Here is a 288,358-nt window from a genome sequence, read left to right as displayed (position 1 = left end):
ATTTACATGATGTATAATACTTTATGCACATAATATATACTTTCTTTTTATATATGAGTATATATATGTATGTATGTATATGTGTGTTTGTGTATATATATATATATATATGCATTATATATATACACATATATGACAGACAGACTAGGTATTGGTATGTCTATAATCCAGCTATATCAGTTGGTTGTTTCAGAATTACAAGACACTGGCTGATTCAGTTTTTTCATATTACTTTTAAAGAATACCAATTCATGTTTTTTGTAGAATACTTTGTAAACAAAGTAAGCTAAATGAACAAAACTACTCATAATAGATAATCACCGTGGACATTTTGATGAGAGTACCATATTTTATATAAGTATAAAGTCATTGATTATGAGGTATACCACTAAGAAAGATAAAAACCCAAGATGGGGAATTTAATAAGATAATACATACCCCCTGAATAAACCTGGGACCCAAAATGTACACATACACTATACAGAAAGGAACAGAAAGGAACTTTTATTCTTAACTTAGTGCTGGAGGAAGGAAAAAATTCTCCCTTGAGAATTTTAAACACAAGTTGTTACCTCTATACCGGTTTGTGGTCTGAATTCACAGCTCCTGTGTGGTCCAAAACTCCCAAAGAATTTAATTTAATTTAATTTAAAAACTGGCAGAAGCAATTCCGAATACTCTCTGAAAGAAATCAGCCTCTTTACTCCAAACTGGCAGCAGCTGTAAGACACAATCAATTTTAAGATGCAACCAGTTTGTGAAAAAAGAATGCATAATGGAATGCATGATGAAATAGTTTACTCTGACTATATATTTATGATTTTTTTCTTAAAAAATAAGATTATATTCTGCATGCTTTTCTATACAGTAGTTTAGGGCATGAATTTTAGAGCCAGGCAAACCCGTGTTCAAACCATAGCCTTTCTAGTTACTGGCTCTGTAAGTACTTGACCTAAGTACTAAACTTAAGCAAGTAACTTAACCTAAGCAATAAAGTACTCACACAGAGTACTCACCTAACTCTAGGTTCAGTTTCCTTATGTGAAACTAGATCACAATAACATGTATACCCCAGAGGCTGGTTAGAGGGGTTAAAATGAGATAAGCATATCAACTAGTGCATAGTAGATACTCATGACATTTAAGAAAATCATCATTATTCTGATTTCTCACTGGGTAATGGGTCCCAAGCATCTTTCCACACCGTACATGCCAAAGTACAGTTTCATATTTGAGAGCTGCCTAATAAGCTGAGAAGGATGATAGGATGTTCCTCTTGTTCAACATTAGATTGTTTCCAATTTTCTCTGTATAATCAAGACCAGAACAGAAATCCTTATACACATATTTTGCCATATTGTTACTTAGGAAAAATTTCTAGAGGAATGCTACTCACTTAAAAAAACACACACACTTCATTTCTTTAGAGCAGTTTTAGGTTCACAGCAAAATTGAGAGAAAGGTACAGAGATCTCCCATATCCCTCCTGCCTCCCCCCAACACACAGAGCCTCCCCCATTATCAATCCTTTACCGGAGTGGTGCATTTGTTACAACTGATGAGCCTACAGTGACACGTCATAATCACCTAGAATCCATAGTTTACATTAAGGTTCACTCTTGGTGGTGTACATTCTATGGCTTTGGACAAAGACATAATGACATGTATTATACATTATAATGTTATAGTATTAGGGTATTATACATATATTATTATTGTATAATTATGGTGCATTATAGTATCATACAGAGTAGTTTCACTGCCCTAAAATTCCTCTGTGCTCCACCTATTCTTCCCTCCCTCCCTTTTCAAACTGGCTTCTTCACTTAGTAATATGCATTTAACTTTCTTCCATGTGTTTTCATGGCTCGATAGCTCATTTATTTTTAGCAATGAATAATATTCCATTGTCTGGATGTACTGCAGTTTAATTGTCCATTCACCTACTGAAGGACATTTTGGTTGCCTCCAAGTTTAGACAATTATGAATGAAGCTGCTATAAACATCTGTTAGCAGGTTTTTGTGTGGACAAAAGCTTCCAACTCCTTTGGGGAAATACCAAGGAGCATGATTGCTCGATCGTATGGTAAGAGTATGTTTAGTTTTGCAAGAAATCTCCAAACTCTCTTCCAAAGTGGCTGTACCATTTTGTATTCTTACCAGCAATGCATGAGAGTTCTGTTTCTCCACATCCTCGTCAACATTTCGTGTTGTTAGTGTTTTGGATTTTGGCCATTCTAAGAGGTGTGTAGTGGTGTCTCATTGTTTTAACTGCTCACTTTTAGAAAGCGTTATTTAAAATTATCTTTGAAGGCAGATATTTGCCTGCTCTGCTTTTAAAACTACTTCTTACTTCCTTCTGATACGACCGTAGACTCCTCAGTTTGGTGCTTTATTGGACTTCTTACAGACTTTCTCTCCAGCTTCTTGTAGGCTACCTTCACTATCTTCAAACTGTTATGGCAGGTGGGACTCTGTGTTCAATGCCTCCTTTCATTTACAAATCTTTGTTTTTATCCCTCCTGGTTTTAATTTGCTAGTTCCTGGTATCCTTCTCTACTAGATAGAAAATTGATTCTGGTCCCACCCAGTGACCTTCTTCCTTGCAGCTGGAGATCCTTTAATAAAATAATCATAATGGAGCTATGTAACCTTCAGAGGTTGTTTGGAAAGGAGAGTCAGTTTTTACTGAGTCCAGGTCATGAATCATGAGTGAAGTTTTGTAAGATACCCTGAAGTTCATATTTTACCATAACCGAGAAGCAAGCTATGTTGTAGCAACAACTACAGGATCCATCAATTACGATTGATGAGGCCACCATTTTCCTTCAACTTTTTGCTGAAGCTGTCAAATGTCGAAACAAAAGCTAATTTTACAATTAAAATAATAAGTTACGTGGAGAATAAAACGAATTCCACTGGCAGTCTCATTCAATATATCACAGTTTTGTTGAAATGGCAGAACTCTAAATATAGGCAACGATTGCCAAAAGAATGGTGGAACCAAGCTAACAAAATTTCAAGCATCCCAAGCTAATGCAAGTAACAATGCACCAAATGATACAGAGCATAAAGTAACTCCGAGTAGACGTCTGCTGTTAATGAATGGATGCCGTAACAGTACAAGGAAAAAAACAGTACTGCGGCAGGAGAGACAAACAGCAAAACAGTACTGTTGTCTCTTCTTATTCGATGGAGTAAGAAGAGACAATACTGTGTTTTCAATACTGTGACAGGCAGTTCAGTTGCGTGAAGCCAGTTGAAACAGTCCTAACAACAGAAACTTAAAACATTGCTTAGAGACATTTGCCGTGACATAGGGTAAGTGGGTGTATTCATTTTCTTATGCTGGCATAACAAATTACTGAAAACTCAGTGGTTTTAAAACAACACCCACTTGTTAATTCACAGTTTGTTAATTCAGAGAACTCTGGGGGCTCTGTAGGCTCTGGGGGAAGAATCTACTTCCAAGCTCATTCAGCTGTTGGCAGAATCACGTTCCATACAGGTGTAGGACTGAGGTCCCCACTTCCTTGCTGACTTTCCAACCCGTTTACGTGGCCTCCTCCATCTTCAGCCAGCAATGGCATGTAGAGTCCTTATGCTTCAAATCTCCCTGACTTCTCCTTCTGTCTTCTTCTCCTGCCTCCCTTTAATGCCAGCAGCAGGAGAAAGTTCTCTGCTTCTAAGGGCTAATGTGACTAGATTAGGACAATCCAGATAATCTACCTATTTAAGGTTAATTGTGCCTTACAACATCACACAATCACTGTAGTTGTACCTCATCACATTCATTGGTTCTGGGAATTAAGGTATGGACTCTTGGGGTCCCTTCCCAGAAATTCTGCCTACTACAGTGGGGTGCTGAAAGCACACAGAAATCTCCAGCATTATGGACACAGAAATTAGAAAATACTATAAAAACACATTTGTGGAGATGTGTTGTTGAGATATTTTGAAGGGTCATTCTGATTATAAAATAGCTTCAGTTCAAACTTCTACATTATTTTAGCATTTTTAAGGTTTTATTTTCCCTCCCTGAGTAATTAGTCACTGGACTTTTTAAACAATATATATTTTTATATGAAGATGACCATAACTCAGAAAAATGGCTAGGCTTTTAATGAATACAAATTTTGTATGTAATAAAAACTTGGAAATAATTTGCATATATGCAGTAATTATTTTAATAATCTATGCTTATGCTTATGCTATGTTTTTACTGCTTTTGTTTGGGGATAACATCTCCTTATGAGGTAGCATGGTCTACTAGAATTTTCTTCTATTTAGGCTTTAGTAGAGGTCATAATTTGATCTGAGGAATATCTGAATCCATGTAATGTTCTGGCTAAGGCTACTTATATAACTGTGGGATTTTTTATTATTTACCTTTTCTAAGGTAATTTTGGAAAATGTCAAGCAATGCAAGCTTGTCTTGCACCTGCCTTTATCTCTTGATAATAAATACTCTTTTCTTTATTTTTTCGTATCTTCTCCTGACATATTATATATTTATTTCTTTACTGTATATCTTTCTCGTGCCCTTCAACTAGAACGTGAGTCCATGAGGGCACTATGCTATTGCTCCTCTATGTTATTGCTTTTATAATCCATGTGCCTGAACAGTTCCTGACATATAGTAGGTGCCCAGTAATATTTTTTGGATGAATGAATAAACACATGAAAATTAGGTGGGGTATCAATTTTCCTAGATATAGTTCAAGCATATAGAGTTATTTACCTTCATTTTATTAGAAGCTATTGTAAGGAAAAGTGAGATGTTTCAGATGATTTAAATGTCAAAGTTTGACTCTTGGTGACAAAAATAAGAATCACCTCTTTGGAATACTTCAGGGAAAGAGGCAGATGGGTTTTCAGGGAATTGTGACTTGAGTTAACCTGTGGTGCAGACAAAGGTGGGTGTCACCCGGATACCAAGACTCATTCCCTGTGCCATTTTTAGTGACCCAGAGACACAGTTCAGCATCAAGATTAAGAGGACTCTGGAACCAGTCTAGATTCAAATCCCAGTACCACTTCTTAGAGAGGTATACACTCAGGGAAATTTCATAACATTTTTGTGCCTTAAATTCTTCATCTTTCAAAAGGGGATGATGATAATATCTTCCACAAAGGGCCATTGAGAGGATTAAATGTGTTGGCACATGTAAAGTTGTTAGACAAGTGCCTGGCATGGAGCAAGAAATATGTGTTACCTATTTTTGATGTTATTAACTTCTGTTTTACTGACTCTTGACCCTCTTGTTATGATGCAGTACCCGAGTTCCCTGTAGAACAGACCCAAAGTATTTCTTAGTGTTCTGAGAAATACTTAAGTTTACCTAGAAGCAAGTCTTGTCAATATCTGATCATCTATGGTGTACTTCATCTTTGGCTCTGATCCTCTCTCTACTACACAGGTACCTTATCTTAGCTCAGGCAACTATAACAAAATATCACCGACTAAGTGGCTTAAACAATAGACATTTATTTCTCACAGTTTTGTAGGCTATGAAGTCCAAGATCAAGGTGCCAGTTGATTTGGTTCCTGGCGAGGATCTTCTTTCTGGCTTGCAGACATTTGTCTTCTCACTGTGCCTCACATGGCAGAAAGAGAGCATGATTTCTCTCCTCCTCTTCTTAAAATGTCACTAATGTCATTGCTAGAGCCTCACCCTCATGACCTCATCTAAACCATTAACTTCCAAAGGCTGCACCTCCAGATATATTCATACTGGGGGGTAAGACTTCAACACATACATTTAAAGGAAGACATAATTCAGTCCATAGCATACCCCGATGTCAGTGGGATGTAGTGCTGCTTCTGCTGGTACCTGGGCTCCTCCTGGTTAAGGCTGGTACTGGAGTACTGCTGTTATCTCTGCTACAAACAGTCAAATCGGCCAGGCCCTGTTGTCCAGCGAAGAAGTACAGTGTAAAGTCTGTGTCTAGATGCATTTTTTGCATGTGAATGTCTAGTTGTTCCAGCACCACTTGTTGAAAAGATTTTCTTTGCTCCTCTGTACTGCCTTTGCTCCTTTGTCTAAGATCAGTTGGGTTTATTTGTGTGAATATATTTATGTGAGTCATTTTCTGGACTCTATTTTGTTTCATGGATCTATTTGTCTATTCTTTAACAAATATCACACTCTCTTGACTACTGTAGCTTTATAAATATGTCTTGAAGCAGGTAGTGTCAGTCTTCCACCTTCCTTCTTCAATATTAAGTTGGCTATTCTGGGTCTTTTCCCTCTTCATATAAGTGTTAGAATTGATTTTTCAATATCTACATAATAACTTGCTAGGATTTTGACTGGAATTGCAATGAATCTATAGATCAAGTTAGGAAGAACTCGTATCTTGAAAATATTGAGGCTTCTGATTCATGAACATGGAATATTCCTCCATTTATTTAGTGCTTTTTTTTTTTTTTTTTTTTTGCGGTACGTGGGCCTCTCACTGTTGTGGCCTCTCCCGTTGCAGAGCACAGGCTCTGGACGTGCAGGCTCAGCAGCCATGGCTCACGGGCCTAGCCGCTCTGTGGCATGTGGGATCTTCCCGGACCGGGGCACGAACCCATGTCCCCTGCATCGGCAGGCGGACTCAACCACTGCGCGACCAGGGAAGCCCTATTTAGTGCTTTTTTTATCTTTCATCAGAGATTTGTAGTTCTCCTCATATAAATCTTGTACATATTTGTTAGATTTATAGCTAAGTGTTTCATGTTGAGGGGTGCTAATGTAAATGGGAATTTAAAATTTCAAACTCTACTTTTTCTTTTTTTTTTTAAATGCCTTTACTGGAGTATAATTGCTTTACAATGGTGCATTAGTTTCAGCTTTATAACAAATACTTGCTCATTTCTGATAAATATGAAAGCAATTGACTTTTGTATATTAACCTTGTATCTTGCAACTTTGCTATAATTGCCTATTAGTACCAGGACACTTTTTTGGGTCGATTCTTTCAGATTATCTACATAGATGATCATGTCATTTGCAAGCAAAGACAGTCTTGTTCCTTCCTTCCCAGTCTTATGTATACATTTTATTTCCTTTTCTTTTCTTATTGCATAGCTAGTACTTCCAGTATGATGTTGAAAAGCACTGGTAAGAGAGGTCATCCTTGTCTTACTCCTAATCTTAGCAGGAAAGCTTCACATTCTCACCATTAAGAATGAGGTTAACTGTAGATTTTTATAGATACTCTTTACCAAACTGAGGAAGTTACTTTCTATTCCTGGCTTGCTGAGAGGTTTTTTTTTTTTTTTTTTTTATCATGAATGGGTATTGGGTTTTGTCAAAATGCTTTAGTTGCATGGCGTAAGGTGGTTCTGTAGTCCTATGATTAGGTCTGAGTCTTAGTGAGCCTGTGTCCCTGGACTGTGAATTTCACAAGTTCTTCTAGTTTTTTCTCCCCATTAGGTGGGAAAGGATGGCTAAAGGTAGCTGGAGTTGGGTATTTCCCTTCCTCGATGTGGAAGTCTAGAGCTGTTCTAGTTGGGAATTTCCCTCCCCTCAGGCAGTTCTGGTTAACTAGTCTCTCCTGAGGGAAGGTCATGTTAAGAACAGAATGCTCTGGAGTAATTAAAAATGGTTACTTTCCCCCTCCCCCTGCCAGAAGCACAAGGGGATTTTTCTCCACTGTTCATGGTGAGAACCTGGTAGATCTCCTGGAGATAAAACTCACAAAAGTGTGCCAGCCAAACTGTATCCGCCTGGAGTTTTTAACTCTGAGGCTTTTCTAAACTGAGCCTCCAGCAATTCATCAATTACAGTTCAGGTTTTCCTACCCCATCACAGGTCCCAGAAGTGGTTTCTGCTCATGGGTTTCTGTTCCAGTAAATTGCCATTCTCTCTTTCTGCCTGCCTGTCTCTCCAACTTGGGGGGGTTTGCCCTGTGACCTCACTTCTGTGACAGATCTAAGAAGAGTTATTGGTTTTTCAGTTGTTGAACTTTTTACTTGTTAAAAGTACAGAGAGGCAACTTCTAAGCTCCTTACATGCTGTACCAGAAACCCAAAGTCCTCCAAATTTATATTTAGAAAATTTGATAATGATATTTTGATATTACTGGTTTCCTCTATAATTTTATTTATTTTATGATTAAAAAATAACTATTACTCTGAGTGTATAGATTTCATGAAAATGCCAAAGGGCAAAAATGTTTTAAAATCCCTAATCTAAATAAAAAATTGATGTTTGATTCCATTTTGCTCTGCAGTGGGTTCTTCAAGTTTGCTGGAGATTTTATTGAGTTTTAGGGCAATGGGAGATAATGATTTAAAGCAGCTTCTCAAAATAAGTTAATCCTGTGGCAACAGACACATGCTAAGTCCTTCTGTGCATAGAACTCATGCTCCACCTGTGCTGGGGTCCAGCTAGGAGCTGCTGTAGCCTGGCCATGGCTTCTCTAGGATAATAATTGGAACATTAGTGCGAATGGGAAGGGAAGTCAGTGGATGAATCAAAATATGATAAAATCTGGTAAAGAAAATAATGTGCTCTCAAGGCCTGGTTTGTAAACCATTCAACAATAGCTTCTGAATAGAGAAGAGAACAGAACACTGGATCTTCCTGCAGAAGCCACTGTGATTATAATGCAGATGCTCACTTGATGTTGTCTCAGATCCACTGTGTTGGTTTTAAGTAGTTTAAAAAAACTCATTGCCAGATAGGCTTTTGGTTATGTTTCTGGCCAGCCTTCCTTTCCCAACAGCTGTTCCCAGCTAATGAAGAAATGAGTATCTCAGTGTTGACTAGGATGTGGAGAGAGGCACGAGGTGGACAACTCCAGACAAGTGTTCTCATCTTCTGGAAGCCAAGGATTCTCTCTGTTTTCCACAATGCCTCCTGCTCCTCTTGGCAAACCTGGTGGCGCGCTACAGGGGCATTGCTCCATGCAGGCTGCTGGCAGGCCCCAAGGATGATGATGCTTTCCGGAAAGACCAGAACAAATTAAGTGTCCAGCAGAGAAGAATGTGGCCTGAGCCCATTTTTCAAAGTGAAAATTGAAGCTGCAATTTTGGAGGACATAGACACGGATCACTGGAAGAAGATTTAGTTTAAAGGGGAAAAAAGTGATAAAAAGGCAGAGTTCATTTTTTGTCTTGCTTCAGCTCTTGTATTTCTGAAAAAACTAATACAAGAGTACAATCTAAGGAAATGGCTTAGTGTTTACCCACCTCCAACTACTTAAGTTATATAACAGTGAGGCTTGTATCCTTTGCCAAAAAGAAGCCAGTAAAGAATTGATTTCTTTATTCAAATTATTTGCTTATTAAAATAGTTGGAGGAAGAAGAATTTGAGAGGGGTTTTTTTTTGTTTTTTGTTTTAATGGACAATGTAAATAATCTTCAATGATCTTTCAGCACTTCCTTCCCATTTACCAAAGAGAAATTACTCGTTTAGGAGTTCATGGCAAACGAAGTCAAAAATTTCCAAATTGTTCTTAGATCTTCTAGTGAATTCTCACTCTGTGATGAAAAGAATGTTCCCTAAAGAAACCTGCATATGCTGAAGAGGGAGAAGAGGAAGCCTGAGTCACAGATTTGTACATGATTACAACACTATGCTTGGGATTCAGGTTCATATTTCAGGTGTGTGGCTTAAGCATCTGTGTTAAGGAGGAAAAGGCCAGGCAGTTGCTATAAACACCGAGTAACACTGGTTCATCACTCTCCTCCCCAAGTCAAAAAGTGTGGCTGATAATAAAGAATGAAATAAGGCCACTTGCAGCAACATGGATGGACCTAGAGATTACCATCTTAAGTGAAGTAAGTCAGAAAGAGAAAGACAAACACCATATGATATCAGTTATATGTGGAATCTAAAATATGACACAAATGAACTTATCTACGAAACAGACTCACAGACGTAGAGAACAGACTTGTGGTTGCCAAGGGGGAGGGGAGGAGAGATGGACTGAGAGTTTGGGATTAGCAGATGCAAATGATTATATATCGACTGGATAAACAACAGGGTCCTACTGTATAGCACAGGGAACTACATTAAATATCCTGTGATAAACCATAATGGAAAAGAATATGAAAAAGAATGTATATATATGTACAACTGAATCACTATGCTGTACAGCAGAATTTAACACAACATTGTAAATCAACTATACTTCAATAAAATAAAGGTTTTAAAAAAGTGTGTCTGATTAGGAGACAATGAAGAGAAAGACAGGGAAGTTCAGAGGTCACTAGCTTTGCTTCCATCTCACCTGCACAGGGGTATTCTAGCTAGTGATATCAGTTTGGGGAAAAGACCATTTAAAATTAGTTGTTTATAGAGGACATTTATTTTCAAAATGTTTGGAACAGTAAGAGGATTATATAAAATATAGAATATATACAATACATCTGGCAAATTGTTTTAAAAAATGGAGCCAGCATAAAGAGAGAGTATTACCTACACTGTGGAAATAACACATATTTCAAATTGATTTCATTAGGACTTTTTTGCCTTATGTCCACGTGCCACAGCATTTAGGGAGCCTGCAGACATGAAAGGGAAAAATTACCTTTCTGATTTTTCTACTCTCTAACTGAAACTGAGCTTTTATTTAATTATTAATATAGATTTCATTAGACTCTCAAAGGGATGAGTGGCATAAAAAAAGGTTAAAACTTCTGGATTTGTAGTATCTTTACTAATAATGAGAAAAAAAGAAATTCTCATGTTTGAACCAAAATATCAGTGTACTAAACTAGTATATATATTTATATATATATACTATATATATGTATATTTACTAGTTGAATATATATATATATATATAAATTTAGTAAGAAATAGTTTAGATATAAGGATACTGATAATATTACTCACCACACCCTAAATATTTTTCATCTTAGTCTCTACAATTGATATTTTCAATTTAATTCTATTTGTTTATTGAGTATCTACTATAAAGTAGATTTATACAGGGCTCTGGGGGCTACAATGGTTGCAAAATCTGGGATTTTGGAGGAGCCTGGCAGGTAATGATGACACTGATATAAAAAAATGGTGTGATAATTTTTTAAAATTGAAAGATAAAAAGCAGTGATTCAATAACTTACTTCTGTATGTATTGGCAGGGAGGTTAGGTCCTCCTAGTATTCACATATGCCCTCTTCCATTCCTCTGTGGACCCCGTTTTTGAGCATCCACCTTGTACAAGGCATGGGGGGGTTAGCATTTTAATAGGCAGTTGGAGACAGCCAAACCCCTCACCTACACAAAACTAACATACTCTTCCTGGTGATCTCATGCAACCCTAACCAGGCAAGGTATTTCTACCTCCTTAACTTCCTCATCCAATTCTCCAGGTCACTTGAACCTATGGACAGAAGACTGCAGAAGATTGTAACATATTCATTCTTCCGGACTACAAATAAAAGCTTGTTCCTCAACAGCGGTGGTCCAGAAGTATCATCTGTGTCTTCAACATAGGCTGCTTTAGAATAATCAAGACCTTATCAGGTTTGGGTAAAGTCGACTCATTTGATTTGTGCTCCTTATTCAAGAAGAGATAATTAATGGGAAGATATTGGACATTTCAGTTGAAATGCTGAGTCTCCTGATTTGTTGCCGAGACAGCTACTTTATTTTATTTTTTAAACATCTTTATTGGAGTATAATTGCTTTACAATGTTGTGTTAGTGTCTGCTGTACAACAAAGTGAATCAGCTATATGTATACATATATCCCCATATCCCCTCCCTCTTGTGTCTCCCTCCCACCCTCCCTATCCCATCCCTCTAGGTTGCCACAGAGCAACGAGTTGATCTCCCTGTGCTATGCAGCAGCTTCCCACTAGCCATCCATTTTACATTTGGTAGTGGATATATGTCAGTGCTACTCTCTCACTTCATCCCAGCTTTCCCTTCCCCCACTGTGTCCTCAAGTCCGTTCTCTACATCTGCGTCTTTATTCCTGCCCTGCCACTAGGTTCATCAGTTGCGTATTTTTAGATTCCATATATATGCATTAGCATCCGGTATTTGTTTTTCTCTTTCCGACTTACTTTACTCTGTATGGCAGACTCTAGGTCCATCCACCTCACTACAAATAACTCAATTTCGTTCCTTTTTATGGCTGAGTAATATTCTATTATATATATGTGTCACATCTTCTTTATCCTTTCATCTGTTGATGGACATTTAGGTTGCTTCCATGTCCTGGTTATTGTAAATAGTGCTGCAATGAGCATTGTGATACATGACTCTTTTTGAATTATGGTTTTCTCAGGGTATATGCCCAGTAGTGGGATTGCTGGGTCATATGGTAGTTCTATTTTTAGTTTTCTAAGGAAGCTCCATACTGTTTTCCATAGTGGCTGTATCAGATTACATTCCCACCAATAGTGCAGGAGGGTTTCCTTTTCTCCAGACCCTCTCCAGCATTTGTTTCTAGATTTTTTGATAATGGCCATTCTGATTGGTGTGAGGTGATACCTCATTGTGGTTTTGATTTGCATTTCTCTAATGATTAATGATGTTGAGCATTCTTTCATGTGTTTGTTGGCCATCTGTATGTCTTCTTTGGAGAAATGTCTATTTAGGTCTTCTGCCCACTTTTGCATTGGGCTGTTTGTTCTTTTGATATTGAGCTGCATGAGCTGCTTGTATATTTTGGAGATTAATTCTCTGTCACTTGCTTTGTTTGCAAATATTTTTTCCCATTCTGAGAGTTGTCTTTTCGTCTTGTTTATGGTTTCCTTTGCTGTGCAAAAGCTTTTAAGTTTCATTAGGTCTCATTTGTTTATTTCTGTTTTTATTTCCATTACTCTAGGAGGTGGGTCAAAAAGGATCTTGCTGTGATTTATGTCAGAGAGTGTTCTGCCTATGTTTTCCTCTAAGTTTTATAGTGTCTGGTCTTCCATTTAGGTCTGTAATCCATTTTGAGTTTACTTTTGTGTATGGTGTTAGGGAGTGTTCTAATTTCATTCTTTTACATAGAGCTGTCCAGTTTTCCCAGCACCGCTTATTGAAGAGGCAGTGAGACAACTACTTTAATTTTCAAAAGAGATTGTAAAAATTGACTCTTTTAAATACCAATTCAACTATAACAATATTTTAAGAATAATCAGCTTAGACAATAGAACACTAAGATCACATACCACTTAAGGCATATGTAAACCAAGAAAATTTCATGGTATGCTTGTTAGCAAGTGGAATATATTTTAAAAAATACTTAAGTTATTTGTTATTTAGCATCCCTTGCCCAGGTAAGGATGTACATCTCTGCCCAATCTATAAGGAGGGTCTCCAAGCCCTGGTAATTACATTCTCTCTGACACTAAGAGATGGAACCAGTGAAAGTAGGGTTCTCATGGCCATAGAGTTTCAGGGTGTGCTGATTGTTAGGTTACTAGCTCTGCACTAGCCATGTGATTTTGGGCAAGCTAATCTTGCCCCAACCCCGGTTTCCTCATCTGCAAGGTAGACATAATAATAATAGCATCTACTTCACAGGGTTACTAAAGGGATCAAATGAGATAATTCAGGTAAAATGCTTAGCAAAATGTCTTGCACACCAAACACTTTTATCACTTTTATTATTATCATATTGTTATTATGCACTCCAAAAATCATTGGCATATACTGTACTATCTTCCCAGTCTCTTGCCCATATATGAATTTTATTTTCTCCAGCCCATCCTTGCATTAGTCATTCAGTACTAGGATGAGGTATACTTCCTCCTAACAAGGGGTTATTTACCACCTGGATACTTGACCTCATTTCCTCACATCTCTTCTTCCTTGATTTTCAGTTTCTTATTCCCTTTGTTGTTCCATTTGTTGTGTGCTGGTTTCAGCTCATTGGTAACTAGTGTTGTGGCTGGACCAGTCCTTGTGGTTCTTACTATGATTGCAAGATGCCCTTAGCAATAACCATCAGGGAACTTTGAAAAAGAAAAGTTTATTACTTTGTCCTGGCAATTACATGGCACACTTGGGACCAGAGTATACTGGAGGACTAACCTTCATGATATCTTTTCTAGGATGTTAGATCCAGTAAACAATGAAGTAAATGAATAGGTAAAAATGCTCTCTCTCTTTCCTCCCCCAGAGAAAGTAGCCATCAGTTAAATATGAAAATCTTTTAGCTTAGAAATATTAACATAAGTACATGTCATTAGTTTGCTCATCATAAATGAGCTTTAGTTATTACATAAGTCAGTAGATGAATTGATAAATGGATGGATATAGTAGAGAGATAAATGGTCTGGGAAGCAAGAGCCCTGAGTTCTAGTCAACTGTGTGAATCAGCTCTGTGCTCTTAGTGAAGACATTCCCTTAATTTGTTAATTAATTTAAATTAATTTCTTAATTTGTCCTTACTAATACCTCTTTCTTAATTTTACCATTATAAATATGGAGATAATAGCATTTGCTTTGTTTACATGATGGAGTTGTTAAGAGGTTCAAATGAGACAATATAATCTGACCTATTTAATGTCAAATTGTCCATAATTGTATAGTGTTGTTGTTAATACCGACACAATTGTTATTCCCAAATAATTTATAATCTAATAATTTACAATTGATTGGGTAGTTATTTCCATTACTATGATGAAATCATATCAAGACCTGCCACTATCTTGTGATTATATTTGCCTGTTTATACGAATATTTCCAAGGTAATTTGAATCCATTCTTTGCATGTCAGATATAACTAGGGATACAGATTTATTTCTTTATTTCTTATTTCTTAGATTTATTTCTTTGTTATTCTTATTTAACTATAAATAACTACCTTGCACACCCTATTATGTTTTTCAATTAAAATTAAATTTAAACTTAATTTACGGTTTTAAATGGCTATTTTTTATCTTGCTTTTTCCTCAAATTTCAGTTGAAGTTCACTTGGGGAGTGTGGCAGATGTGGCTCTTTCTTAGCCAATTTCCCTTCTTTCTTCTTCCTTGCTAACAGAATACCAATTTTGTTCAGAAAACTGTCAGCGATGGTTTATTGGCCCCTTCCTCTGGAAATGAATCACGATTGTTCTAAGACAGTCATAGCAACCCCATTTCTCTCTGTCAGTTTAGGGGTTGGCATGTGACCCAGATCTGATTTTTGAAACCTGAGAAGTCTGTTATTGAAGGAATGAAGGAGGTTCTGGGAAGGGTTTTCTTCCCAGATAAAAAGAAGTAGACATGTAAGAAGAAACCTTCTTCCTCCTTCCTTCTCACTTTTGCAAAAATATTGTTGTGAGAGGATGTGGCACTGTGGCAGCTGTCTTGAAACCATGGAAGAAAAGTCAAGAGACCTACAGAAAAGCTGATATTGGTAAGCTACTGAATTCGCCAACTCTGGAACTACTTACCATTAAGAAAGTAGAAAGGCAGGCCGCATAATGGGAGAAGGCGTTTTCAACAAAATATATAGAGAATTTTTTAAAATCAATAAAAAAGGATGAAAAATAGGTAGAAGACTTGAATAGGCATTTTGCAAATAACATACACAAATTGTCTATAAATATATGAAATAGTGGTGAAATATCATTGTTCTTCAGAAAAATGCAAATTAAAACGCAAGATGCCACTGTTTAACCACAAGAATGGATACATGAAAAAGACTGACAAACCAAAGATATAGAGAAACTAGAATTCTCATAGACTACCGTTGGAAAGGTAAAGTGGTACAACCACTCTGGAAAACTCTAACAATATCTACTAAAACTGAACTTATGCATACCTCTTGAACCAGCTGTCCCACTCCTGCGTATCACCCAACAGAAATGTGGAATGTGTTTACCAAGAATATTTAGAGCAGCACTCTTTGTAATAAAACCCCAAAATGGAAACAGCCTAAGTGCTCATCAGCAGTAGAATAGATACATGAATTTTGGTATATTCATGTAATAGGATACTAAAGAACAATGTGAATATATAAACTACTGTTACACACAGCAACATGGATGCAAATTTCATAAACACAATTTTGAACAAAGGAAGCCAAGGCATGTCATATGATTCCATTTATATAAAGTTTAAAGCCCAGCAAAACTAATGTCTGTTGTTAGAAGTCACAGCAGTGACTGGAAGGGGGACCAAAAGGGTTTTTCTGCTGCTGGCAATGCTCTATTTCTTCATATAGGTTTTGATTCCATGTTATGTTGACTTTACATATGAAAACTGAGTTATGTGTTAATATCTGCATACTTTTCTGGATGTATGTTTATGTCAATAAAAAGATTTAAAAATAATTGAAAGGGAAGAAAAATAAGGTAAGAAATATTAGCATTGAAAAAGGAGTGGAAAATAGGTGAGGAGTATAAAGAGAAACCAGTACAGAAAGGCAGTGCTTTGCCAAGGGCACCTGTAATCCCCAGCAAGGCTGTGCGAGGGCTCTGTAGATTAAAGGCTTCCAGGGTCTTCGATTTCTTCTAAAAAGTTAGAATTAACTATCTGGAGCTATTCATCTGCCAGAAGTGGTCAGATCTTTCTATTCTGGTTCTTGGATGATTTCATAGTTATGAGTCCATTTCTATCTCTTGGTTAAGTACCTGCTTTTAGATGCATAAGTTTAATTTGTAATACGTAGAATAATTTGCTAACAAAGTCAGTATACTCACCTAATATAGAATACTGCTTTGGATATGGCATATATAATCAATTTGGAATTTAGGTAAAGACTTTAGTAACTAACAATTTTTTTTTTTTTATGTTGGAAGACCTTGACTGATTATTTGCTTCTCTTTGGAATTTCTTTAACTTTAGCCTCCAGTCTTTGCTGTTGACCAATGAGTTATATTCTGCCTTAGACTGTTGGCAGGTTTTGGCTTTTCTTCCATGTAGGCTAGTCTTGGCTCCCTACCTCAACCATAAGCCGTTTGAAGGTAGGATCCATGTCTTATAATCTTTTAAAAATTTCTCTAACCTTGGGCTTTCTTCATAGTAAGTACTGAGTTTTCATTGAATAATTGCTGGTCCTTCTCATGCTTAGGTCATTTCAGATAAGGAAGGAGCGTGCTCATGGGTGATTGGCAGGGGATTTTTCTTGACAACACTGAAGGATAGAATAGGCATTCTTCTGCTTATAGTCTTACAGAAACTCAAGGAAATGAACTAGGAAAATCATGACAATCTCTATCAGTTCTGTGGCCTGTGTATGTGATAAAAATAACAGGCAAGTTATTGTTTGGCCTACCCATTTGACTTTTTTTTTTTAAACAGAATTGACTAGATTATCCAATTGTTTTGTCTTCTTGTAGACAGAGCCTGGGATTCTATTGATGAAACCTTATTTCATGCTCATGGGCTGAAACGGCTGTAGTTCACCGATTTGAAATGACTTAATGAGGTATTGATTTTGCTGCTCAACAGGCTCTAAAACAACTACCAAAATTGTGAAGTCGACATCATAAGGGAAGAGGGAGAAAGAATGGTGAATTTCTAATGAATGTACCAGAAGAGTTCCTGTTTATTTATTATTTGAATTGGGTGTTTTAGAATTAGAGACATGAATTATGTAACTGGAGATGAAAAATATGAGTTCATTTTGCTCATTTGGAATTGGAACTGAATCACATGCACTTCAGGAAACATAAAAGTTAAAAAAAAACTAGCTCAGAGATGAATTATAGTGGTAAGTTATTTTTCAAGCCAAGTTTTAGTTGTTCAAACTAGAAGAACTGGAGAAAATCTGAGTGGAAATAAGACCCTAGGGAGAGGAAAGAAAGGAACTGTTCCTTTTGCATGTTTCCTAAATACTCCCTGGTAACTCTTAATGAGCTGCATTATTGTGTTTTGGCTCTGGAGTTGGATGGAGTTGTGCCATAAATTAGCGAGCTGAAGGGAATTTGAATGAGGGTACTGCACAGGCAGGTATACTGGAAACCTCTTCCCCATACTTCATTTGGCTAGATTCTGATTCCAGGGATAAACGGTTGGCATCCTGTGGGCTATCTCAAAAATATCCAACTTTGCAAAGTACTTTCTATAATCAGTTGGTCAAACACTATGCTCATCAGGTAAATTTACATTGACCAGGCACATTTCCCTAAGCCACTTCCCCACTGTCTTTCCAGTCGCCCCATCTCCTTTCGTTAAGAAAATGTGTCACTGATGATTTGTCTGAATGAAATAAATCTGGTGTTCCCCACAAACATAGAGTGCTTCTATTACAGGACAGTTTAGAACTAGCAAGGGTGGCACAGTATACCACAAGAGGAAATGGTCCTGAAGCAGAGGAAGCTATTGGGTCATAAGGAAGAATTTCCAGTGGATGGCATATGGAGAGGCCTCCTGGGTTAAGAAAATCATTGGGAAGAAAACAAGCAGCCTCCTACCATGAGGGAGGAATACTCTTAGGGCCCTTCAACTCTCGACTCTTTCCCAAATTTAAATTTGACTTGCTTTCTTGATTTCAAGCAGTTCCTTTAAAGCAGTGGTTCTCAACCTGGGGTGAGGGTGATTTTGCCTCTCAGGGGACATTAGGTGGTATCTAGAGACATTTTGGTTGTCACAGTTGGGGAGGGGGGAGAAGAGGCCAGGGATGCTGCTAAATATGATAGAATGCACTTGACTGCCACTGCCCACCCCATCCCCCCCCCCAACAAAGATGGATTTGGCCCCAAATGTGGAGTGACAAGGTTGAGAAACCCTGGAAGGAATGACAAATTTGTGTGGTCATGGGAGAAGGAAGAACTAATAAAAAAATTAGAAAGACCTTAAGCCATGCTTACTAAAGTAAGAAAAGACATGACCAGGTGATGTAATGCTCTTGCAGGTATATGGATTTCCATGACAGAGGTGTCTGGACTGTGTGGCTTAGAATCACTTTGGCTACTTGCCCAGAACCTCGGGGCTGTCACAGATTTTCATATAATGATATGTTTCCAGAAAATACGTAGTGAGAGTTACATAAAACAACAGTGGGTTTTGTTTGTTTGTTTGTTTGTTTGTTTTTTAAATGTGTCTCTTCCATTGCTAGATAATGATCATTTATTGAGCTTCTGTTGGGCTTTGGAACTGTGTTCAGTATATTTTTTCAAGCTATTTGCATTTGGTTTCTTTTTGTTTCCAAAGGGCAACCTACATCAGCTATTCTCATAAGATAGTTTAATTGTTCCAGAAACAGAAGGAACTTCTTTCAGGTACTTTGCTTTTCCATATGTAGAGTAATTTAGTACAGAGGAAATACAATTTTGGGATGGAAAGACTTTCAGGGATTCTGCACAAGGAAAAATAGTCCTCATGCTCTTGAAATATTAACAATCCTAAGGAGCTTAAAGGGATTTACATGTCACAACCTAAAACAACCTTATTCTAGGTCTGTTTCTTGGAGTCTAAAATGAGAAGTCTGTTCTGATGAGTATGAAAGTTGCTTTGTACCTGAGAGTCTAAGATTCTGTCCTTTTCTGCCAGCCAGTTAGAGGTGAGGGAGTTGGGTCATGTGCTCACCTGAGTAGGCTACAGGATTTGTAACCATTTATTTCAGGGGGTTCAGGAAGTTGGTAAAATTGGATGCCAAGTTTTTTGAATATGTGCATTTTCCTAGGGTGACATTTCATATCTATATGATAATTTAGTAGTCTGTGCTTTTAAAACAGTTAAGATCTACCGCAATAGGGTGTGATGCTAATAATTTCAGGATGACAAGCTTCTACTCTCTGATGTATTTGTGGGGAGGAAGGTGATCTCCACGTCTTACTCTTCCACTATCTTGAAGCTCCTCAAGCTTCTACTCTCTATGACTATTAATAGAGGAGACTCTATCCTGTAACCCTACACCTCACAACTGACCCGGGGGAGCTACACAGAAGTGTGTGCTATTAGTCACAGAGGTACAAGGGAAAACAGCACATGTGGGTCAGCAACCCCATTTCTTCTACTCAACATGGTGGTCTCAGATGAAGAAGAGTTGTAATGAAACTTCATCAATCAGAGCTACATGTGGAATTTTGGAAGACCAATAAATGACATTCATCTTTTTCTCCAGATTTTATAGCCAGGAGAGAGACAGGCCAGAGAATACAGACAGATGGGGAGTAAAAAGGAAGTTGGCTTTATTATTGATTAAGTTGGTGGGGAAACATGGCTTTAAATGTGGGCCAAATAGACATCATAATACTCCTGCTGAATTCGGAAAACTTATTCCAGCTGTTCCTGGCCCAGCTCAGACAACAGGTGAGCTCTGTTCCTTTAGCTGAAGAGAATGTCTGATCTGCAGAAGGCCATGTCTCTCTAAAGGGACTGAATCTGGCACTGCTCAGCTCTGTCTCCTGACCTCACCAGTCTGATACATCTCTCCTGCCAATAGGAGCAATGAATGAAAGGAGGAAAATAGTTTTCCCCAATAACTTTCACCTCTGGGGTATTAGATGCACATTATCTGCTCTCTTTAGAACATCACAAGTTAGCAATAATTCCTCCCCCCCCCCACCCCGCAATTTAAGTGCATCTCTGCATCAACTGCAGATTGAAATACAATATTGGTGGGGAGATATCTTGAGTGACTTATTTCCAAAAATGAAAGTAAGAGTCCTTCAAGGCCATGTAAATCAGGAAAAGAATTGATCAGAGGTTTCTGAGAGCCTGCCCATACTAAGGTGGATCTCTTTTGCCAATACTTCTTAAGGCCAATTGGTGAGAGTTGAACATTGTTGAGCGGACCTAAAATGTGCTGGGAGAGTGTTTCACTTCTGTTTTCCTTATCTCACTTTACCTTCCTTGACTCTTCAAAAAGTTTTCTGACTTTCTAGCAAACATTTTATAAACTTTAAACACTCTCAGATTGTCAATCTTCTCAAATAATAGCAGTAGTTACCTTTGGGGAAGGTGGAAGACCCAGCCTTTTAACGGGAAGACCCAACAAGATCTTCTCAAGGTGTTTTACTTAGGGTTCTTATTTGTATGGTGACCTAAAGTCCCAATTTGTCTGATGGATCTCAGTTTATACCTGATGTCCTGGTATAACAATTAAATGCACTTCCATTCAGCCTCAAGAGTGTCTTGGTTCAGATAATAAAGTATATGGTCATTCAACTTTTTCTTTAATGTTTAGTATTTTTTTCATCTTAAAACAGGAATGGATTTATTGTTACTTGTGTAATTAAAATTAGTTTTATGGAAGGCTATGACATGATTTCTGCTTCAAGGAGAACCAACTGATTATTATAATATTAAAGCAAGCATTGATATGGTGCTTTTCAACCCACAGAACACTTTAACAAGTCTGTTCAAAGGGTTGAATGGGGAGGGGTTCAATATTTTGAGTAGATGAATGAATAGGTAAAGCTGGAGTAATAGGTATGGCAGGCATCTATATATATTAGTTACACATAAACTGTCAACATAATCTTATGCTTGTGTACATTTGTTCCTACCTAACCTGATGACTTTATTGTGTGAAATTTCCTTCTTGCCTTTTTCTTGGTGGCCAATGATACTTGAAATTGTGCTGGTCTTTCAAAAATGTAGGCATTCCCCACAACTGCTAATTCATACTTTCCTTAACCTCTAATTCAATCTCTTTATTTCCAGCTGCCATCAAGGTGCTAATTATCACAGGCATTATTGTATAAAGTGAAATGAAACTGGTAAGTGGGTGAACATCACTGGTCTCAAAACAAACTCTTGTGGGGCATTGTTTCCCAGTTTCTCCTATCTGACGTGGAGTCATTGAAATCTTCTTTGTATTTGACCCTCCAGCCTGATCTTCCCTTGTATGTTGTGAAACTCATCCAGTCTTTCCCCCATTTATTAGTGGCTGTGTCACACAGAAGAGAAGGAAGAGCCTAGATAAATCAAGATGGATTGCCTCTCTCTTTTCCTTCCCTCAGGCTTCTCTGTCAAGGAGGAGGGTGGGATTGGCAGTATCTAGATTCACACTGGTGGTTGTTTCAGGACTGTAGCCAATCCGTAGACCCCTTCTATGTTGGTACTGCTTGTTAAAATAGGAAAATATTTCTAAACCAGTTGATAAATAACCACTGTTTCAAAGGCTCCCTTTAAGTTGTCCTGTCCCCAGTTTTCCTGACTCTCCCCTCAGGTACCCCTGGGTGTCTCCAGACCCAGTAAATAAGGGACGACACCTGGCATAGCAAGGGGCTACTGGGACCTTGCTCTAACCAATTCTGATTAGCTGGTGCCTATGCTATATAGGTTGTTGAATACTACCCTGGTTTGTTTTCCCGTATCTCTTCTTTAAAGTGCTGAAACATGAATTTGGCATAACTTATCACAATTTAAAAAATAGAAATCAAACTAGTAGTCTGGAATTTAGCTTAATTCTTTCCTGAGTTTGTGTGTGTGTGTGTGTGTGTGTGTGTGTGTGTGTGTGTGTGTGTGTACACGTGCATGCATAGCAATGACCCTGACCCATTTTCTATCTCTCAGGGTGACTACAGTTAACATTACTATTCAACAATTTGGTCAACTGTTCTGTTTTCATAGAAGAGACCCTTTAGAGGTCTTCTCTTTAAACAATATATGGGACTTTCTTCTAGTACCTGACAGATTGTCATCAGTTTTTGGATAACTTTGGTAATGGGGAGATCACTATCCATTTTCCCCTCTGAAGTAATTCACACAGGACCACCTGCCCTCATTTCTCAGAAACGTCTCAATCACAAAGAGCCGTATCGGATAGTCAACAATTGGCTTACTCTCTCTACATAAAAATGTTTCTCCGGATCATCTTCTCTTAGCCGTTCTCTCCATATGCATATTCAAGCATGCATCACAACATTTGAGAAATATCATAAACCTGAAGAGACCACATGGTCCCAAGTCCTGCGTTTTGGATGAGAAATATGTTTTGTTCATATTTAGGTAATCAGTCATCAGGTAATCAGTCATTTATAACAAAGGAATGAATGAATGAATGGATGAATGAATGAACAAATGACGGACCCCAGGCAGAAAATTCTTTTTAGCCTTTATAGAAAATTCCACAAGGATAGAAATTTCATGACTTCTGATTGGCCTATTTCAGTATTTTATCATAGCAAAGATCAAGATTCTCCCCTTATACCCAAAAGAAATCTCCCTACCTTTCATTTAAGCTAATTTCTTCTTCTTCAGCGCTCTGGGTGGATGTCCTTCCTCCGTCTCCATTCCCAGATCATTGCTGGTGTTGACAAGGCAGCGGCAGAAGAAAGAAAGGTCAGACATGTATTATAGGAGTCTGGTGTTATAGAGAACTCTATTTATTACCGAATTTATATCCCCACATAGTAATGGAGAGCACTTTCCTTTATCATTCTAGATATCTGATTATATTAAAAAGTTTAAAAAATGCTATTCATTTTTGTTACAGCAAGCGAGGCCAACTCTTTTTGTAAACCAGGTCATATTTCAGCTTTGGATATTCAGAGAGATGAAAAAGGCTGACACTGTAAACAAGTAAGGGAAAGTGTTTTTTTTTTTTTCTTCAAATTTTCTAGAAAAGCTATCTGTTACAGTCTATGCTCAAATCTAAAAGTTAGAATTATGCATTTTGTCTTTTGAGATTGATCTTCTAACTCTTACTTAGGCAAATTAAGATACCTTCACTGACCTTCTCAGAGTATAATCAGGAAAGCACAGAAAGAAGTTTTATCATGAGACTCCTAGCTCTAGGGCTTTTAGTTCTGGTCATGTATCAATGGATTCTTTAGTGACAAAACCCATGATTTTATTTGACTTTTAGTTTCTATGATTGTTTGTTTGTTTGTTTTGGCCCTGCCATGAGGCAAGTGGGATCACAATTCCTTGACCAGGAATCGAACCCATGTCCCCTGCAGTGGAACTGCAGAGTCTTAATGCCTGGACCGCCAGAGAAGTCCTAGTTTCTATGATTTTGAAAGGATACTAAGTCTGAAAGAGACTTTAGAGATTCGATAGCTTAACCCTCTGTTTTGCAGAAGAGGAAATCGTTGCTCGTGCATTGACCATAAACAAAGGACTGAGCATTGAGGAGCAGTATTGATCAGTATTGAACAGTGGTATTGGCCTCTTTGGATATATCTGGATCAGCTCTATCTCCTGCCACCCCACAGTCATGGCCTCCATCAGTTAGAAATAACCCTCCTGCACTGTTGGTGGGAATGTAAGTTGATGCAGCCACTGTGGAAAACAGTATGAAGATTCCTCAGAAAACTAAAAATAGAATTACCATATGACCAAGCAATCCCACTACTGGGCATATATCCAGACAAAACTATAATTCAAAAAGATGTGTGCACCCCTATATTTGTAGCAGCCCTATTCACAATAGCTAAGACATGGAAAGAACTTAAATGTCCATAGACGGATGAATGGATAAAGATGTGGTACAAAAAGAAAAATAAAAAAGAAATAATGGCATTTGCAGCAACATGGGTAGACCTAGAGATGATCACACTAAGTGAAATAAGTCAGAAAGAGAAAGACAAATACCATATGCTATCACTTATATGTGGAATCTAAAATATGACACAAATGAACCTGTCTATGAAACAGAAACAGAATCAAGGACATAGAGAACAGACTTGTGGTTGCCAAGGTGGAGGGGGGTGGGAGAGGGTTGGATTGTGAGTTTGGGATTAGCAGATGCAAACTATTATATATAGAATGGATAAACAACAAGGTCCTACTGTATAGCACAGGGAATTTTATTCAATATCCTGTGATAAACCATAATGGAAAAGAATATGAAAAAGAATGTATATATAACTGAGACACTCTGCTGTACAACAGTAATTAACACAACAGTGTAATTCAACTATACTTCAAAACAATAAATTAAAAAAAGAAGTACGTACAAAGAAGGGATACAATGTATCCGGCGTCTCTGGCTTGGTGGAGGTATCCCCTAGGACCTCTAACCCTTCTAAAATTAATTCTCTCTTCATGCAATAACCTCGTGATCTCTGAGCACACTTTCTTACTAGGAGGGAGTGCTCTGAGCAAAGAACAGATGTAGATCCTTGTCCTGATATAAAATAATAAATAAATAATCATTCTGATTTTTAAATATTTCCTATGAGTTTGATTGTTTTGAGGTCTTGTTTTTTTAAAAGCTCTGTGTGGACTTGAGTTTCCTTCAAGGATTATTTTTCTTTTTAAAAAAATCTTACAAACAACAGAAATGTATTGCTCACAGTCTGGAAGCTGGGAAGTCCAAGATCAAGGCACCAGCATGGTTCCATGCTGGTGAAGGCCCCCTTCCTTATTCACACTCAGCACCTTCTCGCTGTGTGTTCATGTGGTAGAAGGGCCATGGGTTCTTTTTTAACAAACATGTATTGAGGGTCCATTGCCGATTTATTTATTCAACAAGAATTTATTTCATGTCTGCTATTATCAGAACTGCTCTAGGTGATAGAGATATAGTTAAAATAAAAGAAATTCCTACGCTCATGGAGCTTTTGTTCTCATTACAGACACAGGTAGGCAAGATACACCCTCCCCTTGCCTCCCTGAGCTTGGAGCCTAACAGGAAAGAAAAAATTTAAATTGATTGTTACACTTAGTACGACTATACATTACAAGGGTACCAGGAGGTATAAGGTATTAAGTGAGCAGAAAACAAAAGCAGAATGTTGGAAAGTCCGGGGTCAAAGGGGGCTCCTCAAGACAGGTAGACAGAGACACCTAAGCTGATGTCTAAAGGGTGGGTGGGAGTTGAGTGGACTGGAGGGTTGGGAAAGAGATACTTCATCAAAAGGAAAAACATTGGTGAGTTTTAAAGCTGAGGGAAGAAAACAGCATATTGGGATACTGGAAAAAGTTGGTACAGCTGGAGCAGAGACTGTGTGATGGGAAGAGTTTTGAAATGAAGTTCCATTGTTGAGGGATTTGCAAACCATTTTAAGGAGACTGTCTTATATTTGAAGGGCACTAGGGAGCCACTGAGGGTTTTAAGACATATTTGCCTTTATTCTAAGGATCCCTCTTGTAGCAATATGGCTAAGAGAATGGAAGGAAACAAAACTAGACTAAAGGAATTACAAGACGATTGACATAATCTAGGTAGGGGAAGGTGGTGATCAGAACCAGAGAGGCGGCAGAGGAGATGGAGTGAAAAGGATGGATTTGAGTAACATTTAGGAAGTAGAATGATTAGGCATGAATGAGAAGGACAATTTAAGTGAATGGTACCATACGCATGAGAACAATTCAAGGGTGACTTCTAGAGCTGTGCATTCTGGATTCAGTCAGCTACAAATTTAAAGGCCGAACCCTGGACCTGTGTAATTTTCCATCCCTCTGTTTCTCTTCCTTTATTTAAGGGCCTATTGTATATTCAGTTAGTCAGCTAACCAAGCATCTCTTGCAGGTCTTCATGCCAAGGAGATCCCCCATGTCACAGGTGGGACTGTGTTCCAGTCATACCTATTGTTAATAAAGCCTACATAGTTTTTAATTTTTATTGGAATATAGTTGATTTACAATGTTGTGTTACTTTCAGGTGTACAGCAAAGTGAATCAGTTATACAAAGCCTACATAGTTTTTTTTTGTTTTTTTCTTTGTGGTACGCGGACCTCTCACTGCTGTGGCCTCTCCCGCTGCGGAGCACAGGCTCCAGACGTGCAGGCCCAGCGGCCATGGCCCACGGGCCCAACCGCTCCGCGGCATGTGGGATCCTACTGGACCGGGGCACGAACTCACATCCCCTGCATCGGCAGGCAGACTCTCAACCACTGTGCCACCAGGGAAGCCCAAGCCTACATAGATTTTAAGGTGAGCTGGCCATCTTCTGAATTCCGTTCAACAGTGAATATTGCTGAACTGAATATCTGAGAATGATTATGTCAGAAGTCTCCATGGCTCTGTCTATATCATGTGACCAATTTATCATTAACTCACTCAACTCTTCTCAAAGAGCAGGCTTGAAATTCTGTTTTCCTTTTCTGAATAAACTGTTGCTGGAGGTTGAATTCCACATCACCCTTTGCTTTCATATTGTGAAAACTCAATACATCTACTCCCCCACTGATCAGAAGGGGACAATTGAGATGAATATTTTATTATTTTAAATGCCTTCAAGATACTATCTGATTCATTCTCATAACAATTTTGGGAGGCAGGAAGGAAGCAGGTAAATGTGCATTTCACATAGTTTTTACTTAATGGTAAATTTAGTGCTGTTTGGTCAAAGATGAAAAATGAAGAAATTATTCATGTGGACTCTAATTTAAGATCATCATTCTTGGTGACAGTTATGACTTGCTTCTGGCAGGAATTTTGTTTGTTGTATTAATACGAGGAATGTTCTACTCATTGTATTTGAAGGTGACACCTCATAGTTGCACATGTGTTTTGAGATATTTTTCTAATGGAAAGGACAGATTTTCATTAAGCCATTGGCACTGTCTCTTGACACAGCGATGACTGACACACATTTCTGATGCCTGACTTGGGATAGGTGTTACAACCATCACCACAAGCAGAGAAAAGCAAATTGCCTGCCTGGGGATTTGAACTGTTGCCACTGGCCTCATTAGTACGGTGTGCTAACCAACTAGGGTAGACCCGGGCATGCAATTATAAAGCAGCATTAATCAATCCTGGTCTAGGGTCCCGTAGTTTAACCTTTGAATATATCCATTAGCCTTGACACGTCTCCATGGAAGAGTGTGGCCTTTCTCTAGAGGCATATACTGCAGAACGTTTTGCAGCTATCTTTCACTGAAATTTATCTCTCAAAGTTAATAAAGATAGAAACATTATTGAATCTTGAAATAAAATTTAGTGTTTTTATAACACTAGGTATTTATTTTTGAATGGTGTTTGTGAATATGTCATTCATCTGTGACAATTGCTTTCAATTACTTCTTTTTAATAGTAAAGGCATGCTTGAGCCACATCTGAATTTATGTTTATTCACATGTGGGAGGGAATAACATTTTAGAATTAGATCACAAATGTCAGAAAGCTACTCAAAGTGGGAGCTTCATAGAAAGGTTAGAGAGTGGAAGGAGATCCATGAAGGCATTATTTTTGAAAAGCAAATTCTTTGCAGTAAACATATTCTTGCAAACTACTTTGAAAATGAAACAGTCAATTACATTGTAATATTAATGATTTAAAACCAGTGGAGGTTGTATGGATAAAAAGCTATTCAAGGAAGTGAAGATGCTATGGAAATGGATGTTATATTCTAAACTGTTAGTTTGCTTGGGCTGATATAACTAAATACTGTGGAATGGGTGGCTTACACAACAGACATATATTTCTCACATTTTTGGAGACTGGGGAGTCCAAAATCAAGGTTGGACCTGTAGATTCAGTTCCTAGAGAGGATTTCTTCCTAGCTTGCAGATGGCTGGCTTCTTGCTGTGCCTTCACATGGTGGAGAAAGAAAGTGAACTGGTCTCTTTCTCTTCTTCTTTTTCTTCTTTGTTTTAAAAATAAATTTATTTATTTTATTTATTTTTGGTTTCATTGGGTCTTCGTTGCTGCATGCAGTCTTTCTCTAGTTGTGGAGTGTGAGCTTCTCATTGTGGTGACTTCTCTTGTTGCAGAGCATGGGCTCTAGGCCCGTGGGCTGAATAGTTGTAGCTCGTGGGCTCTAGAGCATGGGCTCAGTACTTGTGGTGTACGGGCTTAGTTGCTCTGCAGATGTGGGGTCTTCTGGGACTAGGGCTTGAACCTGTGTCCCCTGCATTGGCAGGTTGATTCTTAACCACTGTGCCACCAGGGAAGTCCCTCTTTCTCTTCTTATGAGGACACTTATCCCGCCATGGGAGCCCCATCCTTATGACTTTATCTAAACCTAATTACTACCCTAAGGCCCCACCTCCAAATACCATTACACTGGGGGTTAAGGCTTCAACATATGGGTTTTGAGAGGACGTAAACATTCAGTCCCTAATATAGCTGAAAGTAGCTTGACTATTTCGACTGGCAAGCCATTTCCTCTGTCTCCCTCATGTCTCTGATTCAGTCAGACGTCAGGTCCTGCTGATTCTACCACCAATCCAAATATTTTTCTGATTCAAACCTCACGGCAGAACCACTGTGCTGGTCCAGACCACCCCCCATTTCTAGTGTGGATCACAGCAACAGGTCCCAACTTCTCTTGTCTCCAATTCTGCCTCTCTTTAATCCATTTCCCAAAATTGATAACATTGCAAATGAGATGATGTCACTCTCCTGCTTCAGTTCTTTTCAAGGACTCCCATTGCTCTTATGATAAAATTCCCAATCCTTATCACTCCTTACAAGGATGACTTCATAAGTGGGCGTTGTGTGGGCACTGGGCAGTGTGTGCATGTGTGTGTGTGTGCACAAGTGTTTTGGGAGAGGCAGCCTCACACTAATGGAAGACCACAAATTTATATTTCTTGTTTTATCTCCAAATGAGATTATTTACATAATCATTGATGTTTACATATTTGTGTTGAAGCATTAAAGTGCAAAGATTTAAAATACCTAATTTTTATAACCCCTTTTTGACATTTCTTTATTTTCTTGATACACTGGTAAGCTAAGGAAAACAAATTGAATTGGTCTTGATTTCTCTCCACTTAGAGGCTCTGCCCACAAAGAGCTGCCTTGCTCAAATTTTATTCCTCCAGGCTTATTTCCGTCTGCCCATTGCCCATCACTGCAGATGCTAAGCTCTACCTTCATGAATGTTTTTTGCTTTCTTAACTGCTTGGTGCTCTCTCTCCTACATAGTCCAGGAGAGAATGAAGCATTCCAAAGACACTGAATACATCCTTGTTCTATAGAAGCTCCATGGGAGCAGGGACGTTGGTCCTTTTGTTTAATTCATGGGGATATTCCCAAGCACCTGTGACAATGCCTGGCATGTAGTAAGTGCTGTATATATAAAAAATGGTTTCTTTCTTTTTTTTTAAAGACTACTTTTTAAAGAGCAGTTTTAGGTTCAGCAAACTTAAGAGAAAAGTACAGAGATTTCCCGTCTAACCCCTGCCCCATTATCAACACCCTACACCAGAGTGGTACAGTTGTTAATGATGAACCTACATTGACACGTCATAATTGCCCCAGACTCCATAGTTGGTATTAGGGTTCACTTTTGGTACTGTATCTTCTGTAGGTTTGGACAAAAGTATAATGATATGTATCCATCATTATAGTATCAGAAGAGTATTTTCGCTGCCCTAAAAATCCTCAGTACTTCACCTATTCATGCTTCCCCAAACAACCTCCGACCCCACCAGCACTTGGCAACCACTGATCTTTTTACTGTCTCCATAGTTTTGCCTTTTCCAGAACTTCACATAGTTGGAATCACACAGTATGAAGTCTTTTCAAACTGGCTATTTCACTCAGTAATATACGTTTAAGTTTCATCCATATCTTTTCATGGCTTGAGAGCCGATTTCTTTTTAGCCCTGAATAATATTCCACTGTCTGGATGTACCACAGTTTATGAATCCATTCACCTTTTGAAAGACATCTTGGTTGCTTCCAAGTTTTGTCAATTTTAAAGAAAGTTGCAACAAACATCTGTGTGCAGGTTTTTGTGTGGATATAAGTTTTCAACTCTTTTGGGTAAATACCAATGAACATGATTACTGGATCTTATGGTAAGAGTATATTTTTTTTATAAGAAACCACAAACTGTCTTCCAAAGTGGCTGTACCATTTAGCATTCCTGCCAGCAAGGTATGAGAGTTCTTGTTGCTCCACATTCTTGCCAGCATTGGGTGTTGTCAGTGTTCTGAATTTTGAACATTCTAATAGATCAATAAATCTAATAGGTCAATAAATGTTTATAAAGGAATCTCACCTACGTAATAGGAATAGTATGATGATGATGAAGGAGCCGAGAGCTTTGTTAAATGCTATAAATATGCATTGTTCACATCAGGAATCAGAGTACAGATGTTATCTTATTGTCATCCTGTTGTAAACGTGGACATATCAAGGAACAGCCCATCATGTCTTTGTTCTACCCCTATGACTCATCAGGGTTTTATCTTCAGAGAGCAGGAACTCATGCTTGTCAGCCACCAATTCTTTTTTTAACAAATTTCTTTTTACTTTGTAATGAATTCACAGTAACTTGCTTCAGTGGGAAGGAAATAATTGATGATAATTATTTAAAAAAATGCATTGTCTTTAACTCTGCCTAATGAAAACTTAGCTGTATTTTTGCCTAGATAACAAGACTCAAATAATCCAAAACACTGCTAACTCTAATTAGCTAAGAATACCAGTACAGCTTCATGTTGAAATTTTTCTACCATAGCCCTGAGTTCATAAATATGAAAAGCAGAAAGGCTAACCACATGGTTTTTAATGCACCAAAAATTCAAGTAATAGTTAAATGTTTAAAATGTTTTCTGAGGTTCAATTTTCTAAGATCTATGTCTATGCTCTATAAAATTAGGAAATAAATCTAAATGGTTTTCTCTAAAAGAGCATAAAGTAGGCTTTAAATGAAGGTTGACCAAATTCTTAGATGTTAAGATCCTTTTATTATTGGATAAATGATTGTTAAGAACAAATGTATTAAATCGATATAAGTAAGAGTTTTTAGGTGAACTTTCAAATGATAATTGTTTTATGATATGTCTACTTAAATAGTTTCCTAAATCTCTTTGGTAATTTACACCCTTAGAGTTTTGCTAAATTAAATTAAATAATAGGAATTCATTGAATGTCTAGATCATTTCCAAATGATATAAAATACTGAAACATTAAGTGCTAAACAACTTTAAGTTTACCTACTTTTTGACCTTTTGTTACAGAGAGAATAAATATTTTGGGGTCTATTAGTAAATATGTATATCTTGTGCATTATTGAAAGAATGTACTATGAAGTAGCATATGTTTCTAGAAATTATGAAATGTATTTATATATTTGCAATTTTCTTTATTTTCTCCCCAAAAATTAAGGTTTCAAAAGATTAAGAAATCTAATTAATATGTGTGGTTAAAGCTACTAGGAATAATAAGAAAAGTAAGATGTTTTGGGGTTTGAAAAAAACGCATAAGGAATGGAGATTTTTGTTAAGGAAAAAGAAAGTGATTTTGTCCTAAAGCTCTTTATTTCTAAATGGGAAAGAGAACAAGGGACAAACTAAAATAGACATAGAGAGTTGTAGAAAATTTGTAAAAAAGGAAATATTTGCAAAGGAATTTCATTGGAAAAATTTAATTATGTAAATGAGTTTTAATATCAAAAATAAGCTGGAACAAAATTAAAATTTGTTTTTTCTTTCCATTAGAAGGACAAAGTTTTTAATTTAAAAATTATTTATTTTTAATGAGTGCAATTAATTTTATTTATTTGTTCTTTATTTGCTATGCTTTTTTTTTACTGAAGTATAGTTGATTTATATTTTATTAGATTCAGGTATACAACATAGTGATTCAAAATACTTGTAAGTTGTACTCCATTTAAAGTTATTATAAAATATTGGCTATATTCCCTGTGCTGTATGTCCTTCTAGGCTATTTATCTTACATGTATTATTTTTGTACCTTTTAATCCCTTACATCAATCTTGCCCCTCTGCCCTTCCCCCTCCCTACTAGTTGCCACTAGTTTGTTCTCCATATCTGTGAGTCTGTTTCTGTTCTGTTATATTCATTTGTTTTATTTTTTAGATTCCGCATATAAGTGATAACAGACAGTATCTGTCTTTCTCTATTTGACTTATTTGACTAAGCATAACACCCCCCAGGCCCATCCATGGCATGATTGTTGTTGCACGTGTTATGATTTCATTCTTTTTTATGGCTGAGCAGCATTCCAGTGTGTGTGTGTGTGTGTGTGTGTGTGTGTGTATGTATATATATATATATATATATATATATATATATATATATATATATCACATCTTCTTTATCCATTCATCTGTTGATGAACACTTAGGTATGCTCTTAATGAGAAATTGTAAATAAAGATTTTCTTTTTACCTTTAATGTAATCTGTCTAGAAAAACAAATATTCTATATTTTGTTTTCATCAGGTATTTAATTACATAGAAAAAGAAAAAAACCTTGAGTCTTTTCAATATTAAAAGAGGTAAGCCTTTTAACAACTGTTTAATTTTCTGTATTTGCCTGCGAAGTCTTTGATTAAATGGATACCTAAGTATTGGTTCACAATGATGTATGATCCTATTTGATCATGTGTTTTAAAACCTTTTTGATATTTTTGACAAACTTACCCAAAATCAAATTCTAACTGAAATCTTATTGACCTAGAAATAACGTCAAAGTTTTTCAGAGGGCCCCTGCACTACCTCAAAAGATTTGTTTTCTCTCCTTAAAAAAGAGAGCTATTTAATGAATTAAACTTATTTGGTATATTAAATTACATGTGAAGCATTGTCAAATTATGTTAAACCTTCTCAGGTTATATTGTATGCGTAAATGTTATTAATATAAGTATTCTAGAAATTATATGAAATTCCTAAAATTTGGATGTGTCTTAGTTGTTAGTCATAATTCTAGTTATTATCTTAAAATGTGTCACAGAGGTAACCAAATTTTCTTGTCAAATCCATTATAATGAATCAGATCTTTAATAATGTACATTTTAAGTCTTTTATCATTTACAGACAGTTGTTATTTTACTCAGATGCTTTTACAAAAGCTTCCTGCAAATGTCTTTTATTTTCAGAGAAATTTATGGGAAGGAATCTGACAAGTACTCTAGAATACAAATTTCTGATAACTTTCAAATCATACCACTGAACTGGGTAAGAGTTTACAGATCTGTACTTAAAAGAAAACTGATGGCTTTATAAAACTTCTAACAAAAGATCAAGCAGAACAAGAATTAATTATATGGGGCTAAATGAACTGAGGAAGATGATTAATTAATTTTTTGAAAGACAGTGCTGTTTTTTGTTTTTTTTTTGCGGTACGCGGGCCTCTCACTGTTGTGGCCTCTCCTGTTGCAGAGCACAGGCTCCAGACACGCAGGCTCAGCGGCCATGGCTCATGGGCCCAGCCGCTCCGCGGCATGTGGGATCCTCCCAGACTGAGGCACGAACCTGTGTCCCCTGCATCAGCAGGCAGACTCTCAACCACTGCGCCACCAGGGAAGCCCCAGTGCTGGTTTCTTAAAAATGTTTTGTTTCTCCAGATTTAAGGAAATTTTTTCCTCTTTTCCCTTAAGCTAAGTATACCTTAGAGCAATTTGGTAAATTATAGCTTTGTAATCAAAATTGAAACAATTATCTTTTTCTCCCTACCTGATCCCTTCAGAATTCAGAAACTATCAATGAGTGTTCTTATTTTCTTGGTAATAGAGTTATTTTCATAAGTTCAGTGAGAATCTATTCTCCTTATAAAGGACACAAATGAAAACACTGATTATATTACCAAAGCTTTGACTGGAGTGTCATATTTGAGAGAGACATACATAGACCCAGATATGACCGGACAGCTTTAAGGAACTCAAAATGTTCCTGTACAGAGTTGACTGTACAGAGCCAATAAAGTCCCTTGGAAAAACAGTCTGGTACCTTGCTTACAGGGTCCCTAGAAGCCTTACCAGGTGAGTAAGGAGGTCACTTCCTGGCAGCCACAGGGACTTCAGTATATTTTAGAGACCCCGAGAAGAAAGGAATTCACCCAAATCTATAGGTATTGCAGGCAAAGTCTGATGGCAAATATTCGGCTTGGCTTCTTAGCCTCAAGAAGCTATTAAAAGCTCAATCTGGAGATTCCTTATGACAAGTTTCAGCAAAACAGACTAAAAAGAGCCTATATGATCAAGCACTATTCTTGTTAAATATATGTAAATAATCAGGCCAAGTTTATTGAAACTAGACTTATTTTGCCAACAAATTATTCTTAATTTGGCTATCTTTGGTAGAAATGAGGGTGATTTTAGATAGAAAAATTATGTTTCAGTAGAAACTATAATAAATAATAGTTATTATATTAGGTATTTGATTTTAATATTATTAATTTTCCTTGAGGTTTAGTTATTTACCTAAAAACTAACCTGGATCATGAATTTTTCTAGTTTCCTCCAAGCTCTGGCCACAACGCTCCAAACTAATATTTTCAATTTTCTCCTACCCTTTTGACATGGAATCATTGAGAACTAAAACTGCCCTTTTTCCTGAAGCCCTGCAAACTGAAGCTGGACAACTTGACATAAACTTCAGAGAAATTGCCACAGCAGTTCATATTTAAATGAGCTTCATGCCTGTCACTGTTTGAGCCACTCAGGAAGTTTACCTGAGCATCTGACGACATCATCAGAAACATATCAAACTGCAAAAGATGCTTCACCTCTGACATCTAGAAATCTTCTTGACTGACTGCCCTTGGACTCAGAAACTGGTTTATAATCTGCTCCAGTCATTAACCTTTGTTTTTCCTTATGTTTCCATAGACAAACCTCTTAAATACCTGATTGCTTGCATAAGGTAGGCCTGACTTTGGGAGCTGACCTGCATCATCACCTCTTGAAATGAGTTTAAATGAACTGACCTATTGTCAAGACTGGTTCAGTGAAATGAAACCATCTGCCAACTCAACTTTGAATACGAAAAAACTTGCAAGGAAGTTTCAGAGGAGGTAACTGCTGGGGTCCATGTCAGGCTGTCCCTAGATATGCCTCAATGGCATATTGATTATTTTGAATTAAAGCTACTTAAGAAAGGACCAAGGCAAGAGGCACTCTGACCCTCCTCTCTGTCTCTCTGAAAGCAGGAACTAAATCTCCTACGTGAAAGGTGCACCCCCTGCATCTGGAGGTAGAAGGACACTCTTATAGCCAGAGATGGGGAACTTGAGGCCAAGAAGGCTATATAAACAAACCCTGTCACTTCTCTAATCTACTACTCCATGCCCAAACTATTTAGATTCTTCACTAATTAAGCACCCAAAGCCTAAGTTCCTTTGTCCTGTCAATTCCTCATATATTTATTGCTTCTTTGTCTGAAAAGTATAAAAGCTGCCTGCTTTGGCTGCTTTGTAGGTCCCATTTCTATGAGACCTCTGTGCCCACATATTGAAATGTGTTTCATTTTCTTCTCTCAATCTGTCTTGGGTCAATTTTATTGTTAGTCCAGCCACAAGAACTCAAGAGGCGTAGAGGGAGAAATTTCTCCCTCCGTGGCAGTGCTTACAGGAGAAAGCCTCCAAAAAATCCCAATAGTATGAGAATCAGGAAGCTTCCAGGTTGGCGAGCACATCCACGTACTGGGAAGGTGACACATCTGACCTCCGCCAGGACAGAAGTTCCTTTGCTGGGGACCCTCCTAGAACGTGTCCTGTGCGTCTCTTCATCCGGCTGCTCATTTTGTATCTTTTATCATATCCTTTAATAAACTAGTATATGTAAGTAAGTGTTTCCCTGAGTCCTGGGAGCTGTTCTAGCTAATAACAGCTAGATTAAATAACCTAATCCAAGGGAGTGGAGGTCATGGGAACCTATGATTTTTAACCAACTTAGACAGAAGTTGTAGGTAACCTGGGGAGCTACTGCTTGTGATTGGTATCTGAAGTGGGGGACGGTCACGTGTGACTGAGCCTTTAACATTTGGTATTTGATGCTACCTCCAGGTAAATAGTGTCAGAATTGAGCTAAATTGTAGGACACCCAGCTGATGTCACAGAATTGTTTGATGGGGGAAAAATCCCCACACATATGGTGCCCAGAAGTATCAGAAGTGAAGTGTTCTGTATGGGTAGTAAAAGAGAAACCCAGGAGGGAGGCCTGGGTTTTTCCTGATTCATGTGGAAGACTACTGAGTTTTCTCCCATAATACAAGATGTATATATGTATTAAGAGACAATCTATAGTACTGTTTTATACTTTTAAAATTATATGAGTAGCTACACATCCAAGCCTGTGTAATGTATTTGAAACTCAACCTTGATGATGGACATAGAACTATGTGATTCTTTTTACCATTTTCCAGATTCTTCAGTCTAATGTGGGCCAGGGAATATCTCCAGGTGGCTGAAACATAGATTCCACAAGATCATATCTGTATTGTTCATTACTGTATCCCCAGTCGAGCCTTTCCATCACAGATGCTCAGTTAGTGTCTGCTCGAAGGACTGAAGAGAGTGCCAGGACTAAAGGTATCTTCCAGACCAGCTCCAGGGCACTTTCCCATACCTGGTTCTATCAGCACCAAGAGAACTATTGATCCCCAGAACTGTGACACTAGCTCCTGGGTCAGAAAATTCTAATGCATGAAATCTCATCATTCTGGAAGTTTTCCTAAAAATACGTTTTTGAATTTATGTTAAGAGAGCGGAACTGATAATCAAGATTAAAAGTAGCTGTTGGATACACACACTTCCTTACTGTCAAAAAAGAACATTATTAGTATTTGAGAAGAGCCAGTCTCCATATATTGCTGCTATTAAAACTTCAGCACAAAGCTCTTTCAGGATGTTTTAATGATCAGGGAATGACTTAATGAATGTTGAGCTGCTGGCTATTAACCCTAACTCTGACCTCTACTAGCTATGAATTAAGGCAGAGATGCAGACTGCTAGGAAGAGATCAGAGTAAATATGGAGAGTAATTAAGCTTCGTGGGTGCCGAGATTTTTGCATTTCCCATTGTAGTAACCTGTGTGATTGCCAAAGAGAGTTGACCACTCTGAACCTTAAAAACAAAAAGATTTTTTATTCTTGGATTCTGGATTTTCAGGCAGATTAAATGGTGTGCATTCTTCTTTCTCTGAAGACAGTAGGTGGGAAAAGAAAGAGCCTTCAGTAGAAGTAAAATTGATGGCAGAGGAAAGTAACCACCAAGTTTTGGACCATATAATACAGTTGTCTGGGGAAATGGCTTAGTATTCATATTTTCACCGAAATAGATGTCAATAATTGGCCAAGTGCAAACACAAAGGTTTTGAAGCACATTTCTTCTAATCAACAGGATCTCAGATTAGGTAGTGTATTGTTCAACTCTAATATATCAAATGCAATGTTTATTGAATATTTTTGAATCTTCAGGAATTTTATTGGTCAACATATTTACTTTGCAAGATTTTCCATTTGTTTTTAATTTGTATCTTTTGAACAAAAGAAAAATCGTATCTAAAGATTATGATTTAAAGGCAAATTTTCCTGTTTTATGAACCAAATTGGGTCAAAATATTTACTTTTTTTTTTTTTTTTTTCTGGTACGTGGGCCTCTCACTGTTGCGGCCTCTCCTGCTGTGGAGCACAGGCTCTGGACGCGCAGGCTCAGTGGCCATGGCTCACGGGCCCAGCCACTGTGCAGCACGTGGGATCTTCCCGGACCGGGGCACGAACCCATGTCACCTGCATCGGCAGGCGGACTCTCAACCACTGCGCCACCAGAGAAGCCCTATATTTACTTTTTTTAAATTGGATTTTTTAGTATAGGGCTTTAAAATTCTGGAGACTTGTAATCCTATTTATCATTAGAAAGAGAGAAAGGAAAGAAAGAAGAAAGGAAGTCAGGAAGGAATGAACGTAGGAAGGAAGAAAGGAAGGAAGGGAAGAAATAGTTATTTTTATAAAATTAAATTCTTTTAAAGGGCAACATAGAGCCATGGTGGATACTCTAGGTCTCTGAATTACCGATGTGAAAACTTATGTGAAGGGTTGATTATTAGTGATCATAGGAGTCCCTAACTAGGAAAAGGAGGGCTTGCAAACTGTTGAACAGTGCACAGGATTTATGACAATACCTAACTCTTGGACTTAAGTTCCAATGTGCATCCCTTATAAAATTGAACCATAATGGATCATAAGAGAGGCACAGTTCTTTGACAGAAATGTTTGGGGAATCCACCTCCTCTCTACTCCTATCAGGAAGTTGAAGGATTTCCCCTCAAATTTGTATCATCTGAGAATGGTTTCTGAAGAAGCAAATGTGAAAAGGAATTGTATATTATGTGTCTGTATTGTATGTATATGTGTATATGCGCGTGCACGCACACACACACAAATATTTTAAAACATGGGATGGAGGCTGAGTTAATAATAGTAATTCCAACCTTTTCAAAGACTGAGGATGTTTATTTTTCTTGAAAAAGTTGGAGCACTCTACTATGTTCAGCCCCATCAAATCAGGCAGGATAGTGGCCCCCTGAAGATGTACACATTATTATCTCTGGAGCCTATGAATATGTTACCTTATAGGGAAGAAGGGATTTTGAAGATGAAATTAAGGTAAGAGTCTTATGGCAGGTTATCCTGATTGATTATCAGGGTGGGCTGTGTAATCACAAGGTTCTTAAAAGATGGAAGGAAGCAGAAGAGAAAGAGGAGAAGTGACAACAGAAGCAGGGACCAGAATGCATAGATTGAAGAATCTATGCTGATGGCTTTGAAGATGTAGGAACGTGCCATAAACCAAGGAATGCAGGCAGCGACTAGAAACTAGAAAAGGTGTGGATATTCTTCCTTAGAGCCTCCAGAGGAAACAGTCTTGCCAATCCCTTTATATTAACCCAGTAAGATCCTCCAGAACTATACAATAATAAATTCGTATTGTTTGAAGCCACTGAGTTTGTGGTAATTTGTTATAGCAGCAGTAGGAAACTAATACACCAAAGCATTTTATTTCCAGGTGAGCATCTCTAATGCTCCATCGCCCTGTGACATTGGCCATGGAGACCATGTATTCCAGATGCTGCAACTACAGGATGGATCTCTGTAAGCCTAACTCTCGGAGTCTCCATGTGGGACACAGTTATCACTCAGACGGGCAGCAGGCCCCACTCGAGTGAGAATAAACCTCTGTTCTGATAAGACCCTGAGATTTTAGGATTGTTTGGTTCCACAGGCTAACCCAGTCTCTCTCCATTAGTACCCAGGTTCTGCCTGGTTCACTCAGGTCTTCACAAATGAGGCTGTATCAGAGATGTGCTGATAAATGATAACAACCAGCTCTCAGTAAAAAGAAAAACACACCCCTGATTTGTAGAGTTGTTGATTTCTGTGGTATGAATATTCCCACCAGGGCTGATTTTAGGCTACTAATATGACGTCACCGACCATGGAGCCACAAAGCGATGTGCACAGTCAGCTCTGAGAGCCTGTGTGAGTCACACCTCTGGGAGACACCTTGACTGGATCTAAAAGATGGGCCAGAGGTTGCCACTTTTCTAACTTTGACAGCAGTATCTCTCTCGAGGGAGCCTGAGAGAGGACATAGCCTGTCTGACACAACAGTAAGTTGGAAAAGTTGTATTTGGTAATATTTTGTATTAAGACTTTCAAACCAAGAATTAGAAGGTTGCAACTGTCCATGGTAAAATAAGTGGTAACACTTAAATTTTAAGATTCACTTAATATACCCACTCAAGGCAAATCATTTGACAAGCTATGCTGTGAGTTTTGGTTTTAAATAAGACTGTACGTCTTATTTTTGTGATAGAGCAAGTTACTGCCATATTCAAATAAATAAAAATAAAAACAGAACATTTTGGATTTTTTTGTACAAAGAGTAAATTAAATAAACTTTCTTACATTTGTTTTATAAGTCAAATACATTATTATTACATATGCAAATAGTTAAGAGTATATAAATGTCAACCTGGGAGTACAGCTAATTTAAATTATAATGTAAATAACTCTCATTTTTTTTTTAAAAATTTATTTATTTATTTTTAGCTGTGTTGGGTCTTCGTTTCTGTGCAAGGGCTTTCTCTAGTTGCGGCAAGCGGGGGCCACTCTTCATTGTGGTGCACGGACCTCACTATCGCAGCCTCTCTTGTTGCGGAGCACAGGCTCCAGACGCGCAGGCTCAGTAGTTGTGGCTCACGGCCCCAGTTGCTCTGCGGCATGTGAGATCTTCCCAGACCAGGGCTCGAACCTGTGTCCCCTGCATTGGCAGGCAGATTCTCAGCCACTGCGCCACCAGGGAAGCCCTAAATAACTCTCATTTTTAACAAATGGTTCCTGTCATAGCCAAACAATATCACAAATTATATGTCCCTGTAAAAGACACCTACTAAAATTATCTGGGAAAATGTTTCAAGTGTCATTTTTTAAGAAGCTTCTTAATAGCAAGGAAAAGGATTTTTCTTTAAAGTTAATTTAATGTATTTTTCTAAAGTTCCTAATGAAATCTTGGAACTTTCAATCAATTCAATACTTAAGAAGTTAATATTCTATATTTACTTAAAGTTTTCTAAGTAATTAAAAGACACCATATACCTGCCAGTGATAAAAGATAATTAAGTACCATAAGTTAATTATGACTGATGCGTTATTAAATATATTCATTTTAAAAATAAAACCTCATGCTCAAAAGAGGAGGGGAAAAGACCCAGAGGCTTAGGATAAAGGAGGAAAAAAGGAGTAAAGTTGTTTTGCAATAAAGCACAGAAAAGGAAACCCTGGCTCCTTCACCAGAATGAGGGAGCCATGGGGCAGGCCTCCCCTCTGATCACTGTGGAGCCCAGCATCAGCCTGTTCCAGAACCCTGACCTCACCTCTGCAATATGCGGGTCCTGTCCACAGGACTCACAGGAAGACCTGATCCCTGTCTGTTGTCATCACCAGGAAAGGAAAAGTTCTTTGCCTTCTGTGTTTTCTGCTCAAGTAGTAAAACTTGTTTCCCTCACTCTTGCGTGCAGACTACTTCTCCAAAATTTGTTAACATTCATATCAATGGTAGACAACTGTAGAAATGATTCTCATTGGTGTAGCGATCATTAAATAGCTATTCTGGCTACAAGCTTGGCCAAGACTGTGGTAATCCTCCTTCTTAAACTACACCTTTGCTCTTGTCTCTATCAATTGGTCCGTCTCCTCTGGAGATCTTTCAGATGCCACCCTTCTTCACAATCAATCCTTCATGATTTGTACATGTGTATGTGAGCATGCATGTTCACACGTGTGCACACAGACATATAAAATGTATGCACACATGCATACTCAGACACACCCATGCCTACATACATACACACACATATACAGACCCATGAGTGTGCATATACACACACATGCACACCCACGCACAGACACACAAGTTTCGGAGACTTGCAGGAAGTGCTTCAAATCACTGAATTATTTGGGGGCTCTCCAGACAGCTACTTGGCAATACTCTCCCCTTACTCTTGTACTTATGGCCTGGCACACACAAATAAGGGGGTGGGTGATGGAAATGACGCCATGATTTGAATGCTCTAGCTTTCAGTGTGGCTCGAACTACCACCAAAGTTATCCTCTACATTGTGTGCGCATTTGAGCAAAGCTGTGACAACAAAGAGAGAAGCTTATCTTTCCCATAGGGGTCCTGAATATTTGGGTATTCAGGTTGATTTTATTTATATGGAAGGAATGCTGTCCATAAGAATATATTCTAGTGACAGTATATCTATTCTTAGGATGACAGAAGTGCACATATGTGCAAAGGTGGCTTGACTCATTTATTTCAAAGATAAGATCAGGGTTTTAGAATAGAGTAATCCAGCAGCTACCTAATGATTCAGACAGGGAGGAAAGCCCAGTGGGTTCCTCACTCTAACACTAACTTAGGGAGTTCAAAAATACTTTATTTCCAAATTTGGATTATTCTGTCTATTAGAGCAGTAAGGACACTTATTCCACAGATCTGGTTGTAGAAGAAATGGTGAAGCCCCTATAGACTCAAAAATGCTTTCAATGTTCACATCATCTAGAATCAACAGGGGCAGCAAAACATTGCAAAGAAACTTCAAACCGTAAAGTAGCCAAGGTTTGGGCAGAAAATGGGCTAAAATGGCCGGGTGATCTACCCACTTCTCACAAAATCTATAGCAAATGGAAAAGTGGGATGGGTTCCTTGAAAGCAGAACCTGAGTCTATGACTCCTAGTGTCCAGATAGTTTACTTGGGAATGTGATTCCAGAGAGCGGGAATCCAGGATGTAGGGAATGAAACAGAGAAGAAAGCAAAGCCTACAGAGATGCATTATCGAGTTGACCAATCCTCTGGGCAGCCAGTGTTCTATTCTGCTGGAACTTCTGATGCGCCTCATGAGAAATGCCTCAGAACTGACTATGTGAGGGACAAAAGTAGGAAGAGTTTTCCCATTGACTCCACTCTACCATTTATTAAGGGCAGCTTTGTACACCTCATACTTTTTAAGTATTACATGTGAAAATGTCAGATGTGTTCTCATGGACATTCCACACTGCAGAGACAGAGAAGCCCATGGCAGAAATCAAGAGATGCATACACAGGTTCAAGCAAGGTGGCTATCAGACTAACCTTGCATGAAGCTGGCAGAAACATGCACAGAACTGGCAGCCAGAGTGGAGGCTGGAATAAGTTAGTGCCAAGTGGATAGTGTACAAGTATCTGATACAGGCTATATTAGTAAGTTTTCAGTAGGTGTGCTACAGTAACAAATAGCCCCCAAATCACTTAAAAGAACAATAGCTTTTTCCTTGGGCTTCTAGACTGAAGGAACAGCCTCTACGTAGACATTCCATTCTTGTAGCAGAGGGAAAAGAGCAAAAGTAGAATCATATGATGACATTTAAGATGTTTTCTCTGATGTGATACGTATCACTTCTATTGATGTAGCACTGGCCAAAGCAAACCATGTGGCCAAGTAGCACAGGGCAGAGGACTAACCTCCACAAGGAAGCACTAAAAGTCACATAGCAACAGGCAGGATTGTATTAGTCTCTTTCAGGGAGAGCAGAGAATAAGCAGCAACAATAAGTAATCTAAAACTGGGTATCTCCCCATAAGAAATGTTTACAGGAAGGCCTATGAGATATCTTATTACTCCCCAATGGTCAACTAGATTATTAATGTAACTAATGTAATTATTGCAAAGCACTGAAAATAAGTGATGAAGTATTTCATTCACAGGTACAAGAAGCCTCACTCACTGAACTTGGCATAAATGATAAAGCAGAGTCTGAATTCACAACAAGATTCATCAAAGACATCACTTATCAATAACTACTAATGTTGCTGTCATGAGCAAGTTCTCCCAGTCTCATCCACGTCTGTCACTATAAGAAGACATTGGCCACAACTTTTCAAAATATATATTACTGCTAATTTCTCTTTTTCTTTTAGACACGGGACTGAAAATAGAAGCGTCTGACTGAGCTCCAGAAAGGTGGTGAATGTCCACAGGACTTCTTGGGAGCTTTGAGATGATTTGCTTCCAAATCTTAGACCTTCTATTTTAACCATGGCTGGTGCATAAGTAAAATCCAACCCAAGTTTCAATTGGCCAACCACTGTTCAAATCTCCTGCTAATGGTTTCTGTCCTATATACTGAAGATGCTCAAGGAAATCTCAAAGGGAACTGCCTTTTATGTGGAGAAGAGATTTTCATGTTTAATTTGCATGCTGTCTTAGTCCAGTTGGGCTGCTATAACAAAATACCACAGACTGAGTACCTTATAAACAACAGAAATTTATTCTCACAGTTTTGGAGGCTGGAAGTTCAAGTTCAAGGTGCCACCAAGGTCACATTCTGATGAGAGTCCTCTTCCTGGTTCACAGTGGGCACCTTCTCAACTGTGTCCTCACATGGTGGAAGGGGTTGGGATCTCTTTAGATCCTCTTTTATAATAGCACTAATTCTATTCATGATGGCTCCACCCTCATGACTGAATCAATTTTCACAGGCCCACTTCTTAATACCATCGACTTGGGGGGGTTAGGAGTTCAACACATGAATTTTGGGGAGATACAGCCATTCAAACCATTGTACATGCTTATCTTCCATGAAGTTGAAAATTTCCAACCACCTGGTGGCTTTGGCTGTCTCCCAACTGGATCAAGAGGGCACACCCTTTCAAAGTAGATAAAGTATTATTTTTCCAGCTTTACTGATGTAATATTAGTTCACAAATACACACACACAATTAATGTAGACAATTTGTTGAGTTTGGTCATGTGTATACACTTGTGTTGCCATCACCACAATCTGGGAAATAAACATACTCATCATCTCTGAAGGGCAGATTCAGTTTCAATCATCTCTTTTCTGCCCAAAACTGCTGTAACCATTTTCTCATTAATAAGTGAAAGCTGAGAGCTTCAGTTCTTCTGACTAGTTATCTTACTATCAGAAATATACTGGGACAGCTGAGCTGCAGATGTGGAAATTCTAAATGGCATAACCACTTAAAAGAAACTGTGTAGTTGGAGGCTAAAAATCATTTAGGAGAATAAAATGCTGATCTGTATGTAATAGCTTTAAAAATTGTCCTTTCATAGTGTGTCTGTAACAATGGAAACTAAACTTTAGGGATTATTATTAGGCCCGATTGAATGTAGCCTTTAGTTTCTAAAAAGTCCTTTTTTAATGCTCATTAGTCATAATTGATGATAATACTTAATGTTTGTAATCTTAGAAGACATCTGAACAAGTTTGTCTTTATGTTCCAGAAGAGCTTTGGAATTTACTTCTTCTACCTCAGTGAATAAAGGTATACTGATGATGACGACTGATTCACTTTGTTATAAAGCAGAAACTAAAAACAACAAAAAAAAGGTATACTGATGATGACTGATTCACTTTGTTATAAAGCAGAAACTAAAAAAAAAAAAAAAGTATACTGATGATGACTGATTCACTTTGTTATAAAGCAGAAACTAAAAAAAAAAAAGGTATACTGATGATGACTGATTCACTTTGTTATAAAGCAGAAACTAAAAACAAAAAAAAAAGGTATACTGATGATGACTGATTCACTTTGTTATAAAGCAGAAACTAAAAACAAAAAAAAAAAGGTACACTGATGATTCCTTATCTTAAAACAATTTGAATAAATGGCTGATTACTGCCACATCACTGGGAAGAGACTTCAATATTGTGCTAATGAGGTAGGATGAAATAAGTAATGTAAGAAGAACCATAATTAAGGGACAAAATGGTCTTAGAGGTGACAAAGTGCTATAGTAACATGAGATTGATACCAGTAAGGGCTATGGAAGACTGGGGGAAACTGGCTCCAACTGGGTCTGTTTTGGGGGGAGTTGAAAACAGTTGTCCCCATCAAATGCCTCTCCCTTTATATGATCAGCGGGATCATGAAAGGACCTGGCATCTCCATGACACGTTTTGGTTTTGCTTGAATGTGACATGTCTAAAGAATAATGAGGCTGGATTTTTCTTGTGATTTAAGCAAGTAGGGCAGAGTGACGGCCAAGGCCACTTCCACTTATGTTGAACAGAGCAGCCTGTGGCTCCGTGGATGCTCAGTCTGCTGAACTCGAGGGAATGTGTTTCTTTGTTCATACAAGAGTTCTGGCCAGAGAGCAAAGATTTAATACCAAATTTTACACGAATATCCATAAACCAAGGATACATTATTGGACATATCAATTATAGTCAATTAAGAGATGGAGTAATGTTATGATCAGGAATGTTTCTTTTGCTGTCATATTGGATTTTTAAAAGGCAGGAGAGCATCCCAGCAGCAATAAGCACATCAAACACCCTGTTCTTGGTTTTTTATAACAGTCTCAAATAAAAGGAACCAGGACTTTGGAGAAATGGCTTATTCTAGAACTGAGGCAGGACATATACAAGATCAGAGCATCTGGTAACATCAGAAAGTAAAGAAGTGCCTGTTACCTCACCCTTCCCTCCAAAAAAATATCCATACAATGATAGGGTGTGTCAAAGGAGCACAGGAGCCAACTGAAAGAGCTTCCAATGGCCCAAACTAGAAGAATTTGAGCAACAAAACAAACTAGTATTGGATTATAACCCAAAGTATGAAAAAACGTATACATGAGCCCATACTGATATAAATAAATGATTAGGTTAACAAGTACAGGAGAAGAGACAAATCTCCTGTGCAGAAAAATTCCAAATAATTTACACAGATATTCCACCCGCAAGGTGGGAGAGCACAGCTCCCCATTCTGTAACTGTGGGCTGCAAATAGTGACTGCATTCCAGTATGGAAAGGAAGAGGCAATAAAAGAGTCAGTTTATGGTGGAGAAACTTGACAGACACTACTTCAGCCAGGTGATCAAGGTCAATACCAGCAGTCATAAGTCATGTGGATGGTAAATACCCATGATATGATGCGACGAAAATGGCCATTTACCTTTGCGGTCTTCCTCCTGATAACCTATAACCCCAGTCTTATCATAAGAAAAACATCAGGGAAATTCCACTAGGGGGCATTCTACAAAATACCTGACCAATAATCCTCAAAACTGTCAAGGTCATCAAACACAAAGAAAATCTGAGAACCAGCTACAGCCCGGAGGCACCTAAGGAGACATGATGACTAAATGTAATGTGGTGTCCTGGGTGGGATCCTGGAACAGAAGAAGGACGTGAGGTGAAAGCTAAGGAATGCTGAATCACCTTGAACGAGAACATATCAATCTTGGTTCATTGACTGCGGTTAAATGTACCACGCTACTGTGAGGTGTTAATGCTAGGGAAGTCTGGGTGTGGTGTACATGAGAACCCTCTGTGCTGTCTTCTCAATTTGCCCATGAACCTAAAACTGCTCTAAAAAATAAAGCCTGTTCCAGAAGGCAGGGTTGGTGTTGGTTAAATTTCAAAATGGGCTTCCCTGGTGGCGCAGTGGTTGGGAGTCCGCCTGCCGATGCAGGAGACACGGGTTCGTGCCCCGGTCTGGGAGGATCCCACATGCCGCGGAGAGGCTGGGCCCGTGAGCCATGGCCGCTGAGCCTGTGCGTCCGGAGCCTGTGCTCCGCAACGGGAGAGGCCACAGCAGTGAGAGGCCCGCGTACTGCAAAAATAATAATAATAATAATAAACAGATAATAATAATAAATTTCAAAATGATTTCAAGGCTGAGACTAGAGTGAGGCACATGAAGCAGTAGTCTCAAGTGTAAAATTTAAGGGACACTGACATAAATAGTATTTCACTGAAATATGTTTGAGAAGCAAAATTAATGCAAAAAATCCACAATGAATCAACTATCGAAAGTTTAAATAAAGACAGGACGAGTATCAGTGCCAGGTTGACCTATAGTGGGTCCTGAGGCCAAAGAAAAATCAGTCAATTGAATCGGATACTGATCATGTCTTCATTTAGATTTTGATATTTCGTCCATCTTGGATTTTTTGCATTCATTTGACTTCTAAAGGATAATGCCATAAAGTATTTTTTTGAGTGCTGAGTTTTGGGACCTTCTTAATTTTGTGCTGGAAGATGACTGCTTCAGTTGTCTCACCCTGGCATAAGGGCTGAATGTCTGTCACCTCTCAGACCCCATCTCCTTCCTGTTTCTCCTTGTCTGTCTGCTCCAGTCACAGCTCCCTAGAACATTCTAGACGTCTCCTCCATTAGGATTTTGCACTGGAATCTCTTCCTCCTGAAATGCTTTTACCCCAGAAAAACACACAGTTTGGTTCCTCAGCTCCCTCAGTTCTTCACATAAACAGCACTTTCTCTGAAAGATCTATCAGGGCCATAGTATCTAACATAGAATCTGTTTGCCCTTTCCTGCAGTTTCCAAATTGCCTGTTCTGCTCTCTCTCTTTTTAAAAATCTCCATGACTCATCTGACTTCCTCTACTAGATTGTAATTTTCCTGAAAGGAGAGATTTTTTTGTTTTTATCTTGGTCAATGCCTGCTGCATAGTAGTTGCTCAGCAAATATTTGTCAAATGAATGAATGAATGAATGGTTTAACCACTCAAATATCCACTGAAAGTCTTGAAAGGGTCACAGATTTCTTTGATTCAGATACACATAAACTGTAAAGTGTTTAAGAAGTAGAATAGACTCAGTCTGAAAGACTAATTGAAGTTAAGGAAAGTTTCTGCAAAATGATATTGAACATGGTCATTAATTTAATATACATTTATATTTTTAATTAATTAATTTAATCTATTTAATTAAATAATTTAATTAATTTAATATATATTTAATATATTTATATATTAAATTTATATATCTCTATGTTGTGTATGTGTATATATATATATATATATGTATATAAAATATATGTATATATATGATCTGCATTTGTCCTGATCTTCTGCAAGAAAAGAGCACCCGAATAGGATGCTCTCAAAACAACTTCATCTATGCTATAATAGCATCTATGCTATAAAATTATCTATGCCAAAATCATCTATGTTATAAAATCCCAAGATATCTGAAACCTGAAAAAGTATGCTTAATTAATAGCAAGTGAGGAAAATATTTTATTTTGTGGCCGTTGGTACCTTTGATTTTGCAGAATTTAACCCATATAGGCAAAATATCACATATCTTAGTCAGAAACTTGAAAGTCTCTGAGTCTGTTGATTAAAAAAAACAAAAAACAAAAAAACAAAAAAACCCTGAGAGGTCCCATTGTCTTTGCTTTTTCCTCCAAAATGAAATATTTCAAAGAATTAGAAAAGTGTTAGGTTGTAATATAATGAACACTCAGATTCTCACCAATTTGTCAACTTGTGCTACTTTTCCACATTTGCTCAAATTTTCCTTGCCTTTTTTCCTCAGAAATAAAATCTGCTGGATATGGTAGATTATATATGCCTCCTCATTCCCATGATCCTTCCTCCCTCTCCAGTTAAGTATCCTCCTAAAATTTGTTCTTTATCATTCCCATGCATGTTTTTATACTATCATTAATACATATGTAATCATAATTTATAGTTGCTTTGCATATTTTTAAAAACTTTATATAAATTGCATCCTACTGTATATATCCTTTTGAAATATTTTTCTGTTGTTAAAAATTATGTTTTTCAGATTCATCCATGTTGATACATGTGGCTTTAGCTACTATAGTATTACATTGTGTAAATATGCTTCTTCACCATTATAAACACTTCTGTGCACATTAGTCCTTGTCTGTATCTCCTTGTGTGTACAGCTGAGAATTCTCTGGGAATGCTGCCTGGGAGTAGGTCTATGTTTCTTCAACTTTACTAGAAATCAACTGATTATCCTCTGACATAGTTACGCCAATAATGAGCATTTTTCATTAGATAATGGCATATTTTCTATGAACATTTTTTTTACAAAAATGTTATCACCAAATCTAATCACTCACTTCCAACTCTTGTTATTCTTTCTGAGTGACTTCTGACTCTATTCAGAAAGCCCACCCATACTCACAGGTTAAACTTCTATGCCACTGAGCAGTTTCTAAAGGATTTGACATAGGTCTGAAAGCAATTACGTGAAAGGAGCCCCTCAAATATTTTAAGCAATAGTATCATCATGGAAATAAGTATAGATCTCCCACAGCTTACAACTCTGCAGAACTATTTCTCATGTTAATGTGTAAATGTATCATTTATTTAAATATAAAGAAATATTAGTAGAGAAAAGCACAAAGAAAAAGCTCGGAACAGTTAAGAGAGATGAATAATATTGTAAAATCAATTTAGTCAGCATCACCTGTGGATCCTTCTTTCTACCCCAGAGATCATAACCCTGAAAGTGGAAAAACAGGATTCCTGTTGTTTAAATCAGAGCCCGGTTTATTGGGATCATTCTTGGGGGGGGGTTGTCAACACAAGGCTCTCATCATTCTGGTCAGGCTGTATTGCCTCCGTCTACCCTGTCCCCAACCCCCTCCTGTTGCCCATCCATCAATCTTTGAGGTGAGGACAGGGAGGGCAGAATAAAGAAAGCTCTGCACTGCTGTCTTTTGTAACTTTTATACAGCTTTACTTCAAGCAAAAGTAAGTCTTACCCCCTCCTCTTTCTAGCCTCCCCATTTCCCACTCTTGCTGTTTCCTGAGTATATCACCATTCCCTTCTTTTCATTTTTCCCTTCTGTCCTGGTAAAAAATACCAGATATACGATGGCAGGTAGGAACATGCTAGGATGGCAAGGAAATGTCCATGCTCATGCTTGGATGGGGCTCGGGGGGAGGACATAGGATTTTCCATTACCGCAAGGGCTGAAACATTCTTTGTTTCACTCCTTTTAAATATTTCAGCCTATTTTTCCCGAAGCCTTTCGGGTTAAGCAATGACTGATGCTCTCCAGATTTCTCCTCCCACTTGCAAGAGTACATTACATTTCCTTCTGTGCCTTTCTGCAGTGGGGAGAGAACCTGTTAGACAGCTGATAAAAAAAAAATCTTCTAAATAGTTTGTCCATAACATTAAAGTTCTATTAGCGAACAGTGTCATTTTGGGAAAAGCATCACTTTAATTCAAAAGAACACAGTCCAGCTGTCAACTTACAACTGCTGCCATTTCCCAATCCAGAAAGTGAAATTCAGGAGGTCATTTGGTAGAAAATGGCTTTGTCAATACACAGCTTAATGCCACTGCTATGTCTGTGTTCTACTCTCCTAAAGCACAAATGGACTTTGTAAAAATGCTTGGTTGGATAGAGGTTAACATTTTTCAGAACTTTAATGGAATTCCTGAACTTGCCTTTCTTCAAGTAATAAGGTGACTTGACCTCAATAGAACAGCATGCAGTCCACCTAGCTCTACAAACACTAATTGGGAGAAATGGGGTAAATTAAGGGATTCATCTTCATGTGTCCAGGTGGTTGAAACAATGTTGCTCACCTTTTATGTCACTCACATAAGGTGCATTAGAGTAGGGAAATGGCTTTCAATAGCTCCTTGAATTTTTCTTCATATGGATAGTATAAGGGTCTGAGAAGTTTTATACCCATGGACTTGAGATGAGGTTGGGCTAACTCAAAATATGTTTATTAATGCTGATGACATGCCTAACAACATGGGTGACTCTCAGAGTATAACTCTGAAACCCTAGTCCCTTTCCCCAGTAAGCTTATTATCAAGTGTGTTAGGTTCCTAGGGCTGTAGTAACAAGTTAGCACAAACTGGGTGGTTTAGAACAACAGAAGTTTATTCTTTCACAGCTCAGGAAGCCAGAGTCCAAAATCAAGATGTCGGCAGAATTGGGTCCTTCCGGAGGGAGAAACCATCCCATGCTTCTCTCCTAGCCTCTGATGGCTGCTGGCAATCTTTCATGCACCTTAGATTATAGATGCATGACTCCACGCTGCCTTCTCCTCTTTGTGTCCCTGCGTCCCCTCTCCTTCTTATAATGATACCAATCTTTGAATTTAGGGCCTACCCAAAATCTAGGATGATTTCATCTCAAGATCCTTAACTAACTACACCTGCAAATACCCTCTTTCCAAATAAGATTACATTCTGAGCATGGGCCTGAATTTTGGCAGTGGGTACTATTCAACCCATTATACCAAGAAAATATGTAAAAAAACAAACTGAATAGCACATCTTAAAATGCAGCCTGGAGGCCAGTTGTAGATCATAAAAATTCTCTATGCATTTGGCCACCACCACACCTTCAATTGCTTGTGTTCATGTAAGCATGAACACAGAAGGATGCCCTCTACTCAGTGATAGCACTCTGTTACTCCTATGAATGCCAAGAGAGCAAGCCTAAGGCGGAGCTGAGAAATAGACCAGGTCATCCATATTCTTTGTGGGAGCATCAGGTTTAATTATCCTGCTTTCCAAGTCACCAGAGATCCAACTTTCCCAGGTCATCCATCCTTAACAGGGCACTAATTCTATACATTACCAAATCCAACCAGTCACACAGTTCTATGAATCTTCTGCCACTGGCATAAAAATCTGTCATCAGCAAAATCCCATATTTTTAACCTCTTCTCTGCAAAACGTTTGAGCTTTTAGTTCCAACTGAAACTCATTTCCTAAGGACTCTGTTTCTCCTATAAACTACTCACATGGTGCTTAAAAAAAACAAACACAGCATATATGTACCACATGGCCTGGAAGTGGGGGAGAAGACATTCTGTTCCTCATTGCCACTTCTAAACAATGTCTCCTCTTCTCTCTCAAGAATCCCTATAAACCCCTCATCAGAATCCATCATCTTCTATTTTTCCTGGTTGTAGTTTATTGATCAACATCCTGGTCTGATCCTAAGTCATTGAGGTTTTTATTTCCTGGTTCATCGTCTTTTTCCCCAACACTGTTCCTGGTGATCTTGACATTCATTTACATGATGTTCCCAACCCTTGGCATCTCACTACCTTTATCTTACTTCCAGAGATCTTTTCCCCCACCCCACCACAACCCCTCCTCCAGAACAGTATAGTCCACTGGAAATAAAATGTGAGTCACAAATGTGAGCCATATGTGCAATTTTAAATGTTACAGAAGCCACGTTAAAAAAGTGAAAAGAAACAGGTGAGATTAATTTTAGTGGTATATTTTATTTAACCCACTGTATACAAAATATTATCATTTCAACAAATGATAAATATAAAATATTAATGATTTTTAAACATTTTTTTCACACCAAGTCTTTGAAATTTAATGTGTATTTTACACATGCAGCATATCTCAATTTGAACTAGTTGTATTTCAGTAGACACATGGTTGGTGGCTACCATATTATGTAGCCCTGCTCTAGAGAATGGTTATACTCTAGGTCTTGTCATAACTAGTCTCTGAACAGCCAACATTATCCTAGTTTTGAGGGTCTCATACCCTGACCCTGACACTATCTCCTTACTTCCTAGCTCACTGACCCTAGAAAATCCCATTCCAATAATTCTCCCACTCTATGAAGACCTCTAATCAACTGACCTGCCTCTTTTTTTTAAACTCTTCCTTTATCTTTCTAATGTCCATACGTTCCTCCTTATCCAACTTAGATTCTCTGTTCTATCGACTATTATGACTCCCTTACCCTCAAAATACCCTCAAGCTCTTGCTCCCTCCTTTGTACTTGACTAGTAAGATCCCAACTCTAGTTAAGTTGAGCTCTTGACACTTGTTCCACACCTGCACCAGAACAACTGACTGTGGCTGGAGAAAGTGCATGACCACAAGAATCTCAAGTGGGGCCTCAGAAATATGCTACATTTCCTTAATCAACGAATTTTCAGTTCTCTGAGACAGTTGTTTGACATTTTCTCTTCGCTTCCTGAACTGATGATCTCACTCCTCATCTCTTTAGAAAGAAGAAGCAATCAGAGAACAACCTTATTTTGTTCCAGCAAATCTATCAACTAATGGCATCTAAATCCTTCTATTCTGCCTGTTGCCCTGTTGACACGATGGAGAGTGCCTTCTCCTATCTCAGGCTGAGACTGTCTCTGCTACACCATCAATTGCTACCTCTCCACTGGATTCATCTCATCCTTATACAGAAAGGCTACAAGGTATCATACATTAACAAATATCCTCCTTGATCTTAGAATCTCCTTCAGGAACTGCCCCACTTCTCTGATTATCTTTTAAGCAAAATTCCTTTAAGGAGTTGTCTATATTTTCCATCTCTAACTCTTCACCTGTGATTTTCTTTCCAATCCTCTCTACGTAGGCTTTTGTCCTAATTCACTCACCCCACCCACTCAAAGCTCTCTTGTCCAAGTCACTAATGTCTTCCATCTTGTCAGATCCAATGTAAAATTCTCGAGACTGATTTTAGTTGAACTACAGCACATTGACACAGCCACTCTGTCCTTCTTGAAACACTTACTTTGTTTGCCTTCTATGACTTTCTACTTGTTTCCTGTTTATCTCATCGGCTTCTTCCCTTCCACTCTCTTGATGAATCCATTCTCTTTCCCCTTCTCTTAATGTTGGAATGTCCCACAGCTCAGTTCTCAAAGTTCTTCTCTTTGATCTCATGGTTTTAAATCCTCTGTACATGATGATGTTCTCTATATCTATGCCTCTTTCCCTGAGCTCTCTCTTGAGCTCCAGACTCTTATAACTAACTGCTTCATCAACATCTTCTCATTGAGGTCTGATAGGTATCTTATATTTAACACTTCCAACATTTCCAACTCAAAACTGATTTCACCTTCCCCAAACTCTTCCTCCAGTTATTCAGGTCAGAAATCTAGGATTTGATTCCTGATTCCTTATTTTTATCCATATGCCATTTCTAGTTCATCAGCAAGGTCCGTTGGGTCTACTTTTTTTTTTTTTTTTTGTGGTACACGGGCCTCTCACTGTTGTGGCCTCTCCCGTTGCGGAGCACAGGCTCCAGACACGCAGGCTCAGCGGCCATGGCTCAAGGGCCCAGCCGCTCTGCGGCATGTGGGATCTTCCCGGAACGGGGCACGAACCCATGTCCCCTGAATCGGCAGGCGGACTCTCAACCACTGCGCCACCAGGGAAGCCCGCAAGTAATACTTTTTAAACCCACACTGACATGTTCCTTTCCACATGATCACTGTTCTTCTCACACGGATGCCAGAGAACACAATTCAATGGCTAAGCAATTTTCTGCAGCATCTCTTGAGAATTGTTTCACATAGATCCTTTGGAATACTTGTGATCATAGTGGCAGGTTTTTTTCCTGTGAGGATAGATCCAATTTTTTTCAAACAACTCTATCAGTCAGGAGTTACATTTGTCCTTAAGTGACTCAAATCCAAAATAGCAATCTTAGACAAGATAGTTTATTTTTCTCTCACTAAGAGTCTGAGCTTGCATCATGGCTCTGCTCTGCAGAGTCTCCAGGGGCCCAGTACCTTCTGTCTTGTTGATCTGTCATCACTATAATACTACCCTTTGGTTGTTTCAAGATGCCTCATCATCCAGGAAGGAAGGAGGAGTGGGGGAAGGTAGAGCACACCCCTTCCCTTTAAGGCAATAATCCCAAAGTTGCACACATTATCTACACTAATACACAGTTGGCCAGAACCTGGTCATTCGACCATGCCTACCTAGCTGTGTGGAAAGAAGAGAAATTTGTCCTTATTCTCTGTGCTCATGTATTACATACCAGCTGAATGTCAGAGGAGTTATTATTACAGAAAAAAGGGTGAACTACTATTGGGTGATGATGGGCAAACTTGGGTAATGTACATTTGGTAAAAAATAATGCCCCCCAAATTCTAGAATCACCATATTCTAATCAGCTGACTCTTGTGTTCACATGTATGTGTGTGTATTTGCATGTGTGGGTGCATGTGTATTTGTGTGTGTGTGTGAGAGAGGTAAACTCTTGAAAGACTGATAAACTCTCCCAAAGAGGAGTTCAGAAGTTTTGGAAGGCATCATTGGAATAAATCTATAACCTCCCAGGGTAATGCCTCTGGCGAGGACATGAATAATATGAGTTTTCATGCCTGCTGTCTTTGTACTTTATACAAATGCATGATGATGAGCCTCATATTCTGTGTATTAGGAACATGAGATGATTGATTCCTGCATAACCAGATATGTGGTCTAACAAAGGACTTCTTAATTTCCTCATTAGAATAAGTAATCATGACTGTAAACAGCTATCAGTATGATTACAGGGTTTAGTAATACCTGTGGATGATGCAAACCTGATTTTAGGTGTAATGGTCTCTCCCTCTCTCTCCTTCTTCACTTTGCCTCGACTGCTGTTAAATGTTATGCTTTTAATCAGCCTTGATTGCTCTGCTTTGCTCCAAGAGTTGCTTAGAGACTCCTCAGAGGCACATTGTTTCGTGCGAGACAGCTGTTCTTTCCTAGCTCAGACTGACTGGAGTTATATATAGTGATGATAATAATAAATTGTCTACACACACGCACACAGCACATGGGCACCCACTGATGAAAATTAGTGTTTTATGCATGTGTAGTGCTTTCCTTTGATTGCATTTACAAACACTCAGCTTCACTCTCTCCCTCCAGCTGCTGCAATGTACCTCCTTAGCTCACAGAGGTTTCGGAAGTTGCTCCTTCCACTTCCAAGTCTCTCTTGTCATTTCCTAATTAACACATGTATTGTCTAACTTTCCCTTCTGGTTCCATTGTGATAGAAAACCATTCAGATCTCCTAGCTCTTTAATTTTGCTTTTATTCTGTGAATATAAACTGATTTCTAGATAAATTCCACTTACGAAAATGCAGTATGTGTGAAATTGATATGTTTGTAAAATTCAACTGTATTTCCTCTTTCTATGAGGCAACAGTGACTGTAAAAGCTGAAGGGCCCCTTGGTTTAAAAATACTGATGACCAGGGCTTCCCTGGTGGCGCAGTGGCTGAGAGTCTGCCTGCCGATGCAGGGGATATGGGTTCATGCCCCGTTCCGGGAGGATCCCACATGCCGCGGAGCGGCTGGGACCGTGAGCCATGGCCACTGAGCCTGCAGGTCTGGAGCCTGTGCTCTGCAACAGGAGAGGCCACAACAGTGAGAGACCTGCGTACCGCAAAAAAAAAAAAAAAAAAAAAAAAAAAAAATTACTGATGACCATTGGGAAGAGAAGTGGAATTAGATCCTTATTAATGTGTTTGACAATACTTCTTCTTTGTTTAAAATACCAGTTCAAGTTTCTTCACTGGTCATATAGAATTTGAAACAAACGTATACTAAACATGGAGACCACCGATTTGAAATAATATACAATATAGTATCATTTTAAAGCACACTCCAGTGCATAATGTATTTGTTTGTGGTGTCAGCCTAATCAGGTCTCACACACACAGTGACAAATGTCCCCTCTCAGTGCCAGATGGAACAACTCTAAAGGAGGAAATACAATTGCTCACCACACTGGCCTTTAAATAACCATCTGTTCTGAAGTCAACAGTTGTATTAAAGGGCATGACATTTGCACTATGGCAAGCATTCTTCAGGGTTTCTGGTTTTTATTTACTTTAGGTCTTCATATTAATGTTATTATTTCTCTTCCTACTTTTGCATATCTTTATGCTATCTTTTCACTGGCGTGGAATTCCATTATTTTTCCTTCATTTCTTTTTTTTCATTTTGGATGTCACAGCATCATCTTTAGTGCAATTTGCCTCACAGTTCACCACAGCAGCATAAATGGGGGCCATAATTTCTTCATCTCCTGTTTTATTTCCATTGAGCCATGACCTTAGAGTAACCTAGATGGCCTTCCCCCAAAGAGGGAATTCTGGAGAAGGGCACATAGTGTCTGAGGCCAAAGATAACCCCACTGGCCACGTTGCATGTGGTACCCAAGGTCAGGAATTAAGGGGAAAGGGACCCCTCCCATTTAGAACCTTCTTGCCTGTCTTCTGGGCTGGCTTCCCTTTTTCTGCACATCCAGGACATGTCTTTCCTGATGGCCACTTTCTCTGGATGAAATGTACTAAGCTGCACTAGGTAAGGCTTCTTCTCTGGGCTCTAACTCTTCCTATGTCGATTTTGATATGCTTGGTGGCATCTCGGAACGTGTGTACTTATCTTTCAAGTGGGTGTAGTGTAATGGAAAGAACTTAAAGGTTGGCCGACTTGGGTTCTAATTTTGGTTTGTCTATTGCTAACTGTGTGACCTTGAGCGGCTTACCTCCTCTTCTTAAGCTATGGGCACAACGCACGAAGCCAGGTGCTTGAAGGATCAGCCTCCAACCAGAGGTTTATATTTCTCTGCTTTCTTGTCCTACCGACATTCCGCCCCTTGTGTGAGGGTCTGGTTAGATAAAATGAGAGAACTCACTTTGAAAATTGCCTGATAGAGTTCACATGGTGTTCAGTGGTGGAATGCATAGTCAGAAGTACATTTTGATCAGACAACCATTAGTGATGACAATAGTTAAGTTAAAAAAAAAAAATACACACCCCAGCCCAGGCACCTTTGAAAGTGATTCAGATGTGGATCAAGTCCTTATGTGTATTTTATTCACTCTTATTTTCTATTTTTCAGTAATCCTGAATGATGTGAATTTCATGGTGTGAAATTAAACTTGACTCAAAATTATAACACTTTATTCAGACAATAAAATGGAAGCCTTTGGGCTTATCTGTTTCTGCCAAGCAGCTGATTCAGGGTCATGCTGGCTGGTCTCTGTTTGTCCCCCTGGTTGTGTCCTTTAGCCTTCTCTATCCTGCTCTTTGCCCTGGAAGGCTGGTGTCTGTGGGCTACATCCCCGGAGCTCCTTCGCACTTCCAGTTGGGGTTGGCCAAAGAGAAGCACTGGCAGAGGCTCAGAGGATGGGAGGAGAGCTGGGGCGAGTGTGCCCTTCTCCAATCCCCAGGAGCCTTTCTTTCTCACTGGCTGATTCCCTCAGAAACTACAGCCAAGGTCCCTGCCCTAAGGTTCAAGTCTCACTGGGTTCCTGTGACTCTAATTCCTGTCCTTGCCCCTGCAGTCTTAGGATGGAAAAGACTCCCTCTCTTGTCACTCTTTCTTAACCCTAACCCATAACTCTGGGAGAAGTCCCTTCATTAGAGCCTCTGTGTTTGAATCATTCAGGGTGGATTCTCTTTCCTGCTGGGATCCTTATCTTAACTCTTAGTGCCTTCAATTTACCATAAGTCTAGACAGGAGATATCCAGATTCCTGGCTTCCTCTTCTCAGACCCTGCACCATGTTAGATCATGAAAAAGCTTCACCTCTGGGCTCAATCTGATTGTTCCTGCTAGAAATGCCTTCAGTTAATTATAGTTTTATATGTTGACTTCAATTTGGAGATGAGGGTGGGGTTGAATGCTAAGTACAGGCATGAAAAACATTTTATCTTCCTTAAAACTGTTATCTAAGCAAATCTCTGAAGTCATTCAGATAAGAATCCACACAATAAACTTCTCGACCATGAAAAATTACATTTTTTTTTGGTCTCAATAACTGTGATTACTGAATATCTAATTTCTCTATAAACTTCCCAAAGCATTTTAGGCAGTAGTCAGGGTATAAATTACACACACATAAAATGACATTACTATTATTTTTATTATGTGATGAAGTCAGAGGTCTTTTGGCAGGCAGGAAGACACTGCCTTCTCTCTGGCTAGTGGACCCTCCAGTTTTTAGTGTTAAGGACGTAGGGACTAAAATGATGAAATAGTAAGGAAAGTTGAGGGACACAAATATCTATACAATACTGAACCCAACACAGTACGGAAAATGTTTCAGGATTAAAGAAATAAGAGGAAGAGGGAAAAGAGAGAGAAGGATGCTCAGGGTTTTTAAGAAAATTGAGAAGCAACGTATAAATGGACAAAAATTTTTATATATGAGGGAAGGGCAGAATTTTACAAGATCTCCTAATTTAAGATGGCCTCCCAACCTTTTGACAAGCTAGATGAGAAAAAAAAATTATTTTTCTATGGCTCACGGACCCAGCCGCTCCGCGGCATATGGGATCTTCCCGGACCGGGGCACGAACCCGTGTCCCCTGCATCGGCAGGTGGACGTTCAACCACTGCACCACCAGGGAAGCCAAGAGAAAAAATTTTTTTAATTATCTAAGGCTTTATGGAGAAGCTGAATATGTACGATAAAGTTTGATTAAGTAAAAAAGGACAAATTATTGGTAGCTCTTAAAAGACTAGAAATTATCCAAGAAATTAAAGTTTAGAGGGAAAAGGGTATATATATGTGGTAAAAAAAAATAGAATGCCAGCATAAAGCCAAGTGGTTGAAACGATTACATTTCTGGTAATATAGTAATAAAAAAGAGAACCTCCAGAAAAAAGCACATATGTTAATGAATGAGACAAAATTTTATGACTTTTTTGTAAATGGCTTGAAGAAATCAAATTCAAGGTTTTTTTTTAACATCTGTCATATATATACGAAAGGATATTTGCTCTTGAGTATATTGCCACTAAAAAAGAATTGTTACTATCTTAATGAATCATCTGTGGGATCAGGAAGGAGTTACCCCAAGAGATCTCTCCACCAAATAAAAAGCAAAATGTTTCAGTTAGTAAGCACTGAGAAACTGTAAACTTCTGTTTTGTGTTCAGTTATGTCCCCCCAAAACAATATGTTGAAGTCCTAACCCCTGGTACCTATGAACGTGACCTTATTTGGCAGCAGGGTCTTTGCAGATGTAATTGAGTTAATATGAGGTCATACAGTGGGCCTTAATCCAAAATGATGGGTGTCCTTGTAAAAAGAGGGACATTTGGATACAGGCACAGACACGCCATGTGAGGACAGAGGAGAGTTTGGAGGGATGCCACTGCGAGCCAGTGAATGACAAGGATTGCTGGCAACTATCAGAAGCAAGGAAGAGGCAAAGAAGGATGCTACCCAGAGCCTCAGACCTGTGACAGGATACATTTCTATTGTTTTAAGCACCCAGTTTGTGACGCCTTGTTACAGCAGCCCTAGGAAATGAATACAACTTACTTCTTTGTCTTGTCCTTCATGATGGTGGAGTACCGACGGTGGGGTCTTGGGAGAGGTCCTCCCAGGGTGCAGGGAATAAGGGGGTGCACAGTTTGTATAGAACTTTTAAACAGTAATTACACTGGACTAAAATTCGGTCTGTTCTTTATCATCACCGTGCATCATCAATTCCAATCCATGTCAGTGATCATCAATTACGCCTCCCCACAAATGTGGTCCTGGTATCAGATCTAAACATTTGCTGCACTTCTCATTGTTAAAATGAGCTTCAGATTAGCACACTTGAATGTTGTCCTTGAATGACAAATGTATTCTATGTGAAAGTTAATTTGGAGAATTCAGTTACACAGTCAGTCTGCACCACAGACAGGGGTCAGCCACTCACATTCCTTTTGGAGTAAAGTTTCAGAATTGCTCAAGCTCAAAGGATAGCAAAGACCTGGATAGCATTGTGGTTTCTGGAACTTCTTGTGAAATAGGATTTTGATGAATCTCTACCAAAATTATTCTTGCCTGTAAGACTTTTTCTAACTACTTATAGGTCTGTGGCTTAACATGAAAGACACCCTTCTAAAAGGAAATAAATATAAAGGGTGATTCAATCAACTATGATTGGGAATAGATGGACAAATCTTATTATGCTGTGTTTGGAACATGGATAGGTGAAGGTCAGTGTTGATGAAATCATTGACAAATGTGCAAAGTTAAGGTTTGAAAATAGAAAATGTTATGCTATTATTCATCACTGTGCTAAATCAATATGTAGGCATAAATCTTTTGCCCTTTTTAAAAATATATAGTTTTGGTAATAAAAAGTACTAATTCGTTATGGAGTTAGTTTCTTACCACAAACCGAATGGCTTAAAACAACAGAAATTTATTTTTTCACGTTTCTTGGGACCAGAAATCTGAAATCAAGCTGATGGCAGGGCTGATTGCTCTTGGGGGCTCTGAGAGCAAATCTCATGCCTCTCTTAGATTCTTGTGGCTGCTGGCAAGCCTTCCAAGGTCTGCGTCCGGCTTCTCACACCTTCCCCCTGTGTCTGTGTTTTTCTTTCTTCTTTAAGGACACTTATACTTGGATTTAGGGATCACCCAGTTAATCCAGAATGATCTCATCTTGAGATACTTCACTTAATTACATCTTCAAAGACCCTGGTATCTTTTAGGGAGACACAACTCAGTCCAATAAAGTAACATTTTTCATGTTGTGTACTGCAATACTTATTTTATTACCTTAATTTTTTGGCATGATTTTACATGCAAAGCTTTATGAAGAAAAATTTCACTGTCTCTCTTGCTATTCTGGCCATTATTTTTATTTATTTAATAATAAATGATACAGTGATATCTGACCTTAGTATGAGTTCACCAAGTACAGAGATTATTCAGAAGAGGATGCAAGAAAGGAAACTTACAATCACTTTTTAGTTGCTGTGCACGTCAGGGTGCAACTATAGAGACCAGGTGGGCCCTGGAGAGCTGACAAGTGCTAAGCAGATCCTGGCTGCTCAAGGCAGAGGGATAGCAGGGTTGGGAAGGGGGGGTTTGGACAAATAGAAGATGACATGAGGGCGTTGTGACTGGGAGAGAAGGAGCCAGCTACCCTGTGTTTATTCTTTCATGCATAAAGAAACAATGGAAAATGAAAGAATGAATGAGATACACAATTAGTAAGCCATAGCATATCAGCTCTAAATGAATCTTTAGAGAAGAAGTCATCCAAACTGCCTCATTTTAAAGAGGAAATAGAAGTCCATAGAGGTCTAACGTGTTATCTAAGAAGGCTCATTACATTTGTGTGGAAACCACTATTCCAATGGTGTGGGAAAAGGACCCTGAGCACTTGTTCAGTAAGCTGTTATCATCTGACCTGGGGACTTCTTTTAACTCTCTACTACATATTTATATGAAATGCAAGCAAATATGCCTCTGCAAGTATTGCCATTATAGTCTCAAATTTATTATAGGAAGATCAAAATAAAGTAAAAAAACATCAAAAACTGAGTCAAATGATACTTTACTCAGAAATACTCACCTTGTGTATATTTAGTCTCAGATATGTTAAATGACAACCACTTAGAAATGCATTACAGAATTCCTTTAATAAAATGTAAAATCCAGAGTTAATAGCTATATATATATTTTAATGACACACATTTATTGCCACACATAATTCATTGCATACATTAAGTATGAAATTTCCTGTGGGCAATAATAAATGTGATTTATAAGTCACAAGTTTGTGTGAAGTCTATTTCTTATTCTCTTGAGAACAGTTCCAAAAACCATCAAAAATTAGAAATAAAGTCTAAAACAATCAGAGACTTATTTCTTTGTGGAATAATCTTTGTTTTAGTTCATCCTACAAAATATATTTTAAAATGAAATTAGCTTATTTATATTCCTATCATAAAAATTATACAAAAATTAAAAGATGCAATTTTAAGGCTTTCTTCATTTTAATCACTGGAGTAATATACTCATTTGTTTAAGATTTTGAATAAATAATTTTCTTCTGTATTTTTTAAAATTAAAAACAAACTTTATTAGTACAAAATCAGTGAATGTAAATCGTAAAAAAGTTAAAAATAAAAATTAAGAAAATTAAGACACTATATTCCCAACACAAAAAGCACTTTAATAAAGATGGCTTTATATTTTTATACATATGAATCTTTTACCACATGAAATAGTATGATATATAATGTGTAGGGAGTGATCTTCTTTTGTCAGTTAATATTTTTTATTCTTCCATGTAACTAAAACTATCCCATGTGGTATCCAAATCATATTAAATTGCCCCAATTATACCCAAAATGTCTTTATAGCTGGTTTTTCCAAGAAGAATCTAAATCAGTACTGTATAAATCTAAAATCTAAATCTAAATCTATATCTAGAATCTAAATCAGTACTGTTTTAAGTCTGTAATCTAGAAGAGCTGAGGGCAAAGCCATCAGGTTGCCTGTTTTTGTAAATAAAGTTTTATGGGAATACAGACACTCTCATGTATTTAAGAGTTGTCCATGGCTGTTTTCACTCTATAAAGACAGAATTTAGTAGTTGTGAAAGAGGCCATATGGGTCACAAGGTCTAAAATATTTATTATCTGGCCCTTTACAGAAAAAGATGTGCTCACTCCTGATCTAGAAAAGTCTTCTTTTTCACGACACTACATTGTTGATTTGTCTGGAAGTGTTATCCTCCAGAACGTCACACCCTCTGGATTTATCTGGTTGCTTCTTATAATATCTTAGTTTATTCTTCTTACTGGCTATTTTTGCCCATACACTACAATAGTCTCAGTTACCTCAGTGTCAGTATGACTGGGCTTTCATAAACACTAGAAGGACACATGCAAACAAATGAATGTAGGGAATTCCCTGGTCCTGCCAAATTTTTCTTGGTTTTTTCTGAAATTTCTTTAACCTGGGATAAGTCTTTTTATTTTCTCAATAGAAAAAATGATTTCAAATGAAAATGCCTTGGGAGAAAGAAGAATGGAGGAGACAGCACGGAAAAATAGCTGGATTTTCAGGCAGGGGATTAGGGGAAGTAGGGAGGATAAAGCATAGTGGGAAACCCAGTCATACAAGGGGTGAATTACAGATAAGATCCAGGCTGGTGAGCAATAAAAGCAAGAAGGCCACAGGAAGGTTTTGGTTTTCTGAAAGGGTGGAGAGAAGGAAAACTATAAAGAAGGAAAAATGGGAATTTCAATGACAAACCATGTCAGTTCCAGAATTTTGCCTGGAGCCAATTCTGAGCAGTAAATATTGAGTGGGTAAGATGGATTGCAAGCATTTCAAAACTCTTTCATGTTTCCATCTTCCTAATGGGAGGCATTGCATAGTCATATAGATGAATAAGACAGATGTACCACTTGCCTAGTTCAGATTATATTTCTATGACATCGTTAGCTATAAACTCCACGTATCCTTTAATGGTCTAACTCTATCCTTTACCCTGCAGTGTTCATTTTCAGCCAATGACTTACAACAGAATAATTGAACACTATCATAAAGTTTACTACTACTCTAGCTTTTTAAGTACTGGATAATTCTTTTGCGATCTTTGATTTTAGCATGCTGATTGACTATAGCCCAAGACCAGCTGACTAATCAAAGCCAAGTTCCCTAAATTTCCTGCAGCAAAGGAGATCATCACCTTATCTTAAAAGGAGGAAGTTAGGGAAGGAGTTTTTTTTTTTTTTTAAATAAAGTTTTGAGGTTTAGGCCAAGTGCTTAAGATGGCTCTTTCAAACAGGGACTGACCCCAACCCTAACCCTAGCCCTATCCCTAAGACCCATGCCTTGAAAATACAGGTTTGGCAAACATAGCAAAACAAGGTTCTGATGAGTAAGCTGTTGACACAAGGTGAGCAAATCATTCTGATGGGAGAGCTATTTGCCCAGATGAGCAAGTTGTTTGCCTTGATAAACTGGCTGCAAGGATTTCCTGAAGCAAATGGTAAAGTTAATTATTAGTTTACAGTCTTATCTTCTGGAGCATGAACTACCTGGAACAATCAGGTCACATTAACATAGGTGGTCTCAGTTCTCAGTCTCAATGCCAAGTTACGTTGTTTGACAGGTGGTCTCAGGCTTCAAGAACTTCAAGTGAAGTGAAATTTTAAAAAACAAAGACATAAATCATTGCCTTAATTGTTTTAATGTATTAATCAGAGAGATTTATTTTATTATACTAAAATTATGTTGGAAATTTTCCAATTTGCTTTCAATGATTATTTAATTTATTATGATCATTTACTTTGAGTGACATGATTTGTTATTTATAAGAACAAATATTGGGCTTCCCTGGTGGCGCAGTGGTTGAGAGTCTGCCTGCTGATGCAGGGGACACAGGTTCATGCCCCGGTCCGGGAAGATCCCACATGCCATGGAGCAGCTGGGCCCGTGAGCCATGGCCATTGAGCCTGCATGTCCAGAGCCTGTGCTCCGCAATGGGAGAGGCCACAACAGTGAGAGGTCCACATACCGGAAAAAAAAAAAAAAATATATATATATATATATATATATATATATAATTTCTAAAAAAAGTTAAAATATGATTCTCATGCCACTGTAGAATGACATTAGTCAGAGTTTTATTAACTCATTAATAAGGGAAGCACTAAAATGATAAAGAGCATTTTGAGGAACTGGGTCTTTATTGGCACTTTGAGGAAAGAATGTTAGAATATGATGGGTAGGTTAGATACAAAATTGGTAAAGGTCTAAAGGGCAGTAAAATCATAACCTTGAGGATTGTGTTTTCTACCAGAATAAAATGTACAAGTTAACATAATTTCACAAAGTCTAAGCCCTTAGTTAATAGTAAATAACAAAGTCAAATGGGGCCTTTCCTGAGATAATTAAATAATCTTTATATGAGCCTATTTTATACATGACATTGAAAATAGTGTTTTCATGCGGAAATTCCTATATGACATTTCTTGGGGATGTCATTCGAAATCCTGAATCCCAAGAAAAATCACCTGAGATAATAGAAAACAGGAAGAAGTATTCTAATTCTTCTACAAGAATTAAAGCTTAACAATCAATGTAGAGGCATATTGGTTCAAAGGAATCCACTGACACCTACTTGAAAGCAAGAGCAATAAATGATCTTACACAGAGAAGAAGGTTACGGTCAATGTTCCTAGGGACCAGGAAAGTTTTAGACAATTTTTCTTAACAGACATAAGAAGAAGGATCAGAAAACACTCAGAGAATACTGTTGACAAGGTGTAATTTAAAGTTGCAAATGCAGATAGGGTGCGGGTAAGGAGAAAAGAAAGGCTTTCTAAGCAGAGGGACCTCTGTGAACAGAAGGTGTGAGGAATCTATAAAACTTTTAAAAAAGGGAAATTAAGGTGGGACCAGATGGTAGAAGGTCTTGAAATTCCGTGATAGGATTTGAGTTTTAATCTGTGAGCAGAGTGATTATATGATTACAAGTGGGTTTTGTGTGGGTAATTAAGGCTGCAGAGTGTTGGGAATGGGATGAGTGAAGTTAGGCTGAAGGACGGATGAGGCTGGAGTCAGGCAGATGGGTTAGGGCGACGTGGGCCCAGTTTAGGTTAGATGTAAATCTGGTCTTAGCTAGGTTATGGCAGTAGGACGGAGAATAAGGGGAAAACAGGTATGCTATTTTGGTAGTAGATCCCAAAAGGCAGGGCAGATTCTTGGATGTGTGTATGGGATGGGAAGGGACTGATAGGAAGGGAAGAAGAGTTAAAAAATAACTGTGAGACTGGAATACTCATATAGGAAGCCTAGATTTTCTGCTTTGCCATGATAATAAGCTTGAATATTCATCAAAAGAAGGGTTTTCTATAAATTATTTCATTTGAAATAAATTTTGTTTCTGTGTCGAAGTTGCAGAAAAATGAAAAAAAGATTCCAAAATATATTCTGTCTTTTGCACGAGAAGGTCATTTAGATAATAACCAGCATACAGTGAGGGCAGTGGTCTTTGGAAATAAGCCAGCCCAGATAGCAAGGGTCTGGAGAGAACCTCATCAGCTGAAAACCCAAACTTGGGTTCTTTTCAAGCCAGTCTGTGTCTTGGTCAATATCTCGTGGCCATTGGCATTGTGAACTGGCAGTGAGGAAAGCAAGGGAAAGTGTTTTGGAGGTAGAACGGCTCAGGGGAAGGAATAATTTTTCCCTTCCTTGGGCGGCATAAGAAGAAAGAGAACAGCTCTATTATAAATCCATGAGAAAATGGAAAATTAAAATCAATACAAACTACTCATTCATTCAGCCCTATATAATAACTCTTATTCAGAGGATCTTGGATTAGTCCTCTGTTTTATGAAGTTTTCTGGTTCTGTACTAAAGAGAATCCTGACTCAGGACACTTTTGTTCCTTATTTTTCTAAGCTATAAAATGCTTAGAATGCTATACATGTATATGTAATGGGATGTGTATATTTGGTATATGTGTGTGTGTGTGTGTATACAACGCTTAGTTACCTATGTTTCAGTATTCTATCTTACACAGAAATTATCTTGATATTCAAAGACTCTCCATTAACTAACTCATTTTAATTATTGTCTAAGGTATAATGTTATCTAAGAACCTTAGAAATTCTGTTCAAGCTGATATACTACAAAACATAATTACTGTTCTAAAAATGTTAGACTCATGTTTCAATACACTTGAACACATAAGTTTATATTTTTACATTCCTACACATTATGTAGAATGTTAGTTTTCTGGTCAATAAACCAGTATAAGTCACTTAAGATATCAGATGAACTAGTGTCTTCATGCGAAAACAAAGCGGAATTTCATGCTTGTGTTACATGCTTCACTGATAACCTCAGGGAAGAGACACATAGTTGTTAGGTGTTATTTGTGTTTTGTAATTCAAAATTATTAAAACAAGTCTGACTTGTCCAAAGATTCACCTTAAATGTGGGAACCCAAGTTCCTATTTAAAAGAAGGTTCTGGGAATTCCTTGGCAGTCCAATGGTTAGGACTTGGCGCTGTGACTGCCGGGGCTCCCGGTGACCCCTGGTTGGGGAACTAAGATCCTGCAAGCTTTGCAGTGTGGACAAAAAAAATTAAAAATAAAAATAAAAGAGCTTCTGAGCCAGCAGTTTCTGATACAAGTTCATTTTGGTTTTTGTTTCACTTAAAAGGCTAGCATAATAAAATATTAGAAAGCACACATTTATTTCTGTAAAACAATCAGAAGAGCAGTTTTTTAACTTAAGAGGTGTTATAAGCTAATTTAATAACAACCTCTGGAGATAGGAGAATATTTGAGTGGTAAAGGTCTTTTCTGGTTACAGACACCCAGGTATCCAAAGAGCTTGTAGTTTCAGTCACAGATCTCACAGGTCAAAGAGAACACAGAAACACAAAGCCTCACCCGTCTAGCTCTCAGAAAGCTTATTCTCTCTGAATTGATTTGTGATCACATGTAAGCAAGAAAAAAGAAAAGACTAACCAACTGGAAACTGCCACCCTTCACCAGCTCAATCAACACAACTCATTAAATGGGCAAACCATTAAACCAGGTTCCTAGTCATCATTCTAATAACGACAACAGCAATCGCAACAATAACTTACCAGCTATGTGCAAACACATAAGTGCACAGACACAAAGAGAGCTTGCAGACTTCCACACAAACCAGAACCAGAACCAAATTTGGCCAAGATTTGAAAGGAAAAGGAAGGGCTTGGCATCAGGTTAAAGAAAAAAGAGAAGAAACAGTCAAGTTCCAGTACTGCTGGAAAATTACCCTGGAGGCCTAGAAAAGACAAGTCCATGTGGAATACTTCTTGGAAAAACACTTTAATTGGTTCTGGCTTGGGAGTCCACTTGGACACGTTCAACTATCTCCAAAACAAAGTCTAATTTTTGGAAAGTTAAAAACATTGTCCTTGTTCAATTATAGAATGAGCACATGTCAAAAATTGTATTCTTGGGCTTCCCTGGTGACACAGTGGTTGAGGGTCCGCCTGCCAATGCAGGGGACACGGGTTTGTGCCCCGGTCCGGGAGGATACCACATGCCGCAGAGAGGCTGGGCCCGTGAGCCATGGCCACTGAGCCTGCGTGTCCGGAGCCTGTGCTCCGCAATGGGAGAGGCCACAACAGTGAGAGGCTCACATACCGCAAAAAAAAAAAAAAAAAAAATGTATTCTTGTTAATGAGGGAACCAGCAGGATCTCAAGGCTGATTCAAAGAAGAATTCGTGGACCAAAGATGTATATAATCAGAAAGCCAAAGGAATGCAGAAACAAATTTTCTAATAGATAAAAAATTGGTTAGTGTCTTATGGGACCATACAAGTATAATAATTGGAGTTGTTATATCTACGAGACTGAAATCTACAAGTAGACTTCTAACTTCATAATGTCTATGCTTTGATCAAATAAACAGTGAAGTCTCACACAGTTGCCTTTGTCTAAATAATTAATTATGACATGTGGGGACCTTGAAGGCTTTGAATAGACTTTGGATTTTACCCAAAGTGCAGTGTTTTCAGGATAGTGACGATGGTGATGTGGCTTAGGGTATTGGCAAGGGAAACCAAGAATGCTCTGTGGATTCTAGATATATTTTAAGGAGGAAGATATCCAGGATGATGATCAGATTACCGACATGAGCAACTGGGGGTATTTGGGTGTCATTTACTGAGATAGAACTGGAAGGGGAGCAGATGGAGAGGGGGATGGGAAATTTAATTTGGGAAGCAATAGGTGGGAGATGTTTGTGAAATAACTAAGAGGTTATTTTAAGTAGACAGTTGGACATTTGGGTCTGGGGCTCAGAGGAGAGGTCAGGATAAGAGATAATTGACAATTTGGGGATGGGAAAGTGAGGGCATGGATGACCTCAAGGAGGGGAGACTCAGAGTGAGATATGTGCTCAGAATGGAGGCCCTGGCACTCCAAACTTGAGAGGTCAGGTAAGAGAGGGGGAGTCCACAAAGGAGACAAGATGAGGGGCCATTGAAATTGGAGAACCTGGGGAGTGAAGAGAAGAGAGTGGTTTTTGAGTGTTTATCAAAGAAAACTCTGAGAATTGATCACTCTTATGGTTTGGATTGTGTCTCCCCAAAAACATATGTTGAAGTCCTAATCCCTAGTACCTCAGAATATGAGTGTATTTGGAAATAGGGTCTTTGCAGCTATAATTAGTTGAGATGAAGTCATACACATGCTGAACATTCATGACTTGAGCTAGAGTGGCCTTGCTAAAGGGGGAGGCAGAGGCATACTGGAGTGGTCAGTGGAGTAAGCCATAGACACATGGAGACAGCTTGCACAGAGCTAGGATCCCCAGACTTCATGGGCTCATAGAAGCTCTAAGAAGTTTTGGAAAACTGTGCACCCCCAGCACAGTGGTACGTGGACAATGGTCATCATAATTTTAAGTAATTTCAAAATATATTTGTTTAAATATATATATGTTTCAGCATTCTTTTAGGTTCTGTACCCAATTTCAACGTGTGTGTGTGTGTGTGTGTGTGTGTGTGTGTGTGTGTGCCTCCCACTGAAACTGAGTAGGAGCCTGTGGGGGTCCTGGGCATGGAAGCCTTCCTGTCCCCCATTTCTTGTAGGAAACAGACTCCAACCTCCATGACCTTTCCTGAGTTCCAAAGGGCAGATTCGAACAGTTGCTAATCCAGGAAGGGAAGGGATACAAAGACAAGGGAGGGGCAGCCAAGAAACAATAGTGCATCCTAGGGGCAGGGTCCTGATTCCTCCTCAAGGAAGACACACAACAATGTCTTTAAACTCTTTATAGAATTAAAACCCAACAAATGGAAGATGTCAGCATTCTTCATACTAGAGAAGCTCATCAAGATTACCTGAGACCACATTAGAGGAGTGCAGGCCCTGCACACAACCTAATCTTATCAGCAACCCCATCCTTGAACCACTGCCATAAAACTCCTTATCAAACTCCCCTGGGTTGGGACACATAGTTTTTGAGGGCAGGAGCCTGCTGTGTCCCCCTTTGCCTGACAAAGCAATAAAGTTATTCTTTTCTACTTCACCCAAAACTCTGTCTCTGAGATTTGATTTGGCACCAGTGCACAGATGCTGAGCTTTCAACATCACCACCAACAAGACATTTATGGACACCAGAAGGGTGTCCTACAATTCAACTCAATTCTGACCTCTTTATCTGGAGCTAGCATTAGATTCCACAGGTTGAGGGCTCAGTCGTACAGACGGCACCCTGCCTTCGCTTCTGACGCCAGTCACAAGTCCAGGTTGTCACCTGTATTTCTGTGCTTTAGATTGGGGGTTCCAATGACCCAACCCCCTCTCTGGGTTTGATTAATTTTGCTAGAGGGGCTCACAGAACTCAGAGAAACATTTTATTACTAGATCACTGGTATATTAGAAAAGGATATAATTCAGGAACATCTAGATGGAAGAGACACAGAGGCCAAGGTATGTGGGAAAGGACTCGGAGCTTCCATGCCCTTTGAGAGCACACCATTCTCCTCAAACCTCCATGTATTTGCTAACCTGGGAGCTTTCTGAACCCCATCCTTTTCAGTTTCATAGAGGCTTCATTACATGTTCATGATTGATTAAATCATTGGCTATTGGTGATTGAACTCAATTTCCAGTTCCTCTCCCCTTCCTGGAGGTCAGGGTGTGGGACTAAAGTTCCAACCCTCTAATCACAAGGTTCTTCTGATTATTAGAGCCCATCCTTAGGGAGAGTCCCAAAGCCACCTTATTAACATACTAAAAGACACCTCTATCACTCTTTTACAAATTCCAAGGGTTTTAGGAGCTCTGTGCCAGAAATGGAGATGAAGACAAAGGGTCTATAGATACTTGTTATTATAAATCAAAATATCACAGGCATGTTGAAATAAGATAAAACTATTGTATGGTCTTTTAAATTTTTACTTAGGAAATCCACATGCAATCACAATTTGATATTCAGAAATTTTACTTAAAATATCCATGAATGAGTTGGAAAATTTATGTCATTCATTTTCCCTTATAATCTTATTTCCATTTGATTTCTTCTACAGAATTTTATCATATTATATCTTTATGCTTGGAAATCATTTTTTGAGCAATGTTTGCAGCAAATTATAGAAACTGAAATTAAATTTTTAAAAGTCCCATAACCATGATCTTCTAAATATTAAATATTTTTCTTCTAGGTTAAATATTTTTTACAATTAATATTTGCATACAATTAGTCAAGACAATAGGATGCATTGTACAATTTGATAAATTATTGTTAAACATATAAAAGTTACTAGAAATGTGCCTCTTAAAGAGGTAAATGGAGGTTTTTCTTCAAATAATTTAAGTATCCAAGGTTCAATATTATTTTTTGTCAAAATGAGACAGAGATCTGCATCAATACTTTTCCTGTTTTTTCCTTTTATTAATATATTCCCTGAGAAAACTTTTCACAGAATTAAGTAGACCAGAACAAAAGGACTTTGGTTCTAGCAGTGCCATTCATTTCTTTAAATGCCTTCTGAGGTTTATGGCAAAAATCAGAGTATATATCAAAATCATTTTAAATAGCCTATTGGTTGACAAAAGGATGCGGTTTTCCTTCAGTTAGGTTGAAAGTAAGAATTAGAAAAAGATATTTTACTCAGTTGCTACAATTATTCACTTTCTCAACATCTATACCAACATTTTGAATTGCCCTTTTGTTAGGCATTGGAAGGGTAGGGTGGTTGATACCTGAAGCCGATTCAATTCATGAAGTTTAAGCTTCTTGATTCCTCAGACAAAACTATAATTCAAAAAGATACATGCACCTCTATGTTCATAGTAGCACTATTCACAATAGCCGAGACATGGAAACAATCTACGTGTCCACCGACAGATGAATAGAAAAAGAAGATGTGGTAAATATATACAATGGAATACCATTCAGACATAAAAATAGAATGATAATGTTATTTGCAACAATGTGTATGCAACTAGAGATTATCATACTAAGTGAAGTCAGAAAGAGAAAGAAAAATACCATATGATATCACTTATATGTGGAGTCTAAAATATGACACAAATGAACCTATTTATGAAATTGAAACAGAATCAGGGACATAGAGAATAGACTGGTGGTTGCCAAGGGGGAGGGGGATGGGGGAGGATTGGATTGGGAGTTTGGGGTTAGCAGATGCAAACTGGTATATATAGAATGGATAAATAACAAGGTCCTACTGTATAGCACAGGGAATTATATTCAATATCTTGTGATAAACCATAATGGAAAAGAATATGAAAAAGAGTGTATATGTATATATGTATAATTGAGCCACTTTCCTGAACAGCAGTAATTAACACATTGTAATTCAACTATACTTCAATAAAAAAGAAATTATATATAAAAAAATGCACATGCCCTAGCAAATGCTGTGTTAGAGTCTCGCTACTTGAAGTGTGGTTCGTGGCTGGGCAACACCAGTGTCACCTGGGTATGTCCTGGGCATTGTCAAATATGTAGACCCTCGAGATAGCCACACCCCCCAGAGGGCAGACAGCAGAAGCAAGAAGAACTACAATCCCGCAGCCTGTTGAACAAAAACCACATTCACAGAAAGATAGACAAGATGAAAAGGCAAGGGCTATGTACCAGATGAAGGAACAAGATAAAACCCCAGAAAAACAACTAAATGAAGTGGAGATAGGTAATCTTCCTGAAAAAGAATTCAGAATAATGATAATGAGGATGATCCAGGGCCTCGGAAAAAGAATGGAGGCAAATATCGAGAAGATGCAAGAAACGTTTAACAAAGACCTAGAAGAATTAAAGAACAAACAAACAGAAATGAACAATACAATAACTGAAATGAAAAATACACTAGAAGGAAGCAATAGCAGAATAACAATAACTGAGGTAGAAGAACAGATAAGTGACGTGGAAGACAGAATGGTGGAATTCACTGCCACAGAACAGAATAAAGGAAAAAGAATGAAAAGAAATGAAGACAGCCTAAGAGACTTCTGGGACAACATTAAACACAACAACATTTGCATTATAGGGGTCCCAGAAGGAGAAGAGAGAGAGAAAGGACCCAAGAAAATATTTGAAGAGATTATAGTCAAAAACTTCCCTAACATGGGAAAGGAAATAGCCACCCAAGTGAGAAAGCACAGCGAGTCCCATACAGAATAAGCCAAAGGAGAAACACGCCAAGACACATAGTAATCAAATTGGCAAAAATTAAAGACAAAGAAAAATTATTGAAAACAGCAAGGGAAAAATGACAAATAAAAAACAAGGGAACTCCCACAAGGTTAACAGCTGATTTCTCAGCAGAAACTCTACAAGCCAGAAGGGAGTGGCATGATATACTTAAAGTGATGAAAGAGAAGAACCTACAACCAAGATTACTCTACCCAGCAAGGATCTCATTCAGATTCGATGGAGAAATCAAAAGCTTTACAGACAAGCAAAAGCTAAGAGAATTCAGCACCACCAAACCAGCACTACAACAAATGTTAAAGGAACTTCTCTAAGTGGGAAACACAAGAGATGAAAAGGACTTACAAAAACAAACCCAAAACAATTAAGAAAATGGCCATAGGAACATACATATTGATAAATACCTTAAACGTGAATGGATTAAATGCTCCAACCAAAAGACACAGGTTCACTGAATGGATACAAAAACCAGACCCATATATATGCCATCTACAAGAGACCCACTTCAGACCTAGGGAAACATACAGAATGAAAGTGAGGGGATGGAAAAAGATCTTCCTTGAAAATGGAAATCAAAGGACAGGTGGAGTAGCAATACTCATATCAGATAAAGTAGACTTGAAAATAAAGAATGTTACAAGAGACAAGGAAGGAGACTACATAATGATCAAGGGATCAATCCAAGAAGAAGATATAACAATTATAAATATATATGTACCCATCATACGAGCACATCAATACATAAGGCAACTGCTAATAGCTATAAAAGAGGAAATCGACAGTAACACAATAATAGTGGGGGACTTTAACACCTCACTTACACCAATGGACAGATCATCCAAAATGAAAATAAATAAGGAAACAGGAGCTTTAAATGACACAATAGACCAGATAGTTTTAATTGATATTTATAGGACATTCCATCCAAAAACAGCAGATTACACTTTCTTCTCAATTGCACACGGAACATTCTCCAGGGTAGTTCACATCTTGTGTCACAGCTCAAGCCTCAGTAAATTTAAGAAAATTGAAATCATATCAAGCATCTTTTCTGACCACAACACTATGAAATTAGAAATGAATTACAGGGAAAAAAATGTAAAAAACACAAACACATGGAGCCTAAACAATACGTTACTAAATAATCAAAAGATCAGTGAAGAAATCAAAGAGGCAATCAGAAAATACCTAGAGACAAATGACAATGAAAACACGATGATCCAAAACCTATGGGATGCTGCAAAAGCAGTTCTAAGAGGGAAGTTTATTGCTATACAAGCCTACCTCAAGAAACAAGAAAAATCTTAAATAAACAATCTAATGTTACACCTAAAGGAACTTTAGAAAGAAGAACAAACAAAACCCAAAGTTAGCAGAAGGAAAGAAATCATGAAGATCAGATCAGAAATAATTGAGAAAGAAATGAAGGAAACAATAGCAAAGATCAATAAAACTAAAAGCTGGTTCTTTGAGAAGATAAACAAAATTGATAAACCATTAGCCAGACTAATCAAGAAAAAGAGGGAGAGGACTCAAATCAATAAAATTAGAAATGAAAAAGGAGAAGTTAACAACAGACACCACAGAAATACAAAGCATCCTAAGAGACTACTACAGGTAAGTCTATGCCACTAAAATGGACAACCTGGAAGAAATGGACAAATTCTTAGAAAAGTATAACCTTCCAAGACTGAACCTGGGAGAAATAGAAAATATGAACAAATGAATCACAAGCACTGAAATTGAAACTGGGATTAAAAATCTTCCAAACAAACAAAAGTCCAGGACCAGAAGCCTTCACAGGTGAATTCTATCAAACATTTAGAGAAGAGCTAGCACTCATCCTTCTCAAACTCATCCAAAATATAGCAGAGGGAGGAGCACCCCCAAACTCATTCTATGAGGCCACCATCACCCTGATACCAAAACCAGACAAAGATACTACAAGAAAAGGAAATTACAGACCAATATCACTGATGAATATAGATGCAAAAATCCTCAACAAAATACTAGCAAACAGAATCCAACAGCACATTGAAAGTATCGTACACCATGATCAAGTGGGATTTATTCCAGGGATGCAAGGATTCTTCAATATACACAAATCAATCAATGTGATACACCGTATTAACAAACTGAAGAATAAAAAAGATATGATCATCTGAATAGATGCAGAAAAAGCTTTTGACAAAATCCAACACCGATTTAGGATAAACACTCTCCAGAAAGTGGACATAGAGGGAACCTGACTCAATGTAATAAAGGCCATATATGACAAACGCACAGCAAACATCATTCTCAGTGGTGAAAAACTGAAACCATTTCCTCTAAGATCAGGAACAAGACAAGGTTGTCCACTCTTGCCACTATTATTCAACATAGTTTTGGAAGTCCTAGCCACGGCAATCAGAGAAGAAAAAGAAATAAAAGGAATACAAATTGGAAAAGAAGAAAACTGTCTTTACTGACAGTAAAACTGACACTTTTTTGAAGATCACATGATACTATACATAGAGAATCCTAAAGATGCCACCAGAAACCTACTGGAGCTAATCAATGAACTTGGTAAAGTTGCTGGATATAAAATTAATGCACAGAAATCTCTTGCATTCTTATACACTAATGATGAAAAATCTGAAAGAGAAATTAAGGAAACACTCCCATTTACCACTGCAACAAAAAGAATAAAATACCTAGGAATAAACCTACCTAAGGAGACAAAAGACCTGTATGCAGAAAACTATAAGACACTGATGAAAGAAATGAAAGATGATACCAACAGATGGAGAGATATACCATATTCTTGGATTGGAAGAATCAACATTGTGAAAATGAGTATACTACCCAAAGCAATCTACAGATTCAATGCAATCCCTATCAAATTACCAATGGCATTTTTTATGGAACTAGAACAAAAAATCTTAAAATTTGTATCAAGACAGAAAAGACCCTGAATAGCCAAAGTAGTCTTGAGGGAAAAAAACGGAGCTGGAGGAATCAGACTCCTTGACTTCAGACTATACTATAAAGCTACAGTAATCAAGACAATATGGGGGCTTCCCTGGTGGCGCAGTGGTTGAGAGTCCGCCTGCCGATGCAGGGGACACGGGTTCGTGCCCCTATCCCGGAAGATCCCACATGCCGCGCAGCGGCTGGGCCCGCGAGCCATGGCCGCGGAGCCTGTGTGTCCGGAGCCTGTGCTCCGCAACGGGAGAGGCCACAGCAGTGAGAGGCCCGCGTACAGCAAAAAAAAAAAAAAGACAATATGGTACTCGCACAAAAAAAGAAACATAGATCAATGGAATAGGATAGAAAACCCAGATATAAACCCATGCACCTATGGTCAACTAATCTATGACAAAGGAGGCAAGGATATACAATGGAGAAAAGACAGTCTCTTCAATAAGTGGTTCTGGGAAAACTGGAGAGCTACATGTAAAAGAATGAAATTAGAACACTCCCTAACACCATACATAAAAATAAACTCAAAATGGATTAGAGACCTAAGTGTAAGACCGGACACTATAAAACTCTTAGAGGAAAACATAGGAAGAACACTCTTTGACATAAATCACAGCAAGACCTTTTTTGATCCACATCCTAGAGTAACGGAAATAAAACCAAAAATAAACAAATGGGACCTAATGAAACTTCAAAGCTTTTGCACAGCAAAGGAAACCATAAACAAGATGAAAAGACAACCCTCAGAATGGGAGAAAATATTTACAAATGAATCAACAGACAAAGGATTAATCTCCAAAATATATAAACATGTCATGCAGCTCAATATTAAAAACACAACCAACGCAATCCAAAAATGGGCAGAAGACCTAAATAGACATTTCTCCAAAGAAGACATACAGATGGCCAAGAAGCACATGAAAAGCTGCTCAACATCACTAATTATTAGAGAAATGCAAATCAAAACTATAATGAGGTATCACCTCACACCAGTTAGAATGGGCATCATCAGAAAACCTACAAACAACAAATGCTGGAGAGGGTGTGGAGAAAAGGGAACCCTCTTGCACTGTTGGTGGGAATGTAAATTGATACAGACACTATGGAGAACAGTATGGAGGTTCCTTCAAAAACTAAAACTAGAATTACCATATCATCCAGCAATCCCACTACTGGGCATATACCCAGAGAAAACCATAATTTCAAAAGACACATGCACCCCAATGTTCATTGCAGCACTGTTTACAATAGCCAGGTCATGGAAGCAACCTAAATGCCCATCAACAGATGAATGGATAAAGAAGTTGTGGTACATATATACAATGGAATATTACTCAGCCATAAAAGGAATGAAACTGGGTCCTTTGTTGAGACGTGGATGGATCTAGAGACTGTCATACAGAGTGAAGTAAGTCAGAAAGAGAAAAACAATTATCGTATATTAATGCATATATGTGGAACCTAGGAAAATGGTACAGATGAACCGGTTTGCAGGCAGAAATTGAGACACAGATGCAGAGAACAAACATATGGACAACAAGGGGGGAAAGCGCCAGGTTGGTGTGGGTGGTGGTGTGATGAATTGGAAAATTGGGATTGACATGTATACAGTGATGTGTATAAAATTTATGACTAATAAGAACCTGCTGTATAAAAAAATAAATAAAAGTAAATTAAAAATTTTTTTAAAATAAATTAAAGAAATGTAGGTAAAATTCAATTTTTATACTAAATTGTTAGGCTATGTCTTAGAATGAAAAGACAGAACAAATCTAATTTTTTACTGTTTTGCCTGGAACTCTGAACACAAGAGTATAATGAAGTTTTTGAAGTGGAATAAACCTTCCAGATCAACTAACTTAGCAGTTCTCAAATCCTTTGGTCTTAGGACCCCTTTAAACTTAAAAAACTGACGAGAAGCCCAAAGAGCTTTTGTTAACATGAATTATATCTAGTGATGTTTACCTTGTTAGAAATTAAAACCATGAAACATTTAAAATACTGTATATTAATCCATTTAGAAATGAGTAATAAACCCAATTCATGTTCATATAAATAACATAATTTTTGAAAAGCAGTATTTTAAAAATTACTGATAATGGCATTGTTTTACATCTTTGCAAATCTCTTTCATGTCTGGCTTAATAAAATATAGCTGGATTCTCCTAAATCCTTCTACATTCAATCTGTTGTGATATGTTGTTGTTTTTTTTTTTCAATTTTCAAAGGATAATTTAATAATTCAGTTCCCAGCTGGTCAAGTAACCAGGATCATTGTGAGTTCACACCCATTTGAGAAACAGTTGGGGGCATAAATTATAAATGGAAACAAAACACTTAATGATTTTCTTTCCCTTCTCAGACCATTTTTCCATAAGATTGGGGTATAAGAAGGCTGTGAACAAATGCATCATGACATTACACTCGCTTCACCCTTCATTCCTACAGCCCGAGTTAATGAAAGGCAAACAAGGCAATTTCTACAAAACACATATATTCTAGGAAAATCTCTCTAGTAAAGTGTAACTAGTATGACGGTGTGTGTGCATGTGAGCACTTCTGGGGTATTTCCATGCCTTTGGGGTGCCATACTGTTCCCCTTTAGAATTAGTAAGATGGGGATCTGTCGCCTCACATTGGATTTCCTGGTGGTTTTTCCCATACTTAAAAAGAAGTTATGAAACTAATATACTACAGTAAATCAACTATACTTCAATAAAAAAAAAGAAGCTGCACCCTATTATTCCTGACACTGAGATCTTTCAAATCCAAATGCAAATCCACATTTAAAACCTGTTTTTCTTTGGTTTCTTCGCTTGAAAATTTTATTTCCCTGAAATAGTCTGTTGCCTTTCTCTTTTTCCTTAGGTGTGCTATTTCTTTTTCTTTAACATGTGGAAGTGGATTATCAGAAAAAGACAGCACAATGGATGTTTTCCTTAATTTGCATTTTTGGCTTTTCTTTGCGTACAATATTTGTTTTGTTCTGAATGATTTCAAATGATTTTTTTTTTAACATCTCAGCTCGGTGCTTTGTGTCCACCTAGATGGGTGGGATAGGGAAGGTGGGGGGGCGAAGCAAGAGGGAGGAGATATGGAGATGTATGTTTATGTATAGCTGATTCACTTTGTTATACAGCAGAAATTAACACACCATTGTAAAGCAATTATACTCCAATACAGACGTTTAAAAAAAAAAGATATGTTGTTTTAATTGAAGTTTATAGAGAGAATTTGGCTTCATACAGATATGTCAGTTGGAAAGAGAAGGATAGAAAAAAAAAAAAAGGTAGACCCTCAGAGACCATCCAGACCTACTGAATCAAGATCAGCATTTTCACAAGTTCCCCAGAAATTCAGAGGTACTTTGAGGTGTGAGAAATGCTACTCTTGGGTATTCTGTGTTAGGAGGGTAAACCAAATTGAAATCAGTAAGCATTTCTGGTAGATTGTCTAAAGATATCTCAGAAGAAAAGGACCTGGATTCTGGAGTCTCTAGTATTTGGTGTGTTTTCTTTGCTCATTTAAAATAAATATTCACTTTCAGACCAAATTTTATATTTGTAATTTTGTTTCTTGAAAGGGATTCCCAATACTGTATAACCCCCAGGGCTTCCAAAACTTGTGTCTGTCCCTGGACAAGGACATGTGTTGAGAATAGAGAGTGGAGGGGAAGGTGCAGAAAAAAGAGTAAACTTAGTGGGGAAAAGCAGCAAGGCTGAGTGTCGGTGAGGATGGCCTACTTGAGGCCGGCACACCATTATAATGGGCTGTGTGATTTTTTTTTAGCATCTCGCGGTGACAGACAGAGAGCTTGTTGGTGGGCGCTTTCTTCCTGTGTTGGAGGTTTACAGGATGCATGCAAGAGAAGGAGGAGAGGGATGAGAAGATTAAAGTCCCGTGACTCTCATTTTTATCCTCACGATACTCACGACATGGGAGGACATGTATGTGATCAGCATTTTAGAGCTGAAGAAACCGAGACCTGGGTCAGATAATTTTCTAAAGTGCCACACTGTTCCTGGCCCCATTCAACAACCCCCAAGCCCCCCGGATACACTTAGCTTTGCCTGCTTCCTGGGACTTGGCCACCGGCTCAGTGGAGAGACGCATTGAGCCTCCATTCCTGGTGCGGTGAGTGCGCCGGGGGTACTGGCCTTGGGCACGGCCTCCATGATGCCTCTGAAGGAAGAGTTGCCCCTGCGTCGAAGGTCAGCCTGGCTTAGCCGTGGTCCTGCTCTCTCCCATCACCCCTGGGCTCAGATCAGGTGCTGTACTGTAGGCAACGCAATATGGCTGCTCCAGCAGTTGCCCAGCACAGCCAGGTCACACCGCTCATGTGTGGGACAGTCAGTGTTGCCGCGGGTAAAGTGAGGGATAGGACACAAGTAGGAGCTGAAAAAATAAATTCCTCTCCTCTGGTGGATGGACCTGAGGCTCAGGGTTTCTACATGGCGTATTTGGATGACATCCTGTGCTGGGAACTAGCTGTCTCTGCAGCATACGTACCACCTTCAATTTGTTTCTCCCTTATTCCTACTGCCTTGGGGTGGGACCTCCCAAGGAAGCCATAGCACAGAGCTCTGCCTCAACTTCTGTTTCCAGAAGTGTCCTGGAGCAGGACACTGACCTAGGAGGCAGCAGAGTTTGTAGCAGAAGTCCTCATTTTGAGTACTCTCTATGTGCCATGCCCCAAGCTAAGTTCTAGGAAGGTAAAATAAACCAAGAAAAAGGTGACCCCTTCCTTCGTGGGGCACAGATGCAGGTTTTCCCATCTCCTCGTGCTCTGTTCTTTCTAGACTACAGCCTAGTGATTGCAATGGATCGTTTGTTTCTGAAAACTGGATGGAATGTTTCACCAGATGCATCCTACTGCAGGAAGTGAACTCCTCCTGTCACCCTTTTGTTTTCTGAGCGGATTTTATGTGAAAGTATAATATGCGCTTTCTGTGTATATGAAACAGAAAGAGAGCAGCAAACAATATACCTCACAAAAATAATTTACTTCAAATGGGCTTTTTTTTTTTTTTTTAGAAAACACGCTTTTTGTTCACTCCTTCGAATCTGACACACTTTGTAGTAATTGAGGTTATTAGCCACTCTACAATGAAGGACCACATATGCAGCCTTCTAATTCCCTTGTCTCCTATATGTGTCATTATTCATATTCCATTCATTCATTCATTCACAGAGATAGGGTTGTAGCACTGAATTTAACAAAATAAAACATTGACTTCTGGTGTAATCTTAGTCTCTGGTGAAGAAGCAGCCTGCTTTGAACAATGAGGTTGGACACTTGGGAGGATTCAAAGTTGTCACAGAATGGGTCATAGGGATCATCATATTACACAAGAAGAAACCGAGTCCCAGAGAGGGTAGAGGGATTCTCCAGCATCAATGATAGAGCTGGGGCTCAAGCAGCATCAGGCCCTTTTGCCATCGTGATGTTTGGGAACTCTTTTCTTTATCAGAAAAAACAATTTCTATTTAGGTATGGAAGTATTCATCCAGCTCCTGCAATCCCCTCTTGAACAACTGGGATGAAGGCTACTTCTTAAAGAAAAGGCCATAACCTTGGAGTTACACATTTATGAGGAAAGCATTCCTCTTTGCAATTGCCACACAAGAATTTGGGAACAGCTGTAGCATAAGCAACAGTGTAAAGTGTCTTCTCTCCCACTTCAGTGGCAAAGCCAAGACTACGTTTGCTAAATTTTCTAGGTGATTTCCCCTGCTTTACATTTTGTCCAGATTAAAAATGTCCAGAATACCCCACATGCAATTTTGCAGAACTGATGATATTTAACACTAACATCTTGGTAATCATTACTTTGAAAATGTGCACCTAAATGCTGGCCCTGAACATGGAAAAATGTTTGCCTCATTAGGCTGTTTAGTGGATTTCAAAATGATTGATCCACTGGGAAAGAGTTTATATGAAATTGTTCCACTGTTTTTTTTTTAAGTGAATTTTTTGAAATTTGCTACATAAGAATAATAAAATGAACTCCAATGAGATTAATTTAGTATAATGCTTTCTATAATTAAATCTCAACTTAAGACCAGTGCTGCAAATATGAGTAAGCAACTAAATTAAATATCTTTTAACTAGGCTTTAATAGTCTACGAGGAAAATCTATGCTGGAACCAGGAACTCAGGTAGTATATCAATGAAACATCTCTCCTATGATATCCAACTATAAAATGGAAATCTTTGTTAAAGCTTTGATAAAAATCTAAATACTTTGCCTTCTTACTTTTTAAACATATTCTTTCCCTAACGCCTGCAATTTTAAATATTTGCTATTTTAGTGAGAACATTTAGGGGAATATCTCCATAGTTAGTATGGAGTAGTTAAAAGAGCCCTACATTTTGATTTAAGGGTTCTAATTCCAATTCTACAACAAAATGCCTGCTTGACAGAACCACTTAATCTGTTTCAGTATCTGTCAAATGAGAGGTTTAGTCTACTCAACAATGTCTGTGTTTCCTGTCCCATTCAATGACTCAAGTGAGTATCAGTTTGGGCTGTAACATTTAAATGAACATTTAGCCCTTGCTGTGATTTTTTACCATCCCATATTTGGAGATACTGGCTTAAGTTACTTTGAGAAATAATGTTGTACAAGGAATTAATTTTAGAGATGCTCATGTGTAACAATCAATAGTGGCCCTTGAATTACTCAAAGCCAATCAGATTTTAAACCATTCAGAAACTTCATATTCTCAAAATATGGTAATACATATCTTCCTAGGAGACATTCCTAAGTGAAAGGAAATATTGAATATCTATAATATTTTCCAGTTAGTGAAGAAAGACATGTGGCCTCTTGTGGTTTACCACACTCAGGTGAAAAGCTTAGGTGGATAAATTGTTCATTTGGAGTATACTGCATAGTACAGCTTTCTAAATTTGCATGCATTCAGTCAAAGATTTTGCAGTCAAAGAGCAAATATCTTCCAAGAGCAAATATCTTCCTGTCAAATAAAAGATGATACAAATATCACATTTGTCTATTGACCAACTCTGTGAGTTAGACTGAAGTCATATTTATATTAGAACTTCACAGTTATTTTAAAAACTGAGTTTCAGAGAGTTTAATCACCTTTGCCAATTTTATACAGCACTTCATATGGATCAGAATCTAAGTCTTTTAGTCAGTTACTCTATTCATTACATCACAGGTTCTCTGAGATGCCTAAAAGGAGAAAAATAATCATTTATGCAAGGTAAGAAGTGCCACTGTAAATGGATAAAGGGAGTAACAAAACAAGAGCAGACTGTTGGTCCAAGGGAACCAGGGGAATTTGGAACTATGCAAATAATTTCTCTCACATATAATTGCTCTTGTTTCTCTAGTCCTTACTAGAAATGGAAGTTAACTGTTAAAAAGACAGGTTGAAAAAATAGCTTTTATAAGCAAAGTTAATGCTTGAATTAGGCAGTGGAAGCTAATAAAAGCTCAACTGTTGAGGGAAATGCTTTTCTGCCCCATACCTAGAATGCAGAGCAAGAGACAACGCAACAGTGAAGTGAAGATGCCAGTGGGGACGGTGGTCCTTGATGGAAGCCTCAAAGGGCAACTGAATAAAACCTGAATAAAAATAACTTGATTCAGGGCTTCCCTGGTGGCACAGTGGTTGAGAGTCTGCCTGCTGATGCAGGAGACACAGGTTCATGCCCTGGTCCAGGAAGATCCCACATGCTGTGGAGCGGCTGGGCCCGTGAGCCATGGCCGCTGAGCCTGCGCATCTGGAGCCTGTGCTCTGCAATGGGAGAGGCCACAACAGTGAGAGGCCCGCGTACCGCAAAAAAAAAAAAAAAAAAAAAGATTTGATTTAAACTTATGTAGATTAGAAAACAGAGAGTTACTAGATATTTAATTATGTATTCCAAGTCAGAAAAAATATCAATAACTGATTGCAGAACAAATATAGTCTGTTTGCCATATTAGAATTTTTCCAGATAAGAAGAAACAATTTATCTTTGTATGATTAAATGTTCATTAACACTCATTAACAAAAGGCACAGTTGAATCATCAGCGAACAGATTACTTGAAAAATAAATGCAAAGATTTCATTTCTTTGTTCCACTATTTTGCCTTTTGGGAAATTTCCTTGAGAATGTAATTTTTTCAAATTGTTAATCTGTATTTAACTATAAGAAGTGTTAACAAAAGGAGTGTAAGGCAGTGATTCTCAACCCTGGATGTCCATTGGGCAATTCAAGTGTACAGACAGGGTGGAGAACTCCAGTTGTAGTTAGAAGGTCACGGACCCTAAAGTCAGAAGAGTTGAGTGTGAAAACCAGTTCTCAAATATATTAATTTAACTTAATGAATGAAAAAACATTAATCTTACTAATCTATTGTCTATAACATTTGAATTATACTCCTTACCCAGGGGTGGTACAGGTGTGCTGCAGCTCATGTAATATGGGGGACCTCTTTGAGAAAAAGAATATGAAAATAAATTACCTTTGCAAACACTAGAAAACTGTACATCCAAATGAACACAAGGCTAAATGTCAATACCTTCACAGTAAATCTCATTCTGACTTTACTATCAAGTTATTGACAGTGTCTTGTTGAAGACTGGCTATAAGATTGCATTACGGGGGTGGGATGGGGAGCTTCAAGATGGCGGAAGAGTAAGACGTGGAGATCACCTTCCTCCCCACAAATACATCATAAATATATCTACATGTGGAACAACTCCTACAGAACACCTACTGAACGCCGACAGAAGACTTTCCCAAAAGACAGGAAACTCCCCACGTACCTGGGTAGGGCAAAAGAAAAAAGAATAAACAGAGACAAAGAATAGGGACGGGACCTGCACCAGTGGGAGGGAGCTGTGAAGGAGGAAAGGTTTCCACACACTAGGAAGCCCCTTTGCTGTTGGAGACTGCGGGTGGCGGAGGGGGAAAGCTTCGGAGCCGCGGAGGAGAGCGCAGCAACAGGGGTGCGGAGGGCAAAGCGGAGAGATTCCCGCACAGAGGATCGGTGCCGACCGGCACTCACCAGCCCGAGAGGCTTGTCTCCTCAGCCGCCGTTGTGGGTGGGGCTTGGAGCTGAGGCTCGGGCTTCGGTCGGAGCACAGGGAGAGGACTGGGGTTGGTGGCGTGAACACAGCCTGCAGGGGTTAGTGCGCCACGGCTGGCCGGGAGGGAGTCCGGGATAAAAGTCTGGACCTGCCGAAGAGGCAAGAGACTTTTTCTTCCCTCTTTGTTTCCTGGTGCGCGAGGAGAGGGGATTAAGAGCGCTGCTTAAAGGAGCTCCAGAGACGGGCGCGAGCCGCGGCTGAAAGCATGGACCCCAGAGACGGGCGTGGGACGCTGGGGCTGCTGCTGCCGCCACCAAGAAGCCTGTGTCCGAGCACAGGTCACTCTCCACACCTCCCCTCCCGGGAGCCTGTGCAGCCCGCCACTGCCAGGGTCCCAGGATCCAGGGACAACTTCCCCGGGAGAGCGCACGGCGCGCCTCGGGCTGTTGCAACGTCATTCCGGCCTCTGCTGCCGCAGGCTCACCCTGCATCCTTATCCCTCCCTCCCCCCGGCCTGAGTGAGCCAGAGTCCCCGAAGCGGCTGCTCCTTTAACCCCGTCCTGTCTGAGTGAAGAACAGACGCCCTCTGGCGACCTACATGCAGAGTCGGGTCCAGATCCAAAGCTGAGCCCTGGGCTGTGCGAACAAAGAAGAGACAGGGAAATCTCTCCCAGCAGCCTCAGGAGCAGCGGATTAAATCTCTACCATCAACTTGATGTACCCTGCATCTGTGGAATACCTGAATAGGCAACGAATCATCCCAAATTGAGGAGGTGGACTTTGGGAGCAACGATATATATATATATATATATATATATATATATATATATATATATATATATATATTTTCCCTTTTCCTCTTTTTGTGAGTGTGCATGTGCATGCTTCTTTGTGGGATTTTCTCTGTTTAGCTTTGCTTTTACCATTTGTCCTAAGGTTCTGTCGGTCCATTTTCTTTTTGTTTTGTTTTGTTTTTGTTTTTTAATATAGTTTTTAGCGCTTATTATCATTGGTGGATTTGTTTTTTGGTTTGGTTGCTCTCTTCCTTCTTTCTTTCCTTTTTTAAATTACATTAAACAATTTTTTAAATAATTATTTTTTATTTTAATAACTTTATTTTATTTTATTTCATTTTCTTTCTTTCTTTCCTTCTTTCTTTCTTTCTTTCTTTCTTTCTTTCTTTCTTTCTTTCTTTCTTTCTTTCTTTCTTTCTTTCTTTCCTTTCTTTCTTTCTCCCTTTTATTCTGAGCTGTGTGGATAACAGGGTTTTGGTGCTCCAGCCAGGCATCAGTGCTGTGCCTCTGAGGTGGCAGAGCCAAGTTCAGGACACGGGTCCACAAGAGACCTCCCAGCTCCACGTAGTACCAAATGGGAAAAATCTCCAAGAGATCTCCATCTCAACACCAAGACCCAGCTCCACTCAAAGACCAGCAAGCTACAGTGCTGGACCTCCTATGCCAAATAACTAGGTAGACAGGAAAACAACCCCACCCATTAGCAAAGAGGCTGCCGAAAATCATAATAAGGTCACAGACACCCCAAAACACACCACCAGATGCGGACCTGCCCACCAGAAAGCCAAGATCCAGCCTCATCCACCAGAACACAGACACTAGTCCCCTCCAACAGGAAGCCTACAGAACCCACTGAACCAACCTTAGCCACTACAGGCAGACACCAAAAACAATGGGAACTATGAACTTGCAGCCTGTGAAAAGGAGACCCCAAACACAGTATGTTAAGCAAAACGAGAAGACAGAGAAACACATAGCAGATGCAGGAACAAGGTAAAAACCCACCAGACCTAACAAATGAAGAGGAAATAGGCAGTCTACCTGAAAGAGTTCAGAATAATTATAGTAAAGATGATCCAAAATCTTGGAAATAGAATGGAGAAAATACAAGAAACGTTTAACAAGGACCTAGAAAAACTAAAGAGCAAACTATCAATGATGAACAACACTATAATTGAAATTAAAAATTCTCTAGAAGGAATCAATAGCAGAATACCTAAGGCAGAAGAACTGATAAGTGATCTGGAAGATAAAATAGGGGAAATAACTACTGCAGAGCAGAATAAAGAAAAAAGAATGAAAACAATTGAGGACAGTCTCATAGACCTCTGGGACATTAAATGCACCAACATTCGAATTATAGGGGTTCCAGAAGAAGAAGAGAAAAAGAAAGAGACTGTGAAAATATTTGAAGAGATTATAGTTGAAAAATTCCCTAATATGGGAAAGGAAATAGTTAATCAAGTCCAGGAAGCACAGAGAGTCCCATACAGGATAAATGCAAGGAGAAACACACAAAGACACGTATTAATCAAACTATCAAAAATTAAATACAAAGAAAAAATATTAAAAGCAGCAAGGGAGAGACGAAAAATAACATACAAGGGAATCCCCATAAGGTTAACAGCTGATCTTTCAGCAGAAGCTCTGCAAGCCAGAAGGGAATGGTAGGACATATTTAAAGTGATGAAAGGGAAAAACCTACAACCAAGATTACTATACCCAGCAAAGATCTCATTCAGATTTGACAGAGAAATTAAAACCTTTACAGACAAGCAAAAGCTAAGAGAATTCAGTACCAACAAACCACCTTTACAACAAGTGCTAAAGGAACTTCTCTAGGCAGTAAACACAAGAGAAGGAAAAGACCTACAAAAACAAACCCAAAACAATTAAGAAAATGGGCATAGGAATATATATACAGATAATTACCTTAAATGTAAATGGATTAAATGCTCCCACCAAAAGACATAGACTGGCTGAATGGGTACAAAAACAAGACACATATATATGCTGTCTACAAGAGACCCACTTCAGACCTAGGGACACATACAGACTGAAAGTGAGGGGATGGAAAAAGATATTCCATGCAAATGAAAATCAAAAGAAAGCTGGAGTAGCAATTCTCATATCACACAAAATAGACTTTAAAACAAAGAGTATTATAACAGACAAAGAAGGACACTACATAATGATCAAGGGATCAATCCAAGGAGAAGATATAACAATTGTAAATATTTATGCACCCAACATAGGAGCACTTCAATACATAAGACAAATACTAACAGCCATAAAAGGGGAAATCGACAGTAACACACTCATACAAGGAGACTTCAACACCCCACTTTCCCCAATGGACAGATCATCCAAAATGAAAATAAATAAGGAAACACAAGCTTTAAATGACACATTAAACAAGATGGACTTAATTGATATTTATTGCACATTCCATCCAAAAACAACAGAATACACTTTCTTCTCAAGTGCTCATGGAACATTCTCCAGGATAGACCATATCTTGGGTCACAAATCAAACCTTGGTAAATTTAAGAAAATTGAAATCGTATCAAGTATCTTTTCCAACCACAATGCTATGAGACTAGATATCAATTACAGGAAAAGATCTGTAAAAATTACAAACACATGGAGGCTAAACAATACATTACTTAATAATTAAGTGATCACTGGAGAAATCAAAGAGGAAATTAAAAAAACCTAGAAACAAATGACAATGGAGACACGACAACTGAAAACCTATGGGATGCAGCAAAAGCAGATCTAAGAGGGAAGTTTATAGCAATACAATACTACCTTAAGAAACAAGAAACATCTCAAATAAACAACCTAACCTTACACCTAAAGCAATTAGAGAAAGAATAACAAAAAAACCCCAAAGTTAGCAGAAGGAAAGAAACCATAAAGATCAGATCAGAAATAAATGAAAAAGAAATGAAGGAGACAATAGCAAAGATCAATAAAACTAAAAAGTGGTTCTTTGAGAGGATAAATAAAATTGATAAACCATTAGCCAGACTCATCAAGAAAAAAAGGGAGAAGATTCAAATCAATAGAATAAGAAATGAAAAAGGAGAAGTAACAACTGACACTGCAGAAATACAAAGGATCATGAGAGATTACTACAAGCAACTCAATGCCAATAAAATGGACAACCTGGAAGAAATGGACAAATTCTTAGAAGAGTACAACCTTCCAAGACTGAACCAGGAAGAAATGGAAAATATGAACAGAAGAATCACAAGCACTGAAATTGAAAGTGTGATTAAAAATCTTCCAACAAACAAAAGCCCAGGACCAGATGGCTTCACAGGCAAATTCTATCAAACATTTAGAGAAGAGCTAACACCTACCCTTCTCAAACTCTTCCAAAATATAGCAGAGGGAGGAACACTCCCAAACTCATTCTACGAGGCCACCATCACCCTGATACCAAAACCAGACAAAGATGTCACAAAGGAAGAAAACTACAGGCCAGTATCACTGATGAATGTAGATGCAAAAATCCAGAACAAAATTGTAGCAAACAGAATCCAACGGCACATTCAAAGGATCATAACCCATGATCAAGTGGGGTTTATCCCAGGAATGCAAGGATTCTTCAGTATACACAAATAAATCAGTGTGATACACTATATTAAAAAACTGAGGAATAAAAACCATATGATCATCTCAATAGATGCAGAAAAATCTTTGGACAAAATTCAACACCCATTTATGACAAAACCCTCCAGAAAGTAGGCATAGAAGGAATGTACCTCAACATAGTAAAGGCCATATATGGCAAACCCACAGCCAACATCGTCCTCAATGGTGAAAAACTGAAACCATTTCCATTAAGATCAGGAACAAGACAAGGTTGCCCACTCTCACCAGTATTTTTTTTTTTTTTTTTTTTTTTTGTGGTACACGGGCCTCTCACTGTTGTGGCCTCTCCCGTTGTGGAGCACAGGCTCCAGACACACAGGCTCAGTGGCCATAGCTCATGGGACCAGGCACTCCATGGCATGTGGGATCTTCCTGGACCAGGGCACGAACCCATGTCCCCTGCATTGGCAGGCGGACCCTCAACCACTACGCCACCAGGGAAGCCCTCTCACTACTATTATTCAACATTGTTTTGGAAATTTTAGCCACAGCAGTCAGAGAAGAAAAAGAAATAAAAGGAATCCGAATCAGCAAAAAAGAAGTAAAGCTGTCACTGTTTGCAGATGACATGATACTATACATAGAGAATCCTAAAGATGCCACCAGAAAACTACTAGAGCTAATCAATGAATCTGGTAAAGTTGCATGATACAAAATTAATGCACAGAAATTTCTTGCATTCCTATACACTAATGATGAAAAATCTGAAAGAGAAATTAAGGAAACACTCCCATTTACCACTGCAACAAAAAGAATAAAATATCTAGGAATACACCTACCTAAGGAGACAAAAGACCTGTATGCAGAAAACTATAAGACACTGCTGAAAGAAATTAAAGATGATACCAACAGATGGAGATACATACCATGTTCTTGGATTGGAAGAATCCTTATTGTGAAAATGAGTATACTACCCAAAGCAATCTACAGATTCAATGCAATCCCTATTAAACTATCACAGACATTTTTCACAGAACTAGAACAAAAAATTTCACAATTTGTATGGAAACACAAAAGGCCCTGAATAGCCAAAGCAATCTTGAGAAAGAAAAATGGAGCTGGAGGAATCAGGCTCCCTAATTTCAGACTATACTACAAACCTACAGTAATCAAGATAGTATGGTACTGGCACAAAAACAGAAATATAGATCAATGGAACAGGATAGAAAGCCCAGAGATAAACCCACGTGCAATGGTCACCTCATCTTTGATAAAGGAGGCAGGAATATACAGTGGAGAAAAGACAAACTCTTCAATAAGTGGTGTTGGGAAAACTGGACAGCTCCATGTAAAAGAATGAAATTAGAACACTCCCTAACACCATACACAAAAATAAACTTAAAATGGAGTAAAGACCTAAATGTAAGGCCAGACACTATCCAACTCTTAGAGGAAAACATAGGCAGAACACTCTATGACATAAATCACAGCAAGATCCTTTTTGACCCACCTCCTAAAGAAATGGAAATAAAAACAAAAATAAACAAATGAGACCTAATGAAACTTAAAAGCTTTTGCATAGCAAAGTAAACCATAAACAAGATGAAGAGACAACTCTCAGAATGGGAGAAAGTAATTGCAAATGAAGCAACTGGCAAAGGATTAATCTCCAAACTTTACAAGCAGCTTACACAGCTCAATATCAAAAAAACAAAGAATCCAATGCAAAAATGGGCAGAAGACCTAAATAGACATTTCTCCAAAGAAGATATACAGATAGCCTACAAACATGAAAGAATGCTCAACATCATTAATCATTAGAGAAATGCAAATCAAAACTAAATGAGATATCATCTCACACCTGTCAGAATGACCATCATCAAAAAATCTACAAACAATAAATGCTGGAGGGCTTCCCTGGTGGTGCACTGGTTGAGAGTCCACCTGCCGATGCAGGGGACATGGGTTCATGCCCCGGTCTGGGAAGATCCCACATGCCATGGAGCGGCTAGGCCCATGAGCCATGGCCGCTGCACCTGCACATCCAGAGCCTGTGCTCCGCAACAGGAGAGGCCACAACAGTGAGAGGCCCAGTACCGCAAAGAACAACTACAACAAAAATGCTGGAGAGGGTGTGGAGGAAAGGAAACCCTCTTGCACTCTTGGTGGGAATGTAAATTGATACAGCCACTACGGAGAACAGTATGGAGGTTCCTTAAAAAACTAAAAATAGAACTACCATACAACCCAGCAAACCCACTACTGGGCATATACCCTGAGAAAACCATAATTCAAAAAGAGTCATGTGCCACAATGTTCATTGCAGCTCTATTTACAATAGCCAGGACATGGAAGCACCCTAAGTGTCCATCGACAGATGAATGGATAAAGAAGATGTGGCACATATATACCAGGAATATTACTCAGCCATAAAAAAGAAATGAACTTGAATTATTTGTCGTGAGGTGGATGGACCTAGAGTCTGTCATACAGAGTGAAGTAAGTCAGAAAGGGAAAAACAAATACCGTATGCTAACACATATATATGGAATCTAAAAAAAAAAAAAAAAAAGGTCATGAAGAGCCTAGGGGCAAAACGGGAATAAAGACACAGACCTACTAGAGAATGGACTTGACATGGGGAGAGGGAAAGTTAAGCTGGGACAAAGTGAGAGTGTGTCAGGACATATATACACTACCAAATGTAAAATAGACAGTTAGTGGGAAGTAGCCACATAGCACCGGGAGATCAGCTCGGTGCTTTGTGATCACCTAGAGGGGTGGGATAGGGAAAGTGGGAGGGAGGGAGATGCAAGAGGGAAGAGATATGGGGATATATGTATATATATATATATATAGCTGATTCACTTTGTCATAAAGCAGAAACTAACATACCATTGTAAAGAAATTATACTCTGATAAAGATGTTTTAAAAAAAAGATTGCATTACAGGTTTACAGAACTTTGTGGGGTATTACTGTGACAGTAGAAGCCCAGAAGGAGGAGGTGTTGGTCGTGACATTTGTAGAGGAGATGGAGTTTATTTTACAGTTTATAGGCTAGAGGAGAATTGACTCTTGCTGAACATATGGGGTCTTCATCATTAGTACATATAGGTTGAATATTTTTTCCCTAATATTTTATAATCAAGAGATAATCACTGACTGTTAGCTTTTCTATTGTTGTTCCAGTACCTTCCTTTAGGAGTGAAAGATGTCATCCTTGCAATCACTCTCAGGGTTAGGAATGTACAACTTAGATCTAAAACAAGGAGAGTTTCTTGCTTACATAGAAATTATATATTTATAAATATAACATGAAAATCCCCTCTGACACTACCTATGTAATGTCCTCTTTCTATATCTTGGAGATCTCTTCTATTCACATGGCTACATCAGCCACATATATCTTTTTTTCTCATTTTATGTATAGCTTGGTTGCACATTCATTTCATGTGCTGATAAAACCCAAATATCAGTCTCTAGTCCTCTCTCCTAAGTGCAGGATATATACAAATGCCTATCAGACCTCACATTTCACCTCAAACCTCATCAATTCACAAGTGCAAGCATAGTAAATCCCTAGTCCCCTAGTGGGACCTCATCTTAGTGAAGGACATACTATCCACACAGCCATCTGAGCAGGAAGCCTTAGAATCAGCTAGACTCCTTCCTCTTCCTCACCCCTGATGTTGGATCAGTCACTGTATCCTATGGACTCTGCCCCTGTATCCATATGTATCCCTTTCTCTGTTCTCCACTGTCTCTAATTTTGATCAGGACCTCATCGTCTTGCACTAAACTACTGCGATATCTGATGAACAGGTCCACCCTCCCTCAAATGCATGATCAGAGTATTCTTTGCACATTGCAAATTTGATCATGTTTGCAATCCTTCAGTAACTTCCTGTTTTTGAAGATAAAATCCTCAGGAGGATGCCACATTCAGATGTGATCTGTGATCTACCCTGACCCCTCTGCCCCGTTCCCCCACCTCCGCATTGCTCTTTGGTCCAATATGGAGGAGCCTCTTACAGTTCTTTAAATGCAAGCTTTCTCGTTTCTGTGCCTTTGGTCATGCTGCTTTCCTGGCTTCTTTGGCTGCTTCTTCTGCATACAACACATGTGCATCCTTCTGAGCTCAGCATAGGCATCACGTCTTCATAGGAGCTTCCCTGGCCTCTCTCCACATCCAGGCTGAGGTAGCAGCTTCTTTGCTGGGAATGGGAGAAGAGAGAAGATACAGCAAATTTAAATGACTCCTATGAAAGAGAAGAGGAAAATGAGGCAGGATACTAGGATCATATAGTTTCAACTCGGTATAGGATACCTGTGACAGAGCATGGTAAAACCTATCTGAACTCTCACTTAGTGCCCTCAGCTTCCTGCCTAGCTTAGGAAAGAATGACAAATATCAGTGTTTTGAATTAGATTCTTGTTTTCATTTAGTTTTATCTATATCCTCAACACAGTTTTTAAGATTTTCATGATTGTCATATCATTTAGAGATTGGGCCAATCTCTGAAACTAGTGAGCTACTCCTAAAATCAAAGAATAAAGACAAAACCATCTTTTGAACTCTAATACATTTTGTAAAATTGATATTATTTTTTCCTTAATTGTTTGGTAGAATTCATGAATGAAGTTATCTGGAGTTTACTTTGGGAAGGTTTTTGAATAAAAATACATGTCTTTAATAGGGCTACTTAGATTTTCTGTTTCCTCTTATGCCAGTTTTAGTAATTTGTTTCTTTCAAAGAATTTGCCCTTTAATCTAAAGTGTTGAATTTATTGATATAAAGTGATTCATAAACTTTATTATTCCTTTAATGTCTATGGATCATTACTGATGTTCTTTCTTTCTTTCTTGGTATTGATAATTTGTGCCTTCTCTGTTTTTATCTTAATCAGTTAAGGTAGGGTGTTATCAATTTTGTCAACATTTCAAGGAACCAAATTTTGATTTCATGATTTTCTTTATTCATTAGTTTTCTACTTCACTGATATCCACTCTTACCAGTACTGTTTCCTTCCTTCTGCTTATTTTGGGTTTAGACTTCATTCCCTAGATTCCTAAGGTGAAAGCAGTAACTGTTGATTTTAATCCTTGCCTCTCTTTCATATAGGCAAGTAGAGATATATAATTTCCCCCAAACACTACATCCCACAAATTTTGATAGTGATATTTTTATTGTCATTCACTTAAGAATATGTTCTAATTTCTTCTTTGAGCAAGGGGTTAAGACATAGGTTTCTTAATTTCCAAATATTTGGGAATTTTCTTGTATCTATTTTTCAATCATTTTTAATTTAATTTCTTTGTTGTCAGAGAGTGTACCCTTCATGATTTCAGTTCTTTAAAATTTTTGTAATTTGTTTTGTGACATGGTGTACGGTCTATATCAATGAATTCTCCATGATCACTTGGGAAAAAATGTGTATTGTGTTAGTTAAGTTATTGATAGTGCTGTTCAAGTCTTCTGTGTCCACACAGAGCATTTTGTATACTTATTCTATCATTGAGGAAAGAGTATTGATATCTAAATCTTTAGCTGTGTAATTTCCTATTTCTCCATTCTGTTCCATTAGTTTTTTTCTTCTTGTATTTTGAATTTCTGTGATTAGGTGTATATACATTTATGATTTTAATGTCTTTTTGTTGACCACGTTTTTATTATAGAATGTCCCTCTTTACCTCTAAAAATATTCTTTTGTCCTGAAGCCTAATTTGATAGTAATATAGCCAGCCCAACATTCATCTGAATATTTAAGAGGTATATCTTCTTCCATCCCTTTCTCTCTTATAAACAGCATATTGATTTTTAAAAAGTTCAGTCTGATAATCCTTTCCTTTTAATTAGAGTCTAGTGCTATTTGATGCAATTATAAAGTAATTGATTGTGTTTAAATATGCCATCTTGTATTCACTATGTTTTTGTCCCATTAGATATTTTTTTCTTTTTTTCATCCTTTCTTGTCTGCTTCTGGATTAAATCTTTTAAAAGATACCATTTTATGTCCTCTACTGGTTTTTCAGCTATGCCTCTTCTCTTTTCTTTCTCCTTTAAATTAGCTGCTCTTCAGTTTACAATATTCATTCTTTACTGACCTATATATATATATATATGTATATATATATATATATATATATATATATATACTGTCATATACATATATACTGTATACAAGTATACTTGTAACAGCATACTTCCATTTTTCTCTGGAATTAAGCCACAAGAGAAAATAATTTATATTTATTTACATATTTACTTTTTTTGGAACTCTCCATTCTTTGTGTAGACTGAATTTCCATCTGGAAACATTTTTCGTTTAGTCTGAGGAACTTCTCTTAATATATCTTGTAGTGCTTGCCTGCTGATGACAGATTCTTTCTGTATTTGTTTGCCTAAAGATGTCTTTATTTTTCCTTCATGTTTGGAGGATATTTACAAGATTTTAGGTTTAGTTTTTCCTTTCAGTACTTTAAAGATGTCAGTCTAATGTAGTCTGACTTACATTGTTTTTAATGAGGTTAGTGGTTGCTCTTTTTATTTTTTTTCTTTCTGACTCCTTTAAATTTTTTTCTCTTTGTGCCTTTATCTATTTTGGAAAAAGTCTTTTCCAAAAAAGCTATCATACTTCAAAACATTCAAAGTTTTTTGAGATCTATCTCATTTTGCTAAAAATAAACAATTTACATTTCTATTGACTGACTTTTCTTTTGGTTCTGCATCACATTTTGCTGCTTCTTCACAATGTCTAGTAATGTTTTGTTATATACTGGATACTATGGATGCTATGTTGCTAAAGAGCTGGCTTTTACATTCTTCCTAAACAGAATATTGAATTTTGTTCCAGCAGATAGGTAATTCATTTACTTAAGCTGAACTTATTCAAAGATAAGTTCTACGTTTCGTTAGGGACACTTCAGAGTAGTTTTTACTGTGGAACTAGATTAGCATGACCTTCCCTGCGTCTCCATTGAATGTCAGGGATATTTAATGAGTTGTCTCCACTCTGGTCAGTACTCAAGAGTCTCCCAGACTAGATGAGTTCTAATAGTTTTTCAACTCAAATTTCTCCAGTAATTTTTCTTTATTGGATAGCTTTTTTTACCCTGCCTTATGGATTCTTCCCTATGCATACACACTTTTGTATTGCACCAAAGAGTAAGGGGAACAACGTGCAGAATTCTGGAGCTTCATTTCTGTATGACTCCCTTCTCTTCATTCCTGTCCCACAATTTCCAATTTCCAGCCACCCTTGTAGCCCAGAGCTATGACATCTGCCTTCTCTGCCCAGTGAGACACCTGCACCCTGCTGGGGCTCCCTGCCCTGCCCCCGCCCTACCATTTGCAGAATGCCTCCGGGTAGAAGCTTGTATAACTGTGATCTTAAGGCTCCCCTGCTCCCCTTGTGGATCACAGATCTGTGTTGCCTATTGTTTAACATCTAAAAATAATCATTTCCTATATTTTGTTCAGTTTTATAGTTGTCTCTGGTGAGAGGATTAGTCTGGTACAAGTTACTTTGTTATGGCCACAAGCAGAAGACCTCTAACATGTTTTGAAATATCACTTGTGAGGTTGTAGCTCAGCCAGCTTTGCAAGTTTTAAAAATACATTTGTCTTATGAATATTCCATGAAGAACAGTTTTCTTTTTCTATTTCAGCAATATTGACTAGACTTTCCCAAGTCCTGAGAAGTAAAGTTTTCACTGTATAAACCTGGGGTACTTTCCCAAGGTTTGCCATTTCAAAACTGAAATGGCAAGAAGAAAGAAAAGATCAAAAGTATACAAGCAATTTTATACTCTGTGCATCTCAGTGCGATCTTAATGCTGTTTTATAAAAGGCAGAGGGAGATATATTTTTTGAGTTTGGAATGGTTGCCAAGTTGCAAAGAGCAGTAGACTAAATATCAAATGATATTGAGTCTTCTCTTGGTTTTATCACTTTCTAATCATGTGATCTTGGGCAAAGGTGACAGTTTCCTCATCTGTGAAATTATACCTGGTTTGTCTGCTTCATGAGATTAATATGTGGTTTAGATGTAGTTAAATAGATCAAAAAGGACATTGCAGATGGTAAAACACTGTATAAATAAAGTGTATTGCTCCTCATACTTTCAGAAAGATGAGATAAATTTATGAGTAAAGAGGGTAATTTCAAGTGCAAAACTTTTTTTTTAATTTATTAATTTAATTTATTTATTTTTTGCTGCATTGGGTCTTCATTGCTGCGTGTGGGCTTTCTCTAGTTGCGGCAAGTGGGGCTACTCTTCATTGTGGTGCGCAGGCTTCTCATTGCGGTGGCTTCTCTTGTTGCAGAGCACAGGCTCTAGGTACGCAGGCTTCAGCAATTGTGGCACGCCAGCTCAGTAACTGCGGCTCACGGGCTCTAGAGCGCAGGCTCAGTAGTTGCGGTGCACAGGCTTAGTTGCTCCGAGGCATGTGGGATATTCCTGGACCAGGACTCGAACCTGTGTCCTCTGCATTGGCAGGTGGCAGGTGGATTCTTCACCACTGCACCACCAGGGAAGCCCTCAAGTGCAAAACTTTCAAAGCAAGGAGGAGGTCAATAATGGAATGAAAATAAGAACTTAGAGAGGAGAACTAATTTATTTTTTATTTCTAGTAATTTAATTGAAAATCACATGTTCTTAGAAGGAAAGCAAATTTCACTCAACTTAGTCAAAATAAGTTTAAATGTGATATTGTAACTTAAATTGAACTCGCTGCTCAAAAGCCAATAAAGAGGCTGGGTTGGTGGAAAGTAAAGTTTGCTTTATTTCAGATGCCAGCAATGTGTGGAGGGGGATGAGGAGGGCAGATGCCTGTCCAAAGGTTGACTCCACCCCACACTGACAATCAGGGGGCAAGAGCTTTTATGGACAGAGGAAGAGGACTGCATGCAGAAACAGCAGTCAGCTCTGACAGTCATCTTGAGATTGGTCATGCGGTGGTCTGATCAGCATCATCTTGATTGTTTTAAGTACAGTTAGTCTTTAGTTCCAGGGTCAGTTTGTTCCCATTTCTTTGAGGCCAGTTCTTGGAACTGTGGCAGCTTATGTCATGGCTATAGTCTGGTCGTCATGTAGTTAACTTCTTCCACCTGGTGGGGGTCTCAGTATCTATAAGACAGCTCATAGGATAGGGCTCAGAATATTATCTATAGCCCTTGAGGAGGAACTAAAGGTCCTTGACTCTGCTTAATGACTAAACTATTATTATTTAGTCTTCTTGTTATCCTTTGTTTCTGCATTTTCTCATTTAATCATTTTCTGATTAAACTTGTTCTTTGGCTAAACTTTTTCCACAGAAAAAAGGCAGGCTGAGGACATGGGGGGCAAGGACCAAAGGGTCCTGCTCCATTTCAATATGATCAATTGTTTTTGGTATTTTAATCCCATATCCTATCTTAGTTTTAATTATGGGGGTGTATTCTGGAAATAGCTATTACACTGATAAAATTTCATTGAAGAAAGACTATCTCAATACCTATGATTTGTTCCAGTAGTTCTGACATAACCATTAATGCTATGTCATCAAATTTTGACCCAAATTCAAAGGGGTATATTGATGTTCTTAAATAGTGTTTTCCAAAAAGAAAATCATATCTTTGAGAACTTCGAAGATTAAGATTTATCCCCTAGTGTTAAAAATAAACTATTTTCATTTTTTTTGAGCCAAACGTTTACTGCAGAAGATCATCAGGGACAGCGCTCTTCCTTCCCCAGTTCATGGGCTTATTTACATCAAAATGAACTTGCTTCTCTCAGTAATCTTATAATCATGGAATCACAAGGCATGAGATCCAAAAGACACCACAGACCTGATCTGAGCCAAGGTTCCATTTTACAGAATTATGCACTCTGATGGTGACCAACTCCAGGGAGTCCATGTGTAATGCAGACAGGAAAGCACTGCATACAACATGGAAAAATATATCAATACCATGTCCATCCACAACTATAGAGCATATCACTTTGTTTTTGGAGTTAATCTACTGATATTTTTGAATGTGTTCATCATCAGTAGTAAAAAGCACTGCACTCAGTATTTTGGAAAGTTACAAAGGAAGGGAACAACAAAGATTCTTCCCTCAAGTATCTTATGCCGAGAAGAGCAAGAAAGCCCAGTGCAAGGACATTGCATTATCATTTCTATATATATGAGTTTCGGTCGCTGACTTGAACTTAGTTCCATGAGGGTTTACCATGTACCAGGTTGCAATGGGTACAAGAATGTAAAAGAAGCAAGAGGGAAGAGATATGGGGATATGTGTATATGTATAGCTGATTCACTTTGTTATAAAGCAGAAACTAACATACCATTGTAAGGCAACTATACTCCAATAGAGATGTTAAAGAAAAAAAAAAAAAGAGGGCTTCCCTGGTGGCGCAATGGTTGAGAGTCCGCCTGCCGATGCAGGGGACACGGGTTCATGCCCCGGTCCGGGAAGATCCCACATGTCATGGAGCGGCTGGGCCCGTGAGCCATGGCCGCTGAGCCTGCACATCCGGAGCCTGTGCTCCGCAATGGGAGAAGCCACAAGAGTGAGAGGCCCACGTACCGCAAAAAAAAAAAAAAAAAAAAAAAAAGATGGGAAGTGGTAGGCTTCAGAAAAAAGATGAAGATTTTGACTTGAAGTAGAAAAGACACATTATCTCAGGTCATGGAGAGAAGAAGTGAGAAATGTGTTTATACAAATTAGAGGAAGGAATCGGCAGCAGAAGCCAGAGAGGTGATATTATCCTTTGCCCTTAAGTGGGAGAGGATTTTGTTTGTAGAGAATGAAGGGGGTGAGTGTTGGCATGGAAGCAGGAGTGGCCACATTCTACATCCTTGGACATGCTCAAACAGCTGCCTCTTGGTTGACTGAAGAGTGGAATTAGCCCAAGAATCTGACCCTATTAAGTCATGCATCTCTTCGCATCCAAGTGAATGAGAGGCCATTGGATTTGCTGCTATAATTAGGTTAAAGTACATGCCACAGGGCTTTATCAAGATTTGTAGTGATCCCAGGAGATATGCGACTGCATCAGCAAGATAAAAAAAAAGTAAAAGATGAATTAATGCGTTAAGGATAAAAAGGCAATTTTTGCAAAATTAAAGAAGCCATTGTATCTCTAGGGTTTGATATCTTGTGATTTGAGTGTTTCAGCCTAGTACCTATGGAGTGATGAGCAATGTTTTTTTATTTTTAAATTAAATACATGGATAGTCGTTTGAGCATGATGTGTATGTTCCCAGGCTTCTGGCTCATGTAGACCATTTGCATCTGAGAATCCAGATCTTGTCAATCCTGTTAGCACTCTTAGGAAAGATGGGGAATATAGTGGTCCTTAAAAGGAACCTTGGGCCACTTGATCGAAATATTAAAAAGTGAACATAAGAACTAGACATGATATTATTAACTATTATTTTCTACTGATTTATTAAACAGCAGCAACTACCCAGCTTGGGCCTCTCTTTTTGTATCCCTTGTACTTATTTTGTTATCTATTGCTGTGTAAAGAATCACAACAAAACGACAAAAATCACTTTATTATTTTCTCTCATTGTTCTGGGCGTTGACTAGGTTCAGTTAGGCAGTGTTTGCTTGGGGGTGGGGTTTCTCATGCTATTGCAGCAGATGGTGTTTGGGGCTAGAGTCACCTTGTGACTCACCTAGTCACATGTCAGAAGGCTGATGCTGGCTACTGACTGGGACCTCAAAAAGAGCTTTAGCCAGAAAGTTAGACCTGACCTCCGTGTGGTCTTGCCACTTCCTCATAGCATGGTGGCTAAGTTCCAGAACAGTGTCTCAGGAGCTCCAGGTAAAATCCATATAGACTTTCATGTCCTAACCTTGGAAGTTCCATAGCATCAGTTCTGCTGTTGTCAGATTCAAGGGGAGAAACAAAGCCCCTACACCTCTATGAGAGAAGTTACAGCATCACATAGGAAGAAGAAATGTGGGATGGGAGCTTTTGTTGCAGTCATTTTGGAAAGTACAATCTGCATACTGCTTGACTGACAGAGCGGCACTCTGTCTAGACTACAGTCTTAAGGCAAATGCCTTGCATCTCTTCCAACCCTACTCTACCTTTTAGAAATTTTGTCTTTGTGTGCTTACTAAGGATGTCTTCGACGGCCATAAATGGCACCTATGTATGCCATCTCACAAGTTAAATCTGGGATTATTCCTTGCCAGAGACTTCTTTTAAAGTAGAATTTAATTTTTAGAGCAGTTTCAGGTTCACTGCAAAATTGAGTGGAGGTACAGAGATTTCTCATATACCCTCTGCCCTCTCACAAGTATAGTCTCCCCTCTTTATCAAATTCTGCGTCAAAGTGGTACTTTTGTTACAATTGATGAACATACATTGATGCACCATAATCACCCAAAATTCATAGTTTACATTAGGGTTCACTCTTGGTATTGCACATTCTATGGGTTTAAACTAATGTATCAGATGTGTATCCACCATTATAATACCATACAGAACAGTTTCACTGCCTTAAAAATCCTAGTTTTGCCTATTCATCCCTCCCTCCCTCCAACCCTTGCTAACCACTGAGACTTTTTTTTTTTTTTGAAGTACGCGGGCCTCTCACTGTTGTGGACTCTCCCGTTGCGGAGCACAGGCTCCAGACGCGCAGGCTCAGTGGCCCTGGCTCACGGGCCCAGTCGCTCTGCGGCATGTGGGATCCTCCCGGACCGGGGCACGAACCCGTGTCCCCTGCATCAGCAGGTGAACCCCCAACCACTGTGCCACCAGGGAAGCCCAACACTGAGACTTTTTAACTAAAGCCCACTGGTTCTTCTATACTGTACACTGTTATCAGAATTATATTTTCTATAAAAAATTCTGAACACTTATTCTCCTGATCAACAATCTCCAATGGATTTTTCCACTGTGTATAGATTAAGCTGAAATGCTTCATTTTTTTGGATCCCATGTTACAATAGTTAAATTAAAGGAAAATTAGTTGATTGACAAATAGTGGGCACTCAAAAACTAGGTTTGGGGATTACAAATATAGCAAAATGGTATTTTTCTTCATCTCTCATCTTTCCACTTCTGGCTGACCTTTTTCTTGGAATATATTACACACCTAGTTCCATCCTCAAGCCCTGGCCCAAATGAGCTAAATTAGCAGAAAGATGTCTTTGGCAAAACTAGAAAAAAGAGAGACACTTCAAGCACAGTAACACCCTAGAGTTGTGCTAAGAGTTTTGTCTTCTAGATCCTTCATCTTGAAGTTCAGACAAGAAAAGACCATCCTTTTTATCCTTGCCTCCAAAATCAGGTCCTACCCCAGATTCATCCAGACTGGAAATCGATGATTTCAAATAACTAGCAGTCTTGACTGAAGATAGAGAATAGGAACAATTAAAATCCTTTGGAGAAGACAAAGGAGTTGATAATCCTAGAACAGGGGTCCATAAACTATAACCAGTGGTCCAAATCTGGCCTGCCATTTGCTTTTTAAATAAAGTTTTATCAGAATACAGCCACACCATTGATTTACCTATTGTCTATGGGTGCTTTGATTCTTTAACAGCAGCGTTGAGTAGCTGTAAAAAAGAATGTTTGACCTGTGAAACTTAAAATATTTACCATCTGGCCTTTTCCAGAAAATGTTTTTTGGCCTCTGATCTAGAGAGCCATGGTGAAGAGAAAAGGTATCAGAAGCTAAAGAGGGGAGACTGCCTTGGGACCCCCTGAGATGGATGCATTACAGGATGAAGTGTTGTCAAGGGGAAACACATGAACTGTTCGGCATCATTTTCTGGGTTCTGGATAGTATTATGGTAGGACAACACATTCTGGAAAGGGAATATATGTTTATGTACTTCCAATAATGACAAAAAAATTACAAAATGATAAGTAAAGCATCCCATCTTTTTACAGTTTTATCTCCCACTTCATCCCATCACATCCTCTATACATCCCTCATTGTAGCCTTTTTCCTAGAATGGAATCTGAGCCCTCAAGCTGCTGGGACTTGGTGCAAGTTCCTTCTTGGGTCTGTAACGCTCTTCCACTTTGTTGAAGACCTCGGAGCTTCAACTCAATGGTCAACACTCAAAAGGCTTTCCCCGATAATCACACCCCTACCATCCCCAATGAGTCTGAGCTTCCTTTGCATCACTTGGTACAACTCAGTTTGTACCAGATTATTACGACATGTCCTCATCTCTCCAACAAGATATCAGCAACTGGAAGGCAGAAATATGGCGTTTTGTTTGTCTTCATTTTTCAGTTCGATCTTACCAACTCTTCTAATCCCTGTCTTCTCATTAGTACAGTGCTTTATAGACTTTAAATATTTATTGACTTGAACATGAGAGTTTTGAAAATAAAACTTTGTAGTTCTATTCCCCTTCTGGTAGAAATCTAAAGAAAGAATACTTTAGCTCAAGATTATTTTGTGTAGCTCTTCTTAAAAAGCAAAAATTTTCCTCTGAAAAATACTCCGGAGACCTAAAGTCTGTCATCTAATAAAGAAATGGACCTCTTTTACCAAAGACTGCCAACACGGGCCACGTCCGCACCAAAAGCATGAAGAAGGCGGCCCGGGTCATCATTGAGAAGTACTACACGTGCCTGGGCAATGACTTGCACACCAACAAGTGCATGTGAGAGGAGATCACCATCATTCCTAGCAAGAAGCTCCACAACAAGATCGCAGGCTATGTCACACATCTGATGAAGCGGATTCAGAGTGGTCCAGTGAGACATATCTCCATCAAAGTGCAAGAGGAGGTGAGGGAGAGGAGAGATAATTACGTGCCTGAGGTCTCAGCCCGGGATCAGGAAATCACTGAAGTAGGTCTTGACACTAAGGAAATGTTAAAGCTCTTGGACTTTGGCAGTCTGTCCAAACTGCAGGTCACTCAGCCTACAGGAGGGATGAATTTCAAAACACCACATGGAGCCGTTCGAATCTTTCTTCTGTGCTGTAATATTTTCAGTAAACCTCAGACAACAACAACAAAAGAAATGGAACCCATGTTCTTAAAGCAACGGGCTAAATGGAGATTATGTCTGGAGGAAGAAGCCAGTGGAGAAGTAGAAGCTACTGCCCACCCCACCTTCTAAACCAAGAGGTCAGACCATCCTCCTTGACTGACATCTGCTTTGTGATTCTCCCCTTCAGCCGAGATTAAGCCAGATGGAAGGCTGAGTAAAGGAAGCTTGACTCTATCCTAGCAAGTACATTTTGTGCTAAGGGGGAGAGAGTACTAATTTTGTACTTGAAGAAAAAGGATCTCATTCAAATATAAACTAATTTCCTCTCTTCAATGGTGGTTGCCATCATTCCCAAACTGAGGTCATCATTATAGTCTCTCTGGGACTTTGACTGGCACAGAAGAAAGTGACTTAATCGACTGTATTAAAATGTCTTTAGAAAACATCATTTTAGACTTGGACAAATGATAGAAACTTTAAATCCCAGACTATTTTCTTAATAAGACTAACAGAAACTAAGATAAGGAGAATTATATCACAAAATGTGTTTCTACTGTCTTTGTTGTTCTAAATGCTGGACAGTTTATTGTTATTCCTAGAGTTTAGTCTAATATTGAATGAGTCAGTAAGGGCTAAAATTATAGCACTCAGAAGGATGGATATTAGAGGGATAATCTTGACAAAAGTAGTTTCAGTAGCAACAGCAAGGGCACTTTGCACAGTTCTTTTTTTTTTTAAGTGAGTAAATAGATTTTTCTTTAGAAATCTTTAATATTTAATGTAAATTTACTTACAATGCTTGGGAGAATGTTTCTTTAATAAAACACATTTTGTTCTTAGGAGTCTACTATTTCAACATTGTTTTTTCCCCTCATTGATTGAGTCTTAGAATATCCTCTATTATTATTCTAGCTAAGAAGTATAATGCTTATTCTGATGTAAAGAAAGAGGAAAAGAGCATATTATTTGCAAAAATAAGGCCCTGAATGGTACTCAGTTGAAGAACATCATATTGGTGTATAAATCAGTGTTCCTGGTTTAACTCAGTGAAGGTAAAGCTTAGCATCTGGGTCACAGCCAAGTATTCTTTAAGAGCCATAAAGTACAGACACTAAATTTCCCTTTACTCATATATAAACCTACTGCCTAATGTTAAGCAATTTTCATTGAATTGATGTTCTTCCTCTCAACTTATTTTACTTAATCATATTTATTAGGGAAGCTTAGCACATCAAAAGCACATTTGAAAATAATCCCATGATTAACCTTAGGGCAAAAAGTTAATGCAATGTATATTGCCAAGTTCATTAACTATCTTCTTGATGGACTAACAGCTGTGTAATGAAGACATTAGCCATCAATTAAATGAACAGTGATCTTGAGACCAGAGTTTTCAACAGGGAATAGTCAGCTCTGTTATGGGCAATGAGAGGCAACAACTGAATGGGCGTATTTCCAAGCATTCCTTAGTTTTATGCCTTATGAGATAGTATTTGTGAAAAGCCTATGAAAACTGGCCAATTTGGAAAGTCAAAACACATTTAAATAGTTTGGGAGGATTATAATAAAAACTGAGTTTTAGAATAGCATTTAACATATCATATAATTACAGATTCACGTTCAAAAGTTGTTATTTAAGGTATAAAGAGAGGTACATAATAAGACATAAATTATTGAGCTTGCAACTGTCCTTACTTATTTATAGAAAGATGCTATTAAATAGAAATGCAATTTTATAGAGACAGCTAAAACTCATACAATTAGTATGAGTATGAAGTAGACAGAAACTATTTTGGGGACAAGAGTCTACTAACATATGAAAGTAAGAAAGAAATGCTTGTGAATCTTATATTTAAGTAAAGTGTATTATAACATGATTACTCTAGGGCTGGGGTAACCACTGTTAAAAGGTATAAGAGCAAAAATAAACAAATGGAACCTATTTAAGCTTAAAAGTTTTTGCACAGCAAAGGAAACCTTTGACAAAATGAAAAAACAACATACTGAATGGGAGAAAATATTTGCAAATGGTATGACTGATAAGGGACTAATATCCAATATATATAAAGAGCTCATATAAGCCAACATCAAAGAACAAACAAACAAACAAACAAAAAAACCTAACTAACCAGATTAAAAAATTAAAAAAAGAACTGAATAGACATTTTTCCAAAGAGGAAATGCAGATGGCCAACAGGCACATGAAAAAATGCTCAACATCACTAATCATCAGGAAAATGAAAATTAAAACCACAGTAGGACTCACCTCACACCTGTCAGAATGGCCATAATCAAAAAGAACACAAATAACAAATGTTGCTGAGGGTGTGGAGAAAAGGGAGCACTTGTGCACTGTTGGTGGGAATGTAAATTAGTGCAGCCAGTATGGAGAACAGTATGGAGGTTCCTCAAAAAACTAAAAATAGAACTACCATATGACCCAGCAATTCCACTCCTGGGTATATATCTGAAAAAAACAAAAACACCAATTCAAAAAGATACATGCACCCCAATGTTCATAGCAACATTATTTACAATTGTCAAGATATGGAAGAAACCTGTGTCTATCAACTGATGAATAGATAAAGAAGATGTGTGTATATATACAATGGAATAATACTCAGCCATAAAAAAGAACAAAGTTTTGCCATTTGCAACAACAAGAATGGACTTGGAAGGCATTATGCTAAGTGAAATAAGTCAGACAGAGAAAGACAAATACCATGTGATATCACTTATATGTGGAATCTAAAAAATACAACAAACTAGTGAATACAACAAAAAAGAAGCAGACTCACAGATACAGAGAAAAAACCAATGGTTACCAGTGGGGAAAGGGGAGAGAAAAGATAAGGGTAGGGGAGTAAGAGGTGCAAGCTATTAGATATAAAATACTGTACAACATGGGGAATATAACCAATATTTTATAATAACTACAAATGGAGTATACCCTTTAAAAATTGTGAATCACTATATTGTATGCCTGTCACATACAATATTGTACAGCAACTATACTTTAATAAAAAAAGGTAATATATCAAAGTATCTCTCTCTCTTCTTGTACAGTTTGCAGAGGATCAGGAAGGAAGTTGTTCAAATGGTGATATTCATTAAGGGCATATTCCTAGAGGTTATAGACACTCACCACAAAGGCAGCAAAAGACCCTTCTGCTCATTGTGCTTAGACTAACCCAAGAGTTGGTCCACGTGAAGCACTTAGTACAGGACCAGGCACTCAGGCTAAGTACTCGAGATACTTAGCTATTATCATTATTATCCCAATAAAAATAATGGCATAAAAACTGCAGGTTGTCCATTCCCACCTTAAGGTATAGTTCCCTTAATATGTTGATTTACTACAGCATTAACATATTATGAGAAGGAAAATCAAGGGTGTAACATTAATATTCTCCCTTGACTAAGCAGAAAATAAAATTCTGTTTAGCCATTTATTAACATTAAGAAGTTTCATTAAACCTGAGGGCATTTTATCCGGGAGAAATCCAAAGTGTGATTAGAGTCAAACTTTGAGAAATTGTCTCTACTGTTCTAGAGATTGTTAAAAAATATTCTAAAAATGTTACTTTCCCATGAAACCTTGGGTAGATATAAAGACATTTGTGTCCATCAACCACTACTATTGTTTTTTTAACAGCTTTATTGGAGTATAATTGTTTTACAATGTTGTGTTAGTCTCTGCTGTATAACAAAGTGAATCAGTTATACATATACATATGATCCCATATCTCTTCCCTCTTGCATCTCCCTCCCTCCCACCCTCCCTATCCCACCCCTCTAGGTGGTCACAAAGCACCAAGCTGATCTCCCTGTGCTATGCAGCTGCTTCCCACTAGCTATCTATTTTACATTTGGTAGTGTATATATGTCCATGCCTCTCTCTCGCTTCATCCCAGCTTACCGTCTTCACCCCGTGTCCTCAAGTCCATTCTCTACAACTGTGGCTTTATTCCTGTCCTGCCCCTAGGTTCTTCAGAATCTTTTTTTTTTTTAGATTCTCTATATATGTGTTAGCATACGGTATTTTTTTTCTCTTTCTGACTTACTTCACTCTGTATGACAGACTCTAGGTCCATCCACCATACTACGAATAACTCAATTTTGTTTCTTTTTATGGCTGAGTAATATCCCATTGTATATATGTGCCACATCTTCTTTATCCATTCACCTGTTGATGGACACTTAGGCTGCTTCCATGTCCTGGCTGTTGTAAATAGGGCTGCAATGAACATTGTGGTACATGTCTCTTTTTGAATTATGGTTTTCTCAGGGCATATGCTCAGTAGTGGGACTCCTGGGTCATATCATCAATCACTCTTATTGAGAGCTGGCTTTGAACATGGTCGAACTGAGCTAGGTGTTAATTTCTTCACAAAGAGTTAGTGAGTCATTTCTCTTTTCTGGATGATGTAGAGACTGCAGAGAATAGAGAAGCCAAGTTCCTTTCTATCCAGGAGCTTACATTCCCATAGGGAGTGGAAGGTTAATTAGAGACAATATACAAATAATAATAAACAGTGGCAATATACAATAAACAAAAAGCAAGGAAATGAAATGAAGACAGTAAACTCAGAGTGACTGTAGGGTAATGTGAGATGGGTGGAGTTGGCAAGTACCTTGGTGATGAAGGCCAGTGATGACATTTGAGCTGAAAAGGAGGCCAGTGGCCATGTTAAGGTCTTTGGACAGAACGTTCCAGGCAGAGGGGTCAGTATGATAAACAGCCTCCAAAGATGGTTGTTGTCAACTCCTTGCCTTTCCATATGGGCATATGCCACTCCTACTATCCAGAGGCAGTCTTTGTTTCCTTCACTGGCAGATGCAGAGACATGCCTGTTCCAAGCCTATCTTTTAAGCCTGGTAGCTTCTGCTTTCCCTCTTTGAAGCCAGCTGCCTTTTAAAGACTTCAACTGCTCTGAAACTGCCATGAGGTCAAGAAGCCCAAGCTATAAAGAGAGGCTACACTGAGCACCATCTGGGTGAAGACTTCATCAGTTTTCCAGGCCAACCCAATTGGATGCCTCCAAGTGAGTGAACACAAATGACACAGAAGAGAAGGACCACCCAGCTGAGGCCAGTCAACCCACAGAATTGTAAAAAAGAATAACGTGTTGTTTTAAGTCACTACTTCTGGGGATTGTTTGTTATGCATGGATGGATAATGAAAGCAATCAGAACAGAACAACTTAAGGAATAGGGTTTTTCTTTTTAGGGTGACTAAATTCCCGAAACGCAGCGCAGTGGGTGATAAAATCTCCCCAAGTTCTGAAGAGAGATACTAGAAACATCCCCTACAGGACTTGCTAGGAGGTGCACGTGGCGCTCATACAAGGAGGGTGTATAAGAAAAGGCTAGAGTCATCGAGTGCAGCATGCTCTGAAGTGCGTTTGTAGGGAAGAAAATGCAGCAGCGCTTCCCTATCTTTCTCCATGGGTAGAAGGGAATTAGTTCTGGTCCTTCGTCTAAGTCATTGGCAAGAGGCAGCAGCTGAACATTTTTGGGGGGTGGGGGGATGGGGGACGGGGGTGTTCGCAAGAAGGGAAAACTGGAATTCTATTCTGTCTCTCAGGACTTGCTTACAGAAGCTCAGACACCAGCCTCCCAGCCAAGAAAAGCGAGGGGCCCTTCTTGGAGAATCTGGGATTTGGGTGGCAAGAAGTCGGTTACCCAGGTTTGGGCTGGAAAAGTCTGAAGATAGGAAGCTGGCTGGGGAAACCGGCCATGGTAGAGCCAAAGGAGAGGGCAGCAGGGCGACACTGGAGGCTCCAGGGCTTGGCAGGGCCCCAGTGTGGGAGAGTGCCCACCAGCCCTGTAGGCTCTGCAGGAGGCAGCACGGCCTGGAAGGACCCCGACCCACAGGCTGACTGACTGCAAGGGAGAGGATTCCAAGGGTGTGCATAGGATGGGGCAGCTGGGGATGTAGGTCTGAATAACCGCTCCAAGAATGCATGGCTCACATCAGGGAACAGCGCTCTACCAAGGCCCCTGTGGTTGGCAGCGGTGCTGCTGTGTCTGAAGAATGTATGGTGAGCCTTACAGGGAAGAGTTAACACTGGGTGTCAGCCCTCACTGAGGGCATTTGAAAGCCAGAGACAAATCAAGTTAAGACAACACAGGTCTGTAAACCAGCCGTCGCATCTTTCCCACAAATCCCACTCCTTGGGAACCTGTGCTGCTTCCTGAGCGGAGGGCTAACTTCACACTGCGGGTGGGAACACAATTTTTATTTAGAAAATGAGCAGAAATCTAAGAGCACCGTTGGGCATCGTTTTCATGGGAAGGGAAGAGCAGTTCAACAGAGTATTTTTCAGCCCAGTGTTGGGAGAAGAATCAAACTCTTTTCTGATTGGATCCTCTCTCCCAAGTTTAGCCCATTCAGTTACAAGTTCAAGGGCCCTTAAAGAGAAGTAGGTTTACTGGGGAGCTGAAAGAAGGCATCTGTGGTGGGGAAATGATGGCCAGAAATCCAGGGGGACGATGGTGTGAAATGAGGCTGGGGAGGGGAAGAGGACAGGGATTGGGTCCTGTGTTCCTTGGTGGCCCTGGAGACGTATCTGGATTTCATTCGGAGTGTTCTGAGTGTTTCGGAAAGCCACTGGAGGGTTCTAGGCAGGAAAGTAAGAGGAAGTTATTTTTCAGAAAACTGGCTGCTCTCTGGGGAATTGGGTGGGAGGAGGCCGTCGGAGGTGTGGAGGGGAGAGATGAGAGACTCCAGAAGAATGCTCCACCACAGAGAGTTTCACCCTTCAAAGCATTTTGATACCTGGGAGAGGTAAGTGAGAGGTATATTTGGTTTTGTTATTTGATGAATTAAAGACCATCTAGACAGGTGGGGATGAGCCCGGTGTTATTTTTCAGTGCTTTGGGCTGAATATATAAGCAGCTCTCAGAACATATTGTGCATATGAATCACGTGGGAGGTGGTTAGTGTACAAATTCCTGGGTCTCATTTGAGCTCTTCTCACCCAGCAGGGCCAGCACGGGGCCCTGGAACCTGCATTGTTAAGAGCATCAGGTTTTCATGCTGGTGGTTCAGGGATTCTGAAAAACCCTGAATCCTTGCTCTGAAAGGGTCTCTATTTCCCTGCAATTTTGGTTTTCTCAGATGTCCAGTGGACTCTGCACCCTGCATGTCAACACTTATTAAACATTTTATTTCACTGCATTCTACTTTTTCACTTCCTTTTTTTTCACCCCTGGAGCTTTAAACACTTTGAGGGCTGGCTTTTTCCCCTCCTCTTTCTTTGTCTCTCTTTTTTAATTTCCCTCCCCACAGAACAGAATTCCAGGTGCATAAGTACTTTTAAACTGTTTTTAAAGCAATGCCCTGCTCACAGTGTAAAAGCATTTAAAGGACAATGTATGAATCACAAGCAGAAAAATTTAGAGACAGAAGTGGTTTAGTGATATAAATAAAGGACCCATTTTCTTTAGGAAATAAAAGAAACACAGTCTCCAACCTTTCCCTCCCATAACCAAAGACGTTTTAGGAGAATCGAGTTCTGAGTCATAGGCAATAAATGGTAAATGAAGGACACCTTGCTTTTTTACCTACAACAAAATGGAATTCGCTCCAGGTATCTGGATAACCTTGATGCAGCAGGAAATGTATGATTCAATCATACGTGGGCATAATAATGCATATTGGTACAGACTAAGGTTCGTAAATGTTCCAAACTGTCCCAGACAAGATCATCCAGAGGCAGATGGGGGGAGACATTATCTCCTTGATGCTGACGAGGGCATGGAATCATTCAGGTCATTGATGGAGACAGAAGCAAAACGTGGGTGTTATAAGAAGTCTATTCTTTTCTTCCAAGGAAACAGCTTTTTTTTTTCCCACAAAAAGAAGTCCAAATGACTCTTGAAGAACAAAATATTTTTCTAACAAAATTTGTGTAGAAAAAAAGTCAAGAATTAGTTCTATCTAGTCAAAGGACTTGATAAAAAGAGAAACGTGGACCTCAGAAAAGCACCATGTATGAGTGAAAAATAAATTTTTCTTCTCTTAATGTTTGTTTTCCTAAGCCCAAAGACACTGCCAGTCAATGCAGACAAGTTCTCAAAGAAAGTGTATTCACCCCAAACTGAGGCCAGATTGACATAAGACAACTCACCAGAACATGGTGCTTGCCACACCTGGAGAGCAGGTGGGGTACATTATAAAAGCACCTGATCTTTTGTTGGGTATAAAAGTACCCAATCTTTTGTTCTACACCCCTGGGCCTCAGACAGGGAGACATGTGAACTGCACGTCCTAAGCTGAAAATAATTCAACATGCCTTGTGTAATTGCTTATTTGATTGCTACACATAGCATACAAGTGGAAATCAAACTGGTGTTCTGTCATTTCTGTTTCAGTAAGCTAGAATAACATTCATCTGAAACAGAACTAAAACAAGTCATCTATCAGTTGCAGGCCAAAAACTGGATGGTTAATTGATACACACCTGGAATATATTAGCAAGTTTTATGTGGGGAAAAGTAGTTCCCTAAATATCAATAATAAAATCTTCTTAATGTGACTGAATTCCAAAGTAGAATATGGAATCTTTTGACTTTTATACCTACAGAAAAGGGGATCACTACTTCTTCCCTTTCTTGAGGAAGACATTTCCTTCAGGCAAAAATGAATGTCTGATAAAAAGTATTATTAATGTGAAAATATCACCTCCTCAGGTGTTATGTCATAACACAGTGTTAAGAAAAGAAGTGATCATGTACCACAATGTTCATTGCAGCTCTATTTACAATAGCCAGGACATGGAAACAACCTAAGTGTCCATTAACAGATGAATGGATAAAGAAGATGTGGCACATATATACAATGGACTATTACTCAGCCATAAAAAGAAACGAAAGTGAGTTATTTGTAGTGCCTTGGATGGACCTGTCATACAGAGTGAAGTAAGTAAGAAAGAGAAAAACAAATACCGACGCTAACACATATAAAAAAAAAAAAAAAAACTTCTGAAGAACCTAGGGGCAGGACAGGAATAAAGGCGCAGATGTAGAGAATGGACTTCAGGACATGGGGAGGGAGAAGGGTAAGCTGGGATGAAGTGAGAGAATGGCATGTACATATATACACTATCAAATGTAAAATAGATAGCTAGTGGGAAGCAGCTGCATAGCACAGGGTGATCAGCTCGGTGCTTTGTGACCACCAAAAGGGTGGGATAGGGAGGGTGGGAGGGAGATGCAAGAGGGAGGAGATATGGGGATATATGTATACGTATAGCTGATTTACTTTGTTATGAAGCAGAAACTAACACAACATTGTAAAGAAATTATACTCCAATAAAGATGTTTAAAAAAAAAGAAGGGAAATATTTGATGAGCTAATCAAGTGGAAGAAAAACCCAAACTTCTTAATAATTATGTATAAAAGTTAGTTTGGTGCCTCAGTGGAAATAGCCTAAAGGCCTGCATTATTTCAATGGTATTAAAATCCAAGATGACACAGAATAGTTTGAGATGATTGATCTATTATCTCAAAGTAATGTTGCCACCAGAATCTGCTTGATAGTTTTTTTTTTCATTTTGTTTTAATATAATTCCTTTTTTTATTGGAGTAAAATTGCTTTACAATGTTGTGTTAGTTTCTGCCATACAATGAAGTGAATCAGTTATATATATACCTATATCCCCTCTCTCTTGGACCTCCCTCCCACCTCCCTTCCCCATCTCACCCATCTAGGTCATCACAGAGCACCAAGCTGAGCTCCCTGTGCTATACAGCAGGTCCCCACTAGCTATCTATTTCACACATGGTTGCTAGATAGTTTTTACAAACTCCTCAAAAAGTGTCCAATTTGAAAAAAGAAATTGACGTATTTGCATGATGTGCAGAAATATTTTGTCATTCAGTTCTTTTCTCAGAGGAAAATTTTTGGGACCAGAATGCTTTTTATTCTTATGGTATCAGAATGATCAAGCCACTGGACCACAGGTTTTCAATTGAAAAAGGAATTTGTTTGATCTGGTTAATTAATATGGTAGGCTCTAGATTATAGCGGGGCAAGCCAGGATCTAATCTCAGAAAAGGGCCTTTCAGGGAACACACTTCATTACCTTCATTTCTATGGAATGCTTGCAAAGCAGCATGCAGACTTCAGCAAGGAGGAAATTCTTTAACCTTGTCATTTACATCATTTACCTTGGAAGGGGGGCAGGGTATCACAGTTTGTCCCTCCCTGTTTCCCTTAGTGCACATGAAATTCCCTTGAAATATTTACCTTTTTCAAAATAATATCTCCATTTGCCCTTCAGCTTAAAAGTCATAGAAACAACCTGACAGACAATAGAAAGCAACTACACAAAGACTGAGACTTTTAAAAATGGCACAAGCAAAATATGCTCTTTCTTTGATATCCCATGGTTTGAAATGATATGTGGTATGTGGTATCCGACGAGTGGTTGGAAATGTTTTGTCATCTAAAAAAGTTCAAGGACTTATCTGGCCAGGGAAACCAATGGATAAAAAAGAGAGGCAACTGTTTAATTTTGTTTGTTTTTGTAGCTAAATAAAGTGATTGTCCTAGATATACTCAAATTTACCATCTGGCTCTCATTCCATATTTTCTTGTTTTAAAAAGTCACTAGATCCAGGACTGCCTATCAGGCTATTGTGATTAAGAAGATATGGGAGGACAGATGGTAGAATTATGTGGTGGAGAAAGTGATGGGGGACAGTGAACTACTTAAAATGAATACTCTGCTGGTGTAGAGGCTGTCACATTGTTGGGTGGAAACTCTAAGTTGAATGTCATGTCTAGAAAAATTCCCATGCAAAATTATCACTAACAGAGGGTAACAATGTTTGACAAAAATGTGTGTACGTTAATATAAAAAATCTAATTATGTGTGGATCATTATTATTATTATTGCTTGTTGTAGTTAGTACTTCTTGAGAATGTATGCATTGGAGATTGCACTAATTTCTTACATGCACTATCTTATTCACCCTTCAAACAACCCTAAGAATCAAGTATTACTGCTACTTCATGTTTTCAGACCAAGAAACTGAGACTTCTAGAGTTCTACAAGTTGCCCAAGGTCCATCAACTAATAAATGGCTGAATGGGAGACACAAAACTGGTCTGATTTTGAAGTTCTTACCTACTAAGCACACTGCTTTCTGTTACTTTGAGCAATTGGGAATGCTGCCAGTTCGTATTTATCTGCTTTAATCCTCCATTCAACTTGCTTTTTCCAATGTCAATCCTCTCCTTCCATTCTTCCTTTGATATATGACTTCAACTTGTCTGTGACTGAGGGAGTTTCCAAGTGATTACACATCCAAAACAATATCAAATTCTAGATGTCATCTCACCAGTCCTCTACATTTTCCTTCCCTACGCTACCTCCTTACTTGTTGTACAAAACAGCATTGATCATTTTCTAGCCCATCTCAGTTCTAACATGCATGATTAAGTTTGCCATTACCCTCAGGTCTTTTAGGACATTAATATTTGACTGACTTCACTCATCCATTGACAGTTCATGTTGTGAATTCTTTTTCAGTTCTCAGATATATTAGATTGTAACTTGCTAAGTTGAATTTCAGTTACTCTGTGGTTTTCTCCTCAATTTATTCCTCTGTCATTGCAGCAACTCCCAATTTAGAATCAGATTTCATTACTGTGGTGTTTTCACATTCTTCTCGGTTGCCAACAAAGATGTTAAATCAGACCAAACCTTCAAAGTGACCCCTTGGTTCCCGTTTGTATGCTCTTTCAGGGAGCCCATCCAGGAAGAGCTTAGAGTGAATATAAACTGTGAATATGGATTTCAAGAAGCTTCTAAACTTGTTAACAAGGGTCAAAATAATTCCCCATGCAGTAATCAAATGGAAAACAGCTTGGACTAGAGCATGAAGTAAGAAGCAGAAAACGTAAGGAAAAGGATGAAATAATTTTAGTTCTTGTTGCTAGAGATGACATAGGAGCAATGTTTATAGTGGACAGAATATGGTAACTAGTTTTAAAAATCTTTCTCCAATACCAAGCAATAGTTAATATCACATTACTTTCACAGCACAGGTCTTGTTTTCACCTCTTTAAAATCATGATACCAGCGGTGAGTGTTATTGCCATTTACTTCAGAAAAATAATGAGGGACACAGTGACTGAACAAAGCCACACTCTCTTTGGCTTCAGACCAAGGTCCACTAATATACACTAGGTCTTGACAGGTGTCTGAAATTTAATGATGCAACTAGTGACTTGTACATAATAAGCATGCAATAAATATTTGTTTAATAAAATTCTTTATAATCAAATCAGAAACTCTGTCATGAAGATTTGAGATGTGTTTCTCTAGGATAGACCATACCTTGATCTTCCCTCACCTCCCCCTGATGTCTGTGGAGCATTTGACTCCTATTTATTGTACCTGAGATGAAGACTTGCTGTCCTAGTTGGATGGGCTGCCATAACAAAATACTACAGACTCGGTGGCTTAAACTACAGACATTTATTTACTCCCAGTTCTGGAGGCTGGAAGTCCTAGAACCAAGTTCTGTCAGGGTTGGTTTCTGGTGAGAGCTCTCTCCCTGATTTGTAGTTGGCCACCTTCTCTCTGTGACCTCACATGGCATTTCCTCTGTATGTGTGTGGAGAGAGATCCCTGGTGTCTCTTCCTCTTCTTATAAGGACACCAATTCTAGTGGATTAGGGCCCTACCCTTATGGCCTCATTTAACCTTAATAACTTCCCTAGAGGCCCAATCTCCAAATCTCACACTGGAAGTTAAGGCCTCAATGTATGAATTTGGGGGGATGTAATTCAAGCCATAACACCTGCTGATGCTTCCCGTCACCTCCAAAGTTGAGCTATAATCTGCTGTACGTGTGTTACTACTCATCTGTGGTTAATGCTCCAGTCACAACCCTACTCTCCCTCCAGAGCTAAGAGGTAGAGTCTCCATGTACTTAACACTCTTTACCACCTCATTGCAAGACCAGGCTTCAGAAGACAATGAGGTAGTTCTTAGCCTCATGAGCCTGAGTGATACCCTTGCCTGAGCCTGTGCTGCCTGACTGTTTACTTAAGAGAGAGCAGTCCCTTGAAGAGAACCGTGCAGACCCCTTGGTTACTGTAGTAGGTTGTGTAGTGTCCCCTAAGATTCTTGTCCATCCGGAGGAAATAGGGTTCTTGCACGTGGAATCAAGTTAAGGTGGGCCTTAGGGTGGGCCCTAAGTGGTGCCATCATTAAGAGAGGGAGACACAGACACACAGAGAGTAAAGACAGCCTTGTGAAGATGGAGGCAGCAAGTACAGTGATGCTGCTACAAGCCAAGGAATGCCAAGGATTGCTGGCAGCCCACTGCAGAAAATTCATGATTTGTTTCTTTCCCTCCACACGTTCCCATCCAATTCATCAGCAGCTCTCACTGAGGGTCTTCTAGGATGTGTCCTGGATCTGACAACTTCTTGCTGTTTCTATTCTTGTTGACCTCATCTAAGCCATTGACAACTTTCATGTAAGCTCTTGTGATAGTTTCTTAATTTGTTTCTCTGCTTTCACTCTTGATGACTTATGAACCATCCTGTGCACAGTGGCCAGTGCGATTTTTAAAAATTTAAATCTCATCTCATCACTTTCCTTCTTAAGACCCTACAAAGGCTTCCCGTAGTAATCGGGATGAAATCCAATCTCTTTTCCTGCTCACGATGCCCACTTTCTATGAGCTGCCAGCTTACATCTCCACCATCACCTAACACCCTCCCTGCTCATCCACCACATTCCAGCCACATCTGCCTCCTTCCATGCCAAGACACGTATTTCCTCTGCTTGGAGTGTTCTTTCTCCCAGATCTTCCCTTGCCTGCTTCCTATTGCCACGCATACTTGCTTAATTTAATTATTGCCTTCTTAGAGAAACCTCCTCCAGTCACACAATTTAAAATGTGATATATATATATATATACATATATATATATATATATATATATATATATACAGACACACACACAGACATACACAGACACACACACACACACAATGGAATATTGCTCAACCATAAAAAAGAATGAAATATTGTCATTTGCAGCAACATGGATGGACCTAAAGATTATCCTACTAAGTGAAGTAAGCCTGACAGAGAAAGACAAATATCATATGATATCACTTATATGTGGAATCTAAAAAAATGAAACAAATGAACTTATCTCCAAAACAGAAATAGACTCACAGACGTAGGAAACAGACTTAGGGTTACTGAAGGGGAAAGGTGGGGAAGGGACAAATTAGGAATTTGGGATTAACAGATACACACCACTATGTATAAAATAAGTAAACAATAAGGATTTACTCTATAGCACAGGGAACCATATTCAACATCTTGTAATAACCTATAATGGAAAATAATCTGAAAAAGATTATATGTGTAACTGAATCTCTTTGCTGTACACCTGAAACTAACACAATATTGTAAATCAATTATAGTTCAAGAAAAAAAAAAGGAGTCACCATCTTGATCCATCACATCAGGTCTCTCAAGAGCACTTTGTCACCATCTGACATTTTTTTGTGTGTGTATTTGTTTGCTTGTTTTCCTGCTTTACCTGTAATGTAAGATCCACAAGAGCAGGTAATGTTTCTATTCATACAAACAGTATGAACATGGTGTGACACAGAGTAGTTGTTGAGTAAAAATATGAGTGAATAAATGTAGGGTGGAAGAAATTGTCACAATTGTATTCATGGAGGTTGCCAAGGATCATTCAAACTTCCATTCACAGCTGAATGATTACAGAAAGCATGGGCTATGTAGGCTAGTAACACATAAGAATATTGCAGGGCTTCCCTGGTGGCGCAGTGGTTGAGAGTCCGCCTGCTGATGCAGGGGACACGGGTTTGTGCCCCGGTCCAGGAGGATCCCACATGCCCGTGAGCGTGGCTGGGCCCGTGAGCCATGGCTGCTGAGCCTGCGTGTCCGGAGCCTGTGCTCTGTAACGGGAGAGGTCTTAACAGTGAGAGGCCCCCCAAAAATATTGCAGTAAATGGTAATGAAACCCGCCTTTCTTTTGTTGAGAAGATCTCCTATAGCCAGCCTTCGGCTTTGCCCACAACCATTACATTATCCAGTTTTGCAACATGCTTAGTCTTTCATCATCCTGAATATTTCATGTATTTCATGTATTCAACCCTAATAAGTTATCAGCATTGCCACGTTATATATTTTTGCCTGCTTCAAGGGCAAAAAATAATTAAAATTATGTAAAATACACAAGTAATAGATTCCATGGGATTGGGCAAAAAACTTTCTTTGACTGGTCAATGATGCCTGAAATTCCTTTACTGAGGCAAAGTTTTACATTCTAAATCAGAGATAAAGTTTCAAGATAAAAGACCTGGGAAGAGGCTTAGTGGGCAAGCACTTATTTGGTAGCTGAAAAGAGGGATGGGGGAAAATGCCTTTAAGTGCAAAAGTTGAAGAACATCAGTTTTTGCCTATGGCTTCTGGCAGGCGGATTCTTAACCATTACACAACCAGGGAAGCCCCCCGCCTTGCAATTTTTATTCTGGTAGAGAGGTGCAAATGTGGGTCATGAGAGCTCTACAATTCTGAATTGTTGGCACATAAACATATAATACCCTGTTACGCATCATAACTGCCTGTGAATCCCTTCCTTCCCTTGTTTTGGTCAAATTTCATTCTTCCTTTGCCCATATAGAGTCTTTTCATGATTTTCTCCAGATCTTGATATTCCCCGTTGCCCTATAAAATTTTTTAGGCTATTTCTTATGTGTGAATAACATATTTCTCTTAGGCTTTTCTCAGCAAAATCCTTCCCTTGCAAATTTGTTTTCAGAATTATGTTTCATCAAATCTTTTGAATCTGATCCCCTAGTAAAATTCTCCCCCTCGGAGGAGAAGACATGCGAAGTGGGTCAGGGAAGAAGAGAAATGAGACGGAACATCAGTAACATCTCATCCGTAAAGCTCGCCTTCCTCTGGACTCATGTTTCTGACTTACTTGGTCTATTTCCTATTGTGTCCTTCAACCGCAGTCCCAGTGGACAAAGGTTGTCCCTCTTTTATGTTCTCAAAAGCATCCTATAAATAACAAGAACACCTGCTTTCTGTTTTGTGGTCATTTTCTAATGTTGTCTGAATTGCTTACCTTATGCATATTTTTTCACAATGATAAATATCCACAACGTCTTGATATGACATCTGTTTTCAATGAGGGGCACAGAGCTGATGTTAGTTCAAGTGTTCAGAGCATACAGCACAAAGCCCAAGATACGGATCTAAATGTAGGAGTTGTGCATCCTTACTCTGTACCTGAAATTGAAATTCAGACCATATTTTATCTGAGAACCTCTATTTTATAGTGAGAAAAGGGAAAAAGGCAAGGTTAGAGTTGTATTGGAACTCAAAAATAAAAATAGATGTTCATAGAAATGAATAAGATAAGGGATACAGATACACTTTGTAAAATATATTCATGTACAAATATAAAATAATAATGTGTTATACTGACAGTTGATTTTTTTTCACCTTCAGACTAGATGATTGTTTTAATCTTTCAGAGACAACTTCTTTGAATTTCCTACCATGTAAAAGAGGGGGGAGGGTGGTAAAAGGCAGTAAAACTAAGCAAACTTAGTTTTCTCCTTCCATGATTGTCATTGGTGGTTGTCATAGCTTGCTAAAGAAAATGGGTGGAGAATTTACTCACTTATTTTCATAATATGTTTGAGTATTACTTTATTATCTTTATTTCCTCAAGTTATGAATAAGCCAGTCAAGATTGTATATGTCCAGTCTATGTCCTGCTCTCAGAAAATATTTTCTCCTTGACATGTCACTAATACTCAATGCTATTAGTTAAAATTTATTATTCAATTTAAATTAAATTCTTTAATTTATATTGTCAAAAGTTACTGAATATTGGAATAGTTAAAAACAATTTTTTTTTTACCTTAGTTAAATCTTAACATCTCTGAGAATACAGAGAAGCAGACGTGTTATACCCACTTTAGGGATGGGCAAACTGAGGGCCAGGGGAATTTACACCTAGGATAACAATCAGTGGTGTGTTGTTAGATGTTTAAACACCGGCTCTCCTGGGGAGAGGGGAGGGAACCCCAAGTCCCTGAATTGTAGCATTTACCAGTTCTTGTGGTGTAAATACTCCCACCATGCCTGACCCAAGCTACCCATGTGAGGTCACTGACATGAGGTTGGAAGAGGTGGACATAATTGGTTCTTGCAACAGTAGCTCAGAACCCTAATGCTTCATGGCAACTGACTGCAGCATCTTTAAGAGTGCTTTTCACTCTTTTAGGTTATTTTGAGTGAAATTAAAATAACCAAGAGCCAGCCTAAGCAAAAAACCCCAAAAACAACAAAAAAGGAAGAACCCATAGGATGTGTGTGGTGTAAGGTGGTGTCTCATGGAACACAAAGAAGAGCTGACCCGCTGGACCTCTTGATGTATGAGGACCATGGTAGCTCTGAGGGCCTCTGCAGTGGAATGGGAGGGTCTTCCCTCTGGAGTGCTGGCATTTATTTGCCTCGATTACTGATAACTCCTAACTCTGTCATCTGGGATCAAAGTCCAAACTCTGAGGGGAGATCGTCCAGTTGGTCCAACTTGGGTCCATCGTCCACAGCCAGGGGAATCCACGGCACAGATGTTGCTGCTGGGGCCTCACCATCATGACACATGCCATTTCTAGAGAAGCAGGAATCACTGTGCTCTTCAAGCTCCTCTTCATTTAGGAATTAGGTACCTGGTGTGTGCTATTGCTGGGTCATCCAGCAGCCAAGCACCCCTTTTCCAGACAATACAGTGTCAACATGTCCTCCATATTTGAGGTCACGCTTCTCAGGCTCCTACGTTCTTAGCCTAAATTGTAAATATAATCACCACCAGCATCCCCTGTATATAACCCTCGGGGAAGAGGAGAAAAGAGAAAGAGAACTTCTGTTTTAAAATGGGGAAGGAAATAAAATGAGAGACTTTCAGTTAAACGTGTAGATTTGATTACACATGTACAAACAATTCTGCCCTTGAAAAACCTCATTAAGATAATTAGAGAACTTTTGAAAAGGGAAAAGCTCATAGGATAAAAAGAATAGAAGTAAAGAGAATACCAACATAATTTTGGAAGCTGGAAAGGAAACCAGCGAGTGGTAACTGAATTAGCAATGCAGAGGAAATTGAAATAAAAATTGGAGAGGCAAAGCCAAGTCAAGTTTTATCACAGAAGTCCAGAAATGGACATTTTTGGAAATGGAAAACACCATAGGCCTCCAAAAATGGGGTATTCAGCATGGGGTTGAAGACGACAGGTTGTCTCCAAGTATTTATAAGCAGTTACCATCCTCCTCCCCACATCCCCTGCCTTCTTCCCGTTCAGTCCTGATTCCAGCTCTTTTTACCTGGCAGAAGACTTGAGAATCGGTCTATGAAGAATCTGAAACAGGAAATCCAGGCTCGGGAATTCCTGGCTGAGGATGGGGACACTGAAAACAAGGGCATTAAGTGAAACGCTAGACACTTTACATGGACAGTTAGACCTCCCAATCCCTTTTCGATGTTGAGCTCCAGAATTCTTGCCGCTAGATGGATACCTCTGAGAAAGGAAGAAAGCAGCTCCTCGCAGCTGAGAATCAGCTAGCTGCTGGGGTGGTGAGGGGCCGGGGTGTGGCCGGAACAGTCACACAGGAACTCCCACACAGCAAGATCCCTTGCTTGGGGTTTCCTGCAATTGCCGCCGTGAAACTTTTCCGTTTTAATTCATCCGAATGCGTGCCGCGTAAGCGGAGCCTATACGAGGAAGCATGCACCATGGGCTCGGAAGCAGGTGCAGATCCACCTTCCGACAGGTTTCCCTCCTGCCTCCCCAGAAGCAGTTCTCCTGAGCCCCTGTGCCCCACTCAGCCTGCCTCTCCATGGCCCTACCCTGTGAGTACTACTGCCCTCTGCCCGGGATGGAATCCCATGGGTCAGCTGGGGAAGGCAGCCCTCCAGCCCATCTGGGCCCTGGGCACAGGTAGGGGAGGTTCAAGTTCAGGCAAGATCCCCTGGCAGGCAGTGCCAAGGAGCGTTTGGTGAGTGCCTTTGCAGAATCCCTTCCTCCTTATTCAGGTGCCACCAGCACAGAAGTGCAATCCATTGGAAGGGGTGGGGAGGGCAGGGCATGGGGGCGTGTCTGCTGCAGGCTGTGCCTTCTTGTCTTTTTTTTTCCCACACTTTTATTTATTTACTTTTCAATAAGTTTAAATCCTTGAAGTGTACAACATCACATGGATTCTGTGTCCAGTGGCCTTAGCAGGAAGGTTGCTTCGGAATTTGGCACAAACCATGCCACAGTTTCCATGAGCGCGAGTTATCTTTCTGCAGATTACTCTGGTTGTGTTAGGTTTTCCACCAGGAATTACTGTGTTCTTTGCTTTGTACACATAAGCACATCTCTTGCCTAGATAGAATTTGGTTTCATCTCAAGCATATACACCTTCAATTTGCAGGAGAGCTGTGTGCTCCATCTAGTTCCATAGACACCACTTATAGCCAGCAAAAATGGCCTTAGACCACAGCCGTCCAGACATAATTGTCATTTTAGAAGTCCTCCACAGGGTCCAAGATGGCTGAAAGAGTGCGCCTTATTTTCTTATTTAGCTATTTAAGAAAATGCAGTGTCCTAAAGCTAGAAACATAAATAATGCCATCAGAACTCTCTTCTATGTTCATTAAAATGTGGAAGAAACGGACAAAGCCAGTTTGTTCTTATGTGAGTGCCCACAGTAAGGGAAGTTCAGAACTGCAGAACAGAAATCAGACTTGCATGATCAGACATGGGAAACTGCTGGAATGGATGGTTAGACAGACATGCTCTTGGTTTCAGTTGGGTTTGAAATAAGCTATTGAGTACAGTTAAGAAAACTTTTAGTGTAGACACCAAACATACACAAAGAACTTCTATGGATTATCTAATTTGGAGAGACAGAGGGAGAGACACCACATGGTGGTTGGTCTGCCTGATATTGTACCAAAGCACACGTGCTCTTAAGTGAGAATTAAATAGGAGGTAAACCTGATGTTGATCCCAGGCGCCTCTGGTTTCATGATCATGTCACAGTACTGAAAATAATTCTTGTTTGCATATATGCTGTTCATACAAAATGGCCCTTAGGTGCAAGCCAGTAATTTCATTTGGTGTGGAAATGATGAAACAAATCCATGGTGATGTGAGAAGAGATCAGGCTGCTTTGGACTTGGGCGAGAAGGAAGGTCTGCCTTTGTTTGGCAGATGGGTAATTTTTTACACATGATTTTTGCCAAATAGGCAAAATTAGATTTTAGAATCTAACCTGGATACAGTACAACTCTACTGGAATTAAAATTTACATTCTCAAAATAATCAGTATGTTAACACTTGAATTAGTATAAGCAAACATGTTTTCAAACATGTTTTCATATATATTAGAAACTATAAAAGATTAAACATAATTTGGATAAAATTAACCAACGGCTGAAGCAATCTATCCTCAAAATCATATGAACACACTCTTTTCTTCCCAAATCTCAATATAGGTGCAAGGGTATTTATCAAGTATTGAGGAAATTAAGTTATAGCTACTATAAAATAAATGTTGATGCATCTAATCGTAGTAGGTCAGGAGTAATGTTCCAGAAAATATAAAATCTCACAAGAAGAGATTCAGAGTCAGAATTTTCCAGGGCTAAGTAAACACTGTCCAGGAGGTAGACCAGGAAATTTTCTACTTCTTATCACCCAACAGATAAATAATGCACAGACTTGGTGAGCACACAATGGTAGCAAAGGGAGTTGAACTGTTCTGCAGGCTATATTATCCAGGTTGTGGTAGATTGGACACTCTGGCTATAGAAATTATCCTCCTAGGAGGTCCTGATTGAAGACATGGGAAACTTACTACAAAATCCTAAAAGAAAGCATGCAAACTATTATGTATGGACTAGACGCCAAAGGTTCCCTAGCAATTTGTTGTTTGAAAGAATGTATTCCATATAATTATAAAAGTCACAACTAACCATCTGTTTCCATGTCCTAGCATCATGTTGGTCAGCAGTGGAAAAATGAACATCTTGTTGTTTTTGATGAGCTCCATTTAGGTTTATCTGAACATATGAAACACTAATGATAATTTAATTCAGCATTTATTGTGTGTCTAGAATGTGAACAGCATGGTAATAGACAGTGGGAGAAAGACATGGGGAAAAAAGTTCTGATTCTCAAAGAGTTTGCAGGCAGCAAAGGAGACAAAGAATGTAGAGTGTGGTCATAGAAGGTGCAGTGGGGTTATTTACTTAAAACATTTATTGAATGTCTACTAAATGGCTGGTACTATGCTTAAAGCTGCAGATACAGACATAAGAGACACAGTCCCTGCTCTCAAGGAGGTGATGATACAGTTGCAGGGGGCAGTGGGGAGAGACAGGGTTACTGACAGTTACAATATGCTGTTCTAAGTGCAATCACAGAGGACAACCCGGGGTGCCGCAGGGAAGATGATCGTACACTATCCTCCTTTGGGAGCATCAGGGAAGGCTACCCAAAGAGTTGACAACGGGCCTGAGCTTTTTAGGACTGAGCGCTTATTCACTGTTTCATTGGACACATGTGGATTGACTTCCACCCTCTTCTGGGCACTGTTCTAGGCATATGGGATCTATAGCTGAGGTCTCTGGCTTCATGGAGTGTATTTTCCGGGTGGGGGGCACGTGGGGTGGAGGGAATAAGTGAGTAGATACATAAGGTCATATCGGCTGCTAAAACTGCTTCAAAATGTTCTATGGGGACAAAACTGAGAAATGTGTTTTAACACTGAATCATCTTAATAGTCAAAAAACCCAGATACTTAAATTCTAATACTTTCATTATTTTGCTGAGTTACAAACACATCTTCTAAATACATAATTTGCTAATATTTGGTTTAATGTTAATATTTGGTTTATCTAACTCATCTAATTAGATTAGCCATTAAGAAATTGGTAAGATGGGAGAAGGATATACCAAAAAGATGAAGAAAAAAATAATAGAGCAAAATGTCTCATTGGCAAGTCATAGACATGAAAGAGTATGATGCACTCAAGGAATTGCAAACATACTTAATGTGACCAGTGTGCAGGGTATGAAGCAGCAAGTGGTGGAATTGGAAAGGTGAGCAGGGATCAGATCATAAAGCCCAGGCTGCCAGATTGAGGAACTTGGACTTCTTTCTCAAGGAAGATTCTAATCATGTCACCAAGATCATCAAATGTTTATTTTAGAAGGATAAATTTTTCAGTGGAGTGGAGAATAGTTGGCCAAAGGACAAAGTTGGAGATGGGAGTTAATTAAAAGGCTGCTGCAATAGTCCAGGGGAGAAATGATGAGGGTCTGAGCTAAGGCAGAGTCAGTGTAGTTGGACGTGAACTAATTTAACAGAGGCAGAATCCTTAGGATCTGGTAATTGATAGGATACGGTGGCTCTGTCAGATGCTTCCGTGAGAATAGTGCTAGTCCCCAAGGTGGAAACCTTAGGAGGAACATATTTAATCAGGCAGATGAGGAGTTTGGTCTTGAACCTGAAGCATTGGAGATATCCGAGGGACAATTAAGTGGTTATCTCCAAGAGGCAGCTGAATCTATGAGTTTAGGGCTCAGCAGAGTGGCTGGGACTGGGAAGCATTGAATTGGGAGCTGTTTGGGTGACTGAAGAAGCTACCGGAGTGTCTGAGAGAATTGAGGTGGCCCCTCAAGAGAGAAGCAGGAACATGTGAGAAGAGAATATTCACACATGTGCAGGGAGAGAAAAGAGGCCACCCGCTTCCCCGCCCCCAAAAACAAACCCAAAGAATGAGAAGGAGTTGCAGGGGTGAAGAGAGAATGGTGTACTGGAAAGCCAAGGGGGTTGTAAGCAGGGGGATGTGGGCAACTGTCAATCATAACAGAAGGTTGTGATGTGGAGACTGAAAACTGTCTGCAATTTAGCGACAATGAAGTGAGTGGCCACCTTTACCAGAGAAGTTTTAATAGAATGAGTGTGTGATGGGGATGAGGGTGAGGGCTGTGTATAGGGATGAGGAAGTAGAAATTATATAAGATTAAAGAGTCAATGAGGGATTCAAAGTGGAGACGGTGATTGGAAAGAACTCTTCCAAGAACGTTGACTCTGAAAAGACAAATGAATGGATTTAGAGAAAGAATTCAGAAGGCTTCTCCCCCTTTATCATTGTGAGAGGATTTGGGTTATTATTTTAAGCTGGAGCTAATGAAGGGGAAAGAGAGAGAGAGAGACAGAAATTTTGGAGAAAAAAGGACCCAGGCTCCCAGAGGTCGGGGACTGTGTATCCAGAGCAGAGACAGCGTGGCTTTCAATTGAAGAAAACAAGTTCTATGAAAATGTTGTGATGGTTAATTTTATGTGTCAACTTGATGGGGCTAAAGAATGCCCAGAGAGCTGGTAAAGTGGGTGTGGCTGTGAGAGTGTCTCTGGAAGAGATGAACATTTGAATCAGTAGACAGAGGAAAGAAGATGGTCCTCACCAAGGCTGGCAGGCATCATCTAATTTGTTGAGGCCTCAACTAGAACAAATAGCCAAGGAAAGAGGAATTCACTCTCTTTGCTTGAACTGAGAAATCCTTCTTCTCCTGCCCTCAGACATTGGTGTTCCTGGTTCTCAGGCTTTCTGACTTGGGCTGGGGCTTACACTGGCCCTATTCTCAGGCCTTCAGACTGGGACTGAATTACACCACTGGTTTTCTTGGTTCTCCAGCTTGTAAAGGGCAGGTCAGGGGCTGTCTCATCCTCCAAAACTGCGTGAGTCAATTCCTACAATAAATCTCTATCTATCTGGCTGTCTATATCAATATCTATCATTATCTACCTGTCTACCTATCTATCTATGTATCTCTCTACCTACCTGCCTATATCCTCTGTTTCTCCGGAGAATCCTGACTAATACAGGAGGTTGCTTGCATCACAGATGCAGTTGTGTTTGTGGATTAGGAAGTTGGAAGCCAATAGAACTCAGTGCTCACAGGTTCCATTTTCTCTATGAAGTAGGTGGAAAGGCCAGATGCTGAGTAAGGATGATAATATGTAATATTAAGCTTGGGAGAGGAGGAGAAAAAGAGCAAAAGTCAAAATAAGGGATGAAAGTAATTCTGCCTAATGGATAAGATAAGGTTTTGTGAACAAGGTGGTATTGGATTTGGCCCTAATGTGGACACGATTTAGGAAAATGGAGAGGGAGAAGTAGGTTCCAGGGAGAGGACCAGCATGAGCACAAGCAAAAAAACAGAAGAGTGAAGGTCATGTCAAGGTCACCAACTCACAAAAGTGCGAATGTTGGTTTGATAACAGGATACACGAAGGGAATTATACAGATACAATGATTCAAAAATGTCATATTTGTCTATGTGTCTCTGGGACCCAACATGATTCCTGGCACCAATATGGGCCCTCAATGAATATGTGTTACATGAGTGAGAGCAACTTCATTTGCTCCTCAGCAAATTATGAAAATTAAAATAAACATCCAAGGACAAGAAATGAATACTAATTTCCTTTTTTTATTAAATAGCAAAACATCATTACTTCTCACTTTTCATCTATATAGGTGCTCCATAGCATACTAGTGCTACATAAAAACTGTCCTAAACATAGTGGGTTAAAAAAGCAGACTTTTTGAAAATTAAATGTCATAGATTCTGTAGGCAAGGAATTCAGGCAGGGCTGGGCTGGGTCATTCTTCTGCCTCTAGTGAAGTTGGCTGAGATGACTCAGTGGTACTCAGCTGGCAGATGGACTACTCTGAGGATCCAGAATGGCTCCTCTCACAAACCTAGCACCTTGGTGAGGGTGGCTGGCAGGCTGGGCTCCAGCTGGGACTGTGCACTGGGGAGCACCTACATGCAATGTCTCTAGCACGGCAGTCTTCAGTAGTTGAGCTTCTTCAATGTTGTCTGGCTTCCTACAGAACAGAGGCTCTCACTAGAAGGTGAGTTTGCCCTCCCAGAGGACAGCTGACAATATGATCAGGAGCTAGGTTTGGTTGTTACAACTGGGGGAGAAGGTACTCCTGTCATCTAATGGGTAGAGGCCAGGGATGCTGCTAAATATTCTCAATGCATAGGACAATGCCCACCCACTCCTCCCAACAAATAATTATTCAGCCCAGAATATCAATAGTGCTGATGTTGAGGAACTTTGCAGTAGATCCAGGGAGCCACAAGAAACAGACAACAGCTGCAAGGCCTCCCTAAGGTCAGGCAGAGTCACTTCTCTCCATTGTATACGTGACAAGAGATTCACAAAGCCAGCCTGGTTTGAAAGGGGAAGGGAACAGACTCCACCTGTTGATGGGGGAGATGGCAAGGTCACACTGTGTTAGAGCATGTGGATGGCACAGCTTTGAAAAATACAATTTACTGCAATAGAGATGGAAGCATAAACAGATATGTGGGGTTGGATGTACAGGGGAGGGGGACAGTTTAGCAGTCAAAGCCATTGAAGTTGAAGTCCTGAACATACATCATATCAGATGAGGAAAAGGAATGGACCCAGTTAACATGCTTCATGGGAAAATCTTACTTCCAATAGGAAAGCTGAGTAGGGAAATTGCCTTTCTCCCATCTCTGTTCCAATTGACAAGCAAAAAATCAGTGAAAAGTGGACTCATCAGAAAGAGTTAGATTCTCCCCCTGCTGATTCCTTGGGACACCAAGGCCTAGAGTCTTCACTGATGGTGAGAGTACTGAGCTGAGGCCACCAATGTTTTCACCAGGGATTCTCTCTCCCTGAGCTCTTGGTGCCCATGGAGTTTATAGAGAACAGTTTGTTGGTTTGTATTCAATCTTGTATTGTCTTCTCCTTAAGGGGACTCTGTGAGGTCTTTCGTACTGGGCTGAGAACAATCTGAGTGCCAGATTCAGTGCTGTGCTCAGAACAAGCCCTTCCCTTCCATCTGGGCCTTTTGTCCTTCCACCAAACCTCTGAGCCTCCACTCTGCCCTCCATTAGCATGAGTTCTTTCCCAAGAGTCTCCTTTTGTCCCATAAAGGATAAACTAGCCATATTGGATTTGTAGCTGTATTTTGTGTATTTCTTTTTAAAAGTTTATTTATAGTATATATATTTTTAGAAACATTTGAACAAGTTGTCAACATCTATTAAAAATTAGGCAATTTCACATAAAATAAAAAAAAAAAAAACCTTTCTTGCTTGTTTTGAATCCCTGAAAGATCTGACATATTGAACCCACAATCTTAATGGCAACAAATGTCTAGATTCGGGTAGCATCTGCCTTGGAAGATACCTTGTCAAAAGAATCTGTGAAATGCTACAAGGGAAATTTCCCATTTTAGGGATTTCCCATTGTATGGTAGTATGTCTAAATCCCTGAGAAGCCCTGAATAATGCTGATATTACTGATAATGATAAAAATAACTGTTTAATTTTGTTTAATGCAGGATTTTTCCAATGGACAAGAAAACATTTTTTTTTTAGAAAGTAAATATACTTTGAGACATGTAGAAGCAAAATGTAAGCAGGACCTCATGGAAGCCAGTGCTCCAGACCTGCATGCAAATGCATGAATCTGGGATCCTTGGTACATGACATACATGGAATATTTTTTTGCAAAAATGGCTGCAATAACTTCCCTCTCTGTGTCTATGCCCTTGTTAAGTCACCCTCCACAGTGACTTAGGCCTTGGCCTAGTGACTTGTTTGGCTAATAGAGCAAAAACAAATATGACACACACATACACTTAAGATTCCTTGTGCATTAGGTCTTGCCTTCACTTGCTGGGCTTAGAATTCTGAGACCATCATTTGAATAAGCCCGAGCTAATCTGCTGGAGAGATCACGTGGTGGAGAACTGAGGTGTCCCAGACTATGACCCAAGCCAACTGCCAGCCTTCAGTCATTTCCAACTTACTACAAATATGTACGTGAACCCAGCTGCTATCTCCTGGTGCAGGTAAATCTTCCCAGCTGAGCCCTGCCCAAATAGACAATGCACAGAATCATGAGCAAATAAGTGGGTGTTATTTTAAGTCACTAAATTTGGGGACTGTATACCAATGGAAGACAGATATCCATCACTATCTGAAATTAGTCTACTTGCTTATTTGTTGCCCTCCCTTCTAGGATTTAAGCCTTGTGAAGCCAAGAACTTTGTCTTGTTTACACTGTGGTCATCAAGCCTAAAACAGAGTCTGGGAGCCACCCACAGAAGCCCAAAGGAAATATTTCTTGAATGAATGAACCATTTCTCATGGGGTGACCTCATCTGCTTCTCCTTTTTAGGGAAGGGCAGGGAAGAGGTTAAAGAGAGGAAAGAGAAAGAGAAGTTAGGAGAAGTGAGGGGATTATAATTATACCTAGGTGTCAACAATGCTCAACATTTTTTTTTAACACTGGAAAATTTCAACCTACACAACAGTAGAGAAAATGACTTAATAAACTCCTTTTGAACCTGAATTCCTGCTTCAGTAATTATTATTCACTAATTTTGAGCAAAAGTATTTCTGAAATATCTGGATAGGCCAACACCATTAGATACAAGGTGTGTGTGTCTGTTTTTTAACTCAATTGATTCTTAGTCTATTAGAGAGAAAAATGACTTGAAGACCTTTTAATTTTTTTCCTAAATACAATATTACAAATGAAGCAGCCACTCTTACTCATAAAACTCCAATCCTTCCAAAATCTTGGCAGGTTATTTTAAAGACTGCTATAGATTAACTACGTTATAAACTCAATCCAGCAGTCTTGGATGAAAAAATGCAATAATTTTAACTGGTAAAAAGGAAGAAATGAAAGGAAATGCAAGATTAAGACCAAGTTTTTTTTTAATATGAAATCATCAACATAGGTGAAATTATTTCAGAGCAAAGATCAAAGACCTGACAGTTTTCAAGGAAGCTAAAGAATGTACCATATGTGTACTGTGGATCTACACATACGTAGACACGTGGGCTTACATCCTGGATTGGACAGGTGTTTTAAATGTCATTTGCTCAAGTTCTGGGTCAATATTAATTTCAAAGGACCAACGTTTGAGCATTGGCTATTATTCTTCAAAGCTATTTTACTATCTAATGAATTTACTGCCAAGATACCTCTGCAAATAATTTTGCATCCATTATTTTTTTAAATTAGCCTTTATTTGGTTTATAAAATTGCCTGAGGATCTTAGGATCAAAAGTCATATTACTCCTGCCTCAATTTTTACCATTAAAAATACACATGCAGAACAGTTGAAACACTTGTACATAAAAAAATGGGCAGCTGTATTATGCAATCTCATTAAGACTTTGATTGTTGTATTTTTGAAATCATGTGTATTGTCAAATATCAAATGCTACAGAAGCCTCAGAGTAAAAAGTAACTCTATATACCACCCTTTCCCACCTGTCCCACAGTGCTTTTTCTAAGAGTCAATAATATGACTTGTATCATATTATTGTTTCTTGTATCCTTTTAGAACTAATCAATGCACATCCAGCATTTAGGTAGGTGCTTCCTTTTTATTTCTCTCAGGTGATAATATGCTATAAATACTATCCAGGACTCTGTTTTCTTTTCTACTATTTCCAATGCATATCGGCAATTATTCTATGCTTGAATGACCAGGGTTATGTCAGTGTTTTCAGTGTTGCATGGTATTCCATCATATGATGTCCTATAATTTATTTTATGATTTTCCTATTGATGGAAATTTAAGTTGTTTTAATCTTTTGCTGCTGTAGAAGATGCCACAATTAAAAAGTATAGTCCAGTATCTTTAAGCGTATGTGTAAGTGCATCTGTAAGATAAAAGCCCCAAAGTGGAATTGCTGAGGCAAGAGGTATACAAATTTTAAACTTTAATAGCTATTGACAACATTCATAAAGATTGTACACCACCAGTAACACCACCAATAACAATGTATGATGTTCCTATTTCTCCAAACCTTTGCCCACTCAGCGTGCCACATAATTTTGCCAAGATGACAGGTAAGAAATGTAATCATATTGTATTTCATTTGCAATTCTCTTATTTTGAGGTAAATATATTTTCATAAGTATAAAAATATTTATATTTCCTTTTCTGTGAATTATCTATTCATGACATTTGCCCATGTCTATAAGATTATTAGTTTCTTTCTTATCAATACATTATAATAAGTCAGTAATATTTATAGTAACCATTATATATATTTATGGGCATTAAAGACATTAATCTTTACATGAATATTGCTAAATTTTTTTTTGCTATTTGTCAGTTGACTTTGATCACGTTATGGTGGAAATTTTTTATATGTTAACCTATTTTATAAGCAACATATTCTGCCTTTGAAGTTTCCTGTTTGGAAGTCAAGACTATACAGAATATACCATATTTGTTCTGTGACTTTAGATTTAATCTAAATTTTAAAAAAATGTTTGCTAGGGCCATGCAGATCATCATGCTTTCTAGGTGAAATCTGATATGATTCTAATAGCAACCAGGTGGACAGTGAGTCCCCAGAAGCAACTTATATTCCTCATACTAGTGGATCTTTGAAAGGATTCTGCATCTCAGATGACAGAGAACATAGCACTTAAGATACAGGAAAAGAGACTACATTTAAAATTCTACTATGGAGGGCTTCCCTGGTGGCGCAGTGGTTGAGAGTCTGCCTGCTGATGCAGGAGACATGGGTTCATGCCCTGGTCCGAGAGGATCCCACACGCCACAGAGTGGCTGGGCCCATGAGCCATGGCCACTGGGCCTGCATGTCCAGAGCCTGTGCTCCGCAATGGGAGAGGCCACAACAGTGAGAGGCCCGCATACTGCAAAAAAAAAAATTTTTTTTTTACTATGGAAAACAAAGGTTAGCTGGGGGAAACATTTGCTTTTATGCTCAATAAAATTTAAGAGTAGATAAATTCTGGAAAGAAGAGATTGCTGAAGAGATGAAAATCCCAGTCTCACATGAATAAGAATACACCTGAGAGGCAGGTAGAAATAAGAAATAACTGATTGCAAAGGGGAAGACTGAAAATAATGCAAAGAAAAAATTACAGAAGTCAAGTTGTCATTTGAAGACCCATTTATACTGCAGAAAAACAAATCATTAGGTGAAACACACGCACACACACACACACACACATATCTTAGAATACACAGGAAAGGACAAAAATACAAAAAGGTGAGGCTAAAGAAGAAAGAAAAAGAAATGAAAATGGAAGATGAAGAGCAAAGATGGAGAGCTGCCGATCTTGATAAAGACACTAGAAGGAATGGAGTAAAGTGATAATGAGGACATTTGAGCACTCAGCTTTCTTCACTGCAAGCTAAAGAAAACCATTCTGGTTAATCTAACAAAAAAGAAATTTACTTAAAAATATTGTTTAATTCACAATATCTCCCAGAGGGTCCCAGAATCATGCTTGGAGTCTAGGTAACCAGGAAGTAGGCAGATAATCAGGCAAAGATATTACAGCTTGGACTGCAGAAGTATTGAGTGCTGGATCCGCAGTGCTTCCACCTTGCTGCTGTGCCTGGCACTTGGATACCACTGCCCAGTTGTCACCACCCTGTTTCTTCCCATAAGATGCTTTTATTTCAATGTCTACAGTCGCACACCTCAGTGAATAAGCATAGATCATGTATCTGTATGCCAGCCACCAGGAAGGTAGTGAATATGCAGCATCTGACATTTTCATTTTCTGTAGAGGTTTATAGGCTTTTCCAAGTACAACAGGGGATTCTTCAAACATAGAAAAAGCCTAGATTAACAGGCACAAACTTCTATGTATAAAATAAATGAACTACAGCTCAGGGAATATAGCCAATATTCTGTAACAACTTTAAATGGACTATAATCTATAAAAATACCAAATCACTATGTTGTACACCTGAAGCTAATATAATAATGTAAATCAACCATACTTCAATAAAAAAGAAAGAAAAAGCCTAGAGGGTGGGCTGGACCCAGGGACTTGCTTCTAACAAATAGAATACAATAAAAGTGATGGGATATTACTTCCAAGAGTAGGTTACAAAACACTGACTTCCCTCTTGCTGAATTCCCTCTCTCTGGTTCTTCTCACTTGCTCAGGTGATGAAGCCAGCTGCCCTGTTGAACTGCCCACCTGGCAAGGAACTGAAGACCCCACAGGGCAGCAGCCAGGGTGGAACTGAGGCCCTCACTTCAGTATCCTTTGGAAAAATGGAATTGAGCCAACAAACCCATGAGTGAGCTTGGAGGCAGGTCCTTTCCTAGTGGAGCCTTAAGGTGGTTCAGTCCTGGCTGGCACCTTGCTTGCAGCCTGGGACAGGTGCTAAGCCAGGGGCACTCAGCTGAGCCCTGCCCAGGTTCTCGACCCATAGAAATGGTGAGATAATTTATGCTGTAGTTTTAACCTACCAAGTTTTAGAGCAACAGAAATAGAAAACTAATTGACAAAAACAAAACCCAGTATGCTTCTTAATGATTCTTCAGCCAAGAGTTAATCAAAACTAAAACTCTTAATTATTTAGGGAAAAGTAGCAATGAAAAAAATCACAAATCAAAACATACAGATGAACTTTCACTTCTGACCTCAATGATATGGTATGTAGTAGACCAATGCTTCTAGGAGAACTACCAGGAAAGCTGGATATATTGAAAGAGGGATTCTGTTTGAAAGCTTAGATACAGCTGAAGTAGCTTGGACTTGAGGGACCAAGTTCCTGGAGAGAAAGGAGCTTATTGGGTTGGATTTCTGCCAAGGCTGGGAATTGAGGAGCTAATATCGCAGGGAGAAAGAAGAGGATGGAAGCTGGTAAAGTATTTCCCCTTCCTTGCCAAAGAATGTGCCATTCTTCCCCATTCCCTTCACATCCCCCGACACCCGCACTACCAAGCCTGGAAGTGCAGTTCACGTAGCTCCTCAGGGGTGGGTCCTGGGCTTGGAGCGAACACACCTACAGACAGCCATCTCCATAGCGCATGTTCACATGGAATCCCCCATCTCCCCCTCTTCACCTCCCTTGTGCCTCTTTCCTGCTCCCAGGAATGGTAATTCCTAATAAACTAATTGCTCATAAGCCCTCTGCCTGAGGCTTTGTTCAGCATTAAAACTAGATTCAAAATAAATGAACAGAAACTAAAACATTTTTAAGACACCAGTGATGGGTAATTAGGAAACATAATGGAAAACACACCCCATAATTTTTATTAGGTTGTGTTTTCATTATCAGTTCAAAATATTTTCTAATTTCCATTGTAATTTCTCCTTCTGAACCATAGATTAATATATGTGAAGTGCTTAAAAGGTACATGGTAAGCACTATATAAGTGCTAGCCTTTATTATTGAAAAGCATAAAGATATGTACACACACTCCTATATATATATATACACATAAACATACAGAATTACAAGTAGAAGACAACTTTTACAATATATATGACAGAGAAAATAATAACAACAGCTAGATTTTATGGAGTGCCCTGAACAGGGTCTCTCTATAGCAACACTATGTCTTATTATTCATATTTTGCAAATAAGGAAACTGAGGCACAGTAATTTGTCCAAGTCAAACAGCTGGTAAATGATGGAGCCTAATTTTGAACACAGGCAATCTTATTACATAAAGAACATTTGAATTCTGGTCCACTTTACATAATGAGAGGCATAGTTATCACCTTCCCTTCTCAAACCCTATTAAAATAAGAATATCTAAATAAATCCACAAGATATTGAAAAGCCAGTGGGGGGTGCCAGTGGCTTAATAAAATGGAAAATTATGTGACATACAAAGCAGTTGGTAATTGATTAATAGTAAATGCTAATGGAGTTGAGAAACTACAACCTTACCACTCTGTAACTTGAGCTCCAAAAAATTCGCAGGACCAGGAGAAAGCACGAGTACTGGTGGTCTGCCAGATTCTGAAAAGGCAACAGCTGAGAAAGAATTGGTTTTTTCCCCAACCCCACCCCTAGAGAGAGGCTGCTTCTGGAACTGATTCCCTCTGGAACTGTGAAGGAGGAATTCTGACATGGAAGGCCTTGGGAATGGGCCCCGGGCTGGAGCTCAACCCAAGATGCAAGGCTCCTTAGGATCCCAGGTCCCCTAGGGCATGACAAGGGATGTGAGATCTCACATCCACAAACATGGAATATAGCCAATATTTTATAACTATAAGTGGAGTATAATCTGTAAAAATATCGAATCACTATGTTGTACACCTGAAACTAATATTGTAAATCAACTCTACTTCAATAAAAAGAAAGAAAGAAAAAGCCTAGAGGGTGGGATGGACCCACACTTGCTTCTAACAAACAATACAATAAAAGTGATGGGCTATGTCTTCCAAGAGGAGGTTACAAAAGACTGACTTCCCTCTTGCTGAATTCCCTCTCTCTGGCTCTTCTAATTTGCACAGTTGATGAAGCAAGCTGCCATACAGAGCAGTTCCACATGGATCCAGCTTTAGATATCTACATAGTTTTTCAGGAAGCCAAGGTCAAGGACCTATCTCAACAAGCACAGCCAGCAGCTGTTGAGATTCTCAAAGTTCAAAGCAGTGCCATCTGGAACCTAGAGAGCAACTGCAGCTTGGTTTTACACCTGTACTGTGTCCATCCCATTATGGTTTCAGTTTTATACTGCTTGGCCCATGGGTTCTACTTTAGTGATTTTCCCTTAGGAAATAATCAGAAAAATGAAAAGAAAAACGTCTGTATTGATGCATATACAAACATTATTGCTAATAGCCCTGGCCTGCCCTTCTCCCATAAAAAACAAAAAACAAAACAAAACAAAACCCAAAAGTAGAAAAAAGAGAAAACAATAGGCAATAACCAAAATATCCTAGGAGGAAATAAATAAATGAGACATTCATGTAATATATGGTGCCATCTCTCCAATAAAAAGTATATTTTAGAAAGATATGAAAAAATGATCAAAATATACTCTCTGTAGAGTAGAATTCCCTTAGCTGAGCCATAATGCTTGGGAGGACTAGAGGGTTTATTTAATTAACTAAAGGAAATCTTTCTGATGAGTATGCATCCTAAAGACTAGCTTGTAGAGAAGATTGCTTATGCTGATAAGGGTGTTCTTGGTCCTTATGTCCCCTCCTAAAGTAATTGGTCCGTCTCTCCTCTGGCGCTTACTCTGGCATTAAAACCCATCTTAAGGTTTCCTTGTCTTTGTCTCCCTTGGAGGCTATTGCAACCTAGTCAATTGGTACTTTCCTGTTTACCCCCACCCCCAGGTGGAATGGAGGGGCTCGTGGAAGGTATCTCTGGGTGCTTCAGAGAAAAGTATGAAACAAAAAGAAAGCATTTGCACAGCATAACTTTTCCCTCCTAGCAGACACACTTTGACTCTACCTCTGCTGCGTCATTCTTCCAGTGGAGACTGTGGCTCTTTTCCCCCTCTTACCAAAGATCCTCCTCCTTGGAAGGGGTTTCTAGAGTGGAGAGAAAAGTTCCTTCCCTACAAATGCACATGTTTGTTATTCCCGGATGGTAGAATTAGGAGTCACTGTTTTCTTTTTCTATTTGGTTTTCTGTGTTTTTCAAAATTTCAGCAAACAACATATATGTAGGGGAGAAAAAAAATAGTATTTTCTTTACTTTTCTGGGCTCTTGGCTGAGAAGCCTCCATTAGTAAAAGATAGATTAACAGGAGAAAAACAAACAGAAGTTTAATGACATGTATAACTCCTGTATACATTTAAGATATGCAGGAAAACTGAGTAACTCCTTGAAGTGGCCCAAGCCACCACCTTAAATACCATCTTCAACTAAAGACAAAAGATAGATATGTGTGTGTTGGGACAGTGGGTAGAGTTATGCAGAAAGCACAGTAAACAAGGGTAAGGTTGTTTTGCAGATTTAGGTCATTGCCTTCTCCATTGACAAGAGTTTCTAGAGATTTAGAATCATTCTTCTCTTCCTAATACGGAGAGGGATAGAAACTTACAAATGGAGATTTTCCTTATAAATGTAAATGTCCCTTACAAAGAGCAACTTCTTAGTTTTCAAAGCTTTTCCTGAGTCTGCTGTTTCTTAAAAATAATCAGCTCAAGGTAATCCTTATGCCAAAGAGGCATATTTTGGGGTGGCATATTCTGCTCCTCTTCATATATAAATGATAAAATTTGAAAAAAATGCAACTAATATCATATTAAATATTTTCTTTTTGTCTGTTTAAGAGTTACTAACATGATCTTTTTAATGATTGAGGATTTCTTCTGTGTGTTTTTGGTTTCAAACTCACTTTATTAGGATAACGGTTTCTTATACTAGTCAGATTATTTTTCATATCATCACTAACACCTCTTCTAGAAATACAGATGTAATTGTCATTACCATCATCAAAATATTTATCATTGTTTAGTACATGTTGTTTAGTAGCATGTCCCTTTACTTTAGGAGTTTCAAAATCTAAATGACCAGGAGTCAATAATTTTTAATGTCTAATTTTTAGCTTCTATAAAGCTAATCTCAGAGCCAAAATATACTTTGAAGTAAGTGGGAAGGCTGTCCACTGAGCATTGGAAAAGATGAAAAGTAAGCTGAAAGAAAGTGACTCTCACCAGTCTGAGTTACATCATGCTCATGCATTACTTTAATCTATTTTAAATTAACGTTTTATTTTAAGCATATGCTCTTGCATTATGCACAGCCTGTTCAATTAGTCTTTGGACATTGTCCTTTTTTCCTAATTGTTTCTACTGCTTTCAAGATTTAAAAGACTCTAATTTTAACCTTTCTTTTTTTTAATTCTAAGAAAAAATTAGAATATCCTCCTTTGTATAATTTATCATTTCCTTTTTAGTGTTGCTTTAAAAATTTTAACTCTTTCTCCTTTACTCAGATCTTTGGGGAAATTCTGCTGTTATTTAGGGTGAGAGTTCTCTACCTCAGCACTATTAAAATTGGGGGCCAGATAATTCTTTGTTTTGGGGGCTGTGCTGTGTATTGTAGGATATTAGGCTGCACCTCTGGCCTCTACCCAACTCCGGGCCAGAAGCAGTACCCCTGCCCCACTAGTTGTGACAATCAAAAATGCCTCCAGCCACAGACAACTGCCCCCTGGAGATAGGAGCGAGAGGGGGCAAAGTTGTTTCCTGTTGAGAAACAAAGAGCTAGGGTAAGTTTTAGGCTTGTGTTTCTGTTTTCAATCATGATTTATGAATGAATTATTCTCTGAAGCGTTAAAGTAAATAGGTCTTCTATGGCAGGATTGTTTTTTCAGTCAGTACACAGAGAAAGGTGTGCAAATTAATGAAGGGAAGCTTCAGTAAAACTGAGTGAGGAGATCAGAAGGGAGAGCTGACATGCACATACCACTGGACGTCAACATAAATCCCAATAGGAAGAGACATACCTGCATCTCTGGAGGGACGTGACACTACTTTACTACTGCCGGGAGGAGGAAGAAAGATTTTCTCCTAGCCTGGCAACAGCTCTGCCAATCAGAGACTGTCACAACTCAGCCAATGAAAAGCCACTATATTTCAAATTCCAAGTTTCCTCCAATGGATTTTTTGTTCATAACAGTCCTTCCCAGTTTGCCTCTCTCCTCTATAAAAGAGCTACCTCTCCTTTGCTTTAGTTGCACGTCCTGAATTGCAATTCTTTGCTGCCCCCAAATAAATGCTGGTAAAATAAACTGTCTGTTTTATTGTTTTAAGTTAACATTACACCAGGAAATGTATGTCATACTTACTCAACTCAGTGTCCCTCCACTCTTGTTATTTTCTTTCTGTCAGTAGCATCAAAAAACAATTAAAAAAGTATGGTTATGACACTTCATGCTATCAATCTCAAAAGGTCAGGCATGTAACACCCCCACCTCCTAAATTTCCCTGCTACTCAGGAGCAAAAATCTGAAAATGTAGATGAAAGTTCAGTTTACCTCTGTTAAAAACAAGACAACAGACCCAAGATGGATTTACTTATGCTAAGCCCAATGTCACCAAATTGAGACATAATTATAGTTTCAGCTCTTCCAGAAATGAAATTTTAAACCAGTCAATCAGGAATCACCTGATCAGTACTGGTTAGGTAATCTGCATGATAGCTTGCTGCCATCCCCTAAAGAAAAGTAATCTTCCAATAACTAACCCACTTTGTTTTACCTGATATAACTTCCTTGTTCCTGCTCCCTTCTGCTTATAAAAGTCTTTCATTTTGTGCAGACCTCTGAAGTTCCTTTCTATCTGCCAGATTGGTTGCTGTCCCATATGAATAAATTTTTACTCAAACTCTTAAAAATTTTAATATGCCTCAGTTTATCTTTTAAGACTGTACTCTCATTTCCATTGTGGCATTAGTCACAATAACCAAAATATGGAAACCATCTAAGTGCCCATCAGAGGATGAATGGGTAAAGAAAATGTGATCTATAAATACAGTGGAATATTATTTAGCCTTAAAAAAGAAAGAAATCCTGAACTGCTGAACAATCATCAACAGGAAGACACTGGAACTCACCAAAAAAGATACCCCACAACCAAAGACAAAGGAGAAGCGGCAATGAGGCAGTCGGAGGGGCGCTATCAGAATAAAATCAAATCCCATAACAGTTGGGAGGGTGACTCACAAACTGGAGAACATTTATACCACAGAACACAGGAGTCCACTCACTGGACTGAATGTTCTGAGCCCCATGTCATGCTTCCCAACCTGGGGATCTGGCAATGGGAGGAGGAATTTCCAGAGAATTAGACTTTGAAGACTAGCAGGATTTGAGTGCAGGACTTCGACAGGACTGATGGAAACAGAGACTCCACTCTTGGAGGGCACACACAAAGTAGTGTGTGCATCAGGACCCAGGGGAAGGATCAGTGACCTCATAGGAGACTGAACCAGACCCACCTGCTAGTGTTGGTGGGTATCCTGCAGAGGTGAGGGGTGGCTGTGGCTCACCGAAGGGACAAGGACACTGGCAGCAGAAATTCTAGGAAGTATTCCTTGGCGTAAGCCCTCCCACAGTCTGCCATTAGCCCCACCAAAGAGCCTGTAGCCTCCAGTGCTGGGTCGCCTCAGGCCAAAAAACCAACAGGGAGGGAACTCAGCCCCACCCATCAGCAGACAAGCGTATAAAAGTTTTACTGAGCCCTGCCTACCAGAGCAACACCCAGCTCTACCCACCACCAGTCTCTCCCATCAGGAAGCTTGCACAAGCCTCTTAGATAGACTCATCCACCAGAGGGCAGACAGCAGAAGAAAGAAGAACTACAATCCTGCAGACTGTAGAATAAAACCATATTCACAGAAAGAGACAAAATGAAAAGGCAGAGGACTATGTACAAGATGAAGGAACAAGATAATACCCCCCAAAAAACAATTAAATGAAGTGGAGATAGGCAACCTTCCAGAAAAAGAATTCAGAATAATGATAGTGAAGATGATCCAGGACCTCGGAAAAAGAATGGAGGCAAAGACTGAGAAGATGCAAGAAAAGTTTAACAAAAACCTAGAAGAATTAAAGAACAAACAAACAGAAATGAACAATACAATAACTGAAATGAAAAATACACTAGAAGGAATCAATAGCAGAATAACAATAACTGAAGCAGAAGAACAGATAAGTGACCTGCAAGACAGAATGGTGGAATTCACTGCTGCAAAACAGAATAGAGAAAAAAGAATGAAAAGAAATGGAAACAGCCTAAGAGACCTCTGGGACAACATTAAACGCAACAACATTCGCATATAGGGGTCCAAGAAGGAGAAGAGAGAGAGAAAGGACCAGAGAAAATATTTGAAGAGATTATAGTTGAAAACTACTCTAACATGGGAAAGGAAATAGCCACCCAAGTCCAGGAAGTGCAGAGAGTCCCAGGCAGAATATATCCAAGGAGAAACACACCGAGACACATAGGAATCAAACTGGCAAAAATTAAAGATAAAGAAAAATTATTAAAAGCAACAAGGGAAAAATGACAAATAACATACAAGGGAAAAATTACAAATAACATACAAGGGAACTCCCATAAGATTAACAGCTGATTTCTCAGCAGAAACTCTACAGGCAGAAGGGAGTGGCACGATATATTTAAAGTGATGAAAAGGAAGAAATTACAACCTAAATTACTCTTGCTGGCAAGGATCTCATGCAAATTTGATGGAGAAATCAAAAGCTTTACAGACAAGCAAAAGCTAAGAGAATTCAGCACCACCAAACCAGCTCTACAACAAATGCTAAAGGAATTTCTCTAAGTGGGAAACACAAGAGAAGAAAAGGACCTACAAAAACAAACCCAAAACAATTAAGAAAATGGTCATAGGAACATACATATTGATAATTACCTTAAATGTGAATGGATTCCAACCAAAAGACACAGGCTCACTGAATGGAAACAAAAACAAGATACATATATATGCTGTTCTACAGGAGACCCACTTTAGACCTAGGGACACATACAAACTGAAAGTGAAGGAATGGAAAAAGATACTCCATGCAAAAGGAAATCAAAAGAAAGTTGGAGTGGCAATACTCATAACAGATATAATAGACTTTAAAATAAAGAATGTTATAAGAGACAAAGAAGGACACTACATAATGATCAAGGGATCAATCCAAGAAGAAGATATAACAATTATAAATATATATGCACCCAACATAGGAGCACCTCAATACATAAGGCAACTGTTAACAGCTATAAAAGTGGAAATTGACAGTAAAACAATAATAGTGGGGGACTGTAACACCTCACTTACACCAATGGACAGATCATCCAAAATGAAAATAAATAAGGAAACAGAAGCTTAAATGACACAATAGACCAGATAGATTTAATTGATATTTATAGGACATTCCATCAGAAAACAGCAGATTACACTTTCTTCCCAAGTGCACACGGAACATTCTCCAGGATAGATCACATCTTGGGTCACAAATCAAGCCTCAGTAAATTTAAGAAAACTGAAATCATATCAAGCATCTTTTCTGACCACAAGGTTATGAGATTAGAAATCAATTACAGGAGGAAAAAAGGTAAAAAATCACAAACACGTGGAAGCTAAACAATATATTACTACATAACCAAGAGATCACTGAAGAAATCAAAGAGGAAATTTAAAAATACCTAGAGACAAATGACGATGAAAAGACGCTGATCCAAAACCTATGGGATGCCATAAAAGCAGTTCTAAGACGGAAGTTTACAGCAAAACAATCTTACCTCAAGAAACAAGAAAAATCTCAAATAAACAATCTAACCTTACACCTAAAGAAACTAGAGAAAGAAAGACAAGCAAAACCCAAAATTAGTAGAAGGAAAGAAATCATAAAGATCAGAGCAGAAATAAATGAAATAGAAACAAAGAAAATAATAACAAAGATCAATAAAACAAAAGCTGGTTATTTCAGAAATAAACAAAATTGACAAACCATTAGCAAGACTCATCAAGAAAAAGAGGGAGAGGACTCAAATCAATAAAATTAGAAATGAAAAAGGAGAAGTTACAATGGACACTCAGAAATACAAAGCATCCTGAGACTACTACAAGCAATTCTATGCCAATAAGGTGGACAACCTGGAAGAAATGGACAAATTCTTAGAAAGGTATAACTTTCCAAGACTGAACCAGGAAGGAATAGAAAATATGAACAAACCAATCACAAATAATGAAATTGAAACTGTGATTAAAAATCTTCCAACAGGGCTTCCCTGGTGGCGCAGTGGTTGAGAATCCGCCTGCCGATGCAGGGGACACGGGTTCGTACCCCAGTCCGGGAAGATCCCACATGCCGTGAAGCAGCTGGGCCCATGAGCCATGGCCGCTGAGCCTGCGCGTCTGGAGCCTGTGCTCCGCAACAGGAGAGGCCACAACAGTGAGAGGCCTGCGTACCACAAAAAAAAAAAAAAAAAAAAAAAAAATCTTCCAACAAACAAAAGTCCAGGACCAGATGGCTTCACAGATGAATTCTATCAAACATTTAGAGAAGAGCTAACACCCATCCTTCTCAAACTCTTCCAAAAAAATGTGGAGGAAGGAACACACCCAAACTCATTTTATGAGACCACCATCATCCTGATAACAAAACCAGACAAAGATACTACAAAAAAAGAAAATTACAGACCAATATCACTGATGAATATAGATGAAAAAATCCTCAACAAAATACTAGCTAAGAGAATCCAACAACACATTAAAAGGATCATACACCATGATCAAGTAGGATTTATCCCAGGGATGCAAGGATTCTTGAATATACACAAATCAATCAATGTGAAACACCACATTGACAAATTGAAGAAGAAAAACCATATGATCATCTCAATAGATGCAAAAAAGCTTTTGACAAAATTCAACACCCATTTAGGATAAAAACTCTCCAGAAAGTGGGCATAGAGGGAACCTAACTCAACATAATAAAGGCCATATATGACAAACCCACAGCAAACATCATTCTCAATGGTGACAAACTGAAAGCATTTCCTCTAAGATCAGGAACAAGTCAAGGATGTCCACTCTCACCACTATTATTCAACATAGTTTCGGAAGTCCTAGCCACGGCAATCAGAGAAGAAAAAGAAATAAAAGGAATACAAGTTGGAAAAGAAGTAAAACTGTCACTGTTTGCAGATGACATGATACTATACCTAGATAATCCTAAAGATGTCACCACAAAACTACTAGAGCTAATCAATGAATTTGGTAAAATTGCAGGATAAAAAATTAATACACAGAAATCTCTTGCATTCCCATACTCTAGCAAAAAAAGACCAGGAAGAAAATTAGGGAAATAATGCCCTTCACCATTGCAACAAAATGAATAAAATACCTAGGAATACACCTACCTAAGGAGGTAAAAGGCCTGTACACAGAAAACTGTAAGACACTGATGAAAGAAATCAAAGATGACAAAAACAGATGGAGTATACCACATTCTTAGATTGCAAGAGTCAATATTGTGAAAATGACTTTACTCCCCAAAGCAATCTACACATTCAATGCAATCCCTATAAAGTTACCAATGGCATTTTTTATAGAACTAGAACAAAAAATCTTAAAATTTATATGGAAACATAAAAGACCCCAAATAGCCAAAGAAATCTTGAGGGAAAAAAAAAGGAACTGGAGGAATTAGACTCTCTGACTTCAGACTATACTACAAAACTACAGAAATCAAGACAAGATGGTACTGGCACAAAAACAGAAATATAGATCAATGGAACAGGATAGAAAGCCCAGAGATCAACCCACACACCTATGGTCAACTAATCTATGACAAGGGAGGCAAGGATATACAATGAAGAAAAGAGCCTCTTCAATAAGTGGTGCTGGGAAAACTGGACAGCTACATGTGAAAGAATGAAATTAGAACACTCCCTAACACCATACACAAAAATAAAATTAAAATGGATTCAAGACCTAAATGTAAGACCAGACACTATAAAACTCTTAGGAGAACATATAGGAAGAACACCCTTTGACATAAAGCACAGCAAGATCTTTTTTGGCCCACTTCCTAGAGAAATGGAAATAAAAACAAAAATAAACAAATGGAACCTAATGAATCGTAAAAGCTTTTGCATAGCAAAAGAAACCATAAACAAGACGAAAAGACAACCTTCAGAATTGGAGAAAATATTTGCAAATGAAGCAACTGACAAAGGATTAATCTCCAAAATATATAAACAGCTCATGCAGCTCAATGTTAAAAAAACAAACAACCCAATCCAAAAATGGGCAGAAGACCTAAATAGACATTTCTCCATAGAAGACATACAGATGGCCAAGAAGCACATGAAAAGCTGCTCAGCATCACTTATTATTAGAGAAATGCAAATCGAAACTACAATGAGGTATCACTTCATACCAGTGAGAATGGACATCATCAGAAAATCTACAAACAACAAATGCTGGAGAGGGTTTGGAGAAAAGAGAACCTTCTTGCACTGTTGGTGAGAATGTAAATTGATACAGCCACTATGGAGAGCAGTATGGAGGTTCCTTAAAAAACTAAAAATAGAACTACCATATGACCCAGCAATCCCACTACTGGGCATATATCCTGAGAGAACCATAATTCAAAAAGACACATGCACCCCAATGTTCATTGCAGCACTATTTACAATAGCCAGGTCATGGAAGCAACCTAAGTGTCCATCGTCAGTTGAATGGATAAAGAAGATGTGGCACATATATACAATGGAATATTACTCAGCCATAAAAAGGAATGAAATTGAGTCATTTGAAGAGACGTGGATGGATCTAGAGACTGTCATACAGAGTGAAGTAAATCAGAAAGAGAAAAATAAATCTCATATATTATCGCATATATGTGGAATCTTAGAAAAACCATACAGATGAACCGGTTTGCAAGGCAGAAATAGAGACACAGATGTAGAGAACAAACGTATGGACACCAAGGGGGGAAAGCGGGGGTGGTGGTGGTGTGATGAACTGGGAGATTGGGATTGACATATATATACTAATATGTTTAAAATAGATAACTAAGAAGAACCTGCTGTATAAAAATAAATAAAATAAAATTCAAAAAAAAAGAAATCCTGCCATTTGCAACAACATGGATGAACCTTGAGAGCATTTATTAAATGAGAAAAAAAAGAATAATGTATGATCTCACTTATATACAGAATGTAAAACAGTTGAACTTACAAAAACAGAGGGTAGAAGAATGATTTAAAAACTGAGTTTTTTTCAAACTGGTGAAGCTACGTTGATGATCTTAGCCACCTCTTGTAGCACAAGTTGCTTTTCGGGTCTGTAATAAATTTGATGACGCAGGAGGCAAATAACTGTGTGGTTAAGGGTGCAGGCGTGGGAGCCAGAGTGCCCACTTGTGAAGGCAACCCCTTGTCTCTCACAATTCAGCTGCCTGAATCGTCACAACTCATTTTCCTTGGCTTCACTTTCCTCATCAGTGTAATGTGGGTAATAGTACCTGCTTCACAGACTGTGGCTGAGGATTGAACAAGTTAACACATGTGAAGTGCTTGGACCAGTGTCTGACCCAGTAAATGATCAACCAATTTTAGTTATCATTGGTAAGTGCAAAAGAATTCTTCACATAATTGGAGGCTCATTCATTTTTAACATAAATCTTCTTTAAAAGGGTTACAAAAACTTCATTTTTCTCTTGTTCATCATATAAAACTTTTTTGAATAACCATTACGTACCAATGCATTTGTACTAAGTGCTGGGGACAAACTATAAATTTTATATGTATATAAATGATCTGGCCTCAAATAACTTGCCATCTGCTGGTGGAGTAAGGGGAGGGCGCTGGTAGCGCATGCTCCAAAGGGCGCAGTGCGATTGAATACGGGCACAGCCTAGGGTTGGGGGTGGAGGGAGGCCCAGAGAAGGATAAGGGAACTTTCTAATCTGGATATTTTAAGTGGTAAAAATTTGTAATTAACCATGTTGAAAGGGGGTCTTATGAACACGTGTCTCATCATGCTTACAGATTAATCAACATACATGCCCAGGTGTAAATGTTTCTTAGATATTTGCACCCTTCATTAAAATTACCAGTAATTGTGCAAGTCTAAAAGACAGACAGACCTCCAGTGGCTTACTACACTGCCTATAGTGCTGTCTGCTTTTAAATAAACTCTTCAACTGCGGAGGTTTAAAAATCACTGGATCTGCTTCTTCAAAAAGGCTGGATTATTAGCTGTTGTTTCCCGAAGCTGCTATTCTGCTTACATTTCTAAGTTTGTTACTTGTAATTTGCTGTGGACAGAGAAATTAGGTAAGCATGTTTATTAGGATTATATTTAAAATCAAATATAACAAATTTAGTAGTCTCACCTGACAGGAAAGTGGAAGCATTTGTAAACGGATTTTTATGCGGTAGTGTGTGGGGTGGACTGCAGTGGTTTTTGGAGGCTGATTTGCTTATTTCCTGGTCCTCAGGTGGCTCTGGTTGCATTTGATGGGACAGTGACTTCTTGGTAATTAAATGATCTAAATTCTACTTATAGTGACATTTTTCTAACAGAAGGTGTGCCTCTCTTCTAGTATTTCAGTATGTAGTAGGTTCACTTTTATCCTACTTGTCACCATCTTCATTTTTTATGAGCTCGAATCATATCCTCTCTCATCCTTCCTTGTCTCTATAGTCCTCACACTTAAGTCTAAGGTCCACAGCAGTTTCTCTAACCTACTGAGTTAGTTGCTGAGATGGATCATACCTGATGCACTCCTATCTAGCCTTCAGAGCCCAGCTCAAATACCCACTCTGAGAAATTTTTCCTTAGGATGAATCATCTTTCTCATGCAGAATTGTTTATATCTGTACTTTCATAACACTTTTACTCCTCCTATCGTAACTCTTAATGTATGTAACATGTTTATATCTATGTGCCTATCTTCTTAGTTGGACTAGGGCTTTTTTGAGGTCAGGTCCATCCATCTCTCAAAGTGCATTACCAAAAATTGTCACTTGCTGATTACTGATTGCACAAAAAGATGGTGTTTTATGGCTTGCACTCATTTTCTTTTTGATGATACCCATCATTTGTGAGATACCCTACCCAGTCATCCACTCATCCTCCCACCACACAGACATGTGGTCACGTGCGTGTGTGCACTCACACACACACACACACACCTGTATGTTGAACTTGTGCTTATAATATCAAAGGTTATTTTTCTTTAAATGTACTGTTAGGTCCACTTATTTAAAACTTCCTGCATTTAAGAAGCCTTGCTATAGTTGCAGTTTATAACTCTCGATTTTGCATTTCTGTATCTTTTGGAGTGCAATTTGATGTTGTTGGCTTAGCTTGGAGGGGCTAAGTTCAGGAGTTCAGCTGGACAGGAGGAAGGAGCTGACAAGTACTGTAAATTGTATGCACTAGATGTCAAATTCCACAATGTGGGGAGAGTTGGCATCTAGTTGTATCTGTCAAGCAGTCATTCCCCTGAAAGCATCATTTCTCTTTGAGGAGTTGCTGTTTACCCATAACGATGTAATTCTGTTGAGGATGACTTCAGCGACTGGTCAGCAGCTCATATTCCAGACTGAGTCACTCATGGTCCTTTCCTGAAAACTTTAAAGTCTGGAAAAGGGGTGGATTGAGGTAGAATTGGGGGTGGAGTATGAAATTTGTGACCTGGTGTAGGTGTGGTGTTGCCTCCTCTTCTTTTCTGAACAAGGACTTTTCTAAGACAGAGGGAAACAGACCAGTGATCCTCATCTGGGCAGAGGCCCTGTGGAAAAAATAGAGACCCCAGGATTCTACGGGTAGAGAAACGAGGATTGAGACCAGGAACCCACTGGAGCCAAGCTCTGGCATAGCATCCTTGCATGTTTCCTGCTTCATTTCCACTCTTCTCAGATTGGTGGTGAAACTGATCACGTCCTAGGTGAGTGAGATAAATCTCCTAAGGGAGAGTGGGCAGGGGAAAGGAGAAGAGAAAGGACACTCAGGTGTTTCACTGTACTTATTAACCTCAGATTGATCCTGAGGGACTCTGAATCCTTTACCCATACAAGGGTTTGTCTTTGTCTAGCTAGTTCTCTGTCTAGTATATAAACTAATTTACTGCACTTCATCCAAACATCATGGAAGCATAGCTATCTTTGAGTTGTTATTTGTGCAGAACTCTATCAATAACTTTTAACAAGGAAATAGTAGTTCTTTTGAATTAAGACTTCTGTTAATATTTACTTAGTGCACATTTATTGAGCTGCCACTAATGTCAGCCATCGGAGTATATGAAGATAAAAGGTTCATTTAAACAGATAGGCTCAAACTCCAAGTAGCTTACAATCTAGCACAAGAGGAAAAAAAAACACAAAAAATGCAGATAAGTGCATAACAAACCACAAGGCAAGGTATAATATAATAGAGGTCATAAAAATCATATTTAATATGTGAGTTTGGTAGAAAAATAGATGATTTTCAGCTGAGGGGAATCAGGGCTAGCTTTATTCAAGATCCTTGTAAAGCTTGGGTGGCCCTGTCAGGTCCTGCTGATTCAACTGCATTCCAGATGTCAGTCAGGTTTAGGATTTCCAGTGTACACAGTGACTCAACATATTTCCATGTTTTCAATCTGTCAGGTAAAAAGCCCTTCTACATTTTCAGGTTTCACGGTAGGGAGACCAAGGGAGAAGGGGAGACCAAGGGAGACCAAGGGAGACCAAGGTAGGGACAGGGAACTGTGGAGAGATACAACAGGCAAAGATAGAAAAGTGGAAGGAGAGTATGGTATCAAATTCTACAGGTAGAACTGACAAATGTTAGAATGCAGTGTAGTATAAAATCAAAAGAGGAGCATGATTCATGATCAATGAAATTGGTCAGAGATGGAGACCATCCATCCACACTCCTTCACTTTCCCTTAAGACCAATGGTGTGCGTTTTCAAATTTCTGATATCTTCATTGAATGTGAGGATCAAGGTCAACCAAGACTTTGACTTCACATACATAGTAGCAAATGACAAATTAGGCAGCTAATATAAATTACTAAGGGAAAGAATATTTTTAGGTAAGTTGGTTAAGCAATGAAAAAAAATGGCATCACACAGAGTGCACCAAAATGCTGTGACGACATAGTTCCTTGTCCTACAGATTGCATTCCCACCTGGAAGCTATGGTTTAACAAGCTGCACAGTGCCTTAAACACAGAAGCTGATTAATAATTACCTGCTTGATTGCTTAATTGTTCTCTAAGTATTGGCCGAGCACTACTCTGACCAGGCACAGTTCTAGGCACAGTTAGGACAGAGCAGTGAACAAAACAGTCTCCAATGGAGTCAGTGTTCCAGTGGAAGATATTAGATGAGAAAAAAAAGCAAAAGAAATGCACACAATATGTAAATATCAATATATAATGTTGAATAGTAAATTGATATGAAAAAGAGTAAAACTGGGTAAAGGTTAGAGTTTAAAAAATGGGAGTGGAGGATTCTATTTCAGTTAGGAAGGTTGAGGAAGGTTTTTTTTTTTTTTTTTTTTTTTTTTGCGGTACACGGGCCTCTCACCGCTGTGGCCTCTCCCATTGCGGAGCACAGGCTCCGGACGTGCAAGCTCAGCAGCCATGGCTCATGCGCCCAGCCACTCCGTGGGATCTTCCTGGACCGGGGCACGAACCCATGTCCCCTGCATCGGCAGGTGGACTCTCAACCACTGCGCCACCAGGGAAGCCCGAGGAAGGTTTTTCTGATGAAGTGTCTCTGAGCAAGATCTGAGAAGAGTGAGGGAGTGAGCTATGATTACTGGAGGAGGAGTGAGGAGGGAATGTACTTGGGGAGTAGCAAGGAAGTCAGTGGGGTAGGAATGAATAATAGGGAGGATATGGAGATTGATATCTTCAGAGATGCAGCCAGGAGCTAGACTGAGGATTGGTAGGGCATGCTAAGATTTTTGACATTGCACCAAGTGTGTTGGGGAGCCATTGGTGGGTACCAAGCAGTGGGATGACATGACTGGACTTACATTTGAATAGGATTATCCAGGCTGTTGTCGGGGACAGATTCAAGAATAAGAAGCAGGGTGACAGGAGGCTATTTTGATGATCCTGGTGCATCACGTTGGTTTGAACTGGGATGGCGGGAGTGGAGGTGAAATATAGTAGTGAAATTTGAAGTATATTTTGAAAGTACATGCGAAATAACTTTGTGATACACAATATATGACGTGAACAATTAAAGTCAAGGGATGACTCCAAGGCTTAAGTAACTGGATGAGTGAACAACTGGTTTACCGGCATGATGAAGACTGGGAAATGAGCAGGTTTGAGAGTGTTGTGTGCTTTTGGACTGGGTTAGTTTAGAATAGCTCTTAGGTATCTAAGCAGAGCAGTCATAGAGGCGACTTGACACAGAAGGCTGGAATTCAATCAAGAGGTTAGAATGGGAGATATAAATTGTGGACGTTTCTGTACATGGCATTGGGCTGACACTACTTCATTTCTGGTGTACGACAAAGCTATACTCTGCACCAAGTACTCGCAATCCACAGATCACACTTCACTGTCCTCTTTAAAAATTACCCTCCCACTCACACAACATAACCTTATTGCTCTATAAAGTACTTGGAGTTCTCAAGTTCTTTTCTCTCAGATATTTGAAGACAGTTGAGAATTCTCTGTTCTGTACTCAGTGACCACAGAGACAAATAAATGCACCCCAAAGGTGCCAAGTGAAAAATTTTCGAACATCTCTAAAAGCTAAACTTAAAAAGAATTGAAAGACCATTTTTTAATTTTAATTTTTTATTGAAACTATACTTGGTTTACAAAGTTTCAGCAAAGTGATTCAGATATATATATGTATATATACATTCTTTTTCAGGTTCTTTTCCATTGTTACAAGATAGTTGAATATAGTTCCCTGTGCTATACAGTAGGTCCTTGTTGTTTATCTATTTTATATATAGTACTTTGTATCTGTAAATCCTGAACTCCTAATTTATCCCTTCTTACCCCCCCTTTCCTTTTGGTAACCATAAGTTTGTTTTCTATGTCTGTGAGTCTGTTTCTGTTTTGGAAATAAACTCATTTGTATCTTTTTTTTTTAAGATTCCACATGTAAGTGATGTCAAATAATATTTGTCTCTGTCTGACTTACTTCACTTAGTACGATAATCTCTAGGTTCATCTGAAAGGCAATTTTAAAGAGCTCTTCAGCCTAAGTCTCCTATTGGAGGACACATCAAGGTCATCACACCTAATATAGCTTCAAAGTCATTCTGAAACAACTCTGACCTAGTGTAGCCTGGACTGTTTTCTACCTAATATCCCTGAGGTGACTTCAGGGGACACCTTCAGGACATGGTCACTTGGGAAGTTCAAGGAGAATATCCTACAGATATCCATTAATATCACCAAAGAAATTTTTGGGACATACTTGCCTGGGATGCTCCCACCTTCCCTCCATCCTTGGATTCAACTCAAGAGATTCCTGGTGTCTAAAGAGTTTGCATGTTCATAATGAAAGACCTCTTTTGGTAAAGGGTATATTTAACTCTCTGCATGTATGGGTGCGTGGGTAGGGAGAAACATGAGAATGAAGACTTTTCAAGCATTTGTTATATTTATATCTTTCTCTTCATTTATATAGGTTGAAGCAGGTTGGATGTGCCTTTCACTATTTGCTCAAAGTGATAGAATTGCCTCTCCCTTCATCCATTTTTTTGTTGGTGGATCCATGTTGGCTATTGGATGGCTGTCAGCGGCTGTGGGTGCCCTGTTGTTCTTTATGCAATGTCTGTGTCTCTCTAGCAGCTCTTCTACTTGGGTCCCAGCAGCTGAGAGTGGTTCATCCTTTTTGTGTTCCCCATTGTTCTATATTTTTATGGCAGAGGATGCAGTCAAAGTAACAAAGGTATTTTTCCTTGATCCATTGAAGACTCACTGAGTTAACTGAAGATCATGAACAAGTTTCCCTTTTTCACGGAGAGGTCAGCTTTGGAGGTCACAGATGCTAGGAAATAATGTTTTTATGTGGCTACTCACCATATCAAGGAAGGTTAATTCTCTCTTACCGGAGTTATTTTCCAACAATCAACTGAGAGGATACACCTAGCATTGTGGCCGTCTCCTCTTCCATCCATGTTACTTTGCTGCCTGAGTCACTGTGCATTGTTTATCCAGAACCCACAGCTTTTATGCTGTCCTTCAAATAATAATGTACTTTATCATACTTGGTAGAAACGTATTAGTCATAAATTGAATTTAGACACCGTTTAATTCAAGAATTTAGAATCAAGGCTTATGATTATCTTATGACTGTGGCAATACACAATCTTGTGCAATGTCATTTTGACAGGTGAAGACTGAAAATGAAAGCATTATCTACAACCACATTTCTTCAGTGTGATAAGTTCCTAGGGCATTCAGGGATTATTATTTTTAACAAAATGTGCTTGCTGCGTGCCATTCTGCCACCAAAAATAAGCCGGTCTGAGGGGGCTAAGTGTTAGAGGACATTTCTGGCAACTATTTCATCTGGGACCATTTGTAACAAAGCATTCTTGACTTTTTTTTTTTTTTTTTTTACTATCTCCTTCTCTGCTTTCCAACCAGACGAATTTCTGTCAAAAGAGCTGGACCTTTTTTTTTTTTTCTTAAACCAAATATACTTCTTACTGCCAAAATGTACACTGGAAAAATTAACTTAAGCTGGTAGTTTATCTTAACCATTTAAGAACATTTAACTATTAACGGGAGTCAGTGTCACCAAACACACCAGGTACTACATACTGTTTTAGGAGGCAGGAGAGAGAATTGGGGGAAAAAATCATTCAGTGTTTGAGCTGGAAAATCTGGAGTCAGTGAACTCAAAAGTTCTTCGTTAACAGTTCTGTAACCTTGAACAAGTTACTTTGCCTATCTGATCCCGGCTCTTCAGCTATGAAATGCAGCCAAAAATGACTGCCGGAAGAGCAAGTCGGTTGCGTCAAAGACATCAAAGGGTTACACTAGCGAAAATCACCAAGGCTTTGACTAGACACATTGCACTATATATAAATCTATTGCTTTATGCGTTTACACTGTTCGAATTTAGAAACTACTGCCTGTACACTGTTTTCCGTCTACTTTCCTGCAGGTAAGGTAGTTCTTTTCAGAAAAGAATTGAGGGCACTGTTGCCCTGCCGGAAGATAAGTCCCAGAGAGGTTTTGCGGAGTGGAGTTAACTATAGAGAAACCAGCTGGCTTCGGGGTGCATACAACCGAAATCCGCGGATGCAGCAACTTCTGCACGAGAGGTGTCCTTTGAGTCCTTTTTCCTACGGCAAGGGTGGAAGGGCCCGCCCGCCACAGAACGTGGCACCAGCGTTCACTAGGAGGAACCACGGCAGGAAACGATATTCACAAAGTCACCAGAACAGTTTCAAATAAACCCAGATACTCCCTGCAGGAGGGAGAGGGCAAGGAGGGCAGAGGGAGGATGCAGGTTCCAGAGGCGTCTGTTCTGGGGGCTCTGGAGGGTCAGTGAGAGTGCCCTCGAGGGAGAGGGCGCACAGGGCTGGAAGCGGTCTCCTGGGAGCGTCCGTTCGTCCTCGGGGCCCACGCGCCCTTCCCCTCGCCCCCCGCCTAGCCGGCTCGGGCGCGCCCGCGGCGTCAGTCTCGCGAGCCCCTTCGCCCTCGCGAGTCTCGCGTTCGATCATCCCGGCCCCTTCCAGCCCCGCGCCGCGGCATCCCACTTGCCCAGCCAGTAACGGTTTCTGGACCCGTAGCCTCCGACCCTTCCCACCCCCCCCCCCTCCAACCCCGCTCACGAGAGCTGCAGCGCCGCGCGGCTTGGGGAGGGGTAATCCGCCCCGGAACACACGTGAGCGTCCCCGGGGCGGGGTCGGCGGAGGCGGCTGAGGGGTTTCCCCCACGCCCCCAATGCCGGCCCGCGGTCGCCGCACCTCCCGCGGGGTTCGCACCCGGCCCTCCACATCCCCCTTCCCGGGAACGACCCTCCGCTTCTCCACACCTACCGCCCCGCTCCAGTTACCTCCAAATACCTCCCCCCCGGCCCATCCCCTCCGCTGCGCCCCTCCTCCCCCCTCCCCCGGTTTCCCTGGCCCCCGCCCGCGGCCACCCCCCGCCCCCCAGCGGCCCGGCTCGCACGCGCCGCAGAATTCGGCACCTCCTCCCTCAGAGCCGAGCCCGCGGCTCCGCGGAGCAGCCGCCGCCGCCGCCGCCGCCGCCGCAGCCGGGCCCTCTGCGTGCCTCCCCGTCCCGCCCCTCGGCCCCTGGCGCCCCAGGCCCCCGTCCCCACCCTCCTCCCGCCCCGCTTCCCTCCCTCCTTCCTCCCTCCCCCCTCCTTTCCCCCTTCGCCTGCAGCCCGAGCCGGGCGCGCTAGCCGGGCTGGCAGGAGGGCGGCGGCGGCGGCCCCACCACCATGAGCTTTGAGGGCGGCCCCAGCGGCAGTCGGCGCCGCGGGGAGGAGAGCGGGGACGCCGAGCCGCCCCCGTCGCCGCTGCCAGGAGAGCCAGCCTCGGTCCCCGCGTCCCCGCGCTACCTGCCACCGCTGCCCGCGCCGCCCGCGTCTCCCAAGCGCCCCGCGGGGCCCGACGAGCCGCCAGCGGAGGTGGCCCCGCGGCGCAGCGGCGCGGAGGAGCTGCCGCCGGCAGGGCAGGAGGTGGCCGCGGCTGGCGACTCCAGGGCATGTCCGAGGCGCCTTCCGGAGACGACGGTCCCGGAGGCGGCGGCGGGGAAGGGCGGCCCCGGGGAGCCGGAGGTCGGCGCGGGTGGGGACGGCGAGCGGCGGGGCTCCGGCGACCAGCCCGAGACGCGCTCGGTATGCAGCAGCCGCAGCAGCAGCAGCGGCGGCGGCGACCGGCGGTCCGGGCACCAGCACCAGCACCACCAGCCCATCTGCAAGATCTGCTTCCAGGGCGCCGAGCAGGTAAGGCCCGGCGGGTCCCGGGCGCGCTGGCTGTGGGGTCCGGCAGGGCTGGGCTGGCTCCCGCTCTCGACGGCGCCCTGTCAGCACCACGGACAGCGCCCGCCTCTGGGTTCCTGGGCTGAGCGGTTGCCTGGCGGCTCCTGCGCGTTCCCTTTCCCTTTCCTGTGAAGGCAGATAAAATTGTCCCGGTGGCGAATAGTGTTTGCTTTGGGCTACACTTGATTTTTTCCACCTAGTTTTGCAGTTACACATTCCTCAGGTGTTTTAGTGTTAATGCCATAAGTATCTCTTGTATGAATTCCTTGATGGTTCTGGTTTATACATAGAGACAAACCTATATTCCTTTTCTACAGGTGTATCGTGAGGCAGATAGTCTTAGAGGACAAACAGGGGGTGAGTCACGTCAAAACCAAAAAGGGCAGGGTCTTTCCTTATTGCCCATTTTGGTGACTCAATATCACTGCGGTGAAAAGCATGTTAGAGTTTTCATAAGAGAACTAAAACTACTTTGACCTTGTGAAAGAAAGAAACACAATTCTAAAATTATAAACTCCATTAGAGGTGCATGCAAACTTACATGCGAGTAATCACAGAGACAACAGGGATAATACATCTGTCTTACAAAATGTGTGGTCTGAGCAAACATTAGGTTTAATATTTTTCCAAGTAAGGAAATTGCATAAGAATATGCAGGCTTTCAGGAATATAGTCCCCTAAGTCAATATTTATGATGCTACAGTTAGAAAAAATAAAAGCGTAATGCTATTGCAAGCTATTTTCTGGGATGGCATGCATTTCTTCTTTAGCAATGATTAAGAGTAACTGCAGAGGAATTGCATCTGACCGTCCACTTAAAAGTTATTAAAGAGATTTAATAGTACAGCTTTTCCCCTAGGGTATTGGGAGCTGTATCCTGCAGACATTTCGTATGTTGGTAGAACATTTATGTCATAACTCTAAGTAATATCTTTGAAATAGTTTTAAGGCTTTAGTTGCATTCCCACCAGAGGTATGAACATTTAATTTCATTTTCTAGGATAGAGTTTGATACTTGTATCCTTCTGGGTAAGTGGCTTTGAAAGAAAAGAAAGCAACTGTTGGATTTTTAAAATAGAGACACAGTATAAATATTCGTACTGAGTTGTTTTCTTTCCAGGGGGAGCTGTTAAACCCCTGCCGATGTGACGGGTCCGTTCGGTATACACATCAGCTGTGCTTGCTGAAGTGGATCAGTGAGAGGGGTTCCTGGACCTGTGAACTCTGCTGTTACAGATACCATGTCATAGCCATTAAAATGAAGCAACCTTGCCAGGTAGACATTTATGACATTTTTCCCCCTGAAATAATTTTGCTAGACATGAGAATATTTGCATATGCTACTTAAGACATTTTATGCAAATCACACTAAAACCAAGATTTAGAATTTGTAGAGATGTGCTTTGAGAAATCTGTGACATTTTAATCTGAGAAACTCAAAAGTCATTTTTATTCAAATGGTCTCCTTTATTTGTTGTTTATTGATGAAATTATACCCATCCTCGTTTCTAAAAGGGCAAGTTGGTACAGATGTCTTACACTCAATTAACTCAATTTTATTCATTAGAAGTGTTACACAAATTATTTTGTTAATTTGAGCATTGAAACTTTAAATGGGCTCCATTTACAGAAAATAGATGCACGTAAAGCAAAACTTTACTAGTCTGGAAACTTTGGTTGAACCCGTTAGTTCTAATCTGAACAGTCTTTTCACTTAACCAAGCTTCCTTTTTCATCTGAGTTTTTTTCACAGTTACGTTTTGGCTACTTTCATTCACTGCTCTGTTCAGCTACATAGTGGATGCGGCAGTATTCCCAACAGTTGCTCTCAGTAATACTACTGAAATTGTGTATGTTCTTAAAACTTTTCGTGCATAATCCATAATAACATAATGCCCATAACCTGACAAAAGCCCGTGGAAAAATAGGCTTTTGGTTTTTTTTGGTATAGTGGAACGGATTCAGGTTCTTGGAATAGACTGGTGGATGTAAAATAATATTAAGAATGACATCTTAGATTAAAGCAGAATAGTGTGTAATTGATGAGATCTGACAATGACATGGGACTGAAGTTCAGCGGACATAAAAGAGTACGTTCAAAACACAGAGACGAAGGCGGTAATGGAAGGAAAAGGAAGAGGGACTTAGGAGGGAAACAAAGTGATAAGGTCTAGTGTTCTCTATTTCTATTTAAATTACCAAATTTAGTTTGCATTGAGCAATAAAACAGGTGAAATTGTTAGTGATTGCAGAAGGAATCTGGATGCTGAATTAATAATTTAAATTTCATACTTTTTAATTTGTGCATCCTTCATATAGTTGCAATTAATTTGCATCTCTGATAGTCACCATTTAAGGCATGACTAGCAGGTATGAAATGAAAGTATGAATTTTCTCAAGCTGATCTCAGGCTTATAAATAATTTGGAAAGAAGATGAATAACTAATGTGGGTGAATGATGTTATCATGGTGAAGATAGGCACAAACCTGACATATTTTCTCAGAACTAATTGATTGCACTACTTGGTATCAATTTATTGATCCATCATAGTTCTCTTGAAAAACAGAGGGAACCATGTCCAAATACCAGAATATGAGTAGTATAATTGAATCTGCAATAATTTTATGAATAGAGTATGTGGAGATGAGAAATGGAGAGCTTTGAGACTCCAGTGGAAAATTCCATGAGAAGTGCTATGGTCAGATGTTCAAAGCTGAAATAGATTGCTAAATATTTCAAAAACTTTAACTTATGGCCACAATATATTAATTCACTTGGGCTGGTTACTTCTGAAGTAAATATAAATAGGTCCTTGATATAATTTTAAAATAGAGAAGAGACAAAGGGTTGGGGCAAAAAGTACTATTTACTAATTCTAATCCTATGGCAAAATGAATTATTACTGTATTTTGCTTCATTTAAAAAAATCAATAATCATTTTAACAAAAGCAGTTCCTGAAGTGTGTATATGATATGACCAAAAAATCAAAAGAAAACAAAAAACAACCAAAAGCCAAAAACTAACCTGGTATTACTAATACCTTTAGGATTAATTTTATTATGACATATGCAAAAACTGCCATAATCTGTAGCCTGATCTGTTTGTTCCAGTGAACTTCAAAATAATATTTAGAAACAAAATTGATATGAGTATGATGGTGATAGTTCAGATCATGCTTGAGAACATAACTTACCAGGACTGCATTATATGTTTATAAAGCTCAGGACACTTAATGAAGAGAAATCAGTTATAAAATCCAAAGTGTGGATTATTATACCTAGCAGTAGTTTATTCTCAGATAAAATGTGACTGATTGTCTGACATTTCTATTACTGATGACCCAGAAACTGAGCATTTACTCTGATTTTTGGTTTTCTCCCTTGCTGGTGTGAGGCTAATCAGATTTAGCATTTATCATATTCATGCTTTTATGGCATGGCAGAGATCCATTTCCTCATGGCACAGGATCAAACAGGAACCATGTTATGACCCTCCCCTTCACTTTCCATATCCCTTTGTTCTAAGTATAGAGCCCTCCCAGAGCTGTGAGTGGGTGGTTCCTTGGATGTACAAGAGAATAATAAACATTTACCGAACACTTACTTTGTGCCAGGCACTGTTCTAAGTGCTTTACACATAGTGATACTGATATTTAGTCTTCAAAATAAACCTATGAGGTAGAGAATATTATTATCTCTATTTTATATGAAGGCAAACTGAGGCACAGAATAGTTAAATAACCTCTACTAGGTGCATATCTAGTAAAAGGCAAAGCCAGGATTCAAACAGTCTGGCTCTGAGGTTCATGGTCTTAGCCACTGTGCCCCCCGTTGGAAAGTGTTCTTTTCAACTTCATTGTAGCCATCCTGATGTTTTTGGGTCCACCACGACTTATCCTGTGTTATGCTAAGTCAAGCAGGAACTGGTTTCAGCCTGAGTCTCTATGAGGGTCTAGAAAGGCTTTGACTATCTATTGCTGTAGAGTCAAACTACCTCATATACTTAGTGGTTTAAACAACAACCATCATTTATTATCTCTTAAGAGTCTGTGGGTTGACTGAGATCAATTGGGAGGTTCCTCTCCACATGTGGCATCATCTGGGGCTGTGATCACTAGAGTTTTGACTGGATGGGAACATCCAAGGTGGCTCACTCATTTGACTTGCTGTTTGTGCTGGCTGTTGGTTGGAAGCTCAGTTGGGGCTGTCAGCTGGTTACTCACTTCTCTTTCCATGTGATTTGGATGTCTCACAATGTGATGATATGGTTCCAGGAGCATAAAAGAGGAAGTTGCAGATCTCTTAAGGCCCAGCCTTGGAAGTGACATGGCTTTATGTCTGCTGCATTCCCTTGATTGAAGCAAGTCACAGGATCAACCAGATTAAAGAGAAGGAAAAATAGACTCAATCTCTGGAGTCTGCCCTTCTTTAAAGGGAGTGGACATCTTTAATCCACAATAGGAGATAGCTTCTAAAATGGCACTATCTACCTACTCTGGTCTTTACATTTGGTCCTCACCAGGTCCAGGTCAGTCAACAGGCATCACCATAACTTCCCTCCCAGGGCTCAGAAATCAAGAAGTTTAAAAAATATATGGGATTTTGACTTCATCAGTGGTGGTTGATGCATATACTAAACCACTTTCAGAAGTGATTATTGCCTTGATGTACCTCTGGGTGCTCAGAGGGACATAGGGACAGAGAAGGAAAGGAAGAGCTAACCAGGAAGCAGGTGTGTGTGAGGAAAACATGTTGCACTGTGTCTAAAACCTTAGTTTTAGACACAGAATTCTAATCTCAATGAGAATTTGGGTCTAAATCTCCCCATTTCATGAGATTTTAGTGATGATTAATCTGTTTAATCATGTTTAATGCTTAAACATGACCCAATAGAAAACTGATGTATCCTCTACAATATATTTAAACCTAAATTACTGTATCATTAGCAGTAGGAGTTAATTAAGACATTAGAAATAATTAACATGCATTTACGTTCCTACCTCCTTGCAGAATCTCTTTTATTGATTACCATATTCAAGATGATGCATTAATGATATTTTAAGAGTAAAAGCTAATTCTGCTTTGAATCTCACAGTATGGTATAAAATAAGTGCAATCTAAGAACCTATAAGATCAAATTTATTTTGAGATGGTGATATTTTAAACTAATTAAGCGAGTATATTTAAGTTTATGAATGCGTTCAGTACTTTTTCGAGAAATAGAGATGTTTGAAGAGATAACATTTACTAGATGAAGTGTTGTATGGGAAACTTTAAACTTTTTGTAAGAGATGGACTATAATGCCTAAACATAGGAAAATAGAGTGTTAATGGAGGGCAATAGCTATGTTGCCATGGACGAGTTACTTAACTATTTGTGCCTCAGTTAACTCATCTTTAAAAGATAATAATGGCACCTGTTTTGTACATATTTTGAGGATGAAATACATATATACCTATAGAGTGCTTAGAATAGTGCTAACACACAGTAGGTGCCATTTTAATGTTGGCTCTGATGATTTTTACTTGTTCAGTCAGCTAGCCGATGGGGACCTTCATTTGCTCACAGCAACAGTGCTCACAGGTCCCTGTTGTCTCCTTCAATCTCTTGTCAGCAAAATGAAGTTAATGACTCTTCTTTCCATATCATTCTTTATCTCTGGATATTTATTCCCTGCTTTTTCTAGGCAAGCCCACCTTGGTTTCTGACCAAATTTGTTATTGTAAATAAAGAAGGAATCAGCATTTAAAAAATTAGATGTAGTGAGCGATAATGATCTCAGCACATGGGAGCGTATTTACTCTCCAGTCGTCCCTCCCCATGGGTCTTCATTGGAGTCAGCTCATAAGTGGAGTTATGAGATGCTTTTGCATGTGGCCAAGCACAAGGCAGCACTCTTCGGCATCACTGGGTACCAGTGTGTGTTTATGCTTTGGAAAGGCCCCTGGTGGTTGGAGTGTATGTGAGCAAAGCAGGAGGTTGAAGAACCCCCAGAGATCCTGGGCAAGGGGCAATCACAAAGGGCACAGGCAGGTAGTCCAGCATCAGTCACAACGAATCGTGGTGTCCATCAGCTTTCTTTCCTCCTTTGTTACTCAGAGCACCAGAGGAAAGGACTGGCAAAGGACTTGCAGAGTAGGGATTGAAACTTGCAGATGGGCCACCTGTCTTTGCGGATAGTAGAGCCCTGCCCATCTTTACCAGCCTTTAACTTTTGTATCAGTCTCCCCCTTACTGCTTTTCCTTTAAACTCTTAAAATGGGCTGTCAGCAACAAGTCTTCTTACAGCAGTGAGAATGACTGGAGAGACTCCTAGGAAGGAGAGTAGTTTTTATTTTTATCCATATTCTTATCATGATGGGGTTCATCATGATAGTTTTGAATTAGAGAGGAAGTTGGCACCAGGTAGGTTCACCTTGGCTACTGTTCTGAGGTGCAGCTTCTGAGCCTATTTGTAAAGTGTTTATAGAACTTTAATGAAATTCTTGAGGGCCCTCTGATCATTATTTTCCTAAACAGGGCTCTGTCATGAAAGGGGTATTTCCTTCTTCAGAACTGATTAAGTTGTTCTCATGACATAGCTGACGCACTAGAAGAAGCCAACAAATCCTCATTGAAAATTGACTGTGATTTTGGAAGTGTATTAAGAAAACGTCAGCACATGACGGTGTTGCATGCTGTCAGTTGAAATACTTGAAGGCGTTTGTATTCTATGGATTAAGAATGTCTGCATACATACAGCCTGGTTGAAGTGGTAAAGCCCCCACTTTTCTTTTACTTTTTCTTGAACTGTTGCTCTTATTAACATTTGATAGCAAATGACAAGCAGAGGGGAAGCTTTTCATTACCATGCCTGAATAACTAAGAAACAACGTTAAAATGTAATATTTAAATACATGTACTGACATATTTGATAGGTAATTAAAAACATCAGAATTAACAAAAAACACATCACGAGGCCACTCTCTGACCTTTGAGGTGATTTTTGTTTCATCTGCTTACTAAATCTCAAAACACTCAAATCTGCATTTTACTCACTAGAACAGATTAATGATCCTCTAGTGAATAAAATATGTAAATTATACTTTGTCTACTACTATAGCCATCTTATTTACTGTATAGACCATATGTACAGTGATTTTACAATTTGTTTCAAAGCCAGATGGTTCTGAGATGGTAGTAAAAAAGAAAAAAAAAAAGATGGGGACCATTTAGGGCATCGTGGACTGGTGTTTGCTTTTATCCTTTATGCAGAGAGGATTGGGGCTGATGTGGTCCTGATGGTGATAACTCTACAGAACTTTCTTCTCCACATGTGTTTGCTTTTCTACATTCTTTCTAGCTCTTTTTAAAATGTATTTTCCTTTCGACGCCTTTCTCTTCTTTGCTCTCTTGGCCTCTCCAGTCAGCTGCCTGTAGAAGAAAGGAAGATCTGAGTGGGACAGATTTTGGAAAAAATTATGTGACACAGCTCAATGTAGCTTGACAGTCATTTTCTTGGTCACTTTGTATGTATTCAGTGAGTATTTGTGGTATGAATGAGTGAATGAATACATGAGTGAGTGTTTTAGAAAGGTAGAGAGAATCATGGGGGTCATGTTCATATTTCTGCAGTGAGAATATGACTTAAGGAAACAAGTTGCATTTACCGCTCATCCATTAGCCATCTACTGTCAATTTTCAGCTTGTTCTTAAATTGATCTGATAATTCTATTCTGAATCTGCCTGGAAAAATATGTTCAATTCTTCAGACCACAGGAAGAAGTCTTAAGAGCAGGATCTATTTTTAAAAACCAAAAATAAAAAAAAATGCTTCCAGTGAGACATATCTGCTCTTTTCAGAAAATAAAATGTCATGAGAAAAGACTCCATGAATGTGAAATTACCCATGTGTGACACACTTCGTTTCTTGAGGTTGTCACTGGTTGAAGGATTTCATCTAGCATTTGTTCAGAGAATTTGAATAATTTGTTGGAAATTTCACTGTATGATTGAAGATATAGATGAACTGCTAAGAATGTCTACTCGGTATAATTTTTTTGATGTGAAATCTGCCACTGGGCTGAAAACAAGGTGACGGATTTTTTTTTTTTTTTAATGAGCAGTTTGTACAGCTGCAACATAACTTCGAAAATGAGTTTCCACTGGTGAGTACAATACTCCAACATAGGGAAAGGCAGCAAGAGAACAGACTCTTTATTCCTTACTCATTTCCTGCTTTGTCTTGGCGTGTGGCTTTGCTGTGATATGACTGATGTTTGCTGAAAGGATTGGAACAAAGGAAACTCAACTTCCTTCTAGTTTCGGACCCTCTAAGAGTAGAATGGGATGACTCTGAGGGCAAAGCTAGAGTGCTTCCGACCCTTCAGAGTGGCAGGGAGGGGACGAGATAATCACCTACAATTACAAGTAAATGGATGGCAGACACTGAGGACTTGGCCAAGAAAAACTGCACTTGTGGCTTGTGCTTTCTGTATCCTTGGATATTTGACAGCTTCTTGCCTGTGCCCATAACTCATAATTCAACAGCTGTTCTTATGATTCAGCCAGATGAAGTCCCACGTAAGTAGAGGTGGGCTGGAAGCAGTCCCGTGGGAAGATGTAACAAAAACCTGGAAGTGTTTCTGTGTAGGTAAAGTCAATAAGAGAACTTATTGGGGAGATATTTCTTATTCAGTCCTTCCTTTAGGTATATATGCTCTGGAAGCTACTGTCTGAAAACCTGTTTTTTTCTCCAGTTTTCATCTCTTTGACATAGTTCATTTTGACTGATGACACCTGGGCAGTGTATCCTTAACATGGTAACAGAGTTGCATTGCCCTAATGTGCCTTTTGGTTTCATTTCTCATTTTAGCATGCTAATTATGTGCAAGTGGCCAAGGCTTAATTTGGGCATAGGGGGCCCTCCTCCTATGAACTGAGCATCAAGCTCTTATTTCGGGAACCCTCTGGGCACTCCTTTGTTATATATGGACCTGCAGTTGTGCGCTGACACTTATGTGTCATGGCTCCGAGGTACAAAATAGTTCAAGTAAACAAGGAACTATTTCAAGAAATGTATACAGGCTTGCCTTGGTTTGTTCAGCTTGTCTTTTTTTAAAAAAAAGATTTTAAGAAGGATAACATCTCTCACAAATATTAGGGGATTTTACTTATATTATTATGAAAGAATATTCCAGAAACCACGGGAAATACTTTTGCTCTTTTCTCCCCCCGCCCCAGTATTAACTTCTTTTCTGTGTTACATTTGCAGATTTTAATATCAGTATGTATGTAAGTGTCCCCTCTATTAATTTAAAGGCAAAAAATAAAGAAAATTTAAAAAAATTACCAAATTTTGGTAAAATTAGTTGTAATCTTGAGAGTAGAGTAGTAAAGAGCACAGGATTTGCCAGGCATACATTGAGCATTCAGTATTTCTCTTACCCTCCTTCCACCTCTTTCTTTCTTTTCTTGACATACCTGTATCTTTTTAGTGGGAGCAAGTAGATGGGAGGTTTCTGGGGAAAACTCCAGTTCTTTGGAGAGAAAGACACAGTGAACACGGGTGACAGCCCTTGCCCACATTGTGTTCTCTAGGACCAACAAGCATGCCCAAGTGCAAACCGGGAAGGTTAAAGAAAATCTTGAATGCAAAATCCCTTTCAATCCCCTCCCAAACTGTCTTTCTTTACCTTTCATACCACAGTAGCTTCTATGAAAGGCATTTTCAGATCCAGACAAGACTTTTCAGCAATTTGAGAAGTAGTAGAAAGACGTAGGAAAATGCTAAGCCAACAAAATTACAACCAACTGTAGCTTTGAGTGACACATGGTCCTTAGACTATGGGGGGAAAGACACTGAAACCTCCTTGGGTAGTTTAGTGAAACATGTAAGGATGGGTGAGGAATCTCCCTACCTCCTGTCTGCCTCTTCTCTCTGACCTACACCCTACTAAGACTAAACATAGTATATGTTACATAGGAGGAAACCTGAGGAAGAAATACGTTACTTTAATTTTGGACATGATTAAGCTCTACTACAGTGAACTCTAGGGGAAAATTGTCAAGCATTCCTTGAATTGCTTGTGGGGGAAATTTCAATGCCAAGTGATGGTGAATGCGTGGAGATTATTAATATAACAGGGCATAGCATTGGATGAATATGTGTTTATTTTTCGTTTAGAAGATGATCTTACTCATATCAAGGGGTAGCCTCAAAATATTTCATCTTTTTTTTCTACTATAAATTAAATAATCAGTACTTCTTTATTGATTATTTTTTCACTGATCAATAAACCACTGCCATGTTGCAGGCACTGTTCTAGGTTCTAGAGCTCCAGAATTTGGTAAAACAGGCAAGACCTCTGCTTCTAAATTTAAATTCTTGATGATGAGGGACAAACAGTAAGTAAACAAACTAAGTAATTTTAGATTATGTTAATAATTCCAGTGGAAAAGAATCGGAGTGATTAAAAAAATGGAATCCTACAACGAACCATGTGATACTGGATTAGAGGTGGGAGCATCAGTATAAACTCATGTTTTGCTTAATATAGATACAAACGGTTACATATAGAAATATTTATAGATCTGTGCTTGTGCATGGGTTAGTATACACACATACATTTCCTAGCTCTGTCTATTGAGAAGGCCTAATAGTAACACCCCAGTAACAATAAGTTTACCTAGCACCAGATCTTGGTTTCCAAAACCATTCTCCAATAAAAGGAACCAGTCTCATACAAGGTGCTATTCTCACACAAGATGAGACGGGAGTATCTTGTTCCAGAAAATAAAGTGTTCAAAAAGACAAAAGGATGAGGCATAGCGAAGGAACATTAAGAGCCAACTTGAAAGAGCCCCCAGTGGCTAAACCAGGAATGATTTGAGCAATGAAACAATGTAGTTTTGGATTATAACCTAAACTCTAATATGAACATCTATGAGTGCATATTGTTATAAATAAATGACTGAATGAATCAGTAAATGGGGGAAATAGACAATCTCCCTTACAGAAGAATTCCTAATTATTTATTTATATACCGTCCCCTCCAGGAGGTGGACCTCAACTCCCCCTGGCCCTTGAGTGTGGGCTGTACTTAGTGACTTGTTTCCAAAGAGTAGATTGGTTACAGAGTGGAAAGTGGGGAGAGGGAGTAACTTTACAGTGGAGAAGCCTGGCAAATGCTACCTAAGCCCGATGGCCAAGTTTGACATTATCAGTGATGTCATGTTGATACTGTATGCCTTCGGTATGATGTAATGAGACTACTTTATCTCTGTGGTCTTCACCCTAAAAATCCATAGCCCTAGTTTAACCATGAGAAAAACAGCAGATCAAACCAAGTCGGGGGACAGTCTGCAAAATACCTGACCAGTACTCTTCAACACTGTGAAGAAAAAACAAGGAAAGTCTGAGAAACTGTCACAGAGCAGAGAAAGCTAAGGAGACATGATGACTAAATGTCATGTGGTGTCCTGGATGGAATCCTGGAACAGAAAAAGGACATTAGGGAAGAACTAGTGAAATCTTAGTAAAGTGTGGAGCTTAGTTAATATTATAGTAACGTACCAGTGTTGGTTTACTAAGTTGTAAATAAATGTACCTTAGCAATGTAAGAGGTTGACAGTAGAGGAAACTGTGTGCAGCACGTATGGGAACTCTTTGTACTATCTTTGCAACTTTTATGTACATCTAAAGCAACTTTAAAATTCAGTTTCTTAAAAATTAAAATTTTTTTAAAACTTTTTGTACGTGCTGTGTGGCATGTGGGATCTTAGTTCCCTGACCAGTGATCAGACCTGCACCCCCTGCAGTGGAAGCACTGCAGTCTTAACCACTGGACCGCCAGGGAAGTCCCCCGTGTTTTGCTTGTTTGTTTGTTTTAAAGGGTATGGGGAAGGCTAAGTGTATTTAGGTAGAAGGGGTAGGGAAAGTCTTTCTGAAGAGATGACATCTGAGCTTAGATCTAAAGATTGATGATGATTCCCCTCTGAAAAAACTCTTTGAAGAGCATTCTGGAAGGGGGAACGGCTAGACTAAAGACTCCAAGTAGGAAAGAGCTTGTTGCGTTGAAGGGAGTAAGAAGAAGTCCATGAGTGAGGAGGACTAGGAGATCTTGGGGAAGTCGGGATGCACCTTACCTTGTAGGCCATCTTGAGGGAGGCGTGTTTCATTCTAAGAGCAATGGGACATCATTGTAGAGTCTCAGGCAGAGGAGTAATATAATAAAAATAACAAATGCCTTTGTTTACCTTGTAAAGACTGGATTGGAAGGAGCCTGGGCTGAGAGCAGGGGTGCTGTTAGAATGCTCCCTGATGGGTGGGAAGGACATAACAGGGGCTCATATTAGGATGATGGCAGCAGAGATGAAGAAAAGTGGATCCATTTGAAAAATGCTTTGAAAGTAGAAGCAAGAGTTAAAAAATATTTTTGTAATTTATTTTGTGACAAAACACCTGAACTGAGTTGAAGCTAGTTATAGTCTTTACCTCAGGTAGTGTCAATTTTCATATATTTTGTCATAGAAATATTGTGATTGGTTACAGGATGTTGACCTAGATCCTGCTGAGCATGTGGGATATTACATAATACAATAAAAATGTACCATGTCATATTTTAAAAATCTGGAAAATTTGGAATTCTGAAACGCATATGGCCCAAAGTGTTTTGAGTAAGGGATTTTGGTCTAACATATGGTCTATCTTGTAGAATTGTTCCATGTGCTCTTAAGAAGAGTGCGTATTCTGCTGTTGTTGAGTGGTGTGTTCTATAAAGGTCTGCTTGGTGTAGTTAGTTTTTAGTGTTGTTCATGTCTTTTATTTCCTTGTTGATCTTCTGTCTAATTGAAAGTGGCATATTGAAGTCTCTAAATGTCATTGTTGAATTGTCTTTTTCTCTCTTCAGTTCTGTCGGTTTTTCCTTTATATATTTTGGGGCTCTGTTATTAAGAGCAAATACATTTGTAAGTGTTAAATCTTCCTGACAGATTTACTTTTTTATCATGAGAAAATGTCCTTGGTCTCTAGTAACAATTTTTATCTTTAAGATATTGGTATAGCCACTCCAGCTCTCTTTTGGTTACTGTTTTATGATGTATCTTTTTCATTCTTTTACTTTCAACCTATTTGGTTTTTGAATCTAAAGTGTGTCTCTTGCAGACAGCTTATAGTTGGATTATTTGGACCTGTATATAGTTATTCCTGAAATAGAGCCTTACGAAAGTCAACGAATGTTGTTGAGATTGCTTTTTTGTGCAATTATCAATTTAGAAGGATCTATTATTCTGTTGGAACACGTACAATTCTGCCAGGTTTTGGATTTGTTGTATTTATTCATCCGTTTAATAATCCAGCAAATATTTATTAATTACTTTACTAGGTGCCAGGCACTGTTCTAGGGACTGGAGATGAACAAAAGAATAAACAAAAGAAATAAAATCCCTGCCCTCAGAGGGCATACATTCCAGAGAGGGAGATTGATAATATACAAGTAAAAATTCCAAGTAAAAGAATTAGTAAATTAATTAATGGTAAGTGCTAAGGGAAAAACACTGGGCAGAGAAGGGGGATATGAAATGTTGAGAGGGGTGGTTAAAATTTTAGACGAAGTGGTTAGGGAAGGCCACCAATGCATGATCTTTGATACTGATTGACAGAAATTCTTCATCTATGGCTTTCTAGAAATAAGATATACTAGTGAATGTTTACCATGATTAGTTTTCCTGCTGAAGTACATTTCATTCTGAGTTTTAGTTTTCCATGAGTGGACTGGAGAGGTCAATATTTTACAGCCTATAGTTTTATAATTTGCATCAATATATTAAATGCCTCAATAGGGGCCCAATTTCCTTGATCCATTGTATGTATATCTTGGATATTATGGTGAATATTCAAGACATTGGTTTTAAAAGCCAGGAAAAAAGGGTATGATCAGACAGGTATTAAGAGAAAAAGAGTAGTGAGAAATAGTGAAAAATGTATTCTAGATTCTAAGAATCACAAATGCTCAATTTGCTCTTCCTGAATTATTTAAAATATATATTTATGTTGTCACATTCACTGTTCAAGCTACAGAATTATCAAGGGGTTAGGATCTTAAAAGCCATCATCGTATATGAGAAACATGAGAAATTCAGCCTATTTGGATTATAACTATTTTAAATACTGATTTTTATGAGTATATTTTATAAATATAGTGATAATAAAACACTCTTCTAGGACAAATACTTTTTTTTCTGTTGAAAAACACACATTTTCTGAGATGGATTGTTTTGAAGAGAAGCTCCATCATCTCATGGAATGTCATCTAGGGAACTTGGCTCTTTGGAGAATGGATGTGTGAGGCTGTAATTTTCAAGTTACTATAATTAGGAGCTATTGATGTGGCTTGTACATGACTTGGCCATTATGAAAGTCATGCAGTGGCTGAAAGAGGGGAAATGACTTTTTATGTTGCTCTTAGAGCTACAGAAATTGATATTTGGGCTTCCAAAATCCACTTGACATAAATGGCTTCCATTAAAATCAGTGCAGTGGAATGTCGGGCAGCCCATCTTTGTTGAATCACTGTCATTGACAGAGAATGAACACAAAGGAGTTCTGGAGGTTGAACACTTCTTCCTCCTCTTCAGAAGACTTTTAATCATATGGAGACAAATTTTGTTTGAGCTTATGGTACTTGGAATAATCCGTTCCCCAAATTTGATGGGAAATGTCACCTGAAACTTAAAACCCCTAGCTTTCGAAGGCATGAGCATAAGTGGGTTAGTAAGATCTTTTATTCAGGGGAAAAGTGATGGTCGTTTCATGGGGAGTGAGATGTTATAGTCACGAACATGTGCAGGAAGGAAGATAGATCATTCTTAGGACAAGTATTCTCCATGGAGCCCTAGTGTGGGTTTCCTTTGTTTGTTTGATTGTACTGGACTAGTTTAGATCATCTGTTAAAAGTCTAAAACCTTTCAAGATAAGTCAGTATCTTGAGGGTTTATATAAAGAGCAAGCATCTGATTATTGGTATCCCTTTTGCTAATTAGATGTCAGAAGAGCTTCTCTGTGCAGCTCTGCCCTCTAGTGTCTCCTGATAACTACAGTCATGTTCTCGAAATTTGACCCATGGTGCCCAGAATTCCATTAGGTTAGATATATTTATATAAATTTTTTCCATCTCGTTTGAAAATAAATTTGGCTTAGGTTCCATTTACTTAAAAGGCTTTGACATCTGTTATTATTTACCTAATTTGTTTCAGAAAAGGCACTTCCCCCACCCCCCAATTTGATTAGATTTTGATTATATCAAACATTGTCTGTTTTCTTTATTCCACTTTGCAAGTTTGGGGGTTTAAACTTTAGTCTGTTCAGAGATTTTGGAATAACTGCTTATTAAATAGTTTAAGAATATAAATCATGTGAACTCAAGAAGAATGTTACATCCATTTAAAATTATTTTAGGGAGTATATTCACATTTTGATTGCCCATTGAATATTTGGGTACAACAAGTTTAAATAGAAGATAATTATGACATCTAGCGTCTCTGCCAAAGTATTTGTAACATATTGATGATCAAGTATTTTAGATATTTTTGAAATAAGACAAAAAGAATATCCCTTATTTGGATTCATGTATTTAAGAAAAACTGTTGACCAAATATTGGGGCAATTTTATTATTTGAAAGAGAAACTGATTATATTTCAGCTTCTTTTGTTCAGCTTTCGTCTTTTTCAAAGAGGGCCTTTTACTTTGCTCAGGGCAACATTTTTAAAGAGTATTAGATGAGAAGCAATTTTCATGATGTAAAACTTAGGAACTGTGTGTGAAAATGAGGTTTTTAATTACTGCTGATTGCTTTTACTAATGGCAGGTCATCTTGCTTGAGGGAGACAATTTTTTCCAAGAGGGTTAAGTTCTTAGTTAACAACCAGAGGAACCTTAATTAAGCAGTAACTGTTGAGGCCCCGGCCATCTCCTGAGGTTCATCACTTGGGGGACGGACCATGAAGAGTGAGTGTTTTGGTCTGGTTTTGAGTCCCCAGGAAATGCTTTGTACCCTGGAAATAACTGGAATAAATAAAAAGAAATAGAGGAAGGAAAAAGGAAAGATAAATAGAATTTTCTTTTTCTAAAGGGGAACTATATTTTTATTTTGGAGGTACAAAGCATTTCAAGAACATTAATAGTGGGTATTAGACAAACAGATTATTTGTCTGGAAGCATGTGACTATCCTTTCCAGAGCAATGAGGCCACAGTACTCTTGGCTCAATGCTTGGAAAAGATGACCTATTAGTTACTGAAAATGAACAATACATAACTAGCTCAAAGAACTTGGTTAGTAACACTGTCCCTGCCTTCTTGGCTGAGTAACTCATTTATTAAGAAGGACAGGAAAGCATGGTAAAAGGAGGAAAGGATGTTATGCTCTGCCAGGGAAAACCATTTCAACACTGTGGTTTCCAGCATCACAGGCAGGGCGGGGGCCTGTAGGTATATGAGGCTTCCGATAGATGACTATGGGAGCATAACGTTCATTAAATACATTTTAAATAGGGATAAAGTAGGGGGGGATTTTAAGTGAACAGATAAATATATAAAAGAAGTACACTGCCTTTTACATAAAGATACACATGTAGTACTCTTGCCTTATTAAAAATTGGAAAGTATTTTGAGGCCAGTGTAGATTTCAGAGAAGATTTAAAAAGCTAAACATGATCATGATTGCATAAGTTAGCATGGTTAATTTATAGCTGAATATCTTGATTGTGTATGTTTTAGTTTGGACAGCTAGAAAAATGTTCTTCATCAGATTTTCATAGGGTGAGAAAAATGGCTTATGTTACTTAGTAAATGCCTTTTTGTCTGAGTAGCAGACCATAGGTGCTAAATGAAATAAACACAAGTAAATTAAAATTATTTTGCGAGGACAATAACATGTTTTCAGCAGTTAAGTCTTTAGCAAAATACAGAGCGTATTCATTTTATGGTGCTATTGCAGCAAAGGGTTGATAGCAAATTGGGACAGTTTTCAATGAAATAGCATGAAGTTTCATTGAGAGTAAGGAGAGAAATTCTTATATCAATAATGTATCTGCATTACATGTTCTGTATTAAAACATATTCATTTAACCATTTCCCAGCAGCTCCACATCGGCATAAGACTAGTATTTCTATCAAGAGCTAGGAGAATATTGACCATCGTTGAAGGCAGTTTTAGTTTATAGTTTGAAGGCAAACTATACTTCAGATAAGGTGCTAATTATATATGGATGACAGTTCTATGATATAAAAAGTAACACAGAACTCCTTATCAATTGTGAGTCAGAATTTGGCCAGCACTTTAGAAGCGAGCTCATTTTTCATGTGGTATCAGAGTCTGATAATGGAATTTCTTCTACATGTCTGATCAAAACCAACCAGTGCCAGCAAAGTGACTTTACAATGATTAAATTATATGATTATTATTTTTTAAGGATCTAGTAAATCCATTCAGAACTCAGTACAAAAATTATATTGCTTTGTATACTTAGAGATATTTATGGATTAAAACTAACTTGATTGCATGGCAAGCAACAGTGTAAAGTGATGTAGATCAGACAAGCGTTTACTTTAAGCAAATCCCAGTATGTCATTTCCAGGACTGAAAATATTTCTTAAGTGTGGTTGAGAACGATCTGGTGTAGGAGGATTAGAGTATGTTTGGGCATCTCCCCTTGTACACGCTTTCTCAGGCTGACTGTGGCTGAGCCTTTGATGAGCTTGGAAAATAAGCGCGTTTATTGTAAAGTTTGTGTTGCACTACAAGGACTGCTTGTAGAGATTCTAACTGATAATAATAATAATAGCTGCCATTTATTGAGCTCTTATGTGCTTAAGAGGCATTGCCTGACTTAATTCTCACAAATGCTATAAGAACGAACATCCAGAAAAATGTATCTCACTTGGAGGTGCTTTAGTATAAGTTGTGCCCACATTTACAGGATCAATCAAACTCTCTGGCCTTCAGAAAAGTTTCAATCATTTTGGGAAAATGGAAAAACACTTTCCGATCTGTTAAGGAGCCTGAATCCTAGTTTGTAAGTCACTACACATCACTGTGAGATTTGGGGTAAATTTAATAATTTACTGAACTGTTTTTAACTACACAAGTAACTGAGGAAAACATAATAAAAAGTATGTTAAAATTTTAATAATTCAGATAATATAGAGACCAGTAAAAATGGATAATTCCTCTCTTTTTTTACCCCCAAGGCCCCATCCCAATCCAGGTAATCACTGTTAAAACATTGGTCTGTACCCTTCTAGTACTTTTTGAAGAATGCATTTACATGTATATACATATATGTTTGTGTATTTATAGTATTTTCCCTCACTTTGTGCCTTATTCTTTAGTTTCTTTTACTTGATAGTATGTCATCACATACAACTATTATTTTTTTAACTAATGCATTAATTATATTCTTCAGAATGAAGAATTTATTTAACAGTTTTCCTGTTGAGGGACACTTAGGTAGTTTATAATTTTTCACTGTTACAAAAATGCTGCAGATAACCCTACACACATGTTGGGAACATTACGGTAGGATTGAGCCAGTTGTGGAAATGTTGGGTTATGAAGTATGTGCCATTAAACTTTTGAAAGACACTTCCAAATTGACCACCATCAGCACTGTATTAATATGACTCTCCATCAACAGTGTAAGACAGTGGCTATTTTCTGTATCTTCACCAACACTGGAAATCATCAATTAATTAATTATTAGTAAACTAAATTATTAATGTTTTATAAAAGTAATACCTTGTTATTTTAAATTGCATTTTCTTAATTATTAGTGAGGTGGAATACTGCTTTCTGTGTTTACTAACCATTGGCATTTCTGTGTGTGTGCAAATATGTTCATATCCTTTGCCTGTTTTTGATTGAGATCAAGTTTATTTGTTTAAAAATTTACGTTCACATCATTACAAACTTTTCCCCTTTTCTTGGACAGCTTGATCTGTCAGTTTCTCTTATATAACTTAGAATCTAATTGGGATATAGACATTAACAAGTCATCATGCAGTTAATTTTTAAACGTATGAGGATTATCTTGGTGTTACTGATAGCCTTGTGATTAAAGAACATACTTGATATGAATTCAGTCTTTGAATATTTGGTGAGACTTGAATTTTGGCCAGCTATATGGTTAATTTCTGTAAATGTGTAATGTGTGCTTGAAAAGAATGTGTTTTCTTCAGTTATTGGTTGCAGTTTCTCAAGTTTAATTGGATTGTCCAGTACAACTTGCCCCACCCCTTACAGAATTCTTGAGTTCCTAAGGTGAAGCTAACAGATTTGTTGGACATGTAGCTACAGAAAGCTCCTTTCCCAACCACGTCAGATAGGATTTGGTTTAGATGCCAGTAGTGAATATCCAAAATATCTGAAGCTCAGAGAATATAAGAATTTCTTTCTTTCTTTCATAAAAATGTCAGGTAAGGTGCTCCGGGGTGGTGCAGGTGCTCCATGTGTCAGAGTCCAAGCTCTTCCTCTTATTGTTCTGATATATGTGACCTCCATCTCACGTTCATCTTATTGCCCATAATGGCTGCTTCAGCTCCAGACATTACATCTGCATTCCAGGACAAAGGAAAAAAGAAGGGAAAGGACACTCCTCTAGAGATGTGTGGAAATGTCTAGAGGCCACTTCTCAGAAGTGGGGCACAGTACTTCAGACTATGTCCCATGGGCTACCACTTAGTCTAATGATGACATCTAGCTGCAAGGCAAACTAGGAACTGTTTGGTCTTTATTCTGGTAGCCTGTGACCAGCCTAATTTTGGGAGTTCTTTAACAAAAGGGATAAATAGGTATTGAGCAACGATTAGCAGTCTCTGCTATAAGTTCTATCAATATGTACATCTATCAATTAATACTCAGTTTATTGAATACAAGTGTCCTGAAGTGTAAAGAATACCACACTTAAGTTTGTGTGCAATCTTTGTTAAAAAACTTAGAACTCCACCTTTTCCACACCTTAAACACAACTCTGAACATGCTGTACCCCTTCTTAAGAGCCTCTTCAGCAACTACCAGTTGCCTACAGAGTGACATTCGTTCTCCCTAGCATGGTGTCGACATCAAGGTCTTACTGAGTTGGCCGTATCTGAAGTTACCAAATGTATGCCTGCTTCCTGTGCTTCTTCTTGTGATCTTGCCAAAGAGTTATTCTTGTTTTCCCAGCACAAACCATGAACGCTGTCTTAGTTCCTGTGCCGATGGCACTCCTTTGTCATCTAGGAGTGCGATTTCTCTATTTTCTACATGGAGAAATCTCCTCTTGCTTCTTGAGTCTAATCTGAAAGCCACGTGTCCTTTGAGACATCTCTGATCACTCCAAAATGTGCGTAATCTTCCTGTTGGAACCACCACGACACTTTATCTTTTCTGTGCTTCTGTAACTGTGTCCACATTTTGTCTCTCCACTACACCAGGAAGCACTTGAGGGCAGAACTTGTGCCTGAGTTACTTTTCCATCCTAGCCATGTGTATAACATTGGACACTGATACATCAATAAAGGAAGTTAAGTAAAGTGAATGATTGATTGATTGTAAAATGTGTGCATTTAGTGCCATAATATTTATTTTATACAAATTTACAGTATTACATTACATTAACGTAATCTATTCTCTGTGTGGTCCAAATGACATGGTCAGTGCTTGATCACAGTAGTAAGCAGAGATGCTTTTAGTTCAAAGATACCATAAGTAGCTGCAGGTGGTGAGAGAAAACATGATACCACTTACTGGCATATCTTAATATTTTAACAGATTTATTCTTAACCAAATAGAGGAAGCAGAATTTAGAAACAATGCCAGTTCCTGAAATTGGATTCATCAGGGGGCACTTTGTTTCATAAACTTTGGGAAGGAGTGATGAAACATCTTGGGCTCCATTTGTGTCTCACTGAGGGTAAGAAATGGATGTCTGATTTTGCTGTGAAAGCTGTTTATAGGTAATCTAATCCTGTGGTTTTATATCTATCTTGTCTCAAACAGCATTTCTTTACATCAGACTGGATCTTGCCAAAATTTGGCTTAGTTTCTCTAAGATGAAATTAATCCACAGGGTTTGATATGTTTTGTGACATGGATCTTGATAATACTTATTACTCTTATGCTGTACATACACTCAGGACATGTGTTTTAACTATATTTTTGCACGTTAGTCCAGAAACATGGAACAAACCTCATGTTTGGACAGAAAATGAAAAAGTTCTTTGTTAGCCAGATGGGTAAGCAGGTAGAAACTGTCTGGTTTTTATCACACCCATTGTAAGCATCTGAATCAGTGTATATTTATCTTGAAAGATACGCAGAAACTTCCTTTGGTAAAAGTCATTTAATTATAAGCAAACTGTGAGTGAAATATAAATAAAAATATAAAGTTCAACTAAACACTTTTTTGTGCTTGATGCCTGAGATGCTGGAAATACAACTACTAGTGTCAGGGTCAGAACATGCGTGCACCACAGTAGTTTGAAACTTTTCTGGAAGTGCTAGCTACCGCAATTAGGAAAGAGAACCAAAAAATGAACATACGTGTCTTTTCCCCACACGTGAATCAACAGAGAATATTATTCTTTGCCTTCACCCCCAAATGACAACAAGAAAATAAAACCAAGACAGTCATTATTATTTTATTTGCATTCCTTTGATTAGTGGGGAGATTGGGTATCTTTTCATATGTTTATTGCCAGTGTTAAGAGTGAGAGTTGAAATGTTTACTTGTGGCAGTAACTAGAGACATGGAAGGGAGAACTCTGATTGACATCGCCTTTCAATAGTGCACGCGCGTACACACACACACACTCTTAAGGCAAAATGCAAAATTAAGCTGCCAGGTTTTTGTCCTTCTAGGAGAGAAAGTAATTAATCAGTCTCAAAGAGTGGGATGTAGTGGAGGAGTGGTTCTGGGCAAAGGATTTGGGCCTGTTAACTGACACTGTGTTTTTGGAAAGCAATCTAGGAATGTTTATACAAATATAAAATCTTTGACTCTTTGACTTGGCAATCACACCTCAGGAGGTTTACTCTAAGGATATAATTATATCAGTCTGAAATGATGTATGTACTAAGATATTGATTTCTGCCTTGTTTGTGATAGAGAAATATTGGAAAACACTTAAATGCTCATCCATAAGGGTGTAGTACACCATACAGTGGTGTACTACGAAGCCAATGAAGTGTATTGAGTTGGGAGAATTTCTACAACCTATTTCGAGGACAAAAAGGAGGTTCCAGAACACATGTATGCTCTAATTCTACTTAGTGATTGAATAGATATGTAGATTCATATCTATATATCTAAACATATCTATGAATGTAAAGAGATACCTAGAAAAAACATTTGCTAAAATATTGACATTAATAATTAAAAATCTAACTGGGAAGATACATGCAAACTCGAAGCTGATGGGGAGTGATGAGAGATGCTTACAATGAACGCTTAAAAGCCTCAGGGTTTCAGCGAAGGGGAAGCTCAGTGTAGCCAGAGAGGTCAAAGAGAGTCTCACACAGGAGGAATCACTTGAATTGAGTCATTTATCCAAGTTAGGGTTTGGATGGGTGGAGAGGCGGGAACAGCATCTTAGGTTGGGGTAAAGCATTCCTTTGTCAACAAAGTTTGTGTGATGCAGTGAGGCAGGCACCAAGAATCACATATACGTTGTGGCCTTCGGACTCAAGGAGCTTATAGCCTAGCGGAGAATAAAAGCACATAAATTACAATCCAGTGTGGGAAATGCACCTATGAAGCTGTGCCCAGGGCACTGTGAGAATACTGGAAACGGGTAACTACCTAAGCCTAGAGTGTGGTGAATAGGGGGAGAGGGTGAGGGGCTGCATGTGGGGAGTTTGCAGGAGTGGCGAGTGTGAGCTGAACTCAGAGGATGGGTTAGCAAGCTGGGGAGTAATCAATGCTAGAAATAAACATGAACGTTTACACGGATAGAAAAGGCTGCCTTCAGCCTACCAACGGGTAATGCATTTAACTTGTCTGGAAATAGCAGTACTTTTTCACTCACAGAGACAGTGTAGCTTTAGCAGGCTTGCCCTGGAGGCCAGTCAGCCTGTATGTCCAGAAGCAGCGAGTATTGTGCTTCTCAGGTGAATTGATTTCTGGATTTGAGGGGGCAGGAAACACATGTCTTCTCGTCTCTACGCTCTCCAACTGCGTGACGGGCATCCAGGGCCTGGGAAGTCAAGCCCCTCCTCCTACTCTCTCCTGGTTCTGAGCTGTGCAGCTTCTTCTCTTGGTGCAGCCAGAACTGGTTCTCAGAGCTTCCTGCTGTTCCTGAAGCAGACACACGACCCCTCTAAAGCCTAAGAATTATGTAATTTATTTGTAATAATGTCCTCTTTCATGGAAGAATGATTCATAGAGAATGAAGTGCAGAAATCTAGCCTGATGAATTTTTCCGTGTGTATACGCACCTGTGTAAACACCATCCAGGTCAGTCCCCAACACGCTTCCTGGTGCTCCCTCCCTGTAGATGGTCTCTCAAAGGTAAGCATGATTCTAATGTCTATTAAACCAGATTGATTTTTATCTGTTTACGGACGTCATAGAAATGAAATCTTACAGTATTTATTGTTTGTCTTGGGCTTCTTTAGCTTATCATTACATCTGTGAAATTCATCATTGCATGCAGCAGTAGTTAACTCTTTTCTTATTGCTGTGTAGTACTCTGTCATATGGCCACCCTAGAGATGCACATCCATTGGTCAGCTATACTGCTGTCTTTCCCCTTGGACCACTGGACATGTTTTTAAGGAGGTGGCTTAGGCACAAGAGAACGTGACAAAGCATGCAAGCAACATCTGCCAACATTCCATCGGCCTGAGCCAGTCACATGGCTGGGCCCAAAGTCAAGGAGCAGAAGGTGTATCAATAGATGTGGGAACACCTGCAGAGTTACACTGCTAAGGACATGGATATAGGGCCAGGTGAAGGGCTTGGGCCATATGTAGTCGGTGACACTGGGTTATAGGCCATGTGTGTGTAGAACTGCAGTAGACTCCACCAAAGAGTTTCCTAAGTGCTTGTACGAACTTATATTCCCACCAGCAGCATAAGGAAACTCAAGCTGTTCCACATCCCTGCCAATACTTTGATACTTATGACTTTTAATTCTAACCACAGCCAGGAAGCATGCATAGTGTAGAAAGGCTCTTTCCTCATCTCAACTTTCCATTGCCCTTATTCTTCATTTCATTTAGACACCAGGTCTTTGAAACAAGATGTATTCATGACTTTCTGGGAAGACCTCACTTAGGTTTCAAAAGAAGGCCTTGGAAGTTGGGGTGAGGGCTTGGGGGAAGAGCAGGGCTCTGGGGCAGGAGCAGTGCTGGACAGGGTAAGTAGGACACTGGGTAAGGAGATGGGTAAGGGGCGGCTCACAAGGTGCCTAGTTGTTGGCTGGGGGAGAATGAATAGGTGGCATGGGGAGCTGGCCATGAAAAGGTGGGAGACTTATTCTCTCTTTCCCTGTCTTCATCACCAAACCCACCACTGTGCACATGCATTTGGACAAGGGTCAATACTAATTATAGTTGGACTTTGGTGCCAGGGGTAGGGGAAGATGACCAAATGTCGGTGGGGTCTGTGTAGGCTAGTGAGGAAAGAAGGAAAGAGGAGAGGAAAATCCCACGTAGCCTCTTGAATTTGGTCAGTTTCTGGGTAGCTATTGTTTTGTTTTGTTTTGTTTTTGAGGTACGCGGGCCTCTCACTGCTGTGGCCTCTCCCGTTGTGGAGCACAGGCTCCGGGCTCGCAGGCTTAGAGGCCATGGCTCACGGGCCCAGCTGCTCCGCAGCATGTGGGATCCTCCCAGACCGGGGCACGAACCCATGTCCCCCGCATCGGCAGGCGGACTGTCAACCACTGCACCACCAGGGAAGCCCGTAGCCATTGTTTTGTAAGGGGTATAGAAACCATCTGAACTTGGGACCGTGAAGTAGTGTTCCATTTATGATGTGTATGTTTTTTGATTCATTGACTCAGTCACACACACACACACACACACACACACACATATATACACATATATGATTTTCCCATAAATTTAATCTTACAAGTTGTTTTTCTTTTAACAAAAACCAAATTCGTGTCCTCTGCTTCCTAATAGCACGCTTACTTCATACTCTGATCATTCATTAAATAGATATGCTGTTGAATGCAACTGCCCCCCCACATTTTTCCTGAAAATTCCTAAAGTGTGCAAAATTTTAGAGGCAGATTAAGAAAAACACACTTTATAGAAATTTCCTCATGACATGTTAGTGCCACCAAGGGTGCACCCCAGTGGCCTTGCAGGTGGCATAGACATTTCCTGGAGTATACAGTTGTATAAACCAGCCGTTCCTCCCTGGGTTCTGTAGCTGATTCAGTCCATCGGGGTGTGCTCATTGAATGTGAATCATTCTCAAGACACCGGGTAGACAGTGTGGAGGAATGCAGTGATGAATTATGTTTCCTGCCTTCAAGGATTCCTAGTCAGACATAGACATGGACCCAGATAACTACAAACCAACGTGCAGAGTGTTAGGAATTGCTATGTGTGCAGCACAATATTCAGTTAGCATAAATAGATCCAGTAGGCTCCACTGTCCAGGACAGGCTTCTCTGAGACAACTAGGACAGAGTCATGGTCTTTCAACATATCTGGGCGATCCCAATTTTAGATTTCCCTGGACACATTAGAGATCATCTAGCCCAATCCTCTTTACTCAAAGAAGGGATGAGGTGGCCAAGCTCCCCGAGGTGATCAATGGCTGAGCCGTGTCAAGAACTAGGGTTTGCTGTCACTCCAAGTGGCTTTGCAGGTGAGGGCCTGGTTTAATAATCCCACAGGTCAGGTTTTGAGTCTGTCTGCTTTTCCTTGCTTTGTAAACTTGAGCCAGTTTTTAAACCTCTCAGTGTCCCAGTTTTCTCTGTTGTCAAGAGCAGATGATAATAATAGTAACTGTGTCATAGAGTTTTGGGGAGGATTAAATGAGATGATGCATGTAATGCATTTAGCAGAGTGATGCATGGAATAAGCACTCAGTAAATGTCAGCTGGCATTAGCAAGGTTTCTCTAAAGGACGGGCTTTACAGTTCAAGGCAAAGAGAAACTAAGTATTGATTCAAAGTGTTCTAGGTGTTCATAGAAGCACCTATAGATGAACCTGTCAAAACCAGTGCTGTCATGGCTGGGACCTACTCTAAACACAGTCACCTCAAACATGACATCTACCATGACAGCAAATGAAGGGAGTTCTTTGAAATGTTCCTTCTTTTGAGAAAATTGATCTGAGAACTCTTGAGCTACTTCCAGTGTTTCCACTCTGGTTGACTTGAAAGCTGTTATAGCTCAGCATCTTCTCTGTCTCTGTCAGTCAGTCTCTGTTTCCATCTTTTTAAAGATTTTTAGCACAGAATAGCTAAGCTAGAATTTCCGGTTTTACCCTTAATATCTAGTCTCCTACAAAGCACTGTAATAGAAGGCAGGAGTTGTACTGCTTAAGCCACGTGCCTGCTACAGCCTGTATTTCTGCTTCTGCACTAGCTGGACTGCTCTCAAATTGTGTTACAGCAGAAAGCTGAACTGAGATGATTGATTATCCTCCGGTTTAGCTATTGTGACACAAACTTAAAAACTTGGACACAACACACCCCAAACAGTTTCTTCTTCTTCTCTCAGCCTTTCAAATCAGAACCTTGAATTAGTTTCAGGTTTTTAGTTCGAGCTGCAGGTACTTCAGACATCATATACTCCAAACCTTCAAGATCATAGAGCTGGTGGAGTGAGCCCTGAAGTCCCAGTCCCCCAGTCCAGGGATATTTTCACTCTTCTCCAAGTGGTGGTGAACCAGAGAGAATTCTGCAGTCTTGAGTTGAGGTCTTCCCTTCTTAGCAAGAATACTCTTTTTGAAGCTATTTCAATCATCAGAGCCAAAGGAAAAAAAAATAGGATGCTTTTAGCAAATCGAAGACTGCTTGTACCTTGTGATTTTCACTGATGCGTAAGTAGTAGGCATCAACTTCAGTGAGTTAGAATGATTGGTATAATACAAAGAAGGCCACTGTGAGAGATTATAGGGACACTGCCTGCCCCTTTATTTTAATAAAATAGAAACACATTGGGTCTTGGCAGTTACACAGGGAGATGAACAAGATCATCAGCCGCTCATGATTGAGGAGCTTGACCTTATGTCCCAATTCTTTTAATTATTTTCAAAATCAAGCTGTTTTCCCCTGTTCTTGAAAATTATTATGAGCTTTGCATTCAGATGTTCACTAGCAATGCAACTGGATGATGCACCCCAGTTATGAAATTTGGGGGAGTATTAACTGAATTAGATAGACATAAGGGATTTGAAATGCTTCCACAGAGAACCCTCTTTTAAGATCCAGTGCATAGAAATGGTAAAATTTTATCTGATTTTTTCCCTGGATAAATATGGATAAAACTTATCTAGAAAAGGAAGGAAATGTACTGTGTGTAGGGCACCCATCTGAGGGTCATGTGTCACACGCGTATTGAAATATGGAGATAGTGATTCAGTGAATCACTATTTTCCCATAAAGAAAAAGTCTTTATGCATTCGATTGGATAAGAGTGTGTGCTGGAATGAGAAAAAAAAGGGACAGGGTTTATACTTTTCCAAAATACACTCTGTCAACATTGACAAACTGATCTTTCCAACAAGTATCATTTTATATAGAGTAAATATGTTTGCTCCCATATTCTAAAACTACTTTTTCTTTCCTAAAGAACTATATTAGTCAGCTTGTGCTGCTGTAACAAAATAGCACAGGCTAAGTAGCTTAACCAACAGACCTTTATTTCTCACAGTCCTGGAGGCTGGGAAGTCCAAGATCAAGGTGCTGGCTGGTGCGATTCCAGGGGTGGCTTTCTTCCTGGCTTGTAGACGGACATCTTCTTCCTGTGTCCTCACATGGAGGACTCTCTTCTTCTGTCAGATTAGGGCCCCACTTTTATGACCTCATTTAATCTTCATTACCTCCTAAAGATCCTATTTCCAGATATGGTCACATTGGGGATTAGGGCTTGAACATACAAATTTTGTTGGGGGACATAATTCAGCCCACAGGAAGGACTTACTTTTGGTCTTAAGTAGATAACTACAAAATGAAAGCAGTTTAGTTGTTGATTTTCTTTAGAGTCTGAGTAGGACACTGAGATTTAGTTTACACATTCCATCCAGCTGTCTCCTTGAAGAGTGGGCCCTCTAACGTTCCCTGGGCATGATGGAAAAGTCCAGAAAAGCTTGCTTTACCCCCCAATTTATGGACCTTTCACATTAAATTCATTTTGTTGTCTTTAAATGAATTACTCCAGGTGACCTGTAGATTACTTAAGAGCTATTGATACATTAACATCAATGAATGGATCAGTTACTCCCAGGGAACAGGGGGTGGAGTTCAGGGTAGAGCCAGGAAAGGGACTAAGTTTAGGGCCTTTAGAGGGAGAGCTGGCTAGAGATGGAGGCCTCTCCTTGGCAGTTTAGTGGCAGCAGAAGACACCTAGCACCAGGGCAGAAAGGAGGACAAGAAGAAGATGAAAGAGAGGCCTGATTTGGAATTTGAGGATGTAGAAACAACAATAAAACAAAATTTACCTTCTATTTATCCAAGCCCTATAAAGTGCTGACAATGAAAGTAATTAATTTTAGTTTTTCCAGTTAATGATCTGTGATATTTTGATAAACTTTTTATTTTAGAATAGTTTTACTTTACAGAAGAGATTCAAAGATAGTATAGAGTGTTCTTCTTAAATTATTTTTATTGAAGTATAGTTCATTTACAATATCACATTAATTTCAGATATACAACGTAGTGATTCAACATTTTTATAGCTTATAACCCATTTAAAGTTATTATAAAATATTGGCTATACTCCCTGTGCTGTACATTACATCCTTGTATCTTATTTATTTTATACATAGTAGTTTGTACCTCTTAATCCCCTTCCCCGGTCTTGCCCCTCCCCTTCCCTCTCCCCACTGGTAACCACTCATTTGTTCTCTATATTTGTGAGTCTGTTTCTGTTTTGTTATATTCATTTATTTCTTTTTCAGATTCCACATATAAATGAAAACTTACAGTATTTGTCTTTCTCTGTCAGACTTATTTCACTAAACATAATACCCTCCAGGTCCATCCTTGTTGTTGCAAATGGCAAAATTTCATTCTCTTTTATGGCTAATTAATATTCCACTGTATATATGTACCACATCTTCTTTATCCATTCATGTGTCGATGGACAGTTAGGTTGCTTTCATATCTTGACTATTGTAAATAATGTTGCCATGAACATTGGGGTGCATGTATCTTTTTGAATTGGTGTCAGTTTCTTCAGATATAGAGCCAGGAGTGAAATTGCTGGATCATATGGTAGTTCTATTCTTAATTTTTTGAGGAATTTCCTTATTGTTTTCCATAGTGGCTGCACCAATTTACATTTCCACCAACAGTGTACTAGGTTTCCGTTTTCTCCACTTCCTTGCCAACATTTGTTATTTGTTGTCTTTTTGGTGATAGCCGTTCTGGCAGGTATGAGGTGATATCTCATTGTGGCTTTGATTTGCATTTCCCTGCCGATCAGTGATGTTGAGCATGTTTTCATGTGCCTGTTAGCCATCTGTATTGTTTTCTTTAGGAAAATTGTCTATTCAGGTCTTCTGCCCATTTTTTAATTTTTTTATATTGAGTTGTATGAGCTGTTTATATATTTTAGGTATTAACCCTTTATCCGATGTATTATTTGCAAATATTTTCTTCCATTCCATAAGTCATCTTTTCATATTGTCAATGGTTTCCTTTGCTGTGCAAATGCTTTTAAGTTTAATTAGGTCCCATTTGTTTATTTCTGCTTTTGTTTTCCTTGCCTGAGGACACAGATCCAAAAAAATATTGCTAAGACTTATGTCAAAGAGTGTATTGCCTGTGTTCTCTTCTAGGAGTTTTAGGTTTCAGGTCTTACATTTAGGTCTTTAATCCATTTTGAGTTTATTTTTGTATATGCTGTGAGAAGGTGTTCTAATTCATTCTTTTTCATGTAGCTGTCTAGTTTTCCCAGCACCACTTGTTGAAGAAACTGTCTTTTCCCCATTGTATATTTTTGCCTCCTTTGTTGTAGATTAATTGATCATATGTGTGTGTGTTTATTTCTGGGCTCTATTCTGTTCCATTGATCTATGTGTGTCTGTTTTTGTGACAGTACCATACTGTTTTGATTACTGTAGCTTTGTGGTATAGTCTGAAGTCAGGGAGCATGATATGTCCAGCTTTGTTCTTTTTTCTCAAAATTGCTTTGGCAATTCAGAGTCTCTGTGATTCCATATAAATTTTAGGATTATTCTGCTTCTATGAAAAATTTCATGAATATCATAATAGGGATTTCTTTAAATATGCTGATGGCTTTGGGTAATATGGACATTTAACAATATTAATTCTTCCAGTCCATGAACACAGGATATCTTTCCATTTCTTCATATCATCTTCAATTTCCTTCATCAATATCTTACAGTTTTCAGAGTATGGGTTTTTCACTTCTGTGGTTGAGTTTATTCCTAGGTATTTGATTCTTCCTGATGCAATTTTAAACAAGGTAGTGTTCTTGTTTTCTCTTTCTGATAGTTCATTATTAGTGTATATCTCCCTTTATTTCTGTTAATCTTTGCTGTATATATTTACTCCTATATTTGGTGCATACATGTTTATGAATGCTATGGTCTCTTCTTTATTGAGCCCTTTATCATTATATTGCTTATGTAATGCCTATATAATATAATTATTTGTCTTTTGTTATAGACTTTGTTTTAAAGCCTACTTTGTCTGATATGAGTGTTGCTACCCCAGGTTTCTTTTTGTTTCCATTGGCATGGAATATCTTTTTCCATTCCCTCACTTTCATTCTGTGTATGTCTTGAGCTCTGGAGTCTCTTGTAGGCAGCACATAGATGGGTCTTGTCTTTTTATCCAATTGGCCACCCTACATCTTTTGGTTGGAATGTTAAAGCCATTGACATTTAAAGTGATTATTGATAGGTCTGTACTTATTACCATTTTGTTGATTTTTTTCTGGTTGTTTTTATAGTGCTTCTCTGTTCTTCTTCTTTTGTCTCTTCCCTAAAGAGTTTGATTATTTTCTTTAGTGTTATGCTTGTGTTCCTTTCTCTGTAGTTTTTGTGGATCTGTTGTAGGTTTTAGATTTATGGTTACCCTGGAGTTCATATATGTTGAATATAACTATATCTACATGTTTTAAGCTGATAGATCATGCCACTTCCTCTGTCCTGCAAAATTTCTGTGGAAAAAGCAGCTGATAGCCTTATGGGGGTTCCCTTGTATGACTCTGTTTTTCTTTTGCTGCCTTTAAAATTCTCTCTTTAACTTTTGCCATTTTAATAATGATATATATGTCTTGGTGTGTGTGTTTCTGGGTTCATCTTGTTTGGGATTCTCTATGCTTCCTGTACCTGGGTATCTGTTTCCTTCTTCAGGTTCAGGAAGTTTTCGGCCATAATTTCACCAAATACGTTTTCTACCAATTTTGCTCTCTCTTCTTCTGGGACCCCTATAATGAGAATGTTACTATGCTTGATGTTATCTCACAGGTCCCTTAAACTATCCTCATTTTTTAAAAATTTGTTTTTCTTTGATTGGGTGTTTTCCATTATTCTATCTTCCAGATTGCTTATGCATTGCTTATTCATGCTTCTGTATCACCTAGTCTGCTTAACAGTGTTCCTTCTAGTGTATTTTTCATTTCAGTTACTGTATTCTTTAGCTTTGACTGGTTCTTTTATATATTTTCTAGTTCCTTGTTAAAATTCTCACTGTGTTCATCTGTTCTTTTCCCAAGTTCAATTAGCATTCTTATTACTGTTGCTTTGAGCTATTTATCTGGTAAATTATTTATTTCATTAGGGTGTTTTTTTAGGTTATTTTTCCTTGTTCTTTCATTTGAAACATGTTCCTCTGTCTTCTCATTTTGTTTTAACTTTCTCTGACTCTATGAAATTAGGTGAAACAGCTACCTATCGCAGTCTTGAAGGGGTGTTCTTGTGTGGGAGCGTCCCTATGCCGTCTGTGTGTGCCCAGAGGCTTTGGTAGGAGAGCTGGATCTGAGTGAGCTTAGGTCACATCTTCCCCCAGATGTGCTGCAGCCACCTGCTTGGTAGGAGGTAAGGCTGGAGATGGAAGGCTAGAGCCAGAACCAGCTGTGAGCCAGGGCTTCTCCTATGCTCAGTGGTGGTCACCATCCTATCAGGGGTAAGGCCGGGGCCCAAGGGGCTGGAGGAGAAGCCCTGAGGGATTGGGCTTCTCCCGAGTGTGTGAGAGTAGTCTCCACCTTGGTTGGGGTAGTGGCAAGTGGATTGGGGCTGCACTTCTGTGCTGGTTTCACTTTGTCCTCACTGTGGGTCCTTTGTTTAGAGGCTGAGTTGGTGCCAGAGGGGTTGGTGCCTCACCACTGAGCTGGCTTTGCTCCTGCAGGGAATGTTGTTCTCTGCCCCGGAGCTAGTTTTGCTCCTCCCAGATGTGGGCAGGGACTCGCACACTTGTACATGCCACCTCCACCCTTGTTAGAGGCAAGGTTGGGTCTGAGTTCGTTCTGTTTCCTCTAAGTATGCACACTCTCCTTGGCAATGGCAAACGTTGCCCTAGTGGAGAGCAGGACCAGAGCAAGAAGGGCCAGAGCAGGTGCCTGGTTCAGGCTGGGCTGCACGCTGGGGCCGTCCTGACCAGCCAACCTCAGGACCAGGCAGTTTCTATCTGCTGCCTCTGTTCTGTGACCAGGAGTGAGCAACTGTGCATGTGCTCTTCAGGAGTGGAATGTCGGTTTCTTCGAGCCCTCTGGTAAGTCCCACTGGTGTTCAAACCAGCTAAGGGGACTCATCTTCCTGGTGTCTGACCCCAGGGCTGGGGTGCCTAATATGTGGCTCGAACCCCTCGCTCCTTAGGGAGGATCACTGTGCCTGTGATATCCTCCTCCTCTTCTGTGTCCCCTGCTAGGGGTACAGGTCCCCGCCCTTCCTACCAGACTCTGTGTGGACCTTTCTTTACAGCCTTGCCTGTAGGAGAGCCTTTCTGCCAGTCTCCTGGTTGCTTTTGGTGAGAGATACTCCACTATAGTTGTATTTTTGTGTGTGTGTGTGTGGTACGCGGGCCTCTCACTGCTGTGGCCTCTCCCGTTGAGGAGCACAGGCTCCGGGCACGCAGGCTTAGCGGCCATGGCTCACGGGCCCAGCCACTCCGTGGCATGTGGGATCCTCCCGGGCCGGGGCATGAACCCATGTCCCCTGCATCGGCAGGTGGACTCTCAACCACTGCGCCACCAGGGAAGCCCTATAGTTGTATTTTTGATGTGTTCATGGGGGCAGGTGAGCTCAGTATCCTCCAACTTGACCATCTCCGCCACCTGGCATAGAGCATTCTTGTATACCCTACACCCGGTTTTCCTTATTATTAGCATCTTATATTAACTATGGTGCACTTTTCACAACTAGGAAAGAAACACTGGCACATTATTATTGATTAAGCTTTACTAAAATTTCACTATTTTCCCCCCTAATAAACTTTTTCTCTTTCAGAATCCTCTCCAGGGCACCACTTTATGTTTAGTTGTCATGTCTCCCTAGGCTCCTCTTGGCTGTGACATTTTCAAGACCTTCCTTGTTTTTGATGACCTTGATGGATTTGAGGAGTATTGGCCAGGTGTCTGCTAGAATGTTCCTCAGTTTGGGTATGCTGATGTTTTTCTCTCTTAGATAGACTGGGATTATGATTATGGCTTTTGGGAAGGAAGACCATAGAGGTGAAGTGCCATCCTTAACACATTGTATTAAGGGTATGTGCTACCAGCAGGACTTATATATAACCATTGATGTTGACCTTGATCACCCAGTTTGTGGCAGCGTTTGTCAGATTTCTCTGCTATACACCTCCTTCCTCCTCCCACCTCCGTCCATAATTTGCTCTTTGAAAACAAGTTGGCAAGTGCATCCCACATTCAAAGGGTGCAAGATTTTTGACTTTATTAAATGAACGTATTAAACTCTCTTCTGTTAACCTGTAATGTCTAAGTGAATCCCGGTTCTTATCCTTATCCTAACTCTAATGGGAAGATTCTGTCTAATGATTTTCCTGCAAGCTGCATGTACTTTCTCCTTTTCTCATTTCTGTCAGCTGTCACTCTTAAGTTTGCCTTTTTTCTGTTGTGCACACATGGCATTTAAAATCCAGATTAAGACTGAAAAATTTAGTCAGCTATCCTCATGTTTCCTTAATTTAAATGTTTGCCTAATAGCCTAAAAATTCAAATAACAAACTGAAAATTATTTTTTAATCACAGAGTTTGGCGCTGCAGAGTGAGACACTTACTTTGGCCCATGAATTTCTCACTTTGCTATCAAACTATATATAGTTTCAAGGGATGTGGAGCCATGTGACTCATATCTGAGCCTTCCTCTGTGTGCTTGATAAACAGATGGCAATATGTTGCTTTGATTAAGAATCAGAGTGCTGCGTGCTTTAACTAAAAGCAAAAACCCCCTAATCAATCAAACGGGCTGATGGAAAAACAAGAAGTAAGATTATGTATGGGATAACGAGGAGAGGTCGGTGAGCACACATTTAATAGTGCTAGAGAACGAAGAAAAGAGAGAATAAGAGTGTGAGTGATGCTGTTAGAAAGTGTTCCATTATGGAGAGGGAAGTGAGGACCTGCTGATGATGGCAGATGATTGAGATGATAACACACCAGGAGAGGATGTATGGTCTGGGCGTCTCAGAGCAATTTGATAAGTCTTATTTTAAAGGGCACTAAGTCACCTCAATGAAGATTTAAAGAGTATTCAAAAACATATTCTTGGCTTTTTTCTTTTCTAAACTCATTTTACAGTGTTAATTCTGTTTCTCTGAGAAACAATAATTAATATTTTCTTCTTGTTTTTCTATGTATAAGGTGCTTTCACATGCATTAGCTCAGTAATCCCATGTGAAAGTATATGATGTTAATTTCATCATTAGTCCCATTTTACAGTTGGGTCCATCGAGGCTTGGTGAGGTTAAGCAAGTTATCCTGGATCACTTGTCCAGAGATAAAGAAGCAGGAATTTCTGTTAGTCAGTTCAAGTCAATTGGCTTCAGATAACACAAGTGAGTAAACTTCACTGCTAGGGAGGGCTGAACGGGGAGGGAGCCCTGTACGTGGGTCTCTGGACGGCGGCTCTTGCAGTGGGATCCACTGCAATCCATTTAAATCAAACGACTTCTGATGTCCTGCCAGTTTCCTTTTTGAGGAGCTTTTACTATCAGGATGTCTAAGCCAGGTTTCTTTTTTGGGAGCAGTCACCCAAACTCGGGCCTGAGGATTACGACTGCACCTGCCACTCCATGCTCACCCTCTGCTAGACAAAGACGAAATTCTCTCAATACCTGCCTCCCTCTCTCTCTCTTTTTTAAAAAATTATTTTATTTATTTGTTTATTTTAAAAATCTTTTATTTTTGGCTGCGTTGGGTCTTTGTTGCTGCGCGTGGGCTTTGTCTAGTTGCGGCGAGCGGGGGCTACTCTTCGTTGCGGTGTGCGGGCTTCTCATTGCGGTGGCTTCTTTTGTTGCAGAGCATGGGCTCTAGGTGCACGGGCTTCAGTAGTTGTGGCTCGCGGGCTCAGTAGTTGTGGCTCGTGGGTTCTAGAGCACAGGCTCAGTGGTTGTGGCGCACGGGCTTAGTTGCTCCGCGGCATGTGGGATCTTCCCGGACCAGGGCTTGAACCCATGTCCCCTGCATTGGCAGGCGGATTCTTAACCACTGTGCCACCAGGGAAGTCCACCTTCCTCTCTCTGACCTTGCTGTATTCTGTCTGGTTGAGGTAAAAAGAGTGAATTGGAGTTGAGGGAAAATTCCTTTGTTCCTGGAATGCTATCTAGGGCGTGGCTCTTGCTCAGGACAGCTCTCATCCGAGGACACATTCTTGTTGAATGGGGTTCAGGTTAGCTGCTTGCGAGGTCAAAGGGACTCTAAAAACAAGTTCATTTCAGAAGGGGGAACGTCTACCTTCAGTGGCACAGTGAACCAGCTCCTGGGAGCCAGTGAGGAGGAGCAGCCCAGCCAGGGAGGACCAGGGCGGCCAAAGTGCCTTGGCCCAGGAGGCCAGCCAGGCATTGAGTTGTCAGAGGGACAGGGAATGACTGGGAAGCAAGAGCAGAGGGCGGGTCAAGACGTGTCTCCCCATCAGCTGTCCTCTCCCATCCCACCCTACCTCCCCGACTCCAGCACGTTCACGGTGCTCCCTGACTCTCCACCTCCCTGTGCTGTCTTAGAAACAGGGATGAAACAAAGCCATCAGCTAGAAGAGTCTCAGAGTGGAGAGTCAAGGACAGGTAAGGGGACAAAGGACAGAGAAAGGAGAAGGGAGGAGATGCGGGCATAGGGTGTTTTGCCCCTTTTAAGGTCTGATACTCTTTGCTTTTATGCAATAGAAGGTAAAACGCACAAAGTGTAAGCAGGGCTTTCCCTCTGAGTGGACTAACAAAGGAGAGGAAGGCAGGGGTGAGAGAAGCAGCGATGGTGGTGAACTTCCCCTGGTCCACCAGATGGCACAGCACACTGAGCTCCACTGAAACGCTGGCCTCCGGAACTTATCGGCAGTTTGAATCCTCAGGGCAAAACCAGGCTGCCTTGTGGTACTTACTCTATGATATATTTTTTATCTGGTTGAATTATGATCCATCTACTAGGCTTAAGTCACTGTTAGACTCAGAAGAGGGAGTTTTGAAATCTGTCCCAATGATCCCGGAGCAGAATTACTCTTCATGTTGTTATTTTAACAAGGAAAGTGAGTGTGGGTAGAGGAGATGATGAAGGTTCCAGGTGGTCCAGAAAGCCATGTTATGGCTGTCAAGTTCTTGGATGCTTTTGCCTCTTAAACATCTCACCTCAGAAATGACTTGCCTTTGCAAACTAGAGTACACTTTAATAGTTTCCCCTCAATTTTAACTACTTGTTGATAACTATTGTGGTTTCGGAAATAGCGACGCTAGCTCTTCCAGTGAGGTTTAGTCATACTGGCCTGAGTTGATACTCTGTGAATCAGATAGAATCTGCTATTTTTCCTCTTAAAAATGATCACAAGGCTGGCTTCTAAATTTTTGGCAGTGACTCATGTGGAAACCACGGGGAGGCTCTGACTTGCCTTTTTAAATCTCTGTATTAAAGTGATTTGCCAGGAAAAAGGAGAGAAATCTCTTAAAAATCAAGCAACATCCTGGTTGCCGTAGGCCTTGAGGGGTCTCTGTGCTGTGAGGTAATGAGCATGAAGTGCTCAGGTCCTGGAAAGTACCTTCCACAACGTAGAGGTTTTGAAGGCAATGTCACTCTTTTTGCTCAAGGTCAGAATATACTGTTCTCATGTGCTTCTTGGCTCTGAACTTCAATTCACATTTTCAAGGTGAATGGAAAGAAAATTTTATTGGTTTTTAAAAATGTCATTTTCCTTCAAAATATTAAGGTGATGCTGCTGTGTGGACAAGGGTGTTCCCAAGCCATTATTTAGCTGCTGGTGGGTGTATTTCTCTCCTATTTCTGTTTATGACTTTCCAAAGACACCCTTCTTTTATTTTGCCAATAGGAAATGACTAGGGTAGTCACAGTCCCTGTTTCCACATGGCCTGCACGTCCTGTGTGTGCCGTGGGCGCCTTGGGAAGAACCGCAGTTTTGTTTTCCTTTTACTCAGTGCCTAATATTTGGGGAGTGTTTGCTACTAATAAAGAGGATTTGCACTACTCACGTCTTCCTGCTTTTAGATTTAGGACCAGAATGTGAGACAGACCAGGGCAGTTTATTCTAGTGGTAAACCCCAGCACCTAGAACGCTGCCTGGCACCCAGCCGGCACTCAGTAAATATTCGCATGCTCCATGAGTGTGTTTGCCATCTGATGGGTTATGCATCAGCTACTGGATAAAGCAGAGTACTTTGTACATAGTGCCTGAGGTGTCCTGTCTAGAGGTTGAAGGAACTCTGGGAGGTAGGCTTTAGATGTTTCTTCTTCTGGTCTGGCAGCTAGATGATTTCTGCACCGTTCAGAAGAAATCAGGAGCCTAGAGCGTGGGCTCTGCTTCCCTGCATCCTTTGCTCCCACTGCCATTGCCTTACTTCACCATCACTTTAGGAAAAGAAAAAAGCGCAGTTCTGAATAGGTACACATCCACCTAAAACAGCACCGGGCACGTAAGAAGCACTTTATAAATGTTAGTCATTATTATGATGTTGCGATGTCGCCGTTCCCTATTTTATTAAGAGTTTTTAAAAATCAAAAGTGGATAAATTTTAAATTCTATCAAATTTTGTCCAATTAATTAATTAGTGGAAAACATAAACTTTCTCTTTTTACTTACTAATACAAAGAATTATGTCGACACATTCTCTAACGTTGAACAGTCCATGAACACCTGTTGTGAGCCCCAGTGAGCTGCACAATTGGTTCACTGGGGCTCACAGCACATATTTAAAATTTTTGCATTGAGAATGTAAGTGAAATTTGCCCATAGTTTCTTTTTGTGTGGGTGTGCCGTCTCTGTCAGATGTTGGTGTTGATGTTATGCTGGTTTTGTCGAAATCGTCAAAAGCTTCTTTCCTTTTCTGGGTGCATTGTAAATGGCATTGAAATTATCCGTTCCTTTAAGGATTTGTAGAATTCACAAGTGTGAAATTGATTAAGTCTGGTGCATTTTGGGAGGGATCATTCTTTTCTTTTTTTTTATTAACATCTTTATTGGAGTATAATTGCTTTACAATGTTGTGTTAGTTTCTGCTGTATAACAAAGTGAATCAGCTATACGTGTACATGTATCCCCATATACCCTCCCTCTTGAGTCTCTGGGAGGGGTCATTCTTTAAAAATGTACTACAGTTTCATTTGTGGTAATTGGTAATGTACAAAACTCATCCATTCATTTAGGTTTTTACATTTATTATAATATTTTTCAGCCAAGAGGTTTTTATAATTCATATATTTCATGAACAATTTGTGATTATTTCTATATTCTCACTTTATTTATTTATTTTTCTTTATTTTGGTTAGTCAGAGGTTTATCTCATTCATTGGCCTTAGAGTTCTTAACTTGAAATGATGACTCTTTGTTTTTTATTGATATAAGTAGTTTAGGTGGTACATTTTCCTTTGAGCACATCATAGCTATATCCCAGAGACTGCAATAGAGAGCACTCCATTTTATTATTTTCTGCATATTCTGTGTTCTTGGTTTTAATTTCATTTTTGACACAAAGTATATCTTGGAGAAGTAAAAATTTTTCAGATGGTGGGATCTCTTGATTTTCTGTTTTTTTACTGTGAAAGAAATTATTTTTATTTCATTTTAATTTTTGTAATTGATTGAGGCTTTATTTTTGAACTAATAAATGGTCAAAATATTCCATGGAGATTTGTAAAGAAGTCATATTTTCTGCTTTAAGATGTGGAATTCTATTTATATATCAATTAGAACAGCTTTGTGATTTCATTCTTATTTCTTGTTCATGTGATCCTTCTTCAGCAGAAATAAATTTCAATAGTATTTCTTATGCTTTTGTATTTCATATAGGTTTTGCTATATAAACGATGATGCCATATTTATAACTGCTTATTGTGGATTGTACTCTCTTGCAGTTTTAAAGTAGCCTTTTCTTATTGGATGCTATTTGCTTTGAATTCAGTGTGCTTGATACCAAGATCAGGATTTCTGATTTTTTGTTGGTACTTGCCTGGCATGCCTTTACCCAGACTTTTATTTTCAACTTTTCGGAGTCACTTTATTTTAGGTGTTTCTGGCATAGAGAATACAATTTGTTTTTTCCTCTGGGAACCAGTCTGAGGCTTTTTGTTTTGATTTTTGCACATAATGCAAATATGTTTTTTACTATAATAGATGTATTTAGTCTTAATTCTGTAATTATACTTTATGCAATTCTTAGCTTTATTACTTAACTTTTAATTATATGGTCTCAGTTTAATTGTATGTTTTTTTCCTGTTATTTGGAAAGTTCTTGCCTGAGTTATGTCATAACTCTTTTAGTGATAACCTTTATAACTATAGCTTCATAGTTATATTTAGTTAATTATAATCTTTTAACCAGTATCTACTTATGCCTCCTAAGACTCATGAAGAAATGTGTATAATTCTACTTATTTCTACATTCCATTCCTTCCTTCTACCACCTAATTTTAGTTGATTACACTACATATTTTTAATTATTCTACTATTTCCTATATTATTCTAGAATTTCCTAAATTCTACTATATTTTTAATCTGCTTAAATTTCTTTTTCTTTTCCTTTACCGGATTTAAATGTTATGTTTTTACCCTGGCTATAAAAGGTGAGTCAACCAGTGCATTCTGCCACCTCTTGGCTTCTCTTCCTGTTTTCATGGTGGCTTTAATTCTCATTCCTTGATTAAATGCAGTCAGTGATCACTACCAGGCATTTTGCTGAAGTTTTTTATTTGTCTCTTGGCTTTCTTTGCCCAAGGACTTTGGAGGCCTTATACCATGTCTCAATATTGTATGTTTCTGGGAAGAAGCCAAGGTTAGCTCATGTCTTTTCCTTCAAGATATATTTATCTCTTTATCTTATCTGGATGCCCAAAGGATTTTTCTTTATCATTGAATTCCACTAGCTTCATGTTTATTGTTACTTATCATTTTTTTTCTGGTACCTAATGTGCACTTCCAGTCTGTTTATTTCTAAACATTTTCTTGTATTACTTACCTGTATGTATGTACATATGTATGTATTTATCTGTCTTTTTTGCTTTTCCTTATTCTAGGACACCATTTATGCAAATATAGCATCTCCTTATCTAACTGCTATCACTTTCTCCCTGACTTTTTAGAGATGATATTTCATTTATCATCCTTCTTAATTTGTAGATGAGAAACTGAGGCATAGTAAGAGACAGGACTGGCTAGGATTCAAACCCAGGTCTGCCTTCTCTCTGTCTTTTTAGAGGGGCACCTGTCTTCCTATTGAAGACCTTTCCAAGTTTGTTCCAACTCTTTCCCTCCTTTTCTCTGCCCACCCCCTCCCCTGACCACACACCTCCCTCACCCTCCTTCCCTCCCCTCCTTCATTCTTATTGTCTTTGATATCTTTTCCCACATCTTTTACAGCCAAATAAAAATGTGGCTGTAACTGTGCATGTCTTTGGAAGCAGGGGTGGAAGAGAGGGAGCTGGCATGATTATCACATGATTTACTCATAAGTTTTGGGGGGACATTTTCTCAGTAGACATGGAGACCACCTGGTCACTGGCAGCTTTCACCTATCCTAAGGCTTCTAAACTTTTCAATAGTGTTCCCTTTGGGCTACATGATCTCTACCTGAAGAGATACTATTATATAATGTTTTCCTTTGAACTTTTCTTTTTAAACTCTGGATCCAAAAAACTATAGATGATATTCATAAAGACTATATATGGTCAGTAGGGTGGGGATGAATTAATCTCATGTTTTATTGTAGTTTTGATGTAGTTTTCAATAATGTACTTGATTTTATATACAGCTTTCTAATTCACATCCATTCAGCTTCTGGTCCACCAACTCCTGGATCTGTATTAGACACACCTGCACTCACTCTCTGTATTGCATTGTGTAATTAGTGCATCCTCTGTAAATGACCCAGCAGATGTCCCTTTTGGATCTCATCCTGTTTGTTTCTGATCACTTCAGCATTTAACAATGTCATTCTGAATTCATAAAGTCCTCTGGTTTGGTGAAAGATCCAAAGTTATTAAGTTTATATACTGTGCCACTGTGTAGTGACCAATGAAGAGATTATAAAATGTACTGGGCCAGGAATTGACTTCAAAAATTCATCCAAACCTATAACAATTGTTTTTTTTCTTCTAGTTTTATTATTGACATACAGCACTGTATGAGTTTAAGGTGTAGAGCATAATGATTTGACTCACATACATCATGAACTGATGACCACAGTAAGTTTGGTGAACATCCATCTCATATAGATACAAAATTTGAAAAATAGAAAAAATATTTTTCCCTTGTGATGAGAGCTCTTAGGATTTCCTCTCTTAACAGCTTTCCTGTATAACACAGCAGTGTTGATCATATTTATCATGCTGTGCATTACATCCCTGCTACTTACTTATCTTATGACTGGAAGTTTGTACCTTTTGACCACCTTCATCTAATTCTCCCTCCTCTCACCCCCCACCTCTTTATCCATTCGTTTATTGATGGGCACTTAGGTTGCTATATAACTAATTGTTTAAAAAGTGAATTTATTGGTTGTATTTATAAAATTAATGTATGCTTACTGTAGGACATTTGAAAACTCTGTGTATGTGAGTGTGTGTGTGTAATATCACCCATAATCATACTCCTACAGGTACAAAGTTTACTTAGCATGATTTTGTGTTTCCTTCTGGTCTTAAGTATATATACACACATAATTTTATTAAACTTTAGTCATGATTTAAATACCTAAAATTTAGTATTAAGTTTTTCTCTTTGTATTGCTATGTTATCTCATTTTGGTAAATATTCTTTATTTATAGTTTTTGTAATGGCTGCATACTTTTAAATGATAAAGCTATGCAAGAATTTAGTCAGTCACTCCCTTACTGTTGAAGTTCTTGTATTACCAAATTTTGTCCATATTTATAACTCTTTTATTAAGATAATGTCCGAGATGTAGAATTAATAAGTGGAAGAGCATGAGGAATTTTTTTCGGTGCCAATTTGCTTGTTTGTTTTTTAAGTGTTTTATTGTGAAGTACTACATGTACAGAAATATAACATAAGCATGAGCATTTTTCAGGCTCAAAATATGAGATTAGTCATGAGAATGGCCGTACCATTTTACATTCTCACCAGGAATGTGTTTTGAGTGGTTGCCTTCCATGCCAACCTCAGCATGTAGCCTTATGAGTTTTAAATTTTGTTGTCAGTTTATTATAGGAAATGGAAAACTAGCATTTCTTTGCTTTAATTTTTCTTTCTTTCATCTTTGGAATTGTGTAAACTGTGATATTTATTAGCCATTTGTATTTTTTCTGTAAATTGTCTAAAGAGATTCTTTGCCCAGTTGTCTGTTGACGTATAGAGTTTTGCTTATTTCCTTTGAAGGCATTTCAAATGTTACAAGATTTTTCATATTTTTACAAATATATGTGTATGGATATGTGAGTGCATGTGTGTGCATGTGACGATTTTTTGTTCCTATTTAGGTAAACTAGTTAGCTAGCGCTGTGTAACAAAAAATTTCCCAAACTCAGTGTCTTACAACAATAATCCTTTGTCATTGTTTATTAGTCTTTGGGCAGTCTATATGGTCTTCTGATCTTGGCTGGTGTGTCTCATGCCTCTGCAGTCAGCTGTGAGGTAGGGAGTTGTTTCTGCTGATCTTAGCCAAGATCTCTTGCATTTTGGGCAATGGCAGGCTGGCTGAATCCTGGTGGCCTAAGCTAGGGCAACTCAGTTCTTTCTTCTTCAGCAAGCTAGCTTGGCTTGTTCAAACGGTAGGGTTCCAAAAAGGCTTGGAACTGGTACACAGCTATTTCTGATACACTTATTGGCCAAAACAAGTCACAGAACCAGACCAGGTTCAAGGAGTGGAGAAACAGCCTCCACCTCTCAATGGGAAGAATTGCAAAATGCATTGCAAAAGGCATGGATAAAGGGAGGAGGGGATAATTGTGGACATTCTTTTAAGTTTCCACAGTAGGTGACTAGTTTTGTTTTTGTTTGTTTGGTTTTGTTTTTGTTTTTTCACTGGATTCTTTTAGGGTATTTCCTCATCCTTTTGTTTCAAAGATTTTTCTAGGATATATCTAAGAGACATTTTAAAATTAATTTTACTCTTTTTTTTTAAGTGCAAGAAGATTTTCTTCAGTATGTCTTTGATTATTGTATCTATTCCTATTCCTTGTGTTAATGTCAGTTGCTTACTCCAATGTGAATTTTGATTTGCCTATTATATTTTTTTTATTTCCTTGCAATTATTTATCTTTACCTCTGTCTTGGTAAGTTGTGTTTCTATCTGTTCCTGTTGACTTTTCATCTGAGGATTTTCTTTCCTTATTATTTTCTGCTTCTAGTTCTTATAGGCATTGCTACTTTTATACTTCTGAGGCTTCTAAGAAGTCTTCTAAAATGTTCTTTGGGTTCCTTTAATAAAACATCAGCTCTCTTATTTTTGGTCTCCAGGCTAACACTCCACACATCTTGTTCTCTGACACTTTAAATAGAAATCATCCAAATCCAAATGCAACCTTTCATTTGCCTGTTACTGAAACTTTTTCCATATCTTAGTACCTTGCTTGTAAAAAGCTCTCCATATACAACTAAATTTCCATGTACTGTTGACCCTTGAGCAACATGGGTTTGAACTGCATACATCCACTTATACATGGATGTTTTTTTCCATATTACAGTACTACACATCCGAGGTTGGTTGAATGAACAGATGCAGAACCTCAGATACAGAAAGCTGTCTATGGGACTTGACCATCCACAGATTTTGGTCCTGGAACCAGTCCCCTGCAGATACCAGGGAGGACTGTACAAACTTTCCATCATTAAACATCATTGGTCCTGGCAGTCCAGACACTATAGGGGGGTTATGAGGACCATGTTAGGGAGGAAGAAGCCAAAGGTGGATGCAAAATGGAAGCTCCTAGACCAGCAAGGAATGGAGCCCTGAAATAGGTACTAAGTTGGACTGATAGGTCACACTTACCTGGCCTGAGGCTGGTAAGAACAGACCAAAAGGAACATATTCAGAATGGTGCTCATTATACTTTATACCTTCTCCTTCTCAGCCAGATGATTATTTCCTCTTTGCTCTTAAGCCATTTAAAGACCTTGAGAATAACTCACGTTACACTTGGTTCTGAACATGGCAGTTGCTCTGCTTTAAAGGTAAGAGGAAGTGCTGCCCTTGCCACATTGTCCTGCCACAGCTGAGGATGCTTTGAGCTCTTGCCCTGGGGCTATGGATCAGAGATGAAAGGAATCCTCCATAGCTGGCTCTGGACTACACTCTTGGGCTGAAGTCATTGGCTTCCTCTCTGCTTTTCTTTTCTGTTCTTTCTATGTGGGTGAACCTTACCCTACCTCAGAGCATCTGTGACTTGATTATTGTATCTCCCTTTTAAATGCCACATCACCACTAGTTAATACCTCACATCAGAAGTTGGCAGAAGAGAGAACTGTGTAGGTATTTAGATAAAAAAAAGGACACGTATTTCAGTTCCTAAGCACAAAGTAAAATGATCTTTCTGTTTAAGCTGTTCTTTGCGAGATGGCAGTGTTCCCAGAATATTTGAGCTGAAAGGGATCTAAGAGATCATCGGGTTTAACTGGAAGAAACCAAGCCCCAGAGGGGTAGGAATGATTCATTCATGATTCCAGAATGGGAAATCAGATCCAGGTCCCATCAATCCACTGCCTTCTTATCCTTTATTTTCCCCCTAGCTCTTTACACTACTTTGCTGATAACATATTTTATTTTAGATTGTATTTTCTTTTCTTTTCTTTCTGCTACCAGGGTCCAAAACTTTTTCACATTTGTCCTGGTATAATTACAATTTTCTATATTTCAAAATTGAAAATATTTCCAGAATCTATTTCTGGTTGTCTAGAAAATCATAAGTAACAAATTGTAATTTACTATCTTCTGCTTCTATTTCTACACAAAAGGATTATGTTACTGCTTGTGAATTAAACTCCATTACTGCCTCCTCTTTCTTTCATAATGATTGTTTGGTTTCTTCCCTACAAAGTAATGAGGAGTTATTGCCATTAGGATTAGAGTTTGGAACTTTTTAAAAAAGAATTATGTTTCACTGTTGTAGCACTTGCCTTAATATTACATGTGCATCCGTGTTAGTTCAGCCTGTTCTTCTATCCTAGTTCTCCAGGCTTTCCTCTGTTAAATGGAAGAGTCAAGCTACTGCTGGCTTTAAAATGCGTATCTAAAGCATGTGTAAATATTCACCATTATTTCATCTATTTAAAATGAAGGATCCCGTCAGATCATATTTGCCTGGTAAATTAACATGAGCCTTCAGACATACAGATCACAATAAATTTTGTCAGATGGAAAAACATTTAGGAAGTAAACTAATTTCAGTAAGAATGGAAAATGTAGTGCCTATTATGTAAACACATCTGAAGTTAGACTGTCAGCTTATGGTTGGATCTCTGGCAGTGTTACTGGTTTGATTTGCGAGTGATGACGATTGTCTTCTACCTCAATAATGACAAATTATTAGTATATTTTGAGCACTCTGACTTTGTTTAATAATGCTTTCTCAGTCGTTTTCATCTATGAAATTATTATTGCCTTTTGCCCTTTTATGTCTATCCCTTTAATGTATGTCATCATCAGATTTTTTCTTAATGTTTATTTATTTATTTATTTATTTATTTTCTTATTAGTTATCCATTTTATACACATCAGTGTATACATGTCAATCCCAATCTTCCAGTTCATCCCACCCCCACCCCCACCCCCACCCCCCGCCGCTTTCCCCCCTTGGTGTCCATACGTTTGTTCTCTACACCTGTGTCTCAATTTCTGCTCTGAAAACCAGTTCATCTGAACCATTTTCTAGGTTCCACATATATGTGTTAATATACGATATTTGTTTTTCTCTTTCTGATTTACTTCACTCTGTATGATACTCTCTAGATACATCCACGTCACTACAAATGACCCAATTTTGTTCCTTTTCATGACTGAGTAATATTCCATTGTATATATGTATCACAACTTCTTTATCCATTCGTCTGTCAGTGGGCATTTAGGTTGTTTCTGTGACCTGGCTATTGTAAATAGTGCTGCAATGAACATTGGGGTGCACGTGTCTTTTCGAATTATTGTTTTCTCTGGGCATATGCCCAGTAGTGGGATTGCTGGATGATATGGTAATTCTATTTTTAGTTTTTTAAGGAACCTCCATACTGTTCTCCATAGTGGCTGTATCAATTTACATTCCCACAACAGTGCAAGAGGGTCCCCTTTGCTCCACACCCTCTCCAGCATTGGTTGTTTGTAGATTCTCTGATGATGCCCATTCTCACTGGTGTGAAGTGATACCTCATTGTAGTTTTATTTGTTGTTGTTGTTTTGTTGTTGTTTTGTTTTTTGTGGTACGCGGGCCTCTCACTGTTGTGGCTTCTCCCATTGCGAAGCACAGGCTCTGGATGCGCAGGCTCAGTGGCGATGGCTCACGGGCCTAACCGCTCTGCGGCATGTGAGATCCTCCCAGACTGGGGCACAAACCTGTGTCCCCTGCATCGGCAGGCGGACTCTCAACCACTGCGCCACCAGGGAAACCCCTCATTGTAGTTTTGATTTGCATTTCTCTAATCATTAGTGATGTTGAGCATCTTTTCATGTGCTTCTTGGCCATCTGTATATCTTCTTTGGAGAAATGTCTATTTAGGTCTTCTGCCCATTTTTGTATTGGGTTGGTTGTGTTTTTAATATTGAGCTGCATGAGCTGTTTATATATTTTGGAGATTAATCCTTTGTCTGATGATTCATTTGCAAATATTTTCTTCCATTCTGAGGGTTGTCTTTTCGTCTTGTTTATGGTTTGTTTCCTTTGCTGTGCAAAAGCTTTGAAGTTTCATTAGGTCCCATTTGTTTATTTTTGTCTTTATTTCCATTTCTCTAGGAGGTGGATCAAAAAAGATCATGCTATGATTTATGTCAAAGAGTGTTCTTCTTATGTTTTCCTCTGAGAGTTTTATAGTGCCTGGTCTTACATTTGGGTCTCATTTTGAGTTTATTTTTGTGTATGGTGTTATGGAGTGTTCTAATTTCATTCTTTCACATGTAGCTGTCCAGTTTCCCAGCACCACTAATTGAAGAGACTGTGTTTTCTCCATTGTATATCCTTGCCTCCTTTGTCATAGATTAGTTGACCATAGGTGCCTGGGTTTACCTCTGGGCTTTCTATCCTGTTCAATTGATCTATATTTCTGTTTTTGTGCCAGTACCATAGTGTCTTGATTACTGTAGCTTTGTAGTATAGTCTGAAGTCAGGGAGTCTGATTCCTCCAGCTCCGTTTTTTTTCCTTAAAACTGTTTTGGCTATTCAGGGTCTTTTGTGTCTCCATACACATTTTAAGATTTTTTGTTCTAGTTCTGTAAAAATGCCACTGGTAATTTGATAGGGGTTGCATTGAATCTGCAGATTCCTTTAGGTAGTAGAGTCATTTTCACAATGTGATTCTTCCAATCCAAGAACATGGTATATCTCTCCATCTTTTGGTATCAACTTTAATTTCTTTCATCAGTGTCTTATAGTTTTCTGCATACAGGTCTTTTGTCTCCCTAGGTAGGTTTATTCCTAGGTATTTTATTCTTTTTGTTGCAGTGGTAAATGGGAGTGTTTCCTTAATTTCTCTTTCAGGTTTTTCATCATTAGTGTATAGGAATGCAAGAGACTTCTGTGTATTAATTTTGTATCCTGCAACTTTACCAAATTCATTGATTAGCTCTAGTAGTTTTCTGGTGGCCTCATTGGGATTCCCTATGTATATAGTATCATATCATCTGCAAACAGTGACAGTGCTACTTCTTCTTTTCCAATTTGTATTCCTTTTATTTCTTTTTCTTACCTGATTGTCATGGCTAGGACTTCCAAAACTATGTTGAATAATAGTGGTGAGAGTGGACATCCTTGTCTTGTTCCTGATCTTAGAGGAAATGCTTTCAGTTTTTCACCATTGAGAACGATGTTGGCTGTGGGTTTGTCGTAGATGGCCTTTATTATGTTGAAGTAGGTTCCCTCTATGCCCTCTTTCTGGTGAGTTTTTATCCTAAATGGGCATTGAATTTTGTCAAAAGCTTTTTCTGCATCTATTGAGATGATCATATGGTTTTTATTGTTCAATTTGTTAATATGGTGTATCACGTTGATTGATTTGCATATATTGAAGAATCCTTGCATCTCTAGGATAAATCCCACTTGATCATGGTTTATGATCCTTTTAATGTGTTTTTGGATTCTGTTTGCTAGTATTTTGTTGAGGATTTTTGCATCTATATTCATCAGTGATATTGGTCTGTAATTTTCTTTTTTTGTAGTATCTTTGTCTGTTTTTTTTTATCAGGGTGATGTTGGCCTCATAGAATGAGTTTGGGAGTTGTCCTTCCTCTGCAGTTTTTTGGAAGAGTTTGAGAAGGATAGGTGTTAAGCTCTTCTGTAAATGTTTGATAGAATTCATCTGTGAAGCCATATGGTCCTGGATTTTTGTTTGTTGGAAGATTTTTAATCACAGTTTCAATTTCATTACTTGTGATTGGTCTGTTCATATTTTTTATTTCTTCCTGGTTCGGTCTTGGAAGATTATACCTTTCTAAGAATTTGTCCATTTCTTCCAGGTTGTCCATTTTTTTGGTACAGGGCTGCTTGTAGTAGTCTCTTAGGATGCTTTGTATTTCTGCAGTGTCTGTTGTAACTTTTCCTTTTTCATTTCTAATTTTATTGATTTGAGTCCTCTCCCTCTTTTTGTTGATGAGCCTGGCTAATGGTTTGTCAATTTTGTTTATCTTCTCAAAGAACCAGCTTTTAGTTTTATTGATCTTTGCTATTGTTTTCTTCGTTTCTATTTCATTTATTTCTGCTCTGATCTTTATGATTTCTTTCCTTCTGCTAACTTTGGGTTTTGTTTGCTCTTCTTTTGCTAGTTCCTTTAGGTGTAAGGTTAGATTGTTTATTTGAGATTTTTCTTGCTTCTTGAGGTAGGCTTGTATAGCTATAAACTTCCCTCTTAGAACTGCTTTTGCTGCATCCCATAGGGTTTGGATCATTGTCTTTTCATTGTCATTTGTCTCTAGGTATTTTTTGATTTCCTCTTTGATTTCTTCAGTGATCCCTTGGTTGGTTAGTAATGTATTGTTTAGCCTCCACGTGTTTGTGTTTTTTTACCTTTTTTACCCCTGTAATTTATTTCTAATCTCATAGTGTTGTGGTCGGAAAAGATGCTTGATATGATTTCAGTTTTCTTAAATTTACTGAGGCTTGATTTGTGACCCAAGATGTGATCTATTCTGGAGAATGTTCCGTGCGCACTTGAGAAGAAAGTGTAATCTGCTGTTTCTGGATGGAATGTCCTATAATTATCAATTAAATCTATCTGGTCTATTGTGTCATTTAAAGCTTCTGTTTCCTTATTTATTCTCATTTTGGATGATCTGTCCATTGGTGTAAATGAGGTGTTAAAGTCCCCCACTATTATTGTGTTACTGTCGATTTCCTATTTTATAGCTGGTAGCAGTTGTCTTATGTATTGAGGTGCTCCTGTGATGGGTGCATATATAATTTATAATTGTTATATCTTCTTCTTGGATTGATCCCTTGATCATTATGTCATGTCCTTCCTTGTCTCTGGTAACATTCTTTATTTTAAAGTCTATTTTATCTGATATGAGTATTGCTACTCCAGCTTTCTTTTGATTTCCATTTTCATGTTGTATCTTTTTCCATCCCCTCACTTTCAGTCTGTATGTGTCCCTAGGTGTGGAGTGGGTCTCTTGTAGACAGCATATATATGGGTCTTGTTTTTGTATCCATTCAGCAAGCCTGTGTCTTCTGGTTGGAGAATTTAATCCATTCACATTTAAGGTAATTATCAATATGTATGTTCCTATTACCATTTTCTTAATCGTTTTGGGTTTGTTTTTGTAGGTCCTTTTCGTCTCTTGTGTTTCCCACTTAGAGAAGTTCATTTAGCATTTGTTGTAGAGCTGGTTTGGTGGTGCTGAGTTCTCCTAGCTTTTGCTTGTCTGTAAGATTTTGATTTCTCCATCAAATCTGAATGAGATCCTTGCCGGGTAGAGTAATCTTGGTTGTAGGTTCTTCCCTTTCATCACTTTAAGTATATCATGCCACTCCCTTCTGCCTGTAGAGTTTCTGCTGAGAAATCAGCTGTTAATCTTATGGGAGTTCACTTGTATGTTATTTGTCATTTTTCCCTTACTACTTTCAATACTTTTCTTTGTCTTAAATTTTTGCCAATTTGATTAGTATGTGTCTCAGTGTGTTTCTCCTTGGTTTCATCCTGTCTGTACACACAGTATTTTTGAAGAGCTCATGATGTTCATTGGTTAGAAACATTGACCAACGTTTAACAAATGGTTAGTAAAAATGTGAACACACCTATAATACATGTGAGTCTATCACCTAGAGTTGATGGTGCTTCCATCAGCACAGCAGTTAATATGAATTATTATCTGAGAGGTGGACCAAATTTGAATCTGGATATAATTATTGAATTTACTATATTGAGATTTTACTTATATTTACATAATTCAGTTAGGTAAAATCTTAGGGGCAATAAATAATTATCTCATTTTCTCTGTAACTGATGAAATATTTTGTCTTTATTAATTTCCTAGGGAATACATCTTGAAATGCTAAGAAAGGGAAAACATGGAAATTTCATCCTCTTTGTATTTCATAGCACAAATTTGACTGCATTCTCTTTTTTTTTTCATGTTGATTTATTTTTCTTTTGGTGCTTGTCTCACTAATAGGCATTCCTCACTCTGGTAACATAGTGCCTGTGCCATGTAAGGACAAAATTAAGTTGGGACAAGTGGCATAAAATGACCTCAAACAAAACAATTATGTAACTTACTGTGATGAATGTCAATTGAAAGTTACTATTTCTCTATTGAAACACCTGAAAACAAACTCAAGAATGGTACTGTATTAATAATATCTTAATTCTACAGCTAACTTTTATACAGTCTTTTTTGGAATTGCTGAAACTCAGTGTAGAAATAAAGTATTGCTCAGTCAGCAAGTTGTTTCAAAAATAATTTACTTAAAGTATAATAGGAATGTAAAATAACCCTAAAATAAATATTTTAAATATCTCTATTTGGACATCTTTATATTAAATAAAGTTAAAGTTGGTATAGCTCTTTCATATAAAACACTTGTCTGAAAAGTAAGGAAATTTTTTATTGTAAACTGTGACTTTAAAAATTGTTGTAGTACATTGCTTTATAGAAAAAAATGAAGGCCACAAACTATATGCTAGAAAAAGCATTTCCTGAGCAATGCCAAGCAAATATAATCAAAAAACACTGATAATGGTGTTAAGATGATAGAAAACATTCCCAGCCATTCCCCAGCTTTAAATACCTATAAATGTCTTTGGATGGTCAAACATATACTGTTTTATTTGTAAGACATCTGGCTTTTCAGAAATGAGAAAAAGTATTACTCCAGGGTAAGCAGCAGCATAGCAGCTCATGTCAGTTACATGTCAATTCTGCCAATTGCGTGAACTATGATTAACAGTTGATAAGTTCTGAGTTGCCACATGAAGGACTGAATTATGATACTAAAATTAGAGACATTTATCTATAAGCCCATCTTTTAATCAACCCTTACTAATCAAGGGTTAATGGGACTTCCTTGCATAAACATAAATGTTGAAAGGGGAGTGGTCTTATGTACAAAATAAAAGAAACATTTTGGAAAATGAAAACAACTAGGCACAAAAGGGCAGAGTAAGTGAATGTATAAGGTTTAAATATCCATCTGGAATTGGTGTTTTATGAATTACTTGCATGAACAGATGGTCAAGCTCACTCACATTTTTTCCCCTAAATTTTGGAATATTGGATCAGTTTTCTTATGGACTCTGAAAGACACATTTGAAGTGGTGGTTTTACACACACACACACACACACACACACACACACACAGAGTTTAGTACATGACTGGTAAACTCTAAAATTCATTCCAAGGAGGTTATTTCTTTTGTTAGGGCACATTCTACACTCAGACTTTTCCCACTTTTCTCTAAGAAAGATTATCTCCCCAGGCCATGTCAGTATAGAATTACATAGCTGGTGACTTCAAGAGCATTAAATTCTATTTCTCTGGTTCTTGCCATTCCTTCTTCAAGAGGGACCCTGAACAGCTTCAGACTCTTTCCCGTATATTTCTGGCCATCCCCAGGGGTCATTTCAGTGGGCTTGAGTACGCCTTGGCAGTTAGTAGTTGTTCAGCAATTTGCAAAGCTGCCTGGAAGTACCCAGCTGCAACCTCTTGGGCCCACGTTTGAGCTGCCTGAAGACTGGTGTGCTCCCTGTGGGTCCCTCCAACCAGAGCTGTGAGGCTGCCAACTCACTCACTAGGGCCCTCATGTGCCCGTGGGTTTCTGGGAGCCTGAGAATAGCACAGCTGCACTGTGCCTTGAGTCAGAACGGGGGAACACCTCACTTCCTTTGTTCGGTCACACTTCACCTGATAATGCTGCCAGTGTCTTGGCATCTTACAGAAATTTCAATAAAGATAGTTTTAGCTTTTTAAATTACATGTGGCCTGCATCAGCCCTGGTAGGAAACAGATGGATCACTGGATGTGTCTTGTGGATGCTGTGAGCAGAGTTAAGAGAACCAACAAGCGATGGCGGACACCTAGGGTGTGAAGGAGCGGGTGGAGGCTTCCTGGAGACCGTCTGTTCAGAGGTGTGGCTGTGGAAGAGGAGGGGAGCTGAGGTGAGAAGAATGTAGCCACTGCCACGTTCATGGTCAGGTAAGGAAAAGCAGGGGGAGCAGATACCCCGACTTCCCTCTGTTCCCTCCCTCTGACCTCCTGCAGGCTCCTCCCATAGCTGCATCCAACCTGAAGCCAGAGGGCAGGGGAGCTAATGTGATGGTTTCAAAAAGAAGAGAGCAGGAAAAGGCAGAATTGAGATGTGGAGGCCCAAACTAAGAGTATTTGGCACATAGCCTTTCCTTCCCCTCCCCTCTCCCACACTGCACTAGACATGGGTCCTAGGAGCTGGGTCAGAGTAGCAATCTGCAAAACAGATGCCTTGCCACACTCAGAATAGTCCCTCTTCTCTGCAGAGCAATGAAGATGGTAATTGTGGTGCTTGAGTCCTCGTCCTGGGGGCTGGTTACTCAGGCAAGTAAACTTCTCCTACATTGACCCAGGCACTTCACCAGACCTGCCCAGACATGCCTCGTATTAATCAAATGAGGTTAGGTTTTGATGTGGGTCAAACCCCCAAATCTCAGTGACTTAACCCAAAGAGAACTGCTTGCTCATGTTCCAGTCCAAGATGGGTCAAGTGCCTTCTGTCCTGTAGATAAACCGTTTGCAACACGGGGCCTCCAGGATCCAGAGAAGAAGGAAGAGAGAGGGGGGGTCACATAAGATGATATTATGGCCAGGCCTGGTGTGGCTGACATCTCGCCACTCACATCCTCTTGACCACTTAGTTCCATGGCTCCACCCTGACTGCAAAAAAAGGCAGGATTTTGAAGAGTTTTGACAGTCTCTGTTCTGTGCCTGAATCCCAACAATGAATGTAACTTAGAGTGAGTGGAACTCCTTAGCCCAAGTTAATTGAATACTCAGCCCCCATGATTGCATATCCATTAATTCTTGTTATTCTAGGGATTTCCACCATACCCTGTGAAACCTGAATGTTTAACTAGTTACTCTAGATATGCTACTTTAATTATCTAATTATTTAATGATATGTGACTTTAATTATCTCCACCATTCATTTTTGGAAGAACCGTGGGAGATGCTTTTTATTTTTATTATTTTTTTGATTGAGTCGAGATGATGTAAGTAGGTAGATTTATGTTGTTATTAAAGATTTACAACCCTTCAAAAATATACCCCCAATTTTTAGTGCTTTAATCAAGTTATTAATTTAACTCCATATAAATCATCCATGGCCATTAAAAGTAGATGCTTATCAAAGCAGGACTTCTGAAGATGTCATATCTTAAGGTTAGAACAAACAGTATTATGCTGAGCAGTTAATATGGTGAATTGATTTAATGTCAGTACTTAGAATCTTAACTCTGCAATTAGAAACTTAACTCTACATGTCCCATTACATGAGATTCTTGAAATATTTGAAACCAAATATTTAAGACAAAGAGAGGTCCGGAGGAAGAATATATCATTTAGCTTTTCTTGCCCTAAGAAATATAGGACCATCATATAACGCTAATATTTTTCTCTTTTTTTTTTTCAGGAAAATTCTGCCTAAGGCTTTATTTTATTTATTTATTTATTTTTAAACATCCTTATTGGAGTATAATTGCTTTACAATGGTGTGTTAGTTTCTGCTTTATAACAAAGTGAATCAGCTATACATATACATATATCCCCATATCTCCTCCCTCTTGTGTTTCCCTCCCATGCTGCCTATCCCTCCCCTCTAGGAGGTCAAAAACCACCCAGCTGATCTCCCTGTGCCATGCGGCTGCTTCCCACTAGCTATCTGTTTTACATTTGGTAGTGTATATATGTCCATGCCTCTCTCTCACTTCATCCAAGCTTACACTTTCCCCTCCCTGTGTCCTCAGGTCCATTCTCTACATCTGTGTCATTATTCCTGTCCTGCCCTTAGGTTCCTTTTTTTTTTTAACATCTGTATTGGACTAAAGCAATTGCTTTACAATGGTGTGTTAGTTTCTGCTTTATGCCCTTAGGTTCTTCATAACCATTTTTTTCTTTTTACATTCCATGTATATGTGTTAGCATATGGTATTTGTTTTTCTCTTTCTGACTTACTTCACTCTGTATGACAGACTCTGTGTCCATCCACCTCACTACAAATAACTCAATTTTGTTTCTTTTTATGACTGAGTAATACTCCATTGTATATATGTGCCACGTCTTCTTTCTCCATTCATCTGTCGATGGACACTTAAGTTGCTTCCATGTCCTGGCTATTGTAAATAGAGCTGCAGTAAACATTGTGGTACAAGCCTCTTTTTTTTTTTTTTTCGGTATGCAGGCCTCTCACTGTTGTGGCCCCTCCCGTTGTGGAGCACAGGCTCCGGACATGCAGGCTCAGCAGCCATGGCTCATGGGCCCAGCCGCTCCGTGGCATGCAGGATCCTTGCGGACCGGGGCATGAACCTGTGTCCCCTGCATCGGCAGGCAGACTCTCAACCACTGCGCCACCAGGGAAAACCAAGACTCTTTTTAAAATATGGTTTTCTCAGGGTATATGCCCAGTAGTGGGATTGCTGGGTCATATGGTAGTTCTATTTTTGGTTTTCTAAGGAACCTCCATAGTGGCTGTATCAATTTGCATTCCCACCAACAGTGCAAGAGGGTTCCCTTTTCTCCACACCCTCTCCAGCATGTATTGTTTGTAGATTTTTTGATGATGGCCATTCTGACTGGTGTGAGGTGATACCTCATTGTAGTTTTGATTTGCATTTCTCTAATGATTAGTGATGTTGAGCATTCTTTCATGTGTTTCTTGGCTGTCTGTATATCTTCTTTGGAGAAATGTCTGTTTAGGTCTTCTGACCATTTTTGGATTGGGTTGTTTGTTTTTTTGATACTGAGCGGCATGAGCCGCTTATAAATTTTGGAGATTAATCCTTTGTCAGTTGCTTCATTTGCAAATATTTTCTCCCATTCTGAGGTTTGTCTTTTCATCTTGTTTATGGTTTCCTTTGCTGTGCAAAAGCTTTTAAGTTTCATTAGGTCCCATTTGTTTATTTTTCTTTTTCTTTCCATTTCTCTAGGAGGTGGGTCAAAAAGGATCTTGCTCTAATTTATGTCAGAGTATTCTGCCTATATTTTCCTCTAAGAGTTTGATAGTGTCTGGCCTTACATTTAGTTCTTAAATCCATTTTGAGTTTATTTTTGTGTATGGTGTTAGGGAGCTTCTAATTTCATTCTTTTACATGTAGCTGTCCAATTTTCCCAGCACCACTTATTGAAGAGGCTGTCTTTTCCCCATTGTATATTCTTGCCTCTTTGATCAAAAATAAGGTGACCAGGGCTTCCCTGGTGGCGCAATGGTTGAGAGTCCGCCTGCTGATGCAGGGGACACGGGTTCATGCCCTGGTCTGGAAAGATCCCACATACCGTGGAGCGGCTGGGCCCATGAGCCATGGTCACTGAGCCTGCACGTCCGGAGCCTGTGCTTCGCAACGGGTAGGGCCACAACAGTGAGAGGCCCGTGTACCACAAAAAAAATAATAATAAAAAAAATAAGGTGAACATATGTGTGTGGGTTTATATCTGGGCTTTTTCCTGTTCCATTGATCTATATTTCTCTTTTTGTGCCACTACTATACTGTCTTGATTACTGTAGCTTTGTAGTATAGTCTGAAATTAGGGAGCCTGATTCCTCCAGCTCCATTTTTCTTTCTTATGATTGCTTTGGCTGTTCGGGGTCTTGTGTTTCCATACAAATTGTGAAAATTTTTGTTGTAGTTCTGTGAAAAACGCCAGTGGTAGTTTGATAGGGATTGCACTGAATCTGTAGATTGCTTTGGGTAGTAGAGTCATTTTCAAAATGTTGTTTCTTCCAGTCCAAGAATATGGTATATCTCTCCATCTGTTTGAATCATCCTTAATTTCTTTCATCAGTGTCTTATTGTCTTCTGCATACAGGTCTCGTCTCCTTAGGTAGGTTTATTCCTAGGTATTTTATTCTTTTTGCTGCAGTGGTAAAGGGGGGTGTTTCCATAATTTCTCTTTCAGATTTTTCATCATTGGTGTATAGGAATGCAAGAGATTTCTGTGCATTAATTTTGTATCCTGCTACTTTGGCTCTAGTAGTTTCCTGATAGCATCTTTAGGATTCTCTATGTATAGTATCATGTCATCTGCAAACAGTGACAGCTTTACTTCTTCTTTTCCAATTTGGGTTCCTTTTATTTCTTTTTCTTGTCTGATTGCTGTGGCTAAAACTTCTAAAACTATGTTGAATAATAGTGGTGAGAATGGGCAACCTTGTCTTGTTCCTGATCTTAGTGGAAATGTTTTCAGTTTTTCACCATTGAGAACGATGTTGCTTGTGGGTTTGGATTCTGTTTGCTAGTATTTTGTGGAGGATTTTTGCATCTATGTTCATCAGTGATATTGGCCAGTAGTTTTCTTTCTCTGTGACATCTTTGTCTGGTTTTGGTATCAGGGTGATGGTGGCCTTGTAGAATGCGTTTGGGAGTTTTCCTCCCTCTGCTATATTTTGGAAGAGTTTGAGAAGGATAGGTGTTAACTCTTCTCTAAATGTTTGATAGAATTCACCTGTGAAGCCTTCTGGTCCTAGGCTTTTGTTTGTTGGAAGATTTTTAATCACAGTCTCAATTTCAGTGCTTGTGATTGGTCTGTTCATATTTTCTATTTCTTCCTGGTTCAGTCTCAGAAGGTTGTGTTTTTCTAAAAATATGTCCATTTCTTCCAGGTTGTCCATTTTAATGGCATATGGTTGCTTGTAGTAATCTCTCATGATCCTTTGTATTTCTGTAGTGTCAGTTGTTACTTCTCCTTTTTCATTTCTGATTCTATTGATTTGAGTCTTCCCCCTTTTTTTATTGATGAGTCTGGCTAATGGTTTATCAATTTTGTTTATCTTCTCAGAGAACCAGCCTTTAGTTTTATTGATCTCTGCTATTGTTTCTTTCATTTTTTTTCACTTTTTTCTGATCTGATCTTTATGATTTCTTTCCTTCTGCTAACTTTGGGGGTTTTGTTGTTCTTCTTCTTCTTTCTCTAATTGCTTTAGGTGTAAGGATAGGTTGTTTATTTGAGATGTTTCTTGTGTCTTGAGGTAGGATTGTATTGCTGTAAACTTCCCTCTTATAACTGCTTTTACTGCATCCCATACATTTTGCATTGTCATGTTTTCATTGTCTTATGTTTCTAGGTATTTTTTGATTTCCTCTTTGATTTCTTTAGTGATCTCTTGGTTATTAAGTAGTGTATTGTTTAGCCTCCATGCGTTTGTATTTTTTACAGATTTTTTCCTGTGATTGGTATCTAGTCTCACAGCATTGTGGTTGGAAAAGATAACTTGATACGATTCAATTTCTTAAATTTACTAAGGCTTAATTTGTGTCCAAAGATATGATCTATCCTGCAGAATATTGCATGAGCACTTGAGAAGAAAGTGTATTCTGTTGTTTTTGGATGGAATGTCCTATAAATATCAATTAAGTCCATCTTGTTTAATGTATCATTTAAAACTTGTGTTTCCTTATTTATTTTCATTTTGGATGATCTGTCCATTGGTGAAAGTGGGGTGTTAAAGTCCCCTACTATGAACGTGTTACTGTTGATTTCCTCTTTTATGGCTGTTAGCATTTGCCTTATGTATTGAGGTGCTCCTATGTTGGGTGCATAAATATTTACAATTGTTATATCTTCTTCTTGGAAGATATATCTTGTGTCTTGTGTTATATCTTCTTCTTGATCATTATGTAGTGTCCTTCTTCATCTCTTGTAATAGTCTTTGTTTTAAAGTCTATTTTGTCTGATATGAGAATTGCTACTCCAGATTTCTTTTGATTTCCATTTGCATGGAATATCTTTTTCCATCACCTCACTTTCAGTCTGTATGTTTCCCTAGGTCTGAAGTAGGTCTCCGGTACACAGCATATATACACGTCTTGTTTTTGTATCCATTCAGCCAGTCTGTGCCTTTTGGTAGGAGCATCTAATCCATTTATGTTTAAGGTAATTATCGAATACGTATATTCCTGTTATCATTTTCTTAACCGTTTTGGGTTTGTTATTGTAGGTCTTTTCCTTCTCTTGTGTTTCCTGCCTAGAGAAGTTCCTTTAGCATTTGTTGTAAAGGTGGTTTGGTGTGCTGAGTTCTCTTAGCTTTTGCTTGTCTGTAAAGGTTTTAATTTTCCATCAAATCTGAATGAGATCCTTGCTGGGTAGAGCAATCTTGGTTGTAGGTTTTTCCCATTCATCACTTTAAATATGTCCTGCTACTCCCTTCTGGCTTGCAGAGTTTCTGCTGAAAGATCAGCTGTTAACCTTATGGGGATTCCATTGTATGTTATTTGTTGTTTTTCCCTTGCTGCTTTTAATATTTTTTCTTTGTATTTAATTTTTGATAGTTTGATTAATATCTGTCTTGGCATGTTTCTCCTTGGATTTATCCTGTATGGGACTCACTTCACTTCCTCAACTTGATTGACTATTTCCTTTCCCATATTAGGGAAGTTTTCAACTCTAACCTCTTCAAATATTTTCTCAGTCCCTTTCTTTTTCTCTTCTTCTGGGACCCCTATAATTCAAATGTTTGTGTGTTTATTGTTGTCCCAGAGATCTCTAGGACTGTCCTCAATTCTTTTCATTCTTTTTTCTTTATGCTTCTCTGCAGCAGTTATTTCCACTATTTTATCTTCCAGGTCACTTATCTGTTCTTCTGCCTCAGTTATTCTGCTATTGATTCCTTCTAGAGAATTTTTAATTTCATTTATTGAGTTGTTCGTCATTGCTTGTTTGCTCTTTAGTTCTGCTAGGTCCTTGTTAAACGTTTCTTGTATTTTCTCCATTCTATTTCCAAGATTTTGGATCATCTTTAGTATCATTATTCTGAATTCTTTTTCAGGTACACTGCCTATTTCCTCTTCATTTGTTAGATATGGTGGGTTTTTACCTAGCTCCTTCATCTCCTGTGTGTTTCTCTGTCTTCTCATTTTGCTTATCTTACTGTGTTTGGGGTCTTCTTTTTGCAGGCTGCAGGTTCGTAGATCCTGTTGTTTTTGGTGTCTGCTCCCAGTGGCTAAGGTTGGTTCAGTTGGTTGTGTAGGCTTCCTGGTGGAGGGGACTAGTACCTGTGTTCTGGTGGATGAGGCTGGATCTTGTCTTTCTGGTGGGCAGGTCCATGTCTGGTGGTGTGTTTTGGGGTGTCTGTGACCTTATTATGATTTTAGGTCGCCTGTCTGCTAATGGGTGGGGCTGTGCTCCTGTCTTGCTAGTTGTTTGGCATGGGGTGTCCAGCAGTGTAGCTTGCTGGTCGTTGAGTGGAGCTGGGTCTTAGCATTGAGATGGAGATCTCTGGGAGAGCTTTTGCCGTTTGATATTACATGGAGCTGGGAGGTCTCTGGTGGACCAGTGTCCTGAACTCCGCTCTCCCACCTCAGAGGCACAGGCCTGACACCTGGCCGGCGCATCAAGACCCTGTCAGCTACATGGCTCAGAAGAAAAGGGAGCAAAAAAGAAAGAAAGAAAGAATTAAATTAAATTAAAAAGTTATTAAAATAAAAAATAATTATTAAAAATAAGAAAATTAAAAAGGAAGAAAAGAAGGCAAGAAGAGAGCAACCAAACCAAAAAACAATTCCACCAATGATAACAAGCGCTAAATACTATACAAAAAAAAAAAGGACAGACAGAACCCTAGGACAAATGGTAAAAGCAAAGCTATACAGACAAAATCACACAAAGAAGCATAAAGCTACAGACTCACAAAAAGAGAAAAAGGAAAAAAAAAGTATATATCGTTACTCCCAAAGTCCACCGCCGCGATTTGGGATGATTCATTGTCTATTCAGGTATTCCACAGATGCAGGGTACATCAAGTTGATGGTGGATATTTCATCTACTGCTCCTGGGGCTGCTGGGAGAGATTTCCCTTTCTCTTCTTTGTTTGCACAGCTCCGGGGTTTCAACTATGGATTTAGACTTGCCTCTGCATGTAGGTCGCCGGAGGGTGTCTGTTCTTCGCTCAGACAGGACGGGGTTAAAGGAGCAGCCGGTTCGGGGACTCTGGCTCGCTCAGGCCGGGGGGAGGGAAGGGTACGGATGCGGGGCGAGCCTGCGGGGCAGAGGCCAGCGTGACGTTGCACCAGCCTGAGGCACACCGTGCGTTGTCCCGGGGAAGTTGTCCCTGGATCCCCGGACCCCGGCAGTGGCGGGCTGCACAGGCTCCCGGGAGGGGCGGTGTGGATAGTGACCTGTGCTTGCACACAGGCTTCTTGGTGGCGGCAGCCTTAGCGTCTCATGCCCATCTCCGGGGTACGCACTGATAGCCGCGGCTCGCGCCCGTCTCTGGATCTCCTTTAAGCAGCGCTCTTAATCCCCTCTCCTCGCGCACCAGGAAACAAAAGGGAAGAAAAAGTCTCTTGCCTCTTCAGCAGCTCCAGACTTTTTCTCGGACTCCCTCCGGGCTAGCCGTGGTGCACTAACCCCTTCAGGCTCTCTTCCTGCCGCCAGCCCCAGTCCTCTCCCTGCGCTCCCACTGAAACTCGATACCCGAGCCTCAGGTCCCAGCCCCGCCCGCCCCGGCGGCCGAGCAGACAAGCCTCTCGGGCTGGTGTGTGCCTGAGGGCACCGATCCTCTGTGCGGGAATCTCTCCGCTTTGCCCTCTGCACCCCTGTTGCTCCGCTCTCCTCTGCGGCTCCGAATCTCCCCCGCTCTGCCACCCGCAGTCTCCGCCCACGAAGGGGCTTCCTAGTGTGTGGAAACCTTTCCTCCTTCACGGCTCCCTCCCCGAGGTTCAGGTCCCGGCTCTATTCTTTTGTCTCTGTTTATTCTTTTTTCTTTTGCCCTACTCAGGTACGTGGGGAGTTTCTTGCCTTTTGGGAGGTCTGAAGTCTTCTGCCAGCATTCAGTAGGTGTTCTGTAGGAGCTGTTCCACATGTACATGTATTTCTGATGTATTTATGGAGAGGAAGGTGATCTCCACGTCTTACTCCTCCACCATCTTGAAGGTCTCCATATTTTTTTATTTTTATAAGCACTTAGTTCTTGCTTATAAAATGTCTCTGCAGGGCATTAAAAAAAAGTAGCTATTATAACAATATGAACAATCTAAAGAGGCTTTGCTATTAAGAACTTAAGTTTAATTCCTGCTGCAAAGTATTATAATTTGAAATAAAGTACAAAATAATTCATGTGTTAAAAATTGGTCTATGTGCCAACGTTTTCTTGTAAATGATTTAGTTGTTAATTAGCAGCATTTATATGGCACATTCTTGGCATGTGACTTCATGGAATTGGTGAGCGCCATGCAGATGAGAAAGTGATTTATCTTAATTCTTTATTCTCCTTTCTGTAGATGTCAAGTGATCCCTATGTGCTTCTTCCACCCACCACCCCAACTTACAACCATCCATAGTTTATGTTAAAATGACTCCTTTATTCCTTTGTTAACAATTTCTCCTTGACTGCATCACATTGCAATGCTTAATTTGCACAATAACCATTAGCTGAAGTGATGTTATTTAAGACACCCAAGCTCAACTAAAACAGTTAAGGGATTCATCTGAATTCTTTACAGTGAGCACATATTCTGATCACTTTCTAAAGATTTGCAAGCAAGAAGTTATGTTCACAAATCAGCATGATGAAATTCTCATCACATTGGCTTAGTACATACAGTTTTCAGGGGCAACATGTCTTTGCTGTGTCTTTTTTCTCATAGAGAAAACGTAGGTTACCTCACACACCTCCTGACATTTGTCAGCTGAACTTGAAAGTGATTTGTATTAAATTTCTTACGACTTATTTATGTAACTTTTCAGTCCCTCACAGAGCAAATGTAGTTAGATTTTCTCATAATCAGGCCACATATTCTGGATTTCTTGACATGGATCCCTTAGATAATATTATGAAGCAGAGGTCAATATGAACTTACAGGTAGCCAGGGTTCCCCAGCTGAGAGGTGTCCATGGATGAAACAGTCCTAAGGTCTTGGCTACTTTTACAAGCTCCAAATCCATGCTTAGATGCCAGGCTTGGGGCTAGATGCTTCATGGCAGCTCAACCATTGCTGGAGAGTTATTCCATACTTTAAAAGCCACATGGCAGGAGTCCATTTTGGAGACTTCACAACACTGAGGGCTCTAGGATAATGATAATAATGGGATTTATTGAACTTGAACCATGTGCCATCCCAATTCTAGGAGAGTTACATGTATTATCCTCAATCCACACAAGAGCTGATGTATATTACTGATGTTTAATATACAGGTTGGCTTTTGTGCCAGTGCTCAGTTCAAACGTCAGATGGTCATGAATATGCTATCAGCAATGTTCCAGAGAAGGAGCGGTTGGCAGTGTCACCCTCACCAGAGTTGCATTTCAGCTTAATGTGACATATCACATTATCAGGACTCTGTAGGATTGATATTGTAGATTACAACACTTGGCTTAAACTCCACTTTACCATCACATAACTGACAAGAGGCTGGAAAATATTCTGGCAAAGAAACCTTGGATTGAAGGCAATTATAATACTACACTCCTAATCAAACAGTAAGAACATGGCTCAGCTGGCCTTCCTCATACCAGTGCAAATCTAGCAGATCTGATGAAAAGTCAGCCCAAAACTTAGAAATGATTAACAGATTATTAGAAATCCAAACATGTGGATTTGCATCTTCTACTGTTAATTATGAATCTTGCCCCTAAGTGTATTGTTGTGTTTGAGATATAAACTAATGATGGTATAAATCTCTGGCTTTGAACTTTATGCCCAGAAGCTTCCGGGGATACCACCAGATATTGTAAATTTTCAAAGAAGATACAGCACCACCTGTTGGGAATTGGGTGAATTATTAGCTCAAGGTACTTCATGGTTTCAGGTTTCAAGTTTCCTTTTGATGATATCATAGTTGGTAAAGTCAGATTTTCAGGATTGCATTGATACAATGAAAGTGACCCATGAAGATAGATGTGGAACAGAGAATGGCGGTGTCAGTGTCTTCTCTCAGTCCAAAATTTGAGAAGCTGAGCAGTGCCCAACAGTGTCACATGTTCTATTACAAGTAATTGTGGTCATTTAATAATGACAATTATTATTATTTTTTCAAATGGCTGCTAAGTTGTTAAGAAATAAGCACTTATTAAATTGTCTGGATCTGACTACTTCATAAACAGAACTGTAAGCTATTTCTTTTGGCCTAGGGTGTGAGAAAATTTACTGTGATGCTAAGGGCTCCATGAACCAAGAAATTTTGGGAACCTCAGCTGTAAAGCCATCATTATGCAGACCTGTTCAAAAATTAATATGCAAAACAGAGAGACAGATCTATTACATTGTTTCTGTAAAGATAGTTTCCAATCACGTTTGAACAAAGATCATTTTTATTCACGTGCCTCAAATCTTTTGAAGGTCTTATGAAATCTGATAGTTCTCACCATATCTACAAATTTGCATTAGGCTAACCTCAGTTAATATCTTGAGACATTATCTACCCTGAATTGGTGACTGAATTTCCAAAACCATGGCTTACCTTGGGTTTTAATTTGATTATGCAACTGAGATGACACAGGCTGAGGACATGCCTCAAACACCAAATTCCCTGTAGCTGTCACTGAAGTGAATGGATGTGAGGTTCCTTAGTAGGGTAGCATGTTTCAGCCTGCCCTATGGGAAGTAGCGAACTTTATTAATAGAGAAAGAGGCCCTGCCTCCAGTTTTGACTCCACTTCTAGAAAACATGCTTTTGTATTCCCTGCTCGGCTACTTTCAGTCCATTATGCTGGCCTCCAGATCCAACTCTCCATCCCGTGTAGAACTGTTTGCCTACAACTCATGGTTCTGTCCTCTCTTGGATTAACGAAGAAGAGGGGTCATTTTTGTCCAGATTACTGAGTCTCATCTTTGAATTCCTTGTCATCCTCGCCACATTCTAACAATACCAGGCAACCAAATCAAGTCATAAAGTAAAACCCTAGGTGTTCAGTGACAAGGCAGCACAGGACATATCCTAAGCCCATTTATGGTGTATGAGTTTGCTAGGGCTGCTGTAACAGAGTGCCACACGCTGGCTGGCTTGAACAACAGAAATTTATAGTCTTACAATTCTGGAGGCTAGAAGTCCAAGACCAAGGTGTCAGCAGGATTGGCTCCTTCTGAGAGCCATGTGGGAAAGGTCTGTTCCCGGCCTCCGTCCTTGGCTTGTAGATGGCTGACTTCTCCCGTGTGTTCACATGGTCTTTCCTCTGTATGTGTCTTTGCATTTCAAATCCCCACTTCTTATAAGAACACCTGTTATATTGGATCAGGGCCCACCCTAATGACCTTATTTTACATCAGTTACCTGGTGTTATGGACTGAATGTATGTACACCTCTCAGATTCATGTGTTGAAATCTAGTCTCCAATGTGATGGTATTAGGAGGTGGGGCCTTTGGGAGGTGATTAGGTCATGAGGTGGAGCCCCATGATGAGATCACTGCCCTTAGAAGAAGGGGGAGGCCAGAGGGATGCCTAGCTCTCTTTCTGCCTTGTGAGGATGCGATAAGAAGGCAGTCTGCCACCCTGGGGAGGGTCCTCACCAGAACCAATTATGCTGGCACCCTGATCTCAGACTTCCAGGCTTCAGAACAGTAAGAAAAAAAGTCTTTTGTTAAAAGGCACCCAATCTACAGTACTTTGACATAACAGTCCGAATGGACTAAGATACGTGGTTAATACCTGTAAGGACCCTATCTCCAGATACGATACTGAGGGTTAGGACTTCAATATAGGAATTTTTTAGGGGGGCACAATTCAGCCCATAACATGTGGGAAATAAATGGAACAAACAAGAAGTGATGAGTTTGAAAGAGAGATAGGTTTGCATTGGAGGAGGTGGCTTCTGAGTTGAGTGTGGAGAGTGGTGGCTTTTCAACAGGGACGGGCAAGGCAAGCTCGTGAGGAAGTGCCTCTGAATTTACAGGCTCTCAGCACAGTTGCCAAAAGAATGGCTCATTGTAGGTAACACATGCAAGACTGAGATGGCATAGACTCACCTTTCTGCTTAACAGAGCTTGTCTTACCAGTGGTGTTTTCTTCAGGGAACATGGATGTGTGTGGTCTGGTTTCTCTCAGACATCTCTATGTCCCTCTCTTTTGGCGATGTGCCCTTCATTCTGAAATGGGGCAAACAAACCTCCATGGTACCGGGCTCCTCGCCTTACTGCCCAGGTGGTTTAATCTGCAATTAGAAAGGGACGCGCTGGGTAACCAAGGCAAAGGGAAGCCAGGGCCACTGCGGTGTGTTGTGAGAGAATGCTAGAGAGGAGGAGGAGAAAGCCACAAGCCTGCAAGGAGCATCCAGGCTTGATGGAGCAAAACTGTCAAGGCCACCACTGTAAGATAGAAAAGCGATGCAGTGGTTAGGCACAGTGAGAAGAGAGCCATTCTGTGAGCCTCTGGCGTTTGCATAATTCTTCTTGTTCTAAAAATACTTTCCTAGATGAGTCACAGGTATAAAATGTACAGTGTGGGGAATATATTCAATAACTGTGTAATATCTTTGTGTGGTGACATATCGTAACTAGACTTATCATGGGGATCATTTTGAAATGTATGGAGATATCGAATCACTGTGTTGTGTACCAGGGGCTAGCATAGTGTTGCAGGTCGATTATACTTCAAATACCAACTAACCAGCAAACTCATAGGAAAAGAGGTCAGATTTGTGGCTACCAAAGGCAGAGGGTGGAGGAGGGGAAACTGAACAAAGGCAGTCAAAAAATAAAAACTTGCAGTTATAGGCTAAAAAGGTACTAGGGATGTAATGTACAACACGATAAATATAGTTAACACTCTATGTTACATGTTAAAGTTGTTGAGAGTAAGCCCTAGGAGTTCTCATCACAAGGAAACACGATTTTTTTTAAACTGTTTCTTTAATTTTGTGTCAGTATGAGATAATGGATACTCACTAAACTTACTGTAATTGTTTCATAGTGTATGTAAGTCGTATGATTATGCTGGACACCTTAAGCTTATACAGTGCTGTAGGTCAGTTATTTCTCAATAAAACTGGCAGAAAAAATACATAATCTTGTTTTCCTTAAATATTACTTATTTCTGCTGGCCTCTTAAGAGATAATAAACATGAATATCACATATGTGATGAGCACTGGTATTTCAGATTGCTGACCAAACGTGGGTTCTGGAACTTGGACAGTCAGTAGGTGGCACAAGGCTGGCTTTCACCTTTCACTGTGAAAGTGGAGAAGCTTTTCCGTTCTCTGCTGGGAGACTCTCCTCCCTCCCTCTAGACCCATGACCCGTGCCTGCTTCAAGGCTTCCCAGGGAAGGCATGATGCTTAGGTCCCAGGGCCCAGAAGTTTCTTTCTGTCAAAGTTCTGAGCAAGGCATTGGGATCCACGTGAGGCAGTGTGTAGTGGATGAGAAAGGGTGTGGGCAACAGAGCCAAATTGCCTGTGTTTTTTTTTTTCTATGTAAATAGGTACTTTATTTTTTTATTTTTTATTTTTTTCAAAGCACCTTTTTATTGAAGTGTAGTTGATTCACAGTGTTGTATTAGTTGCAGGTGTACAGCAAAGTGATTTTTATACATATACTTCTATTCTTTTTCAGATTCATTTTCATTATAGGATATTATAAGATACTGAATATGGTTCCCTGTGCCATAGAGTAGGTCCTTGTTGTTTATCTATTTTATATATAGTAGTGTGTATCTGTTAATCCCAAACTTCTAATTTATCCCTCCCCCAACTTTCCCCTGTGGTCACCATAAATTTGTTTTCTATGTCTGTGAGTCTATTTCTGTCTTATAAATAAGTTCATTTGTATCATTCTTTGTATCAGTCCATGTATAAGTGATATCATATGATATTTGTCTTTCTCTGACTTACTTCTCTTAGTGTGATAATCTCTAGGTCCTTCCATGTTACTGCAATGTACTTTTTAAAAAATATTTTTATTTTATATTGGAACATAGTTGATTAACAATGTTGTGTTAGTTTCAGGTATACAACAAAGTGACTCAGTTATACATATACATGTATCCATTCTTTTTAAAATTCTTTTCCTATTTAGGTTATTACAGAATATTGAGCAGAGTCCCCTGTGCTATACAGTAGGTCCTTGTTGATTATCTATTTTAAATATAGTAGGTGTACATGTCAATCCCAAACTCCCAATCTATCCCTCCCCCTGCTTCCCCCCAGGTAACCATAGTTGTTCTCTAAGTCTGTGAATCTGTTTCTGCTTTGTAAATAAGTTCATTTGTATAATTTTTAAAAGATTCTGCGTATAAGTGACATCATATGATATTTGTCTTTCTCTGTCTGACTTAATCACTTAGTATGATAATCTCCAGATCCATCCATGTTGCTACACGTGGCATTATTTCATTCTTTTTAATGGCTGAGTAATATTCCATTGTATATATGTACCATATCTTCTTTATCCACTCATCTGTCGATGGACATTTAGGTTGCTTCCATGTCTTGGCTATTGTAAGTAGTGCTGCAATGAACAGTGGGGTGCATGTATCCTTTCGAACCATGTTGTTCTCTGGATATATGCCCAGGAGTGGGATTGCTCAAATTGCCTATGTTTAAATCCAGTCTTACTGCTTTTGAGTCCTGTGCCTTTGGACAAAGTACCTAAATTCTCTGTCTCCTAGTTTCTGTCTGGACAATGAGGGTAATGACAGTACCAATGAGTTAAAACCCATGTTGTACCTTGGACATTACCTGGCACAGTACAATCATTTGAAAAGGGTCATCGGCAGCTGTGATAGTGTAGCTATAATGATATTGATGGTGTAATTGATGAAGAGGACAGGAAAAACTACCTACTTCAGGATGGGTACAAACTTTTCCTTGCTTTTTGGATCTATCAATGGACACTGTCCCTCAGCCATTGTAGCAGAGTCAGCTGCAACTGGGGACAGTGACATTATTGGTGTGACACTTACATGCAAACTGAACCTTGTATAGTTAGAACTTGAATTTATTCAGGTGTCCACTCAAATGTCACCACCTCGGCGATGCCTTCCGTCACCACTGAATCTAAAGTGAGCACCTGCTCACTTACTACCTCATCACCCTGTAGCAGTTATTACTGTCCTATATTTCCTAGTTTGTTTCATTCACTCATTGGTTTATTCATTTAACCAACGTGTATTGCATTCCTACCATGTGCCATGCATTGTCTTAGTTACTGGAGACATAAAGATGACGAAACAAGAGAAAGTCCTGGTCCTCATGGGACTTATATTCTAATGGGCAAGGTAGATTAAAAACAAATAAATAGGTTAAATATATGGTAAATTTCATATGTCAGATGGTGAGAAACCCTATGCAGAGAAACAAAGAAGTGCTGGGCTGGAGTGGTGGGTTTGCAATTCTATATAGTGTGTGCAGGGAAGGCCTCCCTTAGGGCTCACAGTTGGGCAGAGATCTGAAGAGAGTGATATGTGTGGATATCTGGGTGAGGAGTGCTCTTAAGTATTGGGAATAGCAAGTGCAAAGGGTCAGAGGTACAAAAGTTACTTGTATTCATGTAATGGTAAGGAAGTGGGTGTGGCAGGGATGAAACAGATAAGGGGAGATGTATCAGTTAGCTTTTGCTGCATAATAAGCCACCTCAAATCTTAGTGGTTTAAAACAATGACCATTCATTTAGCTTAGTAACCTATTTGTGGGCATTTGGCTGGGCTCAGCTGGGCAGTTCTTCTGCTGGTCTTGACGGGGCTCACTCATGTGTCTCTGACAGCCATCAGGAAGCTGAGTGCTGATTGGCCTTGGGGACCACAGGCAGGATGGCCAGTCTCTGGTCCACATTGATATTCCTCCAGTAGGTTATTGGATGCTTGTTCATATGGCGGGTCACTTCTGCCACATTCGGTTGGTCAAAGCAAGTCCCATGGCCAATCCCAGATTCAAGGGGTGGGGAACTGGCTCCACGTCTTGATGGGACAAACTGCCAAGCACTGTGGCCATTTCTTTGCAATCTACGCTGAGGAGAGTGGCAGGGCATGAGGTCAGAGAGGAGTGCAGCCTTGCAAGCTGTAAATGTAAGTTTGTATTTTATTCATAATGTAAGTTGTAAATGTAAGCTGGAAAGCCATCTGAGGCTTTGGAGCAGAACTTTGACATATCTGAATTAATAATTGAAAAGTGTTTCTCTGGCTGCTCTGTGGAGAAGAGATCATAAAGGGGCAAAGTGGAAGTTGAATGTCCAGTTAGGCGGCTGTTGCAATAATCTTAAGTGAGACTTGGTGGCAACTTGAATTAGGGTGGAAGCAGTGAAAGTGGTGAGAATTGACCACATTCTAGATATATGTTGGAAGCCATCCCCTGCTTATTCTTGCTCTCTGTCATCTTGAGTGAAAGATCCTTGTGGGCAAGGAATATTTTATTTTCCACAGTTTTCTCAGCACCTAGGACCATGGCTGCCATGTGGTAGATGTTCAATACATACTTGTTGAATGAGTGAGTGAGTAAATGAATCTGTTGGACTTTATATTTCCAAGGTGAACTTACAGAAAGAAATGGAGCCCCGTTCTCAGAAACTCCTCCAGGGACCCCACCGGCTCTAGGATGCTCATGGATGCTGCTCAGGTGTAAGTCCTGCTTGTTGTCCTTGGACCATCTGCTGGGAGGAGATTGTCCTTGAGTTAAGCACTTAGTGGCATAAGTATGGACATAAAGCCTAAGGGAATCCATTTGTGAAGGGTTATTTAGTACACAGTGCATTTTAAGCTAGTTCATTTTACTTCATTTCATTCTGCATGTTTATTTGAATCTGTGGGTTGAGTTTTTATTACTATAAATAGAAGTAATAAAACAGAGCCTTGGGTTTCTTTGCCTTAGAGGAATAATTGGTGAAATAAACTCAGACTTCGAGGATTCTTAAAAGGTATTGTCAGCAGTCAGTAAACATAATTGTTTTGTTGGCTGATAGGACTTCAGCATCCCAAAACGTATAGTCTTCATGGGTAGGCATCCTTTAACATTTTAAAATCTCAAGGCTTCCAATCTTCATGGCTCTGGGAGTTTGGATTAAAATCAGTTTTTTCCCAAGCCCTGTGTGTAATGTCAGTGATGCCTCCTGCATGATCTCTCCCCACCTTGTACCAGAGAGGACACAGTAGCCTCTTCAGGACTCATGTTTCTTCTCTTCTTTTGTTCCCTGGTTGTTTCTTCTCTTTCCTGACTCTTCAACATCTCCTCTTCAATTGGATTATTTCCAAGAGTAGTTGTATAGAGTTCTGTAATCTCCTCCCCCCATTCTAAGAAACAGAACAGAAAAAGCAAAAAGCTAACAAATAAACCTTCCTTTGACCCACTCAGCTACTGCTCTCTTTTTCTTCCCCATCACACTCCTTAAAAGTATTGCCCATGATTAACTGTTTCTGCCTCTTCACTTCCCTGTCATTCTTCAACCCACTCTAAGCAAGATTCTTTTTCTGCTACTTTCCTGAGGATGTTCTTGACAAACCCAGTCATGGCCTGGAAGAGGGGTCTTCAGACATCCCAGAGCATGGCACGTGGGCAGTGCGCTCTTCCTTTCTTCTATTGCTCTTGATTCCTCTGTCCTGGGTTCTTATCTCTCTGACTGCTTTGTTTTGGTTTGGTTTTCATCCCGGTTCTTCCTTCTCTATGGAATATGGTAATTCTTTCATGCTTATAAATCCAATTAACGACTTGATATCTCCACTTGAATGTTTAATGGGAATTTCAAACTAAATGTCTGTAACAGAACGCTTGGTCTTTCCTCTCAAATATCGTCCTCCTCCAGTCTCCCCATCTCCATGTGCTGTGCCCCCATTCACTTGCCTTCTCAAGCCACCATCTGGCCCGAGTCATGGCCACCTCTTATTTGGACCAGTTGAATGACCTTTTACATGGATTTTCTACTTCTCTCCTGCTCAGATCCATTCTCTGCCTATATGGCAGCGAAGGAAACACCACCCCCTGCCTTAAAACCCTTCAGTGGTTGGTTCCCCTGTGAGCTTGGAAGAAAACCTCAATCCTTAAAAGGACTCACAGGCTCTGCCTGACCCAGGCCATGCCTGCATCTTCGAGCTCCTTTCACGTTACTTGTATGTTCACCTGCCATATTTCATCTACGGTTCTAGGTGTTCCTCAAAATCCCCCCAGGTGCTCAGTGCTTTTCCCTTTTCCATGCACACCTGTCCCCCGGCTCTTCTCCTGATGAATTATCTTGAGACCTTAGACCCATCCCTCGGGTCTCAGGATAAAGAGGCTTTTGATTGAAGAGGCTTCCCTAAACCCCTAAACCCAGATGAGTACTTTCTGCTTTCCTCCTTCAGAGCAGCCTGTGCTTTCCCATAGTAAGTGTCACAATGTATAGTTACATGCCACTTTCTTTGTGCCATTTTTGTTCTAATGTCTGCATCTTCTGCTAGCCTGTAAGCACCACATATGCAGGATCTTGCCTGTCTTTTCACCAACGCACGTCCCACGTCAGACACATAGTAAGCACTAAGTTATAGGATGAACGAGTGAGTTTTATTTCCTAGTTTAATTTGGAAGAAAGCGGTCATCAGTTTCCTTGGGCCGGTGACCGTCCTGAGGGACCAAGTCCACATGTGGGTGTGACTGTGCTCCGTTGCTTTGTGTACAGCACTTCCTACATGGATGTTGTTTTTTCTGGATGTATAAATGGAAGTTAGTTCAGGACTGCAAAGAAAGAAGCTGGTCCTGAAGCCTATCTACCCAAATGAATCCATTTAAGAAGTTTGCATCATTTTATCAGAAGGCTTTAAAAGGTTAGTGAGTCAACATGCCAAATGGGTATGCAGTCGGGAATAAATAATTCACAGCATCCCAAATGAGCCATGTTACAGCACAGCTGATTCCGTCATATTTTATTTATTTCTGGATTGAAGGAAATCAGTTTGAGGAGATTTCCAGAGCAATCCTGGTATCCTGGTGCCTACCCACTTCCCCTCCTCTGTGTGTTAAGTTAGATGGTTCTTTTCAGATGGAACAGCTGTAAAACTCATCCTCTCTCTTGCTCTTATTACCTCTCTGGTAAGATCCCCACTGCCGGTGCTACTGCCGTGTTTGTGCATTTGTCCTTCTCAGTGTAATTCTGACTTGCAGTTTAAATAATTGCTTTGAGGTTCTAATCGCCAGAATGACATTTACATTAGAGTTTAGTTCTTCTCCATTATCTGTGTCCTCCTTAATGTCCTAGCTGGACAGTGTCAGCTCTTTTCCTTGAGCTTTTATCCCTGTGCCTGAAAAAAGTCTTAGCACTTCCTACTGTCTGACCCTTCATGAGGTGATGGGACTCTGAGAAAGCAACTTCTATTATAAGAGTGCTTTTGGGAATTTTATCCAAATTCGATTTCTTAAAACATTTGTTCCTAGGTTTAGATAGTTTTGTTTAAATTTCCAGAGCCATGAAAGTTACAAGCCTTGAGATTTTAAAATGTTAAAGGATGCTATTCATGAATACTATTTGTTTTGGGATGCTGAAGTCCTGTTCATCATTGCATGAAGTGATACCTTTGACTTCTTTCCAAATATTTCAAAATGTGATATCATTGTGCACAGTAGCATAGCAGCTTTTACTTGTCATTCCAGTAACCTAAGATTAACTTTTCTAAAGTCCTTATAGGATCTTTTTATTCTGTCAAAGTAGACAGAGTACAATCAGTGGTTCAGTATTGCTTTCTTTGAGGAGTTCACATGGTAGCAGAAACGATTTTCTAAATCACCTGTAATATCAGTTCTCTGCAATTTGGGGGTAGAGGTTACAGGGAACTAAGCCATTGGAGGTATTCAGAGTTGTTTGATGAAATCATAAGCATGGAAAAGCAGGCCATCCCAGCTCCCTGTTAGATGGGGCACATGTCGTGAAGGTAGTGTAGTGGGTGCAGTACATTTCCTGGTGAGAGGGAATCAGTCCCAGGCTCTAGGCACCAAAGTGCAGTCAGTTTGATTTCTTACAGATAGATTCAACTTTGTGATTGCCGACAGACAGATGAGATTGGGGACAGTAACATCAAGAACACTATTCACTGGCTTGATATAATTAAACATAAAGAGGATGATTGTCTTTGCTGCCTGCAGTGTCTCTATTGACGGTCATTAATAAGTACGTTTCTGAAGGCGAGAATCATGCCACTAAACTTTTGCCATCTCAGTATAAATGATGTTCAGCCTCACAAAATGCATGCAAAATGCATGTCAACCTGTGCTTCCTGTTCCCACAGAGGAACCTGCAAAACCAGTCTCAACCCAATTGTTTATACTGAAATTTTCCCAGAAAAAAAGATGAGGTTTAAAAAACTAAGCAAGCTCCAAGTTTCAGTTTAACTGATAACAAAATTTTTATATCACTCTTTTTATTCCATCCCTCTTACCCAATTTGTTAAAAATTCCAGATGACTCCTAACTCGCCTGCTTCCTGCAAATGCTTCTTTAAGAAGCAGTATTCTCTTTGCTTGTCATGGCTTCTGTCCTCTCCTCTACCTTGCTGGGCTCTTGATTCAGATTTACTGATGAGTTCATTCTTCTCTCCTAAACTCATGAGGCTGTGACGTCAAGCTGCACTTGACGGTGCTCCTCAGCTGAGGAGAAAGCCAGCAGCACAAAAGACGCAATTCAGGAAGAGGATCTAAGTGCATGTTGAATGCAAGTGTTATGACGGAAATGGATGAATTAAGGAATGAGAGGGCACTCATTACAAAATAATGGTTTAAATTCGACTCACAAATTTTATCATAAGAAATAGATTGAGTAAATATTTCATTTCAAGTTGTGCTCATTGCAAAATGCCCTTTACAAAGTCCCACCTCAGCTTCCGTTAAAAATGTTACTGCAGAGTCAAGACTCACAATCTTATTCATGACCTTCACTGATGACAGGAATTTATTCACTGCAAAAGGATGAAATAATCGCAGCAGGGTAAGCCATGGTGTGCAGGTAATTGCTATAGATAAATACCATCAACTAGAAAAGCCTAGACTAATGGCTTTTGATTCCACAACACAGGTCTTTTTTTATTCTTGAAAGAACAATCCAAGTAGTCAAAACAGATTTAATCAAGGGGAAATATGAGAAACCACACTGTATTTCATTTTCATATTTATAATTATGGCAATCGTGTCTTCCTTATAATAAAAGACTTCCAAGAATGTCAGCCCTTGTGCACATGACAGAAGGTCTTCCAAATCTGCTGTTTGTGCAATGTGACACTTCTGGACCAAAAAGGGAGATTACTACTCAAGAGTAATGATGCTTTCCTGGAGACAACCAAGCTGGAAGTAAGAAAAAAGGGCATGTTGGCAATCGACCTACAAACCTAATCACTGCACAAATGAAACACAAAAAATCTTTTTCAGATTTTAGCCTCTTTCTATATTTTTTTCTTGAGTTGCATAAATCTCAGTTTACATAGTAAGACCAAGATTTCTGTTAACTTTTAATTCTTGCACTATAAACCAGCTCTGTGAAAAACTAAGATAATAGCTTTCTTTTGAAAATAAAAATATGCTCTTGATATAAAGTATTGTTATTAGGAGGGAGGATTGTATTTTTTAAATTTTTTCAAAGACATCACGGTGCTGAGATTTTTAAATTAAAGCATAGTTGATGTGTGATATTATATGTTACAGGTATACAATATAGTGGTTCACAATTTTTAAAGGTTATACTCCATTTATAGTTATTATAAAATATTGGATATGTTCCTTGTGCTGTATATTACATCCTTGTATCTTATTTATTTTATATATATTAATTTGTACCTCTTAATTCCCTATCCCTACACTGCCCCTTCCCCACTTCTCTTTCCCCACTGGTCACTACTAGTTTGCTGTCTATATCTGTGAGTCTGTTTCTATTTTGTTATATTCACTAGTTTACTGTATGTTTTACAGTCCACATATAACTGATATCATACGGTATTTATCTTTCTCAGTCTAACTTATTTCACTTAGCATAATGCCCTCCACGTCCATCCATGTTGTTGCAAATGTCAGCATTTCATTCTTTTTTATGGCTGAGTAGTATTCCATTGTGTGTGATATTCATTCATCTGTGGATGGACACTTAGGCTTCACCCATATCTTGGCAATTGTAAATAATGCTGCTATAAACATTGGGGGGCATGTATCTTTTTGAAATAGTGTTTTCATTTTTTTTCAGATATATACCCAGGAGTGGAATTGCTGGGTTATATGGTAGTTCTATTATTAGTTTTTTGAGGAATTTCCGTACTGTTTTCCATAGTGGCTGCACCAATTTACATTCCCACCAACAGTGTAGGAGGGTTTCCTTTTCTCCACACCCTCTCCTATGTTTGTTATTTGTGTTCTTTTTGATGACAGCCGTTCTGACGGGTGTGAGGTGATATCTCATTGTGGTTTTAATTTGCATTTCCCTGATGATTAGTGATGTTGAGCGTCTTTTCATGTGCCTGTTGGCCATCTGTATGTCCTCTTTGGAAAAATGTCTATTCAGATCTTTTGCTCATTTTTTAATCAGATTTTTTCTTTTTTGATGTTGAGTTGTATGAGCTGTTTATATGTATTGGATATGAACCCCTTATTGGTCACATCATTTGTAAATATTTTCTCCCATTCAGTAGGTTGTTTTCTTTGTATTGTTGGTGGTTTCCTTTGCCATGCAAAAGCTTTTAAATTTAATTAGGTACCATTTGTTTATTTTTGCTTTTATTTCCTTTGCTTTAGGAGTGGGATCCAAAAAATATTGCTGAGATTTATGTCAGAGAGTGTTCTGCCTGTGTTTTCCTCTACGAGTTTTATGGTTTCTGGTCTTACAATTAGGTCTTTAAGCCATTTTGAGCTTATCTTTTTATATCATGTGATAAAATGTTCTAATTTCATTCTTTTTCATGTAGCTGTCTAGCTTTCCCAGTACCACTTATTGAAGAGATTGCCTTTTCTCCATTGTATATTCTTGCCTCATTTGTTGTAGATTAAGTGACCATAAGTACGTGGGTATATTTCCAGGCTCTCTAATTGCTTCATTGATCTGTGTGTCTGTTTCTGGGGCAGTACCATGCTGTTTTGATTACTGTAGCTTTAGTAGCTGTAGTTTTTGATTACTGTAGATTTATATATACTACTATACTGTAGTATAATTTGAAGTCAGGAAGCATGATATCTACAGCTTTGTTCTTTTTTCTCAAGATTGCTTTGGGAATTCAGGGTCTTTTGTGGTTCAGTATAAATTTTGGGTTTATTTGTTCTATTTCTGTGAAAAATGTCATGGGTATATTGATAGGAATTGTGTTAAATCTGTAGATTGCTTTGGGTAGTATGAACATTTTAACAATATTAATTTTTCCAATACAGGAACACAGTATATCTTTCCACTTCTTTGTATCATATTCAAATTTCTTCATCAGTGTTTTATAGATTTCATAGTACAGGTCTTTCACCTCCTTGGTTAAGTTTATTCTAGGTATTTTATTCTTCTTGGTGAGATTTTAAACATGATTTTTTTCTTACTTTCTCTTTCAAATACTATATTATGTAGAAATGATGAGAATTGGCATTCTTGTCTTATTCTTGATTTTAGAGCAAAGACTTTCAGTTTTTCGCTGGTGAGTATGATGTTAGCTTTGGGTTTGTCATAAATGGCCTTTATTGTGTTGAGATATGGTCCCTCTATACCAACATTTTTTTTTCTTTTTTTTGCGGTACGCGGGCCTCTCACTGTTGTGGCCTCTCCTGTCACGGAGCATAGGCTCCAGACATGCAGGCTCAGTGGCCATGGCTCATTGGCCCAGCCACTCCGCGGCATGTGGGATCTTCCAGGACCGGGGCACAAACCCGTGTCCTCTGCATCAGCAGGCAGACTCTCAACCATTGTGCCACCAGGGAAGCCCCCTCTATACCATCTTTGATGAGAGTTTTTATTATGAATGGATGTTGAAGTTTACCAAATGCTTTTTTCTGCTTCTATTGAGATGATCATGTGATTTTTATCCTTCTTTTAGTTAGTGTGCTATATCACATTAATTGATTTGTAAATATCAAACCATCCTGGCATCCCTGGAATAAATTCCACTTGATCATGGTGTATTATCCTTTTTATATGTTGTTGGATTTGGTTTGCTAAGATTTTGCTGAGGATTTTTGCATCTATATTCATCAGAGATAATGGCCTGTAATTTTCTTTTTATGTAGTGTCTGTGTCTTTGGTTGTGGTATCAAGGTAATGGTGACCTCATAATATGAATTTGGGAGTGTTCCATCCTCTTCAAGTTTTTGGAATAGTTTGATAAGGATAGATATTAGCTCTTATTTAAATGTTTTGTATAATTCCCCTGTGAAGCTGTCTGGTCCTGGGCTTTTTTTTACTGAGAATAATTTTTATTACAAATTCAATTTCACTACTAGTGAACAGTTTTCCAATTGTTTATTTCCTCCTGATTTGGTCCCAGCAGGATTTTGTTTCTAGAAATTTGAACATTTCTTCTAGGTTGTCCAATTTGTTGGCATGTAACTGTTCATAGTAGTTTTTAAAGATTTTTTTGTATCTATGTGGTATTAGTTGTTATTTCTTCTCTTTCATTTCTTATTTTGTTTATTTGGGTCGTCTCTCCCTTCTTCTTGATGAGCCTGACTCAAGGCTTATCACTTTTGTTCATCTTTTCAAAAAACATGACTTTTGGTTTCATTGATCTTCTCTATTGTTTTGGGGGCCTCTGTTTTATTTATTTCCTCTCTGATCTTTATTATATTTTTTCTTTCAGCTGACTTTGGGCTGTGTTTATTCTTCTTGTTCTAATTCCTTTAGATGGCAGGCTAGGTTGTTTATTTGAGATTTTTCTTATTTCTTGAGGTAGACTTTCTGCTTTTTTTTTTTACCTCTAATATTCTCTAGTTCAAATAAATATCTATTTAATATTATATAGTTTTATTTTATTGTATTACAATTGTGCATTCATATATGAAAAATGCTGGACTTCACACACAACTAGTATCCTACATATAAGCGGTGGAAAAGTGCAATAGATGGCTGGGCTATATGGTTTTCTTCAACTACATCTGGTCTCCTTTGAGTCCAGTGACAGGATGTAATGATTCACGTGCACAAAACAATCTTAAAAGTATGGAAACTGAATTCTCTGATCTCGGTCTCAGTTAGTGTCCTAAACAATATTCTTTGTCTTATCATTTCTGTCTTCTAAAGGAGGCCTTTAAAATTGCATATATTATAAATTTTCTAAATTAATAAAAATATATGGATATAATTTGCCTAGTTTTTTAGAGATCTGTGAAGAAAATATATTCCCTAAATGAAACGTCAGTGGTATGTTATACCAGTGGTCCTGGAAAAAAAAAAGTGGCAGTTGCTGTTTTTGCCTGTTGGATTAAACATGCCTGGGCCTGCCTTCTCTCAGGGCTCAGCTGGTGAATTTCTGGGAACTCTGTCTTTTTTACAGTTAATAGCTAGATGCAGTTCATTGAGCACTTCTGTTCCAGGGATGCCGCTAAGCATTTTATGAAAATTATCTCTTGTGATTCTCACAACAATCCTATGAGGTAGGTATTATTATCCTGTTTTGCAAATGAGGAAACTGAGGCTCTGAAAGGTCAAGCAAATTTTCAAGGTTATGTAGGAAATAGCAGAATTAGGACTCTCACTGAGGCTGGACCACACTGAGGCTTGTGATGTTAACCATCACCAACGCCAGGAGGAGGACACAGGTATGTGGTCATAAACACACACACACACACGTACACACGTGTGTGTCAACTGAAGAAAAACGCACAACATACAAGTTGTGAGTTAAGTTATTCGGGGACCTTACTGAGGACTACAGCCCAGGAGCCAGCCTTTCAGGTAGCTCTGAGGAACAGTTCCAAAGAGGTAAGGGAGGAGCCAGGGTATATAGGAGTTTGTGCTGGAAAAAACATGCTGTCAAACATCACAAGTACTGCTAATCACAAGAAAAATGATTATAGTGATTTTCTAGTATGGGAGATGCAGGAGTCTAGACTCATTGAAATTGTTTCTTAGATATGCATCTTAACTGTCTAGGGCCAGTATCCAGAATATAGATCATTTCCTGTTTTTCTTCATTCTGCATTCCCCTCAGGGCACACCACTGGATGCCACTGCAGGGGCTGATGGCTTGATGGTGGGCAACAATGGCAGTTTACTGGAATGGCTGACAGTGTTCCCTTTTCTTGGACACACACACACACATACACACACACACACACACTATACACACTACACAAACGCTCTCTCCATAAAGCTCTTTATGCAGAGTTCTGTTTCTGCAGCTGCAGGAGAAACACAGACCAGAGCACACTTTTCTCATGTGCCTCAGCTACCAGGAAATACATTGGCCTTGTTTTGTGTTGCCTGCTCTCTTGGGCCACTTCAACTCCGAATCTCTCACTTTGCAGCCCCCTCTCCACCCTCCCTCCCCTGCCCCAGGCCACTGGGGCTTATGGAAGGGAACAGATCTGATCCTCTGTGCCCCTCCTTTTCTGCATCTGGAGCTTGTCCTGCGCAGGGACAGTTCTGCCACCGGCAGGTCCCCCTTCTCTTCCCTGATAGACGTTAAGACAGGACGTTCCAAGTTCTGCATCTACCACTGCAGCCCTGTGCCTGCCCTCCCTCTCCAATCTCTTAGCTCTAACTTGCCCAGATTTAGGCTTTATGTCTTTTAGTGGGGAGGCACATTTAATATTGTTGTAGCTATTTAATAATTTATTAATTATTTGGGGATACAGGTTGCCTTATTTCACTGTTTGCAAAGCATGCTCAGTTTCAGTCATTCATTCCTGCTTCCAATTACAAAACTTTTGTCAAAGAAGTTTGTTGAAGAATAAATTATTGTTTAATAGGGATATAACCTCCTAAAAAGCAATAATGCGGTAATCTAATTTCCAAAAAAAATCAATAGTACTTCCCTCAAGCCCTTCTCTTTTCTCTAAACCACTTAGTTTATTTTTTTCACTCTAAGCATTTCTTGGGGGAGGGAAAGCTCTAGATAAGCTGCCTTCACATCTCCTATCAGATAAATCCTGTTTATAAGTAAAACGGCTTAAAAGCTAGTTCAGCTGTCATATGAATAATTTCATATTCGTTCCTTCTGTAATGTGCATCATTTTGGAATGTTTTTCAGGATAGAGAGAGATTTCCTAAGAAGAAGTACAGGAGCAGCTTTGTAAAACATCTGACCTGCAACCAGGTCCCTGGCCAGGGTCGAGGGTCCTCCCCGAGCTGCCTCTGACATTGTGGGTCATGGGGCAGGTGGTTTCTGCCACCATCATAAGTAATGGGCTGTGTCCGTGGGACTGGCAAGAAAGAATTAAGAGTGAATCGTACATTAGCCCATAGGAGTGAGAAGATGACCCAGTTTGAGACAGGGAGAGGTTTCAGGGTGAGTTCAGAGGCATTATGGCAGAGTAACAGGATGGCTGGATCAATGCCAGTGGTCATGTTGCTGTCCCACCAGCCAGATTGTGGCCTTGCCCAGCAGCTTATTTCTCTACTTGGACCACTCTTTTCCCTTCCGTAAAATAAGGGGCCTCTGAAGAGCTTTCTGCCTCCTTCCAAATGTGTTTTTATGAGGACAGGTTTTCAGATATGTATGTTCAGATCTGGAATAGGCTGATGTCTCTCCTCAGTAGACACATTGTTTTTTCATCCATGCCCATCATTTGTCTCAGAACCAGACTGATTTTGCTTTTCTCTCTTATCTGAAGAGCTATCCATTCTCCAGAACAGCACAATCATTTAGTTTTTAAGGTAGTTTCCCTCTCTGATTTGCCGAATCCGGAAGCTGTTTGGTGTCAAAATATTAGAATTATCCTAACATTTTTGAATAGCTTTCTTCCAATTCCTAATCAAAAACAGAAAAGGCCAGCTGCTTTTACTAATCTGGGTTATTTCAGTGAATGGAGACACAGAGCAGGATGACCATACAGTTATTGATGTTATAGTGACCTTGGCTGTGGCCTTGGATGAGGGTAGCTCAGTCTGTCTGTCCATCTATCCATTTATCCATCCATCCATTTATCTGCCTATCACCCTTCCATCCACCCATCTATCCTTCCTTCCTCTGTCTATCCCTCCCTCGTTTCTTTCCATGCGTCCCTATCTATCTATCCAGTGTAATAAAGAAATCTTTCCTTAAGCAACATGCTTTTCCTTCCTTTATCAATGCTTCACTGAATCATCTATCATTCATTTCAAAAATTAGCAGCCTGTGTTACTATATAGCTGTAGCTTATTTCATGCAGGATCACAAGGAATTTGAACTTGTTTTTAATTAGGCACCTTGAACATATCAGCGTATTAGTCACCATTTGACATTATCCTCCCTGCACTGTTTCTCATGCATTTTCTGGCTGAGTCACCATGTAATGCAGTTTGCTGGCTGATGAGATGACCCGTGACACACTTTGGACATCACTGCTGTTAGGTTTCCCAGGAAATTAAGTGCAATTATCTTGAAAAGAATCAGGCTCTTTCCCCCTCATTTTTTTTAAAGATAAGCATGCTTTAAGTTCAGAAGAGAGTACAACTAAAACAGCCACAGTCCAAACACAGCATCTATTTTAGTCTTACATGTGATAGACTAGGGTTTCTTGACCTTGGCACTATCGACATTTTGGGCCTGGTTGAGAACTAGATTAGAAAGTTACAGTGACTTTGGGGTCCTTTCATGCTGTCAAAACAAATCACTCACATAAAGAGATAAAGCAAAACTAAGTCTCCTTCACTGACCCAATGTGGGTTCTGTTGATGTGCCAGGCACTGTACCAAGTAACAAGGACTCAGTCAGACATCCATAAGGTCCCATCCCTGCCTGCACGGAGCTCACAGTGAGGTCAGGGAAGCAGGCGTGTAAACAGGTAATCATGTATCAGCGTGACTTAATAGGGAGAAAGTTAGTCATATTGCTGGATGTTCTGTATCTATCAGATTGTTCTCTATCTATCACTTATCACTTCTCAAATGGTTCCTCAGGGGTTCTGCAGACACAGCCTTACTTTAAATTGGGCACCACAGAAACATCCCTTGTTCATTTCCCCACCTTGGAGCCTTGCTTAGGTCGCTCCTGCCTGGAAGGTCTTAATCTCAGACTTGTACATCTCCATATTCTCCCTGCCATTCATAGGCAGGCCAGTCTCCTCCAGGAAGCCATTCTAGATTGCTTGAGTTTGTATTGATGTCTGCCCACCAAACTCCCATTATGAAACTCACAGTCTCTTCTGCACAGTTTATGGCTTAACTGCATGCTGCATTATCTGATCCCCCTCTGTTTCCCATGTATTGGTCTCATCACTCAAGTAGATTATGGGCTATTTGAGGTGGAAACCAGGTCTTATACTGGAATATTTATGTTAATGGTCTAAGAAGTCACTATTTGACTGCTATTGGCTTGCAAAACTAGGTGTGGGAATTGAACTCAAATCTATTAGAAAAGATGAGCAAAAGATAAAATGAAATTAAAGCAAAAGCTGTAGCCAAAGAGTGAGAGCTGTTTGGTCTTCTGTCTGGCACGTTCTTTTCTGCCGAATGCACCTCTACTGATGCTTGCAAACCCCAGAGCACGTTACCTCCTTCTTATGCTTTTGTGGCTCCCTGTCATGAAGGGTATCTCTGCTCTGCACTTGGAGAACGCTGTGTGCACAGATGTGGTTGCTGGGAGATCCCCTGTGGGCACCTGTCATGTGGACACTCAGGTATCCAGAACAGGGGCTGACATATCTCACAGTAGTGTCGCATCCTGTACTTCTGCCTGGCCTGGCAAATAGTAGGTTCTCAATTCAAATGTGAACAAATGACCTCAAGTTTAAGCAAAGGGAAGCTCTCTTTAGTGAGGAAAAGCTTCTTCTTTATTATTCCTATAAAACCTTTATGATGGGAAAACTACGAGACAGTGAGGAATTCCAGGAACTAGTAGGAAGCATTCGTCTGTTTGTTTTGTTCAAAATATTGCTCAAAGTAAACAATAAAATACAAGAAGATATCATAGCTATTCTTCCCACCACTCACCTCCCCCTTACTGGCGATTAATAAGTTGCCAAATCTTGCTTAAGGAACTTATAATTTCTTATGTCAGTGGAAATGATGTTTTGCACTCAAGCAAAGTGTTACGTTAACCGTGGCAGGATGTCAGAAAATGGGTCACGGTTTGAGGTGTATCTGGGAGCTGGGTGGGGTAGCCGTCCCCAGACACACTGGTGATTGTTCTCCATCAGACTTCATCTAGAAACATCTAAAAGTGGAGGGCTCAAGGTTTCCCTGTCTCAGAGAAGTTTTCAATTAAGGCTCTTTTGCCTTTGGAATGCTATGTACCCAGGCGCTGTGGTATGTGTGACAGGACTAGGAAACATCCTGTCACCTTCAGACCTTGTTCTTTCTTGTGATTATCTAATAGCTGTTGCCTGATGGGATACAGTGCAACTCCATAGCCAATCCTGGAAGCCCCTCATGAGCTGGCCTGCACCGCTTGCCAACATGAATTCTACTCTGAAGTGACAATAAAAATCTCACTCTTTCCAAAATATATTAGCTCCTTTGCATGTGCTTCTTTTTGCCTGCACTTCCCATCTCTCTGCCAAATCTTCAGCATACTGTCTTTCCACCGATCCCTTTTTTTTAACCTAAACTTTTAAACTCAGCTCACTTGTCCTGGAAGCCTTATGCATTTCTTTTTCTATTTGTGAGTGATCCCATGAGAAAAAGGCTTTTTCCTCAGTCTAGTGCCTTCTGTAGGGCCTGGCACATACCAGGCTGCCAGTAAGTAAGTGTATGTTGAATGAACAACATATACATGTCAGAAATTTAAAGGCGGCAGAATTCCGTGCACTTTTGCTTTGGTGGTGTCATCCCACAGTGAGACTTCTCTAACCAAGAACTGAGGCAAAACCCAGTTTCACGCAGTAGACACTGCACGTTCAATGCTCAGTTTGATGGGGTCTGTCCTCCCTGTTACTGATTCACCAGCTTCACTGTCTTACAGCCACTGGTTCAGAGTCTAGAACCCAGTTAAGGAAGGAGAGCTAGGTATGGAGGTGTCAGTACACAATTATTCTCAGACAACTATGTCAGATGTCACTTTATAGTGAAGAACACTGAGGTCCTTATGAGAAGAATAACTCACTTGGTCAAAGAGCCAATTCACAGCTCTCTGTTTGAACCAGCACATTATACTGCCTCCCCATAGCCAAGGAAAACCACTATGTAAAGATTCTGCATAAATTACACAGAAGAGGTGACCTTGACTCATGCTATGGTCCTTAATTACCAAGGGTGCTCTTCTGACCACCAGGGGAATATACAGTGTTTGGTCTTCTCGATGAAAATAATAAATAAACAATCTATAATAAGAATAGAGAAGAGTTTATTTGAGACAAACTGAGGACTGTATCCCAGGAGACACCCTCTCATATAACTCCAAGGAACTGCTCCAGAGAAGCATGGTTTTCAGCACAGTTTTATATCTTGTCAGAAGAAAAAACGTGAAACAAGTCAGGGATACATTCCTTCAAGGTTTCAAGAAAAACAGACCAGCACATACACAGCCAGACAGTATGGCCTTGGCACCTGGGAAGACAGTCTTATCAAAGAAGTACCAGCATTGGCATCCAGAAAGGGAGGCATTTAAACTTTATTTTTAACCTGGACATTCTTTACTTCTGGTCAATACACCCTTTTCTTTAATAATTAAAGCAGGTGTACAATGTATGTTTGATGGGCCACAAACAGAATGTTTTAGTTAGCATAAAATTCATGTTAACTCATGTATAAGCCAGAATGATTCCCCCATACGTCAATATGTGAAAATTTCTTTTATCGGTCCGCATGAACTGAGTATTTCAAATGGGAAGGTAGTTGCTTTCCATGAAAATTCTGTTCCAAAAACAAGGTTGAAAACAGTTAACAGCCCATTGAGAGTTTTAACAATCTCCTTTAGCAAAGGTAGCTTTCAACTCCTTGTGGAGAGAACAAATAAATATGATTATGACCACCTACTAATTACTTAGAGATCCCCTGGGGAGCTTCTGTTCAAACATCATTAATACCAAATACTGAGAAGAATATTGAAACAAAAACGCATTACATGCAGACGTACACTTTTATTCATACGGGACAAAATCTGTTTACTGAGATTAACTGTATTAGACAGTTGACACTTGGGGCAAATTTCCCTGATTTGAAATAATGGATAGCACCTGCTTTGGAAGAAAGAATTAACACACAGAGGGAAAGGGCAGTACAAGCTCTTGAACACTGAAGAGCTAAAGTGTATTTTTATTTCAACATTTAGACTGTTAAATCTGGATCAACATGCCCTTGAAAAGTATGGAAATCTGTAGCAATCAAAATAAACAAAGAGATTACATTGAGAAATGAGATATGGATGGTTTTGAAAGAATTAGGAGAAAAAACTGGAGGAATAAATATGTTTTTTCTTAAGTGAGATCCAGAATTACGGTGTCCTCGTGTAGACTCCATACCCTACAGTTGCTAAAATAATGCTTGTTAGTTCAGAAAGCTGTTGCTCCCGTTGATTCCGTCACTTGAGAGATTTTTCTCAGTGAAGCAAAACCTTCCAACTAAGGATACTCGTCCCTTATGAGAAGATGTCACACCTTCTACTCCTTTGATCTGCTGTCTTCCTGGGCATCTGGAGACAGCCAGCTAGGAGAGTCTTCGGGACTCAGCCTCCCATTTCCAAAGACATTTTCTCTTTTAGATTTTAGTTTATGATCAATTACATTGATTGATTTTTTTTAAATTAATTTTTAGTGGAGTGCAGTTGCTTTACAATGTTGTGTTAGTCTCTGCTGTACAGCAAAGTGAATCAGTTATACGTACATATATCCCCTCTTTTTTAGATTTCCTTCCCATTTAGGTCACCACAGGGCACTGAGTAGAGTTCCCTGTGCTATACAGTAGGTTCTCATGAGTTATCTTTTTTTTTTAACATCTTTATCGGAGTATAATTGCTTTACAATGTTGTGTTAGTTCCTGCTGTATAACAAAGTGAATCAGCTATATGTATACATATACCCCCGTATCCCCTCCCTCTTAGGTCTCCCTCCCACCCTCCCTATCCCACCCCTCTAGGTGGTCACAAAGCACCGAGCTGATCTCCCTCTACTATGCGGCTGCTTCCCACTAGCTATCTATTTTACATTTGTTTTTTGTTTGTTTGTTTGTTTTTAGTTTCTGCTTTACAACAAAGTGAATCAGCCATACATAAACATCTGTTCCCATATCCCTTCCCTTCTGCGTCCCCCCCTCCCACCCTCCCCATCCCACCCATCCAGGCGGTCACAAAGCACCAAGCTGATCCCCCCCCACGCTACGCGGCTGCCTCCCACCATCTCTCTACCCCACGTTCGGCAGTGTATACACGTCCATGCCTCTCCCTCGCTTTGTCACAGCTTACCCTTCCCCCTCCCCATATCCTCAAGTCCATTCTCAAGTAGGTCTGTGTCTTTATTCCTGTTTTACCCCTAGGTTCTTCATGACATTTTTTCCCCTTAAATTCCATATATATGTGTTAGCATACGGTATTTGTCTTTCTCTTTCTGACTTACTTCACTCTGTATGACAGACTCTAGGTCTATCCACCTCATTACAAATAGCTCAATTTCGTTTCTTTTTATGGCTGAGTAATATTCCATTGTATATATGTGCCACATCTTCTTTATCCATTCATCCGAGGATGGACACTTAGGTTGTTTCCATCTCCGAGCTATTGTGAATAGAGCTGCAATGAACATTTTGGTACATGTCTCTTTTTGAATTATGGTTTTCTCAGGGTATATGCCTAGTAGTTGGATTGCTGGGTCATATGGTAGTTCTATTTGTAGTTTTTTAAGGAACTTCCATACTGTTCTCCATAGTGGCTGTACCAATTCACATTCCCACCAGCAGTGCAAGAGTGTTCCCTTTTCTCCACACCCTCTCCAGCATTTATAGTTTCTAGATTTTTTGATGATGGCCATTCTGACTGGTGTGAGATGATATCTCATTGTAGTTTTGATTTGCATTTCTCTAATGATTAGTGATGTTGAGCATTCTTTCATGTGTTTGTTGGCAGTCTGTATATCTTCTTTGGAGAAATGTCTAGGTCTTCTGCCCATTTTTGGATTGAGTTGTTTGTCTTTTTGCTATTGAGCTGCATGAGCTGCTTCTAAATTTTGGAGATTAATCCTCTGTCAGTTGCTTCATTTGCAAATATTTTCTCCCATTCTGAGGGTTGTCTTTTGGTCTTGTTTATGGTTTCCTTTGCTGTGCAAAAGCTTTGAAGTTTCATTAGGTCCCATTTGTTTATTTTTGTTTTTATTTCCATTTCTCTAGGAGGTAGGTCCAAAAGGATCTTGCTGTGATTTATGTCATAGAGTGTTCTGCCTGTGTTTTCCTCTAAGAGTTTGATAGTTTCTGGACTTACATTTAGGTCTTTAATCCATTTTGAGCTTATTTTTGTGTATGGTGTTAGGGAGTGATCTAATCTCATACTTTTACATGTCCCTGTCCAGTTTTCCCAGCACCACTTATTGAAGAGGCTGTCCTTTCTCCAATGTGCATTCCTGCCTCCTTTATCAAAGATAAGGTGACCATATGTGCGTGGGTTTATCTCTGGGCTTTCTATCCTGTTCCATTGATCTATCTTTCTGTTTTTGTGCCAGTACCACACTGTCTTGATTACTGTCGCTTTGTAGTATAGTCTGAAGTCAGGGAGCCTGATTCGTCCAACTCCATTTTTCATTCTCAAGATTGCTTTGGCTATTCGGGATCTTTTGTTTTTCCAAACAAATTCATTTGGTAGTGTATATAAGTCCATGCCACTCTCTCACTTCATCCCAGCTTACCCTTCCCCCTCCCCGTGTCCTCAAGTCCATTCTCTAGTAGGTCTGCGTCTTTATTCCATTTTTTTAGACATTGATTGATACTTGAATGTTATATTAACCTTACATTCCTAGGGTAAACTCCACTCACTCATGCTGCATTATTATTTTTATATATTAATGGGTTTGATTTGCTAATATTTTGTAGAGGATTTTTTTTCACCTATGCTTATAAGGAATATGGTCTGAAATTATTTTTTTCTTGTAATGTTTTTGTCAGGTTTTGGTATCTGGCTTATGCTGACCTCATAAAATGAGCTGGGAAATATTCTGTCCTCCTTTATTTTCTGAAAGAGTATATGTTAAATTGACATTGTGTTTTCTAAATGTTTGATAAAATGCTCCAGTGAAACCATCTGGTCCTGGAGGTGTTTGTTCATTTGTTTGTGGAAGGCTTTTGATTAAAAATTCAATTTATTTTATATAGCATTATCCTATTTCTATACATTCTGTTTCTTCTTGAGTCAGTTTTGATAAGTTTTGTTTTTCAGAGAACTTGTCTATTTCATCTGTATAATTGAATTCATTAGCATAAAGCTGTTTATAATATTCTTTTACTTCTCTTTTCATCTGTAGGATCCGTCATCATATCCTCTCTTTCATTTCTTGGTTAGTCTTGCTAGTTTTATCAATTTTATTAGCATTTAAAAGAAGCAGTTTCATGTTTCCCTAATTATTTTCTCTAGGTTCTTTAGATTTCACCTTTCTCAGACAAAGCAAATTTCTTTTGTCTGACTTTAACCTCATGTCTGATAAGTTTTTGAAAATGCTTTTCTTGCAGAGAAGATGCATATTAAACCATGAAATCATTTTTAATATGCAGCCTACAAATACAACTCTACAAAGAATGGGCATATAATTAACTGAATGTCTTATCTGCATGTCAAATTGATTACACGTTGAGATGTTTTCTGCCAGCATTTAAAATCCCAACTTTAGTGGTTCAATTTAAACACTATCTAAAGCTTACTGAAAATAGGTCTCAGCTAAATTCATTTTTCTGAAGAGGACACTTCTTAAGAGGCGGTGTTCTCTCCTGTGACACTAGTAAGTAATCCCACCTGTCACACTGCGTGCTATAAATCATTGTACTACAAATCTATTAGCTAAGATTCATATCTGGCCTACCTTGTAAAAACAAAGATGAAACAGTGCTTCAGACTGAGTGATTTAATGCATACTGAAAGATCTACTTTCTCTGAGTTCAGCCTCATTCCCTCTGAGCACGTGTTATTTTCAGGGAGGAAATTGACTCTAAATTGAGAAGCTGCATCAACTATTTCAGACAATGGAATGACAGGAGCATCTTTCTAAATAGCTTCCTGGAGGCCTGATGGAGTGCACTCCTTTCTCTGGTTCTTATCTTACTGGCTAGAAGTGATTTATACAAGGGGAAGACTCAGTCTTGTCATGGCTTGGACTCCCATCATTTCTTTAAAGAAAATTCCGAGCTTTTTCTTCTATCCGTTTTTGTCTGAAGGCAGTAATAAACCTGAGATATAATTTCATTGGTAAGGGCAACAATTAGTGCCATGGTTTCAGAGCAGTCTGTGGTAATTATTGGGGTACTTATCCAGTTTCACATGAAGGGTGCCACACCAACGTGGACCCTCACACACAGTGATGCCCAATTTGGGGCCACACATGTTGTATCTTTCCAGGGCTGAGGGACCTTACTTGGTGCATCTCTGAACAGTCATATATAAAGAGAATATTAAATAATTTCCAATATGAGTTTATTTAATTCCCTCCAAACTTCACTAAAATTAAAGAAGCATAACTCCTTGAGAGTGTTATCTTTATGTTAATACTCATTTAATAAACTGCAGCTTTCAGACTCAAGAAGTATGTGAGGATGCCAGTTGGGAAGTTATAGGTCAGATTTAGTCGGTACTCTGCTGAGCTGCGTTTTGCATTTGTTGACTTTTTTCACCCCTACAGCTACCTTTTAGATAGGTGTAACTATGTCCTTTGTGGTTTTGCTTGTAGATGTAAAATGTGTCAGTTTAAGTAGGCAGAGAGAAGGTGGGAAGGACAGATGTTATGCAGAGAGAAGGACACGTTAGAAAGAACCTAGGCTTTGGAAGCAGATCTGAGTTTAAATTCTCACTTCTCTACTCACTGGTAGTTTAGCCAGAGCTGAACTTTATCTTGTAGGCAGTGATAGAATGGATGTGGAGAGAATGTTAGTCTGGCAATCAGATAGGTGATGGAAACTAAAATCAGGCTATGGTGTATTTAAAGCATTGACTAGGTGTGTTCAGCTGTTTGGTGAACCTAAGGGGAGGTGAGACTCAGCTTCTGCTATCATGGTATGCATTCCGTGGACAACAGGGAGAGAAACAGCTATCTGGGATTCCAGTGAAAGAAATACACACTAAGCAGAAGTATACATAGTGGATTGTGGGGTCCCTAAGGAGGATTTCTGCTTAGAAAAGGAGGGGCAGGAGGGGGACAGCTTTTTAGAAGAGCTGGCATCATAGCCAGTTATGGATGGATGAGAGGTTTCATCAGGTGAGAACGTGCTCAAAGGCAGAGAGGGACCAAAGTACCTGGCATTTGGGAGAATACAAAGAATCAGATGAAGCTGAACTGAGGAGTGTACCTCTGTCTCTCCTCCCTCCCTTCCTCCCTTCCTTTTTTCCTTTCTTTCTTCCTTCCTTCCTTCCTTCTTTCTTTCCCTTCATCCTTCCAACTTTCTTCTTCTCTTCTTTCCTCTCTTCCTTGTAATATTCCTACATCCCTTTTTTTCATCGTTCCTGCAGCAGTTATGTGCCAGGCACTGGGAATATGTGCTGAACCAAATAGTTAGCCTCCTTGATGGAGCTTGGAGTCCAGCCCAGCAGGGGCAGCTTTTCTTTCATTAGGAATGTAGATTGGGGAGTTACATAGAGGATCAGTGAATGACTCACAGCTGGACATCCAGCTAGAAAGCTATTTCAGTAGACCAGAGAAGACAGACTTGAAGCTTTTATCAGGAAACTGCCATGGCACTGAAATGATGGGGGGTGTGCAATTAATTGTTATCAGAGCTCAGTGGAATCATTACACAGAACAGTATAAGGGTGAAGAGCATGAACCTAGAAGTCAGACTATCTGTGTTTATATCTCAGCTCCAGTCCTTACTGGGCATTTAACCTTGGACAAATTGTTTAACTTATCTCTGCTTGTTTCCCAACCTGTAAAATGGGATTATAGTAGTACCCTCCTCCTAAGGTTGTTGTGGGAATTGAATGAGTTAGTATGCAGGACTTAGAAAAGTGCCTGGCACATATTAGCCCTGGATAAATACAGGCTGTGAATATTAAATTACTTCTTCCAGTACACAAAATTAGAATGAACTTCCCAAAGAGGAACCAGTTGGGCCCAGTTTTGCTAGAAACAATAGGTTCAATAGTTGTGTAGAAGTGGACAGCTTTTTAGGTCTATAAAAGAGTCACACATAATCACATATTATGAAAAGAAAGAAAATAATAGCAATTATTGGCTCTAAGCCAATCTGGTTATTGTTATATTACTTTCCAAATATGGGAAGAAATTTAAGTGAAAAAATATATATACATACTTATATATCAACTTTTAGAGGAGAAAAGTGTGCTCAGCAGTTGACAGATTTTGTTCAAGATTCAGAAGTGCTTTACAAACTGAAATTCAGGCCTTGCATACCATTGGGGTAGAGAGAGAAGACTCAAGACTCTCATCTTCTGTTTTTATTGTCCAATCAAATGGTCCATTAACACAGCTCCTTTAGGCTGAGCCTGGTAGATGATGTGTGTCTTCCAGGGCAAGGATGCTAGGTGGGTGTTTCCTAGTGGTAGGAAGCAGCATTATGTTTCCTAAGGCAAGAATGTGATCAATCCCGCTTTTCGCACATAATGGTAAAAATAAGAGAGCAGTACATAGTGAGAAAAGAAATTATCAAGATGTTATCAGTGTTCAAAGGGAAATCCCTAAGTTCATAATTGGTTTAATAAACTTTGTTTCAATAACGGTTTGTCCGCATTAGCTATTCAGTGAAATGGTATTAATTTTAGGGTTCATCAGTATGTGAAGAATATCCATGCACTTTCAGACACATTTGCACATCTGCATTATTAGCGAAGTGACGTAAAACCAAAATTTTAAGGGGCTCATTATAGATTTTAAACAGTTTATCCTTCTTTAAAAGTAAACTTCAAAAATCCCAAATTACTTCTTATATCCACAACAAAAAATCATTTCTATGATAATAGTAAATAATTGAGCCTCCCAGTGTATTGTAATCAAGAGTTGTTCTTTTTTTCCTAGCTTTCTGACATAATTTTAAACACATTAATTTCAAACGACCAGGCATTTGAATTTTAAACCATTTTAAATTTGGTAACACCAAACAAGTGTGAAGCATTGATGTTTCTTTTTTTTTTTTATTGAAGTATAGTTGATTTACAATGTTGTGTTAGTTTCAGGTATACAGCAAAGTGATTCAGTTATATAATATATATTATATGTATTCTTTTTCAGACTCTTTTCCCTCATAGGTTATTACAAAATATTGAGTAGAGTTCCCTGTGCTATACAGTAGGTCCTTGTTGCGTATCTATTTTATATAGTAGTGTGTGTGTATTTTAATCCCAACATCCTAATTTATCCCTCCCCCCACCTTTCCTCCTTTCTAACCATGTTTGTTTTCTATGTCTGTGGGTCTATTTCTGCTTTGTATATAAGTTCATTTGTATCAGTTTTTTTTTAGATTCCACATATAAGCCATATCATATGTTTCTCTTTCCTAGTAAGTCTGCCCCTTTGCTCATTCACCTTCCTTGTCAAGGAACAGCTGAGCCTCATGTGTGGGAAGCCTGCCACCTGAGCATGGCCTCCCGGTCCTGGCAGTCATGCTGACTCTGAGACCAAAGCCACCAGTTTCCTTGTCCCAGGACACACCACAGCACCATAGAACTATACCCACCAGTTCACCCAAATCCGAGTGCCTACTAGGGTCCAACATGTTGTTACTGAATGGGCATGCAGGCAGCCTGGATCAACGAATTAATAAGCCTAACTGAAGCTAAATATAATTAATTATACAATATTGAGCTGTCCAAATTTAACTCCACTAAAGTCACATAAGGAATCTGGAACATAAAGGATTCCTGGCAAAAGGAAAATAGATTTCAGTATGTAAAACACATTCTTGGTGAATCCTCTTCACTCATTTTTGATTACCCGACTTCTGTGTTTCAGGCATATGTATTTTGAAACATGTAGCACATCATGGGAAAATCAAACACACACACACGCAAGTCGGACACCTTTGCCTCATGGATTTATAACGATGATTTGTTTTCATCTATTTGGTGTGATTAATAAGTTGACAAAGGCTAACATAGTGCCCACAGACATGATAGCATCCATCTAGGACGGATATTAGTTGGAAGTAGTTTTCTATATCATTTACCATGTTGTTGTATTTAATGCAGATTTTAATGAGCATCAGAACTAAACAAGACCACAGCCATTGACACTTCACACTTGTCTGGTGACACCAAATTTAAAATGGTTTAAAATTCAAATGCCTAGTCATTTGAAATTAATGTGTTTAAAATTATGTCAGGATGCTAGTAAAAAAAGAAAAAACTTCAAATACATGCTTGAAATACAACATTGATTCATTTGTAATGATAAAATAATATTGACTAGTTCAGTTATTATTCATGCAAAATTGTAAAAGCAAGAACCACTTTTCAATCAATGAATCTTAGTTTTAAAATGGTGAGAAATACCTTTCTTATAGAATCTACCACCTTTGTCATTTGGTTCTGTTTTTTTCTTTAAGAGAAACATGAAGTAAATGATCTGAGAGAATGAAATATTTCAAATGCATTTTGATATTTAATCTTTAACAAGTATAGAATTTAGAACCTTGCATCTAAGAATATGCAAGGCTCAAAGCATATTTAAAATTATTATATGTTAATTCTTTATGATGAGAGACAGAGGCAGTGAGGGAGAGAGGGAATTTATGAGTAGCGATAGACCCCTATCTGGGGATGCACATATTCAGACTCTAGGTAAGTAAAGAGGTTAAGGAAATATCAGATTCACCCAATGGATGCTGACTGTTCAAGTTTGTTTTTTCAAGGTTATTTAAACTGTTTAGGGATTCTCCTGACAAGCCACATGTTTCAGCAGCCATAACTCTCACACACAGGGAGATTGTGCAGGTTGTTTTGAGTTTCATTGTTTACTGGCAGACTATAACAGAAATTCTAGTTTTGTTTCTGTCTCAGCGATGCGAAAGTGAGAACATGACTAATTAATTCTCTCAAGCTGATAACACCCTTTGAAGATTTTTCATCGTTTATACTATAAACCCTCTCAAACGCTGATGTTCAGACACCAAATTACTTCCTCCATTGAATGGTGTGTGTTTACACAGTTTGTGAGTTTCAAAGATACTCCTTCAAGTACAAATTCTAAATCTTGACAAGAATGGCTTCATGGATTACTCATTAGATAATGAATGACCAGTAATATCTGAGCATATGAAATGTACCAGTAACAGATAACATACAATTTTATAGTTCCCTTATAATTATTTCAGTGTGTTAAACGACTTTGTCACAGATGTTCTTATATAGCTTATTTATTTGCTTTTTACATTTTTTTCATAAAAAAGAGATAATTCCCTTTTTTTGCAGTAGCCAAATGTGTTAAGAGCAAAATAAATTTCCAAATAGAAGAGTCCTCACCATATTTCTTCAGAGTGTATTTAATTTCATGCACATGTGAAAGATGATAATGTGATTCCTAGGTACTAAACATTCCTCAGCCATTCACACTCAGTGTGATTATCTGGAATAAAACTAGATTAAACTTGTAGAATGGTGAATTACTGAAAATAATGAAGTAGAGGCCATTCATTAATCTTTATCTGCTTGTCTATTTTTTATAGCCTGGATGAAATGGAAAAATTTGTTTGGGGGCCGATCAGATTGAAAAGGGTCTAACATGAAGAGAAACATGGGGCTGAAAATGTTTTTTTTTTATTTTTCAATTATACACAGCACCTTTTTCTTACATGCCTCTGTTTTTCTTTTAGTGGCAAAGCATTTCTATAACACTGGTTGAGAAAGTTCAGATGATTGCTGTAATCCTAGGATCCCTGTTCTTAATAGCGAGTGTGACCTGGCTCCTCTGGTCAGCCTTCAGCCCCTATGCAGTGTGGCAGAGGAAGGACATCCTTTTTCAAATCTGCTATGGAATGTATGGTTTTATGGATCTAGTGTGCATAGGTAAGATCGTGACCTTCAACGTTAACAAACGGTCAGTAATCCATTTCTTGCAGCTCTTATGTTTTCATCAGTTGGATCTAACACAGAATGTTGTGGTTCACGTGACCTTGGTTATCCAGCTCATTGGCTATCTGGGGCGTCACAATCTCGCCACTTTTCTCAAAAAGCATAGCATCTCTATTCTCAAGTAGTCTGAAAAAATGAACAGGATAATGCCCGTTTAAAGTGATCTATTTTGCAACACAAAGAAGGAGGAGTTGAAGAAATTATTTGGGGTGGACGATGGAAGGATCGTCATTTATTTCTAAGGGATAGGAGCAAATAAATCCCCCTCACAAAGCTGGCAAAGCACTGACTAGTGCCAATGGCGATATTGTATCTCTGGGGAGAGCACTGATAACCTGGAGGTCTAACATGGTGGTGTGGTGACTCCGAGGGCATAAAGGGCCCCTTGGAAGGGTAAGGACTTGGGGACAGTTTTCCTTGCTGTCCTGTGCCTCTTCGTTTCACTTATTAAATGCAGTGGCTTAGAAGAGAAATAAAGGATAGAACATTTTAGCTTAAATAGACCGTACAAAAAAGGTTCCGTACGTGTCTCACTTAACCAATCTCTTGTTTCCCTTATACCATGAGAAAATGGAGGTTGATTCAATTCATGCAGCATCTACCCAGTGTGTGTGAGGTGCCACAGGCATTGTGATGGTGACCAGTTGGCAATAGGAGATGGGGATGGAGAGAGGCAGCACTGCACCATATCCAGGAGATTCCCTGCTCTGATGTGGTTTACAGCTTAAAGGATGTAAAAATGCCGAGGGAGGCAGCCGTGGTTCGCAAAGAATGGTCCACGGACCACCCATGGCAGCAGCATCTGCAGTGCTTTTTTGAGAAATGCACATTCTCAGGACCCACCCTAGATCTGCCGAATCAGAAACTTCCGGGTGCCCCCCTCCCCAGCAGTTTGTGTTCACAAGCTCGCCAAGGTGCGATGAAGCTTGAGAGCCACTGATTTCAGGGAGAGGATTCTCAACCTGGGATCAAGTGCCTTGGTTTGTAACGCTGGCCTCTGCTTGGATAGATCAACTTCGTCTCTCCATATTCCTCTTCTCTCACCTATAAAAATGGGAATAAGCATCCCTAGCACACAGGCTTAAAGGAAATAACTATTATAAAATAATTATGCTATTAACTGGAAGTTGTAGATTAAGAGTATTTAAATAAGTCACAAACATTGAAATACTTTAGACCACCTAAATTAATGCCTCTACTCACTAGACCCTTAATTTAACTAGCAGTTTTAATAGTCTCATTTTTTCTAAAAGAACTCTATACATTTAAAAAATATGATCAGCTTGGATTTCACCTCCTTTTCTTCTTTCCTCTCTTTTTACTAATATAAGACTAATAAGAAAGAAATGTATAAAATTTCAGGCCAGAAACGAAAAAAGAAGGGAGGGAAATGTCATGAATAATATGTAAACTGAACAGATGTTGCCTGAATAATTGAGCTAATCATGTATATGAACAATTTGCATTAAATGTGGCAATGCATATGTAAGCATTTGGAAATTCTAAATCTCTATACAAATGTAGTCTCTGGGGTATTGCTCTAAATTAAGAAGGATTACAAAATTGTTCTACAAATCCCTCAGCAAATTCAGAAATAGTGTTTATTCTATATTTCAATATAAAAGTTATAAAATACAGTATTCCACTGCTATTAAAAGGGGAGATGAAAAGCAAAAGAGCCATTAGGCTCCCAATCCAACCTGAAGGGAAAAAAATTCCAGTTGACTTTATTACAGCACTGAAAAGGGCCATGTATTTCTTGGTTAGGAAATCATTTTCTTGAATTCCACAGCCTGCATTTAATGCTGAGTTATTATATCTTAAATTTTCATTGTTAATGCCAGTCTTTTAATCAAGATTATTAGGATTCTGGTTTTAAGAGCACATACTTATAAACTAGTGATCTTTTTGACAATGTATGACGTCTTTGGGCCTCCCTTTTGAAATCTGGGTGTTTGCCCTTTTTATAAAGTCAAGTTTCTTAGGAATAAAAACCAATTGACATTTTCCTGAATAAGCTTTGGAGAGTGGATTTTTATCTAAGTTTTAAATATCGACAATACTTTTCATTGTCTTTTTGTTCATCAAATCAAAATCCCATCATACAATAGTTTATGTATATTTTGAAAAATATTAAAGAATTCAGATTGAACAACAGTGCTCATTTCATTTGGCAATCTCATTAATTAGCCTATCTGGACCCAGAGAAAATCTTATTTTTTTTCCCAAGAAATTGAGAAACCACTAAGTCAGAAAGCAAATACATGTAGGCTACCAACAGCCAACTGGATCATAGCAGGTAATAGCTCCTGCTAGCATTTCGAATTAATTAAAATGTCTTCTAATTAAATGTAGACAGTAACAAAGTAGATTACATTGATTATACCTCAGATACATACCCCTGACTGCAAGAACAGAGTCAGAGTTAGAGTGAAAAGCAGGCTTTTCAACTTTGAGTCCGATTTGTTCAGCTCAGTTCAATAAGCTTTGTATGTGTCAAACACAGTACTAAGTGCTGGGGATGCAAATGAGAGTCGGCCACTTTCCTGTCCCCCTAACGGCTCCCAGCCACAAGAGCAGGACAGACGTGGAAATAACTAGAACTCAGCTGGATGTGCAGAGTGATGGACGTATGCACAGGAGATGGTAGTTGGACAAAGCAGGGGGAGATTGATGCTGGCTGTTTTATGCAGGGAGGGAACATTTTCAGGCAGATTTCATGGGGGACGTGATAGCCAAGCAGGCTGATGGATGAAGAGATGCTTGGCAAGGGGGGAGATGGCCCCGCTGTCACCACTGGAGGATGTAAGATTGGCTCCCCGTACAGTGGGCTTTAAAGTAGTTGGAAACATTCCCGTATTCCTGTTCATCCAAGTTTTCAAACGTGTTTGTACCTAAACGAGAAGGAGCAGATGACAGCTTCGTAAATGTTCTTCTTAAAAAAGAATTCTGCAAATCCGTAGAAGATTATTGCAGAACCAAAAATATGTTATAATCCAGCCAGTGTATGTAATGTTTAGGAAGAGATTTTTATTGGATTGTTAAATCGAAAAGTAAAGATTTGTCGAAAATTTATTTACTTGGGGAAATTTACTTATTTCCAGGCAAAGTAAATTTGTTTGTTGCTTTCATTTATTTTTATGTAAAACATTTTCTGCTTTTGCAAGCTCCACTTTCTTCTTACTATTAAAGTTTGCATTATCCCAAGGGTCTAGGTACCATTATTGTTCAAATACCTAGATCAGGGCTGTCCAACAGAACTTTCTGCGGTGATGAAAATGTTGTATATCTGTGTTGTCCAATACCATGGACACTAGCTACATTAAGCTGTTGAGCACTTGAAATGTAGTTAGTGAGAATGAGAAACTGAATCTTAAATTTAATTTTATTTAAATTAATTTAAATTTAACTCAGTCACATGTGGCTAGTGGCTACCATATTGGACAGATTTCTAGATGATGGAATGGTAAATGTGTGAGGGCTTGATGAACAAGTTTCACCTTGTCTATATAAACAGGCTGTATTTCCTAAATGATAAAGTAACTCTGTTCCATGAGAGATGAATAGAGTGAAAATGAGTTCAAGAGGATTAGGAGAAGGGTGTTAAAGGTGAGAGGGTGGTGGTCAAGAGATAAACAGAGAGCTGTAAGAGGGAGACGTCTTAAGGAAATGGAAGTACAGAGAGATATAACTTTGTATTATGTTTGTGGAGCTCTTTTAAATATTTACATCGATGGCATTCAGACTATGATTGTGCACCAGGAAAACTAATATAAAGGATTTAAATCACCGAGATGTTGTAGCCCAGGGTCAGCGACTTAGGGAGAAGTAATAACCACAGCAGGCCTGCATTGGCTCCCTGAGAAGATTTGCACAGTGGACAAAGAAAGATTAGCAAACTTAGAAATGAAAAGCAAATGCCTGGCGGAAGGCTCCGGGCACAGGACCACTTTGCACATAAAACACTTCCATCGACCGGGTAACTCAAGGGAAGCTTGGGCCACGAGAGGAATCCATTTATGAATGACTCACAGAAATGAGGGACTAAGTAAGACTCGGCCATAAGGACGGGGGGTCATTTGATTACCTTGCCTCTGGGAGGTGAGGGCAGTTTACCGAGTCTCCTCAGTGCCTGGTAGAACCTCATGAGGTGAGTTCAGTCTCTTTGTAGAAGCAACAAACTAAAACGAAAACCCTATTATGTTCGTGGGATTCCCAAAACAGAGGTAGCAGTGCTTGTACCTAATCACATTAACACTCCAAGTTAGTGCCAAAACCACGTTGGGAAAATATTTGTATCTTCCCTGGGATGGTAAGGGAAGGAACTGGTTATGGCTACAAAATTTAAAAACTTGAATTACTTCTGTTCTTTTAAAAGATTTTCTTAATCGTCCGCAGAGTATAAATATACGCCTGTTCAAATTAAAAAGTATTTTGTGTTTACAATTGTGAAATATGTAAAGTTTTTAAAAAGACGATTTCCCTCACACTGCCCTTTTGTTATGTCACTTCCTTTGCAGAAATGTCCCCTCTCAACATTTTGATGTGTATCCTCCAGATCTTTTTCACAGTTTGCTTTTTGACATTGTCATTTGTAGTTTGGACTATATTTAACCCCATTCTAGTGGTTTTCTTAAAAATCCATTCTATGACAATTTAGGTTTATGGGGCAATTTTATCTAAGAAAGTAAGAGTGGGCCTTGCTGCTATGCAGCTCATCCTGCCTGGCATCTTTGGGGGACACCAGGGATGCCATGTGAAGCTTTCAAAAGCAGGACAGCATAAACAATCATCTTTCATTATTTCAAAAGTGCCCTGAGAGGTACTTCTGGTTGCTGCTGGTTTCCTCTGTGTGTGTGTGTGTGTGTGTGTGTGTGTGCCTCTTCTGTTCTGCATGCTTGTACTTGAATTTGAGAAATAGAATAATCAGGAGATCCAGCAATAACAGAATCGGTACTTTATCCACAGAGCCATGCGACAGAGGGAAGCAATTTTTTTCTTAAAGTAATTTCAGGGAGCCTTTACTACACGAAAAGAAGAGATTGAAAAGTAAAATCCCCTCAGTGTCAACAGTATAATAGGTAGAAGAAACTGACCCCAGAGCTCCTAAATGTGCTGGCGAAGCCAGGGGTTTTGAGAGGCAGTGATCTGGATCACCCCTGCTGGATTTTATTTTCTAAAAGAATCAGTGCAGTGTTTATAGCACAGATCCAGTATTCAAAAATAACCTGAGATATACTAGGATGAGGAGCTGATCAAAGTTTCTTCTTCTTTCTGTATCAATTATAGTCAATATTTAAGAATGCTTCTTCTGCAGAAATCTCATGCTCTTCAACATGAAGTTTTCTTTTCCTAAGTTTCAAATCTAAATAATTTTTTTAAAAATTCAGATAAATTCTTATGTATATCATGGCCCTTTTGAAAAATCTGTTTTTCATACTTGGTAATATATCTAGCTAAAGCTACTTGGGCACATGTAAGAAAACTATTTAGAGTTACCAGTTGGTAACTTTTATTCATATTTCATTATAGAACTTTAGAACAGTAAATAGATAAATACAACCTATTCCTATGGTTTTGGATTGATGATATAAGACCTATATTTACTTTTTAAAAGACACAGTAATTCTCTCTTGCTTTTGGTATTGCTTTACTTTGCTATTTTTTTCTCTAGATAGAGCAGCTAACAGTAACACATGATTTAACCTTTTATTGATGTGAAATGTGAAGTGTACATTTTCTATTTTTTTGATATTATATGAGGAAAGGTGAAGAAGTTTGACAAAGAATTTCAGGATAATCAGAGTCTTGGTTACCACAAATGAGTCCTTGCCATGGAGGATGACCAGTTGTCTATTGAATGCCAGAGTTATTTCCGCCTAAAATGGTGCATTTAGGTCATCTTCCTTCCTGTGGCCCATTTTCAACACGTTTAACCCAATTAGCATAAGCAAAGCATAAGAAAGTGAATCAACTAAGGGAAGAAAATTCTAATGTGTTCCAAACAAAATATAAATGACATTGAAACCATCCCCTGTTTAAAATTGTCCATGCTTGCTGGCATTTCCCAGCATGATTCAGAAGGTGACAATATTTCTTAAAGTATTTTAGGTGAAAAACATATTTACTGAAAGAAATTAACATTGGAATTGAAACATGCCATAATTTAGAGCAGAGAAAAATGGGTTTGCTGGGGAGCACCCTCCAGAGGGCTTCTGCTTCTTACCTTGTCACATAGGGTCATTACCATACAGATGTGTGATTGAAAGGACAGCAGTTGGTGAGATTTATAAAAAGTTCAGCTCCCGGGTCGTGATAGAGAGATAGCATTTTTTTAAGCTGCAGTATATTTATGGGCAAATATAAAAGTTATCAAATAGTTCCAGGAGAAAAATGTAAAATTACCGAGAGAACGCTCAAGTTCACCACGCTCTCTAGGGCCTGTGGGGCGCTCTTCTTCACAGAGGGGGTTGTGGATGTCGGACAGAGGTCTCAGCCCTCCCAGGGGACAGCCTAGACCACAGAGTCAGTCCAGTGTGACCTGACATGGGGTGTCTCCGCATCGAAGAGACTCTCTGGGAAGTGGGGACACCTCTTCTCAGGGCCACCAAATGGTACAGCGCCGACTCATTTAAAATTGTCAGAGAGTCTGATTGTAAGATTTCAAATCTACGTAATGTAGATTTTTTTGGTGGGCGGAGCCCACCTTTCATCACAGTCCACCCCCTCCCACCCCAGTCACCACCACTACCACCAAGTTTGGGATCTGAGCCACTGGGATCACTCAGGAAAACGGAGCCTGGACGTCAGTAGGTCCACATTCGGCCACGGAGGGGAGGCGGGGGGCTGGGGGGAGATGCGGAAGGCTGCTTGAGTGCCTGGTTGGCACTTTAGGTTGCAGCGGATGATGGGAGGTGTTGTTGCCCTTGTCTCGCTCTGAGATTCATGGGAAGCACGGATGTGGGTGAGTCTGCGTGAATCATATAAGGCGTGAGAAAAAAGCAGCTCAGCTTGAACAGGGTCTGGCAAAATAATGAAGGAAGTCGATTAGCCCGGTGTTTCCTTTTTGAATCGTCCAATCACAGTTTTCCCTCCAGACGGGAGAGGACTGTCAGCCACCTCTGCTCCATTTCCTGCTTCTATTTCCTGATCTATCATTTGATCGGAGACCAACGTCCCTCCAGCGTCTCAATTTGGCCACTTGGGAGACCCTTGCCCAGCCGCTGGACAGAGACCTTCTACTCTGGCCCAGAGCCCCTCTGGGTTTCCCTTCAAAATTCCTCCCAGACGAGGACTGGGCTGCGAGGTGGGCCACACTGGTTGGTCTGTCATCCTTGCAGCCATGCCTGTTACCAGATTCGAATGCTCTCCTGGCTTGTTTGGAATCATTCCTTAGAGCAGAATTCCTTTACAAGCACAGATCATTATTTCCTGATCTCAGAATGTATTAGTGTGCTTGATGCCCCAGGAAATGCCCCAGCTTCACTTAGAATCTAGCCAGGCCCCTTGGACGGAGAGGCAGAATGGGCCCTTGTAATTCAACGTCGTTAGAGAAAGAACAGATCTTTACCCTTTATATGCTTTGAGAAGCAGGCTGTTATTATCTCTTTACTCTGGAAGTACAAATTATAAGCTATTCTATGCCTTGATCACACTGATGTTTACCAATTTTTCCAAAGATTATTATCATAGTTTGTTATTAGTGGTATTGCTGCCTTTAAAACCCCAGGAGAGAAAGTAGAAAGGAACTTGCTTTTGCTACTTGTCCTCAAGGCTGTGCCTGAAATGGTCTCTCAAAGTGAGTTAACACTTTAGTCTTCCTCCTGGGGCAGAAAACCCAACCCCAAACCTTCCCCTCTTGTGACCTTGTATAGTTCAAGTTCTTTTGGAGAAACATGGACATGATTAGCCAAGCAGCAGACCAAATATATTGTTATTGTTGACTTTTGTTTCCTCCGTAGGAAATAGTGTTAATCTTTCAGCCTGTCTCAGTTGGGGTGGTTTAGCCAAATAAGTGTTAGTCATCTATTGGACCAACATTCACTGGGTATTTATTGTGTCCCAATAATAAAGTACAGGATAGAAATACAAATAGTTCACACTCTGCTGCCTGTTTTTGTATAATCCATGATCTAAGAATGATTTTGAAATGGTCAAACAAACATTAAAAGAAGAATATTATTTCACTGCATATGAAAATTATATCAAGTATAAATTTCAGTGGCCCTAAAAAAAGTTTTCTTGGAACCCAGTCATATCCATTCACTGATGTGTTGTCAATGAGTGCTTGCAGCCTCATCAAAGAGGGACCATGATGTATGCATGACCTACAATATTTACCATCTGGGCCTTTGCAGAAAAGCTTTTGGAATATAGCATCCTCCCTGCTCTCCAGCTGCTGGCAAGAGACAGTCAGGGAAATAAGCAATTAAAATACAACGTGGAAGGTGCCAGGAGGGAAATATATGTGAGTGCAGGTGGGGGAAGGTTAATCATACTTAGGGTTGGAAAGTTGAGCTGGGGATTTGTATCTGGCGGTTGAAACCAGCGTCTGCGAGGGCAAGTGATTCGGGTGATATGAGCGGCCGTTTGAGGAGCACAGTGAGACACAGGGCAGGCAGAGAGGGGATGGCGGCCACAGGAGGAGGGAGTGGGGCCGGGCGAGGGCAGGAAGGGACTGGGGCAGAGGAGCACGTGGCCAGCAGTGCCAGACGCCTTACCAAGAGCAGGTGAGATCAAGACAACACGTATCACTGGATCAGGCAATAGGGGGGTTCGGTGGATAGACACAAGATTGCTGAGAATGGCCGGGATAGGCAGAAGGGGCTCAAAATGTAAGTTTATAAGTCTTGGCTGAAAAGGGGCACAGTTAAATGAGGGTAGAATCTGGGGGTGGGGAGTAGAATTGAGGAAAGTTCCTGTGTATTTGTTTTAAGGGTGGAGCGAGGTTTGAGCAAAATGCTGAGAAGACAGATCCAGAAGAAATCAGAAGGCAGATTGGAGATCCAGGTGGGAGGGGACAGCTTGATGCCCCTGAGGTGCAGAGATAGAGCCCAGCACACAGGGGAAGGGTCTGTCTTGCACAGGAAGGGCGCCCTCACCCCTGAGATGGGCAGGCGGGGGAGGAGAGGGTGGGCGCAGCCGAAGATGCCGCACGCGCTGCTCTGGGAGGGGAAACGGATGGTCCTCCTTTCCAAAGATCTCCCCTTTCTCAGGCAGGCAGATAGTAGGGTCATCTGTGGAGACAGGGAAGGCACAGCCTGGGGACAGGAGTCTGCAGAGAGAATTAAAAATGACCATCAGAAGCGCAGGGCTTTGGGGAGGGGAGCTGAGCCAGGGGACATGAAGAACCACTGGGCATGATTGCGTGCCCTCCCGAGGCTGGGCTGGGGGTGGCCCCAACATCCAGGGCTATGAGGCTGTGTATTCTTACCCACTAGCGCTGAGAGTGAGTGCAGAGTGGGGAAATGGTGAGACTGGACCTGGATGAGGTTTTATATACAGAGCTGCTGGAAGACCAGCAGCAAGATCAACCTTGCCATTCACCTTGAGTGGTGGAGGATGATTACAGGATGGGGTTGCTATCTCAGTGGCTGGGGAAGGAACCAGAGCCGGAAAGGAGCCGGCAGATTGGGGAAAGATTGCCCAATAGTGGGGCTCGAGGTCTTCAGGAAGTAGAATGGGTGCACTCATTGAAAGGAAGAAAGCGGGTGAGTGAGAAGCACTGGAGGTGGTGGTTGTCAGCAGTGCTGGTACAGTGTCAGGGCTTTTGCAGTTGGACCAGTTTCTGGAAGGGAAAGGCCCAGGGTGGAGTGAAGGAGGGACAGCAGAGGGCAAGGGTTATGCAGGTCAGGTCATGGTCAAGCCTTCCACGTGGACCTGAAGAGTGTGGGTCTGTGGGGCTGAGGAGATCCACGAGCCAGGGGACAAATCATCTGAGATTGCAGGGATCAGCTGAGGCGTCAGGAGGGAACATCCCTTGGGGCTTCACTCTGTACGTGAGCATTCGCGCATGCGCGCGTGCACACGTGTGTGTGTTTTGTGCGACTTCACTTTGTCTTTACTGTTTTCCACGAGAGTGGTTGTGTGATTTCTAAACACATGAGGGTTGGAACAATTGCAACTACTTTAGAGAGATCTGAGTACATCCCTAGGCTACTCTAAAATGAGGTTATTAAAGAGGCCAATTCAACTTGGACATGGGAAGTTTTCCTTGGAGGAGAAAGCAGAGTAGACCGTGGTAATGGGAGCCATGACAAGATGACACAGCTCCCTTAACCTAAGAACCTGGAGATTGTTCTCCAGAACTGGCACTGACCTCTTTGGGGGCCTCCTGGCTTCACACCATTTTGCAACAAAGAACTTTCTCACGACGGAGAGTGTGAACATGATTTTTCTAAATGATGCTCCTACTTAGCACACAGAGGATGTGAGACTGCGGTGCGCTGCCAGGGTTTCTCTGGGGTCATGAGGAAGCACAGAGGAGCAGAGAAGTGGAGCCTGTATATGTTTTCAGCTGCTTCCAAATACGTTGAAAGGAGGCTTTAAAATCAAATCTCCAGTGATGACTGAGAGTGTGTTTACCCTGGTCCAGGCAACATTCTAAGCACTTTACCTGCATTTTCACACTCAGTCCTCACAGCAACCCTATGAGGTGTAGATACTGTTCTCCTCACCTCAGAGATGAGAAAACTAAGGTGCCACTAACCAGTTTCCGAAGGTCACACAGATTGGAAGAGGGACCCAAGATTGGACTCCGGACACTGCGGCTCCAGAGCCCGTGTAAAAATATTTATGTGATTAATTCTATCTATCTCCTTATATGGTGAGCTCAAACGGCTAACTTACAAAATATTGTCTATTCAATAAAGTGAAACTACTTCGTCAGTTGCTGTCTCGAACACCTAAGGCACGGAATCAGGAATAAATACTTTCTTTAACTACTGATTTTAGATCAGAAATAGAGAAAAAAATTTCCCCTGGAAACCCAAAATAATGTAGCTGTTTTGTGAAGCCTTTATTTATTGTAACTTCATAGAACCACAACATACAGAAACATTAGTAAAGAGAATGGAAAATATTTAATATACCATACCAAAAGCCATTTCTCTCTCTTTGCTGAAACGGTTTCTTGATAAGATAATTTATGTAAAGAATCACATCTCAACTTTGAATTTTCTTGCTAGATCACAGAATAGAATATTAAGGAAACTTAAGGTCTGAGCATTTTTATATTCAGGTTAAAAATGTTTATTGCTTTTTCAATTAAAAAATCTTACTGATGTTATGTGGATGAATTCAAAGAGTTAGAAACTGTACTTATGCTGAGATGACAGCTTCTGTTTGGAATTTTTACCCACAGTCTGTGTGATTTAAGAGAAATGAAAAACAAAGCCAACAAATGTGAAACAGCCTATGTCAGGTCCAAAGATAAACAGGTTTTAATTAGATACTTCAATTAAAACTTTTAAAATGCTGTTCTCACCCCTCAAATGGAACAATCAATACATGTATTGTTTACCCCAAAGATTAATAAAATCATAATCTGCAAGTTTGGAGTAGACAGTTTATCCATTGGAGATGGAAGGGAAAATCAGTTGTACATATCTTGACTTGCCACTAGGAAAAGTCCACTAATAGACTCCTTCTAAGAACTGGCTTTGGTCCAGAGTGTGGGAAACAAATGGAAATCTACCAAAGTAGATTCCCAATCCTTGAGGCATTAATTAACCCAGAAGATAAACATTGATAGGCTTTTTAACCAAATACTGTAATATTGAGGTTTGCAGAGTTATTTATTTTATAAACTGGGAGGATCACTCCCATCTCCTATTCAGATGCTGCAATGCACACTTTAGAATACAGGCCAGAGGAGAACTGACCATCTTAGTCTGAAAAGAGATTTTGATTCTGTCTACTTCATAGTCAGTGTAATATCCCTTGGGCCAAATAGACACTAGTGAGGACCAGCTTCAGCCAGGGGTGGCTCCTGAGATCTGAGTTCTTGCAGAGGGAGTGCATTGGATCAGGCATCAGGGGTCTGGCTCTGATTCTGGGCTTGGACATTTAACTGTGGCCCATTGGTCAAGCCATGTCACTTCTCTGGGCTTCAGAGACTTCATCCCCCTCATATGAACAGGTTGGGTTAAATCATACCCAATATTTCCTAATTTTGAAATTCAGTGACTATGTTTGACAACTTCTCATCTCTGTGATATGATGTTACTCTTTGCTACCAGGTGTTCCATCCGTCCATGAATTGAAGGACAGAATTGGAGTTGCATTCAGCTGAAATTAAACCAATTCTAAGTCATGCTCCCAGTTACAGGGGAACTCTAGGATATCTTTATTACCTATAAAGGTATTGGACTCATTCCTTTATTTCTTTTATTGAAATAATCATATCCATAGATCTTTTTTTCCTCAAGCACTTTTGGATGGAAACTTAGATAATATAACAATTCTTCTCTCCAGTGAATTCTTTTAATCCTTTTTTCTTTAAAAATTAACATATCATGTATTTTATAATGTATAACAAGTTTGCAACTTTTGAGGAATATTCTGTGAATATGCCTGTGGTAGATTTGTGCCCCAGGGCTAGTAATTGAAAGTTCAGGGGAATCTCCTGTCTACTAATGAAGAAAAAAAATCATTAAAATAATTGATTGATGGGGCTTCCCTGGTGGCGCAGTGGTTGAGAGTCCACCTGCCGCTGCAGGGGACACAGGTTCGTGCCCCGGTCTGGGAGGATCCCACATGCTGCGGAGCAGCTAGGCCCGTGAGCCATGGCCGCTGAGCCTGCACGTCTGGAGCCTGTGCTCCGCAACGGGAGAGGCCACAACAGTGAGAGGCCCGCGTACCGCAAAAAAAAATAATAATAATTGATTGATGGATTGGCTTCTTAGAAGAGAAAGTGGTCAGATAAATGGACAGCATTTTTTTTATTCTCCTGTTTTGTCTGGAAATAGAAGAGAGGAATCCATGTCTGCCTCTTAGGCTTTTGGCCTGGGCACTGTCATTTTGTAACTATTGGGTTCATGACAGTAATTGAAGTAGGAATAGGGTTCCTGTCCTCAGGGAGCACATGACTGATTGGGGTCACGGAGAGATGATTCTCTGTTTCATGGTTTTATCTCAGATTTGCTAAGAAGACAGAATTAGCAGAATTTAGTGCAAGAGGATAGACTAGTCTAGGTGATTCTTGGGTTTCAGCTTAACTGACTTGGGGGATGATCATTAACTGAAGTAAAGATGGTAGGTTAAGAACCAGATCCAACCTATGTCAGGACCTTCTAGGAAAGGTGGTGCTTCCCTCACTGCCAGCTAGTGAGAGGTTACACTCCATGTTAAAATTTGCCTTTGCATCTTGTTCTGTGCCCAGGCAGTGTTGGTCATCAGCATTGAAGGAACAGCACAAATGTGTTCTTTGCAACCAGGCTGATGACGGCAGATTTCATTGAGTGAAGAGGAAGACATAGAGGGTGGCAGTGTTGTAAAACAAACACCATGAATTTCCTCTTGTGTGCTCTCAGAGAAACAGTCATTTAGGCTCTATTGTCATAATCATTGTCGTAATCATTTCTTCATGTGTGCTGTTCTTTACTTTGGGGGTGAGGTGGATTAGATCATTCATATTTGGAAACTAGCCAGCCTCTAGTGTCAAGGATTTTCATGTTGTGGAAAGTTTCTGAATAATTCGCTGTCCTTATCACACTTCTTAGCAAAGAAGATTTTACTACCAATGCTAATGATGAACCTGTGTTTGAACCCCTGAGCTTTAAACTTTGATGACCAGCCTGCCATTCTCAACTTGGTTCTTATTTTATATATATATACATATACATATACATATACATATGTATATATATATATAATATTCAACAATAGAAAACTTAACTAATCTTTTAGAGATATAAGTACATTTTATGCAGAATATTTCTTTTCATTATTTGTTCTGATGGGCAATATTGGAAATATGTTTCACAAAAATCCCCATATATAATCAGGATATTGTAGTTCCCAGAGGCCTAGATTTTAGGATATCAGCTGATGATAGCTCTCTTTTGTGAGCTTAGTGATTTCTGTAATGGAATATGTATTGTCTTTCAATCTTTATATCTCTCTTTAAGTTTTATATTTTTGCTTTTTTTTTCTTTCCTGGTTTTTGTTTTACTTTAAGCTTCATATATAGTTGAGTCCCAACAAAAACCATTCAGTGTATATAGAAATGACTTGTGGTTATTTCTTCAAGATTCATATTAACAAGATTCAACAATGGAAGAGTAACTTTTAAAGTGATTACCTCTACACTTACATCTAAGTTTCCATAATGGTTGGGCATTTAAATGTAGAGTATCTTAGGAAGATGTACCAGGAGGATTCATGCGTTTGATTACATTCTAGCAGCGATGATCCCAACCAAGGGTATCTTGGGCCACAGTCTCATTTAGTTAACCCTCTTTTGTTCAACTACACTCTGGTCTTCCCCAAGTTCCAGTGGGAATTAAGGACTAAAAAATTGAACCACTTAATGAGGTTGACTCTAATCTTCTCTAATCTGTTCTTCTTCTTCTTTTTTTAAAATTTTATTTATTTATTTATTTATTTATGGCTGTGTTGGGTCTTCGTTTCTGTGCGAGGGCTTTCTCTAGTTGCAGCAAGCAGGGGCCACTCTTCATCACGGTGTGTGGGCCTATCACTGTCGCGGCCTCTCTTGTTGCGGAACCCAAGCTCCAGACACGCAGGCTCAGTAGCTGTGGCTCATGGGCCTAGTTTCTCCATGGCATGTGGGATCTTCCCAGACCAGGGCTCGAACCCATGTCCCCTGCATTGGCAGGCAGATTCTCAACCACTGCACCACCAGGGAAGCCCTGTTCTTCTTAACTGTAACTATAGGGACCCCAAAGTCACCATTCTGCTCCTGGTGCACACTGACTTTCCAGAATGACACAATTATATGTATAGAGTTTGGTTATATGGAAACTCACTGAGAGAGGTAGGGGGAGAGAGAGAGAATGAGAATGAGAATCTTGGCCAGGAAGAATGGTTAAATTTAACTGAGAAATCTTAGACATTTTCACAATCAAGAGAGCCTTTTCTGGCCAAATATCCGCTGCGAGCTGTGAGTTCTTTAGCTTTCCCAAGTGTCTCTGTGATTGAACAGCACACAGGCGTTTAGGCTGTGTTATCAGGATCTTACATTACTTGGGAAAGCTCAGGATGAGTGCAGCTTACCAGATAGAGTGTTCACCACTTACAGTGTTGCCTTCATATAAGGTTCCTCAACCCTTTTCTCTCCTAGAATGGGGACAGATGGAAGGCACTGTTTTATTGGCCCTCCTAGAGATGAAACAGTGTCAGTGACACACAAGGATATTAAAAATGGCAACTAATTGTATAACTTTGCCCAAATCATAGTCTCGAGGGCTTAATTTACTCATATTTTAAATGAGGATGATGTAGGTTTTTATACCAGGTCTGTCTTAGCCTGTTTGAGCTGCTATAACGAAATACCACAGCCTGGGTGGCTTAAACAACAAACATTTATATCTTACAGTTCTGAAGGCTGTGGGAAGTCCAAGGTCAAGGTGCTGGCACATTCAGTATGGTGAGGGCTCTCTTCTTGGTTTGCAGACAACCATCTTCTTGTTATATTGTCACATGGCCTTTCCTTGGTGCATGCACACACACATACACACACACACACATACACACACAGAGAAAACTTATGTCTCTCCCTCTTTATATAAGGGCATTAATCACCCTCATGAATTACCTCCCAAAGATTCCACTTCCAAATACCATCATGTTGCAGATTGGGGCTTTAACATATGAATTTGGGGGATATACAAACATTCAGTACATAGCAATATCTCTTTCAGTTGGTCAATCTATGACTAGGAGAGGCTGCCATCCACTGGATATTTAGAATGAATAGCACTGTAGCACTCAAGGTTTACATATAGACAAGTTTGGGGCTTCCTTCTCAGAGCTGATGTCTTCATAATGTTGGACAATTGGCTAAATCTCTCTAGGTCTCAATTTCCTTAACTATGAAACTATTCAATAATATATGTTTGTAGAGTCACAGTCAAGATTAAATGAAAATTGTGCATGTAAAAGCACTTGTCACACAACAGATCCTTGATAAAAATTTAGTTTTTAAATTATGAAAAATGACCAAATCTATTCAAACAAAAGCTGAAACAAGCAACACAAGAAGTGAAATAGTTAGACCGGTGGTTTGGTAGTTAATATCAACATTTGTTTGTATTTGAACATAACTTTTGCAAGTCTCTGTTAATTGTAACACACCATTTGTCTATATTGAAATAAACATAGACAAATGGTGCGTGTGTATGTGTGTGCGCACACATGCACATATGTGAGTCTGTGTACCTTGAGAGTCTTCCCATTATTTCATGGGTAGTTAGCCCATTTTCTACTACCTTGTAAGAATTTCAACTAACACACCACTTCCAAATTTGGGATATATTTTACTTACATAAACACTGTGATTTTATTTCAGTGAAACCAGAAATTACTTAAACCTGCTCTGTCGTTAAAGACTATTCCCTAACAAAAATGTTCCTTTGCACATCAATAAGGGAATGCTCCAATTAATGTTACTGGCAAGAAAATTATAAGAAACAACCAACTGCACACACAGGGACACCTACACACACACGCTCCTCAAGTTTCAAAACCCCAAGTTCCCATAAATCACACCTTGTTGACATCTTTGCCATTAATAATGTAGCAAGTAACATAAAATATTTAATATTTACATTTTATAGAAATTATCATTGCTTTTCCCTTCAGAGTTAGTGACTCAGATGAAGCAAATCCAAGCGTGTCTTCCTATGACCTGAAATGTCAAGGTGACAGGTTCATTTTAAGGCTTAACTTGAGGTATTACACAGAGAGTGAAGGCTACTCAAGGATGTGAACTGATCAGTTATGAAACAAGAGGGGACCTATCATCAGTAAGACAGGAGGGCAGTACGATTTTTAATAGCCAGATTCTCAACACATTGAACTAGAGTTAAATAAATCCTTATCTCTGGATTTCAATGATCACAGTAGTCAAGTCTTCTCATAACCACTAGTACAAATGGCATTTGCCACTGCCCCAGAAAAATCTTAAGGAGAAAAGGGAAAAGTGTACATTACAAAGGAGGGTGAGATGGGGTTCCTCCTATTTCAGTAAAATTTAAGCCTCTAGAGGATGAGGAGTAATTCCAAACTTTCATGGGGAATAAAGCAAAGTCTAAACATCACTCATAACGTGAATACAATGAAGAAGCAGCACATGGAGCTGGAAATTCAAAAGGACTATGTCTTCATGAGAACTTCAAGTAGTTCTCTTTCATTAAATTCAGTTCAAAATGTACTATAAAGACCTGTGGGATTTATTTCTGCACGTTGGGTAGATTTATGTATAATATTTAGAAAAGTGCTACCAGGAATATATTCCCAGAAAATGACTTTCAGCTTGAGTAAATGATCTGATTTCTGGCCTTTCAAAGCAAATCACTAAAAAAAAAAAAGAAAAGGATCCTGTGAAATGAGTGGTTTCCCTGGTGAAGTCAGCCCCCCATCACTGGACTTAACAAGAATGAACCTGTCACAGACTGTAATGGTCTTATGATTAGTGTGAATGAATGCTCCTCACTACATAGATTCACTATTGATTTTTTAATCAATAATAATGTCTTGTATTTAGATAGTTACCATCTCCAAAGAAATCTGAGTGCTTTATAGTTGATGAATTCCAATTTATCTTCATACCATCCCACTGAATGTATAGATTAGGTATTCCAATTGCATTTTAAGGAGGAAAAACAGAACCAGAAAAGTTAAATCATTAGCCAGGGAGATTTCAGAAAGCTAATATTAGAATTACCAATTAAATTCTGGTAGTCTTGACTTATAATTCTGACTGTTTCCCCAAAACATCTGGTCAGTTGGGTCAACTCTGATTATTCTTTAGGAAAAAGGAATCAAACCTTTGAATTGCTATGATTAACAGAAGTTTACATTACTTCTCATTATTTTGGTGGTGTACAATAATTGGGCTTAAGACGTTTTCATTTATTAGAGCATATGCATTTTTTAGTGGCCTATGTTAGTACCTTTGGAATGCTCTTAAGTCACGTGTGCCAGAAGTTTATCTCCTGGTAAGGGATAGATGTAAGATTTAAATTCTCATATTAGGTAGGTGTGATTTTTCAAAGACCGGGTATCTCCATCACCTATGTGACATTGTTTTAGTTGACAAAAAAAAATAATCTCCTCAATAAAAGCTTGTTCAAAACCTGTACTTATTATACCTCTGGGAAGGTTACTGTCATCCTTTCAGTCACCCAGTCTTCTAGCCTTAAAAATGTGAGCCTCTGATTTTTTTTCCCCTTCTTGCATTTACAATTTCTGTCCGTTTTTCCTCTGACAAGTTGATTGCTTTGTTTCTCTGTGTTCTCCTTACTGCTAACACTCTGCTCCTCACATATGACGTGGTAACCTCCTTACTTGTCTCCCCTACTTCTGTTGTCCATTCTTCAACCCATCTTAGGTCAACTTTCCTAATAAATTTCCCATAATTTTTGAAGTTATGAATTATTTGAGTACATGAAAAGTATATAGAATAACACGTTAAACATTCATGTCCCCACTACTCAGCCTAAAAAAAACACGACATTAAAGACACAATAGAAAGCCCTCTTTGAAGCCTCTCTCCAATTTCACCCCCCCTCACTATCATGAATTTAATGGTTATTATTCCCATGCACGTTTTAACATTTTAACCGTATGTATCTGTATCCATAAAAATGTATAGTATTTCTTCACTCCAATCATTTATACTTCTGAGATTTTCATTTGTTATGTGGCTTTGAGATTTCCACTCTTATTTTAAGATTTATCCATGTTAGTGCATGTGACTTTGTTCCCTTCTCTTTCATTGCTGTAGTCCTTTGGATCCACCCAGTACAATTTATCCATTCTTCTCAGGATGGGCATTGAGATTGTTTGCGATTTTTTTCTCAAACAAATATGTAATAAACATTTTTGAACATGCTTCCTTTTTCATATTTATGAGAGTTTCTCTAGGACATACTCCCAAGGTTCTAAATGCTAGGAGGTGGTAGGATCTTCTCATTTTCAAATTTTGGTTAAAAGTGATTGTGTCAAAACTGACACATCCTCCTTACGTGCCATATTCCATCTTAAGAAAGACTTTATTGGCTTCTCCTCCAACTTTCAATGGAATTTCAAACTCCGCTAAGAGAAGCTCCTCCTCACTTTTCTATCTGAAGCGACCTCCCCACCAGGGACTCCTTTTTGTGATAGGTCACAGATTCAAAAGCTTTTGGACTACACATTGAAATATAAATGTGTGAAAAATGCAGGGTATGGTGGGATCTGGAGTGGATGGTGGAGATGGAGCCATGCGACAGGGCACCATATCCGACTTACAGATGGCTAGTTTGTAGTCCCCAAGGTTCCCGTATTATTTTGTTTACTTTCCTGAAAGTTTGTCTCAGAAATGTGTAATTATCAATTCCCTGTATAGCAGCAAAGAGCCCTCTGGAGCCCGCCTGCCTGGGTTTGAATCCCTGCTCCCCTGCTGCCACCTGTCTGCTCTTGAGCAACTTCTTGTTTGTAAAATGGGGGACATGCTAGTGCTTACTTTGTAAGGGGGTGGTGAGAAATAAATGAGATAATATGCATAAATCTCTCAAGTAGGTGCTTAATAAATATTTGTTGAATTGTTGAGGAGAGGAAAAATAACAAAAGGTTCAATCATATCTCCTGTGTGTCAGGCATTGTTCTAGAAGCTGGGGAGATGGCAGTGACCTTGATATTTGTCTCTTTCACAAATCAAGTTGCCAACTGGGACCAAGTCCCCAACACATTGCTTGGCTCATGGTGGGCACTCAAGAAAGAGATGCTGAATGAAGAAAGGAACCTAATGGTTCTCCTAAGGCAACGTAAATGCCTAAGCATGTTCTGAGCCATAATGGAGCAAGTACTTTATACCCATGATGACTTTACTGTCTGCATGGCAGTGGATTCTTATTTTTGAATATTGACAACTCCCGTGTAATACAGGTAGTAACTTGCCGTTAGACATAGTATTTGAGCAGTCAGAATACCACGTTTTTGATGATGATGCATCACAGAGAATTGACTATTTCTTTAATCTTACTTGTATACAAAATAACATTCTCAACTTTTGATGATGACCAGTCTTTTTCATTTTTCCCTCAAATTTAGGTCTCATTGTCCATGAAGGAGCTGCAGTTTACAGAGTGTTTAAACGCTGGCGAGCTGTCAACTTACACTGGGATGTATTAAATTATGACAAAGCCACAGACATCGAAGAAAGTAGCCGGGGAGAGTCTTCCACAAGCAGAACTTTATGGTTGCCATTGACGGCTCTACGAAACAGGAACTTGGTCCACCCAACACAGTTGACCTCCCCAAGGTTTCAGTGTGGCTACATGTTATTACATCTGTTCAACCGGATGAGGCCCCATGAAGATTTGTCAGAAGATAACAGCTCGGGGGAGGTTGTGATGAGAGTGACTTCAGTGTGACAAAGCTAAGAAGGTGTGGTGTGGACCAGCCTGCACATCTTGGAATGTAATTGCAGTGAATGGCAAAACCATAGCACTTCTAAAAACACACATCTATGAACTTTTTAAAATTTATGCTTTTTATATGAACATTTGAATTGCAAATACATTTTTCTGAAAAAAAGAGTCCTCCTGTTCTTTGCTTTCTGACTTATCACATCTTTTATAAGTTGGTACTTGAAATCATTATACATATTATTTAACTCTACTTGGTTAAAAGAATGGTGAACGTTATCCTTAAGGTCAAAACTATTTTTTTTCTCGCTTGTTTTAAATATATTTTTATCAAATGTTTTGCTCCATGTGTAATTTTTCAGGCATGCTACCAATGGGGAAGAGTTTAGAATGCTGTAGGCAGATTCCAAAGTGCCCATCAAGGACAAAGCACAGGGGTGATTCTGTGATGCACTGGTCTTCCTTATGCCTCAGGCTGGTTGGCAAACTTGAGCATGACTTTTTGTGGGGGATGAATTAACCTGTCACCAGGAATGCAAGTTCTAGGAATTATGGCTTGTTTTCTAACTTCTGAAACAGTATGGAGAGCTTGTAAAAAGATAAAGATAATTGGAATAAAATAGTCTTACAGGCATACTTTGAAGATATTGTGGGTTCAGTTCCAGACCTGCAATAAAATGAGTATCTCAATAAAGCAAACCACTCAAATTTTTTGGTTTCCCAGAGCATATAAAAGTTACGTTTACACTATACTTCAGTCTATTAAGTGTGCAATAGCATTAATTCTTAAATAATGTACATACCTTAATTTAAAAATCTAAAATATGCTAGCCATCATCTGAACCTTCAAGTTGTAATAATAACATCAAAGATCACTGATCCCAGGTCACCATAACAAGTATAATAATGGAAAAATTTGAAATATTATGAGAATTACCAGAATGTGACACAGACACACGAAGTGAGCAAATGCTGTTGGAAAAATGGTGCCAATAGACTTGCTTGACACAGGGTTGCCCTAAACCTTCAATCTGTAAAAAACGCAATGTCTGCGAAGCATGATAAAAAAAAAAATGAAGTGCAGTAAAACAAGGTGTGCCTGTCCTGCAGTACATATTACACAGGCAGGGCACCCTGCATACTTATAACCCTAAAAGCTCACCAAAATGTTGCACCATTGCACGTGTAATAATAACACTGCCTCACATTTGCATAGCCCTCTCCTAGACCAGCCACAATTATTTCTGTTAATTATTCGTGACTTGATTTCTATGAGTACCATCTTAATTAGATTTTCCTTTTGTGAAAGCTTATATACCTACTTAATCATCTAAACACTGATTCTATTACTTGGTTTAATGAAGTCCTGGGAAATGTATTCTCCAGCAGCGAGAAGTGTTTCTCTTTTACTAGATAAGTATTTTTCAAATAAAAAAAGGAAAAGAAAAATGAGGCTATTGACTCCCCAGGAACAGGTTGCTAAATAGTGATACCTGAGGATTTTGCACCTTTTTCTCCTTCTAATGGAGGTAAATGGCATATTTTAATGGGTAGCAACAGAATAGGTGAGGAGGCAGGAGGTCATGCTTTCCTTAGAAACAGGAGTTGGACATGTAGGTCATATGAAGTAATTGATGATTAGATTTTAAAACATATGAAATAAAATGCTTTACATTCTATTAATATTTTCTAAAAATAACCTTTGAATGATTCATAATAGAATAGTTAACATTTACAGGTAGCATTGTGATTCCTACATAGCAAATTCTACCAAAACTTGAAATAATATTTTCCCAGTTAAAAAACTGTGTCACAAATGAATTAAAGATGTGACCATTTGCAGAAATATGAAGAATCAGTAAGCAATGAAAGAAGGAAAATTCAACCACTCTTTCGGGGCACATCTAGGAAATGAGAGTGTTGTTGATTGTTTGAATCTGACGTCACGTGAGCACAATCCTGGGTGAGGCACTGAGAGGTGGAGATCAGTCCTATCAACCTGGTCTCTGCCCTGAGTTTTGCCACCTGGGACAGGAAGGCAGACTGTTTAATAGAGAAGCCAGGGATGCAGAGCTGCTGTCAAAGCAGCAATCCATTATTTGTGCCCCGCAGGTGTGGGTACTTGTCCTGGACACTTTAATCATTAAGGGAAGTCATCAATGGCACCACACTTAATGGGGAATAATTTTGGGTGCTGTTGTTTAGAGTATTGTGTTAAAAATACCAGATAAAGAGACTTTAGACACAGATTAGACTATCACTGCTCCAGTATTTAGCAAGCGTACACGTTTGTATTCTAACTAGTGTACACCTTTGTATTCATATCAACTCACTCAAAAACAAGGAGAGGCAGAGGATGGGAAACCCTCTCTCTGTAACCCCTCTATGGGGTGCACAAGGCAGAGACACCTGGAGATGAGACGCACAGCGGGTTTGTCAGCCTGAAAGGAACATGTGCCCCGAGCTTCCCCTCCTTCCCAGGGCCTTGCCCTTTGGATGCCCCTTTTGTCTACACCCATTTTCTTCCCTCACCATCTTCACAGGCCCCAGCTCCTAACACCCCACACACACACTCACATACCCATATGTGACACAAATCAATATTGGAATAAGGATCTGGCAGAACTTCCAGTCAAAATGTACAATCCATGATATGATTACATAGAGACTCCAACACTCTGGGTGGAGGGTGGTATGGGTGCATTTAGAGAATTGAATTCACTGCTTAAAAATTCTAGGGACTTCCCTGATGGTCCAGTGATTAAGGCTCCATGCTTCCACTGCAAGGGACGTGGTTTCCATCCCTGGTTGGGGAACTAAGATCCTACATGCCACACGGGAGTGTGGGCAGTGGACCAATAAGTAAATAAATAAAATTCTAATATGCCGTATGAGTTATGATATAAACAATAAAATTTCAATTGTGAATGCTATAATTCAAACTCGGGCTGCCTTAAATCGTAAAACCATTCGTGGTAAAAAAAAAATTAGCTGGAAATACTTTAAAAATCTTTTCAAATATATAGAAACTTAGACCTGTATCCAGTCTGTATCTTTCAACCACTAATCTGCAGAACAAACATTGATGGGGTACCTGCTGTGTGCCAGACACTGTGAGCTGTGGCCACGGAATGACCCAGCTTCACAGGGAGACTCAGAGTGGGTGAAATGCCACCCAGCATGGTAAGTGTCAGGTCACAGGTGAGTGGAGGTCAGTGACGGTCCACTGGAGCAGTCAGGTTGCCCTGAGGCAACTGGAGAAGGCATCACTGAGGAGCTGGCGGGACCCGGGTGTTGATGCATGAGTAGAAGTTTGCCAGAGGCAACTGGAGAAGGCATCACTGAGGAGCTGACGGGACCTGGGCACTGATGCATGAGTAGAAGTTTGCCAATCAGGTAAGTGGAGAAGAACATTCTGGGAAGAGCTTGGGGGTAAAAGAGAGGCGTGTCCTGGTAATGGTGGGAGGTTTCATGTGGGAGAGAATAGCGCACATCTGAAGACATGACACAGCCCTATGGGGTTGGCTCGGTAGCTGGGACTGAAGCCCACAGGGACCCATGAGAAGATGGTGCTCAAGCAACAGATGGTAAGGGTTGGCAAGGTCATCTCTGGGGGATGGATGCCCTCTCTTGACCTTATACCTATGGGTAACACTCCCAGTTCTCAAGGTCAGGGGTAAAACGTAATGAATTGTGACCCTATCCTCAGAAGAGTTTGAAGACATCCTACAAAATGAAATAGTAGGCAGCAGTCACATGCAGGCGCTATTGCAGTAAATTAGCTGAAAGAGTAGAAATATTGGAGCATCAAATGGGCTTTCCTCCTCTCTCCCAGAAGACAGTAAAACCCTTAATTCAGAAGAGGAAAGCATATCGTAGCTCTTGTGAGGTAGAATATAGTTTCTCCGTTATTGAAAGTACTTCCAAATATTTCCCAGAGTAAATAAATTTTATCATCTGATTTTTCTTAAACATCATTTAAAAATATTTCAATTCTATATGTTCAGCTAAAAATATGCCAAAATAAAGCACGCTCTCACGGTTGCTTCTGTTTCCATCTGGGTCTGCTATTCTTTTCCTTTTTTTCCCTGTAGACTAGCAATGTTAACATAGCCTATTATGTTTGATTCTCAGTCCTTCTTTATCTATGGAGTTAAATCGCAAAATTAATTTGTCTTTGCTAATCCAGAATTTGATTTGTTGTCATCTAGCAATTGATGTTCATTTTAAACAGAGGTCACGATTTGTCCATATTTTCCTTTAAAACTTATTTTTTTTTACTTACACATTTTAATGACAGTAGATTACAAATATCAGATATTCTATAATTTTCTTTCCAAGATCATCCTTTATCAAACTTCAGTGGTGAAATTTGGTTCTTATTTTCAATATATATGTTTGTATAAATGACGTAACTCATAAATTTATGTTCTGTATATTTAGAAATAATTGGTTAAAGATCTTAAGAAGATACTTTACACAACTAGTTTAGTTCCAGTTTATCAGTTCAGAAAAAAAATGTTCCCATCGTGTGTGTGGTACAGAACTGCAACAGGTACCATAATTTATAGCAAAGCTCAAAGTTCCAGGCCTCAGTGGAATCTACAGAATTATTCACCATCTTCATAAAGTTGCTATTTTATACACAGTGATTTTATCTAGTAAATTAGTCAAAGACTAATAAACAAAGTTATTTTAAGGGATTTTCCCCTGGGAGCCTGTGGGAGAATGAAAACAATGCATGATCTCCTGTAAAATTTTGAAGGTGTATTTTTTTTTAAATAAACCTTACCCCAAAGCATTTCACATTGATTTTCCAAGACAAGTTAGCAGTCCCTTAGTTTTCTTGAAACTTTTTCATATTTTTGAGACATTTTTCAGGGCTTTAAGGGAAAATTATCTTTTTCTAGTGCTACAAGAAGAAAAAAGAGGTTTGCTCTCAGAGGCACCGGCAATGAAGCCTAATGTATGTAGGCGGGTAATGGTGACCCAGGCATTTTATATCCTGCCTTATGGAGCCATCAAGCAGGAACATTCATCCTGACTGCTGGACCACAGAAGGATATCACCCGTGGGTGAGTAACCAAGGGAGAAATGTCTTCTGACAGTGCCACCTTTAGCTCCTCGTCACAGCTGTACAGGGGTTTTGGGAATACAGGGGATCTGCCCAGAGGCTGCTATGGCAACAAGGACCATGTGGATAGAGGCTGGAGATGCTCTGTTGGACACTCTTCCCATAATAGTCTTGGGAATGTCAGGACTTAATAAGAAGAAGGAACCAAAGCATTGATTCAGAGAACAGGAGAAGAAAAGAGCAGCACCATTTAACTCTGCTCTTCACAATGTGATTGGCTTTGTTAGCTGCAGCTCTCAGGATGCTTCCTTCTGTACCTCCCCCTCCTTATTCATTAATCCTGCCTTAGGCAAATGAGGTGGCTTCATCCCCATTAGGCCACTGTTACAAATATTCTGACCCAGACGCACAACAGGCTGCTCCTGGCGGGCACATTACTGAGGACCAGCTTCCCAGATGGGCTGCACAGAGCGCCTCCCTTAGAGGGGTCAGAAAGGGGTCAGGAGAGGCAGCAACAATGACGGGACAGGAAAAAGTGGGGCGTGGTGGCAACAAGTCCAAGGGACTGCCCAGGAGGTGACAATGAGGGAAGGCCACCTGGGGATGGGGATAAGAGACAGGCTGATTTCAAGAAGTCCGTGGTCTTGGGGAGGATGAAGTCAAGTAAATTAGAGATTCAATCAGGCGGTTTTAAGTGCTGCGATGCCACAAACAAGAAGTTAAGAAAGGAATGCCTAAGAAGGGCAGATGACTCAGATGGAAGGTTCAGGGGAAGTTTCCTAAAGAAGGTAACCTCCAAACTGAGAACCTGAAGAAGCAGAAGCCAGGGAGCGTTCACGGGAAGCCAGTACATCTGGAGATGAGCAGAAGACTTGGAGATTGAAGGGGTGGAGGGAGACAGGAACTGAGAGCTGTCCAGGGTCTGGAGAGCAGAGCTGCAATGGGCGAACAGGGAGCACAGGGCAGGAGGAGGGGGCAGAATGACTCTACGTTCTGTTGCGGATTCGCTGAGTTTGCGGGGCTGTAACACAGCAGCATGGAGACGTCCAAAAGGCATTTGGATGTGTGAGTCCAGAGCTCAAGAGCAAGGTCTCTGTGGGATGTACGTACGTGTGGGAGTGATCAGCGTATAGATGGACCAGCACCTGGGGGCCATGTAAGAGGAGCAGCCAGAGAGGGAAAAAAACAAAGGAGTTGAATGTTTAGAAGCCATCGGGAAAGACTGCTTCAAAAGGGAAAAGGAGCTCAAGAGTGTCAACTGCAACTAAAAAGTCAGCTCGGCACTACGAAGTATCAGTGACATTTAGCAAGGGGGCCTTGATGCTCTTGACAGAATCGGTTTCAGTGAAGATGTTGGTGGGGAAGAAACTGTGATCTAATTATGAATGACGGTGAAAAGTACAAGACGGCTGTATTCTCAGAGCAGAGTTTTCTTTTCTCCCTCCCTTAAAAAAATTTGTTTTTCTTCCTCTCCTTCATTCCAATGAGCAAGTATAAATAGCATTGGAAAGAAGCTGGGATGGGGATGGGGTACCACTGAGAAGCTGAGATTGTCAATAAATGAGGGAAGAAGATGATCCTTACAGGCTCCCGGAGGAGGGCACGGGGGATGGGATCTGGAGCCCATGAACACTGTTTAAACTTCAACTTCAACCCCGGGGGGAAGGATGAAAGAGAGGCGAGAGGCGCAGGTGAGTCTGAGGCTTTGGGGATGCATCTACAACTCTATCCAAACCAGAACTGTGGATCTTGCCTCGAAAACCTGCTCCCCTGCCATCACCATAAATGGAAGTTGTACACTTGCAGTTAGCTGTTCAGGTCAAAAATCTCGGTGCCATCCCTAAATCCTCTCCTTCTCTTGTCTCCCACATTAAATGCACTAGTGAATTCTGTTGATTCACCCTTTAACATTTTCCCCAAGTCTAATCACTGGTCATTACCCCCCTTGCTGGTCTAAACCACCATCATTGCTCGCGGGGACTGTTACAGTAGCTCCCTTACCCAGGTGTATTGGGTTGAATTTTTTCCCCAGCAAATTCATGTCCACATGGAACCTAAGAATGTCACCTTATTTGGAAATAGGGTTTTTACATGTATAACTAGTTAAGATGAGGCGATACCAGGTCTCCAAATGCAGCAATTGTGGATTGCCATTGCCAGCTGTATGAAGGCCATTTGAAGACACACAGAGACACAGACACACAAGGAGGAATGTCACGTGTTGACAGAGGCAGAGACTGGATGGTTCTGCTGTAAACCAGGGATGGTCAGCAGCCACCAGAAGCCAGGAAGTGGCAAGGAAGGATGTGCCCCTAAAGCCTTCAAAGGTTGGCCCTGCCAACACCTTGATTTTGGACTTCTGGCCTCCAGAACTGTGAGAGAATAAATTTCTGTTGTTTGAAGCTACCCAGTTTTGGTTGCTTTGCTATGGCGGCCCCAGGATACAAATTCTCTCTTCTTGTTCCTTCACTGCCGCAGCTCAATAGAGCAGCAGAGTCATCGTTTTGGAATGTAAATCAGGTCATGTCTTCCTCTACTCACGTGTCCTCTTAGCAGGTCCCTTCCCGTGAGGATGACGTCAACATCCTCCTTCTCACAGGTCCTGTGTCATCTGCGTCTGGATGCTCCTCTGACGTCGGTTCCTCTTACTTTTCTCACAGCTCAGTCTGGTTCATGCTGGTTGTCAAGCAGATAAAGCACCTTACTGCTTCAGAACTTTAGCACTTGCTTTTCCTTCTGCCTAGAACACCCCTGTTCTCACATCCTTGTGGCACCACTTTAGTTTCTTCTCATCATGAGGTCCTTCTAGACCACTCTAGAATGGCACCCCCCTCCCTTTCCCTGTTTCCTTATGCTGTTTTATTTTCCTGGTAAAACCCTTACTCACACAATAGAGTACATGCCTATTTGTTCAATACTCTTTCCCTCCATACAGTGTAAGCTCCATGAGAGCTGAAGCCATGTCTGTTCACTGCTGCTTCCCTGATGCCTAGAAGAAGGGCTGGCATAGAGTGGGTACGGAACAAATATTTTTTGAAAACCAATCAATTAATGAATCTGCTAGGAATAAGAAGGGAGATGTTGGGAGATTGTTGAAAGTATAAAAAAAATGGTGAAGAATGGGAAAAAGAGAGGACTGAGAGAGAGAAGGACTGCCTAGAATATTGAGGGGAGAGCTGACATCAGACACTGAATTTACAGGGTCACCCAGGTGAGTGCCACACCTGGGTTTAAGCACAAAATGGGTTAAATTGTGCAGAAAAGGCCCTGCTCACCACTGTGTACATCACTGACTAAACAGCCTTTGCATTAAAAAATCATGTGACAATTTTTAAAACAAAATAAAGCACTTTCATTGACCTGCTAGGGCATTGCAGTGCATCTTCTGGTCAAATTAGACAACCACTAAGATCTTGTTAAGTCTAACACTCATCAATTTCCCTTCCTCTTTTCCCTCTCCTCCTCTCCTTTCTTCCTCTTGTTCTTCTCCAACACCACCATTATCAAAATCCGTAATTTACTTCTTGTTTTTGAAACAACAGACCTCTTCCTGTCATCATTTCAGAAAAAAAAAATAAAGGAATATAACTTATATTAAGCCTAGAAAAAAACATTTTCTCTTTCCTGAATAGATCATCTTTCTAGAAGTTCTTATGCCAGCTGGGATCTTTGGAAAAGTCTCACCAATATCTTAAGGGCATTTGTGCTTGGAGTAGAATCTCCTGAAAGGAAGAAGGCATTAGTGTTTTGGGAACACCATAAGTCAGGTTGCTTACAAGCTTCTGATTGGATGTACTGGGCTACGATTAATCTTATCACTGCACATCTAGAACTAATTTAGCAGCTATTGAATGATCGATTTTTCATGATATCAGCTTCCTAGAGACTCCTCTATGGGCTGTAAAAAATGCCTATGCAATTAATGTCTAAATGCCCTCTGTAGCAGGTTGGTGCAAATAGAGTTGAATAAAATTACTTCTTTAGTTACACAGAGTTCTTCCCACCCGCAGAAAGAGTGAGGGTCTAGAAAAAGCCAGGTTGAGTGGTCCAGTGTCAGCTTAGAAAGAAGCACTTGATGCAAAAGGAGTTTGGCAGAAAGTTCTTCAACGGGGAGGAAGTTAATTTTTATTTTTAATAAATTTATTTATTTATTTATGGCTGCACTGGGTCTTTGTTGCTGCGCGCAGGCTTTCTTTAGTTGCATCAAGTGGGGGCTACTCTTCGTTGTGGTGCGCAGGCTTCTCATTGCGGTGGCTTCTCTTGTTGTGGAGCATGGGCTCTAGGTGTGCGGGCTTCAGTAGTTGCAGCACGCAGGCTCAGTAGTTGTGGCTCACAGGCTCTAGAGCACAGGCTCAGTAGTTGTGGCGCATGGGCTTACTTGCTCCGCAGCATGTGGGATCTTCCTGGACCAGGGCTTGAACCCATGTCCCCTGCATTAGCAGGCAGATTCTCAACCACTGCACCACCAGGGAAGCCCCAGGGAGGAACTTATAATGTCAGCTGAATAGACACTGTACACATGTAGGAGACAGTGTTTAAACTGTTTTTCCCTAAATATTCTTTCAAACTCATAATGCATATGAATCACAAGTTTGGAATTGGCAGTTGTGGCTTACTGAGGCCATGCTTCAAATAAATCTCATCAACTAAAGGTGGATTGCCATAGTCTCACTTTCAGCTGGCTCTTGCCATGTTTGAACAGCCCCCGTTTCCTGGGGTTTAATGGAACCATTAGGGACAAAAAAGTCTCTACAACTCTACTTCTGTGCCTAGAGAAGACAGTTGTGTGTGTGTGTGTGCGTGCGTGTGTGTGTGTGTGTGTGCAGAGGGGGTGAGCAGAGGGATGTGGCCTGGAGGAAGGACCAGAAGCTATGGCAGTTCATGTCTCAATGTTACGTATTAGGCACCTCTCTGAGACTGAATAATTTGTGAGAAGAAGGGTGTTGAGACAAATGACCATAAACAAACAAATGATAAGCTCTTGTATTAGTTTCCTGTTGCTACTGTAACAAATTACCACCTACAACAAATGGATTAAAGCAACACATTGTTATTATCATACATTTCTGGAGGTCACAAGTCCAAAATGGATCTTAAGGAACTAAAATCAACCAGATTGGTTCTTTCTGGAGGCTCTAAGGAAGAATTTCTTCCTCGTACTTTCTAGCTTCCAGAGGCTGCCCACATTCCTTGACCTGTAGTCCCTTCCCCCATCTTCAAAGTGCATCACTCCAGTATCTGCTTCCCTGCCACATCTCCTCTCTTACTTTAACTGTCCTGTCTCCTTCTTAAAAGGACCCTTGTGATTACACTTGGTGTCACCAGATAATCCAGAATAATCTCCCCATCTCAAGGTCCTTAATGTAATCACATCTGCCAAGTCCTTTCAGGACATCTTTGCCAGACCATTCTTCTGCCTCCTGCAGAATAATGATCTTCAGTTTGTGCTCATGTGCAAGCTCATTATTCTCAGTGTCTAAACTTTTCCTAAGTAAGACTGCCTTTTCCAAGTTTTGGGTCCCAGTTGGGCATAGGTACTGCTGAACATATCTCTGCAGGAACCAGATATGTCTCCAGAGATGCCTTCATCATCAAATTTTTTGCAGTTAAATCTTAAAAGCATGTAGAGTCTAGGTCACCAGCTAGCCCAACAAGGGAAGAGGGAAAGCATTGTTCTGCTCTTACCTGCAGGACCCAGAATGGCTGCTCTACTAAGAAGGCAGTCTTGAGAGCACTTGTTTCAGCCATCCTGCTGAAGTTGCAAATTGCTTACATGCTCAGGCTCCGTGAAGACCCCATCACAGAGCAATAGGCTTTAGTTTCTTTGTAATCCCTTTCTGGCCTAGATCCCCTTTACCCAGGGACTGCCTCTTGAATTAAGAAGCCCAGTGGAATTCACTGGCAATGAAATGGAGTCAGATAGACCTGCAAGCAGAATCATGTCACTCTCTAAATTTCCCTTGCTTTTGTTTTAATTTATTTGTTACTGCTATTTAATTTTAGAATTTTTTTGAACATACAATTTTATTTGGCAAGTTATAGATGAGAATGTTTTTTAGAAAGCACAGCTTCAGAATAAAAACCAACTGATTACTTCTTTAAACATAATTTTCCATTATAATAATTAAATATAATGACTTGTTTGAAGACCTTCAGAGTGCAAGATTTAATAAAAGCCGCTGACATCAATGAGTCTTTACTCCATGCTAGGCAGTATTTGGAATGTTCATTATTTCTATTTTATGGATGAAAAAACTCTGGCACAGGAGGTAACTGAAATGTGGAAGGCTACCACTTGGTGAGTGGCAGAGCTGAGTGGAAACCCAGGCAGCCTGACAAGTCTCTTTCTCTTCTGCTCCAAGATATCCCACCTACCACTTGGTTGTTTTAGTGTCATATAAAGGTAAAGCTCTCCAAATCCGTTTTGTTTTTTAATTTCCCTAACTATCCAAATAAGGGGTTTTAAAAAATCTATTTAGTTAAGGTATTAAGACCCTGCATGAAGGACAGAAATAGAGACACAGACGTAGAGAACAAACGTATGGACACCAAGTGGGGAACGTGATGGTGGTGGGATGAATTGGGAGATTGGGATGGACATATATACACTAATATGTATAAAACAGATAACTAATGAGAACCTGCTGTATAAAAAAATAAATAAAATAAAATTCAAAAAAAAAAACCTCTTACAAGTC

The 288,358-nt window shown here is 39.4% G+C and overlaps 1 protein-coding gene and 2 pseudogenes across 3 annotated transcripts; 2 read left to right on the top strand and 1 right to left on the bottom strand.

Annotated features, from left to right (window-relative positions):
* Nucleotides 1-104,959: 104,959 nt before the first annotated feature.
* LOC308615622 (small ribosomal subunit protein eS17-like) lies at nt 104,960-105,987 on the top strand (annotated as a pseudogene). The gene is made up of 2 exons: nt 104,960-105,040; nt 105,415-105,987. The product of its transcript is annotated as a small ribosomal subunit protein eS17-like (transcript).
* Nucleotides 105,988-125,118: 19,131 nt separating this feature from the next.
* Nucleotides 125,119-125,463, bottom strand: LOC308617208 (large ribosomal subunit protein eL33-like; annotated as a pseudogene). Its single transcript has one exon. The product of its transcript is annotated as a large ribosomal subunit protein eL33-like (transcript).
* A 33,190-nt stretch (nt 125,464-158,653) lies between these two features.
* Nucleotides 158,654-276,705, top strand: MARCHF11 (membrane associated ring-CH-type finger 11). The gene is made up of 4 exons (XM_081233532.1): nt 158,654-159,187; nt 160,344-160,499; nt 255,737-255,929; nt 276,270-276,705. Exons 1-4 carry the CDS (start codon nt 158,681-158,683, stop codon nt 276,590-276,592), a joined length of 1,179 nt encoding a protein of 392 aa, XP_081089658.1. The 5' UTR covers nt 158,654-158,680; the 3' UTR covers nt 276,593-276,705.
* The last annotated feature ends 11,653 nt before the right edge of the window (nt 276,706-288,358 follow it).

Source organism: Mesoplodon bidens (assembly GCF_964165515.1).
Source record: "Mesoplodon bidens genome assembly, chromosome: 4".
Classification (NCBI taxonomy): domain Eukaryota; kingdom Metazoa; phylum Chordata; class Mammalia; order Artiodactyla; family Ziphiidae; genus Mesoplodon; species Mesoplodon bidens.
Note: the sequence above shows the minus strand (reverse complement) of the source record. Positions and strands in the feature narration are given on the sequence as shown.

Excerpts from the sequence above, each read along its gene's own strand:
- MARCHF11 (XM_081233532.1), top strand. The coding sequence starts at position 158,681 with ATGAGCTTTGAGGGCGGCCCCAGCGGCAGTCGGCGCCGCGGGGAGGAG. Across the intron at positions 159,188-160,343 it reads GCTTCCAGGGCGCCGAGCAG|GGGGAGCTGTTAAACCCCTG; the intron begins GTAAGGCCCGGC and ends TTTTCTTTCCAG. Across the intron at positions 255,930-276,269 it reads TATGGATCTAGTGTGCATAG|GTCTCATTGTCCATGAAGGA; the intron begins GTAAGATCGTGA and ends CCTCAAATTTAG.